The 288,358-nt window shown below is 36.2% G+C and overlaps 7 protein-coding genes and 1 long non-coding RNA gene across 16 annotated transcripts; 2 read left to right on the top strand and 6 right to left on the bottom strand.

Annotated features, from left to right (window-relative positions):
* Positions 1 to 36,681: 36,681 nt before the first annotated feature.
* On the bottom strand, positions 36,682 to 38,935 carry LOC127855454 (N-lysine methyltransferase SMYD2-like). Of its 2 annotated transcripts, XR_008037541.1 has the most exons (3): positions 38,895 to 38,935; positions 37,936 to 38,627; positions 36,682 to 37,312 (listed from the first exon to the last, which is right to left on the bottom strand). XR_008037541.1 is itself a non-coding variant. In XM_052391038.1 (2 exons), exons 1-2 carry the CDS (start codon positions 38,203 to 38,205, stop codon positions 37,163 to 37,165), a joined length of 420 nt encoding a protein of 139 aa, XP_052246998.1. In that variant the 5' UTR covers positions 38,206 to 38,613; the 3' UTR covers positions 36,682 to 37,162. The 2 variants fall into 2 exon arrangements, 1 of the variants encoding a protein (XP_052246998.1); XM_052391038.1 differs by lacking the exon at positions 38,895 to 38,935 and having other exon boundaries at positions 37,936 to 38,613.
* Positions 38,936 to 39,855: 920 nt separating this feature from the next.
* LOC127855456 (uncharacterized) lies at positions 39,856 to 55,941 on the top strand. Of its 4 annotated transcripts, XR_008037543.1 has the most exons (14): positions 39,856 to 40,009; positions 40,376 to 40,442; positions 42,087 to 42,182; positions 42,852 to 42,920; positions 44,463 to 44,513; positions 44,903 to 45,065; positions 45,482 to 45,587; positions 46,962 to 47,067; positions 48,442 to 48,573; positions 50,048 to 50,140; positions 50,594 to 50,726; positions 52,205 to 52,301; positions 53,943 to 54,076; positions 55,558 to 55,941. It is a non-coding gene; the product is annotated as an uncharacterized LOC127855456 (long non-coding RNA). The 4 variants fall into 4 exon arrangements; XR_008037544.1 differs by lacking the exon at positions 45,482 to 45,587 and having other exon boundaries at positions 46,962 to 46,990; positions 48,470 to 48,573; XR_008037546.1 differs by lacking the exon at positions 48,442 to 48,573.
* A 21,216-nt stretch (positions 55,942 to 77,157) lies between these two features.
* On the bottom strand, positions 77,158 to 81,769 carry LOC127855445 (uncharacterized). The gene is made up of 2 exons (XM_052391025.1): positions 80,194 to 81,769; positions 77,158 to 77,996 (listed from the first exon to the last, which is right to left on the bottom strand). Exons 1-2 carry the CDS (start codon positions 81,161 to 81,163, stop codon positions 77,818 to 77,820), a joined length of 1,149 nt encoding a protein of 382 aa, XP_052246985.1. The 5' UTR covers positions 81,164 to 81,769; the 3' UTR covers positions 77,158 to 77,817.
* A 19,316-nt stretch (positions 81,770 to 101,085) lies between these two features.
* LOC127855440 (integrin alpha-6-like) lies at positions 101,086 to 229,787 on the bottom strand. 3 transcript variants are annotated; one of them, XM_052391015.1, is made up of 26 exons: positions 229,334 to 229,786; positions 184,417 to 184,544; positions 183,253 to 183,338; positions 175,260 to 175,475; positions 170,127 to 170,286; positions 169,123 to 169,336; positions 168,534 to 168,636; positions 153,699 to 153,837; positions 149,450 to 149,538; positions 146,437 to 146,565; positions 145,908 to 146,080; positions 144,276 to 144,477; positions 141,977 to 142,144; positions 140,240 to 140,322; positions 138,756 to 138,903; positions 135,787 to 135,965; positions 134,595 to 134,678; positions 133,797 to 133,902; positions 128,513 to 128,632; positions 127,061 to 127,126; positions 116,057 to 116,095; positions 112,464 to 112,646; positions 108,643 to 108,762; positions 108,305 to 108,409; positions 107,007 to 107,132; positions 101,086 to 106,184 (listed from the first exon to the last, which is right to left on the bottom strand). In XM_052391015.1, exons 1-26 carry the CDS (start codon positions 229,549 to 229,551, stop codon positions 106,026 to 106,028), a joined length of 3,543 nt encoding a protein of 1,180 aa, XP_052246975.1. In that variant the 5' UTR covers positions 229,552 to 229,786; the 3' UTR covers positions 101,086 to 106,025. The 3 variants fall into 3 exon arrangements, with proteins under 3 accessions (XP_052246975.1, XP_052246976.1, XP_052246977.1); XM_052391016.1 differs by lacking the exon at positions 116,057 to 116,095 and having other exon boundaries at positions 229,334 to 229,787; XM_052391017.1 differs by lacking the exons at positions 183,253 to 183,338; positions 184,417 to 184,544; positions 229,334 to 229,786 and adding an exon at positions 179,455 to 179,578.
* LOC127855443 (uncharacterized) lies at positions 160,863 to 165,273 on the bottom strand. Its single transcript, XM_052391022.1, has 3 exons — positions 163,607 to 165,273; positions 162,939 to 163,102; positions 160,863 to 162,313 (listed from the first exon to the last, which is right to left on the bottom strand). Exons 1-3 carry the CDS (start codon positions 163,670 to 163,672, stop codon positions 161,164 to 161,166), a joined length of 1,380 nt encoding a protein of 459 aa, XP_052246982.1. The 5' UTR covers positions 163,673 to 165,273; the 3' UTR covers positions 160,863 to 161,163.
* A 7-nt stretch (positions 229,788 to 229,794) lies between the features above and the next one.
* Positions 229,795 to 234,018, top strand: LOC127855455 (biogenesis of lysosome-related organelles complex 1 subunit 1-like). Its single transcript, XM_052391039.1, has 5 exons — positions 229,795 to 229,996; positions 230,241 to 230,313; positions 230,568 to 230,700; positions 231,305 to 231,392; positions 233,047 to 234,018. Exons 1-5 carry the CDS (start codon positions 229,936 to 229,938, stop codon positions 233,055 to 233,057), a joined length of 366 nt encoding a protein of 121 aa, XP_052246999.1. The 5' UTR covers positions 229,795 to 229,935; the 3' UTR covers positions 233,058 to 234,018.
* A 6,205-nt stretch (positions 234,019 to 240,223) lies between these two features.
* On the bottom strand, positions 240,224 to 252,414 carry LOC127855444 (dnaJ homolog subfamily C member 28-like). Of its 2 annotated transcripts, none has more exons than XM_052391023.1 (7): positions 252,350 to 252,414; positions 250,600 to 250,883; positions 250,256 to 250,360; positions 249,072 to 249,197; positions 246,335 to 246,513; positions 243,337 to 243,537; positions 240,224 to 240,749 (listed from the first exon to the last, which is right to left on the bottom strand). In XM_052391023.1, the coding sequence occupies exons 2-7, from the start codon at positions 250,855 to 250,857 to the stop codon at positions 240,359 to 240,361; spliced, it is 1,260 nt and encodes a 419-aa protein (XP_052246983.1). In that variant the 5' UTR covers positions 250,858 to 250,883; positions 252,350 to 252,414; the 3' UTR covers positions 240,224 to 240,358. The 2 variants fall into 2 exon arrangements, with proteins under 2 accessions (XP_052246983.1, XP_052246984.1); XM_052391024.1 differs by having other exon boundaries at positions 252,389 to 252,410.
* Positions 252,415 to 256,957: 4,543 nt separating this feature from the next.
* On the bottom strand, positions 256,958 to 271,866 carry LOC127855447 (phospholipid scramblase 2-like). Of its 2 annotated transcripts, none has more exons than XM_052391027.1 (12): positions 271,727 to 271,866; positions 269,441 to 269,509; positions 266,719 to 266,856; positions 265,423 to 265,467; positions 264,924 to 265,058; positions 264,453 to 264,530; positions 262,852 to 262,928; positions 261,541 to 261,671; positions 260,729 to 260,837; positions 259,868 to 259,970; positions 259,536 to 259,594; positions 256,958 to 259,052 (listed from the first exon to the last, which is right to left on the bottom strand). In XM_052391027.1, the coding sequence occupies exons 2-12, from the start codon at positions 269,448 to 269,450 to the stop codon at positions 259,002 to 259,004; spliced, it is 936 nt and encodes a 311-aa protein (XP_052246987.1). In that variant the 5' UTR covers positions 269,451 to 269,509; positions 271,727 to 271,866; the 3' UTR covers positions 256,958 to 259,001. The 2 variants fall into 2 exon arrangements, with proteins under 2 accessions (XP_052246987.1, XP_052246988.1); XM_052391028.1 differs by lacking the exon at positions 271,727 to 271,866 and adding an exon at positions 270,395 to 270,466.
* Between the last annotated feature and the right edge of the window lie 16,492 nt (positions 271,867 to 288,358).

The raw sequence follows: 288,358 nt of genomic DNA, 5'->3' as shown, positions 1-288,358 counted from the left end.
GTTTATCTCAATAAAATGTAGGTCGAGTTTGAAAGTGGGTCATATTCTGTAAAAGAAACTAGGTCACCATGTCAAATCATAGAAAAGGCCTGTTAACACTCTGGAGGTATCATTTTCTCTCTGATCTTCATGAAAATAGAACAAAATGTTCTTTTCAATGAATTCTTGAGCAAGTTTGAAAGTTGGCCATGTGAGATACAAAGTAGGTCACAAGGTCAAAACTTAGAAAAAGTCTGTTAACACTCTAGAGGTCACATTTTCTTTCTGATCTTCATGAAAATTGTTCAGAATGTTCATCGCTAAAGTGGGTCATATGCAATTAAAAACAAGGTCAACAGGACATATCACAGGAACAAATAAACACTCTAGGGGTCGCACTTTCTTCCTGATCTTCATGAAAATTGGTCAGAATGTTCTTCTTAATGAAATCAAGGTAGAGTTTGAAAGAATGTGATAGGTTATCAAAAACTAGGTCTCTATGTCAAATTATACAAAAAGTATGTTGACCGTCTAGAAGGTCAACTTGGAACAATGAATTTCAGGTGAGCGATACAGGGTCCTCTTTTTTTAGCTCACCTGTCAAGCATTGACAAGATGAGCTTTAAGGTATCCAGACAATCACTCTTACAGACATTCGCTCCTATGCTAATTTTGACACGGCGGACGGTCGCTCCTATGCTGTTTTGTAAACCTGGACAGTTGTTCCTACATTATTTTTACCAACCCGGCAATCGTTCATACAATAAATTATTATTTTGACTACCCGGACAGTCACCCATACATTATTTTGACAACCTGGACGGTCACTCCCACAGTATTTTAACGCCACAGCTTGGTTCATACAATTAGATCCGAGTGTTGGGCATCGAATTTGTCTTGGGCACTAGGATGCGTGGTGAATAATCATTATTGACTCGTACACATCCAGCTGTATGTATAAATAAACATCGGTGTTTCTTTTCATTGTTATTTATTATGTTTTTAATATTTTATTGTGGATAAATGTATATATAAAACCCCCCAGGACAAAACTCCCCCAATGAAAAAATGAACATTTAGACAATTGCTCCCCAGTAGAAATGACAGGTAGGATATAAGCCCCCCAGTGCTTATTTTGCATCTGGACATTTGCCCCCCATTGCTTATTTTAGAAGTGGACATTTCCCCCCCCCCCCACCCCCAGTGCTAATATCATGTTGTTTCCATTAGACTAGTATATTTCTGTATTTGAATTCAGTATTATTTAATAGAAACTTGGATCATTATAATTTGAAATAAAAAAGGTCCAGAAACTCACTTTAATTGGCTTATCTTAGGTAAAACAAACATCTTAAAGAATTTTAATTGTTCTTTAGTTAATAAATCAAAAGGATTATCAGCTTGTTAAAGGTGTGACATGTGGCTTTGATCATCTACTTTTACATGAAGGCAAATTTAAAGGCAATTATTATGGAAATTATTAAGACTTATAAAGGATCTGAGAAGGGTATGATGTGCATATCTCCTTTCTGTACATCAGTGTGCATATTATCGCATACAAGTGTAGGGTTTAACACCGTATAAAAAGATATATTTTTGAGACTGATCGAAATTAGGTAGTTCTTGAAAAAGTGGTGGGGTATACATTTTATATCATATTCATGTCGATCAGTCAATGAGTATGGTCAATGAAAGTGCAATTTCATATAAAATGCTCTATAACTTCAGTCTCTAAATACAGTTAAAAAGTGACCAGTATGCAGGAGTTTACGTTTTATTTTCAAAATTGTCGAGGGGTAGGACCTCCAAAGCCCCCGATACCACGAGGAACATCCTCTCCCGCACATACCCCCTTCGCCACTTCGATGCTCAATTCCAATCGTCGATGGCAAAAATTCGCACCCCCCTTTTCAAAATCCTGGCTATAGGCCTGAACTTTAATTTAGGAAAAAATGTCTCTGATAGGAATTACATAGGAACATTTGTCCAGATTGTCAAAAGAATGTAGGAGCGACTGTCCGATTGTCAAAATAATGCAGGAGGGAATGTCCATCTCGTTAAAATAATGTTGGAGCTATTGTCCACGTTGTTAAAAAAATGTAGGAGCGATTGTCCGCGTTGTCAAATTAGCGTAGGATTTATTGTCCGTGGGAGCGATTGTCTTGGATTCCAGCTTTAAGGATCCTGCGGCTTTCGTCGTCAACAATTTCTTTTGAACAACATCTCCTCACATACTACTGGGTGGATTTTGATAAAACTTTACCAGAATGGACCTTGGGTGGTTCTCTACAAAAATATATAAATCATTCTGGCCTGTCATGCATAAGAAGTTAACAGCTGCAGCTAAAAAAAAATAATATTAAAAACTTAAAAATCTTCTTGTCAGAATCTATAAGTCCCAGAGCTTAGATATTTGGTATGTAGCATTGGCTAGTAGTCCTCTACAAAAGTTATATTAATAATGCCCCTGGGGTCCAAAATGGCCCCGGTCAGGGGTTACTGTTTCTCTTACAAAGACTTATATAGGAAAAAAAATATGCTTTTCAGTGAAAAATTTCCATAATTTTACTTTATGTATAATATTATATTTAAATGTTGCAAAATCATTATGATAATTATAGTAATGAATAATTATTAAACAACCCATATTCGCCTACAATTATAATATATTTATATATTAAGAGCACAATGCTCAAGAATAAATAAACAAATAAATAGTGCTGAAGTGCTTATATATAATGGTTAACATTAAGTTTATGAGCTCAAGTTTATCGGTTAATAATTATTCATATATATAATTGAGAAAGATTTTTTTTTAAATTATTTATTAAGCATTTTGTGCCGTAAGTACTGTTTGTTTTCAGTAACCTTGGATGCTTTAATTAAAATAAAAAGGAAGCAAAATCTTTTTGGAATATATTTGTATGCATGGGGACCTTTGAACAATTCATGTTTTTTTATGTGATGATATGCATGAAATAACGGGTAAAGTGTCAGAATTTGAAGGCACTAATATTATCAATATAATAAGGGCAATATTAACAAATGATAAAAAATGAAATTTCCATGTGTTTCCTTTATACATATCTTATATATTGTTAATGCTTATATGCTTTTGAAGACTGTTTAATGTCACTTTGACCTGACCATGTATTAGCACATTTGAAATGTGCTAGATTCTTAGCAAAAAGGGTTTCCAAAAGTGAAATGTTTCGATAACATGAGTTTTGTGTTTTGTGTCAACACTTTCCTGTGTACTGCAACTTTCACACATGCAAAGGTCCTTCTTGGGTGTTGGCAGATTCAACTCGGTCTTGTATATTGTTAAAGGAACCCATTTAGTGGTGAATATATTATGAAAAGTCATTCTATTGGTCCAAATTACCCACAAACTTTATTTCAATGGTTCTAATTGGCTGAAGTATTGCTTAAATTATTATGCGTGAATGGGAAAGGTCATCGGCCAATCAGCGCCATCGTTATAAAAGCCTATTAACCAATACAAACGCCGCTTTTTAACAGCGTTAGGCTCAGCCAATGTGCAGTTTATAATGAGTATTGCATTTATATACCATCTAATTTAATTATAAATAAAGCTATTTTTTAAATTACTAGGTTTTTAATAAGGCACCGCACCAACACTGCAAAGTTTTCTATTTTTATCAATGGTACAGCCCAGTAAAATCGGGCTGTCCATTTTATGGCCGTTTTCGACCTTTTAATGCAGAGCTTATGTTAAGCAGTGTGATCGGGCAATGGTTTATTAACCGAAGTCCCGAGGGTAAACAACCCCATTAGTCATTAGTCGGAAAGGTCATTCAAACAAAAAACAGAAGTAAGTTTTGATTGTTAATATTTTTTGTTTTCATTTAGTGCATTACTAATTGCACAACTTTTTATGTCGGAGGCGATGAAACTGTTATTTAATATATAATATTTTCTTTCATGATTTGTAGAATTGATATGAGACCAATTATAGTCATCTTAGCTATGAATTACATCCTATATTCATATCATACATACATATTATAAATTGTTGGGAAAGAATTTTATAGTAATAATAATAGATATACTTTCCAGTCATATATGTGCTGATGGTTTCTTTTAAAAAATAAGTTAAATAGACTATTTCAGGCTAGATTTATATATATTCAACACTAACAGGATGGTTCTGTCATTCTTTTTTACATAAAATGATTACAAGTACTAGAGATAGTGGGTCCATTTGCCAAAATTGGTGCTAAATACGCTTTAAGTGACAATTCATGTTTTAAACTTTATCTAATTTTAATTCTGATACAGTTATTTTAAGTATACTTTTTACATTTTATTCAATGGATGTTAATGTACTTTAAGATATTATATGCTAGGTAGCTTAAAGTGACTGCAGCTAGATTTCACAACCCCTCTGTTTTATCGTTATAATATTATGTCTTTAAATTAAATAAAAATTTAATTACTTCATTTCTATGAATATTTGTTGATATGTGAGCAAATGTTTCTGATGCTTATTTATCCCTTGAATGTGAGTTGTTTTATTTAATAGTCATGGTTTTATGATTTCTTAAAATATTAAATACGATCTTTTGGAGATAATTGACCTTTTTGCCATTCCATAAATCGTACACTAAATGCCTTTTTCACTGTCCGTATATTTACACAACGGTTGGCAAAAGAGTATGATTTATATCTGATAATATCGCTAATTAACATTAACATCTGTTGCAATTAATTTTATTATTGTTTTTGGAATGTCAGACACTTCGACCCCTTGACACTTCGACCCCTTTGGTTCTTTTTTTTAAAGATAACAATTCAACCCCTTTTAGACACATAGACCCCTATTTTTGAGACACTTGGGCTGTTGTGTATTTTTAGCCACTTTGACCCCTGCTTATTTTTTAAAAATATATTTAACATAATTATTCTTAATGGAATTGATTTGTGTGATGAATAAAGGATATGCTTTGTGTGACACAGTCATGAGCGTTATACTTGATCATATGAAAATACTTTTTCAAATGAGAGAGAATAGGTATGAAATATGTCCGTTATTAACAAATTATGATCATTAATTGAGAAAATTACAAAAACAAAAACAAGTTCTTAAAAGAATCTATAAGTAGACAGTAAACATGAAATCTGGTTAATTTGGTATCAAAGAAATAAAGATGTCAAAAAAGGCGTTTGTTTGTCTCTCGCTGCTTATCTTATTAGGGTTGCACTAAGTAGCACAAAGTAATTACTATAACTATACTTGTAAATTTTAGTGTTGATAATTATCTTATTTCTCATGTACTTTCTAAGTTCATGTATTGCTGAATTAAAAAAATAAAATAATAACAGCCCATAAGTACACAATTAATTGCTAATGTAGTGTTTGGATTCAGGTGTCCAAGTGTCTTGATTAAAATAAACAGGAGTCTTCAACAAAAATATTGAAAATAGGGGTACAAGTGTCAAGGGGTCGAAGAGTCTTCTAAAATGGGGAGGGGTCAAAGTGTCAAGGGGTCGAAGTGTCTTGCTACCTTGTGTATCAACTAAACTGACACCAAAAATAAAATGAAATCATGATTACAATTTATTAATTTCATATTTTTATTTCAAGTTTGTACAATTTTAGATAATCAGAAGCGTTCCAATGAATGAACATGTTGAGATTGTACCTGTTGGTTAATGCTTTATAGGTTTTTGAATAATGAATGAACCTTTATGATAATTCTGGGTATTTATTTGATAATGAAAATTTTAAGATTTTAGTGCACATTCATAATCAATTTTATGTCTAGATACTAATTTTAAAAGAAAATCCTCAGAAGAACTTTTATATAACATATTATTGTAATCTTCAATACATTTGTATTATGTTTTCAAAATATGTAATCTCACTTTAAAAAATATAGATCTACAATCATGATTTGGCAGCTTTAGAGATAACTAACATTGATCAAAACATTTATTATTATTTTAACCAAATTATGAGAATATCGACTGCTAACACATAGATATTGTGCATTTTTATTGACCTGGCGTGGTGGTATTTACCTCTGGCTTATGCAAACAATAATTATCACGAAATGCAACAAAAACTCACCAAATATATGGGCATAAGAAGTTGTATTGATGTCATATCTTTTCTAATAAGTATTGTGTTTGAAAAAGTGATTTTTCAAATTTGGAAAAAATATTATTTTAACATTATACCGGGTATTTTACAGATCATGTCAGAGACTACACAGACCGTTACAGACAACGCCACAGAGCTTGTCCGGGGTGTCCTAACAGATACAGCAGCCGGTAAGTAATCCAAATAATTTGAATTCTTTAGACTTGAGTACGAGAATAGATTATTAACTAACCTGGCTTTATATTCCAACGCAGCATCTGCGATGCGGTGGCATATAGTGTTTGTCTTGTGTGTCCGTCTGTTTGTTTGGCCATCCCACATTTAAAAAAATCTTTTTAAAAACCACTACGCCAACGTAAACCAAACATGACAGGAATTTTCCTTGTGTGGCCCTCTACCAAAATTGTCCAAATAAATCCAATCTGATGACCAAGATGGCAATCAGAGCTAAAATTAAAAAAAAAACATTGTAAATACTTCTGTGACCATTGTTTCAATCTTCAGGATATTTGGTCACAATGTTTATTTTGATGATCTTAAGGTCAAGTTAGAATCTTGGTCATGTTGGGTTAAAAACATGGTCATTAGATCAAATAATAGAAAAATCTTGTTAACACTCTAGTTGCCATATTTTGGATTAAGTCAACATGATCTTTGGCCAACATGTTTATATGGGTGATCTAAAGGTCAACTTTGAATTTAGGTCATTGGTTCAAATAATTGGAAAACCTTGTAAAGACCCTTGTTGCCACAGTTTTGCTTCAATCTGCATGATCTCTATGATATTGGGTAAAAAAAAAAAGATTTTTAAGTGGAGTTCGAACATTGGGTCAATAACTAGGTAAATATGTCAAATAATAGACAAATGTTGTGAACATTATAGTGGCTGTATTTTTGCATCAATCTTCGTGATCTTTGGTCGAATTTTTTATCCCTCACATTTCAATGCCAAAACAAATGCAGTCTTGTTGAAACTGAAAGAAGGTTGGCTATAAAGTACATTGTATGTTGTCTGTGCATGTGTCAGCATTTTGATGTAAGCTTTCTGCAAGGCACAATTTTTGTAAAACTAGGTATATAAGTTAAATTGTACAAATACTTTGTAAACACTAAATATGAAAATATTTTTAGCTTATCTAGTTGGTGAATACGAAGGGCTACTGTTCTTGTGTGCCGTTGGCGATACACTCAAGTGTAGCGCAACTTTTTCAAGTATTCCTTATATCTTCAATACTGCTTAATATATTGTGTTGAACATTTTTGTCAACGTTTTTCCTGATTATATGAAAGTTAGTCAGAATGTTTATCTCAGTGAAATGTAGGTCAAATTTGAAAGTGGGTCATGTTCTGTCAAAAAACTTAGTCATAAGGTCATTTTCTCAAATCCTAGAAAAAAGTCTGTTAATGTAGGAGCATAAATTTTCTGAGCATGTCTTCATACTTGGAAGTTTGTTTGGCAGATTTTTTTTTTATATCTTAGACATAATTATATTAGTTTTTTTTCAATATTGCTGATTTATCAAAGACTCTGTTCGGAAAATTGTGACTTTCCAGGTTTTTTTTTCCTTCCTTGTGACCCGCCGAAAATCGGCCCTTTCCCCTCGGATTTTTTGCCCTCAGCTGGAAATTTTTCCCTATATTTCATTTTCCCCTCCCCCAAAAAAATATATTTTTTAACCTTAAAATATATAAGTTGGCCTGATCCAATGTAGAAAATATAGAAATATTGCATAATGAAATTATCTGTTGCCTTGAATTTGTTTGAAAAACAGAAAAACATGTTTAATTGACTTTCCTTATTTTCCCATAACCCTGGCGTTTCGCGCAATTAGTTTCCCCAAAATCCGAAGTTTTGTGCGATTTTTTTTCCCTCAAAAAAGGCCAGGCACTTTCCCCAAAACTAGATAAAAAAACACACCATACTTTCAGTAAAATTGAGTAAAATAGGGTATGTAAATTGTATTTAAAGTGATACTATGGACATTTTTAGCTCAACTATTATATAAGAAATAAATATAGTGGAGCTATCCTACTCACCCCGGCGTCGGCGTTAGCTTGCAAATGTTACAGTTTGCGTACTTCCCCAAAAATGTGTATGTCCATTGACATTTTGCTTTATTATTTTGTTAACCAACATGACCCCAACCTATAAACAAGACTTACAACTGTTTCAAGCATTTTGACAGAATTATTGCCCCTTTTTACTTAGAATATGACTATTATTGATAAATCTATGTTAAAGTTTGCGTACTACCCCAAATATTACCTATGTCCTTTGACATATTGCTTTTATATTTTGCATACATGTTTAGAAACATGACCCCTAACCTATAAACTAGAGCAGACAACATTTTGCTTACATTGCCATAACTTCTTTATTAATGATCAGATTGTATTAATACTTTGACAAAACAACACTTACCTGAATACTACAATGGATCCCACCAAAACAATTCCCCACGCCCCAACCCAGAGTCCCTCTCCCCTCCTCCCACCTCCCACCTCCCCCCTCTCAATTTTTTTATTTTTTTATTTTTGATAGATCATCTATTAAATGACCACACCCCACATTATACGCCTGTTTCAACCCCCCCTACCCCCCACAAAATAAATGTTTCCTTTTTTTATTTTTTAAAGATTGTCTAATAAATGACCACACCCCACATTATATTCCCTTAATTATCCCCATACACCCCATTTTTGTTTCATTTTTTTTTGAAAAGATCTTCTAATAAATTATTGAAAATGAACAATTTCCCCATGATGGCTTACGTTATACTGTCAAGTACTCGAATAGTCAAGGGCGCTGTCCTCTGACAGCTCTTGCTCACTGTTGAATTTAGCTGAAAAGAATCGACTGGTAAAACTAGTTAGTTAAAATGTGCTTACTGACCAATTAACTGCAACTCATCTTGATACCAGTTCTTTGTAAAAAATATATATAATATTTGATATTTTACATGCCTTGTGAGTCGTCTAAGCCGAAATGATCCGTAGAACAAATAGTGTCTTTGTGTCGTATGAACAATTCTGCACTAAAATTACATTTTGATTCACATTGTGTATCATATCATTTCTGTCGTTTTCAAAACGAAAGTACGGTTAATATTCAAATGCATAATTTTTCTCTTTACAGGATATTGTTTTAGAAGTTTACTATTGTTTAGTAGGTTGATGCTGCGTGAGCAAGTATATGTGTATATGAAGTGAAAACACCAAAAATAAACAACGGTTGCGATTGGCACCTATTAAATGTTATATGCCCATAATTTCACTTTAAACACAGTGTAACTTTATTACAACACTGTATAGGGGAACATGTATATCGCATGAAATAAAGTGAATGTGTAATAAAGTCACAGGAGAGATGAACATTTAATCGGTGACCCCTTTTTTTCTTCTGATGTATAAGTATTTCCGCATCTCAATTAATATTAAACAAATGGAAAAGTTTCATTGGAAGAAAAAAAGTTTTTTGTTTTTTTACCTCACCTGAAACGTAGCCAAAAGTTGGGCTTTTAATCCCTTGTGTCCGTCGTCCGTCGTCATCAACAATTTCTCCTCCTAAACTAAATACACGGCCCAAAGCTTAGATGTTTTGTGTGAAGTATTTCCTAGAAGTCCCTTCCAAAACTCTTTGAGAAGGTGAGGGCTTGAAAGATCTTTGGTCAGTCCTATTAAAGGACTCATGGCTTTTGCTATTTTTGACAATTAAAAATATACAAAAAAAACTTTTAGGTACTTTCAATACATGTTTGTTCATATATAAGTTTATTTAAGGAATTGTTCCTATAATTTCTTGTAATTTATACATCAGCCGTCAGACCTTAGTTCAGCATGGACGAGAGCTGATATCTGCGCTTCCTACCATAGCGAGACCTCAAAGATCTGTGACTCCCGCACGACCAAGGAGGGCCCCGATCCGCCAACAACCCACAGGTGACAGACGAAGATCCACCATTGTAAGGTTCAAGGCCTGTGCGCTCGACCACCCGCTCTACACATCAACAGCAACAGTGAATCACACAAAGTTGTTAACCAAAGGTCTGGGTAGGCAACCAGACACCACCTTCTCCCCTCCGTCTACTGGGACACAGTCTGACCTGAGAAACAAGATCATTGAGTTGTATCCTATTCTCCACACTATACCTTTTGAGTTGATGGTGGGTCAGGCACGATACAAGTTGGAGTTGATTTCAAGGGAAAAGTCTCTTCAAGAGCTGAAAGCAGATACCAAATCGTGTGGCTTTGTGAGACTCTGGGTCCTACCAGACTACCATATTGGGCCCCAGATAACTGCTCCTACATATCCGCCTCAATGCCAACCGTCATGCTTACACCAGCCATCCTGTCAACACCAGCAGTCAGGACTACGCCAGCCATCCCGTGAACGCCAGCCATCACGACTACGCCATACATCCCATCAATGCCAGCTGTCACGACTATGCCAGACATCCCGTCATCACCAGCCTACAAGTCTTCGCAAGCCATCCCGTCAATGCCAGTCATCATGTCAACGCCAGCCATTCTGTCAATGCCAGCCCTCACGACTACACCAGCTGTTGAGATTGACTATGATTTACAGATTGTCTTTCCAGAAATTCAGGTTTGTTTGAATTACAAACTGATCCATGTAATGTATGCCAAGCTAAAATCTGGCGTTATAATAATAAATATTACACAAGAGGTCACATTTACTTCCTGATTTTAATGAAAATTGGTCGTTTATCAATAAATTCTAGGCTGATATTTTAAATGGGTCATATTTGATTAAAAAATAAATTAGGTCACTATGTCCAATCATAAGTCACTAGGTCAGATCATAAAAGTATGTTTGCATTTTGCTCATATCTTCCTTTGATCCTGTTGGATAGTTGTTTTAGGTAAGCGATTCAATGCCTTCATTATCTGTGAATGCTGCTTTGACAATTTCTTGCATTTAGTGTAAAATAGGCACGATTGTGTATAACAACAACAAATATATGGCTTACACAACATCAATATGTTCCTTCTTTGCACAATCAAATGAATAACAGGGGGCCATAAATCAGCACAGTACCAAGCACTGTTAAAGTAAAGCGTATCGTTGAAGGCACTGCACATATGTTAACAAAAATTGATATCTCCATAAAAATTCTGTAAATTTACAAATAAGTTGCACAAAAATAATATGGGGTATAATATAAGAAAAAGGATACACCACTTCAGACCTAATGGCCTTTAAGTGACCTCCCAGTCATATAGCAGACCTGAGTGTTTTGGATTGGTCCCCTATAAGTATGGGCAGACTGGTCCGTCATTTTAAGGCCATAACACCCTAAGCATAGACTATTTCTTAACAAACATATTTCTTTAACAGGAGGCACAGAGTGATTCTCTATATGAGCCAGCTGGGACACCCACGGTTCTCTTTCGACATAAACACAGTGGTCAGATGGCATGTGATCTTAATCTTTGCTTTTATGTCAAGAATCAGCATCACAAGCTTCCGTGTAATACTTTATTAGATACAGTATTAAAACATTCACCTTTCCCTCACAGAGACATTGACCAGCCTGATGACCAGACAGCCAACCAGTCATGAGTTCATCCCTGCTGTTCAAACAGCACAAGCCATTCTGTAAGAGCATATGATATATTATGCATTTTATCTTAAATAATCTTAATGTTTGAAATGAAGTGTTTTGATTAAAGACATTGTTTTAAAATTCATGATTTTTCTATGGGGCTTCTTCTGCTTTCTTTTCATATCCTTGTTGTAGAATAAACACTAGGCAATCAGTTTCAAAAGAAAGCAGATTAATAATATTCATGTTTGAGATTCTACGCAAATGGACAGACCAAGCCAGAATTTAAACTAAGGATGGCAAAATTATTCCATTATTCTAATATTCGATTGAATGGTCAGTATTCTAATAACAGAACTGATATCAGCATATTCGCAATTAGGTCAAACGTTATTGCCCTAATTTGTAATGACCTGCGAGCGGCTTACTAATTTGCACCCTAAAAATTTGGGATTAACGTGTTTGCTGTGAAGTTCATTGTGTCAAACTCATTACACGGCCCGTATCAGAATTGATTGCACAATGCAATATATACACACTAAGAAAGGCCCCGAACTGTTGTTTGTCAATGGAGTGCCAATTAACGGCTTATATTGACTGGTGAATAATAATTAAGTTTTTGTGATCACAGTATGAACAGCCATAAAAATGTGTGAATTAATCAAATTGCGCAATGCATTACACTCACTCTAAGAAAGGGCACAAACTGTTGTTTGTCAATTAGGTGCCAATTGACCAGCGAATAATAATTTAGTCTCTATGATAACAGTTTGAACAGACATTAAAATATGTCAATTACTCAAATTTCTCAAATGATATAACTTTTTGTTAGAAAACTTCAGAACAATTTGTTTGTGATAATAGCTTATCAAAGTACTGATGAATACCCCCTAATGCCGCAGGTAGCAGTATGTAGCTAGTTGTAACGATCAAATAAATTGGAACCTTCAGTGTGGCTAGTTTTGAGCATAGGGGATTTGTTTAAACACAGCTTTTAGAGAACAACAATTCAATGTTTCATACCAAATAGTATACCTTGTGGTATCCGCGGAAAAGATTATATTAATAATTTGACACCCTGGGTGTGGCCAGATATAACCCCAGGGTCATGATTTGAGTAAACTAAGCAGAGGTACACTATATTATGTGACAAAAATATATATAATATATACACATTTTTGTTTCAGATAACAGAGGCAGACGGATAGATTGACAGACATACTGACATTAGTTCATGGTGATACCAGTTTACCCAATTTACTTTTTAGCAAGGGATATAAAAATATTGATAATAATAAAAAAATAAAAACTAGCATGATTTAATAAATATTTGTACACCTAGAGAAACTTTTTTCAAGGGTATAAAACTACTTAAAGAGTGCATACTCCCTGAGTAACTAACAGTTTAACATATATTTATTAATATATAATACAATGGCCTCTTAAAATGTGTGGTGGGCCCCTAGAAATTAGGAAACGTGTTTACCACTGTCAAAAAAGTATTAACAAGTGATGTGTTTGAGAATTACTTTGCCCCCTTTTGAGCGATTTTGACCCATATATTTGACCTTTGACCTTGAAGGATGACCTTGACCTTTCACCACTCAAAATTTGAGGTCCATGAGGTACACATGCATGTCAAATATCAAGTTGCTATCTTCAATATTGCAAAATTTATGACCAAGGTTAAAGTTTTGGGACAGATAGACAGACAGACCGACAGACAGACAGATAGACAGACAGATAGACAGACAGACAGACAGACAGACAGACAGACAGACAGACAGACAGACAGACAGACAGACAGACAGACAGACAGACAGACAGACAGACAGACAAAAAACAATATACCCCCTCTTCTTCGAAGAAGGGGCATAAAAAGATCAAGAGTAAGCAGCCATTGCCAACAAGATAGTTGCTTTCCATGTGCTAATTGAGATTATCAAATACAGCTGCACATTGCAATATCAAACACCGTTAATTCAAAGACATTGTTATTTCAAAGTATTTTTCTAGTCCCCATTTTTTCACTTCCTTATTCAATTTACACACATTTGTTTATTTAGATTTCCTACTTCAAATTTATCTCTATTTCAAACTAATATTCTGTCCCAACAACATCTTTTCCAGGTAATCATCAGGGTTTATTTGCTATGTCGCACCTAAGCTGTCTTATAGCAGTGTGGTGATTTGGCAGTCATTGCCTATTAACATGGTTACACCTTCTATTGTCTTTTTTTCAAGGCATGGTTAAAACCACACACCTTATTTGGCATAGTAAATTTAAGTATAAATAATAAAGATATTTTATCTATGGCAATTAGAATAAATCTGGTGGTTACAAGTTAGAAATCCGTCTTTTTTAGCGCTTTAAAACTTAACAAGAAACCATCGGAGACGGGTGATGCTCCCCAAAGTTTTTTTTTGGCACAATATTGTACTATATATTCAGATAAAAGGAAATGTCTTGAGGGGCATAACTTTGGACAAAATAATATGATGGATAGTTTAGCAACTTAAAAATTTCAAAGGGCCATAACTCTCTAAATAAATCATCTAACAAGAACCCACTTATAACATGCGCATCTCCTCAAGGTAGTTAAGCTTCCCATAAAGCTTCATTGAATAACAGTCAGTAGTTGAGAAGAAATAGCCCGGACAAGAATTGCACTATATGTAGAGTTGATAGAAAATTTCAAAGGGCCATAACTCTGTGAAAAATCATCCCACCATTACCGGCTGATAATATGCACATCTCCTGTTGTTAGTGAAGCTTCCCATAAAGTTTCATTGAATTCCCGTAATAAGTTGCTGAGAAATAGCTCGGACAAGAATTGCACTATATGTACAATGGACATTTTCAAAGGGCCATAACTCTGTGAAAAATCATCCGACCACAACAGGCTGCTAATATGCACATCTCCTCTTGGTAGTGAAGCTTCCCATAAAGTTTCATTGAATTCCAGTCATTAGTTGCTGATAAATAGCCCGGACAAGAATTGCACTCTATGTACAGTTAATGGAAAATTTCAAAGGGCCATAACTCTGTGAAAAATCATCCGACCAGAACTGGCTTATAACATGCACATCTCCTTTTAGTAGTGTAGCTTCCCATAAAGTTTAATTGAATTCCGGTCATTAATTGCTGAGAAATAGCCTGGACAAAAATTGTGCACGGACGGACGGACAGAGAAGCGGCGACTATATGCTCCCGAGCTCCCACCAAAAATTTTGGGGGAGCATTATAAACGCGTTTGTCGAAATGGACGTATACGTATAGAAATCCTACTTTCGTTTTTAAACCGAAAAACCTTTGAAAAATAATAAATTACTTCCTTACTAGGATATAGATTTAATGACAATTTTGCGCACTTTCAAATTGCATCTATAAATTTGTATTGATTAACATGCACTTCATTTCAAGGTGTGTGGCTTTAATGGGTAATCTGCCTTTATTGAGTATGACATTATATATTGGGCATATAAAAGTGTGTATCCTAAAAAGATTAATGAATGTGTTTGAAATATACAAATAACAAAATATTTTTTTTTTCCAAATATCTTCATATGTTCTACAAACCTGAATATGTACACATACCTGCTTTTGGTGTATTCCAACTGCATAATCCTATACACATTTTACTATAAATTATATTGGTACAATAGAGGACATGGCTTTTTAAAACTTTCCCATTTCAAACATTTTTCAATGTCCCAAAAGACTTCAAAATCTTCAAGAAGTGTTCAACTTTGTGGTTATATTTTGTACTTCTGTTCTACTTACCTTGTCGGTCTTACAGGCGAGGCAGCTATCTTGACTGGTGCTGGTGGTTGTGTGTCAATCCGGAAGGCTGGTACCTAGACAAAGTCAGGAGTGATCATAAATAGAAAGACATAGATTTTCCGAAAATGCCTTTCTTAGAAATATTTAGTGTTTTGCCCAGTCATTAGAAATGGACAGTGGTTAAAAGTGAGTGAAGTGGGAAAGTATGTTGAAGATTCAGTGAAAAGTAAATGAGTTAAGAGAGCTGAAACACCGAATTTTGTTATTTTGTATTAAGCAAGGGCAATAACTCTGAAGTACCTCATGCAATTTGCCTTGTTATCAAACTTGGCCTCGATTTTATGTCAACAAACATTTACAGAAAGATTGGTGAAGATTCTATGAAAATTGTATGAGTCAGAGAGTGGAAATGGCCAATGGCCACATTGTTGTATAAATAAAGAGGAATAACTCTGAAATGCTTAGTAGGCATTTGCCTCCCTTTTATGACAACAAACATTTCTAGAAAGTATGGTGAAGATTCGATGAAAACTGTACGACTTAGAGAGCTGAAACAATTAATAAAACTGCAAGCCCGATCACTCGCCAAAGATGTTTCCATAAAAAGCCCCGTCAAAAGACGTGCCTATGAAATATGGAATGCATGAAAAAGATAGAAAGATTTATTCTACTTGGTTGTGTTATTAAAAAGTTGATCATACCAGCTAAACTATTTATGGATATTTTAACCTACATTTAATCAATAACTTTCATTAAAATTCTTCTTTTTTAAACAGTGTTCACACAAGTTTGTATTATATCAGTGTTTTTTGTTTAATTTTGAAAATCAGTCTTTTAACTTTCTATCCTAATGTGTACTAAACTAGGTCAAGTCTTACTGAATTTGGTAACTCCCTTGGTGTATTGAACAAGGAAACTGGAAAACGTGGTGTTGTGTTGTTGGAAGCAACATCTTCAGATTTCTTTATAGAATTGTCTCCCTCGGTGAATGAAGCAGGAAGAGTGGTTTCCCTCTTTTGAACTGGTTTGTTTTTAATCCTTAACATAGCTCTTCTATGGGCCCATGATTTCCAATGCAGTCCACAACGAAAAGCAACCTGGTAGGTTTCAAAGGCAGACTGAAATGATAGGAAAAATATGTACAACTGTCAACACGTCTCAAAGTAAAAAAATAGGAATAATGAAAAATGATTAAGATAGTTTATTCAATGATTCTGATTGTGATCTTTGAAGTTCAAAGGTCACAGACCTTAGCCTGCTGCTGTACAGCAAAAGTTTTCCTCATTGAAGTGAGGTCGTCTGCTACACGTAGCCACTGGGTCAGCCCATCCTTGATCAGTCGAGTCCTTCTGCGCTCCATCGCCGAGCGCCGAGTGTATATGTAACATTGAAGTCAATGCGCGAGTCTTTTTTAATTTAACGTTTATGCATACATAGTTGCAGCAACTTAAGTTAAAATCGGCCACATGTTTATTATATTTACAACATAACTAAAACACTTTCATAAATACAATGCGAATGTTATCATATGACCATTGTTTTATCCGGTGGTAAACATCTCGCTATGAACTGAAAACCATTGTTTTGCGTCTTTAGTCACATGAGTTTATATTCGCTGTTTTTCATGACGACACCATATTCGAGTGGGGGTGTATGAAACGGTACGAACTGAATTTTAAAATGAAATGAAGAGATTGCATTCAGTTTCTGACATAAACTGAATAAAGGTTAAATACAAACACCATCATCATCATCATCATCATCATCATCATCATCATCATCATCATCATCATCATCATCATGAATAACTGAATTGATTTCGCTTAAGGGTTAGTTTAAGTTAATCTTATTTAGCGTCCAATAAAATATTTTCTTCTTGTTAAACAGGATTCGTCGAAAAAGAATTATATCCTGCATATGTTTTACTGCGTCATTTATTATTTAGCTTTACAGCGTAGCAGCGGTTAACGCTGATAACACGTACAGTACTACAAATATGGAAAACCTTACGGCGAAAGACATTAATGACAAGTTAATGAACAAAATAGCATGGGTGTCTGTTATTGTTGGACTTGAAATAGTATTGGGATTTATAGGAAATGTTGTTGTTATATACGTGTTCGGACGACGTTACCATCGCTGTAACTTCCGGTATTTCGTATTATGCATTGCGTGTATTGACCTTTTGAGTGTATTCACTACAATGCCAGCAGAAATTGTGAGTCAACTCTATTGGTACGTCTATCCAATGGGTAAATCATTCTGCAAGATTAAAGGCTTTCTCAACATTTTTACTGTGTCCTCGGAGACATATTGTCTATGTGCTGTCGCTGTTGATAGGTGGAGAAAAATGTGCCGACCTCACGGATGGCAGATTCGACCACAATATGCATTTCGAATATGTATTGTCATCGCTGTTGTAGCGGCTGTGCAGTCATCACCAGTCTTGGTCCTATGGGGTCTCTACAGTTACCAAATCGGAAACATCACCGTTACTGTGTGTGAAAAGGACGAACAATATATTGGCAGTAACAGTCATCAGATTTATATAGTTGTTAATACTGTCATCATTATATCAAGTATTTTGGCTATGGACATTGTTTACATTGCGTTATACGTAAATATTCCAAAACTATTGTTAAAGCCGACTCACCATTTACGAACGAACGCATCAGACGAGTCAACTGATAAACGAGGCACAGGAACGTACCCAGTTGATATAACTGATACCGATGATGGTGGTGTGGACTCAATAAGTAAGACTTTAAGTATCGACATCATAGACCAGAATTCGCAGGAACCGACAACGAAAGACACTAAACGTAGCACCGGTGCTCTGTGTGTCCTGTCAAACAACGCTAGTTCTTCTGACATAGGAACGATTCCTGCTACTACAAAACGATCCCAAAACAAACATAAGAAGACTATGAGAATTAGAATTATTACAAGACTAACACTCACTCTCTGTGTAATATTTAGCATAACGATTTTTATTTATGCCGGACTACTAATATCTATTGGATCAAATAAAACCAAGTTGCATGGTATGTCATATAACGGTAAGGCTTTGTTTCTTTTCGCGCTAAGACTTGTATTCATTAATCACGTGATCAATCCGTTTGTTTATTGGATTATGGATAGAGAATTTAGAAATGTTTTGTACCAGGCTTTCTATCGAATTCGAAACAAATAAACTTTTTAGAGCAATAATACACTAAGGTCTTTACGAAAAAGGTAAGGAAATTTGAATGGTATCGAAATTATTCAACTCCTTAAGTCCGTAAGTATCAAGTATTTTGTGTGTTATTAGTTTTAAAAAGAATAAAACAAATGCTTTCGGTTTAACTCTTACATCATCATAAAATAAATGCAAAAATAAAATACAAGTTACAATGTCTGAACTATTAGCATTGTAAAATCTTACCCTGGTCTTATGTTTAATCTTATTGGGTACATATATCCATATGTCAATTACGCCAGCTGCACCAGAAGTATAGAAACCTTCATTTCATTATGAACCGCAATTTAATTTGGAGAAATACTAAAAGTAACTCATTTATAAATCACAATATAAATTAGTTTTGCATGTTCAACATTTGTATCATGGGTAGAGTAGTGTATTGTGACTGTGTCTTTTTTTCTAATGACTCGTACATGTGAGTATGTTTTCCTGTGTGTTATTTCATACATAAGTAATAATAATATAATGTACAGATGTGATGTGTTCATAAATATCTTCAAATGTGTAAATTATTTTTACTATCGAATGGCTCTGTTGAACTTTAGTATATTTATTTCGAAATAATCTTTACTTATTCAATAGGTCTTCTTTATCAAGCCAATAAAAGTGTGTATACATGTAACAAATTTATACAAAAATGTGTTGTTATAGAATTGATTATGACTATAAATCTCATGTCAAACTATAAAATGGACAGTGTATCCAGTTTTTGTATAAAACATTCTGATGTGCGAATCATATCCTACAATACTTGGAAAGTAGTGAAGTGTTTAACCAGTCCACGCAATTGTCATTTCACGTGTTAATAATGCGAAAATTAAATATGTTGGCAAGTGTTTAAAATAGGATATACTGATTTGTAAAACAGGGTGTGAACACCATATTGTAAATTGTATGAGATATTATTAGTACAACTACATACATCATAAATGCCTTATCACCAAAAACAGAATTATAATTTTGGAAAAAATACACATATGTTAGCACAAGCAGACTGCGGGATCGCATACCGATATATAAATTATATAAAGTGCATTCTTATCTTAATGATTAAAGCACATCGAGTTAGTATCAGAACTTTAAATTTCGTTAATAATGTAGCATATATTATTCTTTTCGTTAAGCACGGTTTAATGATGATATTAAATATAAGTGCATTTTAGCACAAATCGTAATTCTGCACATAATTGTCTATTTTAAGTTTGACTTGTTTGAACATGTGTACATATTATTTATAAGTTCTTTCGTATACTTACATTTGGATGAGATGTCTGTGATTATGTAATATAGGGATTAATAAACTCAAGAAACTGTATCACAAGACAGATTCCTGTTTCAATACACTTGTCTTTTTTCGAAGGAAAGTGACCAATGAATTTACAATAAATACAATAGAACATTCAACATCTAAAATTAGATGTGCTGTAGTTATTTTGTATGGACATTATTAGTGATCAATTTCATTTAATGCAGCCTGTCTCGTTCTACCGATATCGAATCTTTCGATGAAACATCCAAACCATTATATATACGTATGTACTTCACCAAACTATCGAAAAGATTGCCATTTTATAATTAATTTTAATCGGTGTTATTATTTTCGTGAAAATAAAGAGTAGCACAAAAGACATTTACTCGTAATACCTGTAATAAAACACAAATAAATTAGAAAGGGGGTGTATTGTGCTGTTATAAATAGTTTGACAATTAATTATATGTCATAATCGAAAATCTCGTCCTGTACATAACGAGAAAAATTAAAGGTGTTTACTTGATCAATAAATGTTTTGTTGAGAACCATAGTTTATTGACATCAACGAGTAAAGTTGATATGGGTAATGTATGTTAATAAAGGAATCGTTCTTCATAGTATCTCAGCTTATGAAATGCATGAATGGTGTAATATTAACTGTTGTACTGTTATTGAAATAAGTGTATGTGTACTTCTTTAAATCATATTGTCGATTATATTGTCGATGTTTTACGAAACTGTGCACGAATAATATGACTAATACCATGTAAAAAGTAAGTGTATTGATCGTGTATTGAATTTTCTTCTTTACTTTACATCTGTATTGCAATGTGGTATATATTCTCACGTGTCATTTCTAAATATAAAAAGCGTAAACAATAAATACTATATTCACATGTATAAGTTGTAAAAAACTATCTGTTCTTTTCTGTTCTTATATTTACATTACGAGAACTGTAGTTTCCAACCATTTATATGTATCTTTGTTATGTAACTTTCCTGTTAAAACTTTGACTGATGGTTGGGTGAACATTTTACGACCATCGTTTGCATTTGCCTTTAACCATAACTAAGATCATGCTCTAAGCGATAACAAGTTGGACAAAGGCCCTGGGGCGCTCTACTGAGACCCACATAAATTTCACGAACACATATTTATATTAGAACAATCTGCTAGTACGTTCGTCAAGTCGAAGCGATTTGCGAAGCGAAGTTGTTATTGGCTATAAATGAGATATTAGTTAAACCATTATGAATATAATTATGTACAGTTAAATTCTTATAAAACTGCATACCCTGCATGGAGTAAAAATAATAGCCATACGCACTTTAACGTCACATTTGCTGTGTATAAAAATGTTAAATCTAGCGAAAAGGCTTAAAAGTCTTATCAAAATATGATAAACATAACTCTACACCTACTTTCGTTTCTGAACTTTTTTTAACAGTTACCCACAATAATGTCCAAGAGTTTTAAGAAACCGGACGGAAAAAAAAAGACACAAACAATTAAAATTGAGGTCAGAACTTAACAATTACCTGTGCGATGTATGTGATTATTGAAAATGGCCGAGATAAATTTACTTAATTATAAGCATGTGTTATAAAGTCGGAATAAAAGTGTTTTCTTAACAAGGGGCTGAACATAAATTATGAATATTTTAAGCGGGAACACATAGTCTATGTATTCAATATGATCGACTGTTGTGGATTTCTTTATTTTTGGAAAACCGTTCCTTTTAAATTCTGGTGAGTATTAAATTGTTCAATATGTATTCAACCATGTCTTTTCTTTTACCACATTATTCCGTTGTATGTAGAGATTATTTCTTGAGAAGAAAAATCTTACATATAAAAAAATGAATGGAGAATGTGTCCGCATGAGGCTAAGTTAATAGATCGACTGGTAAAATACAAGCAAATTGTGTTAAACCTATAGCTGCCTTGGCTTAACAAAAACGCATTGGATGACTTTGGTAAAATAACAGCCATGGCCAAAATTCAAATATTCAACAATGAAGCAGACATATGAATGAAAATGTATCGTTTGTCACATTTATTAACAAAGTTTACCATATTTACTACAAAGACTAAAACTAATGATGTATCATTATACATTCATGCATGTTAGAGGGCGGAAACAAAATAGTCGAACAGAGTGACTGAATGTAGTAAATAATATACGCCTTCCTTAGTTGGGAATATTTATCGTACACAAATTTAAAATTCTGAACAGATGCAGTTTAAAAGTAATATGACCTTAATCGTAAAATTTTTCAATAAGGTAATGTGTGCATAGTAAATATTTAGAATTGCATTTGTAATACTATTGATTATTCACACTAAAATTCTCCAAATGGTTAACTGTGGTTGCCTAAATATTGGGTTTTATGATTTGCTGGAAGTTACTTTGAAGGCAAATACATCGATGACCATTTCGTAAATGAAATACGAAAAAATAGTTGTATTCACATGTCCCGCACAGTTTTCCAAATTAAACGCGCGCGACTTGTATTTGTCTTCCGGCATGTTCAGCGTGAGAAATGTTCACAACGGACTAAAGGAGGAAGTTGATGACCTACACGGATCATCGCTAGTAATTGAATGTAAATTGTTCATTATTAATGAACACTTAACAGAACATATAACTAAGAACGATTGACGCGAACATTATTTAACACATCGAACGAGATTTGAGTTTATGTAAAGTTACTTGCAACATTCTGTCTGTATTTGAGAAAATGTTTGATGAATTAATCGAACAATCCTATGGTTTATCATACACTTACAAAATAAGTTTAAAAGACTGGTTATATGTAGGTAGATTTGGCGATTTCAAAAATAGAAATTGTGAAAGTGGTCCGCGTATCTTGACAGTTTTACAATTGTATTTCACTATATCCCACTTTTTGAAAAAATATATTGAAATAAAAACATATTGAAAATAAAACAATGTCTAACATGGCAACAGCATACATTCAATCTTTGACTTTAAAGTGCTTTAACAAATGTATTTTTCATGACACGACGCGTAAGTTAAAGGGCTGTTCGAGGTTTTGATGATCGGCAATTGCGTATGGCGTAAACTTTCTTTCTTAACCTATTTAAACACCGTTATGTTGCAAGTTTATCTTCAATTATCAACTTCTGATGTAGTTTTCACGTTTATTGTCTAATCCATGACATGTACAATATATACAGATAAAATACAATATGACAAACATGCATGGCAAATCTTTACAGATTTGTTATAGACAGTTTTGAAATATGTAACAAATTGACAATTCTACCACGGCACGTGACTTGTTTTCTATATACAAAGAAGGAAAACTACCGTTGGTTATTACCCCGATATACCAACGGTTGTTTTAAGTGACGTCACTTTGATTGTCCGCGCACTGTTTATGAATGAAGACGACGTCATTTGATTTTCATTGTTGTGGTGACGTCACGTTTTCACGGAAAAGTGAAGGAGGTTCGGTTAATATACAGTAATTCTTATTTATAACCTTTAAATCGCCGATAACTTATTAATTAATAAAATCGTGTGAGAATCGAAATAATCGACGGGTAACCGTTGGTTATTGCGGTATTAACCAACGGTATGTCGTTCCGATGCTTGCTATCAAACCACTCGGGCTACGCCCTCGTGGTTTAATTCCTACGCATCGGAACTCCATACCGTTGGTTATTACCACAATAACCAACGGTTACCCGTCGATTATTTCTTAAATAACTATTCTTATCATAAGTGTAGATGTCTATGATACATCATTTTTTTTATAAAAAAACAACAGATTGTCATTGCCAACCTTTGATTAAAACAAATGTCATGAAATAAAACACATTCCTACAATACCGAATATTGTAGATCGAGGCAGTAATGTGCGTATTGAAAAATATTTTAAAAGAGCAAATACCAGCTAGAATTAGATCCTAAAAGGACTGGTTGGCAACGACCTTCTGTATTAAAGTTAGAATGTATGTTCAGATAAGAAACATTACATTATTGACAGTGATAGATAAAAAAATTAAGACAATAAGCAGACAATATTCATTTTGTCCATATCAATACCCTGAATTATAAATATTGACCAAAAGACTCCAGTATAATTACTTAGATATCACCTTGACAATATAAGCTGCTTCGTATTGGCAAGTGGGATAACTCCACAGATTGATACAACAGTAGTTTGCTGTCACCAAGCATTATATATTTTTGTCCCTTTTAACAAGTAGAGCGATATATGTTGACCTAAAAATATAGGAAACGTCATTGCTGCACATGATATATAACCTTGTAAAAAATGTAATGAATACAATTATAGAAGTATGAACCTGAAACTTAAAAGTAAAATGTAATATATGTCTATATAATAAATGCTTACTTAATGATAATTTCTGTAATGTTTTCGTATCTTCCAGTTTCTAACTTAAGGGGAGCAGCCCCACAACGAAATTTAGCTATAGCAGATCTGTACTTAGGGGATAGAAATGACTTAACATATGGTTCAATAATATAATCTTGTTTAAACAATCTATAAGTACGTAACTTATTTCTCCCACTACCAGACGTACCAACACCATTCTGTATACTATTACGCCATACATAGATAAAGTCACCAATGGTGCCTTGTAATACCTTATCACAAAATGACTAACGTGACATAATTGTATACAATTCTATAATTTGTAGCATATTAATACTTTGCATATGATGAATGAATATTTGTGCACATAATCATTATCGTCATCCTCATGGTCATTATCATCATGTCATCACCATCATTCAATACGTGGCATTTCATTGAAATTATATTTGACTGTAATTTCTATAACAACATTTTGGTTCCGTATGTCATATGTTTGATTTAACAGTAGAATCTTATCATCGTTTTGTTTGCTTGCGCTCTAATTGCGTATGTGAAATTTAATGTTACGAGCGTGCTATGTCTTGTATGTGCTACTGAAGTTTTAGAGTACATCTTTGACCAATTAAGGTATGAAAAGCGAGAACATAAAGAATGTATAAAGTTTTGACCCCCTTAAATATGACCATATACGTTGCAAAAATGGATATGTATTAGTTTAACACAACTAAGCAAGCTCAGCGAGCGAAATTAATATTGCAGAAACATCCAGTTGTTGCCGTTTCAATACAAGCCAATCTACGTAAAACGATCGGTGCGTGTTGGTCCGGTATGCAACAGGCAAAAAAGCCTTATGTAAAAAATATATGCTGATACCCGTTTAACATTATTAAGTGTGTCCGGTCTGGATATTTTCGGAATGAAGCGCGTCCGGGTGTACCATCATAGTGTAAATGAATGTTACATGAGTGTACCGATAACGCAACACCATTTACGTGTTATAAAATAATATTTGTATACTATATGCCTAAATGTATTATGTTTGCTTGACAATTTCAACACCATTTATAAATAAACAAAACATTGTTAAAAAATAACAATAATACAATAATAAACATAATAGCGTAAGTCATGGATACGCTTTCTATTTTATTCTACCGAATAATGTAAACTATTGTCTAATAATTAATCCTGAAATGTGTGCAACCGTTTTTGTTATAGGTCTAACAATTGCAGTAAGATTGCATTCTCTAAATTAAGAAAATGTGCCCAGTTCGATAGGCGTCAATTTTTCTCCCTGCATATTAAAAATAAACGCAAGAAATCAATGTTAAAAAAGGGCAAAGACAGCTACACTGAAAAATGATCGTGTATCTGATTATAAGTGTACACAACGTTTCATATGAACGCTAGTAATGTCGTGCTATAATTTCATTTTGAATTTGACAATGAATCATTACCGAATTCGTGTAAACATGTTATAAATTGTCCTACGTAATATTTCCTGAAATTCCCTGTCCAAGAACCAGTAAACAAACGGGTTGATCACGTGATTGATAAATACCAATCGTAATGCAAACAAATATATCCCATAGTTGCCATGCACAAAGTTGGTGTTGTCACTAAGAGCGGCTAACAGCGACATGTACAGGAGAGAGGTTGATGTAAAGATGGCGCTTAAAATAATCGGTATCTTCGTTTTTGTTCTATGTCCTAAAGACTTCTTTCCAGACCACTTAGTTACTCTCTTTCGATTTCTAGCGTCGCGTGTCATATTGGCTGTCTCTTTGTTTCCGACGACATTTACATTAGTTATATGAACAGATTCTGTTGATTTAGTTTTATACATTTGTTTGGCCGATGGCTCGTGTGAAGTTGTCGGCTCCATCACATCTTGCGTCGACTGGGGTTCTTCGGATTTGCTTTTGGAAATACATAATCTTCCTATATCGCCATTATCCTTGTTAGTTATTATATTTGTCTTTGACAATATTTGCTCGGACTTATTGACATTTGAGGTCAAAACCATTTCTATATATTTGCTACTACCACTTTCCAATCTACTTCTGGAAATGTGTGTATCGTTTGCCTTTACTCTGTGTCCGTCTTTCCTTTGGCCCTGCATTGAGCATGCGAGTGGGACATATAGCGCGATCGTCGCGACTAGGACACACGCAGTAATAACGGAGGCGGCCGATATATACACGTGGTGTCGCCCGCTGTCAAGATAATCTTGGTCTTTCTCGCAAAGAACTACGGTCACATTGGTGGTTGCGACCGTGTATTTGTGCATTCCCCAAAGCAATGGATCAGGCGCAGCCAAAATCGAAGCCATTACGAAGATTACAGCGCAAATAATGACAGCCTGTCTTTGCCGTATCTGCCAACCATGAGGTCTGTAGAGTTTCAGGAAGCGGTCCAGAGCGATAGCGCAAAGGCAGAATGCTTCTCCGGTGATTGTGAACATGTTAAAGAAGGACTTCAGTTTGCAGAACCATTCGATCGGTGGGTAGATGTACCAGTAGATCTGGGTGACCATCTCTCCCGGAAGTGTTGTGAACACACTAAAAAGATCCAGTATTCCCAGGCATAGAACAAAGCAACAGAAGTTACAGCGATGATAACGAAAGGCAAACACCAGAATAACAATCACATTTCCGATGAAACCTAACACAGTTTCAAGTCCAATAAAATAGGTCACCCAGAATATTTCACGAAAAACATTTCTGTTTAAATCTTGTGCCGTTACGTTTGCCATGTTGAAGCGATTAACGAACGCGTCACTGTTAAGAGCTTATTGACAATAAATTAGATTTTTGTTGAACAATTGTTAATATATTGCGGGTTAGATTCCCATACAATTGCGTACACATGGAGGAAAACATTATTGCTATAAGCACTTAATGTCACTTTTGCTGTGTATGGTGTAGTTGAAGAGCGGATGAAAATTTTTAATCAAGAACCATAAAATAACAGCTACTTTGGTGAGTGAACATTTGAATTATTATGCACACAATAATGTCCACCAAGTTTGTAGAAGAACGGGAAAAAACACTGAGATGCATAGAACTAAACTTGAGGGTCATACCTCTACAATTACTTAGACGATTTAGCTGATTATCGAACATGGTCGAGATAATTTGCCTAATATTATAGGCATGTGTCACAAAGCTGGAATACAAGTGTTATTCGTTAGCATAAGGTGAACGTTAATTATGCCACATTATTTTTTAATTGGGAGCACACAGTCTATGTAGTAATATGGCCAACATGCGTTGACTTTTTATTGGATTTTTTTTTACATTTTAATTCTAGTGAGTGTTCAGTTGTTCCATATATGATTCCGACCATGTCTAATCTGTTACCACATTATTCATTTGTATGAAGACAATGTTTCTTGAGAGAAATATAAAATAACACGTTTTGAAGGGTTAATTGGTCAACATGAGATACAGTGTGTAGATCAAGAGGTTGACAAACACGCAAATGTTGTTAAAACTCGTTCCGCCTTAGCTTAAGCAACACAAATTAGAAGAATATGGTAAAATAAAAGACAAGGCCAGCATTTAAATATCTAATAATGAAGCACTCGCTTAAAAAATATGTATCGTTGTTCACATATGTGAACACAAATCTGCCCTATTTAATACAAAATTGAAAATGACGCGTTATTTTACGTTAATCCATGTTTGAGAGCTGAAACGAAATAGCCGAGTAGAAGTCTGTGAGTAGTTAATAATATGCTCCGCTATCTTTGGTTGGCCAAATTTATTGTTTGCAAAATGAAGTATAATTACGACTTTAAGTGTGACAATATTGTATTTGAGTGCAAAAAATAATATTTAGATTTGCATTTGTTGTACTATTGGTCATTCAAAGAAAGTGCCCACAGATGTTTAACTGAGGTTGCCTTAGTAAAGAGTTATATGATTTGCTGGTTATAAAGTATTTGCTGACATTCGAGACAAATAAATCGATACAAATTTCATGAATGAAATACAACACACACTGTATTAACATGCCCCGCAAAGAACTCCATATTAAACGCGTATTGTATTTCTCTTCCGGCAAATTTCTGCGTGAGAAATGTTCATGAAACTGGCTCCCATGCGGATCAACCACCTATTTTGCTTCCTCAATCGGTCATTTATAGTGAACACTGAACAGAAAATAAACTAACTACGATTGACATAAGCAATATTTAGCCAATAGTACGAGATTTGAGTTTCATGGAAACGTCTGCTTTTATTAAAATCAAATTTTAATAATCAAACGAACTAACCAATACTCTTACCCTCTTGAAAAATGTGTTAAAAAAATCCGGTTATATGTTGGTAGGTAGGGTCATTTTGTTTCACAATTTTTGAAAGGTTTAAGCGTATCTAAACGGTTTTACAATTATATTTCGTTATATGCCACTTTTTGAAATTATAGTAAAATACTTTTACAAACAAAACACTCTTTACCTTAGCAACCGCATATATCGAATTCTAGATTTTTTAATTATTATTTTTAATCCTTTTTTCTCATGACACGACGCTTAAATTGAGGAGCGATTCGGGTATTTCATGATCGGAAATAGGGGTGGGGTGCGTAATCTTTCTTTCTAAACTGATTTTGCACACATAACACATTTATGCTGCACGCTGGTCCTCATTGATCAAATATTGATATAAACAAGATGTGTTTGTGAAACACTATGTCCACTTTTTAGCGATTTTGACCCATAAATTTTACCTTTGACCTTAAAGGATGACCTTGACCTTGACCTTTCACCACTAAAAATGTGCAGCTTCATGAGATACACATGCATGCCAAATATCAAGTTGGTATCTTCAATATTGCAAAAGTTATAGCAAATGTTAAAGTTGGCGCAAACCAACAAACCAACAGACCAACCGACAGGGCAAAAACAATATGTCCCCCAGTATATACTGGTGGACATAAAAATGTTTTTGCACATCATCATTATCATCATCAGCATTGTCATTATCATCAGGATCATCATGCAATACCTATCGTTTCATCAAATTTATATTTGACTTTAATTACTGTAACGACGAATTGGTTCAGTATGCCTTATCCTGTTTTGGCAATAGAATTCGACCCTTGTTTGATGTGCCGTACCTTTTAATTTGAAATTTAACATTTAATGTTGCGAGCGGATATGTGGTACTGAAGAGCATCTTTGGCTTATTACATTAGAAAAGTAGTAAAGATATCCACGTTTTTATAGAGGGGCTCGTTTTGGATAGGCTGGGCATAAATGAATATGTGTAAGTTTCAAAATACTGAGCGAGATCAAGGGCGAAATGCAATATAGCAGATCCATCCAGCTTTAATACATATGTCTATCTACTATTTAAATGTGGCGGGTCGGTAAGATATGACATAATTTAAGCGAACGAAACAAAAACGTTTGTTTTCAGTTTTTATTTTTACCTATAAGCTGATACCCGTTTATTATATGAAGTGTATATCATCTCGATATTGTCGAGATGACGCCAAACCATATGCGTTTTATAAAAAAAAGATAATAATTTGTTACTACATGCATGACTTTATTATTGTTGGCATGACAATTTTAAAACTTTGATAAATGGACACAACAATGTTGAAAAAATAAATAAAATAACAAACATACAATAAATGAACATAATATTAACAGAAACAAAAAACGATTTTTATGTGCATAATATTATAGGCTTTGATAGATGTTATATGATAGAAAGTAGTTTAGTGTTAATTAACTAATAAATTGGGAGTTGAACGATTAAAAACTAATAAAAAATATATTTATTTAAAAAAAATCTGAGTTATATGTACAAGAAAAATACCACTCTCAACTTTAATTTTATTATTTGAGAAATGTGTATTCTGGTATATTCATGTCTCTAAGTCAACTAATTCAACTGCCTCTCGACCAGAAACGTATGCTCGACAACATAGAAAACATGATCGTTCTCTGTAGGGAAGATTTCTTGTAATGTCAGTAAAACAAACTCTGTCCTACCATCGGCACCAGAAGTCTGGCTCGCACCAGGGTCCTCCAACTTTAAACAATAATAGTATGACACGATTGACAGTTTAAACAAATATAGTTTATTATCCGGGTTTAGGCACTTTGGCTTTGTTAACAAACAATTACTACACACACAATCGATTGTCAAGTGTAATAACAATAGTGCATGAGATGACGAGTGTCCGAGGTATTTATCAAAAGGCTTGAAAGTTTAAACAAAAAATTGTATCTCAACGAAAAATGTTAATATGTGATATTAATGATTTTGTCTATTTAAACTGACCTATGATTGACAAATGATGTGCTAACCATGCAGAAAATATCTTCGCATAACTCGTTTGAGTAACATTGTCATGTAAAATAGTGAACATGTAAAATCAAAGAGTAGTATATTTGATAGACACTCTGAGAGTTGTTAATCAAGGAGCGAATTTATATTTGAGCCTTAAAAGTATTCGTTTGCACGTTCGAATAAAGTCCTGCAAAGCATTGAACAAGCAACATTGAACATACAAACTGCTAAAAATTTTTGTTCAACCAGGCAATTAATGTACACATACACTCGCGCACAAACAAAAGTAACTGCCGAAAGGTTTTTCTATGTACTAACATAGTCTTTTCATAACAAAACAGTCGACCCTTCTTACCCTTTTGAACGTCCGCTTGTGAGTCGGCCAGTCGCACGTTTGGCAGGACTTGGAGCAGTAGAACATTTTCATGCACCTTGCGCACGACTTTGTACATCCGGGTACATTGCAACGTTTGCAACTATGACCACATGGATGGTCGCCGGGATGTGGCTTCGGTGACGTCACGGTCGTCCGGTCTGGTAGGTCCATTTACGTCCAACGTATTTGGTCGTTGTGGCAAAAGCCTTCTTTGTCTGTGTAAGTCACGCAGGACTGTTTTCCATGCGTCCATTTTATTTTCTTTAAAGAATATGACAACTATCTTGATGTTTAAAAAAAATATAGATAATATATAATACTAGTGTCCGTTATAATATCCTAATACAGAAAAATAATCGTAGTCACTTTCTTGTAAAATATACCTTTTTAAAATTACAACACGTTTAACAGCAGATACTTTCTTATCGACGTACTATTAACCTCTAACACAAATAAAAGTATACACTTAAAGTATTTTTGACGCATTAATACTTTCAAGTTTTAAAATCCTTACGTGACTTTTTAAACTTTTGCTTTCTTATTATAGTTCAATGGTTTCCCCTGGCCGATTTGCGTCGGGGGAAGATAACGAATAGGTGCGCTACGCTTGTGAATAATAAGAGGTAGCTTTCCAGTAGCCTCCAATGTAAGCATTGTTTCCACCCCAACCGGGAAGCCAAGAATGGTGACTCAAGTATATTTGAATAAGCAAACTTATTGTACTATGAGTTTGTAGTATTGTACTTGTTGTGTAGCAACATAGTGACACAGAAGCAGATTTAGCGGCAAACGAGTTATGGTTTTCTGTTTTAAACCACTATTGTAGAAATTGGTGGTTATGCAAATTTGTTTATTTTTGCGGAAGTATGTGACATAGATAAAGGATTTGGTGATTTAAAAGGTTACAGATCCTTCACATTCTCTTATTATCCGTTCTCATCATATAAAACCGTCCATTTATGTTTTGTTTTTACTTGGTTTCCCAGTTGAATATTTATCTTTGTGACCAATAATGCAACAAATAATATCGGACGAAAATACGTTTTATCTAAAACATTTCTCACACATTTACTAAGTAAATCAACGTTCATACGGTGTTGTTTGATATATTTTATACATAGAATCAATGATGAATGAATAGCATTTATTCACGACGCTATACCACTTCTGCATCAAGTGCGGGTGGGGTTGCATCTTGCTCGACGTGCAAATAGATACACGCGAATAGTATTGTGTTTTTCGTTCGCATATCATATTTCTCTTTGATAAATTTGATAAGAACAAAAATGTTTAGTTTATGATTTGTAAACCCTTAAAAAAAGATGAACAACAACACAAATTCAGTCTGTCCGATCGCTAAGCATTGTATTTGAAAACATGCGGGTACCGCAAGTGCAACACTTTTATAAAACACAAGTAACATCAAAGAAAACGAACGTTTGCCTTACATCTTAACCATTCTATCTAAATATTGTTAAATAATTCTTGATAGTTTATGAAAGAATTAAACTAATAAAGACGTGCCATGCAACCACGTGTAGCATGCGGGAACTTGATAATGCCAAGTATTTGTTTTATATGAATTTTGGGACTTTTTATGTTGAAAATCTAAAATATATATATATATATATATATATATATATATATATATATATATATATATATATATATATATATATATATATATATATATATATATATATATATATATCATACTTATACATTATTATAGAGGAAAACGTTTTATTTTTTTCAAAGGTTTTCACATGGATGTGCGCAATGTTGGTCTGTATGGCATTTTTGTGACGTAAACACATTCATTGAAACAGGCGTTATATTTAATGAAAAATAAACAACACTGTCGATCCTTGATTTTTTATTCATTTAGATACCGGTTAAAGATAGCTGTAGCAAACTACATACATATATATAATTCTATCAGAAACAAACAAATTAATCACACCTTATCAAAATGTCCTCAAAATGAATGATTTACTTTAAAAAAATGTCAGTCAATGTAGACTTAAAAAAATCAATATTGATTTCAGTATGATACCTTACAGTGGCATATCAATTATAATTTCCAAAACACTTATGAAAGATACCGAAGTTCATGTATGTTGTGAATGGTTGTTTAACATATACGAACACATTGTATTCTGTTGTAATTCTATTCACATGTACACATTTTAGTAGTGTGTACAGGTTTTCAAATAATTAAATTACTTTGGTTGGAGTATGGTTATATCGTACATTAACTGTGTGTATACATTGTTTTGCGTATTCATTTTCTTACCAATTCCAATAATATATAACTGCTTAAAGATACATTTATGCAAAACAATGGAATGCCGTGATTGGTCAAGTCATACAATTAATACCGTTGATGTACCCCTTTAAGTGTCTTATATACATCTGTTTTTAGTTGGCTACTGCCTACTTTTACTGATCTCAATACATATTATTAATATTTGGGCCTTGATTAAAATGGAATCTACTTTTGCATTGGCATACAGCCAAACAATGGTCAAGTTATGTTAAGAATTACAATTAATACCGTTGATATGCTCCTTTAAATGTATTGCTCACATCTTGTTTTGGTTGCTGTTTTAACCTACTTTTACTGAATTGGTTACACATTATTTGTGCTTTATTTAAATCTTACTCTACTTTTGCTTTGGCATACATTCACTAGTTTGTGTTTCAAACTTTTCCATGTATATTGTTTTGATTTGTTGTTAATTGTATTATTCTACATGCAGATAAACTTCGATTGTTAACAAACGACCATGGTGACCTATGTTTTTCTTTTTATATTTTTATAAGGTAATAAATAATGAAACATTTGGGTAAATTTGGATAACATTTAGGTATGAGAAGGGCTTAAATAATAATAACAGTAACATGCATGGAATTGATTTTCATATGTGAAATTCCGTTGTTGTTGTTTTTCATAAATTAATGCCCCGAAAATCCATTTATGTTTTTTTTATGAATTTGCAGTAAAGTTAAGTCAGTAGTATACAAACAGAGAAAGATATAAGTTTTTTCAACAGTTGTATCACTAATATACGCGATTTGGATGTGTTTGCCTTATTTTTAATATATATTTATGCTAAAATAGGTATGTTGTTGAAGTGCGAATAAAAAGATAACAACACTGGTGACCCATGTTTTTTATAAAAAATCTATCCACAACAGATGGTTCTAGCTAATTACCAAAAATGATCAAATTCTAGGTACAAGAAAATTTGCATTGAAACTGCCGCATACGTCCTAATTTGTGTTATTTATGGACACGTTCAGATTGGGTTTAACATTCGTATTCAAAAGCGACGTGAGTAGCATGGTTTGAAAATGACGTCATTGCGGAAAATCTGACGTGCATTGGAAATAAACTTCAGGAATAATGATACCTTAAGTTTCGATGCAACAACAGCGTATCTTGACAGCGAAATTATCAAATACTGTACTTTAGGCTGTGTTTCATACATCCATAAAGCTTTAACGTTGTTAAATAAAAATAGGCACTTATGCAATATACGCGGTACCTAAATGCACTATATTACATCATTTGTAATTTTAAAACAAGGGAGGAATAGAGAGGATCCCAGACAAAATCCACTATTATCGGTATCCGTGTACCTGACAAATAAACAATGACCTGCTAACGAAATCATAAATTTGAACATTATAAATGTTCTACAACCCATACAGAGTTCATTGTTCAGACAATGTAATCGGAATATGAAAACCGCTCAGAGGATGTACTGAAAAAAACTAGATCTATACGAGGTGTAATTTAATGTGGAAATTATTACTATAATTATATAACTGTACGGTAACGATCCATTGTATTTGCATCCAAATAGAATGGAACCAACCAACTGATTAGCAAATTGTATTACCAGGTTATTTACCAATCAGTTGGTTAGTTCTTTTCTATTTGGATGCAAATAAAATGGATCGTCACCGTACAGTTATATAATTCTGGTAATAATTTCCACATTAAATTACACCTCGTATAAATCTAGTTTTTTTTAGTTTCGGTACATCGTCTGAACGGTTTTCATATTCCGAGTACATTGCCTGAACAATGAATTCTGTATGGGTTGCAGAACATTTATAATGTTCAAATTTATGATTTCGTTAGCAGGTCATTGTTTATTTTTGGCAGGTGGACGGATACCGATAATGGTGGATTTTGTCGGGGTTCCCCTCTATTCCTCCCTTATATTAAAATTTCAAATGATGTAATATAGTGCATTTAAGTTCCGAGTATATTGCATAAGTGCCTATTTTTATTTAATAACGTTAAAGCTTTATGGATGTATGAAACACAGCCTAAAGTACAGTATTTGACAATTTTGCTGTCAAGATTCGCTTATGTTGCATCGAAACTTAAGGTATCATTATTCCGGAAGTTTATTTCCAGTGCACATCAGATTTTGCGAAATGACGTCATTTTCAAACCCTGCTACTCAGGTCGCTTTTGAATACAAATGTTAAACCCAATCTGAACGTGTCCATAAATAACGCAAATCAATAGGTGGAGAAAAAAATTAATAAATAAAGAGTGTTTTTACCGGTAAGACTTCCTCGTGCACTTCGTGCAAACGCGCTTCAAACGTCAAGGTTATTATTCGATATAGATGATCACGTGGTGAACGACCTTAAGTTGGTTTAAATTAAAAAAATGTGGCTTTCGATAACGATTTTTTATTTGAGAGCGGATTTATTATTAAGCAAAAAAGATGTGTATTTAACATTGAATTGGTCTTTTTAACAACACGATTAAATAGAGAAAGAGTGAGTCAACTGCATTTTCTGTCTATACTGGAGAACTTGGTAACTTCTCGAAACGTCATTTCAAAGCGAACCTAGGGCGTTTTAATTGGATAATATCGTTTTTTTCTGTGGCTGAAAACTCCGCCTTCTTGGGCAATGATTATTTTTGCGGCGAAGGTAGTACAGGTAATTGTAGAATTTTCGGCGAAGCGCCTATCGATTTGATCATTTTAAACACCTACCTCAGTGGACGTCCAGATAGGAGAAAGAGCGAGAATATGTCCTTGTTACTTAAACGTTAAATTTGCAGAAATTATTGGTCTGCTAGAAATTTTAGCACCCGAGCGAGGATTTAACGCGCAACATGCGTTTCCGGAGACGTTCAAGTAACACTTTTTATGATAAACATCACATTAAAAGTGAAAAAAGAAGCAGTTCAGATGATGTACTCAGAACCGTTCAGACGATGTTCTCAAACAAATACCGTTCAGACGATGTACTATTTTCCAAATTCCTCGCCACAGATCTTAAAAAGCTTAAACAACGTGCAAAACTTTGTACAAAATATTCTAAGCATGTAATAAAGCAAAAAATGTTGTATTTTTTCGTTGTTTGTCATCTTGAATAGCAAACGCGTCAAAATAAAGTGTGTTCAGACGATGTACAATTTTCATTGTTTATTGTTCCTGAATGTTTGAGAAAACTACAGAAATCTAAGAAAAACGACAATTACCGGAGTACATAAGGCGACTTAGCGGGTACTTTGCGCACAGTTTGCATTTATTTTGATATTATAAAATATGAGAATACCTTGATTTTCGTCATTAAGCGAGAGTTTCAAAATATTGAGCGAGGTCAAGGGCGAAATGAATTATAGCAGACCATCCATGTATAACTTTATTATTTTTGGCTTGACAATTTAAACAACTTTGATAAATGGACAAAACAATTTTGAAAACATAAATAAAATATAAATCATACAATTCATGAACATAATATCAACTGAAACAAAAACGAGTGTACGGCATAATATTATAGGCTTCGACAGATTTTATATGATTGAACGTAGTTTAGTGTTAATTAACTATTAAATGATGAGTTGAACGATTAAAAATATAGTATGTAAAGTATACATATTCATAAAAATTCGTAAACAAAACTTTAATTTAACATAATTACAATTTTTTGAAATACAAAATCAGCAGAACCACAATCAATAAAATGGTTGATAGCCGGGGCAACATTTTTTAGATGCATCTGGCAACCAGTTATGAATAAATCTGAATTATATGTACAAGAAACATAGCGCTCTCAACCTTAATTTGAGAAATGTGTATGCTGATCTATTCATGTCTCAAAGTCCACTAATTCAACTGCCTCTTGACCAGAAACGTATGTTCGACAACATAGACAACATGGTCGTTCTCTGTAGGGAAGATTTCTTGTAATGTCAGTAAAACCAACTCGGTTCTTCCATCGGCCACAGGAGTCTGGCTGGCACCAGGGTCCTCCAACTTTAAACAACAACATTATGACACCATTGACATTTTAAACAATATAGTTTATTATCCGGGTTAAGGCACTTTGTTTTTGTAAACAAACAATTACTACCCATAAATTTGATTGACAAGTGTAATAAAAAAGTGCATGAGATGACGAGTGCCCGATGTTTTTAGCAAAGGGCTTGAAAGTTTAAAAAGAAATTGTATCTCACCGAAAAATATTAATATGTGATATGATTTTGTCTATTTTAACTGACCTAAGATGGACAAATTATGTGCTAAACATGCAGAAAATTTCCTCGCATAACTCGTTTGAGTAAAATTGTCATGTAAAATAGTGAACATGTTCAAATAAAATCACAATGTAATACATTTGATAGACACTCTGATTGTTGTGAATCAAGGAGCGAAGTTATATTTGAGCCTTAAAAGTATTCGTTTGCACGTTCGAATCGAGTCCTGCAAAGCATTGAACAAGCACCATTAAACATACAAACTGTCGAAGCGAAGAGTATTTGTTCAACCAGGCGATTAATGTACACATACACTCGCGCACAAACAAAATAAACTGCTGAAAGGCTTTTCTATGTACGAACATACGTCTTTTCATAACAAAATAGTCGAACCCTTCTTACCCCTTTGCACGTATGCTTGTGAGTCGGCCAGTCGCACGTTTGGCAGGACTTCGAGCAGAAGAACACTTGCATGCACCTTGCGCACGACTTTGTACATCCGGGTACATTGCAACGTTTGCAACTGTGACCACGCGGTCGCCGGGATGTGGCTTCAGTGACGTCATGCTCGTCTGGTCTGGTAAGTCCAACTACGTCTAACGCGTTTGGTTGTTGCGGCGTAGGCCCTCTTTGTCGTTGTAAGTCACGTAGAAGTGGTTTCCATGCGTCCATTTTGTTTTCTTTGAAGAGTATGTTGGTATTTGACAATAAAACGCTTTGTAGCAAATATATAATACTATTGTCCGTTATAATATCGTAATACAAAGTTTAAAATCGTCGTCACGTTTTAGTGAAATATACGTTTATGCATCAAATTATACACTAAATTTATTTACCCATTTAATGACGCATTTATCTAGATATACGCTATCAGTTTTCAGAAAATACAATACTGTCAAGTTTTAATATCCTTACGTGACTTTTTTCAACTTTCATGTTTCATATCATCGTTCAATTGTTTTCCCTCGACCAATATGCGTTGGAGTAAGATAACGTAGATAGGTGCGCTACGTATCTAAATAACAAGAGGTAGCTTTCCAGCGGTCTTCCATGCACGCTTTTTTCCACCTCAACCGGGAAGCCAAGAATGGTGACTATATTATATTTGAGAATGCAAACTTATTGAACTAGAAGTTCAGTCATGTAGTGACATAGTTACATAGTAACATAGAATGTGTAGTAACATATTGACATACTAACGGCTTTGGCGGCAAACGAGCTATTCTTTTCTTATAAAAAAAATAATTGTAGGATATGTTGGCAATGCAAATTTGTTTATGAAGTATGTGATTCAAATTAACGCTCAAGTTCTCTCATTGTGCACATTCATGATAAATTACTGTCCAATAACATATTTTTACCTGGTTTCCCGGTTGAACATGAATCTGTGTGACCAATTATGATACAAAGAAAAACGAAATACGTTTTATCTAAAACAAGATTGTGGTAAACACATGTAGATATCATGATAACCCAATTAGCAGGTTCATAATCACAATTTGAGATTGGATGTACTATTTAAAAAAAGATGAATAGTGAAACAATATTTTTTAAGAATCTAAAAACATTTTTTTGTTTTTTTCGCACATGCAGTTCATTAGAACATATTTTTGATTTGATTTTTGCACAAACATACAAGGCTATGTCTCTATAGGATAAATCATATCAACTCAAAGAAAATACATCACAATATAAACCAAGAGGGCCACATTTCCCTATATCACTCTTCTGTGTAATGTTCTGTGTAATGTTCTGTGTAATGTGGGTGTGGATATTTTCGACCCAAGGATTATGATTTGAATGTAGAGGATCACAATCTGAGGGCACATATAAAATATATATTCAATATAAAAAATATTTCACACCCATATCTTCAGGGTAAATTTTGACCCTGGACAAAGATGTATCAATGGACATATTTGATTTGAACAAACTTTATGGAAGACCACTATCTGATGTTTCAAACCAAATTTCAAAGCTATGGGATTTGTGGTTTTAGGGAACTATTTTTCATTTATTTACTTTATAAGTGTGTATTAATCAGGGGATTCCTGGAACCCGCCCAATTTTGACCCCATGGACATGGTTTAAACAATCTCTGTAGAGGACCACTATACGATATACACCCAAAATATTAAAACCCTGGGAGCCGTTTCATTAACGGTTGCAGCGCAGTTGCAGTTGCATTTGCAAAGTTGCAACTTTTGTCATCGATTTGCAACTCCTGGCTAAATCCGTTTCAACAATGCGGTTGCAAGTTTCAATAGGTTAAACGCCACTTTTTCCGAAAATCGTGACGTCATTAATGCGCGCAACTATCAGACGACCTGTAAACAAAAATGGCGTCGAGAAGTTGTAACTAGACTCGCGAAGAGACAGACGTCCTAGTTGACGTATCGGGATATTCTTTTCGGAAAATTCTCCGAAAAAGTCACGAATGAAGAAATGTAGAAGAAGTTTCCACTGTTTTAGAATCGTACGTATTGTTTTATGCAAGTTTGTTCAGTTGACAGCTGTCAATCAATGGGCCACTGCGAGTTCGAAGATTTTGTGTTAAACATGTTTAATTTCTGTCATTTGTTTAAGTGATACTCGCAGTTTGGGTTGCTTTGCTTACAGTGTATGTATAGTTTGTTTGTTTAGAAGAATACATGGTATTGTAAATCTATCTATATATCAATACTGTCTAACTCCCTTTTCGGGTTTAACTTGACTGCTTAATGAAAAGCAAAATCTCGATGTAGATCTATCTATGTGAAGGAATTTTTCGTATCTGCATCCGCCATAATGGATATAATGGGTTTGCACGAACCCTCATTAATTTTCGTTTTTGTTCACGTAGGATTAATGCGGTCGGAGGAAACGGGAGGTCCATGGACGATATGAAGAGCAAATGGAAAGATCTGAAGGTAAATGCTATCGACGACTCACCTAAATTCGCGACTAACCTAGATTCGCGGATTTTGTTTTCGTCATGTAACCGGTACCAATATTTGTTTCTGCGCATGCGTGATCTTGGCGATATGCAAATGATTGTTTACTCGATTGGAACGCAGGGATGGACATTAGTGGTTGCCCGTGAGCCCGAGGCAAGTAGATTTTAGCCTGGGCAACTTAAATTCAAAAGTTGGTAGTCCAGCCGGGCAACAACTTTTTTTAAGCTTGAAATATTCAAGTACAATTAAACATTTAATAAAATTGGCGACTGTTGATTAATCATTTTAATAATATTTATTCATAAAGGCCAATGTAATTATTCAACTCAGACTCATATTAAGACATTATACACAGAAAGAGTGTACATGTACATTGTACTGGGCTCGTTAGTCTTTAGCTGGGCAACCAAAATAGTAAAGATGGTTGCCCGTGTGGGCAACCAATTGTAAAACGTTAGTTTCCATCCCTGGAACGATTGAAGATTTGTGAAAAAATAATGCGTTTTAAACAAGTAAAAAGTGTGAATTAGAATCAATTAGCAAAAATACCATATTTTCTTAACACCAATAATACCCGGCAATCGAATTTCATATATATTAAGTAAAAATCAGATATCACGATTTTGTGTTGTCGTCTGCTGTTGTAGTAGCATTTCCTTATATGGAAATGTTACGCTTCGAAAACATGAGTGATTCCAACACATGATTTATTGTGTGTTTCTTAGACCATGACAATTAAGCTAATTTCTATGTATTTTTTTTTTTTTTTAAGGCCATCACTAAGCATTGTTGCAAGAAGTATAAGCTTTATTCACCGACTTCCTTGATAAATACTTACAAAGCTGTTAAGGAGATGAATATGTCCGTTCTTAGAGCATCAAAATTATACAGATTGCCTAAAAATACATTACGTCACAGAGTCTTTGAAAAAATACACCCAGACACAGTTGTTATGTGAGCTGCTCCCATTTTCCATGCAATTTACCCTGTTCATATGTTAATATTTTATTGTTATTTCGTGTTTGACTTTTTTGTTAAATGTTTCATTTGCACCAGAAACCAATTTAAACTGTTAAAAAAAGTTAGCTTGGCCTGATTATTCAACATTGCAATGATTTTTTTTATGACGTCATACCCGCGAATCAAGGGTAGTAAAACAAAATGGCTGACGCTTTACACTTATGTCAACAATATTGACATTTAAGAGCTTTAAAAACATTGTTTGGAAATCACAATGGAATGAAGCGAAGAATGAATTTATTTTAAAAGGTTAATGTTTGTTTTCGTTATTTTTTTATGCGTTTTTATTTTAATATTGACATTTAATGTTAAGGTCGCGAATTTACGGTAATCGAGGATATTATTTATATTAAAGATAAATAAAACATTGTATCCTTATAAAAGTTAACTGGTTACCAATAGACTAAAACCTGTGATATTCACTCAGATAAGTAGTGTTAGAAAGTTTACATTATCATTATGCCACAATTCTCCAAAGTCTTATGTAAAGTACCCTGTTTCATTTTACGTTTGGCATGTTGTTGTTTTTTTCAATAGGACTGTTCTTATGGAATTGTTTGTTTTATGGGCATATATAATAACAATACTTTTTCGCAGTGCCGGACTGTAGCGAAGGCAAGACGACACAGAAAGGAACGAAAGCAAACGGGAGGTGGGGATGCAGTTCCGGGACTAACTGCAGTTCAAGAAAAGGTTTGAATTTTTTTAATAAAATGTAAACTAAAATGTTCTTAAGCATACTTTCGTGGAAGCGTACTTATGCAAAATTAAGTCTTAATCCTTGTTTATTAAAAAAATTAAGATTAAACTACCAATGTTAACTTATTCTTAAGATACCTAAAAATATATCATATCAAAAAGACAAAACATGTCTGCTCGTTATTGTGATAACGTTTAAAAAACCTTGTCATGTTCTTAAATACAAGCTTTTGATAAACTTATAAATTTAGTTGCCATTTTACATCAAATTCGTTTTATATTAAATAATTTTTACATGATGATTAAAACCAACACGTATTTTAAATGTTGTATTTTGAAATGGTATGTTACCATTGTTTGCATTATCTTCTTTAAATATAGTTTTTGCCTTTATTTTGTAACATTTTGTAACTCTCTTGTGTCCCGAACATTGTCCTTGATGGACTAGAAGGGAACGATATTGAGCCAATGGGTACATAGTTTTCTGTTTAAATTGATTGCTTCATTATAATCAATTTATTTTAAATTTGAAGTAATGTCAGTTACTAGCTTACATATTTGCAGTAAGTTTGGTATTCTATATTAGGAATTATAAGCTGGTTGTATTTAACCGCCATAATAAGACCTTGCATTTGTACTTTTATCATCAATTCCATCTTGCAGAAAATCCTGAAAATAAAACGAGCCGTTTCACAGCATCCCAAACCCTGTCACAAGTTGTTCCAGATGAAGGTTTAATTGATCAGTGTATTTGTTTTGGTTATGTTTTTACATTGAAGTTACATGTTAATAACTTCCCATTAAGTATTTTATAAATATTTCATGTGAAAAAGTATTTAGAAATTTGGAGATAACATACATTTTATATATTGTTTGGCCCTTTTTCTAGTTTTCATTTTGAGGTCTTATACCCATTAATCGAAATAGCTGTCGGTTCAGGCGCTATCTAATGTTATTTATCCTATTACCACATATGTGTCTACCAATAGCCCCCCCCCCCCCCCCTGTCCATATGCATAAAGGTTCTTTTGGAAATTATAGGTAAATTACCTCACATCACTATGTACTTGATGAAATGCAGTCTATGTCTGTCATATAATTAAATGCTCAGAAATGTTGTTGAATGTGACAATTGTCACATATGAGTAATTGCATATTATCATAAAACTAGAAATGGCGCGGCAGAGGCCGAGGCGTATCACCACACCGAATGTTTGACCTAGGTGTGCCCCAGGGTTGGTAATGGGGCCATGCATAGTCGAGATTGACCGTATTGTCATAGAGAAGTTCAGTATCAATTAAAAGTGAATTGGTGTAGAAATGAAGAAGTTATAGTAAAGGCAATTTTGGGTGGGTGTGACCTATGTGGGCAGGGCGCCCCAGGGTTGGTAATGGGGCCATGCATAGTTGAGATTGACCGTATTGTCATAAGAGAAGTTCAGTATCAATTTGAAGGGAATCGGTGTAGAAATAAAGAAATTATAGTAAAGGCAATTTTGGGTGGGTAAGGTCTATGTGGGCGGGGCGCTATAGGGTTGGTAATGGGGCCATGCATAGTTGAGATTGACCCTAATGTCATAAAAGAAGTTCAGTATCAATTTGAAGTTAATCCGTGTAGAAATGAAAAAATTATAGTAAATGGAAATTTTTGGTGGGTGTGGTCTATGTGGGCGGGGCGCACCAGGGTTGGGAATGGGGCCATGCATAGTTGAGATTGACCTAAATGTCATAAGAGAAGTTCAGTATCAATTTGAAGTGAATCCGTGTAGAAATGAAAAAAATATAGTAAATGGAAATTTTTGGTGGGTTAGGCCTATGTGGGCGGGGCGCCCCAGGGTTGGGAATGGGGCCATGCATGGTTAAGATTGACCGTATTGTCATAAGAGAGGTCCAGTATTAATTTGAAGTGAATCGGTGTAGAAATAAAGAAGTAACTATAAAATAACCTAAAAAAAATAGGTGATAACTTCTGACGCGGCCCCATCCCAACCCCTATAACGTTTGACCCAGGGGTCAGATCAAAATTTTAAATAGTTCAGGGTCGCACATATGCTCATAGCTACCATGTGTGTAAGTTTCAAGGTTTTAGTGCTAATAGTGTAGGAGGAGATATTGGTCAGGACGGACGGACAGACGGACGGCGGAGATCACCACAATATCCCCACCTTTTTTTCAAAAAGTGGGGGGATAACAAAGTAAAACTTCTTATTGCTAGGTCCTGAGATGTTTAAGTTAAAACAATGATGTTCGTACAAATGTTTCTTTGTTTTATAGAGGAGGTTGTATCAAAACCACCTAACAAAAAGAAAAAGACCAGTGTTGAAGGTAAGTACAATTTTTTTAATTTACATATATTAATAGAATCATCAATTATGTCATTACAGAAAAAAAAACAAGAAAAGATACAATAATGTTAAAATATGACACGGAAAATAATTAAATATAAATTAAGGCGTAAGATTTTAATAGCCGATACAAATGTATGTCTTGTAATACATGAACTTATGCATTGTGATAGCCGATACAAATGTATGCCTTGTAATACATGAAATTGTGAATTCATCATACATGGTGCAAATTGTAAAAACACCCTGTAAATAAAATTATTACATTTTACATTGAAAGTCATATTCTTGGAAATCAAATTATGTGTATAGATTTTAAATCTTAACTCTGTGCTCAAATTTGAATTTGTTTTACAACTCTATTTTCAGCATGCCAATGTTCAGCTGAGCTGCTGGATATCCAGAGAAAACTGCTTGCAGAGGCTGAGAGCAGCAATGCATTGAACAAAAGAAACCTCTTCCTCAAACAAATTAGTTCAAGTCTCTCGGTTCTTGCTATAAAGCAGTATTCTTACAATTTGATGTTTGAATTGTAAGCTTATACGACATTTTGTGCATGTGTTCTCAAGTATGTGACATTAAGAGTGTTTGCCCATAGCACCTTTGTATGACCAATACTGTTCGTAAATCAAGGGAGGTAATTCGGAATCATGTTTACTGGTTTCTGCAATTCTCAAACAGTTCTGTATAGAGAATGTGTTCAATTTGTAGCCGGGATTGAGCATTTACTACTCTGTGGTGAAGAAGGGCTTTATTTTCATATAATGTCAAAAATTATAGCAAACAATATAAGAATCCAATCAAAACAATGATTCAAAATGGCCGTTTGGGCAGCATTTAGTACTGTTAAGGACCTATGGCCGGGTAACAATCTTGTTAATATTGTTTCCATGTTAGCATTGTGCATGCTTTCGCATTGAAATCAGTGTGGAATGTCGTTTATTTCAGGTTTAACATTTTAGTCGTTTACTTGTAAGGCAAGATAGTCCCTGGAGAAGAACTAAAGTACGTAAACAGCCTTGTCAGCAGAAAGACACTGTTGCAGTTACTGAAGGTACAGCGACATCTTCACTGTGGTTAGGAAAATGTTGGCATGTTTGTCGGAATGTGTTTCGTGGTCTATACCAAAATGTCCTGCTTGATTTGTTTAATCTATAACTGCGCCATAACTTACTTTTGGCCATTGTGCGCAATTCAACTGATGTTATTTATAAGCAAATAAAACGTTATTGTAAAGAAGTGACTCTTGTAATTGCCTCACATTATTGCAGGCCTTTTAACAATGATCTGAGCTTACTAGAAGTTTTACTTTTTCTGTTTCCAAGAAATATGGATTAATATATATCTCAGATGTCAATTTTTAGGCAGTCAATAGTATCATATCAGGGGTATTTCCTCAATATGTCAGCCCCAGTTATTTATGCTATGATTGGGTTATCTCACTTGCATGGGCATGTTTAAGGTATTACAATACAGGGACCTTAAATGTTGTGTTTTTACAACAGATTAAAAGTACAAATGCTTAACTTGCCTTTCAAGATCATGCTAAGCATGCAATTTATTTATATTTTTATTATTTTAAGCAAAAACATGTGCATTTGTTGTGAGAGCTGTAAAAAGCTAAGCAACGCGAAGTATTTATTGGCCCAAAACTGTGTGTTTTTGTGTTGCTTCTTTCATAAAGTTATGATTTAAAGGCTTACCAAGTCACCTGCACTACCATTTGTATTCTCAATGTGATTAAGACTTCATTTAATTGTTGCAATATGTTTCTGTGAGGTAGCTTTTCACTACCATGACTTCTACAATGACCCTGAAAATGGCATAGACAAAAAGGGAAAACAGGGGTCGGATTAAATGCTTTATAAATAACTAACAAGCCTTCAGGCTTGGTCAAGAATGTATTATATTTGTTGTTTATGTCCAAATTTCAAGAAAACAAGTCCATATTCTGCAGTTCTAAGACTTTGCTGGCCCTTAAGGTAAAACGACAAATTACCAAAATGATCAAACACCCATGAAACATGCCTTTGCTTAATTACATATCCCTAAGGTTTTAACAAAGTGTTTGCCCATAGCACCTTTGTATGACCAATACTGTTCGTAAATCAAGGGAGGTAATTCGGAATCATGTTTACTGGTTTCTGCAATTCTCAAACAGTTCTGTATAGAGAATGTGTTCAATTTGTAGCCGGGATTGAGCATTTACTACTCTGTGGTGAAGAAGGGCTTTATTTTCATATAATGTCAAAAATTATAGCAAACAATATAAGAATCCAATCAAAACAATGATTCAAAATGGCCGTTTGGGCAGCATTTAGTACTGTTAAGGACCTATGGCCGGGTAACAATCTTGTTAATATTGTTTCCATGTTAGCATTGTGCATGCTTTCGCATTGAAATCAGTGTGGAATGTCGTTTATTTCAGGTTTAACATTTTAGTCGTTTACTTGTAAGGTAAGATAGTCCCTGGAGAAGAACTAAAGTACGTAAACAGCCTTGTCAGCAGAAAGACACTGTTGCAGTTACTGAAGGTACAGCGACATCTTCACTGTGGTTAGGAAAATGTTGGCATGTTTGTCGGAATGTGTTTCGTGGTCTATACCAAAATGTCCTGCTTGATTTGTTTAATCTATAACTGCGCCATAACTTACTTTTGGCCATTGTGCGCAATTCAACTGATGTTATTTATAAGCAAATAAAACGTTATTGTAAAGAAGTGACTCTTGTAATTGCCTCACATTATTGCAGGCCTTTTAACAATGATCTGAGCTTACTAGAAGTTTTACTTTTTCTGTTTCCAAGAAATATGGATTAATATATATCTCAGATGTCAATTTTTAGGCAGTCATTAGTATCATATCAGGGGTATTTCCTCAATATGTCAGCCCCAGTTATTTATTCTATGATTGGGTTATCTCACTTGCATGGGCATGTTTAAGGTATTACAATACAGGGACCTTAAATGTTGTGTTTTTACAACAGATTAAAAGTACAAATGCTTAACTTGCCTTTCAAGATCATGCTAAGCATGCAATTTATTTATATTTTTATTATTTTAAGCAAACACATGTGCATTTGTTGTGAGAGCTGTAAAAAGCTAAGCAACGCGAAGTATTTATTGGCCCAAGACTGTGTGTTTTTGTGTTGCTTCTTTCATAAAGTTATGATTTAAAGGCTGACCAAGTCACCTGCAGTACCATTTGTATTCTCAATGTGATTAAGACTTCATTTAATTGTTGCAATATGTTTCTGTGAGGTAGCTTTTCACTACCATGACTTCTACAATGACCCTGAAAATGGCATAGACAAAAAGGGAAAACAGGGGTCGGATTAAATGCTTTATAAATAACTAACAAGCCTTCAGGCTTGGTCAAGAATGTATTATATTTGTTGTTTATGTCCAAATTTCAAGAAAACAAGTCCATATTCTGCAGTTCTAAGACTTTGCTGGCCCTTAAGGTAAAACGACAAATTACCAAAATGATCAAACACCCATGAAACATGCCTTTGCTTAATTACATATCCCTAAGGTTTTAACAAAGTGTTTGCCCATAGCACCTTTGTATGACCAATACTGTTCGTAAATCAAGGGAGGTAATTCGGAATCATGTTTACTGGTTTCTGCAATTCTCAAACAGTTCTGTATAGAGAATGTGTTCAATTTGTAGCCGGGATGGAGCAGTTACTACTATGTGGTGAAGAAGGGCTTTATTTTCATATAATGTCAAAAATTATAGCAAACAATATAAGAATCCAATCATAACAATGATTCAAAATGGCCGTTTGGGCAGAATTTAATACTGTTAAGGACCTATGGCCGGGTAACAATCTTGTTAATATTGTTTCCATGTTAGCATTGTGCATGCTTTCGCATTGAAATCAGTGTGGAATGTCGTTTATTTCAGGTTTAAATTTTAGTCGTTTGCTTGAAAGGCAAGATAGTCCCTGGAGAAGAACTAAAGTACGTAAACAGCCTTGTCAGCAGAAAGACACTGTTGCAGTTACTGAAGGTACAGCGACATCTTCACTGGGGTTAGGTAAATGTTGGCATGTTTGTCGGAATGTGTTTCGTGGTCTATACCAAAATATCCTGTTTGCTTTGTTTAATCTATAACTGCGCCATAACTTACTTTTGGCCATTGTGCGCAATTCAACTGGTTATTTATAAGCAAATAAAACGTTATTGTGAAGAAGTGACTCTTGTAAGTGCCTCACATTATTGTAGGCCTTTTAACAATGATCTGAGCTTACGAGAAGTTTTACTTTTTCTGTTTCCAAGAAGTATGGATTAATATTTATCTCAGATGTCAATTTTTAGGCAGTCATTAGTGTCATATCAGTGGTATTTCCGCAATATGTCAGCCCCAGTTATGTATGCTATGATCGGGTTATCTCCCTTGCATGGGCATGTTTAAGGGATTACTACACAGGGGCCATAAATGTTGTGTTTTTACAACAGATTAAAAGTACAAATGCTTAACTTGCCTTTCAAGATCATGCTAAGCATGCAAATTTTTTTTATATTTTTATAATTTTCAGCAAAAACATGTGCATTTGTTGAGAGAGCTGTAAAAAGCTAAGCAACGCAAAGTATTTATTGGCCCAAAACTATGTGTTTTTGTGTTGCTTCTTTCATAAAGTTATGATTTAAAGGCTGACCAAGTCACCTGCACTACCATTTGTCATCTCAATGTGATTAAGACTTCATTTAATTGTTGCAATATGTTTCTGTGAGGTAGCTTTTCACTACCATGACTTCTACAATGACCCTGAAAATGGCGTAGAAAAAAAGGAAAAACAGGGGTCGGATTAAATGCTTTATAAATAACTAACAAGCCTTCAGGCTTGGTCAAGAATGTATTATATTTGCTTGTTTATGTCCAAATTTCAAGAAAACAAGTCCATATTCTGCAGTTCTAAGACTTTGCTGGCCCTTAAGGCTGCACGCCACACTTTTTAGCCACCAATGCGAATTGGCCCCGGTCAAATTTTTAAATAAAGAGAACATTGCTCAAGCAAGCACCATTTTGAGTGTCTAAATAATAATGAATGTCAGGTTTGAGTTGTGGTGATTTTTCTTGGGTGTTTGTAAGTTACCAAAACATTGGTATTGTAACTATAGCTGCATACAGGAAGTAGAATTAATGCAATTCGAAAACAGGTGTAATGCTGGCTCCGGTCAGTATTTCTGTTTGAAATTTGAAAGGGCGTGCGGACATTGAACTATTACAAAAAATCTAATCCTTTGACCCCCAACTTTCTCCATTGCTGTTTAGTACTTGGTAAGTTACCAATGTAAAAACATGGTTTCCAGGCACCTTGCTTCTGCAGGAAAGTGGCAGCTTGTTGAAACTGGCTTAAAAAGGCTCGGAAACACACATAATTCTGATGTTTTGATTTGAAATAATCAATACTAAAACATTTTGCCCCAACTCATTTGATTTAAATGTTACTGATTTTTCAGAAGGCACAACCTCAACCATTCTTTAAATGTGCTTGGTTTATTTCCAGATTTGCGAGGTGACCAGTTTCCAGACATCGGTTCGCTCCTGCTTGTGTACGAGATTGGCCGAGACTAAAAAAACTGTAGTGTGTCACCTAAAGGTAAAACGACAAATTAGCAAAATGATCAAACACCCATGAAACATGCTTTTGCTTAATTATATATCCCTAAGGTTTTGTTTTTTAACAGAGTGTTTGCCCATAGCACCTTTGTATGACCAATACTGTTCGTAAATCAAGGGAGGTAATTCGGAATCATGTTTACTGGTTTCTGCAATTCTCAAACAGTTCTGTATAGAGAATGTGTTCAATTTGTAGCCGGAATGGAGCATTTACTACTCTGTGGTGAAGAAGGGCTTTATTTTCATATAATGTCAAAAATTATAGCAAACAATATAAGAATCCAATCATAACAATGATTCAAAATGGCCGTTTGGGCAGAATTTAGTACTGTTAAGGACCTATGGCCGGGTAACAATCTTGTTAATATTGTTTCCATGTAAGCATTGTGCATGCTTTCGCATTGAAATCAGTGTAGAATGTCGTTTATTTCAGGTTTAACATTTTAGTCGTTTGCTTGTAAGGTAAGATAGTCCCTGGAGAAAAACTTAAGTACGTAAACAGCCTTGTCAGCAGGAAGACACTGTTGCAGTTACTGAAGGTACAGCGACATCTTCACTGGGGTTAGGTAAATGTTGGCATGTTTGTCGGAATGTGTTTGTAGGTCTATACCAAAATATCCTGCTTGCTTCGTTTAATCTTTAACTGCGCCATAACTTACTTTTGGCCATTGTGCGCAATCCAACTGATGTTATTTATAAGCAAATAAAACGTTATTGTGAAGAAGTGACTCTTGTAAGTGCCTCACATTATTGTATGCCTTTTAACAATGATCTGAGCTTACTAGAAGTTTTACTTTTTCTGTTTCCAAAAAATATGGATTATTATTTATCTCAGATGTCAATTTTTAGGCAGTCATTAGTATCATATCAGGGGTATTTCCTCAATATGTCAGCCCGAGTTATTTATGCTATGATTGGGTTATCTCCCTTGCATGGGCATGTTTAAGGGATTACTACACAGGGGCCTTAAATGTTGTGTTTTTACAACAGATTAAAAGTACAAATGCTTAACTTGCCTTTCAAGATCATGCTAAGCATGCAATTTATTTATATTTTTATTATTTTAAGCAAAAACATGTGCATTTGTTGTGAGAGCTGTAAAAAGCTATGCAACGCAAAGTATTAATTGGCCCAAAACTGTGTGTTTGTGTGTTGCTTCTTTCATAAAGTTATGATTTAAAGGCTGACCAAGTCACCTGCACTACCATTTGTCATCTCAATGTGATTAAGACTTCATTTAATTGTTGCAATATGTTTCTGTGAGGTAGCTTTTCACTACCATGACTTCTACAATGACCCTGAAAATGGCATAGAAAAAAAGGAAAAACAGGGGTCGGATTAAATGCTTTATAAATAACTAATAAGCCTTCAGGCTTGGTCAAGAATGTATTATATTTGCTTGTTTATGTTCAAATTTCAAGAAAACAAGTCCATATTCTGCAGTTCTAAGACTTTTTTTGGGCCTTGAGGCTGCACACCACACTTTTTAGCCACCAATGCGAATTGGCCCCGGTCAAATTTTTAAATAAAGAGAACATTGCTCAAGTTAGCACCATTTTGAATGTCTAAATAATAATGAATGTCAGGTTTGAGTTGTGGTGATTTTTCTTGGGTGTTTGTAAGTAACCAAAACATTGGTATTGTAACTATAGCTGCATACAGGAAGTAGAATTAATGCAATTCGTAAACAGGTGTGATGTTGGCTCCGGTTAGTATTTCTGTTGGAAATTTGAAAGGGCGTACGGACATTGAACAATTACAAAAAATCTAATTCTTTGACCCCCAATTTTCTCCATTGCTGTTTAGTACTTGGTAAGTTACCAATGTAAAAACATGGTTTCCAGGCACCTTACTTCTGCAGGAAAGTGGCAGTTTGTTGTTGAAACTGGCTTAAAAAGGCTCGGAAACACACAGAATTCTGATGTTTTGATTTGAAATAATCAATACTAAAACATTTTGCCCCAACTCATTTGATTTGAATGTTACTGATTTTTCAGAAGGCACAACCTCAACCATTCTTCAAATGTGCTTGGTTTATTTTCAGATTTGCGAGGTGACCAGTTTCCAGACATCGGTTCGCTCCTGCTTGTGTACGAGATTGGCCGAGACTAAAAAAACTGTAGTGTGCCACCTTAAAGCGGGTATATACGATTTTGTCAAATATTTATAAATTTATATAAACTGTGTAAAAAAAATTATTATAATTATATTTCAATATAAATTAAAATAAAAGTTAAGAAGAACATGTGTCGAAAAATGCGAAATAAGCCCGATATTTAATTCTGAAATTGAAAACGGCTGTACAGCCGAATTCGCCAGCATGTATACCATACATGTACGATTTGCATCTAAACTTACGAGGGGTGTTTCAGAAGTTCGTTGATTTTCGCTATAACTTTCATTTGGTAACATAAATGGACAAACAAATAGCATGTTAAGAATATTTCGTCCTTTCCAAATCTACTCTCCAAATATCATGGAAATACATAAAACAATAAATATATATCAGAGATTTAAACATGTGCACAATGCGCACACCGATGCACGTGTAACGTTTCTGTTCAACGTCAATGACGTTATGAAGTTAACAACTGTCAAATCTTTTCCACATAATCACCTCCAACGCCAATGCACTTTATGTGTCGGGAAATCGACTTGTCAAAAGTGTCTCTATACCAGTCAGCGTCAAAAGACAACACGATTCGCTTTGCTGCAACTGTAAGTTCCTGTTAACTTGCAAAGCGAATACCGCGCAACTGTGAAATAAACTTCCAGGAAGACGCGGAAGTCCATAGGGGCCAAATCCGGGCTGTAAGGAGGACTTAGGCGCGGACACGTGAAATTTGCCGTAAATTCTGTTTATCAACGACATTTAAACCAAATTTAAATTCGCGTAACGCTCATACTTATAATAAAATACACGCGTGCGCCGCATGTCGTTACTGAGGTCCCTATGGCAACGTGTTTCAAGCGCGCTTTATGGAATTCATGCATTTTTAGCTTATATATAAAGTCCGTGATAATTGGTTTGTATAAAATGTAAATTTCATTGACTTTTACCAGCAAACTAATAAGTTATAGCGAAAATCCACGAACTTCTGGAACACCCCTCGTAGTTTAACGGTGTATAATACAAAGACGAATGCTTCGGTTATTGTAGGAAAATATGTACGTCACTATCGGCTCGGGGCGCTAAATTGGCTTTGCTGCATTTAATGAAATTCGGCTTTAATGTATAATTTTTCTTGCCTATTTTGTGTTATTGTAACATATTTTATCAATATATTACAATTAAACACATATAAAAAATCGTATATACCCGCTTTAAGGTAAAACGACATATTACCAAAATGATCAAACACCCATGAAACATGCTTTTGCTTAATTATATATCCCTAAGGTTTTGTTTTTTAACAGAGTGTTTGCCCATAGCACCTTTGTATGACCAATACTGTTCGTAAATTAAGGATGGTAATTCGGAATCATGTTTACTGGTTTCTGCAATTCTCAAACAGTTCTGTATAGAGAATGTGTTCAATTTGTAGCCGGGATGGAGCATTTACTACTCTGTGGTGAAGAAGGGCTTTATTTTCATATAATGTCAAAAATTATAGCAAACAATATAAGAATCCAATCAAAACAATGATTCAAAATGGCCGTTTGCGCACAATTTAGTACTGTTAAGGACCTATGGCCGGGTAACAATCTTGTTAATATTGTTTCCATGTTAGCATTGTGCATGCTTTCGCATTGAAATCAGTGTGGAATGTCGTTTATTTCAGCTTTAACATTTTAGTCGTTTGCTTGTAAGGCAAAATAGTCCCTGGAGAAGAACTTATGTACGTAAACAAAAATTGTCAGCAGAAACACACTGTGGCAGTTACTGAAGGTACAGCGACATCTTCACTGGGGTTAGGTAAATGTTGAATTGTTTGTCGGAATGTGTTTCGTGGTCTATACCAAATGTCCTGCTTGCCTTGTTTAATCTATAATTGCGCCATAACTTACTTTTGGCCATTGAGCGCAATTCAACTGATGTTATTTATAAGCAAATAAAACGTTATTGTGAAGAAGTGACTCTTGTAAGTGCCTCACATTATTGTATGCCTTTTAACAATGATCTAAGCTTACTAGAAGTTTTACTTTTTCTGTTTCCAAGAAATATGGATTAATATTTATCTCAGATGTCAATTTTTAGGAAGTCATGAGTGTCATATCAGGGGTATTTCCTCAATATGTCAGCCCCAGTTATTTATGCTATGATTGGGTTATCTCCCTTGCATGGGCATGTTTAAGGGATTACTACAAAGGGGCCTTAAATGTTGTGCTTTTACAACAGATTAAAAGTACAAATGCTAAACTTGCCTTTCAAGATCATGCTAAGCATGCAATTTATTTATATTTTTATTTTTTTAAGCAAAAACATGTGCATTTGTTGTGAGAGCTGTAAAAAGCTAAGCAACGCAAAGTATTTATTGGCCCAAAACTGTGTGTGTTTTTTTTTGTTGCTTCTTTCATAAAGTTATGATTTAAAGGCTGACCAAGTCACCTGCACTACCATTTGTCATCTCAATGTGATTAAGACTTCATTTAATTGTTGCAATATGTTTCTGTGAGGTAGCTTTTCACTACCATGACTCCTACAATGACCCTGAAAATGGCATAGAAAAAAAGGGGAAACAGGGGTCGGATTTAATTCTTTATAAATAACTAACAAGCCTTCAGGCTTGGTAAAGAATGTATTATATTTGCTTGTTTATGTCCAAATTTGAAGAAAACAAGTCCATATTCTGCAATTCTAAGACTTTGCTGGCCCTTAAGGCTGCACACCACACTTTTTAGCCACCAATGCGAATTGGCCCCGGTCAAATTTTTAAATAAAGAGAACATTGCTCAAGTAAGCACCATTTTGAGTGTCTAAATAATAATGAATGTCAGGTTTGAGTTGTGGTGATTTTTCTTGGGTGTTTTTTAAGTTACCAAAACATTGGTATTGTAACTTTAGCTGCATACAGGAAGTAGAATTAATGCAATTCGAAAACAGGTGTAATGCTGGCTACGGTCAGTATTTCTGTTGGAAATTTGAAAGGGCGTACGGACATTGAACTATTACAAAAAATCTAATCCTTTGACCCCCAATTTTCTCCATTGTTGTTTAGTACTTGGTAAGTTACCAATGTAAAAACATGATTTCCAGGCACCTTGCTTCTGCAGGAAAGTGGCAGTTTGTTGTTGAAACTGGCTTAAAAAGGCTCGGAAACACACAGAATTCTGATGTTCTGATTTGAAATAATCAATACTAAAACATTTTGCCCCAACTCATTTTATTTGAATGCTACTGATTTTACAGAAGGCACAACCTCAACCATTCTGCAAATGTGCTTGGTATATTTTCAGATTTGCGAGGTGACCAGTTTCCAGACATCGGTTCGCTCCTGCTTGTGTACGAGATTTGCTGAGACTTAAAAAAAACTGTAGTGTAAATAATAAAAATAAATAATAAAATATTATGGATGCCATATTAAGTTTTTAAACTTTTTTCTATTGCATGCACATTCGGCTAAACCCAGTGTCTTTTTTCTCGAAGCTCTGACCAAATTAAGGATTCGAATAGAGGTACCTTTACGATAATATTAAAAAATATATAACGTTTTCGTAGCGTCATTAGGGTCAACTCAATATTTGCACTAAATCTGGTGTGTTTGATGTTGAAATTAAGTCATCGTGGTTGTTGCAATTATGTTTGGTGTTAATGTTGATTTAATAAATATCGGAAATATACGAGAGCGTCCTTGGCCCGAGTGGATCTCCATTCCCGGTTGAGTTGCATTGTCATTGTTCATAACGGTAGCAGTGGAGGAGTTCGAAGAACCACAGTGACGTCAAAGACGATGGTCGGGCAAGCCTTGGATTCAGAGACGACCCCTTTACGGGCAATACGAGACCCGATTTCGAGGCTTATTTGCGTCTCAAGTCAGAGTTGTTTCAAGTACAAGAGTCGGGCCTCACATTCAAATGAGTCAAAAGTGAGTATAAGTGGTCTGACACACTTATTGATGCACTTCTTTACTTATACCCTAGTCACCCAAGAGACCGAATGATCCCGAATGTGGTTAGAATTAAAATTTGAAGTGCATTTGGACTAATTCGAAATTTTGAAGTGCATTCGGACTTATTCGCAATGCGTTCGTAACAATGTATTTCTAAGCATTCTGCGTACATTCATTACCGAATTAGGTTGGTTTGTTTACAAATACAGCGCCAAGTACCTAAAATGAAAAAAATTTAATTTCGCGAAAATGCGGAATCACAAAGCGCGTATTTTAAGAGAGAATTAGACCATAACATTTTAGAGATATGAAAGGCAAACGCCTTATACTTTTTTGTGTTTTCAGTAGACGGCCTACTCTGAGCATTGGCATAAAGCTGGCTATCACATTGCGCTTCTCGGAATCATACAACTCTTACCATTCACTTGCGTTTGACTTTCGAGTGGCTAATACAACGATGTCCCTGTTTGTGCCTTCTTTGTGTCGTGCAAACGTGGAAAAATGCAAGGACAAAGTCTTCAGAACACCGCCAACATCGGAAGAAGGGCGTGAAGTGGGGGCGGTGTTCAGAGAACTGTGGAACTATTCACACTGCTGAAGAGCAATCGACGGGAAGGATGTGGTCAGCAAGAAGCCGAACGGTAGTGTATCCCTCGTTTACAATTATAAGGGCTTCTTTTCGATCGTGTTGTTGACAGTGACAGACGCTCGGTACAAGTTCTTGTTGGCGAAGGTTAGTTCACCTGGCTCCAACTCACGCTGTGGTATTTTCAACGATTTTCAATGCCACAGACCCTTAAATAAAATACAGTAGGTTTCACAGAGCCGGATTCTTTTCCTCATGACGACCAGAACAACGCTATTCAAACCGCCTTATATTCGTTACCCGGTACAAATAAACGAATTAAAGCTACATATGTTCTGATAAAGTCACATTCATTTACAACATTGTTCGCGTAAGTTGGAAAAACAACATAAAAATGTATTTAAACATTCGCTTAAAATTAAGCCGATTGGTTTTTTGGATAACATGACTTATTAATGAAAATGATGATACAATATATCTATAATCCATGCCTTTAAATAACACAAAACTTGATCAAGAGCTTTGTATTAGTACCGCTAAGGGCAGTATGTTTTATTTTCACCGTATCGTAGCTTTATTATGGTGCGCTTGTCTGGTACTCACAAATTAAATTACTTTAGCATCCTGTTCTGATTATTCCAAGCCTTCCGCTTAATCAAGCGGACATCTAAGTGTTTTTGGTCCCAAAACATTCAACTAAAGGAATTTATATTAACACATTTATGCATAGCGTCTTGAAAAAGGGCCTTGGCAAACAGCGTAGACCCATATGATGCGACGTCTCATCAGGGTCTGCGCTGTTTGCTTAAAGGAATTTCTGTTATAAATATTCTAAATATAGAAATAAATATACCAGACGTCCCTTATTTTGGAAATTAATTGATCCAATTTTGAAGGATGGGAGAGTCCACTAGGTATAAAAACCCTGTCAACATCCTTCTTAAAACCAACGAAGAAAAGGGAGACGTCATGTTGGTGTTGTAATTACCTCTCGTCGCACAGTGGCATGATATTGAAGACTTGCTCCGCTGTGCTAAGCCCTTGTGTGAACCCTGCCTGCTTTTCAGCGATGATCTTTTCCGCTTGATGCTTCAATTTGTTCACCAAACTCTTCAGCATGACCTTGCTGGTGTGACTGATGAGGCTGATACTAGTATGTAGTTCTTACACAGCTGAAAGTTTGCTTTCTTGGGGAGGGTGATGATGAGGGATTGCGTCCATGGTGTGGGCGATTCCCTGTCTCCCAGATCTTGTCAGTGAAGCGCTGGTAATCTCTTCCACCCTGCCTGCACAAGCTCCCCGGGGACGTTGTCCATTCCTGCTTATTTCCCCTTTTCTCGATCTGATCGCTGCTTTCACTTCTTTACGAATGATGGGGTTGTCGTCATTGTTGGTTGCTGGAGGGACATTCTGGACATTTGGGTCTTCTGTGGTTCTTAAGTTGTGAATCTCGGAGCAGTATTCAGCCCATCTCTTTAGGATGTCTTGTTCTTATCTCAGAAAGTTTCCATTCTTTCATGGATCGTGGTGGTTCACCCTTGCTTTGTGCTTCTCGGATCTTTCACCAAATGGTATGCTTTCTTGGTGTTGTTATTCTTCGCGTTTTCATCACATTTCTGGCACTGTTCTTCAATCCATTTCCTTTGTCCATGTTCATGCTTTCCTTGATTTATTGTATAACTGCTCTGTTCTGTCGGGCATATCGCTCTTCTTATACTTTAGCCCTCCCCCCTTTGTCATACAGTTCAAGTACATCGGTGACCTAGGGCTTTTTTTAGCAATGCTTGCCAAGGATATTACTGGCTGTTTAAGTTACTGCTGTGTTGAATGTGTCAACCAACGTTTTAATGTCTGTGTCGGCAGAGTCTATGATGGTGAGAAGTGCAAATTTTCCTCGTATCATTGCTTGTAAGGCGTCTGCTACTTTTCAGGGCTAGCTTGAATGTCATCAGAACGATTTCGTGGTCGCTCCCAATGTCGGCCACTGGAAAGCTCGGGTCTTGTTAACACTAGAGCGGAAGCGCTTTTCACCATAATAGTTTATCGGGTTATGATGTTCTAAATTCTGGGTTGTTCCATGTGGCTATTATTGATGGTTTGTGAGGGTCAAACGTTTTTGCTAGCTTGAGGTCGTTGTAACTGGAAAATTCCACTTTATGCTAGCACTTTATGTTCGTTCATATACCAATTGTTAACCAATCCTTAGCGTTATTACAACACGTTCTTGTCAACACTGGTATAGATGCACCATCTTTTGTCGCTAGTAAATAATAGTTGGAAAAGCGTGGTCGATTTTTAATAAGCATTTGTATCGTACATGTAATCTGTGTTTTTTTCTTCCATTGTAAAATGTATAAACAACAAATATATTCGAGTATTATTGAAAGGAGGTCTCTAAAGTGACCCAAAACGTGTGCGGTATGTTCCATTTTTAACACAACCTGAATCAGTTTACTACCTTAATTATTCAGTATTGTTAGATACGACAACAGTCCTGTCGGTCTTCGTTTACGATGACATGGCAGTCCTACACGGCAGTCCTCACGCACCGCTGCTGCTGTTTATAGTTGGGCAACCTCTAGACAACACAAGGCGATATCTTCACATGATTTGTTAGTATTATCCAAGGTCACACCAAGTTGCTTTCATCATAATAATCAATGGCATTGCACAATGAACAAGCTGCTATCGCTGGTGTTTTTGACATTTTGTACAAGCAGATGTGCAATTAAAACCTGCAGATTGTGAGGGTTCTTTTAGTTTGAATAAAATGTCTTAGTCGTGATTATTATTTTCTTTGTTTATTCATAATGTATACCCTTTGGATATATGACAATTATTTACACAATCGATATTGTATTAATAAGTGAACAAGTCTCTTGAAACTCCCTTTTTGAAAATTGTATTTGTTTACGGGATAAGTGTAAGCTTTAACGCGAGTACACAAGATCGTGTTGCTTTTTTCAAAGCAAACAAACGTTGATGAAGATGAATTATAACAAGAACAAACACGAAAGAAAAGTTTTCTTCAATTGCAAATAATTTTCTGCTGTACATTATGTTTCTTTATGTATAAAAAACCTGTACTCTGTTAGAAAATCCCCATAAGTATGTAAAAAGTCGTAAATACGACACATACATACTTACCATTATGGTTGTATGAAAAATATAATTGAATGGGTCGATATCGGCGTTCAATTGGAATGTGTCGGACTGTCGGTGTTTACTTGCTCGTTATCAATGTCATTGAAGTAAACACAATGTTGAATTGATGGCACTGTTATTTAACATTTCTCGGTCATATTCATGCGTTAATTTGTGATTGCGAGAATAAGTATACCGGTAAAGTATTTAAAGAGAAATAGTGTATACATGTACTCGCTTTAAAGAAATCCATACATCTGTTTGAAATAACTGCGATTTATGTTTTTTTTTCTTCAAAGCATCAACATTTAAAACTAATATTACGACTCCATTTATTTGCATATGAAGTAAGGTATATTTAAATCGTCTTAAGAGTTTTTGAAAAATCGGGACCCGCTCAATAGACGCTGAATATGGTTAATGAAAATGTACAGCTTACAAAAACAATTGAAAAGCGCACATGAGGAATGTAAAATAACAGAGTAGCTTTATTTCTGTATATTTTTCTATGTTATTAACAAACATTGATCGCCAGCGGAGGTGTCCGAGTCATATAAACAAATTTCGTGTTGAATATGTGATAATTTAACCCATTTATGCCTTGTGGACTCTCCCATCCTTCTTAATTGGATCAATTTATTTCCAAAAATGTTTCTAGACGCTAGGCATAAATGTGTTAAGGAATCATGACATGAATGATGAGTTTGCAACAGTGTGCTTTTATGCAATAGCTTGACCAGAAATTATTATGTCCTTCAAAAAATGTGGGGTTATTTTGCGGATTTTGGGGATAAAATACTACTTTACATTATTTATAACATTTTTCAAGCAATGACGACTAAAAGTACTTGGTTATCGCTGTAAACGTGACGAAGGGTTATTTTCGAGACTGTAAATAATCGTTGTTGAAGTGTTTTATAACACTATTAGCCTATTTTCTTTTCTTGTCGCTATGTACTTAAAATACAGTTTCTAGTTCTCGTTTTGTTAGGTGCGTGTTCAAAGACGTATTTTTTTCCCTTAACCGCTTGACATTATTTGCTTAAAAACTTCAATATTAACTGTTATTACCGAAGCCTTAAATAATGACTATGACATCGTTCAATGGCGCATGATATGCAATAAAATACTCTTAAAGTAGTCATCGATAAACATGTCGACAGTCTATAAAGAGTAAAAATCTATATACATGTAGCATGAACACACCTTTTTGATTTCATTCCACAAGTGAACATGATTTAATGCCGCAATTTTTCTGTAGTGGTCAAATATAGTAACAATTAAACATATGCTTCAAAAACAATTATGGTGAAGTATTCGACTGGAATAAATCAGTTGATGTGACTATAGTAGACAATATCTTTAACCAATACTATTAAAGTGTCCGTGAGCATTTGCACGATGAAAATAAGTTTCATCAATCGATTATCCCAAACTTTAGTAAGTCGTCTGTCTGTACCAAATATGAAAACATATTGAACACGTGACATTCAAGTGCAATTACCTGCGGATAGCCGCTAGATAAATACATCTAACAGGACATTTGTTTGTATAACCTTTGTCAATTAAGTTTATAAACGGTGACATAGCCAAAGCCCTACATTTATGACGATTTATTATTGGTATCGGTGTTCATATATCTATGACTCCAATAACCTTTTTTAAAACTATTTGCGAAATTGTTATCGATCAATTTACTCGGTAAATTGTGTTCATTTAATGTTATCGACAATTGTAGCGTTCATGCTTCATATACTTCATTCACGATTACTATTATTTAAGTCAAATTAGGTGTTATTTCTCTTTCACAAATGCTCGCAAGGTAGAGAAATAACAGACATATTGACACGATAACGAATAAAATAACCTACCGTTTATTTCAGTACCAATGTCTTCCGTAAGCTGTACATATCATGTATTAAATGAATTGCATTTTTTCGTAAACAACAACACATATACATATCTAATCGGCGAAATAGCATTAAACTAATACTTATATACAAAACACATCTATTTCTAACATCATAAAGTTTCCACTACCAAACATTACTTATGAACTGATTCGTGTATCATCTCCGCCAGTAAGCACTGTTATTATAAAACTGTTAATAATGATAAATCTTACAAGAGAAATACGGCATTGTTCAATAGATATTCAAATTAATCTTAAAATTAACTATTAAGCTTACAACTTTTTTCGACGTAAATGGTATGCATAACAATATTCTCTGTTACACATCTAGTTAAGATTAAGATTAACGTACCAACTAAACGGGAATTCACTTGCATTACCATGTAAGTACAACAGTAGTCTCGTAACTGAAGTTGATATGGAGGACCATGTATTATCAGTGGGTCTTATACAAGGATAATCTCATTACTGACCTTACGCAAATCATAATTGGTGGATAAAATAAAGTAATACTCTCGCAACTGACGAACGTAACGTGTTTAGGTTGACTTCTGCTCGTGATAGGCAAGAAATGCGTGTTCAAGGTTGACTACTGCTCGTGACAGGCAAGAAATGCGTGTTGAAGGTTGACTACTGCTCGTGACAGGCAAGAAATGCGTGTTGAAGGTTGATTTCTTATCGTGAAAGGCAAGAAATGCGTGTTTTAGGTTGACTACTGCTCGTGAAAGGCAAGAAATGCGTGTTTTAGGTTGACTACTGCTCGTGACAGGCAAGAAATGCGTGTTATAGGTTGACTACTGCTCGTGACAGGCAAAAAATGCGTGTTGAAGGTCGACTACTGCTCGTGATAGGCAAGACATGCGTGTTTTCGGTTGACTACTGCTCGTGATAGGCAAGAAATGTGTGTTGTATGTTGACTAAATCTCGTAATAGGCAAGAAATGCGTGTTGAAGGTCGACTACTGCTCGTGTCGGGCAAGAAATGCGTGTTGAAGTTCGACTACTGCTCGTGACGTGAAAGAATTGCGTGTGAAGGTCGACCGGTGTTTGTGTTAGGCAAAAACATGCGTGTTGAAGGTCGACTTCTGCTCGTGACGAGAACACATGCGTGTTGAAGGTTGACTTCTGCTCGTGATAAGCAAGAAATGCGTGTTCAAGGTTGACTTCTGCTCGTGATAGGCAAGAATTGCGTGTTTAAGGTTTCCCACTGCTCGTGACAGGCAAGAAATGCGTGAAGACGATGACAAGTATACTTGAATCTTTGATTTTCTGTAATTTTTTAAAGGACACACATATTAAATAATAACTGAAGTTCAGAAATATAAATATGATTGCCGAGCGCGGCAGAATCTCAGTTAAACGAATAAACCAATTGTTAACAACACAATGCTTAAACGTTTTCAGCGTTGTTACCTTTCTGAGTTAGAGCTATGATAAGCCATCATGATTTATTTCTTTTTATAGCAATTTAAAGTTTTGCTTTACAAGTTTTTTAGCGACAATGAAATGTGGAGCTGTTACGATTAAAATATGGCTGGAATTTATTTCGCAAATCACTTAGGGATGGGTGAATATTGCAATTCCTTGCATGTTAATTTATATAGACGTACGTATGTGCATTTAATGTGATTAAAGTTTATAAAATAAATAATTGAATGTCCGTTATTTTCTACTTTTTAGTGTTGCCTAGTGTTACTACACTGTAGCATAACTTGTTGAATGACACGTTTTAACAAGTTTGTATCCGGTGAAAATAGGTGACGTCACAATGTCATAAAACGACTTTACAACCATTCTATACATAGATGGTTACGTCACTACGTTATTGTCAGTAAGACCGGTTTGACACAATGACTTTACAACAACTATACAATATTGTTCGTAAGTGGTTTAGTTTTTACACTGTTATTTAGTTTTTCAATCGGTGTGTATTCGCAATCATAAAACCATTCTGTTTCTTTTTATACCTAATGATATAAATCATAAAATATGACATTTCTGCAGTGAAATAACAGCAGTGAAAAGAACAAAATGTTATTTTCACCGGTGAAAAGAACAAATTTTCGGAACTCCTTTTTTTTATTTTTAGATTATCATAAATATTTTTTATTTTATTTTCTATGATCACCAGAGAATTAAAATCGACATACCACCGAATCCAACACTTGTTCTTTAAGTTATGCTTTTTTACTGTTAATTTACATTGAAGAAGAGTTTAACTGGAGAATTTCGCTGGTATAATGACGTCATTTCGTCACACTAATGACGTCATTTTATGTTTTGAGATGTATTGAGGCACGCCATGGGAAGGAACTCCGAGAAAGGGTAACTTTTCAGCAAAAGGGAAAAACAGCTATTCATTATTTTTCTTAAAAAAGGGCATAAAAGAAACAGAAATGTTTTTCATGTCAGTGTAAGATCGTTTGTTATTTCACTCGTGATCATAGAAAAATAATATTTTCTATAATCACTCGTAAAATAACAAACGATCTTTAACTGACATGAACAAATATCCTCTATTTCTTACCCTGGCGAAAACTGGTGTCACCAGCTGACCAAGATATGTTTTTTTTTTCGAGTTTACATGATTTTTGATAGTTTACAACTGTGAAAAAAAAATTAGTGACACAATAGCGAAAACATTCACAAATGATGGAATTCCGCGGGTTGTCCGAGATGTATTTTCATAGGCGCATTGCTTTAATGAATCATATCGGCTATCCCAGTAGGGCCTATTTTCATGAATAGAAAGAATCGGATCGCGCGGCTTCAACTGAACAAAATGGCGTCCACATTTAATCCTAGCCAGCGGGCGGTGGTACATGAAATCAAGCTGTGAATCGACGAAATAGCAGAAAATAATTATAATTGAATGCAGCATAACGGTTGGATAATTAAAATAACGATTGGAACTACAATGTTACTGGTGAAAGTGAACAGAATTCGTTAAAAAATTATAAACGACACGCTTACCTCAATCAGTCAATGGCAATTTTGATCCAAAGCTTATAGCAAAAAAATACAAAGATATGCTCTTTCATTGTCTGATTTTCATCGCTTTGTTTAAAACAGTTTCACCGCATTAATTTTTGGAAACTTGTGTATCGAATACTTACCATTCTGACGATTTACGTACTCGAATGACTTAACGGAGCCAATTATTGTATTCATATTGAAGTGTTCAATTATAGATAACAGACACACAGTCCGAAATACGTTTTGGTTTCGATCGAATCTTTTTGTGTTTATATTTTACTGTTAAATAAACATCCTCGTCCAAATTGTTGTCCCTAAAATCCAGAGAGTCTAGCTTAAACAGGTAGTTATAGTTCGTCATCGGAGTTAGTTCACATGAGATACGTCATTAATTTCGTGATCAATTTATTGAAAATAAAATTACGAGGAGCTGTTTCTTTTACAACATTAAGTGAATAAACACGACAAAGTTATTTTTTTCCCCAACATAACAGTCCGTAACAAGCTGTTTCCCAATTGAAATAAAGGAAAAAAATATGTTTCCCAATGACAAAAAGAAGCATTTTTCCTCACAATCAGACCAAAATTCCATCAAAAAATTCCCAGAACTTTTCCAATAAACTAAATAATTGTTTTTTTAGTTTATTAAACACATTGGAGTTTCTAGACGTTTTGGGAAAAGGAGTCTGGTCAATTTGGGAATTTTCAATTGATAAAATGTAACATTTTGGTATTTTTATCAACAAAATGGAGAAAAGTAGAATTTTTTATAAAAAAATATTGACGCATCAGGCCTTCTCCCGGCCATTTTGGTGAAAAAAACACATATATATTATAGTTATATACTTTGATAGATGTTTATGAAATTAAATGGAGATATAATAATCATCATTAGACACTTCTTTCTGCAAATATATATATTATTTATTTATTTTATTTATTTATTTTTTAATTTTTTTTTTTTGGGGGTGGTGGTTAAGTGTTTTTTTTTAAATCTCGATCGGGGATCGGATCCATTTTTTTGGAGATCGGGTCCGTTTTACGGCCTTTTTACATAGCAGAAAACCCCCTGATACAACAATTTAATCTAAAAGCATTTTATAATATAAATTATAGAAAACAGATAAACATGCACTTACAAAAAAATAGTATACTGTAATTAATAATCATATGAATAATATTTAATTTTACCCAATTGTATGGTCTATTGTGCTATTTTCCCCCAATAAAAAGGGCAAAGGCTGTAAAATATGAAGCGCGAAAAATCACTGCAATAAAAGAATATGTACATGTAATATAAACAAAACACACGAATCGTTCGGTAGGGCATCTATAAACAGCCGCAAAATGGTCCTCGGGCCACGATATCTTATATCATATCATTTACAATCCACAATGTTCGGAACAGTTCACTTATTATAGTGCCATCTCAAAATAGCATACACTGTTCTAACTCAGCATACGTACATACGCACTACATACACTTCAGATCTACAAGTAATAAGTAATTATCATTATCCTCTAAGTTTTGTCCGACAACCTCAATACTTATCTTTACTATTTTTTATCTGATGTGATCGTTTGCAAAAAAACATTGATCTAACCGGTATTCAAATCGACAAATGAGTTGTGACTATAGGACATGAACTTGATAAACACCACTTAAGCTGTCAGTATTGTTTTCTCTAACATGTTTATGTTTATTTGAATATAAATAATGGTCACAATTGCATATATATATATATATATATATATATATATATATATATATATATATATATATATATATATATATATATTCACACATATGGCCAGTTACGGGGTCTCTGATTTAGAAATAGGTTATGGGGTTCCCACTTTAAATACATGTATCTCCATACCCTTTTTTATCCGATATAAACACGAATTAAGGTATATAGGGGTACCTACTATTATTATTGTATATAAATACGTCATTTATTTAACGTCTTATACAAGGAAATATATAGCGAACTTATTTGCGAGGTATATACAATTTCAATTTCAGACCTGATTGTGGTTTTCGATTTAAGACCTTATTGTGAGATTTGATTGCATTACCTCCCCTACACCCCCCTCATAGTAATTAAAGGAGCCTAGATTGCGGGGTTGTATATAGACCCCGTTTTTTATATTGACCTCGTAAGTACAGTCTGAAAACTACAGAGACCGCGTAACTGGCACTATGTATTGGTATATATATATATATATATATATATATATATATATATATATATATATATATATATATATATATATATTTTCATTTTTTTTTTCAATTTTGAAAGATTGTCTAATAAATTATTGAATATGAACACTTTCCCCGTGATGGCTTACGTTATACTGTCAACCACTCGAATAGTCGAGCGCGCTGTCCTCTGACAGCTCTTGTTTAGCTCACCTGAGCACAATGTGCTTATGGTGAGCTTTTGTGATCGCCTTTTGTCCGTCGTGTGTTGTACAGCGTCAACATTTGCATTGTTGACACTCTAGAGGCAGCATTAATTGTCCAATCTTCAATAAATTTGGTCAGAAGATTGGTCTCAATGATTTCTTGGAGGAAAAAATGGGTACGTTTGCTTGAAAAACATGGCTGCCAAGGGACGGGGCATTTATCCTTATATGGCTATATATGGCTATAGTAAAATCTTGTTACCACTCTAGAGACCACATTCATTGTCCGATCTTCATGAAACTTGGTCAGAAGATTCAACCCAATAATATCTTTGACAAGTTTTAAAATGACGCCGGTTGGTCATGATTACATTGATCATGACTGGCAGATGACCCCTATCGCTTTTCAGGTCACTAGGTCAAAGGTCAAGGTCACAGTGACAAAAAACATATTAACAAAATGGCTGTCACTACAACTGAGAGCCCATATGAGGGCACGCATGTTTTACAAACAGCCCTTGTTAAATATAAGAAGTATTATAGTTAACCAGTAATGTATTTTTTTTATTGATATTTCCATTAAAATGAAATTTTATTCTTCACGGGATGACCAATATATTTATGCCCCTCTTCGATGTTTTGCTCATGTCGGTCCGTCCGTCCGTATGTCCGTCCACCAGATGGATTCCGGATGATAACTCAAGAACGCTTAGGCCTAGCATCATAAAACTTCATAGGTACATTGATCATGACTCGCAGATGACCCCTATTGATTTTGTGGTCACTAGGTCAAAGGTCAAGGTTACCCGAAATAATAAAATGGTTTCCGGATGATAACTCAAGAACGCTTAATCAAGAAACTTGATAGGTAGATTGATCATGACTCGCAGATGACTCCTATGATTTTCAGGTCACTAGGTCAAAGGTCAAGGTCACGGTGACCAGAAATAGAAAAATTGTTTCCGGATGATAACTCAAGAACGCTTATGCCTAGGATCATGAAACTTCATAGGTACATTGATCATGACTTGCAGATGACCCCTATTGATTTTCAGGTCACTAGGTCAAAGGTCAAGATCACGGTGACCCGAAATAGTAAAATGGTTTCCGGATGATAACTCAAGAACGCTTATGGCTACGATCATGAAACTTCATAGGTACATTGATCATGACTCGCAGATGACCCCTTTTGATTTTGAGGTCTTTAGGTCAAAGGTCAAGGTAATGGTGACCCGAAATAGTCAATGGTTTCAGGATGATAATTCAAGAACGCTTATGCCTAGGATCATGAAATTTCATAGGTTAATTGATCATGACTCACAGATGACCCCTATTGATTTTCAGGTCAAAAGGTCAAAGGTCAAGGCCACGGTGACGGAAAAAGTAAAATGATTTCCGGATGATAACTGAAGAACGCTTCTGCCTAGGATCATGAAAATTGATAATTAGATTGATCATGACTCGCAGATGACCCCTATTGATTTTCAGGTCACTAGGTCAAAGGTCAAGGTCACGGTGACCCGAAATAGTAAAATGGTTTCCGGATGATAACTCTGATAACTCACAGTGACAAAAAAAACATATTCACACAATTGCTGTCACTACAACGGAGAGCCCATATGGGGGGCATGCATGTTTTACAAACAGACCTTGTTAACTGTTTTTTTTTTCACTTTTAATCAATTAGCTAAGAGCTCTAACACCTACGAAAAGAGCACAGCCGATTTCGAGAATTATTTTTACTGTGCCCGTGACATCATTTTTCATTGTCAAAACGAAAGTGCAGTTTCTTTGTGTACTAAACCTATTTTTTGTTTGTTCGAAAAATTGTTCGCAATTTGTATCAATGTGTCAGGAGTTCTGGCACTGCATTTATATTTCTCAACTTGAAAAACAACACTCGCCTGGTCGGTCGAATATTTAGCAAACTTTAATCGCCCGACGTCAACTTCACTGGCATATGCGAGCAGTCGAGTGGATTCTTCAAAGCCTGAAGAGTTCTTACAGTTTAAGAAATACAATACATTTTATACAATATCATTTTTATGCCCCCAACCAGCGGTTCTGGGGGCATATTTAAATCGCTCCGTCCGTTAGTTAGTTAGTCCATCCGTCCGTCTGTAAGTTAGTTAGTCCGTCTGTCAGTCCGTCCGGATTATTTTCCGCTCAATAAGTCAAGAAATTGTCATCAGATCTTCACCAAACTTCATGAAAATGCGTAAGGCAATAACATCTAGGTCAAGTTAGATAATGTGTCAAATAGACCCAGACACCCCTGAGTTATGGCCCTTGAATCGTAGTAAAATATGGTTTTAGCTCGACTATTATATATGAAATATATATAGTGGAGCTTTCCTACTCTCCCCGGCGTTCCAGTGTCCGTGAGCGTTGGAATGAACTATTGTGGGGGACATATTGTTTTTGCCCTGTCTGTTGGTCTGTCTGTTGGTTTGTTTGCTCCAACCAATTTTGCCATAACTTTTGCAATATTGAAGAGAGCAACTTCATATTTGGCATGCATGTGTATCTCATGGAGCTGCACATTTTGAGTGGTGAAAGGTCAAGGTCATCCTTCAAGGTCAAAGGTCAAAAGAAATTCAAAGCGGCACAGAAGGGGACATAGTGTTTCCGACAAACACATTTCTTGTTTTACCTAGAAAGGTGCAAATTTGGTTCAGTTTTGTGTTTAGGTTCATTTTATTCCTAAAATATCACAGCTATTGCACTATGTCTCCAAACAATATACGAAAGCTTGACCCAAACCAAGACACTCTTGATGTTAGTAATGGTAGGTGAATGTAAGAATATAATGCTGGCAATTCACATGAAATTGCCATGAGGGTTTATTAATTAGCCATTGTCCTGACCCCTTTAGTATCTGAAAGCCCTAATTTGTACATATAACATAATAAGAACACCCTTTGGGCGACCTAACTTTGTATTTAAATCAGTTTCTTGTCTTGACCATTATTTTGACATTATCATCAAAACATCATTATCATTGTTTTGAAACTTAAGATTAGTGTGGGGGCATTAAACTTCTCTTTAAATGTATATTTGTGATTATTATTATTTTCAGTTTGGCGGACAAAACATGCAGAACAAAAGTAATGTGTACGACAGGGGCCAGTGTTTCCATTTAAGTGATTGACAAGAAGAAGCGATGAGAAATGTTATCATCATATTTTACACTCTACATTTATAGTGTACAGCTCAATGTATTGCACTGGTGTTGTAGAATATAATTGGAGATATGCAAACATTATAACATTATATATATATATATATATATATATATATATATATATATATATATATATATATATATATATATATATATATATATAAGATGATATTTCAAAAGCAATAAGAAACAAAAAGTGTAAAAAGGTCAAAACAGTAGACCTTGTGTTTACAGTGAACAGGTTTAAAGTTGAAGTGACTAGTTAATTGTTGATAATAAGCTGCACTGATGGAAAAAAAATAGTGGGAAATTACTATCTAGAAAACTGTTAAACGTACAACAGTTGTGGAACTTCATAAATGACCGTATGCAACAGGGCTGGGCAGTTTTCCTTATATAGCTATAGTGAAACCTTTTGAACACTAGTGAAGTCAATGTTTTTTTCCAATCTTCATGCATTTTGGTTGAATATTTGTTCTTATGATGGTTCAGTCCAGTTTAGAAATTGTTATGTCTATTCAAAAACATATCCACAAGGCAATTTTCTTTTTATGGCTATAATGAAACCTGGTAAACTCTCTAGAAGTCACATTTTTAGCCATATCTCCATAAATTTTGGTCATTATATTTATTCTAATGATAGCTCAGTTGTCGAGTTCGTAACTGGTTCCGGTTTGTAGACTAACATGGCTGCCAGTGGACATGACAGTTTTTTCTTAAATTGCTAGAGTAGAACCTTGTTAACACACAATTGGCCTTTTTATGTGCATTCTTCATGAAAGATGATAAGAGCATTTGGCTCAATATAATCTCAGCTGACTTTGAAACTGGATCACATAAGGTCAAAAAGTGGGTCAAAATGTCAAATTAAAAAAAGCATGGAAGTTGCATTTGAAATTGTGTTCCTTATTTTAAAGTTTGTCAAAACATTTGCTGTAATGATAAGCAAAGTCAAGTTTATAAATGATTATTTGCCTACAAATTACATATTTTTCATTAAGTACATTTATGATTCTAAACTACACCCTCTCAGAATAGTTTAGTCCATTATGGTCACAGTTGAGCACCTTAGGGCTCTTGTTCTAAATTTGATTGTTTTGGAAAATTGCCATTTTGCCAAAATGTGAGCAAGTCCAAATTTAATTAACCCTGCTTTGTAGTATCTTGTTTTCCTTATATGTATAAAATGAAAAATTATCTATGAATCTGACTGCATAGATATTTGGTATTCAACAAAGCGTCGTGTTAATGTGGTAAAAATAAACACAACTGTGTCATCATAAAACTGGCCATGCCATGGGGGTCAAATGGTTAATACAGACTTGTAGCAAAAAGACTTCTAAAAAATGTATCCGTTAAATATATTTTGTGTACATAATGATTAGCTTTTTCCTTCAACTTATCGCTTTCATGGTGTAAAGAAAACATGCCGACTTACTAAGTAAGTAGGAGATCTGGGTTTGAATCCCAGTGAAAGTCAAGTCACAAGGAAAAATGCTTATTGTTGGAAGAATTTAGTTATTCAAAACGTAAGATTTTTTTCTTTGCTCGTTCAGTTACACATTACAGCAAATAACCTGAAAGTAGTTGTTTATAACGTAGAAGTTAGTGTCATGAATAGTTAATTGGAAGAATGCACCAGATGGTTTCCGGATGATAACTCGAGAACGCTTAGGCCTAGGATCATGAAACTTTATAGGAACATTGATCATGACTGGCAGATGACCCCTATTGATTTTCAGGTCACTAGGTCAAATATCACAGTGACAAAAAACGTATTTACACAATGGCTGCCACTACAACTGACAGCCAATACGAGGGGCATGCATGTTTTACAAACAGCCATTGTATATACTACTACCCCATGCTCGTATATAAGTAATGCCGTATCAAGCCAGTACTATTCTAGCGAGTTGTATACCGGGTATATCCAACTACCCCATGCTCGTATATAAGTAATGCCGTATCAAGCCGGTACTATACTAGCGAGTTATATACCGGGTATATCCTATTACCCCATGCTCGTATATAAGTAATGCCGTTTCAAGCCAGTGCTATACTTGCGAGTCATGTACCGGATATATCCAACTACCCATGCTCGTATATAAGTAATGCCGTAACAAGCCGGTACTATACTAGCGAGTCATATACCGGGTATATCCTACTACCCATGCTCGTATATAAGTAATGCCGTAACAAGCCGGTACTATACTAGCGAGTCATAGCGGGTATATACTACTACCCCATGCTCGTATATAAGTAATGCCGTATCAAGCCAGTACTATACTAGCGAGTCATATACCGGGTATATCCTACTACCCATGCTCGTATATAAGTAATGCCGTAACAAGCCGGTACTATACTAGCGAGTCATAGCGGGTATATACAACTACCCCATGCTCGTATATAAGAAATGCCGTATCAAGCCGGTACTATACTAGCGAGTTATATAGCGGGTATATTCTACTACCCCATGCTCGTATATAAGTAATGCCGTATCAAGCCAGTACTATACTAGCGAGTTATATACCAGGTATATCCTACTACCCCATGCTCGTATGTAAGTAATGCCGTATCAAGCCGGTACTATACTAGCGAGTTATATACCAGGTATATCCTACTACCCCATGCTCGTATGTAAGTAATGCCGTATCAAGCCAGTACTATACTTGCGAGTCATAGCGGGTATATCCTACTACCCCATGCTCGTATATAAGAAATGCCGTATCAAGCCAGTACTATACTTGCGAGTCATAGCGGGTATATCCTACTACCCCATGCTCGTATGTAAGTAATGCCGTATCAAGCCGGTACTATACTAGCGAGTTATATACCAGGTATATCCTACTACCCCATGCTCGTATGTAAGTAATGCCGTATCAAGCCAGTACTATACTTGCGAGTCATAGCGGGTATATCCTACTACCCCATGCTCGTATATAAGTAATGCCGTAACAAGCCAGTACTATACTTGCGAGTCATAGCGGGTATATCCTACTACCCCATGCTCGTATATAAGTAATGCCGTATCAAGCCAGTACTATACTTGCGAGTCATAGCGGGTATATCCTACTACCCCATGCTCGTATATTAGTAATGCCGTAACAAGCCAGTACTATACTTGCGAGTCATAGCGGGTATATACTTCTTCCCCATGCTCGTATATATAAGTAATGCCGTATCAAGCCGGTACTATACTAGCGAGTCATAGCGGGTATATCCTACTACCCCATGCTCGTATATATAAGTAATGCCGTATCAAGCCGGTACTATAATAGCGAGTTATATACCGGGTATATCCTACTACCCCATGCTCGTATATAAGTAATGCCATATCAAGCCAGTACTATACTAGCGAGTTATATACCGGGTATATCCTACTACCTCATGCTCGTATATAAGTAATGCCGTATCAAGCCGGTACTATACTAGCGAGGTACAAATAAATAGCGGGTATATCCTACTACCCCATGCTCGTATATAAAAAATGCCGTATCAAGCCAGTACTATACTAGCGAGTTATATACCGGGTATATCCTACTACCCCATGCTCGTATATAAGTAATGCCGTATCAAGTCAGTACTATACTAGCGAGTCATATACCGGGTATACCCTACTACCCCATGCTCGTATATAAGTAATGCCGTATCAAGCCAGTACTATACTAACGAGTCATATACCGGATATATCCTACTAACCCATGCTCGTATATAAGTAATGCCGTATCAAGTAAGCACTATACTAGCGAGTTATATACCGGGTATATCCTATTACCCCATGCTCGTATATAAGTAATGCCGTATCAAGCCGGTACTATACTAGCGAGTTATATAGCGGTTATATCCTACAACCCCATGCTCGTATATAAGTAATGCCGTATCAAGCCAGTACTATACTAGCGAGTTATATACCGGGTATATCCTACTACCCCATGCTCCTATATAAGTAGTAAGTAATGCCGTATCAAGCCAGTACTATACTAGCGAGTCATAGCGGGTATATACTACTACCCTATGCTCGTATATACGTAATGCCGTATCAAGCCAGTACTATACTAGCGAGTCATATACCGGGTATACCCTACTACCCAATGCTCGTATATAAGTAATGCCGTATCAAACCAGTACTATACTAGCGAGTCATAGCGGGTATATCCTACTACCCCATGCCCGTATATAAGTAATGCCGTATCAAGCCAGTACTATACTAGCGAGTTATATACCGGCTATATCCTACTACCCCATGCTCGTATATAAGTAATGCCGTATCAAGCCGGTACTATACTAGCGAGTTATATAGCGGGTATATCCTACTATCCCATGCTCGTATATAAGTAATGCCGTATCAAGCCGGTACTATACTTGCGAGTTATATACCGGGTATATACTACTACCCCGTGCTCGTATATAAGTAATGCTGTATCAAGCCAGCACTATACTTGCGAGTTATATACCGGGTATATCCTACTACCCCGTGCTCGTATATAAGTTATGCCGTATCAAGCAAGTACTATACTAGCGAGTCATATACCGGGTATATTATACTACCCCATGCTCGTATATAAGTAATGCCGTGTCAAGCCGGTACTATACTAGCGAGTTATATACCGGGTATATCCTACTAACCCATGCTCGTATATAAGTAATGCCGTATCAAGCCAGTACTATACTAGCGAGTAATAAACCGGGTATATCCTACTACCTCATGCTCGTGTATACGTAATGCCGTATCAAGCCAGTACTATACTAGCGAGTTATATACCGGGTATATCCTACTACCCCATGCACGTATATAAGTAATGCCATATCAAGCCGGTACTATACTAGCGAGTCATATCAGGTATATACTAATACCCCATGCTCGTATAATGCCGTATCAAACCAGTACTTTACTAGCGAGTCATATACCGGATATATCCTACTACCCATTCTCGTATACAAGCAATGCCGTATCAAGCCGGTACTATACTAGCGAGTCATAGCGGGTATATACTACTACCCCATTCTCGTTTATAAGTCATGCCGTATCAATGCAGTACTATACTAGCGAGTCATATACCGGGTATACCCTACTACCCCATGCTCGTATATAAGTAATGCCGTATCAAGCCAGTACTATACTAGCGAGTTATATACCGGCTATATCCTAATACCCCATGCTCGTATATAAGTAATGCCGTATCAAGCCGGTACTATACTAGCGAGTTATATACCGGGTAAATCCTACTACCCCATGCTCGTAACATAACCACGATTGATATTTTTTGCAGAGTATGATACATACTTAATTTTCATTATTAATGTAGGACTGTAATTGGGATTAATTAAAATGTGAACTATTGATCCGATGGGCAAGTCTCATTATTAATGTAGGACTGTAATTGGGATTAATTAAAATGTGATCTATTGATCCGATGGGCCAGGGATTTAACATGCACGATGCTCTTATGTATTCATGCCGTAAACAACATAACCAAATGAAACTATAATAAACAAGTTATTAACTTTCTTACCACTAAACGTATTTAAGTATGCACTGGTCATAGGTGTAATGGGACATCACACGGCTGACGCTGTGCATGGCGCGTCATGCGGCTGTTAAACTAGATGTTCTGTTTAACTGTCAGGTGATCGAAACGAAACGAACGGTGTGTACAAGTTTAAACATGTGTTGTTTTTCATCCCACATGTGGTGCGACACGTTAAATTTGTCTTTGCTGCATTTTATGAAATTCGTCTTCAAATTACATGTATAATTTGTCTTGCCTAGTTTGTGTTATTGTAATGTATTTTATCAATTTATTACAATTTAACACATACAAAAATCGTATAATCTCGCTTTGAACATGTCTTATTTTTCTTCCCACCTGTGAAGCGACACGTTAAATATTATGGGCCGTGCTCTGTGAAGCAGTCCTTAATTCAAACATCCAAATTCCCAATAAAATTGTTCCTATCAATTAGCAATGTATTAAGTCCACATTTGTGCAGGCAATGTAATAAATTGTTCTCATCGCCATGTTTGAAATTCAATATTATATCTCCATGCTATTTACATGCCATAAATTAACACATTTCTTTAGATGTGAGACTTGCCGTCAGCATGACTTACCCAGTATTGATTTTTGGTTCAAAAAGCAAACAGAGAATGATTTCATTTTAGTGTTGTAGTATTGTGTTACGAAGTTTTAAGCGATGCGGTTTCAAGGGTTTGACAATAAAAGCATATCAATATTAGTATTTGTACAGTCCAATCGGTATATATGCAGGGCGACAATTTAAAGTACGATGGGAATTTTCAGGATTTAAAACCAGAAACCCTACCGTAATTGAATAATAAATGACCGGTTGACGGACCTTCGAGATAGTTTATGTAAACAAATATATTTTTAAAAAGTTTTGGATGATATTAATATCAGAGTACCGAAACCATGACGATTTAACAGAATCAATATGACTTACATCAAAACGTAAACGAATACCTTTTTCCCCAATATAAAGCCATAATCCGGGTTTCCATGAAACCTGCATTTTGCACAATCTGCCCGTTATTAACGGTGTTCTTTCGTATAGCTTAACGTACATTAAATGCATCGCAATATCGTTTCATTAATTATTATATCACTACCAACGAAACGTGTCCCCGGGGAAACGTTTACTCTTTATTGAAAAAAAACAACAACGTTTTGCTGGGCTTTCATTAAACTAGAGTGGGGGCATTTTTTCGAAAAGCGTTCAGTTCTTGTTGTTTTTATTACTCATCTACCTTAAAACTAGGCGATTTTTTTAAATCCAAAGCGCCCTGGCAGGGCGAGCATTTTTGTTTTCACTTTTTTATACTGTTTATGTCCATATACTGAAGCTCTTTAGCTTTACTCTATTTTTTTACATTAAATGACTTCTCTTTAAAACCGCTATATCTGTTTTAGTCCATTAACATCGTTTCCGCATCCGTAATTTTGAAAAAAAGTGTGACTATTGGTTGAGATTTCAAACGCACAAATTTGATTTTAACACCATATGAGATATTATGAACAAACGTAACTTTATTTTTAAAAAAAACAACAACACCAAGAATCACAGTTATAACCGGAATGCTCTGAAGTAGAAACAACAGCAAATATAAAGGATCCCTAGGTTATACGCAGTTGACCGCCCATACGAGCGCTTCTCACCTCAGCTGTCCTCATTCATTATCCAGATTGACCATCGGCATACTCTACAACATGCCCTGCGAAAACTCAGATTATCCATATATATATAGAATGGCAGCTGTGCTACATAATTCGTCAGAACTTTTCACGCGGGTAAATAAGTCATCACTGCAGAAAAGCACACTCTTGGGGATCCTGTAAACGTCTACAAACACGAAAATATGGACTTTAGTTCGTTAGCTAACTATTAAGGATTGGTGGACTAGAAACGTTTCCGTCTATATCCAGACGGGCCGGAAGTGCTGGCATATTTTCATATCCGGGTTCCCAGGTCTCCAGAAGAGGGTTCGATTGTCTCGAACTGTTCGCCTTGTAATGCAAGCCGGGCTCCATCCAGTTGGTTGTCAGACCCTGATGATCTGAAATGCGACAAACACATCTGGTGAATACGTAGTTTGACGTTCTTCATGGTTAACCTGACTCTTTCAGTTGGGGTAATCACGTGATAGTCAAGATGGCTTCTTCCTTTCCGAGACAGAGAATTATCGTCGTTTTATACAGGGTGCAGAATCAACGGGGTTTTCAGTAGTTTTCAAACAGGCAGGACAGAATGTAAATTGAAGTTATTGAAATTCATTTTCAAAAATCTTTAGATCATAAAAGACAGTTTTTCTCGCAGTTTGTGTCGATATTTAAGGTATAAGAATATATCATTCAATAGGTCTGAAATTGGCGACAAAATTTCACGTTGCGTGAAGCATAATCGCACAAATACATGCAGAACACATATAATTGTTTAACAAGAAAACATCGTAATTAAATAAAGTATTCTGATGTATTTCACATTGCCATAAGAAGCATAAAAATCTGTCTTTTATGCACTAGTTGAAATTCTTAAGAAAAATAGTTATAAAGAGTTATTTAAAAATTCACCACCTACCGGAGCACACAGTCACGTGATTCTGCACACTGTATACCCTTTGATACTTTGTTCAAATCTTTTAAAGGGGCCTTTTCACAGATTTTGGCATTTTTTAACTTAATCATTAAATGCTTTATATTGATAAATGTAAACATTGGATCGTAAAAGCTCCAGTAAAAAATCAAGAATAAAATTAAAAAAAGGAAAAGAACATTGCCCGGACCAGGTTTCGAACCAGTGACCCCTGGAGTCCTGCCAGAGTCCTGAAGTAAAAACGCTTTTGCCTACTGAGCTATTCCGCCGAGTACATATACTTGAAGTATTTTATACCTTATATAACCAATCTTCGTAGTTTGACAAAATTTAACGACAAAAACAGAACTCTCCAAATTATTCAATCGTTTCGCGTTGCAACGCTTTATAATTTTTAGGTTTTAAAATCGTCAAAAGATGCATATAATAGCTATATTAGACCATGGTAAATGTTCAGTATTACTGTTTCCTCACAAATATCATAACTAAAACGAAAATTTGCGAATCTGAAACAACTTTTTTCAATATTGTCAATTTACCAAAGCGTGAAAAGATCCCTTTAAATGCCGCAAACTTTCCAGCCATATCAGCATGTAAGATATTAGCGGTTATTTCGTATCAATATCTCTATATATCTTGTCTTTACTCTTTACAAAATTTCTTAGCGGATCACAAAATAACAAAATACCGCTAAAAACATTCAATATATATAAACCGAAAATGCGAAAATGATTTCAATTTCGAAATGGTTTTATTGCATGCTTTACATTTGCAACTAGACACAATATAAGGTTTGTATAGCAAAGAACTTGTGTGTAGCTTTTCAAATTATATTTGAAAGCAAAATCAGAATGTTTGTTTGAAATATCTATTGATTCGATAATCACTACTTTTCACTTCTGAACTCTAATAAAAAAAGGGTCGAATTCAATGAAGCAAAAGTATAGTCGATTAGCAAAAGTATAGTCGATTTGTCCTTAAGAAACATACACATGAGCCGCGCTCTGTGAAGAAGGGGGTTTAACGCATTTGCGTAAAATGTCGTCCCAGATTAGCCTGTGCAGTCCGCACAGGCTAATCAGGGACGACAATTTATGCCTTAACCGGATTTTTATTAAGAAGAGACTTTCATAAAAGCAGACAAACATCGTCCCTGATTAGCCTGTGCGGACTGCACAGACACATGCATTTAACCCCATTTTCAAAGAGCACTGTCCACATGTTTGCAATCCAACTATCTGACCATGAGAAGCATCAACATGTTTGGCATCAGAGAAAATTGATTTCCTTGACCATCGAGAACATTAATAGTTTAAGCCATCAAACACGTTAATAAGTTTGATTATCAAAATCTTTGCCATCAGAAACAATTGAAGTTTACCCTAAGCAGCTTTTAAATATTTAAGAGCATAAACATACATAGTTTAAGCCCTTACCAATTGCTATATTTGATCTTATAAAACAAAAGTAATATTGACCACAAGAAACAAAACAAAAATTGGCTTTCACAAACAAAAATAATTTAGCCATCATTAAAGTTTTTTACCATCACAAACATTACCCGTTACACCATCAAAAGAAGGAAGCCAGCATAAATATAGATGGCCTTAAGAACTTAAATAACTTTTGGTCGTTTGAAGATATTATTTAGCAGTAAATACCTTTAAAATTCGGATACAGCGTGTACTCATTGTGCATCCAGGCGAAGTGAATATGCCACATTGACCACATTGTATTCGTCTTTCCCTGTGCAAGAAATGTGTTATACCAAGAGGTCGCAACATTCCCGGGAACATCCGGTTTAAAGTCGGATGTATTTCTTGCCTCCGCATACCAGTCCAAGAATCGAACCCAGTTTTTTCTGCTCGGCGAAAATCCCCAAGTTCCCAGGACCGGATATAGGTACACACACTGGCCATCTGTGTAGTTAATGAAACTCTGCCATGTTTTAACCCCGTGATGAATGGACAGACCTTGCAGTGCAAATCCATTAATTTCTGGGTAATGGTCATATTTGGAATGCACAAGCTTCAGATACTTATAGAAATGCAGTGACACCTCGAGGTCATCTTCGAGAATCACGGCTATTTCTTGCGGATTATTGTTGGGATTCCATGTAGATAACCATTGTCCATATATGCCAACATTTTGTGGATGCACGATCACATCGTACGCGCCGTGACGGAACCGGAATTCCCGCGCTGTTTGTTCCGTTAATGGGTCCACGGTTCCATTTATAGAGCGGTCTATCCAGACCTCCAATTTAACATTGTCATTTTCATAGTCAGCCCTGTTCAGAGATTCTAGTAAACGAAGGACGGAATGTGCCCGATTATAAACTATGACAATTACTCGCAAATCAATCTTAATGGTGCCTATATTGACTTTGTTTACCAGTGCAATATTAGCATCGTAGTTAGAAAAATCCGTAGATGTAGATGTATTGACTTTGTTTACCAGTGCAATATTAGCATCGTAGTTAGAAAAATCCGTAGATGTAGATGTATTGACTTTGTTTACCAGTGCAATATTAGCATCGTAGTTAGAAAAATATATAACGGAAGCCAGTATTCCTGTCACTCCCAATATAAGCGTCAAGAATGAAAATGCACGTGACACACGAACCTTCATCGTACGAAGCCTATTAATATTGTCTGCTCGCTTGATATGAAATAAGTAACACCCTCTTCACCGATACCATTAATAAAACGCAATTGCAGTATACTTAAACCCACGAGTAGCCTTGTAGCTGTAACCAATAACTTAGATTGTATTGTACACATTTCTGGAGGGGCATATTTATGGTTTAGACGGCGCTGGAGTGCGGCCTCTTTTTAATTGTCGAAATAGTCTATTAATTACAAACTATATTAAATCAAAGTTATATTTTATGCGATGCTGATTTTGTGTTCCAGTTCAATCCGTATTGATTATAGTACACAATCACAAAATGCAGTTTATCTCTTGTAACTAAAAACCTAATGCAATATCCCGTATTCTCACAAACGTTACATTGAACATGTGATTCAAAATCCAATAAATCCACATATTGCACGCCAACACTGTATAGGCATGTTGGTCCTTTGAGTGCACTGGCAGAAACGCGCTACACACTAACCGCGTCTATACAGTCAATAGCCTAAACCAAGTGTGACAGAGGTTTTACAACAGCGAATGCATAATCCTATAATTATTTTGTTCAGCTAAAAGCTAACACGCCGCCTTTGGTAGTTTACCCTTTACCTCATGCAGGTATGTGTATTAACGGTATCCGCAACTCCATGCATAAATCCAATAACGGCAAAAATATGCTGATGTCCATTTATCGATAACGCATAATAGCTTCACGTTGTTAACCGAGATGATAGTTTACCTTGGTAATTAAAATCCCGAAGGTCACGTCATTTGTGGTTCAATATTTAAAATGTTACCCATTTTAGAAAGCTGATATGTTGCTCTTTCTAAATATCTAATTTATATGTCAATGCATAACATATTAAAAAAGTTTTTTATGACGAGTTAAACACAACGTAATAACGGTTTGTCTTCCAACTGCGGCTGAGTTTCGGGTAAAAAATATCGTCCCCTTCACTGTAAATATATATTATTGCTCTGTCATTTTTAGTCAGAAATTTTACAAATAACATTCATTAGAAAGCTTATACATTGGCGTTTTTTTCTCTGTTATTTTCAATTGTTTATTTCAACTATTCAATGTTTTGCGCCGAGTTAAAACCAACAGTACTAGCAGCCGCGGTCGATTTAAGCGGCTGCGAGACGCGATCTTCAATTTGAGATCAACAAATATTTACCATTTTTATTTAAATATTTAAGAAGTAACCATCGTGCGAAAGCTTAAAAATTAATTGTTTACATTAAGAAATTTTACTAGAAAACAGATATTGCATCTGTGATTTCCCATCAGTTGCTTAAAACTATTCACAAAGAGACGTTTATTCATATAAATAAATTATCTAATACAAACATCAATTACATTGTTTAAAAGATTAATTATATTAATTATATTAAAGTGTATAAAAATACATGTGCGTCTACTGTAATAACAAGTCTTTAGCCTACATCATTAAATGAGTACATGAATATTCTTAAAATAAATTTGTCACACATCAAACACACATGGTGTCCGGATGATAACCCAAGAACGCTTAGGCCTAGGATCATGAAAATTCATAGGTAAATTGATCATAACTCGTAGATGACCCCTAATGATTTTCAGGTCACTAGGTCAAAGGTCAATGTCACGATGACCCGAAATAGTAAAATGTTTTCCGGATGATAACTCAAGAACGCGTAGGCCTAGGACCATGAAACTTCATAGGTACATTGATCATGACTTGTAGATGACCTCTATTGATTTTCAGGTCACTTGGTCAAAGGTCTAGGTCACGGTGACCCGAAATAGTAAAATGGTTTCCAGATGATAACTCAAGAACGCTTATGCCTAGGATCATGAAACTTCATAGGTACATTGATCATGACTTGAAGATGACCCCAAAGGTCAAGGTCACGGTGACCTGAAATAGTAAAATGGTTTCTGGATGATAACTCAAGAACGCTTATGCCTAGGATCATGAAACTTCATATGTACAATGATCATGACTCGCAGATGACCCCTATATTTTCAGGTCACTAGGTCAAAGGTCAATGTAATAGTGCCAAAAAACGTATTCACACAATGGCTGTCAAGGTCAGGGTGACTCAACTTAGAAAAATGGTTTCCGGATGATAACTCAAGAATGCTTACACCTAGGATCATGAAACTTGAAATAAATTTTTAAATAAAGAGAACATTGCTCAGGTAAGCATCATTTTGATTGTCTAAATAATACGGACCGTTTATTTGTATCACTTTTCTGAAATACAAAGAGACATTACCTTATAGGCTATCAAGTCAAATAATTCCTGCCGTCATCTATATTCGCGATGGAAAATCATAGACCGCTGGAGCAACATAGACACTTCGAATAACGCTATATGATACGCAGATGCATTCCTCAAAAAATAATACGTCATGGCAGTGATTATGGTGTAGCGAATCGTACTCTTTGTTATTGTATTATATGTTTTTCACCGCCAAAATGCGATTTTTTGTTTTTCTTCCTGTTTGCCTGTTTCCCGGCCTTACGCCGTTACGGGAATAAGCCAAATACCAAAGACTGTTATACTAAATTTCGCGTTCACTTTTACAAACATAATGTTCAAAAATATAACCCGTTAAAATGTATTGCATAATTCCAGATTTCTTTCGAATTTATTTGCTTCGATCTATTTGATTTCGGATTGTTATTTGTATCCTCATAAATCAATAAACGCTTGTTTAAAATAATGTCTTTTAAAATTTTATTGTCGGCATCGGTATTCTCGCGGTATTTCAAATGCGCCACCCTACAGTACGTGCTGTTTACACGTCAGAGTTCGTGACACAATTTGCATTCGCTCTCAGACAGCAGTTTTACATGTGATCATTAGCAATAATCTGGTAAGTTGCGGTTGTAATCCATCAGAAACAAGTTTATTTACAAAATGTATCGATATTGCGATTGAACTGTTTTGTATTTTAGCTTAGTTTCAACTTGTTTAAACCTCGTCTGCTCTCACTTTGCCGAGGTTACATATAACTATATACAGATTAGCCCTAAAAGCCCGAAATCTTACACTGTTGGATTTTCGTACCAAAATATTCCAAATTGTTCAAAATTCAACAAAAACCTGGAATTTACAAAACGCCTGCATCATTTATCAAATTTTAAGATCTGTGTTCACTGTTCATTTTCCATTTTCAGAAGCTGTTCTGCCAAGCACTGGGCATCACACAAGCCATTCTATTGAGCAAAACCGACAGTTTTGGTTTCCAGAAATCAACAAAGGAGGGATTCCTGAACTATCAAAGTTTCCATAGAATGAAGTTTTAAGCCATGGTGATCTTGTTTATTGGTTCTGTAGGTTTACTTCAAAGGAACATATGTGAACTTTTATAGAACTTCGTAGAGTCTATATCTGTCTTTCTGTAAACAAAAATCAGCTATCACATTATAAAGACGTATGTGAAAACATTGTTAATGGGTTGTTAAATTAACGATTTGGAGGCAATTAACATGTTGAAGAAAAGCGATTGTTCCGATGCAAATTTAGCCTATATGTCGACCAGTGTCTGCAACTAAATTTTAAACTTGCAATAAAACAACTTACCACAAGTTGGTAAAAGAACACCGAACGTAGACGTTGTGATCATTTAGTAAGACAGTGTAATTATAAACAGTAGCAACTAGCTTCCTAAATTAATGAATTGGCTGTTAATTGTTGTCCCATGATAAATATTTTATATGCTAGTAAAAAACCAGCATTGTTTATTTATAAAATTGTATTTATACTATATTGTTTTGAATAAACTGCATACTATTTTGTATTATTCTTGTTTTTCATAATTGAATGGATTATGATACATAAAGAATTCATTCAACAGTTTTTCAAAAGATAACATCACTTTGTAACTACATAATACGTAAATATTCTTGTAAGTTGATGACAGTGTTGAAGCAATACTGATTGTGTTACTAGTCTTTTATGCGCAAATAAATGATGTGAAGTGTTCACTTCTCTATATTGTATCGCAATGCATTACCATATAAGTTTTATATATGGACTGAATATACTAACATAATTTACATGCTTCTTCTAAGCATAGACAGACTGACATATAAACAAGCAAATTCGTTGAATTGATATCCCCCGCCGAACTAGAGCTTTGTCACAGACGTGACGTATACCCCCACATGCTGCATTGACACAGAATATATACATAGGGCCATAACTCCGTTATTAACAGATAGTGTACAATGCCATTTGGTGTGCATGATCCTCTTATGCGTATATATACTCATACTAAGTTTCTCATACCATGAAATCCACCAAAGCACTTCCGAGATATGGCTCCGGACACAAAAGTGCCGGACGGATGGACAGACGGACGGAAGGGCGGACAACGCCAAAACAATATCCCTTCGCCTTTGGCGGGGGATAATAAGCTCATGTGATTACTGAAATATATGTGTGTGTTGTTTGTGTTATAAGAATGTATACATTTAGAAAAAAATATGGATGATATAACCTTATGTTTGTTTGCATTCAAGTATTTACCATACAGCTACAAACTTAGTGTATGCAGTTTAGACTGTGATTTTTGAATAAATACAAAATGGCTCGTTTTTAGTGGAAGCATAATTTAAACTATGCGACAATAGTTTGCAAAAGAAAACTTTAACCTTGTGAGATATCGGTATTTATGAAATATTTCAATTGCAAAAAAAACAAGTAAGATATACTTCAGTTCACATAATTATACATTGATAATCCTGTCAATCAAAATCGATCTGACACATTACATTATTTTGATTATGTTAAATCAGTTTATGATTGAATCAACAGCTTACTTTGACTTGAGACATTTGATGAAATAACCTGTTTCCTGGGTAGGACCAGTACTTGGCATCTTAAGGGTTATCTAAAGAACACTTCCACTTAAGGGATCAATGCCGAGACCCCCAAGTTACTAAGCGGACACCATATCTACTACGCCGCAGCCACCGAACCAGCTTTAAATTCCAGACGCTTATGAGATATTAAATGTTAAAGCTTGGAAGATGTAAAACGTTTTTTTTTTCATCAAGCAAAACATAAGATTTATTTTGGCTGAGTTACTTTATTATTGAAACAATTATAATGTTTTGTACACAATAATGTCCAAATATTTATTACGATACGTTGTTATCAAATAAGCTTTTGACCGTAAATTAGGTAGCACCTATTATCATATTAATGAATGTCAGATTTGAGCTGTGGCGATTTTTCTTGGATGTTTGTAAGTTACCAAAATATTGGTATTGTAACTATAGCTGCATACAGGAAGTAGAATTAATGCAATTCGAAAACAGGTGTAATGCTGGCTCCGGTCAGTATTTCTGTTGGAAATTTGAAAGGGCGAACGGACATTGAACTATTACAAAAAAATCTAATCCTTTGACCCATAATTTTCTCCATTTCTGTTTAGTACTTGTTAAGTTACAAATGTAAAAACATGGTTTCCGAGCACCGTGCTTCAGCAGGAAAGTGGCAGTTTGTTGTTGAAACTGGCTTAAAAAGGCTCGGAAACACACCGAATTCTGATGTTTTGATTTGAAATAATCAATACTAAAACATTTTTTCCCCAACTCATTTTATTTGAATGTTACTGATTTTTCAGAAGGCACAACCTCAACCATTCTGCAAATGTGCTTGGTTTATTTTCAGATTTGTGAGGTGAACAGTTTCCAGACATCGGTTCGCTCCTGCTTATGGGATACCAAAGGGGTCGAAACTTTAACTTCTGCTCGAGCAGAAAAAAATGCTTGACAGAATCACAATTGACCTAGATATTTATTTATGTAGTGATGTATTTTTCAATGAGTGCCTTAAGATTCCAAAAACATATTGACTTAAAATAAATAATCGCGATGGCGGAAATGACTTATCATTTCATGTTCATGAACCGGTTTTAAAATACTTTGTAGACTTATCTGCTAGGCGGTGAGGACTTTTAGACCACCTGATAAACTTCAACTATATTTGCCCTAGTTCAGTAATCGACTAAAGATATGCTAACATAATACTGATGACTGATGAGTCTGTTGTGTCTTATATTCTCAATGCTACTTAAAATATTAAGTCCATTTCAAAGTTTAGACTAATAATAAGCAAATTCGTTAAATTAATATCCCCCGCCAAATAAATTTTGATTATTGATGGGTGCAGAACTAACAGAAAAGTTTATTTGAAGGGTTGTACCCTTATCCCACTTATTTAAAAGTTACAGCATAAAAAAAAAACAATTGGCAATAACTCTTATTTAAGACAGTGTAGGGTTATAGATTTTGTGCATGACACCTCTCCTTATGATATCTTAACATCCAGTTAATTTCATCTTAAAATTGTGTATAGTATCTGTGATATAGTCCTGAAAAGTAACGTCAGACTGTTCATGTCACTTATTCTCATTGACAATTATACACCAATGAAATTTCATGTTGAAATCTTGTATTAATAGTTTCTGGGATATAGCCCTGAAAAGTTACATCATACAAAAACAACAAAGGGCAATAACTCTTATTTAAGAAAGTGAAGGGTTATGGTTCTTATGCATGGTTCTATAAATGAGATATAGCCCTGAAAAGTTACATCATAAAAAAAACAATAACAAGAAAGGGTAATAACCGTTATGTAAGAAAGTATACGGTTATGGTTCTTGTGCATTGATAATTATACACCCATGAAGTTTCATGTTAAAATCTTGTATAGTATCTGAGATATAGCACTAGTTACATCATACAAAAACAACAAAGTGCAATAACTCTTATTTCAGAAAGCGACGGGTTATGGTTCTTGTGCATGGCACCTCTCTTCAGCTATATTTATACACCCATAAAGTTTCATGTTGAAAACTTATATTGAGTTTCTGAGATAAAGCCCTGAAAAGTTTGTGAGTGACTGCACTGACAGACACACCGACGGTACGTTTAAGTATATTTAGCGTACCGGGGGTACATTAAAGTATACTTAAGAGTACACGGGGTACTTTAAAGCATTACCTGAGCCAAACCGACAATTACCAATCAAGCTTATTGACAAATAAATAAATGATGATAGTGGTAATTATGATTGTGTGAAATATAATACAATAGTTTTCCTGAATTGAGTGTACATGTGAATCAGCTAAAATAATGATAAAAACACTGATTGGGATTATACATTTCTGGAATATATATATATAATCTGAAAATATTTTCTTAAATCAATGTTATATCTTTGTATTAAAACACTGAAACACTCATGACTGTAAATTAGGCATTACCATATTTCTTTACAACGTAATGCATGTACATCATAAATATATATAACATTTAAAACGAAAATCGTTTTAAAATTCAAATGTTTGCATGGTGTTAGAACTACTGTTTTGATATCTTTGTTGTGAACAACGTGTTTAGGTTCAACGTCCGAAAAAAAGATGTCCGAAAATAACTGCAAGCTGTTAAAACGCGAAATTAAGTTGAATTGAAACAACATTGCGTTAAATATTATTTTTCATCAATCTGACATTTTTCACGGCGACTGATCGGAGAAATCTCACGGGGTACTATGAAAATCGTCAGATTTGCGATTTATGTGACAGATCTCACGATCAAACAATATTCACGCTACACCGGTCTATTTCGTTTCCGTAGAGATAGCTTATGTCGTCCGTTTGAAAGCTTAAATTTGATTGGCTGACGGGTTCAATGGCTTATTCTAAAAATAAATGCTTCTCGAGCAGCATATTGCTGCTCGAGCAGGGATTTTGCTGCTCGAGCAGCATTTAAATGCTGCTCGACCAGTAAATTGCTGCTCGAGCAGCAATATGCTGCTCGAGCAGCATTAAATGCTGCTCGAGCAGCATTTTTTTCTGCTCGAGCAGAAGTTAAAGTTTCGACCCCTTTGGTGCGCCATACCTGCTTGTGTACGAGATTGGCCGAGACAAACAAACTGTAGTGTGTTACCTATTACACGTATGATTTATCTTTTGAACAGAACCAGTCTGTATAAAAAACAATACTTGTGAAAACAGCGCTAGGTTACATACAACTATGAAAATAAATATCCGGAGCCGAAATTTTCAGGGGTGGATCCGTACCCGCGAATCTGAAGTTGGATCCGATATCATCGGATATTTCGGGTACCCGTTGCAGCCCTACTCCACAGTATTAATCATTTCGCGTTTTAAATCCATGAAATTTTGTCATTTTCAAAAAATGATTATTCGTTAATTGAAACGTTTTTCACGTATGTGTGAAAGCCAGTACAAAATATTTCGCTCACTGTTGCACAGTCTCTTAAAGATTTTGAATTTGTGACGAAAAGTTAACATGTCCGCTGAAGAGTCATTTGTGTACGCCTTATACTGTATCATTAAAAAACTCGTCTATATATTATTGTCCATCAATATATTCACTTGTTCAATGTGTCCCGGGGACTAATTCCGCAGGTGCTTGAAAATATATAACAGTTATAAAATCGCTTTGTTTTAAATGGGTGTGCTATGTGAATAGGGGTTTGATACATGTGCGTACAGTGTCGTCCCAGATTAGCCTGTGCAATCCGCTAATCTGGGACGGTACTTTACGCACGTGCATTAAACCCCCTTTTCACAGAGCTCGGACTATATGTATGTAAAGTTCACCTTAACACACAAGCACTATTGATAAGCGTACTTTTTTGTAAAAGTTGTGTAAACGTGCGCTCGAGTCCCACGTTAAGTATAGACTTTAAACATGGACATATTCTTTGTTTATGCATGTATGTATCTCGGGCAATTTCCGTCTATATCCCCCTTTAACCACACCCATATATCGGAAATGTAAGCGAGCGTCTCAATATCTTTCTTTGTCAACCATTCATGTGAATGTTACAATTTTCACCTCGTCGAGACATCTTCTAATGTATCATTTTCAAATTAACAGTAGCTCATCGTGTATGTGTTATATAAATCGAGTTTAACCGTGCTGTTGGAAGACGAAGTGGTTTTCCAACTGCGTTTCCAGGGTGCAGCACACGTACAACTGAAATATTTTGAACAATTGTGATTGAACTTAGTCTTGAGTGACACAAGTTCAATGTTGATTTAATTTTAATCGCAAAACCATGCGCCGCTAAATCGCGTGCATGATCAATGTGTTGATAAATACATGTACGTAAATTTCGATGCATTGTTGTTAATTGTTGTGTGGAGCTTTACTGAGTTCGACTTCATGCATTTGGCTGCAATAAAAAGGTGATATATGTCTGCAGTATAAATTATGATTTCGTGAATAGTTGGATGCAACCTAGGCCAAACCAATTGATTTCGTGTGTTTAGGTAACGGTCAGGTAGGGTCGAGATTTATTCTAGATTTCAAGCACATTTTTTAAAATGCATTGATAACATATATAAATATGACTGAGGCGAAGGTGCGTTCTTTGTTTCCGCTAAGATAACCGATAGGTAAGTACGTCGACCTTTAATTCGTTAACTTTATTATGCCCCCCTTCGAAGAAGAGGGGGTATATTGCTTTGCTCATGTCGGTCGGTCGGTCGGTCCGTCCGTCCGTCCACCAGGTGGTTGTCAGACGATAACTCAAGAACGCTTGGGCCTAGGATCATGCAACTTCATAGTGACATTGATCATGACTTGCAAATGACCCCTGTTGATTTTGAGGTCACTAGGTCAAAGGTCAAGGTCACGGTGACCCGAAATAGTAAAATGGTTTCCGGATGATAACTCAAGAACACATACGCCTAGGATCATGAAACTTCCTGGGTAGATTGATCATGACTCGCTATTGATTTTGAGGTCACTAGGTCAAAGGTCAAGGTCACGGTGACCCGAAATAGTAAAATGGTTTCCGGATTATAACTCAAGAACGCATACGCCTAGGATCATGAAACTTCATGGGTAGATTGATCATGACTCGCAGATGACCCCTATTGATTTTGAGGTCACTAGGTCAAAGGTCAAGGTCACGGTGACCCGAAATAGTAAAATGATTTTCGGATGATAACTCAAGAACGCTTTTGCCTAGGATCATGACACTTCATAGGTACATTGATCGTGACTTGCAGATGACCCCTATTGATTTTCAGGTCACTATGTCAAAGGTCAAGGTCACAGTGACAAAAGTCGTATTCACATAATGGCTGCCAGTACAACGGACAGCCCATATGGGGGGCATGCATGTTTTACCAACAGCCCTTGTATTAAATTTGATTAAACAATATCTTTGTTGGGGTTGTATTATTGGATTAACTGATTTTTTAATGGGCAATATTTGGTTCCAAAGAATAAGTCCTGTAAAAATACTCTTAATTCTTTGCTTGTTTCATAATAAGACTGAGAGATGTACTGAATTACAGTACCTTAACTTATTTACTTTCAGGTTAAACCAATCTGGTTGGACAGGGACATTGTATTTCAACTCTTGTGTCATCCAGCTGGGCCATAGGGTTGTTTTAGAAGCTTACAAAAAAAATAACAAAAAATAATTGCCCACACTATTTTGATATTTTTGCTTTATGAAAATTTAATGAATACTTAAAAAAACAAAGTTGAAATACATGATATATGTTAGTGTTACAACATACGATGACCACGGACTTGTACTTTTGACCAGACAATAAGAATCTTGAGATGGTTGGCATGGTAAGTCTTGGAAACTGACCAAACTTGCTCCAAGAAACTTTCCTTAAAAATAGATTGTGTTTGATGTCTAAAGCACTATAGCTATGAAGCAAAACAAATGTATTGTAAGTTTCATAGAAATACTGCTAATGACAACTTGAACCATGTGGAGAAGTTTAAAAACAAAGTTGTACTGCAGAACTTAGATATCCGAATTTTCCTTGATTCTCTCCAATCCCCGGTACCGAGAGTTAAATTATTATGCCCCCCTTCGAAGAAGAGGGGGTATATTGCTTTGCACATGTCGGTCGGTCTGTCGGTCGGTCTGTCTGTCAGTCCGTCCACCAGGTCGTTTCCGGATGATAACTCAAGAACGCTTGGGCGTAGGATCATGAAACTTCATAGGTACATTGATCATGACTCGCAGATGACCACTATTGATTTTGAGGTCACTAGGTCAAAGGTCAAGGTCACAGTGACCCAAAATAGTAAAATGGTTTCCTAATGATAACTCAAGAACGCTTAGGCCTAGGATCATGAAACTTGACAGGTAGATTGATCATGACTCGCAAATGACCCCTATTGATTTTCAGGTCACTGGGTCAAAGGTCAAGGTCACAGTGACCCGAAATAGTAAAATGGTTTCCGGATGATAACTCAAGAACACTTATGCCTAGGATCATGAAACTTCGTAGGTAGATTGATAATGGCTGGCAGATGACCCTATTGATTTTCAGGTCACTAGGTCAAAGGTCAAGGTCACGGTGACCCGAAATAGTAAAATGGTTTCCGGATGATAACTCAAGAACGCTTATGCCTAGGATCATAAAACTTCATAGGTACATTGATCATGACTCGCAAATGACCCCTATTGATTTTGAGGTCACTAGATCAAAGGTCAAGGTCATGGTGACCCGAAATAGTAAAATGGTTTCCGGATGATAACTCAAGAACGCTTATGCCTAGGATCATGAAACTTCATAGCTACATTGATCATGACTCGCAGATGACCCCTATCGATTTTGAGGTCACTAGGTCAGAGGTCAAGTTCACGGTGACTCGAAATAGTATAATGGTTTCTGGATGATAACTGAAGAACGCTTATGGCTAGGATCATGAAACTTCATAGGTACATTGATCATGACTGGCAGATGACCCCTATTGATTTTCAGGTCACTAGGTCAAAGGTCAAGGTCACAGTGACAAAAAACATATTTACACAATGGCTGTCACTACAACGGATAGCCCATATGGGGGGACAAGCATGTTTTACAAACAGCCCTTGTTCACTATACTTTAGTTCTTTCCCAATTGAACAAATGTTGATTGATAGAAATCTTCAAAATCGCATTGCTACATATCTTTATAGAGATGTTGGTAGTTAATTGTGCTACATATCTTTATAGAGATGTTGGTAGTTAATTGTGCTACATATCTTTATAGAGATGTTGGTAGTTAATTGTGCTACATATCTTTATAGAGATGTTGGTAGTTAATTGTGCTACATATCTTTATAGAGATGTTGGAAGTTAATTGTGCTACATATCTTTATAGAGATGTTGGTAGTTAATTGTGCTACATATCTTTATAGAGATGTTGGTAGTTAATTGTGCTACATATCTTTATAGAGATGTTGGAAGTTAATTGTGCTACATATCTTTATAGAGATGTTGGTAGTTAATTGTGCTACATATCTTTATAGAGATGTTGGAAGTTAATTGTTCGATACACGGAATACAACAAATCCGGAATACCAAAAGAAGTGAAGGGCCGATATAAAAAAAACTTGAATCGGTCGGTTCGGTAAAAACAAAAATCTTTTAATGGAACGCATTACATCTTGGACCTCAACAAACATAGGTAACTGCTGAGAATAGTTTCAGTAAAAAATATGCGTTCCTTTAAACGTAAGGGTCTTGAAACATTCGCTTGGCACAGAAAAGTTGTGCAAAAAAATTCACATGGACATAATAAAATTGGGAATATATTTTTTTAACTTTAACTTTTTTCTAAAAACATTAATTTGATAGAATTGTATTGAAGTACAGAGAGCTTTAACTTAAGTAAAATAATCGTTATAAGTAATGCAAATTCACCACTAGATTCAATAGGCTAGGCATCGGAAAAGGTCAATAATCTGCAGGTACAACAAGGCATACAAATTTAAAATCTGTTTAAAGTCACAAACAGTATGAGCCTTTTTTAATTAGGATACCATTGGTTCATAAAATGGGTCAACGTTGTTTATTCCGGCGGAAAATAAAGTGTTTTTTTCACAATTGTTGAAATCCGTATTACAACTATTCACGTCGCATTTAGTTAAATTGTCAACGCTCAAGTCGTTTGGGACTGTTTCTACAAACGATATTTTTAATTTACCCTGTCGGCTTTACAGGTAAAAAGAATAACAAAACATGTTTTAACTTGTAAAAACTGCCAGACCTACCGTGCTTTCGATCACCTGACAGTTTTACAGGACATCATATTTTACAACAGCATGACATACAATCCACCGACATGTGACGTCCCGTGACGAATCGCACATGACTCCTTAAATATATTAAGTTAATTTGTAAGATATTTGTAAATCTAGCTCATATGTTGACGGGTCTGTATCGCTGGTTGTTATTTGTTACATTTTAATGTTATTTTTATTTCATACCACTTCTAGCGCAGTAGTTTATTGCATGATCGGTATTCTATTACAGGGTATATACAATCAGTTTGTTAATTCGCGTCGTTAACGAAATAACTTAAACCATGTTTTATGAAATAATCATAGAACAAGAGGGCCTGAAAGGCCTAAGTCGTTCACCTGAGATACAAGGAACTGACCTGCTCAGTGAAGGCCCAAGATATCATTAGAACAGATGTTCTGACCAAGTTTCATGTAGAGTGAACTATAAATTTAACTTTAAGAGTGCTAACAAAGTCTTACTATAGCCATATTAGGATAAATTCTCTGACCACTGGCGGCTATGTTTTTCAACAAACCGGATAGTCTGCGATGTGTACCGATTGACCACAAATGTACTGATTTATTGTTTTATTGCCTTGTTTGTTGACACGTTATTTACTACCGTCTATGGTGCTGCATGTTGGTCTTACTAATCGCCAGCGCAAATTGGTAGTATGTCACTTGCAAAACGTAAAATCGTACGAATAATAATATGAAAAAGAGAAAGAATTATTCCAAGAAAAAAAACGTACTAAAATATTATTTTTTCAGTTGAACCTTTTCCCAAAAATGTGACTGGTAAACTGGCCGTTTCGGTAGGTTAACCGGTTAGCCTCTTGCATCCCTAATTAATATATGATGTTACTAAAGATTATTTGCAGATTCAATAACAGTTTCTTATCATGATAACAAAAAGAAATGATGATATTTACTTATCATGATAGCAAAAGTGATGATGCAATTTCAATCTTGCAGAGATAACGGATAATCTTCAGAGGTTTTGTCTCATTTATCTTCCTTAAATGAATTTGAGCCGCTCTCTGTGAAAAGGGCGTTTAATGCATGTGTGTAAAGTGTCGTCCCAGATAAGCCTGTGTGATCCCCACATGCTTATCATGAACGACACTTTACACCTAATCTGAATTTTTGCTAAGAAGAGACTTTCTTAAAACGAAAAATGTCATAAAAGTGGAAAGTGTCGTCACTGATTAGACTGTGTGGATTGCACAGGCTAATCTGGGACGACACTTACGTACATGCATTAAACTCCCTTAGCACAAAGCACGGCTTATTTCAATCTCTTGCACGAAGGTTACATTACATATAGTGTATGTGAAAGCAAGGAACGACAACTCTGCGTGGAGATTGGGCTTATTTATATAGTTACACACATATTTTCCTCACAAACTCTCAGTGTGAGAAGACAACAATGTCACAAATTGTTATATAGTTAAGAGAAGAGTGAATTTCCGAGTACCGGTAAATCTTGAACGTTGGAGAGATACATTTCCATGCTGTTTATTTAAGAGATAAACATAAGATCAGTATTACTTTAATTGTCAAAATAACAAAAGTCAATTGACTCCTAAGGACTGGGTCACACGGAAAATCTTTTCTCTCTTTATTCGCTTTAAGTGTCCCGGAAAACTAACTCTCAAAACTAGTTTGATAACATCAAGTTTCAAAGAGAATGCAATTAATCTAACTGTAATCTGTAAATTTGCGAGGATGTAAGAAATTACAAGATCCACCAACAAGATTATGTTAAGTGCTGCTTGTTTGCGCCTCAACTTAAACCAAAATAAAAGATCTACATTAAATCATACATGCCAGACGTCCCGATCTTGGCGGGACAGTCCTGATTTAGGGGTACTTTGTTGCAAATTGGTGTGTGGAGTTCGACTTCCTGCAGTTGGCTGCCATAAAAAAGGTGATGTATGTCTGCTGTATAAATTATGATCTCGTTATTGAATAGTTGGATGTAACCTAGATTTCAAGCACATTTTGAAAAATGCATTGATTACAAATAAATATGACTGAGGCCAAAGTGCGTTCTTTGTTTTCACTAACATAACCAAAAAGGTTCGTAACTCGACCTTTTTTTCGTTTAATGTGTTCACTAAACTTTAGTCATTTCCAACTTGAACGAATGTTGATTGAAAGCAATCGTCCAAATCTTATTTCTATATGTCTTTTTTGACATGTTGAAGTTAAGTTTCGATAAGAATACATTATCGTCGAATGAAGCGCAAATGAACGAACAATCAACTCGGAATACCAAATGAAGTTAAGGGCCGATATAAACAAGAGGGTTTGAAAGGCCCAAAGTCGCTCACATTAGATAACAAGATATTATTGGGACAAATCTTATGAACAAGTTTTACGAATATCGGAAAATAAATGTCGCCTCTAGAGTGTTAACAGGGTTTTACTATAGCCATATAAGGAAAATTACCCCGCCCCTGGCAGCCATGTTTTTCAACCAACCGGCATCATTTTTAAACTCATCCAAGGTATTATTGGGATGAATCTTCTGACCAAGTTTCATGAAGATCGGACAGTAAATGTGGCCCCTAGAGTGTTAACAAGATTTTACTATAGCCATATAAGGAAAAATGTCCCGCCCCTTGGAAGCCATTTTTTTCAAGCAAATTTAATTATTTTCTAACTCATCCAAGATATCATTGAGACCAATCTTCTGACCAAATTTCATGAAGATTGGACAATAAATGTTGCCTCTAGAGTGTTAACAAGGTTTTACTACATCCATATATAGCCATATAAGGAAAAATGCCCCGCCCCTGGTGACCATGTTTTTAAAGCAACCAAAACCATTTTCGAACTCATCCAAGATATCATTGGGACAAATCTTCTGACCAAGTTTCATGATGATCGGAAAATAAATGTGACCTCTAGAGTGTTAACAAGGTTTAACTATAGCCATATATGGAAAATAGCCCCGCCCCAGTGGTGGCCATGATTTTCAACCAACCGGCATCATTTTTTAACTCGTCCAAGATATTATTGGGATGAATCTTCTGACCGAGTTTCATAAAGATCGGACTATAAATGTGGCCTCTAGAGTGTTAAAAAGATTTTACTATAGCCATATAAGGAAAAATGCCCCGCACCTTGGCGGCCATGTTATTCAAGCAAACGTAATCATTTTCGAACTCATCCAAGATGTCATAAAGACAAATCTTCTGACCATATTCCATCAAGATTGGACAATAAATGTGGCCTCTAGAGTGTTAACAATGTTTTACTATAGCCATATAAGGAAAAATGCCCCGCCCCCTGGCGGCCATGTTTTTCAACCAACCGGCATCATTTTCGAATTCGTCCTAGATATTATTGAGATTAATCTTCTGACCAAGTTTCATGAAGATCAGACAATAAATGTGGCCTCTAGAGTGTTAACAAAATTTTACTATAGCCATATATAGCCATATAAGGAAGAATGCCCCTCCCCTTGGCAGCAATTTTTTTTAAGCAAACGTGACAATTTTCGAACTCATCCAAGATATCATTGAAACCAATCTTCTGACCACGAAGATTGGACAATAAATGTGGCCTCTAGAGAGTGAACAAGGCAAATGTTGACGTTGCACAACGGACAACGCACGACGGACAAAAGGCGATCACAAAAGCTCACCATGAGCACGTTGTGCTCAGGTGAGCTAAAAAACTATAATCTGTCGGTTGTGTAGAAGGGAAAAAACATCTTTTAATTGTACGCTTTATACCAGGAACCTTTAACAAACATAAGTCACTGCTGAGAATAATATCAGTTAAAAAGATTCGCTTGGCAGAAAACAGTTGTCCAGAACACATGCACATAATAAAATTGTGATTATGTGTTTTAAACACTGACATTTTGTTCAAAACTAACTCAGTTGATAGAATTGTATTGAAGTACAGAGAGCTTTAACTTAGGTAAAATAACCGTTATTAATGCAAATTCACCTCTAGATTCAATAGACTAGGCGGTGGAAAAGGCCAATAATCTGCAGGTACAAGCAAGGCATATCCGTTTTAAATCCGTTCAATGTCACAAACAGTATGAGCCTTTTCGACGATGCTGCGAAGCATCGTCTAAGTTATCATGTCATGAAAAAATTCTTCACAATGGCAACCTATGTAAAAGACCGAGCCAGTCCGATTGAGATAGCTCGATTTTTCTAATCGGCATACCTCGCCGATTATCATTGATTAAGTTAAAGGAAGCTCAGCTATAAATAGGACAGCATATTCTGAGAAAAGAATTAATAATAGTTTGAAAACGTTAATTTTAAATCAGTTATATTCAATCCATTATATGTTTTTAGATCAATGAAACAACTATGCATTTTCTGTATTGTATTTGACATTTGTCGTGATTTAGTAAATAAATTGCGAATTAAAACGTGTATAATTAACTTTCAACGCGATCATGAGTGTAAAGAAAACGAATTATTTCGAACCTGTCATTTGTAAACGTTGTAGCGACTATGGTACATAAACAGCATATTAGCCATATCAAATCTGTGATACTCGCTCTTCTGCGTGCTTTCTCATTTTGCATATTTTATAAACTTTTCAAACATAAATTACAGAGCCACATCAGTGCACATACTATGTTTGACAATTCATTCGTTTGTTGGATATTGTTTGCTGTTTTAAACACATATTAGGTCATATCGCGGAGATTTAGTTAACCTAACCATGTGTTCATGGGCGAACTCTCGTATTCAAGTGCTCTTACGACTATGTGCTCATACCCACTTTCGAATGGGAATCATCATGAAATTATTGCCGTACTTAACGAACAAACATGCCTAAGCTTTTTGAATTAGAGAAAAAGAACAATAATCAAAAGAGAAAAAGTATATGTTCATGCACATGGGATTGTGAAATCACGTCCGAACACATAGCATCATGATTTAGAAAAGGAAACAACGAAATATTAAGTTTGGTATGATATAAATGTGAAATTAAAGAGCATGGTGTAATTAAAGAGCATGTCAAGTTTTGAATGTATATGCTGAAACGTAATGTTATAACCCACAAACTTTTTACTGTAACAGACAGTTTTTTAAGATAAGTGGTACAGAAAATACACGTCGAATACCTTTTTAAAGATATTTTTTGTTATATTTGATCGAGAATGTAACCCGCCTCCCAGTTTCGCTGAAAGGATCAAGTTCCCCACGGGTACTACTTTCCCGTACCGCCAATTTTTTTTTTCGTACCCAATTTTTTTCGTACCCAATTTTTTTCGTACCCAAATTTTTGCTCGTAACCATTTTTTTTTTTCGTACCCAATTTTGTTCCTACCCAATTTTTTTTCGTAACCAAATCTTTTTACGTACTTAATTTTTTTAGGGTATAATTGTTGTACCCAAAATTTTCGTACCCATTTTTTTCCTACCCAATATTTTCGTACCCGCATACACAATTGTGGTGATGTGGATAAACTTAAATAGATGCTTTTATATCAATCCTGTTCAAAACCATCGTCACACCAGTACTATCAGTACTTTGATTAAATTAAGCTACCGTTGGTTCATAAAATGGGTCAACGTTCTTTATGCCGGGGGATTAGATAGTGTTTTTTTCCACAATAGTTGAGATCCGTATTACAACCGTTCACGTTGCGTTATTTAAGTTATCAATGCTTAAGTCGTTTGAGACAGTTTTTATAAACGATATTTCGTATTTACTATGTCGGCATCACAGGTAAAAATAAGAACGAAACATGTTTAAACTTGTGAAAACAGCCAGACTGACCGTACTTTCGATGACCTGACAGTTTTACAGGACATAACATTTTACAACAGCATGACACACAATCGACCGACATGTGACGTCCCGTGACGAATCGCACATGACCCCTTAAATATGTTAATGTTGTTTTGTCAGATATTTAAAAATCTAGCTCATACGTGAAAGGGTCTATATTGCATTTTTTGCATTTTTTAAGATATTGTGATTTAATACCACTTCTAATCAGTAGTTTACTGCAAAGGAATTTTATTACAGGGAATATACTATCCGTTTGTTAATAAGCGTCGTTAACAAATTAACTTAAACTATGATTTATGAAATTTATCGTATACAAATGAAAGACATCCCACTCTTTAATTAATTCGCTGTAGTCCACGGATGTTCTGCATTTGTATAGATAGAGATTATACTTTCAGCCTTGTCCTTACTTTTACATTAATGAATAATTGTATCGTATTGTATAAATATTATTTTCCTTTTCCACAAATAAGAAGCATATTAATGAAGATGAGGTAATAACACTTTATTTTGTAAATAGGACAAATTTTAATGCACCCGTCTGTAATTAGGTCCCTTAAACAGCGTCCAATATCTCATGAGAAAATGTGGGCTACTTACCCTAATTAACCCTTTTTCCATCAGAAGCAACGTGAAGATGGCGTTTACAACCAGCTTAAAACCAGAACAGCCCGTGAGTAACTCACAAGCTGTTCAGGTTGTATGCTGTTTGCTGCTGATCAGTATCTAAGGGTTGACAATGAAGCCTTTCAAACTTGAATATAGTAAGAAAATTATTAATTAAATTTAACTTTCTACGTGACTACAAACACATCAAAATATGTATCAAAGGGGTAAAGGGTGAAGTAGCCTGTGCAAAAAGCACATCACATGTGCATTTCAAAAGATAATAATTATTAGACCATGAACAACTGTCTATTAAGCAGACATATATGACAGCTGAATCGACATTCAGTGAAAAATGAGTTCATGTTGTGCACTTTAATTGAATTGTATGACTAAAATACAATTGAAAAATACGCATTAATTTATCAGTATTAGTTTTGGATGAAATGAATAACAAACCATTGGACATTTTATGTGTATCATAGCTCGTAAACATGTATGGAAATATAATACAAACATATAAATGAGTAACAATGCGCTTAACAGTAACTTATAGAACATTGAAATTAATTTTGTAATGCTAGTCATCAAGGTAAAATTTCATTTTCATTTTACATGTTGAAAATTTCATTAAATAAATTGTTCTTTATTGTGAAGGTCCATTCAACACTTACGATACTATACTTTTGTTTTATGTATAATGATGATTTTTTTTAACAAAAACATATAATGATACATGTTATTGTTTCACAACACACAGATATTCCAATATAATACAGTCAGCAAGTGTTATTTTGCAAAGCATACACTATGCTACATGGTTAATCATTACTTAATACATGATGAATGCTGTTATAACCAATATACAAATGAATTTCAGAGTAATAGGTGTATGTAGTGTGACATATATGAGAGGAATATTTTGTTTATGGGTGTGAATATACATTCAAACATAACATAATATAATTGAAGCATCATCCAATTTGTTTTTTTCCCCTAAGTAATTATCACTTATTAGTTCTTGACTAAAAAATCACATACAAAAAATGGCTAGATAAATAATAAAAACAGTTCATCACACAAGATATGAAAACACGACAAATACAAGAAGAAGGCGTCAGACAAAAGTTTGACACTTAGATAGTGCAAACCCATGCTAGAAAATGCAAAACACAAAGCTGGAATGCTTAATATGGGAAAGATATTTGTACTAAATACTGCTGGCAAATCAAGCTACACACCAAGCAGGCCTGGGGATTACTAACAAATTAATAATCAACTTGGCCATACAATTAAAAATGTCCAAAAATAACACACATAGTCCACATTTGCAACAATATATGAACATTAATTTTTTTGAAGAAATTAAAGCTTTCAAGCATGATGTTCTAGTTTTAACATTTACTTATTAGTAAGTCTATCCCCTAGCCATACTTGTGTACTAGAATCTAATGAATCACATTCACAACTATTTACAGCATATCAATCAATTTTCAATATTTCAAAATGGGCCATCTGGCATTATATTCTAAAGAATTAACAAATTAACAGTCAAAAACTGAAATTAGTTTAACTAAGTTGTAACTGCATAGTGAATACAATTCAAGCTATAGTCAAAGACCTATAAAATACATGTATTCTATAGGTCTTTACTATAGTCTAGAACATAATGACAGGTGACCAATTATAACACATAAAGCTATATATCTCACATAAAAGCCATTACAAGGTTCAAGCTATATTACACTGTGGAGACTGGTTATCTCAAAGCAGGCACTAAGCACCCGAATAACATGAACAAAATGTAAAAATATGTACACTGTCTATATACATGGACAACACATTTTTTTTTTAAGTACACACAAACTAGAAAACAAGCTTGTTAAATCCTGAAAGTAAACACATGTTCATAGAACAAGAAACATGTAAGCAAAGGCAACATCAAAATATTGAATCTTAAAAAACACACCTGAAAAAAATCAATTTTTTTTATACAAAAAGGAATTCAGCTCCCTGCTACAATTACCTTCATATCTAAACAGTTAACATAGAAAACTATTAACTTACTGAAAAAAATCAATAAAAAAATTGTTTTTGTAAATCAAACTCAGACTTTAGCAAAAAACCCTGGTAAAAAGAAATCAAAATCATCAATACTGAAAGTAAATCTTCATGCAATTGTATTGCCCATGCAATTTTTATTGCCCATGATAAAAATGAATTGATCTTACATAGCCTATACGACATATTGACATTTTTCATTTAATGCCAATTTTTTCCGTTTTAATAGCAATATCAGAACATTTATATTGATATAATTTTGGTGTTCATCTTGTACATTCAATATGTTGAGGATTTACTTATTTGTTGCCTTTGTGAAAAAAGACACACACAAGAGAGTTGTTTGACCATTTGCAGTTGTTGCAGCCTGTAACCACACCATATCTCGTAATGCCCTGTGTTCCCTTTGCAAAATGAATTATATTTACACCAGGAATGGCACTTTAAAGTCTCGTATCTACTGTTACAAAATCTTGGCCACCATATTATATGGAAGGCTTAATATGTAGACTTTTAACATGTCACAAAGACTTGTTTACTTTCTTTAAACTATGCCATTCAACATATTTACTTACACAATATCACTACATAAAATAATTACTTAAATGAAAAATGTTAAGAAAAAGTTTCCCCTTCACCAGGTTTCCATGCCAGGTCCTTTGGGTGAAAAATCTAAAATGCAACCACTGGACCATTCACGTTTGAGAACTAAACTGAATTTTTTTTATGTTTCTAAAACACATATTTTCCAAATAATCAATCACAAAAATGTATGACTTTTTTTAAATTTAATCATCATTTTGATACAGAAATGGTCCCTTTAAATAGTAATTGAAGTCATATCAGTCTGTAACACTATGGAGCTACTTTCTAGTTTTCCTACTCTAGTATTCTTATTATGAACATGACATGACCTGCCGCACCAGAAAATAGGTAAGATGCAATATTCAGCCAGTGTATCATGCGCAGTCTGTTCAGGGGCTACCATGTCCGCAATAAGGTAGTTCAAGGTCTTGCAGTGTCACTAACAGCAAGCTGCGTAGCCCCTGAAGAGACTGTTCAAATGCGCAGGCTGAATGGTGCCATGCTTGCTGAATATTGCATTAATATTAATTTTCGCATTATTCAGGCCCTATAATAATGATGAACCAAACATGGGAAACATGATGAATTGAATCATGCTCAACAAAATGACTCGATGTTGAACGATCTATACTTGTCTACTGTCATATAATAACAACATATTTGAAGTGTCCTATAATTAGGCATATACTACAAGGTGTAAGAACACATGTAGTTTTCTTCTGTTTACATTTTTATCTTGTGTGCATTTGTATAATACTTATCATCACATAACAGCAATATGGACAAATTTGCTCAAACACTGATAACTATTTACAAATGAAAGTTTGTTTTCTAATACATGTAATATTATATTATGTACGGAATGCTGGATTACACCATATATAGTGTAAGGGAAAAACAGCAAAAGACGTGATAATATTCTCCAATATTGAAAAATGAAGTTCATGTAAACAATTACAACTATAGTGAATTCATATGGCTTCAAATACAAGTATACATAATAAATATTTTGGTTTTGTGTTTTTAAGGTTACAATTCATGATGGTGATGAAACTTAATGAAATAAAACCAAGAAAAATATAATGATGGTGTTGTGATTATTATTATAGTTTAAAATAAAAAAGTGTACACATTGTATACCACTCACAGGTTACCATTGTTATGTTTGACAGAATAAAGCAATTTTCTGTGATGTTTGTTTAATAAACGATTATGAATAAACTATTCAATTATTATGATATCTAATTATATAGATACAATATGACCTGGAATGTTAACAAAAGGCAGCACTGGGTTTTTAACCATTATATTACAATATTCCACCAACATTATGAATATTACAATTCAATGATTCAGACCAACTTGCTTATAATACAGTAACCTATACTTGTCAAGAGTTATGTCAAATGGATTACAAAATAAACGTCCCTTGATGTGTTTAAATTTTTATTCGGGAGTAAAAAAACATTTAACATAAAATACCTTGATGAAATAAAAAATGTACAAGAATTCCCCACCCTTAACCCATTTATGCCTAGTGTGCTCTTTCATCCTTCTAAATTGGAACAATTTATTCCAAAAAATAGGGACGTCTAGTATATTTATTTTTATATTTAGCATATTTCGTACAGAAATTCCTTTAAGCATCATGCGGCGTCTCATCTGGGTCTACACTGTTTGCCATGGCCTTTTTTCTAGACACTAAGCATAAATGGGTTAATATCCTGCTACTTCAATGACTAGTAAATAAATAAGAATATCATACTTATGTACATTAATTTTAAGTTTCAATTTCTTAAACTTAATGTTAAATTACAATAAAAGTAATTACCCGGTAGGCAAATTGTACTATTACGCATTAGAAAAAATGGATGTTAATTAAATAATACAAGCATAAATCATTCAAAGATAATTACATAATTTTCACACTCAAAGCAAAGACAGACATTCCATAAAGTAACCTGCAACAATGCAACACAACAAGAAAATCAAAGCATACAATGAAAAAAATCCTTTTTTTTATTATAAGGCACAGTATTATGCGGTCAAGGACAGACAGGCGTTTGTTACCTAAACAGAGATCGGAAAAGTATTGGAGCAAAGTTTGTTTGTTTATATCAAAACGAACATAATATGTATAATACATTTGAATATGTTATATTCACGCAGTAAGCTCAGCCCCTGTGAAATATGGCCTTGAAAATTGAATGTGTAATCATCTATAACTTTTAAAATGTGTTCAAAGAATGATGAGCATTTCTTTAAAACAGAAAATTGTGTTACAGACTGTTATGAAATTTAACCTTGGCACCAACGTATGTCATATCGTCCTTATATGAGAATATAAAAGAAGAATAGTACACAAGTGCAACCATAAAGCTTTAAAAACAGCCCGACTTTTATATGCTAAAAAAAATAGAACTAATCTATGGTATAAGCTGATTAAATGTGTACCCTCTCCATTTCAGAAGCATATTGAAAATGGCTTTATGCGACCAGCATGAAACCAGAACAGCCTGCAAGGTACTGTACACGTTTTATGCTGTTTGCTGCTCCTTATAAGTATCTACAGGTTGGAAGTAAAGGCTTTTAAACTTTCCTTGCCTAGGAAAGGTCTCAAATTTAATTTGATTTTGTAAGAAACTACATGTGTTTAAAAGCGTATGGGAGTTGTAATCGGTTGCACTGATTTACAGCTATTTTCGTCTTGATACAACAAGACAGCGAACTCATTTGACAAAACTTCTAAATATCATCAACGTTTCAAAAAAGATTCGTTTTCATCGTACATGATGTCTCGCTGCACCTCCATCTTGGAAGTGCTGTACGTGGGGTTGCTGATATCCTTCTTCTTCTCCACTTTCACATTGTACGTGTTCACTTCATCATAGCGTTTCCTCTTGAAGAATCCACACTGTAACAAGATTTAAGATTTTATTTACAATATTTCCAGAAGGCAAAAGGCCCATGTGCACACATTTTAGTACATAAAATAGTATAACAACATTAATGAACCTATATACATATTTGTGACAAGTACTTAATGAAGAATACGCAGAAAATGTCAAGCAGAATATATCAAAGATGTATAACTGGTAGATATTGGTTTCGTCAACAGTAAAAAATCTTTGAAATGATTTAACATGCCATACAATCCCCATGTTTGACCTTTGACTTCTGTGCCAACGACCTTTGAGACACGCTGTCTTCTTAAGGCAAACATTTGTGGTAGATCATTTTCAAATTGGATGATGAAAGATGTTGTTTAAGTCTGGACAGAGTGCATTATGCCCAAACATTACCTTCGACCTCTAATGAGACCTCGGCTTATAATCTATGAGATTGACAATGAATTATTTCAAATGATAAAACTAGACTATAGAATTTATCAAAGCCTATAAACTGTAAACAAAAATACATTTTAAGTCTCGCTCTGGGAAAACAGGGTTAAAAGCATCTATGTAAATTGTTGTCCCAGATGAGCCAGTGAAGTCCACACATCTATGTAAATTGTTGTCCAAGATGAGCCAGTCAAGTCCACACATGCTAACAAGGGATGTCACTTTCCGCATAAACTGGATTTTCACTAAGAATAGACTTATTTGCACAAACAATATTATAAAATTGTAAAGTGTAGAGTGCAGAGGATAATCTAAGATGACACTTTTCGCACATGCATTAAGCCCTGTTTTCCCAGAGACTTGCCCAAATGCACACAAATCGTGGAGACACTTACCTTCCAGAGGCATACCGCTAGCAGGACCAGCAGTACAATACCTCCCAAGATGGCTAGGGCATATATCCACCAGGCCAGGGGCTTCTCCTGTACTATCTGGATACTGGGGATGGCTACCGTCACAGCCTGCAAAGAGAGACGCAGTCAATTATTGAGCCTTGTTCTGAGAAAATTGGGCTTAACGCTTTACCACTTAGATAAGTATTTTGACAGGTTTGCAGTCCTTTAGAAAATCAAATACAATTAAAGTCCTTTCTTAATATATTCAAGTTTGAAAGGCTTTAATGCCAACCTTAAGATACTGATGAGTAGCAAACAGCACAAAACCTGAACAGACTGCGATTCACTTGCAGGCTGTTCTGGTTTTATGCTGTTTGCACATAGCTATTTTCACTTTGCATCTGAGTGGGAAAGGGTTATTGCATGTGCCATAAGTGTCATCCCAGATTAGGTAGTAAACTCGTCTAAACAAACATTAAGTTGGAGTGTATTGTTCCTGATTCCCCTGAACATTCTTTTACTGATTCACAGAGGATCAGTGAATCAGTCAAAAAATCTTCAATGACCAAATTTATCGTTTTTAAGGGTTTTGATTTGGCGATGGCAAATAATGACTGCAATTTTCAGAACATCCACAACAATGAAAGCATAGTTTTTGGTACTTTGCATATTTTTTGTGAAATAATGTATCTAAAGTAGATTTGTATGTGATAGTATTTTTAACTTTTTCGTCCTACATTTGAATATGTAGAAAAGATATTGAATGTACATGTGCTTTTTTTAAGGTTGATGAAACAATAGTAAAAGTAGCTAAAAATAGCAGGTCAATCACAGATTAAAGGAAGTTTCCATAAACACAATCATCTTGAATAATAATTCTGATATAGTTTTGATATGGCCACACAAATCTGATTTATCCACTTTGCTGTACCTTAATTTCGTCTTTGTCTGTCTATTTTGCTCTGTGTGAAACTTTAAACTTTATTTTGTAATAATTTAATCTTAAGCTTCCATATTTTATGACATAGACAGTGGTTGGCGGATATGTTAAAAATTATGTGCACAAAATTTTGTCTTATTTTGCTTTTGCGCTTGCATCTGATTAAAACATAATTATAAAACAATATTTTTTTTTGTTGCGCTTGCTCGCTCCAATGTTTGGGGTCAAATGCTGTCAAACAACTGATGAGTTTGTTGTGGCCTAAGAGTTCACCCATGAAATGTGAATTCTTCAAAGGTGTAAGTAGCAACTACTTACGTATCCTAGCAACTACTTATGTATCCTAGCAACTACTTACGTATCCCACATCATTTTTGGTGTTGCTCTGTAGCACATTGAGCTCAGGACGGATGTGTATCTTGCCTTTAGACCGGATATGGACTGCATCCACCAAACGATAGTCCTGGAGACAATAAATGCAGATTGAGAACATATGATGCTTTGTCAATACAAGTAGTTCACTTAAGATAGAGAGGCTCTGGAAACGTGAACTACAATAGTATTGACGAAATATCACTGGAAACATGAACCACAATAGTCCCAACAAAATAACACTGGAAAACTTAACCACAATAGGCTTGATAAAAATAACACTGGAAACCTGGGCCAAAGTAAACTTGACAAATCATCACTTACCTGTAGAAGAGTGCTCTCCCATAGCCTCGACCTGATCCTAATCTTGACATTCTGGTCAGGGGACAGCACTCCGATCTTACACCGTATCTCGTAACACTTTGCTGTCTTACTGTCACAATCCTGCAGTTAAAAGATACACGTTGAAGAAATTTTGTTGGTTTCATAATTGTACAAATTGAAATCATTAGAGGTTATAGAAATTAGCATGTGTGCTCATATTGTGCAGAGATGTCCTTTTTAAGACTGGGTACTGTACTCCACTTACTTATGCAGACAAGGCATACAACTGACAAATCGAACACTAAAAAGTGACAACATGCCCCCAGTGCTTTAGATAAGCATGACATTTTGGGGGCTAACTGTTGTTGAATGGCTCATATCTAGAAGTCCAAAGTGATTTATTTTGTCTCTGTTTGTATAAACATTGTTTCTGTTTTTATCAATAAGATATAAAGGTGTTTTTAAAAGATGTATAATTGTATACAAAACATTGATATTTTAATTAATGTTAACACTTTACAGCATCTACAATACAAAACTCATGCATCTTGAGGAAAGAATGTTTATAACTACCAGTGATTTCACAAAAAAGGGGTATCTGAAGAAAACAAGAAACTGACGGAGACGGGTGATGCTCCCAAAAGGTTTTTTTTGTCACAATATTGCACTATATATTCAGATAAAAGGAAACGTCTTAAGGGCACATCTCCTCTTGGTAGTGAAGCTTCCCATAAAGTTTCATTGAATTCCGGTCATTAGTTGCTAAGAAATAGCCCGGACAAAAATTGTACTAAATGTACAGTTAATGGAAAATTTCAAAGGGCTATAACTCTGTGAAAAATCATCTGACCAGAACGCACTGATAATATGCACATCTCCTCTTGGTAGTGAAGCTTCCCATAAAGTTTAATTGATTTCCGGTCATTAGTTGCTGAGAAATACAAAATAGAGTCCTTTACTTCCCTGCTCTCTGCCTGGTTTAAATAAAAGAGACATATCACTTTTTTTTCAATTGCCCCATTTATACAGAAACAAGAGATGTGTTTGTCAGAAACACAATGCCCCCTATTGCGCCGCTTTGAATTTTTTTTTTTTACCTTTGACCTTGAAGGATGACCTTGACCTTGAACTTCCACCACTCAAAATGTGCAGCTTCATGAGAACGCCGCTTTTTTTTTTTGACCTTTGACCAAGAAGGATGACCTTGACCTTGAACTTCCACCACTAAAAATGTGCAGCTTCATGAGTATGCCGCTTTGAATTTTTTATATTTTTTTGACCTTTGATCTTGAAGGATGACATTGACCTTGAACTGCCACCATTCAAAATGTGCAGCTTCATGAGATACACATGCATACTAAATATCAAGTTGCTATCTTCAATATTGAAAAAGTTATGGCCAATGTTAAAGTTTTCGGACGGACAGACGCCATATATTTGACATTTGACCTTGAAGAATGACCTTGAACTTCACCTTTCACACTCAAAATGTGCAGCTCTGTGAGATGCACATGCATGCAAAATATCAAGTTGCTATCTTCAATATTGAACAAGGGCTGTTTGTAAAACATGCATGCCCCCCATATGGGCTCTCCGTTGTAGTGACAGCCATTGTGTGAATATGTTTTTTGTCACTGAGACCTTGACCTTTGACCTAGTGACCGGAAAATCTATAGGGGTCATCTGCCAGTCATGATCAATGTACCTATGAAGTTTCATGATCCTAGCCATAAGCGTTCTTGAGTTATCATCCAGAAACCATTTTACTATTTCAGGTCATCTTGACCTTGACCTTTGACCAAGTGACCTGAAAATCAATAGAGGTCATCTGCGAGTCATGATCAATGTACATATGAAGTTTTATGATCGTAGCCATTAGCGTTCTTGAGTTATCATCAGGAAACCATTTTACTATTTCAGGTCACCGTGACCTTGACCTTTGATATAGTGACCTGAAAATCAATAGGGGTCAACTGCGAGTCATGATCAATCTACCTATCAAGTTTCATGATCCTAGGCATAAGCGTTCTTGAGTTATCATCTGGAAACCATTTTACTATTTCTTGTCACCGTGACCTTGACCTTTGACCTAGTGACCTGAAAATCAATAGGGGTCATCTGCCAGTTATTATCAATCTACCTACTAAGTTTCATGATCCTAAGCATAAGTGTTCTTGAGTTATCATCCGGAAACCATTTTACTATTTCGGGTCACTGTGACCTTGACCTTTGACATAGTGACCTGAAAATCAATAGGGGTCATCTGCGAGTCATGATCAATCTACCTATCAAGTTTCATGATCCTAGGCCTAAGCGTTCTTGAGTTATCAGCCGGAAATCATTTTACTATTTTGGGTCACTGTGACCTTGACCTTTGACCTAGTGACCTGAAAATCAATAGGGGTCATCTGCAAGTCATGATCAATCTACCTATCAAGTTTCATTATCCTAGGCCTAAGCGTTTTTGAGTTATCATCCGGAAACCATTTGACTATTTCGGGTCACTGTGACCTTGACCTTTGACCTAGTGACCTCAAAATCAATAGGGGTCATTTGTGAGTCATGATCAATGTACCTATGAAGTTTCATGATCCTAGGCCCAAGCGTTCTTGAGTTATCATCCGGAAACCACCTGGTGGACGGACCGACAGACCGACAAGAGCAAAGCAATATACCCCCTCTTCTTCGAAGGGGGGCATAAAAAGTTATGGCCAATGTTAAAGTTTTCGGACGGACATACGCCATATATTTGACATTTGACCTTGAAGGATGACCTTGACCTTCACCTTTCACCACTCAAAATGTTCAGCTCCATGAGATACACATGCATGCCAAATATCAAGTTGCTATCTTCAATAGTGCAAAAGTTATGGCCAATGTTAAAGTTTTTGGACGGACGGACAGATGCCATATATTAGACATTTGACCTTGAATGATGACCTTGACCTTCACCTTTTACCACTCAAAATGTGCAGCTATGTGAGATGCACATGCATGCCAAATATCAAGTTGCTCTCTTCAATATTGAAAAAGTAAAGGCCATTAAAGTTTTCGGACGGACGGACAGACTGACATACACACATACTGACATACTGACACACTGACGGACAGTTCAACTGCTAAATGCCAACCTACCGGGGGCATAAAAATAGTTATAATTTTTAACAATCTGTTCAGTTTCCAACCCATAACTTTGCAACTACTTCTTGTCCGTGTTATAAAAGATGGATCATATGAAGTAAACTCATTAATATTCAAACATGTTCAGTCTTTCATCCTAGATAGTCATAGATTCTAACCCAACTCTATCTCAGGTACAGACCATATTCTGCTAACGATGCCTCGTCTCGCAACTGCATCTTTTCTTACCACAACTTCTCTTATTCTGAAACTTTACTCTTTCACTTCTGTCCCTTTCCTTCCCATTTTATTACCTCTTTATGCTATCTACATTACTCTGTTATACTTTTTATATTATAACTTATATTATTTTTCCATTTCTAAACAGTATGCAATTACCTATCACTGTAGTATATTGTCCGTAATTTTGACATGTCTTTAAATTGTTGCTATACATTTGGTTGTTTACACAATTACAGCAGGGCTTCTAACTGGCATAAGAAAGACATAGTATAAGCCTCGAGCTTCCTTCTCAATTTTGTCCAATTGTATTTTACTGCCTTTATGTTAAGCAATACTGCAATTCTACCTGCCTAGCATATTGTTTGAATATAATATGTATGTTTGTATTGTATTGCTTACCGGATATATGTACTTTCAATGACTTAAATAAATAGTGTTTAAACCAAATAAATGTATACCAGGTGTGCTATGTTTTTCTTATCCCTGGCCTCCCCCAGGGCTGGTCCGTCTTCTCTTATCTGCAGGGGTGTCTTATCTGCTTCATTCTCATCTCTACGGTAACGGGCACCTGCTGTGGCTGACCGGCGTCTTCGTCCATTGGCAACCGTGTAATCCGGTCCAGAGTTCTCTACACCTTCAGACTGTGAATTAAAGACAGCATGTTTACAAGTATACAAATCAAACATATTTAGGAACTGTGTATGTTTGTTATGTGAAAATATATTATATGAATTAAAATCATTAGCTGAAAAGGGAGACAATTCTTGATCAGTTGTGCACATTTCAATGTATTAAACATTAGATATATTTTTCTCCCTTGCCAGTCTTAATATGATGCTATGAGTTCTAATTTATACTTGACAATTATTCCAGCTTACTCATGATATATGCAGATATATATTTCACTGCTATTTTTCTATATATAATACACTTTTCAGTCAGAATAAGTAAAGCCGTTGTTTCACTGTGAACAATTATGCAAAATTATCAGTGATTACATTACTTTATCATGTAATGAATTAATACATTTTTATACTTATAATAAAATATTACACATTAATACACAAATAATAATAATATTTTATTGATATTGTTATTATGGTTTTCTGACAAAATTATTATGATGTTATAAATTATGATTATTGATGATTTACATTAGTTATAATATATCCCAATTATATTATTGTGAAAAATATCATTGAAAATTGATAAGATATGAAAGATGCATGACAAAATTGAATATTTAGGCTTCAATAAAAACTTATATGCTACATCAAAAACATATATTCTACATCAAAATATATATTTCAAAACATATTAATGATTAAATACAAATAAATCTCACTATAACAAAATTCTATACAAGCAATGTGACAAACTGAATGAAACAAACTGCTCAGATAAACTGAGACAAAGAAAATGAGTGACATGTCTGTGAAAAGAGAAAATAGCAAAAACAATAAACCATCAGAGACGGGTGATGCTCCCCAAAGTTTTTTTTAGGTCACAATATTGCACTATATATTCAGATAAAAGGAAACATCTTGAGGGCACAGTAGCTCGGGGGGTGGGGGGGGGGACAATAATTTTTTTATAGAAAACTTCAATGGGCCATAACTTTGTGAAAAATCATCCAACCAGAATCCGCTGATGATATACTCATCTCCTCTTGGTAGTGAAGCTTGCCATAAAGTTTCATTGAATTCCAGTCATTAGTTGCAGAGAAATAGCCGGGACAAAAATTGTGCACGGACGGACACACCGACGGACAGACGAAGCGGCGACTATACGCTCCCCCCAAAATAAATTTTGGGGGAGCATAAAAAACAATACACCAGAGTCTCTATAAGTGATCAAAACTAATTGAACAAGACTCTTATTCTTATGTGATCTATCAACTATTGAACATGCACTCAGCAAGGGACTACTGGTTGGTCTGGAGTTCTACACATGCACTCTTGTCCTGACTACCTCTAAATCTTGGACTTAACCCTTTACCTGTATTTTGACGCATTTGTATAGTCACTTAGAAAGTTAAATTTAATTAAATACATTTATTACTAAATACAAGTTTTAAAGGCTTAATTTCCAGCCATACTGATGAGCAGCAAACAGCATAAATTCTGAACAGACTGCAAGTTACTCGCAGGCTGTTCTGGTTTTATGCTGTGTGCAGAGTGCTTTTTTCACTTTGCTGCTTAGTGGGAAAGGGTTAAATAACACTAATACTGTAGTGTTCTCGAATGCTATCACAAACATAACAGATTTAAGAGCCCATGAAAGATAATTTTATAGAGAGATTAATTTAATATTATGTTATTTGGTGGCTCACAAATTACTGTCCTAACTTTCAAGTTGCTTTGATAGAGGGTCTTTAGTGGACTTTGAGCGCGAAAAGACAGAAGCCCCAGCAATAAAGCCTTTGGGATAAAGTCCTTCAATGCAGGGAAGTGGTTGGACAACTGGGATATTTGCGGGAAAATTGTAGTGCTTATTCATAAATATTAAGGAATTAGGTAAGTTTATGTTGCCGGGCTTAGAAAACCAACACTGAGAGCCTTGGCACAATTGGTTTGTGTTTTCATGCAAAGCAAAATTTTAATAAACTTATCTGTATAAACGGTAAGCTAGAATTCTACTTATCACATCATTTTCTAAACAACAATGTTCCTTTTAAAAAAAGAGAAAATGGCTGAAATCGCCAAAATAAATAAATAAGTAAACATCAATTGATGTTATAAAAGCAATCAAAATGATGTCATTGTTAAATTTGTGACAGCTTTTACCCAGCAATGCTGCAATAAAGCTAAGTTTACTAATTTGAAATATATTTGACAATGCTGCCATGATGAAGAGATAAAATATTACATACAAAATGACATTTTAGAAAGAAAGATTTTTCTTTGAACATGTTGACAGGTTAAATAATTTTTAATGTAATAATTCAGAATAGTATTAAAAGAAACAAGAGCACCGCATAACGGGTGCCACGCTCAGCTACCGATGCAGTTTTGAATAAATGAAAGCTTGTCAGATTTTTTTTTTTTAGAGGTCATAGTGACCTTGACCTTTAACCTAGTAACCCAAAAATGGGTGTGGCATGTAGAACTCATCAAGGTGCATCTACATATGAAGTTTCAAAGTTGTAGGTGGAAGCACTTTGATTTTAGAGCCAATGTTAAGGTTTAAGCACGACGCCTACGGCGGACGACGAGCTGGCTATGACAATACCTCAGGTTTTCTACGAAAACGCCAAGCAAATAATACACATTACATTTACAATAAAACTAAAAATGCTATCAAAATAGCCAATGTCCGGATCCCATATCCCATATCAGTCACAGGAAGACGTGGGAGGGGCCGTAATTCACTAACCCCTTGTAATAAACATGAACGTTTCTATTAGAACATTTCAGATATAAATGAATTATCATGTAAATTTTACCTTGTATTTGCCAGTTTAAACAATCATTATTTACATTATTTCTTGCATCCATAAATACAACAGGGGCAAGATGGCCCTAGATTGCTAAATTATGTATTGTTTTTGAGAGAAAACGTGTGGTTGTAAACAAAATTGATACCATATCCAAACCATGGGACCCTTGGGGCAAGGCAACTTTTATCAACAGGAAATTATTTGAACAGAGGACCTCTACATGTTATTACATATGAAATATTAAGACATTTTAGCCTCGTGGTTTAACATATAAAGAGTTATTTTGAACATTAAGTATATACTAAAATTGGTCGGAACATGTTTTATTCAAGCTTGACACCTACATGGGTACTTAAGAATATTCACCTATTCGATACTTTATAAGTCAAGGAAGGGTTGGTGAATAAAGGCCCAGTTTGCAGGCAGGTTTGGGGTATCACACCACACACAAGGCAATCCGACAACACCAAGGCTCTAATAGCATGCTATCAAGCTTGAGAAAAAAACACCACAGAAATCCCCTGAAAACAGAGCTTTAGCAATATCTAGCAATACTCCAAAGGGTGTTGGAATAAAAGATGAAAGAACGATGATAATGAACGCATAACTTACGGCAAACGTTCGCGGCACAGTGTTTGATAAAAAATCCTCCTATATATGAAGTTAAACAATGCGGGTTAATGTTAAGGCATATAATCTACAAAATCAGGCATTAGATAGGCTACATAGAGGTTCTGGCCAGATCTATCTGAGGGAGGAGATAATGAAGCCATCAATCAGGCTGGAACAATTGCACAGTGCATTTCATGCACAGATCAGTTTGACTTGTAATTGATGATACATTGTTGATTCCTAATCACACCTATTCAGGTTAAATATCACTGTTGCCATTTCATGCCTTCATTTAAAAGACAGATGGTCTACAATTAAGATATAGGTTTTTAAATAGCTGAACTTAAATGTATTGTACGGAGCATCCCTCTGTTAAAAAGAGGGTTTAATGCAAGTGCGTAAAGTATCTTCCCAGATTAGCCTGTGCAGTCTGCTTTGCATAAGCAAAACCAGAATGCAATTGGCAAAAATAATCGGAAAAACAAATATACTAACAAGAGAGTTAAATTTAATGACATTTTACAGTATTATCATACATTATTTACTAAAAATTACATTGGATATTACAAGTGTATTCAGGGGGTTATTTAAAACAATTCCAGGATTTAACGAAAACATCACTTAAAAATGAATTGAATATTAAGCACTTAAACATATAAAAACATTAAAGAAAATAGTATGACATTATAATTTAAAAAATAAATTATTTAACACAATCAGAAACTCATGTGGTATTAAGGGTAAATAGTTTGATTGTAACAGAACAAGCAACTGGCTTTCATAGCAGAAGGACATGCAAACTACAAAGATTTGTTTTTATTCTGATTATTGCGCAATGCATATTAAAACAACATTCAATCATTCACGAATGCAGGAAATGTTCTCCTAAATGAGTTTACTATACAAACTTCTCTATCAGTGACATTGTAACAACACAAGTTACAAAATCAGACAAACATGTGTTAGTTAACAAAATTTGACATACATCAATGCTCAAACATAAATATCTACAGAATGGGTCACTTATTAACATAAGTCTCAATTCAAACAAACTTGAAGCTTATTAAAACTCAATATTCAGCTCACGAATGGAGACCACATCAGTTCTTGATACTAACCGTCTCTTGTCTCTGACCATGAGGAAAGTCACATTCAATATTATGCAGATAATAATTGCAAATTTTTGGCCAACTCACATAGTGATTTATTAACAATAGCATGCCAAATTATGTATTTTTAATGAAATCTTTCCCCAAAAAATCTTTCCCCAAAAAATAAAATATAATCAAATACAAGAGGCGCCCAGATTATATTTGAACCAAGAAATATCTTTTAAAACAATTTTTTTTAGTAAAATTCATTTTAATTAGTAATTACTTACCTGATATCATATGCTTACTTATTCCGATAGGATCGTAATTTATCCGGAATTTTTCGTCCGAGGAATCCCACACTTTTCCTAAACCCGTCAGGTAGGTCAGAACGGTCACATAGTGCCGTGTAGCCGTACAACCAAAACGGGACATTACCCAGAATCCACTCTTATTCCAATAAAAAATATGAAATATTAGACGAAGAGCGGGGTGGGAGGTGGGACTTACCGATATCAGGTAAGTAATTACTAATTAAAATGAATTTTACTAGAAAAATTTGTTTTAATAGCTTAATAACGTTACCTGATATCATATGCTGAATTTGCAGCTGAGGCGGGAAGGTTCGCGAAAATCTCCCCATCACAGCGGAACCCATGTCTCGGGTTCTCAGCTAATCTTCGTTATTACGGTATTAACTTAATTCACGGATAAGCGTAACATACCTATGCCGTAGAAGATACTACCGTTTGTGCAACCACAAGGGGGCCCAACAAATACAAGTTGTCCTGTTGGCACTCCAGAGAACGAAGAAAAAAAGATGAAAAAGTAGTCTGATTCCTCCAGAAAGCAGCTTGAAGCACGTCAGAGAGTGGGGTATGATTAATATATGCCCACGAAGCCGACATTGCTCGTAATTCATACGGTCTAATCTTAAAAAGGGATGAATCCCTTGAAGAAAGAGAAGATTAAGCCATTTTTATAGTCGAGGCTACCCAACGGGAAATAGAAGCCGCAGACACATCGCCCCCCCCCTTTTAAGGGAATGAAGAGTCTCTTGCGAGAACCTCGAATAGACTTAACTCTACTAAGATAGAACTTCAAAGACCTGACAGGGCAGAGGAGTCTATCTTCATCTTCATTACCACAAGTTCTAGAAAGACTTGGGACCTTGAAGGGTTTAGAAGCCATTGAGGGGAGTTGATTTTTAGCAAGGAATCCTGGCTGACACAACAAGGTGACAGAGCCATCGGAGGAATCAAAACGAAGATGGCTTTCTTCGATAGAAAGAGCATGAATATCACTTCTACGTTTGGATGAAGCCATGGTAAGAAGGAAAACGGTCTTCCAGGTTAGGAACTGTAAAGAAGCCTGATTAAGGGGTTCATAGGGAGCTTAAATAAGCGATCCAAGAACACAAGCCAAATCCCATTTGGGGGTAAGAGAACGAGACACAGGACGTTTAAGTTCCATGGCTCGGATCAGTTCCGAAATGGCTGGATCAGAACAGACTTGTGATGACTTACAAAAAGCCAAGGTATGCGAAAGCACAGACCTGTATCCTTTGATGGAGCTACATGTAAGAGAAAGTTTCTTATCATCAAAGAGATAGATTAGAAAATCCGCTATGCGTCTAGCAGAGGGATTGAGGGGATCAATTTTCCCTCGAACACACCAATTAGAGAAGAGTTTCCAGCGAGCATCATAGACTGCTCTGGTGGACTTTCGCCTTGCAGAGGCAATGAGCGTTGAAGCCCTGACAGAAAAGCGATTCTTCTGCAGGGATTGCCTGATAACGGCCAGACGTGTAAGTGGAACATGTCTGGATCCAAGTGAAGTCTGCCTCTCTGAGATAGGAGATCTGACCTGTGCGGGAGTTCCCTGGGAAATTCGCACAGGAGACCGAGAAGGTCGTTGAACCAGGATCTCCTGGGCCACCAAGGGGCTATCAGGAGGATCCGGCAAGAGCTCACACTGATTTTCCCTAAGATTTGGGGAATTAGAATGGGTGGGGGATAAGCGTAAGCGTCCAGTTGATCCCAATCGAACGAAAGCGCGTCTACCGCCCACGCTGCTGGTTCGTACACTGGACTCACATACAGAGGAAGTCTGTGGTTGTCTCTGGTCGCAAACAGGTCGACCAGTGGATAACCGAATGTGAGGAATATCTGATTGGCCACTTCCTGATGAAGTGTCCACTCCGATGGAAGTAACTGGTGTTTGCGAGACAAACCGTCCGCCAGGGCGTTGAGACGACCTGGTATGTGTTTGGACAAGAGAGAGACGTTTAGGCTCTTGCAAAGAACAAGTAATTTCATTGTTTCCAGATACAGGGAGTGAGAGTGTGTACTGCCCTGTTTCTGCATGTAAGCCACGACTGATGTGTTGTCTGTCGATACCATCACACAGGAGTCCCGAAGATGCGATTGGAATTGAGAAACAGCTAGAAAGACTGCTCGCATTTCGAGATTGTTTATGTGCAGGAGAGACTCCTGAGGAGACCACAATCCTGATAATGTCAGGCTGCAGGGTTCCAGGTGAGCGCCCCAACCTTCCATGCTCGCATCCGTTATGAGATGTAAAGACGGTTGCGGGGGAAGAAGCGGTACTCCTGCCAACAGGGTCTCCTAGTCTAGCCACCATAGAAGGTGGGGGACTAAGGACGGAAGGATGGGAATCTGTGTTAGCAGATTGTCTTGAAACCATTTCCATCGAGCTGAGAGATAGTGCTGAAGAGGACGTAGGAAGAGACGTCCCAACTGTACGAAGTCTGCTACAGAGCTCAGGATACCGTTGAGTGATAGGAAATCTTGAGCTGTGATATGAGATTGGGACAGCACTCATCTGACCTTAAAAAGGAGGTCTGATATACGTTGTGGTCAGACCCTGACCCGATTGACGTGGGTCAGAAAATTCATTCCCACGAATATGAAATCCTGAGAGGGAATGAGGTCTGACTTGGCTACATTGAGAAGGAGTCTTAAAGAGTGGAGCTCCTTCCAGAAGCAGTTGACAATCGAGCTGGTGTAAGAGCCAATCGTCGAAATACTGAAGCAGTTGAACCCCGTGTAATCGGAGGTGTGCGCTCACTGCGGCCATGAGTTTGGTGAAAACTCGTGGAGCCGTGGCCAATCCAAAGGGCATCGCCCGAAACTGGTAGACCTGGCCTCGAAAGGAGAAGCGCAGGTACTTCCGGTAGTTGGGATTGATAGGAACATGGAAGTATGCATCTTCCAGGTCCAAGGAAACCCCCCATTGCATGGGTTTGATGGAGCGCCGAATGAAGGCAGGAGTCTCCATCTTGAAAGTAGGTTTGACTAGAAACGTGTTGAACACTTTTAAGTCTATGACTGGTCTCCAGGAGCCGCTTTTCTTTTGAACAAGGAAAAGGCGACTGTAAAATCCTGGAGAACAAGGGTCGTGAACCCTTTCTACTGCCTGTTTTTCCAGGAGTCCGAGAATGGAGTCTGGAAGATGTGGATGCGGAGATACCAGATCTATTGGGACGCGAGAGAGTGGGGGCCTTTTTTCGAATTGAAAAGTGAGGCCTTGTGTGACAAGAGAATGAACCCACGCGATGAAGTTATTTGGAGCCATCGATTTGCGAAGTGCATAAGTCTGGCCCCGACTGGTACCTCCGGCATCAGAGGTTGTGGCGGTAAAAAGGGGTATGACCTAGGGCTGACCTTTAGGAGGTCCACCCTTGCCGGAAGAAGGATTAAATGACTTCTTGTCCGCATTGGGTTTGCCCTTACTCCAATTTTGTTTTACAGAAGGCTTCCGATAGGAAGTTGTTCTGTTCTGAAAAGGAGGCCTATTTGTGGGCTGACGTGGAGCAGACAGACGCTTAGTAGGGAAACTGTCCCTTTTAGCGTTCTTGGCCGGTGGGGCTCCTGGGGGCTTAGAAGCAGGGCGCTTAAAAACCACAGGGCGCTGGCCAGAGTTGCTCCTAGCTAAGGAGGCATGTATCTGATCTTCACAATCAGCAGTAAGTGCGACTGTATCCTTCCTCCGAAAAGAGACTCTGCTGTTAGTGGAGCAGTTCGAAGGGAGTTTACACCTGTTTCCAAAAGGAAATTATTGGGCAAGGAAGAGAGGATGAGGTCTCTCCGAAGCCTTAACATCTCAGACATAGACGACGCAGCATTGTGAGATAAACACTGCGTAGTACGTGAAAGATGTATCAACAAGGCCCGGAGCTCCTCTGGGATTGAATCAGAGAGCTCCCAAACCAAGTCTAAGGCTATGGCTGCCATGAGATCTAGCTGGTTAGCCAGACCTATTGAACGGCGTTCTCTCAGCTCCCAATTTTCCAACAGGGAAAGAGGGACTGATGTATGGGTAGATGATGAAGGCATTGTAAATGACAGCTTACTAATGTCAGCATCAGGAACCGGAAGTTTGGAAAGGTCCAAACCGGTAGCAAGGTCGGGTACCGGGGCCTTATAACTTTTCCCGCCGTCCATCTGTTTAGGCTCCGTCAGCTCCTTAGGGGCTTTCCATGGAGATGGCGAAGGCTTATTGGCTAGTTTAAGTGACTGGAAAACAGCCATTGTGGAAGAGCCAATAGGAAGGTGTAGATCCACTCGGGAAGTAGCCTTACTTATCCTGCCGGGCTCTCGTCTGCGTGCTACTTGTTCTGTAACGGTAACCGCAGATCCTGTGAGAGACAAGGAAGGGCGGGGGCAGAAGTCCTCATCTAAGGTATTGAACATAAGTTCATATACCTGATTGATGGAAACCAAAAAATAAAGTTCGGCCTCATTAGACTCCGAACCCGCCTCAATCGAACCGTCTGCGGGAGCATTGGATTGATTGAAACCGGTGGATATAGAAATAGGAATAATAGATTTATTCACTTCTATCATGAGAGAATCGTTTTCCGGCACCATCAAAGATATAGCTGGTGATTTAGGTCTCTCAGAGATCAAGTCAGCAGACTCACTTTGAATACCAGAGGTCGCTGGTAAAGGATCAGTCGAAAAAGGGACAAAGATTCCCGGCGACTGTTGGATCCACAAAGCATTGGGATTTGATGGTGTAGCGGCAGCCAGGGGTATACTTCTATGCAATGTGGAAGAGACCCGTGGGGCTGAAAACGCAGCCGAAGTGGTTAGATTAACCCCTGTACCTAGAGCCTGATATGTATGCAAACTAGTGTTTGAATACAAATTATGCTCAGTGGTTGTAGGAACGGCTGAAGTGTGTGTTGAGGCCAAAATAGAGGCCGACACACGTGGAAGGGTGTCAATAGATTCCTCAGAGAAGGATCGACTAGGGAACCTAAGAGTCCGAAAGCGCCTAATAGAGGAAGGTCTATGTCCCTTATCCCTGCGATGCCGAGACACTGTTCGGCGGCGCTGGGAATGATGTTTCCTGATAGAACATCTCCCGGAGCCCTGGCGTGATCGCTCTTTGCGAGGCAATCAACGCCGAGAAACACTCGGTGAGCGTAAAACGTCCCCTCCGATAATGATGAGGGCTATTTGAATTAGACGATGAGTCATACGACAACGAGCCCGAGGTGGAGGAGTAGCCGGAAACATCAGACACTACACGTTTACGTCTGTGACTCACAGTAGAAACGCGGCTGCGTCTACCTTTGTGGCGTACTGACAAGGTAGTGTCAACATCTACGGTGACCGGAACGGTCTGTGGCACAGACCGGTACCCGGTGACCGGATCGGTCATTACATGACCGGTGACCGGACCGGTCAATGACCGGTGACCGGACCAGTCAGAGCATGACCGTTGACCGGACCGGTCAATGACCGGTGACCAGTCATAGCATGACTGGTGACCGGACCGGTCAGTGACCGGTTGACCGGTGACAGGTCATAGCATGACCGGTGACCGGACCGGTCAATGTTGACCGGTGACTGGTGAAGTCTCCGGACCGGTCAACTGGTCTTTCCCGATGAACGGACCGGGCAAATTTTGTCCGGTGACGTCACGGGGTAAGGACCGATGCCTGGCAGCTACTGGTGGCATATGGTCAAGATCGTGTGGTCAAAAGTCCCGACACACGGAACTTTTCCTACGTTGATCTGATGCCGAGTCATTCAACTGGTCATTCCCGATGAATGGACCGGGCAAATTTTGTCCGGTGTCGTCACGGGGTAGGGACCGATGCCTGGCAGCTACTGGTGGCATATGGTCAAGATCGTGTGGTGAAAAGTCCCGACACACACAACTTTCCCTACTTTGATCTGAACTATTCTTGTTGCGTCCACGACTCTTGAAGGGTCGACGCTTGATGGCCCAGTTATCTGCAGACCAATGCTCACAGAAAGGGCAGCAGTTATCCTGGGTACATCCTGCACACGACAGGCAGCTACCATGGTTGTCCCATGCTTCCCTTATGTGTCCACATGAGCCACGTGTTTGAGGCATATTTTGCCTTGAACAAACAAACAAATACACAAAACAATACAAAAATACACGGATATATATACTGAGAATGTTTTAACACAATACAAAAACTTCTCTATTCTGTTAAACAGAAGAATCCAGCGAAACAGAAGCAACAATTAAGTCAATAACAAAAATGTCGGCCTTTGTATATCGCATCCGGAAAAAGAGTGAATTCTGGGTAATGTCCCGTTTTGGTTGTATGGCTACAAGGCACTATGTGACCGTTCTGACCTACCTGACGGGTTTAGGAAAAGTGTGGGATTCCTCGGACGAAAAATTTCGGATAAATTACGATCCTATCGGAATAAGTAAGCATATGATATCAGGTAACGTAATTAAGCTATTAAAAAGTTATACGGCAATGATAGTTTTATGAATGAGATCAAGGATAGCGAATGTCTTTTTCTGTGCAGTTCTTAGCTACATCACACGCAGTATGGGATGTTAGGCGGCGTTTTCGTGGCTTATTTTACATTGTTACATATTGCTGGTCATAAACCTATAGATACAAAACAGAAAACCAAAAGAAGAATGGAAGTGAAATTAAACATATGAGTCAACCAGCCACACGCGAAGTATCCGTATTTATAGGCGCCTTCTTCGAACAAACCTGTTTTAGTGGTTTGTCGGGCATTGCTATTTGATTAGATTCTTAACGGTATCGAGAATTATCGCGCTCATGCTTAATACATTAGTCAATATGGTGGAATAATTATTGTTAAATTAATAAAAAATAATATTTATCATTGTATTGTTGAAAACACATTAAGAATCTATTATTGACATACCATAATTATATTGCTGAATATCTTCATTTAACATATTTCTGGTCTAAAGAAAATTACAGGTCACCTAGTTCACGGATTAGCGTCTTTATTATATAACGATTATTTTACTGGCTGCGAACTCCGGTGATGACCTGTATATAAACTCTGACATTCACACACTGGCCCCGAATTGACCTCGCGGGTTGAAATGCAATGCATTAAAGTGAGGCCTCGCTTCCACTGCTCTTTGTACTTTTACATATTAACAGGAATATGGAAGTAAGTACTAAATATGAGAACATAGCCTTTAGTATAAACGCTTTTGCGCTGGTAATTCTCTGAAAATAAAAGGTGCACGCACAAACTGTATTGATGTCGAGAATTGAGTGTAAAACTGTTCTATCTATTAAGCCTTTTCATTAGAGATAAAATTGTTTCATGCAGTAAAACAGTGTTACAAAGACGTGAATATGTTTCCAATGTTCTGGTGGTATACTCAAATCGGCCAATGGAATAAATGAAGTGTATTCATTCGTACCTAGCAGCGGGAAATTTTATTTGAAAGTTGAAACTGAGGGGTCTGTTAAGATGTGTGACTTGAGGCACTGTCCTGATGGAACACCATTGACATTCGACCTTCGGGTAACAGTTTCGGAACATCATTTCGAAAAAACAGCTTCATCACCTTATTCATATAGAAATTGCTATAAACTTTAGTTCCTTTGTTGATAAAGCGAGCTCGGTTTTTCCTCTATAAAAGTCACCAGCCCATTTCATGAAACCCTTGGTGAAAGAGTCCCGCTTAACGAACTTAAATTTGTTGTTAACTGTTTCGTCTTTTCTCATGTAGCAACCTTGCGTTGCCGGTGCGACCCATCTAGATAGAATATTGCCTCATCAGAAGTAACAAAGTTCTTCCATCTTCCACCTCTTAACTTCATGTTTAACTGCCATGATCTAGTCCTCCTCTTCTTAATTTGCGCCATGTTAAGCTGATGAACTTTGTAATTTTTTCTAAGTTTAGCTTCCAATATTTTTATGCCCCCCTTCGAAGAAGAGGGGGTATATTGCTTTGCTCATGTCGGTCTGTCGGTCGGTCTGTCGGTCGGTCCATCCACCAGGTGGTTGTCAGACGATAACTCAAGAGCGCTTGGGCCTAGGATCATGAAACTTCATAGGTACATTGATCATGACTTGCAGATGACCCCTATTGATTTTGAGGTCACTAGGTCAAAGGTCAAGGTGACCAGAAATAGTAAAATGGTTTTTGAATGATAACTCAAGAACGCATACGCCTAGGATCATGAAACTTCATGGGTAGATTGATCATGACTTGCAGATGACTCCTATTGATTTTGAGGTCACTAGGTCAAAGGTCAAGGTCACGGTGACCCAAAATAGTAAAATGGTTTCCGGATGATAACTCAAGAACGCATACGCCTAGGATCATGAAACTTCATAGGTAGATTGATCATGACTCGCAGATGACCCCTATTGATTTTGAGGTCACTAGGTCAAAGGTCAAGGTGACCCGAAATAGTAAAATGGTTTTCGAATGATAACTCAAGAACGCATACGCCTAGGATCATGAAACTTCATTGGTAGATTGATCATGACTTGCAGATGACCCCTATTGATTTTCAGGTCACAAGGTCAAAGGTCAAGGTCACAATGATCGGAAATAGTAAAATGATTTTCGGATGATAACTCAAGAACGGTTTTGCCTAGGATCATGACACTTCATAGGTGCATTGATCGTGACTCGCAGATGACCCCTATTGATTTTAGGTCACTAGGTCAAAGGTCAAGGTCACAGTGACAAAAATCGTATTCACACAATGGCTGCCACTACAACGGACAGCCCATATGGTGGGCATGCATGTTTTACAAACAGCCCTTGTTGTGATAATGTTATATACAGTTCCTTTAGAGATGCCTAATATAGAGGACATCTCACGTTGGGTCGGTGGCTTAATTTTGGCGATCATATGATTGATTTTTCTGATGATGTTCGGTGTGGCCATATTTCGACAATATCTGAACTTTGGCATAGGAAGGCCAGCATAGATATTTTGGCGTTGATGTCCAATATTATCACGAATGTTCTTGATGGAGCCTAAGGAAATCGAATATCCCATTGCTTTCAACTCATTTTAAATACTCCTATATGTGTGTTTAGTCTTCGAAAGTCCACCAACTACCCCTTCCACTTTATCACTAATTTTTTCGACGCACCATGCTATAAAGGACAAATATCAATGTCGAAACATCAAGATTATGATTGTACATGATAGAGTAAAAGCATGCGGTACTGTCTTAATGTGTATACAGATTTTGTTCAAATATAATCTGGGCGCATCAAGTATATCAAATTTTCGACAAAGTTACTTTCAACCTTCAGAAATATTTCATATACTGAAGAATGTTTGCAGGGTATCATTTTTAACCTCCTACCTTTGCGTTTATTTATGAACATCGCAAATATTTACTGATTAGTCCCTGGTTGAAATTGCGTCAAATTTGTTTGCTGCAAATTTAAGTGATTCAGCAGTATTTCACATGTTTATATTACTAAGACCATTTGTTAATGAAAAACATCCCTTGGCACAAAAATTACAGGTCTGCTGATTGACCATTATATAAGCACTTACATTGGTGTTTAAATCATGACGTGATAGAATGTAATGTATACATTGACCATAGTTTCCTGAATAAAGCATAGCAGTACTCACATTAATCCCTACTACATTCACTATCTCAGGCTGGTCATAACAGGTGGCATCTCCTCCAGCAAGAACCTGCAACACGTGGCAAAATACAGATTATCCCTTTACCACTTAACCCTTTGCATGCTGGGAAATTTGTAGTCTGCTAAAATGTTGTTTGCTAAATTTCTTAAATTAGCATTTTCTTTGATTTTTTTTCAAAAAATACTATCAGAATAGCAAACAGTTTGGATCCTGATGAGACGCCACATGCGTCTCATCTGGATCCAAACTGTTTGCAAAGGTCTTCAAAATCAGGTTCCAGCACTGAAAGAGTTAAATACATTTTGACACTTTTGTAGTCCCTTAGACAGTTAAATGTAATTAATGACCTTTCTTACTAGATTCAAGTTTTAAAGGCTTCAATTCCAACGTATAGATACTGATGAGCAGCAAACCACATAAAACCTGAACAGACTGTGAATTACTCGCAGGCTTTTCTGATTTTATGCTGTTTGCACATTTGCCATTTTTACTTTGCTTCTGAGTTAGAAAAGGGTAAACCTGTATTTCCAGCAGACCAACACAGAATTTACTTTTAATAAGCAAATTTGTTTCCAACCACAATATATTTCTTAATTAAAATACAAATCTAAAGGCATATTTTATATAATTAAAATAATTTGACATGATTTTAATGCAAGTTCTGCAGATATAAGCTCGTATTTACCAAATACATGGAGGACATTTTGTGTAAAGGTTATGGTGTGTTTAAGGCAACATTTATTACGATGATGTTTGAAGAAATAATATTTTAACAAAATTCTTATTCCTTCTAAGCTACATGAACTTTTCTCTAACAATTCAAAAACACTCTGAGCTGCAAAAACAAACTTCAGGGTTAAGTTTAAAAGGTTTTTAAACAGAATAAAAAATAACCTAGAACCCCTCTCCATATGTTCAACATCAACATCAGTACAAAGTACAGTGATCAGAGAAAAAAATGAACTGCCCTCTAGGAAAACCGGTCTTAACCGTTTCCCACTTAGGTACGTATTTTCACGCATTTGTAGTCCCTAAGAAAGTTTTATTTAATTAAAAACCTTTTTTTCTAGATTCAAATTTTAAAGGCTTCATTTTCAACCCTTAGATACTGATGAGCAGCAAACAGCATTAAACCTGAACAGACTGCGAGTTACTCACAAGCTGTTCTGGTTTTATGCTGTTTGCACATAGCCATTTTCACTTTGCTTCTGAGAGGGAAAGGGTTAATTCATGTGCTATCTACACATTCTAATAAAGGTCGACACTTTCCTTTTTTGTTAAAATGAAGACCCTTCTTATCGTACATCAAGTCCAGGCAAAAGTCTTGTCCAAGGTAAGCCTTTGCATTCTTCACCGGCTCATCTGGGACGACACTTTACTCAAATAAATCAAGGCCATTTTTTCTAGAGCCTTGCACTGATGTCCCTATCTTACCTGCGGTGGCTGCATGAGGTAGAGGAGGTGCTTGCCATGGGGGTAGGTGCTCTGGACCTCATACGGCCAGTAGATGGTGATCTCTGAGGACTCCACCACACCGGGGCCATTGTTGTACACCTATAAGGCAGTATTTAATTAGCCTCGTTTTGGGAAAACTGTGCTTAATGCATGTGTGTAAAGTGTTGTCCCAGACTAGTCTGTGCAGACCGCACAGGCTAATCATGGACGACACTTTCCGTTTGTGTTTTACATTTCTTTTAAATGAATTCTCTTCTATACTTAAAGCCAGTTAAGGTGAAGTGTTGGCCCTGATAAGCCTGTGCAAACTGTGAAGGCTAATCTGGGATGACACTTTATGCCAAGCATTAGGCCCAGTTTTCCCTGACAAGGCTCAAATTAGAACTGATCAGTGTATACAAAATTATATTTATGTTCCAATGATGTATTCACAGATTGAAAACCAGGGAAAATAATTTTGAAAAATTAAACTACATGTAATAGCATAATAATCCTTAACTTAACTAGAGCTTTATCACAGATGTGACGAATACCCCCACATGCCGCATTGACACATAATATTTTGCATGTCATCTTCATAAAAAACAGCAGACACCATGCTCAATTTTTAAAATGCACTAAGTGACCCCGTGACCTAGTTTTTGACCCAGAAAGGCCCATGTTCTAATTTGGCCTTAAGATCATCTCCATAAAACTTATGACCAAGTTTGGTGAAGAGCGAATGTAAACTACTTGAATTAGAGAGCGGACAACATGCTGAATGTTAAAAAACGCACTAAGTGACCCCGTGACCTAGTTTTAGGCCCGGAATTGCCCATGTTCAAACTTGTCGTAGAGATCATTTAGATAATACTTGTGACCAAGTTTGGTGAGGATTGGATGAAAACTACTGGAATTAGAGAGCGGACAACATGGTGAGATTTAAAACGCACCAAGATACCCCATGACCTAGTTTTTGACCCGGCATGACCCATATTCAAACTTGACCTAGACATCATCTAGATACAGCTTCTGACCAAGTTTGGTGAAGATTGGATGAAAACTACTTGAATTAGAGAGCGGACAACATTGTGATGTTTAAAACGCACTAAGTGACCCCGTGACCTTGTTTTTGACCCAGCATGACCCAAATTCAAACTTGCTGTACACATTATCAAGAAACAACTTCTGACCAATTTTGGTGAAGATTGGATAAAAACAACTTTAATTAGAGAGTGGACAACATGGTGAGGTTTAAAACACACTAAGATACCCCATGACCTAGTTTTTGACCCGGCATGGCCCATGTTCGAACTTGACCTACACATCATCTAATTACAACTTCTGACCAAGTGTGGTGAAGATAGGATTTAAACTACTTGAAATAGAGAGCTGACACCATGCTCAATGTGTAAAACGTATTAAGTGACCCTGTGACCTAGTTTTTGATCTGGCATGGCCCATGTTCAAACTTTGCCTTCAGATCATCTAGATAAAACTTCTGACCAAGTTTGGTGAAGATCGCATGAAAACTACTTGAACAAGAGCACCGCCTTGCGGGTGCAGACCGCTCATCTATTTTTCTTTTTAAAGGTGTAGGGACCTATCTCAATTTCAATCACAAAGGAGGGAGGGGTGGAGTGGAGAGGGGTGTATAGTGTGGGGGTGTAGTCATTTATTAAATTATCTTCCAAAAATGCAATAAAATGCACACACAAAAATATTTTTTTAGGGGGGTAGGGGGGATTCTTGGGTGGGATGGTTGGACAGTATTTCAAAAATAAAATAATAATATAATATTTGTGTTTTTTAACCATGTTTGAAAAAAAACACAAAAGATGTGTTTGTCAGAAACACAATGCCCCCTCTTGCGCCGCTTTAAAAAGTTTGTGGTTGTTTTTTTTATCTTTGACCTTGAAGGATGACCTTGACCTTGAACTTCCAACACTCAAAATGTGCAGCTTTATGAGAACACTGCTTTGAAATGTTTTTTTGACCTTTGACCTTGAAGGATGACCATGACCTTGAAGGATGACCTTGACCTTGAACTTCCTACACTCAAAATGTGCAGCTTCATGATAACGTCGCTTTGATTTTTTTTTTTTAACCTTTGACTTTGAAGGATGACCTTGACCTTGAAGAATGACCTTGACCTTGAACTTCCGCCACTCAAAATTTGCAGCTTCATGAGAACGCCGCTTTGAAATTGTTTAATTTTTTTTACCTTTGACCTTGAAGGATGACCTTGACCTTGAAGGATGACCTTGACCTTGAACTTCCACCACTCAAAATGTGCAGATTCATGAGAATGCCGATTTGAATTTTTTTTACGACCTTGACCTTGCAAGAAAAATGACATTGACCTTCCACCACTCAAAATGTGCAGCTTCATGAGAACACTGCTGTGAAATATTGACCTTGACCTTGAACTGCCACCACTCAAAATGTGCAGTTTCATGATAACGCCGCTTTGAAATTATTATTTTTGACCTTTGACCCTGAAGGATGACCTGGACCTTGAAGAATGACCTTGACATTGAACTTCCACAACTCAAAATGTGCAGCTTCCTGAGAACGCCGCTTTGAAATTATTATTTTTTTTACCTTTGACCTTGAAGGATGACCTTGAAGGATGACCTTGACCTTAAAGAATGACCTTGACCTTGAACTTCCACCACTCAAAATGTGCAGCTTCATGATAATGCCGCTTTGATTTTTTTTTTTACCTTTGACCTTGAAGGATGACCTTGACCTTGCAAGAAGAATTACCTTGACCTTCCACCACTCAAAATGTGCAGCTTCATGAGAACGCCGCTGTGAAATATTTATCTATTTTTTTGACCTTTGACCTTGAAGGATGACCTTGACCTTGAACTTCCACCACTCAAAATGTGCAGCTTCATGAGATACACATGCATGCCAAATATAAAGTTGCTATCTTCAATATTAAAAAAGTTATGGCCAATGTTAAAGTTTTCGGATGGACAGACGCCATATATTTGACATTTGACCTTGAAGGATGACATTGACCTTCACCTTTCATCACTCAAAATGTTCAGCTCCATGAGATACACATGCATGCCAAATATCAAGTTGCTATCTTCAATATTGAAAAAATTATGGCCAATGTTAAAGTTTTCGGACAGACAGACACCATAAATTTGACATTTGACCTTGAAGGATGACCTTGACCTTTCACCACTCAAAATGTGCAGCTCCATGAGAATTACATTGCATGCCAAATATCAAGTTGCTATTTTTAAAAGTGAAAAAGTTATGGCCAATGTTAAAGTTTTTTTCCGGATTGACGAACAGACTGACTGACATACTGGCAGACAGTTCAACTGCTATAAGCCACCCTAACGGGGGCATAGAAATTATTTTTTTGGGGTGGAGGTTGGGTGGGTATAGTGTGAAGGATGTGGTGGTCATTTATTAGATGATCTTTAATTAAAAAATAAAATAATGGGGGGATTGAGGGGGGATTCAGGGGAAGGGGGTCTATTGTGGTATGTCAGGTAAGAGTAGCCTTGATACTTTAGAAGTAGTGGATCTAAACACAAAATATAACCATATATTCAAAGTTACTAGGTCAAAAAAGGGCCATAATTCCGTAAAAATGACAACCAGAGTTATGCAATTCGTCCTTTACTGTCCCTTTATGATAGTTTGCGAGTGTTCCAAGTATGAAAGCAATATCTATGGTACTTTAGGGGTAAAGTGGACCAAAACACAAAACTTAACCAAATTTTCAAGTATAAAGGGCCCTTAATTCCGTCAAAATGCCAGTCAGAGTTACAAAACTTTGCCTGCACAGTCCCCTTACGATAGTTAGTAAGTGTTGCAAGTATGAAAGCAATAGCTTTGATACTTTAGGAAAAAAGTGGACCTAAACACAAAACTTAACCAAATTTTCAAATTTCTAAGTATAAAAAGGGAACATAATTCTGTCAAAATGCCAGTCAGAGTTACATAACTTTGCCTGCACAGTCCCCTTATGATAGTTAGTAAGTGTTGCAAGTTGAAAGCAATAGCTTTGATACTTAAGTAACAAAATGGACCTAAACACAAAACTTAAACAAAATTTTCAATTTTCTAAGTATTAAAAGGGCACATAATTCTGTCAAAATGCAAGCCAGAGTTATCTAACTTTGCCTGCCCAGTCCCCTCATGATAGTAAGTAAGTGTACCAAGTTTGAATACAATAGCATTGATACTTTATGAGAAAAGTGGACCTAAACGCAAAACTTAACCGGATGCCGATGCCGACACCGACGCCAAGGTGATGTCAATAGCTCATAGTTTTTTTTCAAAACATAGATGAGGTAAAAACGCACTAAGTGACCCCGTGACCTAGTTTTTGACCCGGCAAGACCCATGTTCAAACTTGGCCTTAAGATCATTTAGATACAACTTCTGACCAAGTTTGGTGAAGATCGGATGAAAACTACTTGAATTAGAGAGCGGACAACATGCTGAATGTTTAAAACGCACTAAGTGACCCCATGCCCTAGTTTTTGACCCGGCAAGGCCCATGTTCGAACTTGGCCTAGACATCAAGTTTGGTGAAGATCGGATGAAAACTACTTATATTAGGGAGCGGACACTTACTACGGACGGACAGACAGACCAACAGACAGACAAGTTCACTCCTATATACCCCCCTAAACTTCGTTTGTGGGGGTATAAAAACAACATTTTTTAGGAATAAAATATGCCTGTTGCCTTTAGTCTAATAACAATCAATATAATGTGCTTGTTGTTCTCAATTTGTCTTAAACATATTAACTGTAAGTATAAGCCATTATTTGCATATTTATTCTGCCTCTTGACATGAATGATCAAAAACAGACAAGTCTAAAAATGGCTCTGGTAATCTTGTGGTAATTACAAGCCAAAACTCAAAAACATACAGTAGAACAGTTCTATACCATTGGTTTTCATCCGACAGAGGGACCAGTATTATCGTCCTTCAAATGCACCCTACACATTACCACGAGTTTATGACCAAAGTCTGATGGAAAATGGGGCGTTATGCGTGTGCCTAAGTGTTGTATCAGGTTAGCCTATGCAGTCCACATAGGTGAATCAGGGACAATTTCTGCCTACTGGATATTTGCTAAGGAGATACTTACTTCCTTTAAACAAAAATATACCATTAGATCAGAAAGTATCGTGACTGATTAGCCTGTGTGGGTGGCACAAGCTAATCTGGGACAACACTTTAAGCACATGCATTTAGCCCCGTTTTCCCAGTGCAAAGCTCATTTGTGTTTATGTATACCGTGAAAGTGTGGTTGACCCCAGGCCCTATCATCCTCTCATTGGTCATTGCACTCTCCCCTCGCACATTGCCAGAGTAAGGGATAGCACTGTCGGGCTCACTCTGTCTGCAAACACAAGACTACCTGGTAAAAACTTAAGTGCAGTACAATAGGCAAAAACAAACATAACTCAGTACAAATGGTAATTAAAAACCATAGCGCAGTACAAACAGTACTTACATACATACAGAAAACTAATAACAGTGCTGAACATAGAAAAGCTTAGCTTGTGCGGCTTAAAACTGCCAGAGATTGCACTGTTAGCTATTACAAGTACACACTTTTGACAAAGTTAAAATTCTTGAAAACATTGTATATTCATATGCGTTTATTCATATGGGCCGTGCTCTGTGAAAACAGGGTTTAAGGCATGTGCGTTAAGTGTCTTCATATTAACCCGTGCAGTCTGCAAAGGCTAATCAGGGACAACACTTTCTGCCTTAACTGGATTGTGGTGAAGTAGTCTTTCTTAAAATGAAAAATGCAATAAAAGCAGAAAGTGTCGTTCCTGATTAGCCTGTGCAGACTGCACAGGCTAATCTGGGATGACATTTTAAGCCCAGACCTTAAACCCCCTTTTAAGAAATGAGGCTCACATTTTAAATTTCAAGCCGACACTTGACAAATGTAGTTTTACCAAAGTAATGTATGTTATGCATACAAACTAACCAGCTGACAGATAGAGTGACTTCTACACAGAGGTGTAATGAAAAGGGAGACAACAAACAAGCAATCTCTCCTCTCTAGAGCCTACATACCCACTGACTTGGATGTCTGCGTTGATGAACACTGTCACTGGGATGGTGATTCTGTCATTGGTAGGTGTCAGCTCCTCACTTGTCCTGTAACAAACAAGTAGGAGACGTTCATATATGCAAATGAGAATTTCCCCTTGTTTGAACCCGTTCCCACTCAGAAGCAAAGTGAAAATGGCTATGTGCAAACAGCATAAAACCAGAACAGCCTGCAAGTTACTTGCAGTCTGTTCAGGTTTGTATGCTGTTTGCTGCTCATCATTACCAAAGGGTTGGAAATGAAGCCTTTAAAACTTGAATCTAGTAAGAAAGATCTTTAATTGAATTTAATTTTCTAAGGGACTACAAAGGCGTCAAATTACGTATCTAAGTGGTAAAGGGTTAACTGTCAATGTTCATGGAAAATTCCTCTATCATACACTTCTTGATATTAAGATGTGTGACAACATCCCATTTTTCCAATTCAAACTTTGTTTGAGTTGTTTATGTTCACAAATCAGACCATAATGCCATGTTATAAATCCTAATTTCATTGATTACATTGACAATTTAAAAGTAGTTCCATTTGTAGGTTACCTTAATGGTTATCACTTCATTAAGAGCTTTCTGTTTTGAGTATAGCATAACAATTATTATATATTTATGCACTTATAAAGTAATATTTTACACAGGAGAAAAACACATAATCATTCAAGTAACTACCTATGTAAAAAGCATGCAGAATTATAAAATAGCCACACCAAACTTATTAATATATGATTTTGATGTCGGAGAGAAAATGGCACAGCGAAAAATCTTTGAACAAGATTTTTTGTATATCAGGAGATAAAAGCAAAAAATGCTTATCAAGATGATGTGTAACCCTTTCAAAGCATGACATTAAGTAACAAGATGTGTTTGTCAGAAACACTTTGTCCCTTCTGCGCCGCTTTGAAGCTATATATTTGACCATTGACCTTGAAGGATGACCTTGACCTTTCACCAATCAAAATGTGCAGCTCCATGAGATACACATGCATATCAAATTGCTATCTTCAATATTGCAAAAGTTATGGCAAATGTTTAAACAAACAAACACACAAACCAACAGACAGGGCATAAACAATATGTCCCCCACTATAGTGGTGGGGGGCCATAAAAATCCATAACCGTCAACATCAGGTTAGGTTATAACATCAACACAAGGTTTACTTACGTGTTCACCCAAGCGGTTAGCTCTATCAGCCTCACGGAGGAGATGGCCGTGTTGTTGATCTGGAAGTAGAGCAGGAACTGGGTGCTCTCCCCTGCCTTCAGAGGCTTCCCTATCTCCTTGCTGCCAATGTCCTTGCACTCAATCATAGTTGTGTTGATCTGGACACAGCCGATATCTCGCTGTATATAAAACCAGCAAAACAATGTGTGACATTCATAAATGTAGATAGTAGTCCCAAAAGTAGCTAATATCCAGAATCAGCAAAACAATGTGTGACATTCATAAATGTAGATAGTAGTCCAAAAAGTAGCTAATATCCAGAATCAGCAAAACAATGTGTGACATTCATAAATGTAGATAGTAGTCCCAAAAGTAGCTAATATCCAGAATCAGCAAAACAATGTGTGACATTCATAAATGTAGATAGTAGTCCAAAAAGTAGCTAATATCCAGAATCAGCAAAACAATGTGTGACATTCATAAATGTAGATAGTAGTCCAAAAAGTAGCTAATATCCAGAATCAGCAAAACAATGTGTGACATTCATAAATGTAGATAGTAGTCCAAAAAGTAGCTAATATCCAGAATCAGCAAAACAATGTGTGACATTCATAAATGTAGATAGTAGTCCCAAAAGTAGCTAATATCCAGAATCAGCAAAACAATGTGTGACATTCATAAATGTAGATAGTAGTCCAAAAAGTAGCTAATATCCAGAATCAGCAAAACAATGTGTGACATTCATAAATGTAGATAGTAGTCCCAAAAGTAGCTAATATCCAGAATCAGCAAAACAATGTGTGACATTCATAAATGTAGATAGTAGTCCCAAAAGTAGCTAATATCCAGAATCAGCAAAACAATGTGTGACATTCATAAATGTAGATAGTAGTCCAAAAAGTAGCTAATATCCAGAATCAGCAAAACAATGTGTGACATTCATAAATGTAGATAGTAGTCCAAAAAGTAGCTAATATCCAGAATCAGCAAAACAATGTGTGACATTCATAAATGTAGATAGTAGTCCCAAAAGTAGCTAATATCCAGAATCAGCAAAACAATGTGTGACATTCATGAATGTAGATAGTAGTCCTAAAAGTAGCTAATATCCAGAATGAGCAAAACAATGTGTGACATTCATAAATGTAGATAGTAGTCCCAAAAGTAGCTAATATCCAGAATCAGCAAAACAATGTGTGACATTCATGAATGTAGATAGTAGTCCTAAAAGTAGCTAATATCCAGAATCAGCAAAACAATGTGTGACATTCATAAATGTAGATAGTAGTCCAAAAAGTAGCTAATATCCAGAATCAGCAAAACAATGTGTGACATTCATAAATGTAGATAGTAGTCCAAAAAGTAGCTAATATCCAGAATCAGCAAAACAATGTGTGACATTCATAAATGTAGATAGTAGTCCCAAAAGTAACTAATATCCAGAATCAGCAAACAATGTGTGACATTCATAAATGTAGATAGTAGTCCCAAAAGTAGCTAATATCCAGAATCAGCAAAACAATGTGTGACATTCATAAATGTAGATAGTAGTCCAAAAAGTAGCTAATATCCAGAATCAGCAAAACAATGTGTGACATTCATAAATGTAGATAGTAGTCCCAAAAGTAGCTAATATCCAGAATCAGCAAACAATGTGTGACATTCATAAATGTAGATAGTAGTCCCAAAAGTAGCTAATATCCAGAATCAGCAAAACAATGTGTGACATTCATAAATGTAGCTAGATGTTCTTAACGTGACTGAGACTCCTGCACCATTTTGTTAAAGGGCAAATAACTTGAAATAACAGGATCATTCAGCATGAAAAAAGGTGTCTTGCATATCTATAATTCAAAGATGATACGAGTTTTGCCATATGATAATGGATCATCAACCTTATGCAGCCATTCTAGTTGCCGTCTGGTCAGGAGCTACCCTGTCTGTTTATGAGAAAACAAAATGTTGCTTGACTTTATAGCGGACATTTTAGTTATTGACTTGACTGAGCACATGTGGTGAAATATCCATAACAAACGAGAATTGAGTTTGTCAGAAACACTATGTCCCCTTCTGCGCCGCTTTGATTTTGTATTATTTCCCTTGGATTTGTTTTTTAGACCTTTGACCTTGAAGGGTGACCTTGACCTTTCATCACTCAAAATGTGCAGCTCCACGAGATACACATGCATATTGCAAAAGTTATGGTAAAATGTTAAAGTTTGACGCAAACAAACAAACCAACAAAGCAACAAAACACTATAGTGGTGGGGGACATAAAAACGCTGGTCATATTCAAAGGGATCTCTTCACGGTTTGGTAAATTGACAAAATTGAAAAAAGTTGTTTCAGATTCGCAAATTTTTGTTTTAGTTATGGTATTTGTGAGGAAACTGTATTACTGAACATTTACCATAGTCCAATATAGCCATTATATGTATCTTTTGACGATTTGAAAATCTAAAAATTATAAAGCGTTGCAACGCGAAACGATTGAATAATTTGGAGAGTTCTGTTGTTGTCGTTTAAATTTACGAAACTACAAAGATTGCTTATATAAGGTATAAAATACTTAAACTGTGTAAACCCGGCGGAATAGCCGAGAGGGCTAATGCGTTTTTACTTCAGACTTACTCCAGGACTATAGGGTCAATGGTTCGAGCCCTGGTACCGGCTACTTTTTTTTCCTTTTTTAAAATTTTATTCTTGATTTTTTTACTGTAGCTTTTAAGATCCTATGTTTACATTTATCAATATAAAGCATTTAATGATAAACTTCAAAATATGCCAAAATCTGTGAAAAGGCCCCTTTAAGGCTTTTATATAATCACTTAAGAAATGTGGACGCTCATAAATAATTTCACTTCCTAATACACAGCCTCATCTGTTTATTTTGAGCACAAGACAAAAGCTCCATTCAATTTTTCCACTGACAAGTTTCTTAGCTATAACAGGCCTAAACTGCCTCATACCGGTTCGGACTGCTGCCAGATCAGTGAGCTAGGCTTGGTGAGAAAGAAGGCAGTCTGGTAGGCAATCTCTCCCTTGTTCTCTACGTCCACATGCACCTTGAGCTGGTCCGTGGCTCCTATCTCCAGCACAGGCATGCCTGACTGGGTCCTGTACACATGAGATAGGGAAGGAATAAGAGCTTCCTCTAATCATTTGATAAGATATGAGCCTTGCTCTGTGAAAAGGGGGTTTAATGCATGTGTGTGAAACTGTTATCCCAGATTAGCCTGTGCACTCGGCACAGGCTAATCAGGGACAACACTTTACGCTTTTATGATATTTTCTGTTTAAAGAAAGTCTCTTGTTAGCAAAAATCCAGTTAAGGCGGTTGTTGTCATACTTTTGATACATATTTTAACCAATAGATTTTAAGGAAACTACGCCCTACAGACTAGGTCATGATATGAATGTATTCTCATAAAGACTCAAAATCAATGAATATTTTGTAAAAGATTCAGTAAAATATAGTTAACCCATAAAAAGTCAGTGTTCCTTATAGCAATAGCCAAAATGTCAACGCTGGATGTGGTATGGTAACATAGAATTAAAGAGATACAAAATGCTCGTGTTTTTTTTTATGACAATATTTCCCATGAGAATTTCCTACGATGATATACAAACATTTACAAGCAAACGTGAGATTAGCTTCAGGGTCGGAAGCAAAATGTGTTCCTCATTAGCTACCCGAAGCCAATCTTGTGTTTGCTCGTAAATGTTCGGATATTGTTTCTTTTATAATATACCTATGTTATAGGTAAACAGTTGTTACAGGGGATGCATATCTGTATAAGACTTTTCATCTGTGCCAATTTTTTTTTAATCCATCAAAACATGGCAAAGTGATGGCTGAACCAGTATTTTTTAAGTTATTTTATTGCAAATTTTAATATTTGTCCTCAAAGTGTGAACTTGAACTGAAAAGTAGGCAGAACAAAACTATTGCCAAGCAATATATGTCCCCTACCGGCTCCACCCTTGTCAGATTTTAAAAATATTTTTTGTTGTTGCCAAAGCATCCAGAATTTCTGACGTAGGAACAAAATGCAATATGTGCATAATTTGCATATTGCCATCTATCCATGTTACAAGTTTCCTGAAAAAATATTGAGAACTTTATAAGTTATTGCAGGATTCAGAAAAGTGTTACAGACTCACGGACGGACAGACTGATGGACACACACAGCGCAAATAGTCCCCTCCAGTGAAACCAGTAGGGGACAATAATGTTACACTCAACAGTAATGATGTTTTAGAATTTTATTAAAAGTCAATCAATACATGGCAAAGTTATAGCTGATAAAATAGAAATTTTTGGATGGACATAAAGCCAACATGATGGAGGCACAGAGGGTGTGAATGCTATATGATGCCTTACTCAAAAGGGGTATAATAATCTTCATTGTTGAACCATAAGAGTATGGATACAAGAACAGACAACTCTTACTTGGATAAATCTTGCAGATCCACCTTCATGTTGAGGTTACTGTTACAGATGTTGTCATCACCACACTTCTTGACAAACTCCACCTGAAAAAACACACAAATAAAACACACTCACGTCTATCAAGAGTCGCGTTCTGAGAAAACTTGGCATAACGCATGCGCTAAAGTATCGTCCCAGATTAGCCTGTGCAGTCCACACAGGCTAATCAGGGTTGAAACTTTCCGCCTAAACTAGATTTTTACTAAGAAGAGACTTCATTTAAACGAAAAATGTCATAAAAGCGGAAAGTGTCGTCCCAGATTAGCCTGTGCGGACTGCAAAGGCCAATCTGGGACGACACTTTGCGCACATGCGTTATGCCCAGTTTTCTCAAAACGTGACTCAAATAAAACACACTCACATCTATCATAATGCACCATAACATAAACATTGATTATGTTTTGGTCACATTCCAATAAGGTTTAGATAGCAGACTTTTAGGCACTGTCCTTTACATACTAGCCAATTTACATGTCATCAAGTGCAAATGCAAAAATTGTTTTCACAAAAAGATATTGCAGAACAATCTGCTCACAGTAATATATTTCAACATGATTTGATTGTATGATTTTCCCTTTCTTCTGTTATACACTGCATTTCTATTAGATCGTGGTCCGTAATATCGCGACGTCCAATAAATCACAAAATATTATTATTGATTAGGTATTTGTAGTTAATTTTCACAGTTTCACTGTGCTACTTTTAAATTATCATGAATGAACCTCATGGAAGCCACAAAGAATGTTTTTGTTAAAATCGTAGTTACCTCATCAATCCTGAGTAAAAAATCAAGGAAACCATATCAATGAAAGTAATTTATAGAAGATTATAAAAACAATGTAAATGAATGTCCCACATTTAAAATCATAAAAGGAATATAAAGTAATTTAACTCCGTTAAATTCATTGAAACCATAAACCATTTAAATGAAAATTCATGGAAACCATAAACCATTTAAATGAAAATTCATGGAAACCATAAACCATTTAAATGAAAATCCATGGAAACCATAAACCATTTAAATGAAAATTCCTGGAAACCATAAACCATTTAAATGAAAATTCCTGGAAACCATAAACCATTTAAATGAAAATTCATGGAAACCATAAACCATTTTAATGAATGTTATTGAGCCTTGCTCTTGGAAAATGTAGCTTAACCCATTTATGCCTAGTGGACTCTCCCATCCTTCTAACTTGGATCAATTTATTTCCAAAATTAGGGATGTCTAGTATATTAATTTCTATATTTAGAATATTTCAGACAGAAATTCCTGTAAGCAAACAGCACAGACCCAGATGAGACGCCGCATCATGCAGCGTCTCATCTAGGTCTATGCTGTTTGCCAAGGCCTTTTTTCTAGACGCTAGGCATAAATGGGTTAATCCTTGGGCATAAGTGTCATCCCAGATTAGCCTCTGCAATCCACACAGGCACGTCAGGGACGACACAGGCACGTCAGGGACGACACAGGCACGTCAGGGACGACACTTTTCGCTTTTAAGGTATTTTGCGTGTAAAGGAAGTTTCTTCAAGGAAAAATCAAATTAAGGTGGAGAGGGTTTTAACTGATTAGCCTCAGTGGACTGCACATGCTAATCTAAGACAACACTTTATGGACATGCAATTGCATTAAGCCCCGTTTTAACATAATGATGCTCAGTAAATGATACTATGAATCCACATAAACGACAATACTTCAGTGAAGATCATGGTTTCAGACTCTGTAAGCCCTGCGTCAAGTATTGGGAACTCATTGATGTCAGGTAGGGCCCCTGGGGCGGGGGTGGAGGCAGGGGCAGTACGCTCGGGCAGACGGTAGCTGATACCGAACGTCAGGGCAGTGAGCACATCCGTGATCTGCTCCTGTAGACGTGGAAATGGATTGAAATATTTGATAACCCTTTACCACTTAGATAAGTATTTCACACATTTGTAGTCCCTTAGAAAATTATATTCAATTTAAGACCTTTCTAACTAGATTCAAGTTTTTAAGGCTTCATTTCAAAACCTTTGATACTGATGAGCAACTAACAGCATTAAACCTGAACAGACTGCGAGTTACTCACAGGCTGTTCTGGTTTCATGCTGTTTGCACATAGCCATTTTAACTTTGTTTCTTAGTGGGAAAGGGTTAAAAAACTAATCACCTCGCTAGAATGCACTTATTAACATTACAAAAATAAATCATTTAATAGGAGAACGTATTAGCATTTGACACATCAAGTATGATTTTGTTTAACTTTGCATGATTAAAGTTATTTATTCAGATAACCTTAATTGCGAGTATGCTGTCTACAAATGTTCCTGATGTCAATAAAAGGTTGTTCTTTATGACATAAGCTAAAATAACAGTTGGTTAGTATCAAAACATGTTCAACTTAAAGTTGCAATATAAAATGCCAAACTATAATATAGTGACAAAGCAGAAGGAACTGGGATTTTGTAATTAACCATTCTTATTGATGATGTCTACCCCCATTAAAACTCAACACAACATTTGTTCATCTGTGCATGCCCTTTACATGATTCACATAGATACACTTTTCCTCGGGCCTAATTTATTTGTTACTTGTATTAATATATCCATTTGCATCCATGAGGTTAATCGACATATGAAGCTTTAATTTGGATCAGCTTTTTAATATGAATGCTCATTTATGACCTTGCTGTTAGAACTGAACTGCATGTCACATATTTTTTATTTTTTAACTGTTTCTTTCTAAGAAATTTTTCCTTAAGTCTAGTCTTATAAATAGAGGATATTTGTTGGATTCGGTGGATTATCGATTTTATTCCCGAGTGATCATAGAAAATATATATTATCTATGATCATGAGTGAATTGAAATCAAAATTCCACCGAATCCAACAAATTTTTATTTTATTTTATGCTTTTTTTCACAGTTTTTATACATTGTTGTTAAAGAATTTTGCTGGGATAATTACGTCATTTCGTCAAAACAAGAGCACAGCATAACGGGTGCCACGCTCGGTTACGGGTGCAGTTTTGAATAAATGAAAGCTTGTTAGATTAAAAAAAAACAAGGGACAAAATTGTCACAAAACCAGGTTTTCATTGTGAAAAAAAATCTGATAAAGGGAGAAAACTCAAACTGAACTTTTGAAATGAACAAACAAAATTAACCCCCTTTGTAAGTTTGTTTTTAAAAAAAATCTATTTTCAGTCGTGGCAACCTTGACATTGGAGATATTGACGTGATTCTTTCGTGCCACACACCGTCCCATGATGGTGAACAAATGTGCCAAATGATTTTAAAATCTCACAATGAATGACATAGTTATGGCCAGGACAAGCTCATTTATGGCCATTTTTGACCTTTGAACTCAAAGTGTGACCTTGACCTTGGAGATATCGACGTAATTATTTCGCGCGACACACCGTTCAATGATGGTGAACAAATGTGCCAAATAATTTTAAAATCTGACAATGAACGACATAGTTATGGCCCGGACAAGCTTGTTCCGCCCGCCCGCCAGCCAGCCCGCCAACATTCGCCAATCTAATAACCAGTTTTTTCCTTCGGAAAACCTGGTTAAAAATTGTAGAGGTCACAGTGACCTTGACCTTTGATCTAGTGACTCCAAAATGGGTGTGGCGTGTAGAACTCACCAAAGTGCATCTACATATGAAGTTTCAAAGTTGTAGGTGGAAGCACTTTGATTTTAGAGCCAATGTTAACGTTTTAACACGACGCGGACGGCATACCACGGAAGTCAGACATCGGACGACACGACGAGCTGGCTATGATAAAACCTCAGATTTTATCCGAAAACGCAGAGCTAAAAATGACGCCATTTCACAGTAAACTATCGATAATTTTCACTGTTTGAAACAGTGAAATTATCAGTTTTATTTCACTGATATTTCTCTATAAACCACCAGAACATAAAATAAGAATAGATAAGTGAAAACAGGACTGTATATTTATTGTCTTTAAGATAAAATATCACATTGAACCATGGTATTGTGAATACCTTAAGGTAAGCTGTTTTCGTTGTGCATTTGTACTGCGGATTCACAGCGTCCAACCCACCAGTTTCTTTTTGAGACTTGAGCGTCAATGTATCCTCTACCACTTGGGAGTACCCGTGTTTTGTGTCGTAGAAATCCACGCGAGAGTTGAACCGTGTTGGCTCGGCAGTTATGGTGTAGATTATATCCACAGGCTCATCAAACCTACAGGGAGATATTGCTTATACATGACATTTTTAAGATTTAAGATTGATTCTATGTTCAGTTTGAGTAATAATGCCTAAATCAACAAGTTGCGTACCTTCCAACAAGCTCTGTAGTGTGTGTGTATTTCGCAGTTTATGAGGTCCTTTCCAAGCCAGAGGCTACATTATGTGTGGACCCGCAGTGTGCCCTCTCCAAGCCAGATGCTACATAATGTGTGGACCCGCATTGTGTCCCAGCACTCCTACCTTGTTAACTTACTAGACTTACGAAAGTTGGGACGAATTTTGAATTATAGCTGCAATTTCCAGCTATTAAACTGTTACTTTAAGTTTCAATTTTGGTGTGGTTGTGTGTTGTGGTGGGGGGGAAGCCGCAGTACCCGGAGGAACCCCACCTGTCCGGTATGGTGACCACCAACAAAATTCACATGTTTCCAGGAAGGGCATTGAACCTGTGTCCCCTAGGTGTTAAGCGCATGTACCATCCACTGCGCTAGCTCTGTAGTGAATCTAAGATTAATTCAATCTTCAGTAAATAATACATGCCATAATTTTTCAGACCAATTCCGGGACATTGAGTTAAATTGTCCGGGACTTTTGCCGATTTTCCGGGGCATGTATAAAATGTAGCGATATTCATAGACATATGCAATTTTGGTACGTTTTTTTTTTGTTTCGCATCGTTAATTGCAAAAGTTGGAAAGCCTATCTGAAATACACTTGATCCATTAACGTCAAATTAAACATTACTACTTCCGTTACTAGATACAAGCCACGTGTTTTCAGTGTAAGCGTTCTAAACATAGATGGTGACATCACTGCGTTATTGATGAAAACCGGTGTGTAATGTAGAACAAGACAATAATAAACCTAGTGAGGATGACGTTTTTATATGCTTACTTTTTTACTCAACTTCTTTGTCGATTAAACATGCGAACATAAACTGCTTTTAATTTTTTACTCGGCGATGTTGGACTTCAGATGTGTGAACAACTATCCTTTGCCCTTAGGGAAATAATGACGTAGTAGATTAAAGTCAATTCACAACCACATTAAACAATGCCGCCTTTTCGGTTTGACCGCGAACGTGAGACAATCGATATGATAACAATACCCCTGTTAATTGATCGATTTTGACACGTAGCGTAGTCTGCCTATTCGGGTAGGCATTGTCATGGAGACGCTGCAGATATACACAGATTCGAGGTGCAGTTAAGCCTAAGATAAGGTTCATGTATATATGGATTTTGTAATTTCCGGGACATTTGACAGATTTCCGGGACAGCGGGACAAGTTCTTCATTTCCGGGACTGTCCCGGACAATCCGGGACGTATGGCATGTATGAGTAAATAATAATTAGGTTCAAATAATAATAATTTATAACAAATAGTAATAGTATAGTGCGCCTAAATTAACATGTTTACTACCTTTCAACAGGCTCTGCAGTGTATCTGAGACAAAGTTGAATCTCCACGCAGTAGTACTTGAGCTGGTCTATGATACACTTGCGCTGGGCCGAGTGGCTCATGTTGAGGCGGTCCGGGGTCACATTGATCTTGGAATGCAGTTTAACGATTGGGCGGGTCCGGAGCAATGCCACCTAGCAATATGGAGAACAGAATGGGTTGTATGCTACCCGTATATGCAGCCAGGGAAGCTCCTGACCCTGTCTGCATAAAAGTAACACAAGGTTTTGTGGTCTCATTCCTGGGAAGGGAAGCTTTTGTCCTGGCTGGCCTTGAGCTGGCTACAGATGGCCTAAGATCCATTTTAACTAAAAGCGGCTCATATTCCAATTTTATTTAAAGCAGAAAATTATTATACAAAAGGAGATCAAATAATAACATAGTAATTTATGAGCTGCTTACCTTGTTATCACTATAACTTCTCACCAATAGATCAGGGTACCTACCTTGTTATCACTATAGCTTCTCACCAATAGACCAGGGTACCTACCTTGTTATCACTATAGCTTCCCACCAATAGATCAGGGTACGTGTTATCATCCAGGTCCATGCCACCTGATAGCGAGTAGCCAAACGCTGTCCAACCAGTGGCTGTTGCTAGATCTTCAGCAAAAATCCTCTGAAATGTGCACAGACGTCATTGGAACCCATACATGCCATAATTTTGTAGGTCCAAAGCGGGACATTCCATAAAAAATTGTCGGGACATTTGACCAAAAAGCGGGACACCTAAAACGATCTATCATTCCACCTTTCCTGTAGTCAGTATAGTACTAACAAATACTCTTGATACTTTTATTCAAGACATAAAACATCTGATATGAAGCATGGAATCTAAAACATAACAATAACAGTTTCATAAAATAATACAATAGCAAACAACGAGGATAATATTCAACGAAGAAAATATTCATCTTTTTAGAGTACAAAATCTAGAACATTACGACAACAATACTCATTATATAAATTTTAATGGCAAACATTAAAGCAGGGGAGGCTATCCAGTACACTGAAAGTACGGGTTACAGTAAACTATCTACCGAACAGTTACATCAGTTACAAACGGAATGCGCGCCCGTACACATTTCCGAGGTAGGTTTTTGGTGGAAGCAAACCGTCTTTGTGTTCATTTTAACTGTCAACAACGCCTCAACCGTTTTTACACCAACAAAAACAAAAGGACAAAAGAAGTCTATGGATGCTTTACTCGAATTATATTTCTCTAATGTTAATAATCATATTTTGTTTTCTTGTTATATACACATATTAAACTGAATTGTGAATTGTCAGGCGCTGTATTGGGGTAGTGTCAAACTGTCATGAATAACAACACGTTGTTTTTATTACAATAACACAAGACAAGATGGGTACCACTTTTACTGTTTGTTGCGATGTTTTTTAAGCATGTATTCATGCGCAGTTTGTTACTTGTCAATTGTCGCGGCTTAATTGGAGTAGGGTCAAACTGTCATACATAGCACCTCGTGGTTTTTAGCTTAATTGGAGTAGGGTCAAACTGTCATGCATAGCACCTCGTTGTTTTTATTACAATTACACCCAATTACACTAGACAGGATTGGTATCACTTATTGGACTGTTTGTTGCGATTTTGGTATATTGCACATTCGGATTATCCCGCTATTTATGAACTAAACATTGAATGTAAAAGACTCATTAATGACGTAGAGTTAATTTTACAAAACAATTGTTTTGTAAACCGTTTCAAACAAATACAAAAATAAACACATTTTCAACATAAATTTCATTATAATACAACTATCGATAGCAATAAGCGACCACTATCTTGAAGACCACCATGGTGTGAATGCCTGATGAAATCAATAATTTGCCGATAAATCGCTGATAAGGTGTCATAAACAACACTGGTACACACGATAAGTAGAATCGGTTGTTAATTGGGGGCAATAAAGTGATTAGCGGGGGTAAGTGTTAGCGAAACAGAGCTTGAATAGCGAATTTGATTGGGAACATATAGACCTTACATCGTTTTTTACGAATGTCGGGACAAATCGTCTCATATCGGGACGGCGGGACAAAGGGCCCAAAAGCGGGACTGTCCCGCCGAGATCGGGACGTATGGCATGTATGTTGGAACCATTACAACTATTAAAATATATAAGGACCACTTAAGACATACATTGACTTTTAATTGAATATATCTGTAGTAGATAAAGAGATATTGAGTTGTTGCAAACACACCTTAACACAAATTTGTTAAGTACATAATGGGACTTAATTCTGCTAAATTGCAAGTAAAGAGTAATTAGCCATGAACAGTGACTTCATCCAAAAGACATGTGCACCTTAACTCTTTACCCCTTATAAACGCACTTTGATGTGTTTGTAGTCCCTTAGAAAATCTAATTACATTTTAAGCTGGTTGCAAAAGCCATTTTCACTTTGCTTCTGATGGGGAAATGGTTAACCCTAATTGTATAATTACATAGGGCAGTTTCATCTGAAAGGCTGGCCACAGTGATAGGGTCAGTTATCAAAAATAAGAGTTCATGAGAAATATTTAAAATTTTAATTAAATACCTGTTGTGGATAAAGAGATAAACATGTGTTTCATGCATAATTCTGTAAATTGCAGGTCATATTGATGGGCCTTGGTTTGACAACCTCACATGATTATTCTGAAGACATGTTTAAGTTTTAATTTAATTAAGCTAAAGTTGTAATTGAATATCTTTGATATAACAGTGATATTTACTTGGGGCTTGCAAACCTTAAATTAAATTTCATCCTGCACCCAAACCTTAACCTTACTTTTTAAGTAAGGCAGGGAACATAATCCTGCTAAATAGCTCGTTGCAGTTGAAGGTCTTTTTCAATAATGTTCAAAAAGGCTCTTCACACATATGTACAGTCTTATGTTAAAATCTGTAGAAGATATAGAGATATGGGACATTTGAAAACAGAATTTTAGAATATTGTGAATATTGTGTATGCAACGAGATTTGAAGAGTATTTGCAAGATAATATACAAACAAGAGATGTGTTTGTCAGAAACACAATGCCTCCTAATGCGCCGCTTTAAATTACTTTTTTGACCTTTGACCTTGAAGGATGACCTTGACCTTTCACCACTCAAAATTTGCAGCTCCATGAGATACACGTGCATGCCAAATATCAAGTTGCTATGTTCAATATTGCAAAAGTTATGAAGAAGGTTAACGTTTTGGTTAAAGTTTTTGAATTTGTTTTTATGACCTTTGACCTTGAAGGATGACCTTGACCTTTCACCACTCAAAATGTGCAGCTTTATGAGATACACATGCATGCCAAATATCAAGTTGCTATCTTCAATATTGCAAAAGTTATGGCCAAGGTTAAAGTTTTGGTTAAAGTTTTGGGACACACACACACACATACAATGACAGACAGGCCAAAAAACAATATACCCCCGATCTTTCGATCCGGGGGCATAATTACTGGCTTTAATCTGCAAACTGACTCTAACGAGCAGAGCCCCAAGTTACCTGAGAGAAAGGTTCCTGGACCCCTTTAGCTGACCCATGGTAGATGTACACTGCCCCTCGGCCTTCAAATGGGGCACCAACCGCAAAATCTAAAAATCATGATGAAAATTCTAGCGGGTTTAGCCAAGGCAATTGGAAACAAGACAATCATAACATATAATCACATTAAAGCCACACACCTTGCCTCTGACTTTGAAATAAAATACATGTTAACCAATACATATAGATGTAATTTGAAAGTGTGCAAAATTGTCATTAAATCTATAGCCTAGTTAGCAAGTAATTTATTATTTTTCAAACAGTACCACTTTTTAAACCGAAAGCAGGATTTCGAGACGTTTACGTCCATTTCGACAAACGCGATTATTTTTAAGTTTTAAAACGCAAAAATGACAGATTTATACCTTGTAACCACCAGATATATCCTAATTGGCATAGATAAAATATGTTTCTTATATATACTTAAATTTACTATGCCAAATAAGGTGTGTGGCTTAAAATGCAATGATAATTTACAATATTGCTAACTAGCCCATTTTTAGTTAAATGGTATGAACATTTCATAGCGTAAGATTGTTTACCTTAGGATATACTTAATATTGCCTACATGATATACCCTTCAAAAAAAGATTTCTTAAGTGGGTAGATGTTATCTATTCTAATTGATACATGATACATAATACACCAAATATTGAAATTATGGCAAATTTCTATGAAGATTACAATCTACTTTAAAAACCCTTGCACTTAAATCTGTCTTACACTGGTTAATAACCTGACATAAATACCTACAGAGCATTTTAGATAAATGTACTACAATTTCCCTACTTAAATTTCTATAAATCTGGCATCCAAATCATTACTGTTTGACAATGACGTCTAAACCATTCAATTGTAGCTTATAAACTGAAAGAAGATAAATTTGAGACTGATTGACTTACCGTATACTTGCGCTTATAAGACGCATTTTTGAGACTTAAATTAATAAGTTACAGTTGGGGTCGTGTCTTATAAGCGAGATACTGGTGAAAATAAACAAAAAAATTCAAAATATCGAGTTTACTGGGCTTATGCTAGCCAAGTTGGACACTTTTCAGTTGTTTTGAATCATCGCGGCAGCCATTTGCATTTTATCTAAAGTCTGTATTGGCTCGTACCGTGTATCGGAACGCTATGTTCAGTTACCGATTTATTTGTAATAAAATGTATTGTTACTGATTTTGTTGTCTATTATTTTTATTTTGAATTTTGTTATTTTTGGGGCGTAAGACGTTATATTGTCCTTGATTATTCTTGAAAAGTTTTTATCACCTGATTGTCTGCGCGCGACGTCGTTAAATGCCATATAAATTGGCCATTATAGTATACGTGTGTAAGCGGCAATACGATGCCAACATGCTTAAAACAACAGCAAAATCAATTCTCAGTTTTAAACTGTCAATTCTTTAATAAACACGCTGCCGATTACAAATGCTATTTGACAAGTTTGTATCACCTGATCGTCTTTGATCCACGTCGTTAAGTTTCAATTAAGACATAATTGGCAATTAGGGTATCCTCTGAAATAAGTTACCAGTTTGCAACTGTCAATTGTTAAATAAACACGTTTATTCAGACGACCCACTAATGCCGATGACACATTATTTATTAGGGGCCAACAACGACGGGAGCAAAGAGCGACCGCATGCAATTATCCGCATATGGCTTTCTTCTTGACATGTGATTTCGATCTGCGCTTCGGAGTCTATCACTCTATCACGCGATTGGCTAATTTTATGAAAGTAGGCGTTACCTATTATTGATAGACAATGGGCGTAAAATTTGCATAATCTTAGGTAATAAAACTAAACGCTTTCAAAATATCTGCCTATTAGATTTTAATACCTGTAAAACAATACAATTAAGATGACTGACACGATCAATTTTGCTTGTGCATTGATATTACGAACGTAATATGTTTGCAATTGTTTGCAATTGTTAGGGCAAATGATTAATACGCAATTGTTAGAAATTTTGTCAATTTGATAATTATTTTTATTGCATGAATAATACTTGAAAATAAATTAAAACCCACTAATATATCATAAAATAAACAAATATTATTTACTTTGTTGTTTGATTCTTTTATTTTTCAGACTTGCGTGAATTACTAATTGTATGCAGCGCGAGTTTGAAAATTCTCAATGTTTTACTAATTGATGATTTTCTTTAACATTCTGCCATTTTTCGGCCGATGAATACGGCAAAATTTGACCGCGTCTTACACGCGGGTCAGTCTCAAATCCACCCATTATAAAGTCCGAAGTCGGGGTGCGTCTTATAAGGGAGGGCGTCTTATAAGCGCACGTATACGGTATGAAGGGCTAAATGTGATACTAATGTTTTGTATTGTTATTGGATTGTTAGAAATTTTCAACAGAAATTTGCTTCAGTGAATGCAATCGATTGAAATACTCCAAATTCTTCTGGGTAAGCTACAGAGGGGGCAATCACGAGATAATCTAAAGTATGTCAAGATGGCGACGTCCAGGCAGGGACATATATTTTTTGCAGTTTTTACCCCTTTCTTACTTTCATTTATATAATGGTGCTTACGTTCCAATATTTCCTATTAATATTTGCTCTATATCTCAACTTTACTTGCTTCAGAATTTCTTAGGGGGAACACAAAATTACAGCTCCTGCTAAGAAAATTTGTAGCGAGTAAACCCAACATATAAAAATATTATTAATTTAAATTAAAAGCAACTCACTTTCTTACTGATATGGCTGGAAGTGAGTGGCATTTACAAATTTAACCAAATTAATAAAGGGTGTAAAAAAGGTCTCGGCATGGATGTGGCCATCTTATCGTTACCCCCTCTGAGCAAGGTTACCAGAACTAAGTACACAAATGTAAGCCAATAATTGACAACTGCCTTACTTATATCAGATGAAGGGGGGCAAATTGCCATAATTTCATGACTTATTCCCACACAAATTATGTGTCCAGGCCAGGGATCAAACTGTTCAGCTTTTCAAACATGTCTTCACTAAGCCCTCTGTGAATCTGCTATATCTGTCTTGGAAACCGTCCATATTGAGGTCAATATGTATCTACTTTATCTACCTTGGTAACAATCTGTATTGAGGTCACTATGTATCTACTATATCTACCTTGGTAACCATCCATATTGAGGTCATTATGTATCTACTATATCTACCTTTCGTATACATCCATATTGAGGTCACTATTTATCTACTATATCTACCTTGGTTACCATCCATATTGAGGTCACTATTTATCTACTATATCTACCTTTGGTATACATCCATATTGAGATCACTATTTATCTACTATATCTACCTTGGTTACCATCCATATTGAGGTCACTATTTATCTACTATATCTACCTTCGTAACCACCTGTATTGAGGTCACTATGTATCTACTTTATCTATCTTGGTAACCATCCATATTTTTTTTAGGTCACTATGTATCTACTATATCTACCTTGGTAACCATGCATATTGAGGTCATTAGGTATCTACTATATCTACCTTGGTAACCATCCGTATTAAGGTCACTATTTATCTACCATATCTACCTTGGTAACCACCCGTATTGAGGTCACTATGTATCTACTATATCTACCTTGGTAACCATCCGTATTGAGGTCACTATGTATCTACTATATCTACCTTGGTAACCATCCATATTGAGGTCACTATGTATCTATTATATCTACCTTGGTAACCATCCATTTTGAGGTCACAATGTATCTACTATATTAACCTTGGTAACCATCCATATTGAGGTCACAATGTATCTACTATATTTACCATGGTAACCATCCATACTGAGGTCACTATGTATCTACTATATCTACCTTGGTAACCATCCATATTGAGGTCACTATGTATCTACTATATCTACCTTTGGTAACCATCTATATTGAGGTCACTATTTATCTACTATATCTATCTACCTTGGTAACCATCAATATTGAGGTCACTATTTATCTACTATATCTCCCTTGGTAACCGTCCATATTAAGGTCACCATGTATCTACTATATATACCTTGGTAACCATCCATATTGAGGTCACTATGTATCTACCATATCTACCTTGGTAACTGTCCATATTGAGGTCACTATGTATCTGCTATATCTACCTTGGTAACTGTCTATATTGAGGTCACCATGTATCTACTATATCTACCTTGGTAACCATCCATATTGAGGTCATTATGTATCTACTAAATCTACCTTGGTAACCATCCATATTGAGGTCACCAGCCTTGGCCAGACTGAAGCCAAAGCGTGCGTGCCTACACTGCAGCTTTTCACAGTCCTCCCGATTTGTAGAGCGACCTGTGATGACGTGAGGCTTGGTCATGTTTGTGATCTGTAACAACAACATCCTCACATTACCATGCAGAGTTGATATTATGAATTAACAGAAAAAGCCAAAATAATCAAACACAATTATCATCATTAAGTTAACACCTTTAGGTTTGTGATCTGTTACAACAATATGATTACATTAGCATGTGGTGCTGTTATTATGAATTAACAAAAACACAAGCCAATATCTTGATAAAGGGTTGTTATTATGAATTGAGAGAAAAAACATGCCATTATCTTAATTAAGGGTTGTTATTATGAAATGACATACTGTGAAACCATTATTATTCGTCCGACATTAATTTTCGCCTTTTTCGTCCTTCGACCGATGGACGAATTCAAGATCCTAACGAACAATCATGTCCCATATTTGAAACAAATAAGACTGAATTACCGTAGGCATGAGGCATTTAAATCCAGCGTTATCCACCCATATACACAGGGCTCGAAATTAACACTCGCACACTTGCAAAATGCGAGAAAAAAAGATTGCAAGGTAAGTTATAAGCCACTAGTATTTTTTGCAAATAAAGAAATAGTGAAAAAAAACGAGTTATATTGCTTAATGCGTTTGACGGCGTGAACGCTAAACCGTATAAGGTCAATTTTTTGAACGTCCGAATACCCATATGCGGAAGCGCGCACCTTGTTTGTTGACTGGTATATTTATAATACAGATACACAGATGGTATTGATACAAAGAACATGAAACAGTCGACTATTCACACTCAAGTTAAATCCGGTTTTGAAACAAAGGGGTGTTCATTATACAGTGTACTGACAACTGACATTTCCTGTAAAACGCGAATGCAATAAGGCTGTATCGAATGCGTCGACTTCGTTTAGGTATAATAGTGTTGATTAGCGCTTATTGTTAACAACTTTATTACCCATTGTGTGTATTGTGTTTTTCAGGGGTGTTGCAGATTATACAGCCTACACGCGGCGAATCCGGATTAAAGACAATACTATTAAACGCAATTAAAATATGACGATGTGTGATCAACACCTGACTGAAATATATTCTGCGCTTTGTTACAAATTAATAAAGAACATTTTGATTTGTGTTTGGTTTTAACTGCATATACTATTTTTGTACATATACATAAAAACCCGTACCTTTGTTTTTTTATAACAAAAACATTTATCTTCTCTAATTGGCGCCGATAAAGGTAAGATTGTTATCAGTTTGACCGTGATAGTAATGGAAAAAGACTAATTGGCAATTGGCTTCGTTGTTTAAAACACTCGTTAACGATTATTCAGTCCCACTTATCCGCTAATCATAACAAAGAACGTGTCAATGACATATAAGGGACAGTTACTATCACCTAAAATAACAGACTTGTTAATTGGCATATGCCAAACAAGGCCCACCTCCTGCAAGTGACTACCAAGTGTCACCTCTCTTTCCCCAGCACGATTTTTTCGCAACCGCGTATTACATGTATTACAAACAAATCGGACGTTTTTTTTTTCAAAACCAGAAATGGACGAATTTAAGAGCGGACGAAATAGTCATTTTTATGAAAAGGGCGAAATTTTGTGCCGACGAAAATAAATGGTTTCACAGTAGATAAAGCCAATATCTTGATGAGGGTTGTTATTATGAGTGAACAGAAAAACATGCCAATATCTTGATGAAAGGTTGTTTTTATGAATTAACATAGAATAAAGCCAATATTATTATCTTAATGAAGGGTTGTTATTATGAATGAACAGAAAAACATACCAATATCTTGATGAAGGATTGTTATTATGAGTTAACAGAAAATCAAGCTCACATTTTCATCTGTGTTGTCATTGGGAATTGACAGACAAACAAATCACATATTGATAAAGGATTGTCATTTTAATTTCAAAGAATACCCAATTTTAAATGATCATACATGATTGTAAATGAAAGCAGGATTTGAAAGTAACAACTTAGACCATCTTTGGTACTTTGGCATGATTGCAAGAGTTAGAAGCTCAACTAAATGACATGGGTATTAAACACTTATTCCAAACAAAACAAAATCTGACAACAATATAAAATTGCTGAAATTACTTACTTCAGACTTATTGATCATAAACAAATTTTTAAAGTAAAATTCATTTTAATTATTAAATACTTACCTGTTATCTCTAGCTAATCCCTTTCTAGGGAGTTAATTATCTGGAAAACTTTAAGCGCTGGGAATCATCCACCTCTAATAAAGAAAACCAAGTCAGGTTAAACATAGTGCAATGTAACCTAACCAGAAAACAAGAACAACAACTCATCTTTTCTTTACAAAAACATAAAATGTCGATGAGCGGGGTGGGAGGTGGGACTTACTTATTTAATAATTAAAATGAATTTTACTTTAAAAATTTGTTTTAATATCATAAAACATACCTGTTATCTCTAGCTGATTTTGAAGCTGCGGCAGGAAGGTTCGCATATTTTTTCCCATCACAGCAGAACCAATATTTAGGGTTTTCAGCCAGAGAGAATAGATCATGTCCTCAGATTATCTTCGTAAGTACCATATTGTACGTACTTAATTCTCGGATGGCACAGAGTACTTACGCGATAGTAGAAATAACAGTTTGAGCCACAACAAGAGGACCCAACATATACAAATTGTCTTGTTGGCACTCAAGAGAACGAAGATAAAAAGAGGAGAAGGTGTATGATGATTCCTCCAGAAAGCAACTTGAAGCACTTCAGACAGTGGGGTATAATTAATATATAAGCCCACAAAGCCGAAAGAGCTCTTAATTCATGCGGTCTTATCTTAAACAGGGATAAATCACTGTATGAAAGAGAAGAATAAACTTTCTTAATTGTCGAGGCTATCCAACAGGAAATAGAAGCCCCAGACACATCGCCCCCCCCCCCTTTTTATGGAATGAAAAGTCTTTTATGAGAACCTCGAATAAACTTTACTCTCTTAAGGTAGAACTTCAAAGCCCTTACCGGGCAAAGCTGTCTATCATCATCTTCATGTCCACAAGTTCTAGAAGACTTGGAACTTTGAAGGGTTTGAAAGCCATAGAGGGAAGTTGATTTTTAGCAAGAAATCCTGGCTGACATAATAATGTAACATATCCAACGACAGCATCAAAACGAAGATGGTTATCTTCTATAGCAAGAGCATGAATTTCACTTTTCTGTTTGGATGAAACCATAGTAAGAAGAAAAACGGACCTCCAGGTTAGGAACTGTAAAGAAGCCTGATCAAGAGGTTCATAGGGAGCCTTAGTAAGCGAACTAAGTACACAAGCTAAATCCCATTTAGGAGCCAGTGTTCGAGATACAGGACGTTTAAGTTCCATAGCTCTAATAAGTTCCGAAATCGCTGGATCAGCACAGATTTGTGATGACTTAGTAAAAGCCAATGTATGCGAAATCATAGATCTGTATCCTTTGATAGAGCTAAGAGAAAGTTTCTTATCATCAAAAAGATAGATGAGAAAATCCGCTATGCGTCTAGCAGAAGGATTGAGGGGATCAATTTTCCCTCGAATACACCAATTAGAGAAGAGCTTCCAGCGAGCATCATAGACTGCTCTGATGGATTTTCTACTTGCAGAAGCAACAAGGGTTGAAGCCCTGACAGAAAAACGTTTCTTCTGCAGAGATTGCCTGATAACAGCCAGACGTTAAAGTGGAACATTACTGGATCCGCATGTAGTCAGCAGCTTTGAGATAGAAGATCTGACCTGTGAGGAAGTTTCCTGGGAAAATCGTACAGGAGACTGAGAAGATTGTTGAACCAAGATCTCCTTGGCCACCAAGGGGCAATCAGGAGTATCCGGCATGAGCTCACCCTGATTTTCCCCAATATTTAGGGAATTAGAATAGGTGGGGGATAGGCGTAAGCTTCCAGTTGGTCCCAAGCGAACGAAAGCGCGTCTATTGTCCGATACGTAAACTGAGTTACTTTCCCTTGAATACTCTTCAAATTGGAAATGCGCAGACGACTGCATTTCACTTCCGGGGTGTTCACAGATAAAGATCGATAAACGAAAACAATGGATGACGCAGTGAAAAAGAAAGCTAGAAAGACTCGAAAATATTGTTGTATTTGTAAAGGAATTTATAGAGGCATGATAATTGATGACAGAAAAGTGTCTATGCATCGATTTTCACAGGATAAATGTTTAAAACGAGTGTGGATTCAGCGATGTAAGACCGTGATGAGAACATTTAAGTGGAATGCCAACAAGTTTCTGTGCAGCGAGCACTTTGTTGGATTAAGAGGGCCAACTGAAAATAATCCGTTGCCATCGATGTTTCCAACAGAAAGCGGAGACACAAAGACATTCCCAACAACAGTAAGTTACTCAACAATGAATCGTTGGACATTTCTTCAAAGTACAATTTATCTTAAAGGGACTTTTTTACCGATTCTCTCCATTTTCAAATATGTAAATAAACGTTTTTCATTTTCACTACACACATTTTCTCTGCATTACGATTAACTGGACACCAGCAGTGCATGTACATTTATTATATTTAATAGAGATATACTTGAGGCTTTATTTTGCTGATTGTTATTTTTACAGTCTCTTGAGAGCACTGACTGTAACAACAACAGTGATGTCAGTGATGATATTAGCCTCAACGATGCTTTCCTCACAATTGAGTCTGACGATGATGAGAACTACCAACCCGGACCGCATTTCAACGTACCAGATATAGAGACCATCATGGAGGTTTCAGCCTACCTACACGATTACTGTGCATTACCTGTATTGGCGCCTAAAAAAACTGGAACAAGGTAATATTTAAACTGGCCACAGGCGCATATGTACATACGTGTAGTATAATTAAAAAATAAATATCATTATATTTTTCTATAGGTTACATTTATAATTAAAAATAAATAAATTGCTGATTAAGCATAAATACTTTGTTAAGAACACAACTCAATACATTTAAAAATTAACACAGGTTATCAACTTAAATTTTAAACATTAGTTTTCAATGGCTTATCATCAGTTATGAGCTCCTGCAGCGCTAAATATATTTTATAGACTTACTTGACAAATGATTTATAACTTATAATTATAGTAAATAATTTTTTTCAGGGCCACGTATGTTCAGGCAGAACCAGATATGAGGTACGGAAGTACACAAACAGAGACTGATCCTATAAAAAAATACACAACCAGTTCAACACAGACAAAAACACACACATGTGAAGTTGGCATTCAGTGTTCCTTGCCGTTGCTAACGTACTATGATGTTAAAGACAAAGATGAACAGTTGTGCTTCTATACAGGTATACCCAGTAATGAACATTTTCAAGCTGTCTTTGACGAAATAAAGGACAACGCAGAAGAACAGACCTCACGAAGGAAAGTAAGCTACACTACGAATCAAGGAGGTCGACCGCGCAGCTTGTCAGTAATAAACGAGTTCTTCATGGTATTGATGAGACTGCGCTTAGGACTTCTGATTGAAGATTTAGCCTTTCGATTCTGTTTGTCAAAATCACAGTGTAGTGACATTGTTAACCGGTGGATTGACTATTTAAGCGTGCAACTTGCTGTCCTAGTGCAATGGCCAAGTATAGAAGTCATAAAGTCCAACATGCCAAAATTGTTCAAAGACAAATTTCCAGATACCCGTATCATTGTTGACTGTACTGAGATTTACACTGAAGTCCCTAGCTCTTTGCAACTTAAGTCCCTAATGTACAGTGACTATAAATCACACATGACTTACAAGGCGCTAGTAGGCATTAGCCCGAATGGTGTTGTGACTTTTGTATCTGATTTATGGTGTGGAAGCATAAGTGATAAGCAGATTACAAAGGAATGTGGCTTACTAGACCTGTTAACCGCAGGTGATGCTATTATGGTGGATAAAGGTTTTACAATAAGTGACTTGACAACACCAAAAGCAGTCAAACTAATAATACCACCGTTCAAAAAAGCCAATAAGCCATTCTCCAAGAAAGACGTGCTTCTCACTAAAGACATTGCCATGTGCAGGATACACGTTGAGCGACAAATGGAAAGGATTAAGAATTTCCGGATACTTCAAGGAAACATTCCTATTTCAATGGCCCCTCGTGTCTCTAAACTGTTCAAGATATGCACATACTTGACCAATCTACAAACTCCACTTGTGCAGGATTAATAAACAAACAATAAATGAAATTGTAATGTGAAATGTGCTCACACAATGACTGGCTAACAAACACTGTTTAATCTCATGTTAACAGGAATGACCTTGATATAGAGTTACTTGAAAAACTGTTAACATATATGTACATATGTTTTGCTTGAAATGCCTGTTTGCATAATTTGTTTATCACTGACTAACACGTACTTTATTTATTACAGTAAAATAAAATAGTATGTTGCCTCAAAGACTTTGTGTTGGCTTTCTAAATAGTAAGATACTGAAGGAAAGTCCATATACTAGTATTACCGTATTTGTTAAAGTATTATTTGGGTGTTAATACAAACTTGTAGGGCATGCTTAAAGGGACTTGTTTATAGATTGTAAAAATAAGTTTTCCAATTGTGTCATAAATATAAAATCAAAGAACACTTCAGTATAAATTGGGGAGCAAAATGCCCTTATGGTGTAGACTTGTACTGAAAATACAGCTGCATTATCATTTCTGCAATGCCGTGGTTAAAATAAGCACTTTAAGGCATTTACTGACACACTTAATAAAAAATAAAAATCTTTTTACATGTCCCATTACAGCAGCTGCTTTTGAATTGGGTATAAATTCATTTTAATGATGCCAAATCTATATTCCAGAAACACTTCAAGTTACACAATTATCTGACTTTCAACGTTTTCAAACATTTAGTTGGCTCTTTGCATATAAATAAATACTTTCGGTAGTAATAAAATGATTTATTTTCAAATATATCATTTATTTAAATAAATATAAACAATCGGATTAAATTAGATTTCTCTGGAATATGATCACAGAAGTTAAAGAAAGGAATACAAGATTTATAACCAAGCATTGTACACACATTTATTTCATGCATATTAACTTGAACAAGTCATTTAATCTTGTATTATTTATAATTCATAACAAACAATCAAGTCAAATAATAATATCATATGACAATTCAAAAACATTGTAGAGTACAATCCTATGTAATGGTACATCTATTTCCCATCAATGAATTTATATAACATGAACATGTATTTATTTTTTCAAACATACAAGGCGCATACAAGGCGGTAACACACAAGGTCAAAAAGTAACCTTTCACTTTCAAACAGAAACCATGTCTATAGTAGTAGTACTGATCTTATTCATTTTATTGCTTATAGACAGACACTTCTTATGTACTACCAGTCCATTGTTCAATTTCTTCAAATTAAAGGTACATTCCTATACACACGTAGGCTGTACAACTCCGGGATGAAGGACTTAATGTAGAAGTCATCAAGTCTGGCTTGCATTTGCATCCACAGTTTATTATTGAACGTGATACGCTCCACTGACAAGCCGGCACATGTCCAAACAACAAAATCGCACCACCTTCGACCACTGACTGCCATTTGTCCTTGTACTTGATAGTAATACAGGTGATTTTGTTTCAAAACCACCTTTCCATCGACAAGGGAACAGAAAAAGTCTTTGTCATTACAACACTCCTCAGGTGTGATCATCCGCCACTTCATTGATGCGGGGCATTTAATTTCAACAAGTCCATGACTCTCTTCACAATGTGGACAATAAACTAGGCCATCTGGACTGGAACCAAGATGTGGGTACCTTTGGTTTACTAACAACCCACATTCTGTTACTTTCAATCCCTTATGGACGGTGTTCATTTTCCAGACATACATTTTCCGTGCGGGTTTTTCATGTTTTTTTCCATATGCAGTAGATTTGTTGGAGAAATCAGAATACAGCATCTCCTTCAACAGGTTGTCAGGCTTAGTGTCAGTCTTTCGTTTAAAAACTTTTCCAAAGAATGAAGAAGTTATCCTCTCTCTTCGGGCAACCTTCCATGGCTGGCTACTCTGCCCCCGAGTCATTGTTTCCACAGCCTGACAGTCATCGGCACTAATGTTAATATTTCTAAAATGGGCCTCAAAGACTGTGCAACACTCGGGTGACTCTAAGTTCACCGAGTCCCTGTACATGAACTCAACTTTGTGGATAGTTGGTATCAATGGCTCGGGTTCCTTGTGCACGGGAAAGTTTTGCAGCCAACCTACATTCAAGGATTTTTCAGTAAGTCTGTTTCTCAGTCGTTGAATGTTCACTGTACTTTCTGTGAATGTAGCATTCTCTTTTACAAACAAGCCACTTACAGGTTTCCTCAATGAGGATTCAAACTTGTGTTTCTTGAAAATCACACTCTGACTCTTTTTTGGACTTAATTTCCTCTTCCTGGGATTTGACCACTTGCATTTTTGAGATGTTGAGGAATGCTTGCCATCTTGCACTTTGTTAGAAATGTCCTTCACTGCATACAAGAGCGCGCCGATGTGGTTACACGATTCACCTTCTCTGAAAAAAATAATGAATTTGACAGTTGATGGGCAAATAAATAATTATGCAGTAATTGAACTAGGTCACATTTTTCCTTGCAATTTAATTTTTTCAGAATGTTACATAAACAAAATGCATATACAATGGTTTAGGCAGACAAATAAATCAATAATTAAAGATTGCATACAGAAATGATAAATATAATACTAAGAAACTCCAAAAACATCAACAGGAGAGAAATCCTTATGATCAACCGAAAGTCCTTAATTATTTAATTTAAGGCAAGTGAGTTATTGCCTAACAGCACAATACAACACAAAACATCACGACACAACATAAGACACAACATGCGATCAAATAAAGACAATACAAAAGAGTGCTTATATTACATTTTTATTATAATCAAATATAAATGTAAAATAAAATTGAAATGCTTCAATATGGCCTGTTCCTAACTGAATGTGGATATAAGTAACAAAATTGTCTGTAGCATATGTAATCTCACAAATGGATAAACACAGCAGGAAATGTATGATATTGGCATTGTTTTACTGAAAAAGGTTTATACAGATAATGCGATATGAATGATAATTACAACATCATGATAACAGAAATTATTGCAAAACAAGCTAAAAATAGTTACCCTGCTGGACAATTACAGGTTGCAGAATGCACACATCCAGTCACTTTGGAAAGGAGAACCCAAGGTCGATAATCTGGAGACTTTTTCTTATCGGCTGTTGGAAATGATGGGATGACAGTTGCTCGGATGTAGAGATGACTTGTGTTTTCATCGATGCTACTTGTCTGAAAACAAATAAATTTATTTTACATCTTTGTATGCTTCTATTCCTGTTTTACCTGAAAGTCAGACACTGCAAAATCTGTCAGTAAATGCAAAGTATAAATTAAAATGATAAACTGTTTGACCGTCGGAATGTCTAACAAGTAATTAACCCATTTAAGCCTAGTGGACTCTCCCGTCCTTCAAAATTGGATCAATTTATTTCCAAAATTAGGGATGTCTAGTATATTTATTTCTATATTTAGAAGATTTCTTACAGAAATTCCTTTAAGCAAACAGCGCAGACCCAGATGAGACGCCGCATCATGTGGCGTCTCATCTGGGTCTAAGCTGTTTGCCAAGGCTTTTTTCTATACGCTAGGCATAAATGGGTTAAAGCACACATCGCTTTTTATATTTAACAATACTTTCATCAAAATTATTATGCAGATCATATAATATGAAAACACCATTAATAATAATTTTTATAGGCATGTTGAACTGATGCCACAAAGACTTATACTGACCTGGACTTTATGTACATGTCCATCTTCATAGAACACTTTAGACTTGAGATGTCTCTGAGAATTCATTTTTAACACTAGATAATTGTAGATGTCTTTATCTCCAAATTCCGAGAGTTTTGAATAATCATCTGTCCAATTATCTAATGAGTCAGGATGGGGAATTTTCTCACCCGAAGGTGTAACAAATCTGTGCGAGCTAGCATTATGCTGCAACACGCCATCGTCTTCTCCGTTTACGTCCGAAATACCAAGTTTAAATGTCCCTTTTACACGATCAATTAATTGCTGTTTATTGCCTGAAACATTCTGCCTACGGCTAGCCAAGTAGCTTTTCAATTCTCGTACTTTAAATCCTGTCAAACTATCATTTTTCTCACACGCTTAGCTGATTCCTTTGTCTGCGTCCGACATCTTGAACAATGAACACCCCGGAAGTAAATTGCTGAAGAGCTATAAGGGGAGGTAATTAGGTTATCGTACGAGACAATATTGCCCAGGCTGCTGGATCGTAAACTGGACTCACATACAGAGGTAGTCTGTAGTTCTGTCTAGTCGCAAATAGATCGACCAGGGGATAACCAAACTTGAAGAAGATCTGGTTGGTCACTTCTTGATAAAGTGTCCATTCCGATGGAAGTATCTGGTGTTTGCGAGACAACCCATCCGCCAGGGCGTTGAGGCGATCTGGTATGTATTTGGCCAGAATAAAAATGTTGAGTGTTTTGCAAAAAAACAAGTAATTTCTTGGTTTCCAGATAAAGGGATTGAGAATGTCTTCAACCCTGTGCCTGGATGTAAGCCACCACCGATGTGTTGTCTGTTGACACCATCACACAAGAGTCTCGAAAATGTGACTGGAAATGAGATACAGCTTGAAATACTGCTCGCATTTCTAGATTGTTGATATGAAGGTGAGATTCCTGATGAGACCACAACCCTTAAACTATTAGACTGAGAGGTTCCAGGTGAGCACCCCATCCTTCCTTGCTCGCATCCGTGATAAGATGTAATGACGGTTGCTGAGGAAGAAATGGTACTCCTGCTACCAGAGTCTCCTCGTCTAGCCACCACTGAAGATGAGACACTAGGGAAGGATGGATTGGAATCTGTTTTAACAGATTGCCCGTAGACCATTTCCAACAAGCTGAGAGATAATGCTGAAGAGGACATAGGAATAGACGTCCCAACTGCACAAAGTCTGCTACTGAGCTCAGGATACCGTTGAGAGAGAGGAATTCTTGAGCTGTTATATGAGATTGGGACAAAACCCAGTTGACCTTTACCAGAAGGTCTGATAAACGTTGACATGACACTCTGACCCGATTGATGTGTGTCAAGAAATTCATTCCCATGAAAGTGAAGTCCTGAGAAGGAATGAGGTCTGATTTGTCTGCATTGAGAAGGAGTCCTAAAGAGAGGAGTTCCTTCCAAGAGAATTCTAGGTTGGTCAGAAGTAAATGACGATCGAGCTGGTGTAAGAGCCAGTCGTTGAAATACTGAAAAAGAAAAATCCCGTGAACTCAGACTGCAGACATTAGTTTGGTAAAAACTCGTGGGGCGGTCGCCAAACCAAATGGCATGGCCCGTAACTGGTAGACTTTGCCATGAAAGGCGAATCGATGGTACTTTCGGAAGTTGGGATGTATAGGAACATGGAAGTACGCATCTTCCAGATCCAAAGACACCCCCCAGTGCAGGGGTTTGATGGAATTCCGTATGAAGGAAGGAGTCTCCATTTTGAAAGTTGGTTTGAGAAGGTACATGTTTAACACTTTTAATCTAATACTGGTAATTTGAAGCCATCGGTTTGAAAAGTGGAAAAGTCTGGCCCCGACTGGTATTTCCGGCATCGGAGGTTGTGAAGATAGAAAGGGTAGGGACCTAGGGCTGATAAGGAGGCAGTACGCCCTTGCCAGCAGAAGGTTTGAAATTCCTCTGATCCGGCTTGGGTTTGTTCTTTTTCCCAGAATCTCTACCAGAAAACTTCTTAGAAAAAGAAGGTCTGTTATAGGAAGAAGGCCTGTTAGGACCCGACCATGGATTAACAGCAGGCCTTTTAGATAAAAGATTGTTTCTCTTAGCCTTCTTGGATGCTGGAACTGCTGGTGGCCTAGAAGAAGGCTGCTTAAAGGCTCCTTGGCGTTGTCCAGAATAGTTTCTAGCTAAAGAAGCATGAACTTGGTCATCCTTGTCAGCTGTGATTGCTTCTTGTATCCTTCCACCAAAAAGGAAACCTGATGTGAGAGGAGCCGTTCTGAGCGAGTTTATACCTGGTTCTAAGAGAAAATCTTTAGGTAAAGATGAAAGGATAAGATCCAATCCTTAACATCTCAGACATTGAAGAATCAGCATTATGTGAAAGGGATAATGCTGTTTGTGATTGGTGAATCAATAAATGCCGAAGTTCTTCCGGAACAGAATCAGACCAATCACAAACCAAGTGTAACAAGGTTGCTAGCATTAAGTCTACCTGGTTGGATAGACCTAAAGATCTTCGCTCTCTACTTTCCCAATGTTCATTCATGGAAAAAGGGACTGACACTGAAGTAGATGAGCTAGGCATCGTAAGCAAAAGCTTATTGATGTCTGGATCCTGCGATGGTAATTTAGAACAATCTGAACCGTAAGTCGGATCGGGTACTGGTGGTTTGTAGTTACATTCCTGAAGTCTAGACTCTGCAAAATCCTTCGGTACTTTCCACATATCTCCTCGTTTAGGAATAGTTTTATTCACTGATTCCAACTGATTCCAACGATTGAAAAACAGATAAGACAGTAGAAACAATCGGAAGGCGTGTATCCAGGGGGAACGTGCCGTAGTAACCATGGTGGTATCAAACGTACGAACGAGTTGTTCAGTGATCGAGATCGTCGAATTAGAAGAAGTCTCCACAGGTCGTGGACACAACTCTTCACCCAGTCTGGAATATCAGCTTGTAAATTTGATTACTGAAAGCCATAAATTTATTCGTATCAATGTATACGCATCGGATTCAGCTTCACTCTCTACAGGAACAGAGGTGTGTAGAGAAACAGCAGGATCAGGAATGAAACTATCTTGTGCCAGATTGTCTGGTAAAGGTGAATTATCATCCACGACGTCTGCGATTTGATTATGCTTATTAGTATTGACCGGTACAAAATGACCAGACGCATTCTGTACCCATAAAACATCAGGATTCGAATGGGTAGCATTAAGACACCCGTGGTGCTGATAATGTAGCAGTACTTGTTAGCTGCACTCCTGAAGTTCCAACATGTGTGGCTGTTAACATGGTAGCCGACACATGTGATGAGGAAACATGTGATTCCATAAAGGAATAAGACATTGATCTACTATCCGAATGGTAGGTACGATGTCTACCTGAGGTTTGTCGACGTGCTCGTTTTCTGTGATGTCGCGATCTGGATCGGCTGCGATGTCGAGATGTACATCCGCTGCAATGAGACCGGAATCTTCTGGAATAGCATCTCCGTGAACAACGACGTGATCGCTTACGCGCGTAGCGGCGATGAGAATCGCTCGACGAAGATGAGCGTGTCGATGTCTACTCCTTGATGACGAAGATTCATTCGTCGATGACGAGTTGGAAGAAGAGTCATCCGATGATGAAGATTGATGCCTTCTTCTGACTGTTGACCGGTGACTGGACCGGACCAGTGAAAGGGACCAGACCGGTCACCGATGACCGGACCGTTGACCGGCCGGACATATCATGACCAACCGGACCGGTGACCAGCCGGTCATATCCGGACCGGACGAGTGACAGGCCGGTCATATCTAACCCGACCGGTGACTGGCCGGTCATATCATGACCGTTTATGTCACCGGCCAAAAACCGTAGAATGTTTGGTCAGACATTGATCGATCCGTAGGTCCACGATCAATGTCGCCGGTATTGAAGGTTGGGAGTCAGATGACGACCTACAGACAACACCACCATCGTGCCTGGTATCCGGTGAATGAAATGTCAGCTGGTCATCCCTGACCAGTGAAGTCACCGGATCATCAACGTCCGTTAGAGGTTCGTGGCATTTGCGGCTGATCAACGTCCAAGGGCGACCAGCTTGTGTCCATATGTCGTAAGACCATAAATCGCACACTGCACACTTTTTAAGTAGAGTACATGCCAGGCAAGTGTCGTGAGGATCCCACCTTGCCTTGATGTGACCACACGAATCTCTCCTTTGTAAGTTCATTTCTGAAATCAAATGAAACTGAAATATCCTACAACAGACAAAAACAATTGTTAAATTTAAACCACAGTGTAAATAAACAAACGCTGTACAAATGCTCTCAATTATTTATTGAGGAAAAAGGCACGAAGTCCTCGTGGATTACCTATAGAAGGAAATGGAACGAAAACCTTGTGGTGCACGTGCTCATGTACATGAGCACTATAAACAAAGATACCCAGCAAAAGCAGAATTATAACAAAAACTGCAATAAAAAGTATAAAAAAAGTAAACCGAATGATATACAGAAAAGATAAATAAAATTTATCCTTCAAACTCAGACAATAAACACAATTAAAAGAACGAAAAAGTCCTGAGCCAAAATAGGTGTGCACTCGTGGTTGTCCGGAAAGGAAAGATGAGTTGTTGTTCTTGTTTTCCGGTTAGGTTACATTGTACTATGTTTAACCTGACTTGGTTTTCTTTATTAGAGGTTGATGATTCCCAGCGCTTAAAGTTTTCCGGATAATAAACTCCGTGGAAAGGGATTAGCTAGAGATAACAGGCATGTATTTATGATATTAAAACTGTTAAAATGCATGAAACTATTGCAAGGTTTTCCAAAAAGCTAGTTCCCTAGCCCGACTTCCAACTTTTGAAACATGCACGGGTCTAATATAAATTTACTTGCCCACGGCTAACAGGAAACCGCTTAATGCTTTCAATTGGGGTAAAAAAATACCCAGCCTACCATATCAGCATGTCCTGAATAAATGTAGATGGCCCCTCCTATCTTGATGCTGTCCTTCTCTTCTACATAGTAGAAGGGGCAGCCAACAATGAGATCATCATATCTGCAATATATGGCAGCATGGAAATAATCATAAACAGGAATTTAATTAATTATTTTTTTTTTTATTCATCTTTCATTCCTCAGTAATGTAGCCAATCTGGTGATGAAAAAAGCACACAGTTGCACTTATTGAAAATTATTTTAAACACAAAAACTTAAGAAAGATCAATTTTTATGATCTCTTTTTAGCTCTAATGCCCTAACAAACGCATCCATTTGAACAACTTTGAATGAGAGATTTTTGTTACAATTGGTTTAGAAAGATATGTGGTTTGAATGAAAAACATAAAAAGGGAAACACTGATACACAATGACTGACTGACTGATAGACCAACTGATTGAACCATGCAGCAATGACTAACAGACAAACAGACAGAAAGACTGACTGTTGGTCATATATTTGTCATACTTAAAACATTGATGGAAACATTGCCTGCCTAACTTATAGATGACTAACAACGAAATCATAAAATCTTAGATTACCCACCCATCATTGTTCACGTCCACGGCCATCAGCTCGTGCCCGAACCCTGAGAATGGAAGGCCACCCGTGAGTATTTGAGAGGTCTCGTAGCTGAGGATGTTACCCGTGGACATCTCCGTGAAGAACACCACCTGCCCATACCCCAGACTGTGGGGTGCCCCCGCCACGTAGTACATACGCTCTGTGTTGTCAAACTTGCCACCCACAGATGAGTAGCCTAGAAGGTGAAATAATATAATATTGTTTTGTTGTACTCTAAATTGAGCATAGTTAAATTTGTAAGCTGGCTTCATCAGGCTACACCTGCCTTGATATTGTAAAAGAACATACACTTTGTATTGTGGAACTGGCCACCCAACAATGAGTATCCTGGGGAGTGAAATTTTATATTTATCAATATAATAAGGTAAGTTTTTTGGCATATCTGTATGAGTTATTCTGTCAAGGTGAGAAAAGGTTTTCATAGTGATGCTATGTTTTGCTTACAGGGCAAAATTAAACATTATCCTTTTACCAGTAAGATTGACGCGTTTCTAGTCCCTTAGTAAATCAAATTAAATTTAAGATTCATATTTTAAAGGCTTTATTTCCATCCTTATGATACTTATAAGCAGCAAAAAGCTACTCCCAGGCTATTCGGGTTTTATACTGGTTGCATCAAGCCATTTTCACTTTGCTTCTGAGTGGAAAAAGGTTAAGCAATATAATAAGGTGAGTGTTCTTGCATATTTCTTTGTTTTGTTTTTATCTAAAATGAAGAGCCAAGGTTTTTAATGTTGAGGCTTTGTTTCTTTAACATTCTATTAAAAACTAACTTACATAATTTCACATGTCTTGGCCAATGAAATAATTATTTATAATTAACTACAATTAACAACTTTTTAACTAAATATTGTTTCATAAACCAATCCATATGAAAATGTAAAAATATAACACTACACCATTCAAAATATATAAAGTTTCAGTTAAAATGTTTCTAACCAAAGGCCCATGGGGGAGAAACTCACCGAGATAAGAGTTTAAAGAGACTGGCCCAGGTAAGGGATCAGCCATAGTTGTCGGGGATCGGTACATTCTCTTGATGCTGAACTTTGGGGCGATGTCAATCTCGTTGATCATGCCGATCCAGTTGATGGGACCAGGGGCACCCATTATCAGCCGCTCATTCTGGCAAATAGAAAAAACAAAAAAATTGGCTATGTTATGTTTTGGGAAAAATGTGTTTAATGCATGTGAGTAAAGTATTGTCCCTGAATAATCAGGGATGACGATTTCCGCTAGTATTTTGTGGCTTTTTTTAACCCTTTGCATGCTGGGAAATTTGTCGTCTGCTAAAATGTTGTCTGCTGAATTTCTAAAATAAGCATTTTCCTAGATTCTTTGTCAAAGAATACTATCAGAATAGCAAACAGTTTGGATCCTGATGAGACGCCACGTTCTGTGGCGTCTCATCTGGATCCAAACTGTTTGCAAAGGCCTTCAAAATTCGGTTCCTGCACTGAAAGGGTTAAGGAAGTCCTGTCTAAGCAAATATCCATTTTAGGTGAAAAGTGTCGTCTCTTATTAGCCTGTGCGGACTGTACAGGCTTATCTGAGACAACACTTTTACGCACATGCATAATACCAGATTTTCCAGAACAAAGCTAAATTAATTTTACAGTCAAACAGCAGCAAACAAATTAGGGGTCACTTTTCACAGATCATATGGACCCTTTTAAAAGTTAACCCTTTTCCACTCAGAAGCAAAGTTGAAATGGTTATGTGCAAACAGCATAAAAACCAGAACAGCCTGCGAGTAACTCGCAGTCTGTTCAGGTTTTAAATGCTGTTTGCTGCTAATAAGTATCTAAGAGTTGAAAATGAAGCCTTTAAAACTTGAATCTAGTAAGAAAGGTCTTAAATAAAATTTAACTTTCTTAAGGACTACAAATATGTCAAAATACGTATCTAAGTGGGAAAGGGATAAACAAGTCATATTAAAGGGAAACATTTGAAATCCGTTTTCTTTGCAAGCAAATAAATGTTTTGTTTAGGTTGAAGTTAGTTATTTTAGCTTGATTGCATCAAAAAGCCTTGGAATAATGAAACATTCTTGAGTCTGTTTCATATAACAAACCAGTATTTTGTACATTAAGAAGATCATAAGAATGCTTTTAAAGTCAGGATCAAACCCGTGACGTTCTAGTCGCAAGGTTGATGCAATATCCACTACAGGCCTGTTTATCACTGGTACCAGTCAATGAAATGGTACTATTAGAAACCTCTGTCCATCCTTTATCTTGATACAGCGATTGTTTTTCTACTTTATAAAGTATCCATAAAAGGTACTTTCCTTATTGAAGAAAAACTACAAAATTCCCAATTCCTGTTTGAAAATTTTCCAAAAGGAAGGCAAATTCTGTCAATTTTGTTCCAAAAGTGCATTATCTGTAAGTTAACAAATAAAATGAGCACTTACACTGAACATTTCAAGCCAAAATGAATGTAAATCAATATTTGAGTAGATTTTGCTTTTGATACCAGGCAATTAAAAAAAACTATAATTCCCAATAAGAATATTTCACAACGCAAATTACCCCAATTTCAGGGGTTTTCGCGCACATTTTTTTTCCCAAATGGTATGGTACAGGTACATGTACATTTTTTCCAATCTGGGAAGAAAAAACGCTGTGATAATTTCACATACAACATGTATGCTAAAAAAACTTAAGCAGGGACCTTGTCACAGACTAGCATATAACTACTTATGGTATTAACAAACTTAAATGTTCACTAATTAATTAACTTTGTGAAGATGGAAGTTCATCAAATCTATCAATGTAAAATAAAGTTAGGTTATGCGATTGTTTTTTGTGTGCTAAGGGAGAACATCGTTGTGTTCTTGCATAGCCTGAAATATGTGGATTGTGTCCCTGCTAAGAGATGATATTGGTGTTACCACACTTACAACTAGCACATATTGCGTTCAATGTATGCTACTGGCTATTTCGCTTAAATTAAACTAATTTCAGCACCATTTGTAGTAGGGATTTATCCCATTTCACTACTGTACTCTCTTGAAAGATTGCTCCACAGGTATAATGCCAGGTTTAAATCTTCCATTATATTTAATGCTGAAGAATGCAATTCACACTTTGCAACAATTAATATACACAATATGCAATTTACAGATGGTTTTACAGTCTTAGTATGCAGTGCATTTCAACGTTTATTGCACATAATATAAATGTTATAACATAAAGTAGTTGATAATAATTTACTTAAGAATTCATACTGAAATGCAACATTTGCTGATGAATTCAAAAAGGCAGGTTAATGTGTAGGATGTTAAAAGGAATATTCCTAGTATTTCATGGATTTTTTAAAATTAATTAATTATAATATTATTTAAGTAATACACGCTTTCCAAAATACTAACCCTCCACCCCGCCATCATTCTTCCCCTATTAAAGCAGCATTATTTAAAAATATATTTCAAATTTCAATCAGTCTATTTTATTTCAATTAATCAACACATTAAAGCATGTTCTCATAACCACAATCCATGGCATTGAATACGTTTGCACCTAAAATTCTAAGTATTATTACTAAAGACTGAACCGGTCGGGATGGGACTTTTTCAACGTTATTCCCCTCGTCTGCTATTCTGAACCAGGGGGGCATTGTGGAAGGGGGGATGATGTTCATGGGTTACCATCGGAGACAATATCTGGGGAATATTATTATGTGCACAGTTTGATTTAGTTAATGCAACTATGATTACCAGTAGGTCCCTTTAATGTTTCATAAAGTCCACTCTGTGAACAAGTCCTACAGCTGTTTGTATTTTGCTATTACATTAACTCAACTGTGAATTTATCTTGATGTACAAATTGCATAATAGTGTAATTGTGGACTGTGATATTTATTGCAGCTATTTTGCCTGGCTGTTTCAAGTTCCCACTGTTATGTCTGTGACCTACATCTGCAGTTATTATTTACGAGATAACAATGCCATATTTTCATGCCGCCTTTGTTGTCAAATGTTAGTTCGTTTAATAAGCCAATTGCATGATTGAGACGTAACGCTTTAAAATAATGTATTGTGTAGTTAGGTCCTCAAAGTGGCATGAACACATACAAACAGATACCAGAAGTCATGCTAGTGCATGAACACATACAAACAGATACCAGAAGTCATGCTAGTGCATGAACACATACAAACAGATACCAGAAGTCATGCTAGTGCATGAACACATACAAACAGATACCAGAAGTCATGCTAGTGCATGAACACATACAAACAGATACCAGAAGTCATGCTAGTGCATGAACACATACAAACAGATACCAGAAGTCATGCTAGTGCATGAACACATACAAACAGATACCAGAAGTCATGCTAGTGCATGAACACATACAAACAGATACCAGAAGTGATGCTAGTGCATGAACACATACAAACAGATACCAGAAGTCATGCTAGTGCATGAACACATACAAACAGATACCAGAAGTCATGCTAGTGCATGAACACATACAAACAGATACCAGAAGTCATGCTAGTGCATGAACACATACAAACAGATACCAGAAGTCATGCTAGTGCATGAACACATACAAACAGATACCAGAAGTCATGCTAGTGCATGAACACATACAAACAGATACCAGAAGTCATGCTAGTGCATGATGTTTTTCCGAAAAACATTACATTACAAGAAGACTTGAGTTTGCATAAAAGCTGAAAGCTACATGAATATATTTAAAACATGTCAGTTCACAAAAAACATCAAACTCTGCGCCATTTTGTTCCCTATCTCAGCAATTCCCAGCTGCTATTGTTCTTGCAGAGTTATTACAACTTGCAGAATGTTATCAGAGCCTCTCTATTTCATATGAGCCGCGCTCTGTGAAAAGGGGGCTTAATGCATGTGCATAGTGTCGTCCCAGATTAGCCTGTGCAGTCTGCACAGACTAATCAGGGACAACACTTTCAGTCCAAACTTGATTTTTGTTAAGGAGAGACTTTCTTGAAACAAAAAATATAAAAGCGGAAAGTGTCGTCCCTGATAAGCTTGTGCGTACTACACAGGCTAATCTAAAAAGTCGACACTTTACGCACATGCATTAAACCCCCTTTTCACAGAGCATGCTCATATATTGTGTGTTATACACAATTATTTTGTCAGGAAATTAAAACGTATTTCTCTTTTGTTCTATGGCTGTGAGATTAGATTTTAATACAACCTGCAACTGCACATACAGGTATGGTAACCATGAAATGGCTGTTTTATTGTGCTGTTGTATTCTCAAATGAACAATATTATATTTGATATACCGCTTCATCAGGCTACACGTTCATATATACTGAAGTAGTAATCACAAAAATTCTGAAGTGAATTATTCAACAAGTAGACCTGTCTGTCAAGCGTTATATCTTGCCATAAACATTTCAGCTATGATCAAGGGATTCTGACATAACTATCACCTAAAATGCAGTCAGACAACTTTTGTCTTATCTGTACCAGCAATAAATCCTTGTCCTGGCTCAGATGTGGCACAAAATTTGGAGTAACATCTTACATGAAAACCTTGAAGAAGTGAACTTGTCATTCATAGACATTTCTTTTTGCTTCCCACACAAATTGTTTTTTTTCTTTTGCATTCATTGACTGGGTTTTGAATTTAGTTTTTAGTTTCATGCCTTTTCTTCATATTGATGAGTAACCTAAGATTATTCTATAACTTTGTTATAAAGTAAGGAAAGTGCAAATAGTTTTATTTAAGTACAAATATTTTTTTTGTATATCTGAATTGTTTTCGTTAAGCTTACCTTGTGTGACTGCCTTTTCACTCAAAACTGGCACTTACAGAAACACTTTTATAATGAAATTTGACTTATGATTTAAAAACTTGTTCATTGTTTTAAAATGAGATCACATTGAGAGGCACCTTATTAGTAAAATTTAGTACCACACAAAAATCTTTTCCATAACAGTGGACTTCTGCTGAATTTTAGTTGTTCAGCCCCATAGTAAGCCCAAACTTTTGCAAAGACCAACTGAACTTATCAATAAAAAAGTCGTTTTTAAGTGAAAAGATGGTCCCACTGTGTAAATTGAGTCCAAAAAACGACCCCACCACTATTGCATGCATACCTCGGTTATGTAGGCAGAGATCCCAGACTGACAGAACGCATACTCCTCATGCTCCTTGACCTTGGAGTACCCGCTGCACGGCGTGAAGATGTTGCCAATGCCCAAGTCAATATTGAGGGCCAGGTCCTGGGTCATCTGGTAACACATTCCCAGCCCGTAGATGTTGTTAGTGCTGTCTGAGGTCTCCTTGATTTCCTTGTATCTGTGGGCACAAGCCTGTGGGTGGAAGATAGGATGAGTCAATTTATATGCACAAGCCTGTGGGTGGAAATTAGGGGGGGGGGGGGGGGGGGTCAATTTATATGCACAAACCTGTGGGTGGAAATTGGGGGGGGGGGGGGAATTTATATGCACAAGTCTGTGGGTGGAAATTAGTGGGGGGGGGGGGGGTCAATTTATATGCACAAACCTGTGGGTGGAAATTGGGGGGGGGGGGGTCAATTTATATGCGCAAGCCTGTGGGTAGAAGATAGGGGGAGAGTCACTCAATGTGCACAAGCCTGTGGGTGTAAGATAGGGGGGTCAATTTATATGCACAAGCCTGTGGGTGGAAGATGGGGGGGGGGGGGGTCAATTTATATGCACAAGCCTGTGGGTGGAAGATAGGGGATGAGTAAATCAATGTGCAAAAGCCTGTGGGTGAAAGACAGGGGGGGAAGTCAATCAATGTGCACCAGCCTGTGGGTGGAAGATAGAGGGGAGAGTCAATCGATGTGCACAAGCCTGTGGGTGAAAGACAGGGGGGAAAGTCAATCAATGTGCACCAGTCTGTGGGTGGAAGATAGAGGGGAGAGTCAATCAATGTGCACAAGCCTGTGGGTGGATCATAGGGGGAGAGTCAATCAATGTGCACAAGCCTGTGGGTGGAAGACAGGGGGAAAGTTAATCAATGTGCACCAGCCTGTGGGTGGAAGATAGAGGGGAGAGTCAATCAATGTGCACAAGCGTGTGAGTGGAAGACAGGGGGAGAGTCAATCAATGTGCACAAGCCTATGGGTGGAAGATAGGGAGAAAGTCAATCATTGTGCACAAGCCTGTGGATGGAAGACAGGGGGGAGAGTCAATCAATGTGCACAATCCTGTGGGTGGAAGAATAGAGGGGAGAGTCAATCAATGTGCACCAGCATGTGGGTGGAAGACAGGGGGAGAGTCAATCAATGTGCACAAGCCTGTGGGTGGAAGATAGGATGAGTCAAGTCATATGCACAAGCCTGTGGGTTGAATTAGGGGGGGGGGGGTTCAATGTATATGCACAAACCTGTGGGAAGAAATTGGGGGGGGGGCGGTCAATTTATATGCACAAGCCTGTGGGTGGAAATAAGTGGGGGTCAATTTATATGCACAAGCCTGTGGGTGGAAGATAGGGGATGAGTAAATCAATGTGCACAAGCCTGTGGGTGTAAGATAGGGGGGGGGGTCAATTTATATGCACAAGCCTGTGGGTGAAAGATAGGGGGGGGGGGGTCAATTTATATGCACAAGCCTGTGGATGGAAATAGGGGGGGGGTCAATTTATATGCACAAGCCTGTGGATGGAAGATAGGGGGAGAGTCAATCAGTGTGCACAAGCCTGAGGGTGGAGGATAGGGGATGAGTAGATCAATGTGCACAAGCCTGTGGGTGGAAGACAGGGGGGAAAGTCAATCAATGTGCACAAGCCTGTGGGTGAAAGACAGGGGGGGCAAGTCAATCAAAGTGCACCAGCCAGTGGGTGGAAGATAGAGAGGAGAGTCAATCAATGTGCACAAGCCTGTGGGTGGAAGATAGAGGAGAGAGTCAATCAATGTGCACCAGCATGTGGGTCGAAGACAGGGGGAAAGTCAATCAATGTGCACAAGCCTGTGGGCGGAAACAGGGGAGAGTCAATCAATGTGCACATGCCTGTGGGTGGACAATAGGGGGGAGTTAATCAATGTGCACAAGCCTGTGGGTGGAAGATAGGGGGGAGTCAATCAATGTGCACCAGCCTGTGGGTGGAAGACAGGGGAGGGAGTCAATCCATGTGCACAAGCCTGTGGGTGGAAGACAGTGGGGAGAGTCAATCAATGCACAAGCCTGTGGGTGGAAGATAGAGGGGAGAGTCAATCAATGTGCACAAGCCTGTGGGTGGAAGACAGGGGAGAATCAATCAATGTGCACCAGCCTGTGGGTGGAAGACAAGGGAGAGTCAATCAATGTACACAAGCCTGTGGGTGGAAGATAGAGGTGATAGTCAATCAATGTGCACAAGCCTGTGGGTGGATAATAGGGGCAGAGTCAATCAATGTGCACAAGTTTGTGGTTGGAAGATATGGTGAGAGAGTCCATCAATGTACACAAGCCTGTGGGTGGATAATAGGGGGAGAGTCAATCAATGTGCACAAGTATGTGGGTAGATAAAAGGGAGAGAGTCAATCAATCTACACAAGCCTGTGGGTGGATAATAGTGGGAGAGTCAGTCAATGTGCACAAGCCTGTGAGTGGATAATAGGGAGAGAGTCAATCAATGTATACAAGCCTGTGGGTGGATAATAGAGAGAGAGTCAATCAATGTACACAAGCCTGTGGGTGGATAATAGGGGGAGAGTCAATCAATGTACACAAGCCTGTGGGTGGATAATAGGGAGAGTCAATCAATGTACACAAGCCTGTGGGTGGATAATAGGGAGAGAGTCAATAAATGTGCACAAGCCTGTGGGTGGATAATATGGGAGAGAGCCAATCAATGTACACAAGCCTGTGGGTGGATAATAGGGAAAGAGCCAATCAATGTGCACAAGCCTGTGGGTGGATAATAGGGGGAGAGTCAATCAATGTGCACAAGCCTGTGGGTGGATAATAGGGGGAGAGTCAATCAATGTGCACAAGCCTGTGGGTGGATAATAGGGGGAGAGTCAATCATTGTGCACAAGCCTGTGGGTGGATAATAGGGAGAGAGTCAATCAATGTACACAAGCCTGTGGGTGGATAATAGGGGGAGAGTCAATCAATGTGCACAAGCCTGTGGGTGGATAATAGGGGGAGAGTCAATCAATGTGCACAAGCCAGTGGGTGGATAATAGGGGGAGAGTCAATCAATGTACACAAGCCAGTGGGTGAATAAAAGGGGGGAGAGTCAATCAATGTGCACAAGCCTGTGGGTGGATAATAGGTGGAGAGTCAATCAATGTGCACAAGTCTGTGGGTGGATAATAGGGGGAGAGTCAATCAATGTACACAAGCCAGTGGGTGAATTAAAGGGGGGAGAGTCAATCAATGTGCACAAGCCAGTGGGTGGATAATAGGGGGAGAGTCAATCAATGTACACAAGCCTGTGGGTGGATAATAGGGGGAGAGTCAATCAATGTGCACAAGCCTGTGGTAGATAATAGGGAGAGAGTCAATCAATGTACACAAGTATGTGGGTGGATAATAGGGAGAGAGTCAATCAATGTGCACAAGCCTGTGGGTGGATAATAGGGGGAGATTCAATCAATGTACACAAGCCAGTGGGTGGATAATAGGGAGAGAGTCAATCAATGTACACAAGCCTGTGGGTGGATAACAGGGAGAGAGTCGATCAATTCTCAAAAGCCTGTGGGTGGATAATAGGGGGAGAGTCAATCAATGTGCACAAGCCAGTGGGTGGAAAATAGGGGGAGAGTCAATCAATGTGCACAAGCCAGTGGGTGGATAATAGGGAGAGAGTCAATCAATGTACACAAGCCAGTGGGTGGATAATAGGGAGAGAGTCAATCAATGTGCACAGGCCTGTGGGTGGATAATAGGGTGAGAGTCAATCAATGTACACAAGCCAGTGGGTGGATAAAAGGGACAGAGTCAATCCATGTACACAAGCCTGTGGGTGGATAATAGGGAGAGAGTCAATCAATGTACACAAGCCAGTGGGTGGATAATAGGGGGAGAGTCAATCAATGTACACAAGCCAGTGGGTGGATAATAGGGAGAGAGTCAATCAATGTACACAAGCCAGTGGGTGGATAATAGGGGGAGAGTCAATCAATGTGCACAAGCCTGTGGGTAGATAATAGGGAGAGAGTCAATCAATGTGCACAAGCCTGTGGGTGTATAATAGGGGGAGAGTCAATCAATGTACAATAATAAAGAGAACATAAACACCATTAACATATTAGTGAGATACATTAGGATATATAATAGCAGGTAAAATAGCATATTACATAAAAAAGTTATTAAACAATGTAATGATAATACAAACCATCAAGCACACTACAACACATCCTCCTTGCCCCCATACTTTGATTTCCCCACCGACCCCACTCTGTCTCTCAAAGTTTGAAGAGTATGACAGACTTCCCACTTAGATAATGAATAGATTCAAGTATGTACGTCATCATGGCTGACCACATCATATCTTTCTGATCTACTGTAAACCTGACTGAATGGTGTGGCTTGCTATTTTGTGACAGCTATTTATAAGGTGACTTTTCAATATGTATGTAATGATTTTGTATTTCAAAATGTTGCAGTCAAGTGACATTATGGGGAGTTTAATATACTTGCAGGGTTTTTTTTTAGAAAAAGGGGAAGACGCTGGACGCTGGGTAAAAGGGGAAAATCGAGCGCAAAAGAGACATATTTGGGGAAAAAATAAAAACTGTTCATTTTAATGTCTATAACTCGCCTACAGACTTCAGGTTTTGTTTTAAAAAAAGAGGCATGTCTCTGACCTTTTTGTTCTTAAACACATGAACAAGTATGATATTAAAGTCAAAGTCCTAAATATAGTTGCAGGTGTTGATCTAATATTGAGAAATGTTTTCAACTGGGGCCGGGGAACGATGTCAATATTATGATTTCAATTTCATGATGAATGGGTTGACGATATAGATCTGCTACAGTATTGGAAGGGAAAGGTGCAGCAGCTGCCGATTGTCTACTTTCACTTTCACAATAATCCGACAGTATTAATCGATGTTGATTACATGTACCTCCGAATCCTGCTGGGTTTCAACGGTTTTTGATGATTCATTCTTAAAAAATGCGTCAACGCAATTAATATTTTCCGAGTCCGATCGTTTTATTTTGTTCGTGTATAAACGCCAATTGTGAGACTTTTTTTCTGTTTTAACGTTTATATCTTGGCTTTCATATAACCCGGATGAAAATTCGACTGGTTTCCGGTAATTAATTGACGAAACACCCTTCTCGCGCAAGACCGGAATCCAGTAAAATAGTCACATGATTAATACGATAAGTTGCCGGGTTTCCATGACGTACTTTAAGAGCTATATATAGAATCACTGGGATTCCAGATTTGAGTGTTCGTCAGGAGAGAGAGAGAGAGAGAGAGAGCAAGATCGTTTTACATGGTACAAATTGGATACGTGTTGACTTCCCAAAAGAAAAAAACATGTCTTTGAGGGTAAAATATTATATTTGGGAGAAAAATTATATTTTTTTTGGGGGGGGGGAATGTTATTTTTAGGGGAAAAATTCTGGTAGGGGAAGACGCCGAATATCGGCGTCACTTTCTTAGTAAAAAAAACCCCTGACTTGACACCTTTAGATTTCCTAAAATGTGATTTTTACTCTCTTATCACCTAGGTTTTGTATTTACACAATTGTATTAAAATTTTAAGTCAAGACTCACCAAGAGCAGTAATATAATTACTGCACATCACAATTAAAACAGTAAGTCTGCAGTGAATAAGGAAAACAAGCTAAAGACCATAGCAGCCTATTAAAGAAAATGGATTAACATTTCGAAACTTGATTCAGTTTAAACCTATTTATTTTAGCTGGATAGCATTGAAAGCCTAAGGCTTATATAAACGCTCTCGAGTCCGTTTCCTGGGCCTAGAACCAGTACTTGGTGTCTTTGGGGGAGATCTAAAGAACGCTCCCTCCGTGGGGATCAAACCTGTGATCTCCCGATCACTAGGCAGACACCATATCCATTACACCACAGCGACCCGATATAAGACAGGCAATGCTTTGACAAATTTGACCCTGATCATCAAAACAAGCTTAAAAACTTGCTTAATTGATCAAATTTAGAAAGGTCAATACCCTGTCATGTATCTACTTAACAAACATTGATTGCTCTACAGCAGTCAATGTTTACATTGTTCCCTGATAGCACAAAATGTAAATATAATGGTCATTAAAGATAACAGGCTACACTACACCCATAGATCAATGTCCACTAAGTGTGCTATCTACACACATAGTTCAAAGGTCACAAAACACTTTCATAAAGCTAATTTTGCAAATATCTCAAGATGACCAACCACAGTGTATTGTATACAGAGCTTATAACTTTACATGGTAGTGACCTCTTAACAGCTCCCAAGTTGCAAATTCTCATTATACAGATGAAATATACAAACATAACAGTTGCAATTTCGTCTGCCCTGGCTTTGACCTGTGAGACTGAGAGTGAATGGAGAATAGGCAGGTTTTCACATTTATTTCATGAACTCTTAAGTAAAGTTTGAAGCTTAGAAAAACCCAACATCGGAGACATTTTCATTAACCGGAGTCAAACAATAACTTCTTGCATGCAGGACTTAAATGAACATCATCATGTGAGTTTAACATTGGGCCGTTAGTTAAGTTAAAATCTATATGAGCCACGCTCTGTGAAAAGGGGGTTTAATGCATGTGTGTAAAGTGTCTTCCCAGATTAGCCTGTGCATTCAACACAGGCTAATCAGCGATGACACTTTCCCCCTTAACTGGATTTTTGCTAAGAAGAGACTTTCTTTACAATAAACATATCATAAAAGCCGAAAATGTCATCCCTGATAAGCCTGTGCAGACTGCACAGGCTTATCTGGGATGACACTTAACGCATATGCATTAAACCCCCTTTTCACGGAGCACAGCTCATATGTATTTATCTGAAATCAATTGAATTGGAAGTCAATAAGGCCTATTAAGACATTCTCAAGTGTGGGTATCAATGTAAGACTTTGATAGCATTTACAGATTTCACCACTAATTGCTAATCTATGTCAGTCTGAAGTTAACAGTGGCCCATTGTTTAACTACTACCTGTACCTTTAATATCGAAGCTATGACTCAGTCATTAAAATAGCCTTCTGATGCAGATCAAGATTTGATTAAACATTATGTAGGTGTATTTTGCAATACATAAACATACATACATGTTTAACTGGAATGTGATGTGTTTTACATTCCAGAACTCATAATAACAAATTTGAAACTGCCACAGTTCGTATCATACATGTATTAAGAAACAGAAGTTTTCTAGATAAATGTCTTTGCAATAAATTGTATATGCAGCTGTGTAAAACAGGAATGGAACCTTACTGAAATAATTAATTTAATAACAATAGATGGGTTTGTCAGAAACACAATGCCCCCTACTGCGCCGCTTTGAAACCATATATTTGACCTTTGACCTTGAAGGATGACTTTGACCTTGACCTTTCACCACTCAAAATGTGCAGCTCCATGAGATACACATGCATGCTACATATCAAGTTGCTATCTTCAATATTGCAAAAGTTATGGCCAATGTTAAAGTTTTCGGACGCACGCACAGACTGACGGATTGACGGACAGTTCAATTGCTATATGCCACCCTACCGGGGTCATAAAAAGCTGTGATTTGAAGGTATATTTTATCTTATACACATATAAAGACAGTACCTCAGCTAATGTCACTGGATTTCAAGACATGCCAGTGACATTGATATTGCAGGTCTAAAAAGGCTCTTCATATTGAGATTGGAAAATGATCCTTCAAATTTAGGCGCAAAAACAACGCATTTTAGGCATCCAAACAAATCTGTCTCTAGAGACGCACCTTGCCTTCACAATGTGTCTACAAGGTAAATGTTGACAACAGAAAAACACTATGAACAAAAGGGGATGACAAAAATAACCATGAGCATATCGTGCTCAGATGAACTAAATCGATTTTTAATTGTAATTGCATGTTTCCTAAAATAATTTTCTTTTTTGACATTTTAAATGTCACCTAACATAAATTGAAGCCCCAGAATCTTCCCACAGAGTCACTCACCACGACACCTTTTCCAAGGCCTCCACTGCGTACAACCACACCCAGCCACTGGTCATGTCGCCCTGGGTCACCTTTGGAACCAGGACCTGAAACAAGGGGACATCACTCATAGTCTGTTCAACAAGGACAGTATTTGTGTCAATTTGTGTCATTGTACAGGAATATGTAACAATGGGAGAAAACTCATAATGTAACTCATTATGTTCAACAAGGGCAATATCTGTGAAAAGGGATCTAACTCAGTGTATGTGAATCAAGGGAAAAAACTGATATTATATTGGGACCTGCCACAAAAGGGCATAAATGGTATTCTGTTCATTAAGTGCAAAGTGTTGTCGTACTGGGACATTAATAATACTTTGCAATACAAAGGAAACATCTATTGAACTACATCCTTACCAAATGTGACAGGCAACATAGGGACATATTGTATATACTGTTCAGAAAAGGGAACAACCATGCAAATGTGCTTGACTAAGCAACACATGAATATAACTGACACTATGTACAGGAAAACTATAACAAAATTGAGCAGTGAATCAAACAGCATGAACTACCAAACAAATGATAATGGAAATTATCACACACATTAACAGACTTTTTAACAAAGGGGCATCATTCAAATTGTGCAACACAAGGGAGACAATCACCAATCAAAGCCAGACAACAAATGGACATATCTCCTGTTGTATAACCCATGGGAACACCTCTATCTACATGCTGGGACCCGATACAAATTGCCAAACTTGTATTTATTGTGTTTATACTTATCGGGGAAACATTAATATTCAGTTAATGCACAATGTTACTGTATGCACAACAAAGGGACATAACTGATACACCAGAAGTATCACTGGAGAACTGCAACCAAGGGAATTAACACACATTTTGTAATACAATGAACATGGCTATTGATCCAAATGACAACTACTACTTTCAAATAACTTTAAAAGTTTTGGTTAATACCGAGGATTTGATATATTTTTAAAAGAAATATTCTAAAAAATAAAACTTAGGTAGGGGTAATTGGACACATATGTAAATTCTGTCCCAAAAGAACAAAATTAATCTACTTGGAAATCAGCACAACTCACATTAATATGCTTACATCTATAACAATTCATAATTCTTGAAATATTGTATACAATGTGACACTGCTTATACCATATTGATCCTTCAGCAGAATTTCACAATCATCCTTCTTAGAGGAGAGGGCATTGCATCTGTATATGCCACCTGTGCTGTTCTCTTTAGAAGTTGCAATATTTAACTTTGGTGCACCAACTAGTATACTGAAAATAAAGAGTACATCCATCTGAAAACGTTTTTTTTAACACTAATATTACACAGGTACTGTGACAAACTGTGCAAAATATTAAATTCATGTCTGTATCCCAAATTAATATCAGACACACACATAACACACACACATAATACTCCATCACAAATGCCATGTGTTTGAAAATGAAGAATGAAAAGTGCCATGTGTTTGACAAGAGCACCGCCTTGCGGGTGCAGACCGCTCATCTAATTTTTTTTTAAAGGTGAAGGGACTCTCATTTTCAATCACAAAGGAGGGAGGGGTGGAGTGAAGAGGGGTGCATTGTGTGGGGGTGTGGACATTTATTACATTATCTTCCAAAAAAAGGAAAAAAATATAAATTGGGGGGGGGATTCTTGGGATCGATGGTTGGACGGTATTTCAAACATAAAATTAATAAAAATAAATTTTTGTGTTTTTTTAACTGTTTCAAAAAGGTGGGGGTATATAGTGTGAGGGTGTGGTGGTAATTTGTGTGATGATCTTAAAAAAAAAAAATATTTAGGGGGGGGGGGGGGGGGATTCGGGTTTGGGGGAGGTGGGGTGGGGGGGGATTCTTGGGTGCGATGGTTGGACGGTGTTTCAGACATAAAATAATCAAAATAAATAGTTTTTTTTTTAACCGTTTAAAAAAAAATAATTGGGGAGGGGGTGGGGGGGGGTATAGTGTGAGGGTGTGGTGGTCATTTGTGATATGATCTTAAAAAAAAAAAAAATAAAAAAAAATAGGGTTGGGGGGGAGAAGGGGGGGCACGGGCGATGGTTTGGGTGGAGTCTATTGTGGTATGTCAGGTAAGAGTAGTTTTGTCAAAGTATCAATCAAATCTAATCATAAATAAAGAAGTTATGGCAATTTTAGCAAAATTTAATAATTTGACCTTGAGAGTCAAGGTCATTCAAAGGTCAAGGTAAAATTCAACTTGCCAGGTACAGTAACCTCATGATAGCATTTAAGTATTTGAAGTTTGAAAGCAATAGCCTTGATACTTAAGAAGTAAAGTGGATCGAAACACAAAATTTAACCATATATTCAAAGTTACTAAGTCAAAAAAGGGCCATAATTCCATAAAAATGACATCCAGAGTTATGCAACTTGTCCTTTTACTGTACCCTTATGATAGTTTGCGAGTGTTCCAAGTATGAAAGCAATATCTATGATACTTTAGGGGTAAAGTGGACCAAAACACAAAAAAAACTAAAACTTTCAATAAAGGGCCCATAATTCCGTCCAAATGCCAGTCAGAGTTACATAACTTTGCCTGCGCAGTCCCCTTACAATAGTTAATAAGTGTTGCAAGTATGAAAGCAATAGCTTTGATACTGTAGGAATAAAGTGGACCTAAACACAAAACATAACCAAATTTTCAATTTTCTAAGTATAAAAAGGGCACATAATTCTGTCAAAATGCCAGTCAGAGTTACATTACTTTGCCTGCACAGTCCCCTTATGATAGTTAGTAAGTGTTGCAAGTATGAAAGCAATAGCTTTGATACTTAAGGAATAAAATGGACCTAAACACAAAACTTAACCAAAATTTTCAATTTTCTAAGTATAAAATTGACCCCCTGCGAAATGTTGTTCTGCAGTTCACGAATAATTCATGAACAGTTCATGAACTGTTCGTGAACTGAGTTCATGAATTGTTCACGAATAGTTCGTGAACAGAAAATGAGCCACGTCTGTGAAAAGTTCTTGAAATTTTAGTTCATGAACTGTTCATGAACACTAATGGCATGAAGTGTTCATGAAATATTCTTGAAACCTAATGGCATGAAGTGTTCATGAACTATTCTTGAACCATTATGGCATGAAATGTTCATGAACTATTCACGAACACCAATGGCATGAAGTGTTCTTGAACAGTTCATGAACAACACAACTCTTGAAAAATTCTTCAGGGTTTTGCTGTTCACGAACAGTTCATGAACATTTTCCTTCTATTTTTCAATGGCTCATTTTCTGTTCACGAACTGTAAGTGAATAGTTCATGAACCATAGTTCTTCAAGAGTTCATGAACTGAGGTGGCATGAAGTGTTCATGAACTATTCATGAACAAGACTTTGTCAATTTATGCAAAGGTTATCATAAGTGTTACTAAAGCTCAACAAACAGGTCAGGGTAAGAAGAAACAAGTCTTGTATTAGCACTTAACATATTGATAGCAACATATAACAATAATTTAAATATAACACTAATAACTGAGATACAAGTGGTTTGATAATACTCTTTAAATTTCATAATACAACTTTGCACTATATGTTCATGAATAATTCATGTATTGAAAAGATTATGAATAGTCTCATTTTCAGTTCAAGAATCATTTACTAATCAATGGTTTCCCTGAAATGGTTACACTTACAGTGCCAAAGAACTTGAAATGGAACCAATGGCTGATCAGTTCAGCCGGTAATTTATTAGACTTACACTTTCAAATATAACATAAACCATGTGCCTTCCGTTTCAACTTCCTGTGCACACAATATTTTTTCTTTGTAAAAACAGCAATGCAATGAACATTGAGTTCTTGATATCATCTTAAACTGTTCTTGAAATAAGATGTCCTTAAAACGTTCTTAAACTTGTCTTTTAAGTCTTCCAAGAACAATGACAGATCCTTTTAAGAACATATTAGATTCTTAAAAAGTCCATCATACGTTTGAAAACATTGTGTAGACCATTTTAAAGAACATCAGAAGGAAACATGTTGTTCAAAAAAGTTCTTAAAGAGTTCAAGAATAGTTTAAGAATAATTCAAGAACAGCAAAGGTCCTTAAAAAGTTATTGAAGTGTTCCTGAAAGCAGTTCTTGAACAGTTCTTGTAAAAATGTTCTTAAAATTCTCTAGAACAGGTCAAGAACTCTAACTTACAGTGGTGAAAGTACTATGCATATTCATACTAACTTCACAGGTTTCACAAATCTACAAGATTTGTATGCTAGACATTTCAATATTACTTTCAAAAATATGTATGAAACATCTAGCACAAAGGAATTCATGAATTATTCATGATGGATCCCTAAAGTCTGTCTCAGAAAAGTCATTAGAAATACTTGTGCATGAAATGTTCATCACTAAGTATTTATGGTTAGATGAAGAACTGTTCATGAACTTTGAAATGTTCAACAATAATTCATAAACAGTTCATGAACATGTCTTAAGAACAGTTCATGTCCAAAAGTTCATGAACCAAGCTCAGGAACTTTTTCAGAACCGTTCATGAACAGTTCTTGATTGGCTTGAAGTGTTCATGAAATCATGAACAACATTTCGCTGGGGGGCACATAATTCTGTCAAAATGCACACCACAGTTATCTAACTTTGCCTGCCCAGTCCCCTCATGATAGTAAGTAAGTGTACCAAGTTTGAATGCAATAGCATTGATACTTTCTGAAAAAAGTGGACCTAAACGCAAAACTTAACCAAAATTTTCAATTTTCTAAGTATAAAAAGGGCACATAATTCAGTCAAAATGCACGCCAGAGTTATCTAACTTTGCCTGCCCAGTCCCCTCATGATAGTAAGTAAGTGTACAAAGTTTGAATGCAATAGCATTGATACTTTCTGAGAAAAGCGGACCTAAACGCAAAACTTAACCGGACGCCGACGCAGATGCAGACACCAAGGTGATGACAATAGCTCATAATTTTTTTTCAAAAAATAGATGAGCTAAAAATGAAAAATCAAAAGTGCCATGTGTTTAAAAATGAACAAGAGGGCCAAGATGGCCCTGGTTAGGGCCAAGATGGCCCTGGTTCGCTCACCTGAGAGGAGTCGGTTCATTTAATCTTTACCAAACGTCAAACATGACCTAGATATTGTCCTAACATCCTGGTCAAGTTTCATCATTATTGAACCAAAACTCTGGCGTATGGAGTGTTTTTGTTTTTGTAAGATTTTACCTGGTGACCTATATTTTGAGTTGACCCCCCTTACCAAACATCAAACTTTGCTTACAAAAATAAATATTTTGACCAAGATTCATAAAATCTGAATCAAAATTGTGACCTCTAGAGTGTTTACAAGGATTTTGTATAATATAATGAAAATTTGGACAATCTAAGGGCAATAATTATGGCATTAATTATGTGATTTTGCTCATTATCAAACTTGCCTGAGATCTTTCAGCAACTTTCATAAAGAATGCTTGAGAAGTGTGAATGCTAGAGTGTTTACAAACCAAATGTAGACGAAAGGACGGCAGACTTCTATAGTGTTCGATCACAAGGTTTCTCTCTAGTCACATAAGGAAAACTGCCCCCCCCCCCCTGGCGGCCATGTTTTTTGACTGAACAGGACCATTTGCGAATCATATGAGATATATATAAAACCAATCATTTCACCAAGTTACATAATGATTGGGCAAAAAATATGACTTCTAGAGTGTTCACAAGCTTTTACTATATAAATATAAGAAAACTGCCCCCCCCCCCCCCCCCCCCCCTCTGCAGCCATGTTATTCAACTGACCGGAACCACTTTTTAACTCAACTCTCGTATCAAGGAAACAAATGTTCTGACCAAATTTCATGAAAATTGGGCCAAAAATGTGACTTCTAGAGTGTTCACATGTTTTCACTATATACATATAGAGAGCAAGAGATATGTTCATCAGAAACACAATGCCCCCTATTGCGCCGCTTTAATTTTTTTTATTTTTTTTAACTTTGACCTTGAAGGATGACCTTGACCTTGAACTTCCACCACTCAAAATGTGCAGCTTCATGAGAATGCCGCTTTGAAAATTTTTGGGTTTTTTTACCTTTGACCTTGAAGAATGACCTTGACCTTGAACTTCCACCACTCAAAATGTGCAGCTTCATGAGATACACATGCATGCCAAATATCAAGTTGCTATCTTCAATTTTAATGAACGATGACCTTGACCCTTCACCACTCAAAATGTGCAGCTCCATGATATGCACATGAACTTCACATATTAAATTGCCTAAGCTTCAATATTGCAGAAGTGACATTACATGAGCAATTTTGACCCATATATTTGACCTTGAAGGATGACCTTGACCTTGACCTTTCACAACTCAAAATGTGCAGCTTTATGAGATACACGTGCATGCCAAATATCAAGTTGCTATCTTCAATATTGCAAAAGTACTCATAAAATGAGCCATTTGGGCCACATATACTTGACCTCTGACCTTGAAGGAGTACCTTGACCTTGACCTCTCACCACTCAAAATGTGCAGCTCCATGAGATACACATGCATGCCAAATATCAAGTTGCTATCTTGAATATAGAAATATTGCAAAAGTGTACATTAAATGAGCGATTTTGACCCATATATTTGACCTTTGACCTTGACCTTGACCTTTCACCACTCAAAATGTGCCGCTCCATGAGATACATATGCATACCAAATATCAAGTTGCTATCTTCAATATTGCAAAAGTTATTGCAAATGTTTAAGTTTTCGCAAACCAACAGACCAACAGACCAACCAACGAACAGACCAACAGACAGCAAAAACAATATGTACCCCACTACTATAGTGGGGGACATAAAAATATTATGGCCAATGGTGAAGTTTTTTGGACCGACAGACGCCATATATTTGACATTTGACCTTGAAAGATGACCTTGACCTTCACCTTTCACCACTAAAAATGTTCAGCTCCATGAGATACACATGCATGCCAAATATCAAGTTGCTATCTTCAATAGTGAAAAAGTTATGGCCAATGTTAAAGTTGTTTTCAGACGGACGGACAGACTGACTGACATACTGACATACTGACGGACAGTTCAACTGCTATATGCCACCCTACCGGGGGCACAAAAATGCCCCGCCCACTGGTGGCCATGTTTTTCACCGATCTGGACCATGTTCGAACTCGTCCGAGCTATCAATAAAACCAATGTTTTGTCCAACTTTCATGATGATTGGGCAAAAATTGTGACTTCTAGTGTGTTTACAAGGTTTCTCTATAGCCAAATAAGGAAAACTGCCCCGCCCACTGGCGACCATGTTTTTCAACGGACCAGAACAACTTTTGAACTCAAACAACATATCATTAAGACAAACATTTTGACAAAGTTACATGAAGATTGGGCATGAAATGTGACTTCTACAGTGTTTACAAGCTTTTTCTTTTTTTTGACCTAGTTTTTGACCCAGCATGACCCAGTTTCCAACTCCATAGAGATATCATTGGGACAAATCTTCTGACCAAGTTTCATTAAGATCGGAAGAAAAATGTGGCCTCTAGAGTGTTTACAAGGTATCTCTATAGCCAAATAAGGAAAACTGCCCCGCCCACTGGCGGCCATGTTTTTCAACAGACCAGAACCACCTTTGAACTCAACCAACATATCATTAAGACAAACATTGTGACAAAGTTTCATGAAGATTGGGCATGAAATGTGACTTCTACAGTGTTTACAAGGTTTTTCTTTTTTTTTACCTAGTGACCTAGTTTTTCACCCGGCATGACCCAGTTTCGAACTCGACCGAGATATCATTGGGACAAAGCTTCTGACCAAGTTTCATGAAGATCGGAAAAGAAATGTTCCCTCTAGAAAATACACTGTATTATTATGAAAACATTATTAGTCAAGGGGAGTAACTACTGTAAACTTAAATGCAATATTAAGAAGAGTTGTCTCGCATGTTACATGACCTTAATTCATGATTGTTTACAAGCCTTTTTACTATATAAATATAAGGAAAACTGCCCGTCCCCCTGGCAACCATGTTTTTCAACGGACCGGAACCATTTTCGAACTCAACTCTCATATCAAGAAACAAATGTTCATACCATATTTCATGAAAATTGGGCCAAAATGTGACTTCTAGAGTAATCACATGTTTTCACTAAATACATATACAGAAAAATGCCCCGCCCACTGGCGGCCATGTTTTTTCACCGATCTGGACCATTTTCAAACTCGTCCGAGAAATCAATCAAACCAATGTTTTGACCAACTTTCATGATGATTGGGCAAAAATTGTGACTTCTAGAGTGTTTACAAGGTTTCTCTATAGCCAAATAAGGAAAACTGCCCCGCCCACTGGCGGCCATGTTTTTCAACAGACCGGAACCACTTTTAAACTCAACCAACATATTAAGACAAACATTTTGACAAAGTTACATGAAGATTGGGCATGAAATGTGACTTCTACAGTGTTTACAATTTTTTTCCTTTTTTTGACCTAGTGACCTAGTTTTTGACCCGGCACAACCCAGTTTCGAACTCGACCGAGATTTCATTGGGACGAAGCTTCTGACCAAGTTTCATGAAGATCGGACAATAAATGTGGCTTCTAGAGTGTTTACGAACAAATGTGGACGGACGGACAGACATACAGCCTGCAATTTCATGACTCTTTAGCAAATATAACTTACAGTTATTGTTTTCTAATTGATTCAACAGGATAAGAGATTTATTCATATATCACTGCCATCATGCCACTTGAGATATGCACTTGAAAAGATGTGAACCACTTTTGGGCCCCTTAACATATCACAAGATGTATCTAAAGTAAGGGGTAGAGCTTATTATTTTCTGGAATGTATTACAGTGAATGTTATCAAACTGGCAATGCACTCAATTTTAATTAAACATTATGCATATTTTGTAATACCATTACTTTATTAAATTAACAAATTCAGAAATAATCTTGGTAATGTTGCATTCTAGTCAGGAACTGGTTCCAAAGTAATTGCTCAATAAAATATTATTGGGATAACACAATGTGCATTTACATCAAAAAAGAAACATGCACAAGATTGTATAAAGCATGGAGTATTGCTTGAAAATGTTTCATTTGGAGAGTATGTGGTATTGTAGGTCCTATTGGAGAACATGTGATATTTTTTGTGATATTAGGCAACCTGTGCTATTGTTTGTGATAGTGTAAGGTGTGTGGCAGTGTTTTGGTACTGCATGGACAGCAGGGTATTCTTGTGTTATTACAGATCATGTTGTATATATCATATTATTAGAGAGCATGACTGTGGTATTTAATATAGCATAGAATACCATAAGCATAAGAATATGGTAATGTTTGTGATATTTGGAAAGCATATGATATTGTTTGTAACATTTGGAGAGCACGTGGTCTTGTTTGTGATATTGGAGAGCATGCAGTAAATCGTGTGTGATATTGGAGAGCATGCAGTAAATCATGTGTGATATTGGAGAGCGTGTGGTATTGTTTGTGATATTGGAGAGCATGCAGTAAATTGTTTGTGATATTGGACAGCATGCAGTAAATTGTTTGTGATATTGGAGAGCATGCAGTAAATCATGTGTGATATTGGAGAGCATGTGGTATTGTTTGTGATATTGGAGAACATGCAGTAAATCATGTGTGATATTGGAGAGCATGCAGTAAATCGTGTGTGATATTGGAGAGCATGCAGTAAATTGTGTGTGATATTGGAGAGCATGCAGTAAATCGTGCGTGATATTGGCCCATAATTCCGTCCAAATGCCAGTCAGAGTTACATAACTTTGCCTGCACAGTCCCCTTATGATAGTTAATAAGTGTTGCAAGTATGAAAGCAATAGCTTTGATACTTAAGGAATAATGTGGACCTAAACACAAAACTTAACCAAATTTTCAATTTTCTAAGTATAAAAAGGGCACATAATTCTGTCAAAATGCAGGCCAGAGTTATCTAACTTTGCCTGCCCAGTCCCCTCATGATAGTTAGTAAGTGTACCAAGTGCGTGATATTGGAGAGCATGTGGTATTGTTTGTGATATTGGAGAGCATGCAGTTAATTGTTTGTGATATTCAAATTGGACAGCATGCAGTAAATTGTTTGTGATATTGGAGAGCATTATGGCCATGTTTGTGATATTGGAAAGCATGCAGTAAGTTGCTTGTAATATTGGAGAGCATATGGTATTGTTTGTATTATTGAAAAGCATTTTATATTGCTTGTGATAGCAGCAAATATAAAGTAATATTTTTTATATTGGATAGCAAGTGCTAGTGCTTTAAGTATAGCGTAATAGACGTTAGTCCTTAAACATTATCTGGGGAATATTTTTAATCACTTGCAGTAAAATTGGTTTATTGTAATGCTTTGAGTTGATCTAATTATATTACAATCACAGTTCCCATAATGAAAACCACAGGGTTTACACAAAATAGCACATCCATTGATAGAAAGTGAAGGCAGCACTTTATGCTAATAAACCTGTCACATACAGCTTTTACAAAAGCTGGCTCTGCAATGTAACAATGAGATAACCTACATCTTTTGTTCCCCAAGTAATGAATAACAATCTATTTTGTTTATCAGCTTATGTCGAAACAATGAGCAACAAAACAAAGAAATTTAGCTTTCAACCAAACAATTTACTTCATCTGTCAGCAAATAACACAACTAATGTGAGAAAAAATGGGCCTATTTAGATAGTGATAACCATGTAAATGAATGAATCATGTAATAAATTAGATCTTTCTTGGGGATTTTATGTCTTTTTCTTATTTTCCACATCTGCAATTATTTTCAGAGCCTGGTTATTTAAGCATTTCATATCAATATAATAGTTTTAATCTTCTTTTGAACGAAAATAATAGACCAGTCTAAATGCAATGCAGATAATGGGAAATTGACAACAAGCAAAAAGATCAAATTGAGCCATAATAGTAAACTCAATCCGTAATTGACAAGTATCTATTTGTAAATGAGTATGTACCGTTTGGTCAATTAACATGTATCGTTTGGTCAATTAACATGTATCCTTTGGTCAATTAACATGTACCAATTGATGAATGAGCATGTATCTATTGGTCAACTAACATGTATCAATTTGTTAATAAGCATGTATCTATAAGTCAATTAACATCTATCTATTGGTCAATTAACATGTATCTATTGGTAAATTAACATGTATCTATTGGTCAGTTAACATGTATCAACTTGAAAATTAGCAATGTATCTAGTGGTCAATTAATATGTATCTATTGGTTTATGAACATGTTTTTATTGATAAATAAACACATATCTATTGGTAAATGAGCATGCATTTAGTGGTCTATGAGCACGTATCTAGTGGTCAATTAACATGTATCTATTGGTAAATGAACATGTATCTATTGGTCAATTAACATGTATCAATTGGTAAATGAGCATGTATCTATTGGTCAATTAACATGTCTCTATTGGTGAATTAACATGTATCAATTGGTAAATGAGCATGTATCTATTGGTCAATTAACATGTCTCTATTGGTCAATTAACATGTATCAATTGGTAAATGAGCATGTATCTATTGGTCAATTAACATGTCTCTATTGGTCAATTAACATGTATCAATTGGTAAATGAGCATGTATCTATTGGTCAATTAACATGTCTCTATTGGTCAATTAACATGGTTCTATTGATCAAAATTTGAACATGTATCCATTGGTAGATCAAAGGCGAACATGTTTCAATTGATCAATGAACATGTATCTCTATTGATGGATGAGCATGTATCTAGTGGTATATGAACATGTATCTATCGGCCAATGGGCATGTATCCATTGGTAAATGAACATGTATCTATTGGTTAATTAACATGTATCTTTTGGTCGATGTACATGTATCTATTGATCAATGTACATGTATCTATTGGTCAATGAATATGTATCTATTGTTTAATAAACATGTATCTATGTGTCAATAATCATGTATCTATTCATCAATTAACATGTATTTATTGGTCAATTAAGATGTATTGATTGGTCAATTAACATTTATCTATTGATCAATGAACATATATCTATTGATTAATGAACATGTATCTATTGGTCAATTAACATGTATCTATTGATCAATAAACATGTATCCATAGGTCAACTAGAAATGGCCCGGCAGAGGCCGACACATATGACCCCCATGCCGCATGTTTGACCCAGGGGCGCCCCAGGGTTGGTAATGGGGCCATGCATAGTTGAGATTGAATGCAATATCATTGATTCTTTCTGAGAAAAGTGGACCTAAACGCAAAACTTAACGGGACGCCAACGCCAACGCCAAGGTAATGACAATAGCTCATAATTTTTTTTCAAAAAATATTTGAGCTAACAAAATGATATATTTAACAATATGCAGATTCCTAACAGTTTAATATATTGGTCAATTTGCAGTGCTATTGCAGCTGTTATTAGTAAATTTCTCAATACCTGAGTATGAATTCAATCACATGAAATTGAAGTAATTTTACTGCAGTGTCTGATCAATGCCTGCATTTAATAGCATCATAAAACAGTTTTACCAATATGCAGTGAATTGATTCATGAATCATTAATTTTCAAAGAAGAGAACTGAACATCATTACTTTTCCAAATGCATGAAACATTCACAATTAGGAACAAAGAACTTGTTAGGAACATAAATTGTTTCCATTAATGAATAACACCTGACATGTTGAGACACATACCACACTATTAATTAATTGTGATATCCTAAAAATGTCAATTATAGATACTTCACCACATAATGAAAGTATGTTAAGCTCACACATCTTTCGCCAATAATATTTATTTCTTGTATTATTTTTCAATAAGTATGGGCACCTTTTTTAAAGAAGGGTTTAGTTTCAATCACATATGGTAAATCATTTGTGTCCTATTACATGTTTAAATAAATTGGCACACAATAACTGTGTGGCTTGTCATCAACTATATGCATCATTTTCATACTCTCATGGTTTATAAAATTCGTTGAAGAAATGGGTGTTATTGCTTTCTAAACCTAAACTGAGGTCAGTGTCATTTAACTAACTTACATGTATAACTACAATTCTATGTCTCAAAGACAATTCTGTGATCCATACCTATTTTTTTCATCAAGTAATATATCACAGGGGCGTAGATAATGGGGGGGCAGGGGGGGCGGCCGCCCCCCCAATATTTCAGCTAGTCATCGTTATATAAATAAACGTAAAATCCCCCAAAAATTGCCGCCCCAAAACCAGTATTTTTGTAATCACTCGCCGTCAGTGCAGAAGCCATGTGTCCCCTCTCCGTCTGCTCTGAGGTTGCCAATAGTGATGTGTCAATATCCCTTGTTAGGTGTCATAAACTAGGGGCCGGGGTAAATGTCATTGCGTTAATTGTTTCATTGTTCTTTTCCGTGATTGCACTGTCGGTGTTTTGATTAGGGACAGGCGATTCTTTTAATTTTAATTGATCGCTTTAATTCAAAGGTAACTGCCACTTTAAACAATTTTGAGTAAATATACGCGTGAAAAACAGTAATTAGTTTGAAAATATTTTTGTTCTCTAAGTACATCAGTAAACTCTGATTGATGAATTTTATGTTGTAATTAGAGTTTTTGGAAAGAAAATAACATTTATATCAACATGAAAGTTCCCCCAAAACGCACCATATTAATTGTAATTATTTTTTTTTCTGAACCACGGGAGAGGACAACCCTCTCAAACGAACCTCTTTATGTTCCCAGTACAGAAATTGGACCGCCCCCCCAATGTTGGGAGGTTATCTACGCCCCTGTATCAGCTTGGTCATGGCTTTTGTCAGGCATTGAAAAGTGTTTGAGTCTGCTTAGACAAGTGTACAAACAGTACTTAACCCTTTGCATGCTGGGAAATTTGTTGTCTGCTAAAATGTCGTCTGCTTAATTTCTAAAATTAGCATTTTTTTCGATTTTTTTTTCAAATAATATTATCAGAATAGCAAACAGTTTGGATCCTGATGAGACCCCACGTTCTGTGGCGTCTCATCTGGATCTAAACTGTTTGCAAAGGCCTTCAAAATTTGGTTCCCGCACTGAAAGGGTTAATAAGCTTAGAGCCCGTAAAATATAAAAACCTTAATTAGCTGCACAAGTTATTAATCTGGGATAATACTTTCTGCATACGCTCAAGCCTTGTTTTCCAAGAGCACCACTCCGCTTTATTCCGAGAAAGAAGTTCCATCACCATTACAAGCATTTATAGCTTCATGAATAATGCAAATGATGCCTTCCAACAAGAGGCACTAGATTACTATATCTACAGGACATAATCCTCAATCAATTTACATATATCCTACGAATACTTCATGCAGCTATGTTTCGGTAGAAACGTTTTCGAATTTTTTACAAAGGTGGTCATTCAGTCTAAAACCAATTACAGTGCAATTTGCATGCAAATAATTTATACATTTATTAAGAATTACTCATATACCCTGTATGTATTTTAATATTTTAGAATATGAGTATTTATTTTTTATATAAAAAATATCAATTTATATTTCTAAATGTATTTACGTGGTGCAAATCATAATTATATGTACCTGAAAAAGCATACAGAACAATTGAAAGATCTCAACTTTACTACAGCAGCTGCTTCAGTCATTGTGTCATGATTTCAAAGTTATCATGCTCTTAGACTTCAGTATTAGTCCAACACAGGAGGTCTCCATGTTCCCTTACAGCTTTAACATGCATTATAAACTAAGCTGACAGCTATGGAACAAAAGAGGTATTAATTTCCTGACACAGCCATTGTGCATGACACACAATATATGAAATAGAGAGGCTCTGATTACAGACTCTCACTGCCAGTTGTAATTACTCTGCAAGAACAAAGCAGCTGGGAATTCATAAAAAGGGAACAAAATGGCTCAGTTTCTGGTATTTTCTGTTATTATTTTTTTCTGAAAATGACATAAAATTCTGGGTATGATTAACAGGACATAATGTATATGTTTTTGTTTGACCTAGTTAATGCACTCAAGTCTGGTAATATTATGTTTGATGAGACTTAACCACACTTGTATATTGAAATTGTGAAATTCTGGCAATTTTTGTGAGTCAAACCCATTCTGAAGACATAATAACACAATGTTATTACTTTAACATAATAAAATATGTTTCTAAAACATGGGAAAATCATGCAATTGGCTGATTTACTCCAATAGCAATTGACGACAAAAGTGGCATGAAATTATTATCTTGTAAATTATACAACTGCTGAAATAGGTCACAGCAACACAAAGGGGAACTTGATAGGGCAATACAAAATAGCTGTAATAAATATATCAGACTACAATTACACTATTATGCAATTTCTATATCAAGATAAATTTGCAGTGGAGTTATTTTAATAGCAAAAACCAAACAGCATTTGGACTTGTTCTAAGTCTGACTCAATTTAACCTAATTTAATCTAAACAATTTAACACAGCCAACAAAGAAAAATATTGAATATAATGTGCCTTTTATTGATGCTTATCAAATAAAATAAACATTTTTAAGAATTTGTAGATAATTTTTTGGGGTATATTGGAAAACATGTATAACCTACATGTATATCATATACATGTACACATAAATATTGTTATAAAATTAATGTCAAAGTCATTTAGGGTGACAGCTTTCAAATTCAAAACCTGATAGAAGCTTAAAAAGCTAAGATGGCAAGGAAAATATACATTTGAGTTGCATTGAGTGAGAAAGGTTCTTATGTCAAATATAATCAGCGTAGCTCCAGACCAGCCCCTGCACTAGCGCAGTCTGGTCAGGAGCTACCCCTGCACTAGCGCAGTCTGGTCAGGAGCTGCCCCTGCACTAGTGGAGTCTGGTCAGGAGCTACCCCTGCACTAGCGCAGTCTGGTCAGGAGCTACCCCTGCACTAGTGGAGTCTGGTCAGGAGCTACCCCTGCACTAGCGCAGTCTGGTCAGGAGCTAACCCTGCACTAGCGCAGTCTGGTCAGGAGCTACCCCTGCACTAGCGCAGTCGAGTCAGGAGCTACCCCTGCACTAGCGCAGTCCCTTCAGGAGTTACCCCTGCACTAGTGCAGTCTGGTCAGGAGCTACCCCTGCACTAGCGCAGTCTGGTCAGGAGGTACCCCTGCACTAGCGCAGTCTGGTCAGGAGCTACCCCTGCACTAGCGCAGTCTGGTCAGGAGCTACCTCTGCACTGGTGCAGTCTGGTCAGGAGCTACCCCTGCACTAGCCCAGTCTGGTCAGGAGCTACCTCTGCACTAGCGCAGTCTAGTCAGGAGCTACCCCTGCACTAGCGCAGTCCCTTCAAGAGCTACCCCTGCACTAGCGCAGTCTGGTCAGGAGCTACGCCTGCACTAGCGCAGTCTGGTCAGGAGCTACCCCTGCACTAGCCCAGTCTGGTCAGGAGCTACCTCTGCACTAGCGCAGTCTGGTAAGGAGCTACCTCTGCACTAGCGCAGTCTGGTCAGGAGCTACCCCTGCACTAGCGCAGTCTGGTCAGGAGCTACCTCTGCACTAGCGCAGTCTGGTCAGGAGCTACCCCTGCACTAGCCCAGTCTGGTCAGTAGCTACCCCTGCACTAGAACAGTCTGGTCCGGAGCTACCCCTGCACTAGTGCAGTCTGGTCAGGAGCTACCCCTGATCTAGCGCAGTCTGGTCAGGAGCTACCCCTGCACTAGCGCAGTCTGGTCAGGAGCTACCCCTGCACTAGCGCAGTCTGGTCAGGAGCTACCCCTGCACTAGCGCAGTCTGGTCAGGAGCTCCTACTGCACTGGTGCAGTCTGGTCAGGAGCTACCCCTGCACTAGCGCAGTCTGGTCAGGAGCTACCCCTGCACTAGCGCAGTCTGGCCAGGAGCTACCCCTGCACTAGCGCAGTCTGGTCAGGAGCTACCCCTGCACTGGCGCAGTCTGGTCAGGAGCTACCCCTGCACTAGCGCAGTCTGGTCAGGAGCTACCTCTGCACTAGCGCAGTCTGGTCAGGAGCTACCCCTGCACTAGCGCAGTCTGGTCAGGAGCTACCCCTGCACTAGCGCAGTCTGGTCAGGAGCTACCCCTGCACTAGTGCAGTCTGGTCAGGAGCTACCCTTGCACTAGCGCAGTCTGGTCAGGAGCTACCACTGCACTAGCACAGTCTGGTCAGGAGCTACCCCTGCACTAGCGCAGTCTGGTCAGGAGCTACCCCTCCACTAGCGCAGTCTGGTCAGGAGCTACCCTTGCACTAGAGCAGTCTGGTCAGGAGCTACCCCTGCACTAGCGCAGTCTGGTCAGGAGCTACCCCTGCACTAGCGCAGTCTGGTCAGGAGCTACCCCTGCACTAGCGCAGTCTGGTCAGGAGCTACCCCTGCACTAACGCAGTCTGGTCAGGAGCTACCCCTGCACTAGCGCAGTCTGGTCAGGAGCTACCCCTGCACTAGCGCAGTCTGGTCAGGAGCTACCCCTGCACTCGTGCGGTCTGGTCAGGAGCTACCCCTGCACTAGCACAGTCTGGTCAGGAGCTACCCTTGCACTAGCGAAGTCTGGTCAGGAGCTACCCCTGCACTAGCGCAATCTGGTCAGGAGCTTCCCTTGCACTAGCGCAGTCTGGTTAGGAGCTACCCCTGCACTAGTGCAGTCTGGTCAGGAGCTACCCCTGCACTAGCGCAGTCTGGTCAGGAGCTACCCCTGCACTAGCGCAGTCTGGTCAGGAGCTACCCCTGCACTAACGCAGTCTGGTCAGGAGCTACCCCTTCACTAGCGCAGTCTGGTCAGGAGCTACCCCTGCAATAGCGCAGTCTGGTCAGGAGCTACCCCTGCACTAGCGCAGTCTGGTCAGGAGCTACCCTTGCACTAGCGCAGTCTGGTCAGGAGCTACCACTGCACTAGCGCAGTCTGGTCAGAAGCTACCCCTGCACTAGCGCAGTCTGGTCAGGAGCTATCCCTGCACTAGCGCAGTCTGGTCAGGAGCTACCCCTGCACTAGCGCAGTCTGGTCAGGAGCTACCCCTGCACTAGCGCAGTCTGGTCAGGAGCTACCCCTGCACTAGCGCAGTCCCTTCAGGAGTTACCCCTGCACTAGCGCAGTCTGGTAAGGAGCTACCCCTGCACTAGCGCAGTCTGGTCAGGAGCTACCCCTGCACTAGCGCAGTCTGGTCAGGAGCTACCCCTGCACTAGCGCAGTCCCTTCAAGAGCTACCACTGCACTAGCGCAGTCTGGTCAGGAGCTACCCCTGCACTAGCGCAGTCTGGTCAGGAGCTACCCCTGCACTAGCGCAGTCCCTTCGAGAGCTACCCCTGCACTAGCACAGTCTGGTCAGGAGCTACCCCTGCACTAGCGCAGTCTGGTCAGGAGCTACCCCTGCACTAGCGCAGTCTGGTCAGGAGCTTCCCCTGCACTAGCCCAGTCTGGTCAGGAGCTACCCCTGCACTAGCGCAGTCTGGTCAGGAGCTACCCCTGCACTAGCGCAGTCCCTTCAAGAGCTACCCCTGCACTAGCGCAGTCTGGTCAGGAGCTACCCCTGCACTAGCGCAGTCTGGTCAGGAGCTGCCCCTGCACTAGCGCAGTCTGGTCAGGAGCTACCCCTGCACTAGCGCAGTCTGGTCAGGAGCTACCCCTGCACTAGTGCAGTCTGGTCAGGAGCTACCCCTGCACTAGCACAGTCTGGTCAGGAGCTACCCCTGCACTAGCGCAGTCTGGTCAAGAGCTACCCCTGCACTAGCGCAGTCTGGTCAGGAGCTACCCCTGCACTAGCGCAGTCTGGTCAGGAGCTCCTACTGCACTGGTGCAGTCTGGTCAGGAGCTACCCCTGCACTAGCGCAGTCTGGTCAGGAGCTACCCCCTCAGCTCATAAGACACACTAAACCATGCTTGACTTGCTAGCCAACAGGGTAGCCCGTGACCAGACTGTGTAAATGCGCAGACTTATCCTGAGCTATGCTGTTCCCATTAGGCATAAAACCAATTTTCAAATGATGCGGCTCTTATATAACACATTAACCAAATCTGATAACAGTGAAATACTTAATAATTATAGTCCTTTGAACATTTCTGCAATTATTGGCCCAACTTGCCAAATTCTCAGACAACAGAAAACATGTGCAATGTTGCCTTGCTGTATGATTATTAACAACAAATTACTTTATGATACTAATCTATATAATGTTACATGTCATAATACACTGCATACCGAGTTAAAATGGTCAAACTAGCTGTAAATTGCACATGAGCTGTGTGCATAAAGTGTTGTCCCAGATTAGCCTGTGCAGTCTGCACAGGCTAAATATCAGGGACAACACTTACCACTTTATGAATATTTTCTGTTTTAAGAAAGTCTCTTCTTAGCAAAAATCAAGTTTAGGCAGAAAGTGTCATCCTTGGTTAGCCTGGGACGACACTTTTACGCATATGCATTAAACCCCCTTTTCACAGAGCACTGCTTATCTATATTTATTGCAAACTCTGAAAGTTATTCACCAGAAAACGCCAGAGATCTTTCAGGCATCATACCTGTGATGCAATCAAGCTATTAAGCTACCCGAGACTAAGACTTGTGGCACAAACCATGAGTGCCAATAAAATGCACCATTACATTCACAATTAATCACTGCAGGTATTAATAAATACCTGATAAATCTCTTTATCATACTGTTACCAAAACTTGTCTAATTACTACATAGTGCAGAAAAACTGTACATTTACCTTGAACATAATAATTAATATAAATATAGAGAAATTCAACCAAAAAAAGCAAATTATGTAATCATTGCTATGATTTAATACATAAAAGTGTACTTAACAAGAGCTGTCTATATAGGATGACATATGCCCCCTAGAAACGCTTTGATAGAAGTTATGAGCATTTTTCGAAACCTAAACGCAGATTTCGAAACCTTTACGCGGACCCTAAGTTAAAGGTCAAAGTGAAAGGGGTCAAAATATGTGTGCGTATGGAAAGGCCTTGTCCATATACACATGCATACCAAATATGAAGGTTACATCTGACATAGAACTTATGAGCATTTTTCGAAACCTAAACACAAAGTGTGACGGACAGACAGACAGACGGACCGACAGACAGACGGACAGACAGACGGACAGTGTGATCACTATATGCCCTCCATTGGGGGCATAAAAAGTGCAATGTTTTGCTAAATGTGATTAATATTAACCAAAAGGTCCAATGGGTAAACTAATAAAATGGGAAATGAAGTAATTTACATATCTGATCATATAAATTGATAATCTGATTAAAATGCCCATAAGCTGTCCGTGAATTCTTGTTGCACTCAATCCAGACTTGATAATCAATTTCACTGCTTTTCCACAACATCTATACCAGTCTGCCATGGAGGAACAATGTGATAGGATTGTTTGACCTCTAAGTCTTTAAGTCTTTCCTGGAGGATAGAGCCAGTGGTCATATAATAATTTGCCTTTTTAATCAAGAGCTTTTCGTTCAAATATGACTTTAGTAGAGTGCTGTTAAATTTACATAACTAATACATCAAACAGTTTGCATACAAGCTCAACTTTATCAACTGGATTAAATTAACCAATTTTGTATAAACTGGATTAAATTCCTTGTAAAAAGAGGTGTATTGATTTTGTAGGGTAAATATAACTTGAACCTGCTAATAATAAATAGTGTAATTAAAATTAATCATCCATTATCCTCCACCACATACATGTATTGCACAAAGAAATTATTTCAATAAGATGGTCACAGGCCATAATCTAAGGTTGCTCTCATGAAATCAAAAGAAAATTAACTGTATTGATTAGCTATTTTATAATTTGACATAGATTATAAGAGCAAGTTTCACATATACATGTATCGCCATTATACATGATCTAAAACAATTCAATGAAAATTAGGCAAGAATTGTTGCCAGTTTGGAGTGTCAGTGTTCACCACCTTTTTCTATCATTTAACAGTAACCTTATTTTTAACGGTGCATCTGACCCAGTTCTGAACTCAACAGATATAGTATTGAAACATTTTATGTCCTCAACAAGTCTCATAAAGATAATGCAATTTATGTGGCCAAGCCAGTTTTTAAAAACTTGTGTCTTCAATTTTAACTCCTGACCTGATACAGGGTGATTTCTCAGGCTTGTCAGAGCTAGTACCGGTACACTGGCCTGTGACATATTGCATTGGACCCATTTTTGCAACATGTGGCTCATATTCCAATCTATGTTATAACGGGTTAGAGACAGATACCCCTCTTCAATCACAAACTTTTAAGAAATACAAAATATTGTGTATGATCAATATGGTGTCAGTTGCTGCTTAATACAAAGTATTAAAGATTCAGGAACAGGTTTTGTATGAAACATGAATACCTTTGATAATTTTCATTCACCAAAGGCCAACTGTACAAAATTATTTATGCAAATAAGAACTATCTGTCATCCTATGGATGTCAAAGGAACTTAATGGTTGGCAGGCCATTTACCTCAACCACATGCTGGCCTTAAGAAAGAGGAGGCTTTGTATAGCAAATAATATCAAATGAGATACTGAAATATCCATTTCTATACCGGACAACATCGTATTTTATTACATATATAGTTAAAATAATTTATTCACAACCAAACATTCAGAGCTAAACCTTAAGTTTATAATAATCACCATTCATAAGGTGCTGGGTTTGATGGCCTTTGAATGATCTGCTACTGGTTAAACATAAAGTGTTAAATTAACACAAACATTCTCTTTTTTTTCATTTTCAATCCACATTAATAACATTTCAAGATAATTGCCTAAGATATTTCAGACCAATAAATTTCTGTACCCATGCAGTGATTGGTGCAAAGAAACCCTGATACAATTTCATGATAACATTTTCCAAGGAACATGGCTTGAAATTTACAGAAATGTGAACTCTGTCACAACAAGGGCTGTTTGTAAAACATGCATGCCCCCCATATGGGCTGTCTGTTGTAGTGGCAGCCATTGTGTGAATACGATTTTTGTCACTGTGACCTTGACCTTTGGCCTAGTGACCTGAAAATCAAAAGGGGTCATCTGCGGGTCACGATCAATGTACCTATGAAGTGTCATGATCCTAGGCAAAAGCGTTCTTGAGTTATCATCCAAAAATCATTTTACAATTTCGGGTCACCGTGACCTTGACCTTGTGACCTCAAAATCAATAGGGGTCATCTGCAAGTCATGATCAATCTACCTATGAAGTTTCATGATCCTAGGCCCAAGCGTTCTTGAGTTATCATCCGAAAACCATTTTACTATTTCGGGTCACTGTGACCTTGACCTTTGACCTAGTTACCTCAAAATCAATAGGGGTCATCTGCGAGTCATGATCAATCTACCCATGAAGTTTCATGATCCTAGGCGTATTCGTTCTTGAGTTATCATCCGGAAACCATTTTACTATTTCGGGTCACCATGACCTTGACCTTTGACCTAGTGACCTCAAAATCAATAGGGGTCATCTGCAAGTCATGATCAATCTACCCATGAAGTTTCATGATCCTAGGCGTATGCGTTCTTGAGTTATCATTCAAAAACCATTTTACTATTTCTGGTCACCATGACCTTGACCTTTGACCTAGTGACCTCAAAATCAATAGGGGTCATCTGCGAGTCATGATCAATGTACCTATGAAGTTTCATGATCCTAGGCCCAAGCGTTCTTGAGTTATGGTCTGACAACCACCTGGTGGACGGACCGACAGACCGACCGACAAACCGACCGACAGACCGACATGAGCAAAGCAATATATCCCCTCTTCTTTGAAGTGGGGGAATAATTAATTGTTTGGAAGTGCTCTTTCAATCCACTTCTAACAAGGGACAAAATTGTCACAAAACCAGGTTTTCATTGTGAAAAAAAAATCTGATAAAGGGAAAAAACTCAAACTGAACTTTTGAAATGAACAAACAAAATTAACCCCCTTTGTAAGTTTGTTTAAAAAAAATAATCTATTTTTAGTCGTGGCGACCTTGACATTGGAGATATTGACGTGATTATTTCGTGCGACACACCGTACCATGATGGTGAACAAATGTGCCAAATGATTTTAAAATCTCACAATGAATGACATAGTTATGGCCAGGACAAGCTCATTTATGGCCATTTTTGACCTTTGAACTCAAAGTGTGACCTTGACCTTGGAGATATCGATGTAATTATTTCGCGCGACACACCGTCCAATGATGGTGAACAAATGTGCCAAATGCTTTTAAAATCTGACAATGAACGACATAGTTATGGCCCGGACAAGCTTGTTCCGCCAGCCCGCCAGCCAGCCAGCCAGCCCGCCCGCATTCGCCAATCTAATAACCAGTTTTTTCCTTCGGAAAACCTGGTTAAAAAGGCCAAACAAAATGAAGATTTTGTTTTATTTTCTTATTTAACCCACAGGCAAGTGTATAATAAATAACAATGAAATCATAAACATTGTGTTACATGCAAATAAGTATCTGTTACATGACTGTTATTATAGTGGATTTAAATTGACTGCACTTAGGGCAATTAAGTGCATCTGCATTGACTGATGTAACATCTGTTTAGAACACTTAAAGACCCTAAAGTGGCATAAACCCTTTCCCACTTAGATACGTATTTTGACGCATTTGAAGTCCCTTAGCAGGGTGCTCGTTTTTCACTTTTTACATCCCCATGAATAATAGTATACTTTTTTCCCCTATTTCAGCTAAAAATTCCCCCATTTTTTTTAAACTTTTATACCTATGTTGCCAGCTGGTATTGACAGTGATACTAACCTTTGATTAAATGTATATTTATGTAAATCACATTAAAATATAGCAATTTTAGGTGTTGAATGGTTGGTGAAAAGATCTTCTAAAATTCCCCCCTCTAAGGGCCCTGGCCCCAATCCCCCAAAGTGTATAATATATATAGCAAGAGCCCTGCTTAGAAAGTTACATTTTATTTAAGACCTTTCTTACTAGATTCAAGTTTTAAAGGCGTCAGTTAATTCCAACCCTTATATTATAACTGTTGAGAAGCGAACAGTGTAAAACCTAAACAGACTGCGAGTTACTCGCAAGCCGTTCTGATGCTGTTTGCACATACCATAAACAGTAGCCATTTTCACTGTGCTTCTAAGTGGGAAAGGGTTTAGTTTGAATTAACATAATATTTTGCCAACTTAGAAGTGTTTTACAAACATTTCACAAAATTTAATGTTCTTCGTACATGTAATTAGCTAACTTTAAGTATATTTTTAGTCCTATTGGACAATGATTGTTAACAATTTACACATTGACTACTACATGTATATAGAATAGCTTTCTAGCTAGACATTGTTGCAAAAAAAACTGACACACCAAAATAATATAATCATTCACTAGCACACTGTACAGTATTCTAACAAAGTGTTAATCAAGAAACAGCCCAACAACAGTGTCACAAAACAGCCAGCAACAAGCTGGAATTTTCACTGTTTTCTGAGAGCAATTATGAAAATGCCTGCCCAGCTCATAATAAGTAATTTGTGCAAAATGTGTTCATGCAGACCTCATCCCTATACTCCTAACAACTGTCAGAGTGCTTTTTAGCCTCTTCCATTATCTCCATCGTAACATACAGAGCACGCTCGATAGCATAAAAATGACCTGCAGTTCCGATCAATTTCTGCTTTACATATTATAAATGTTATCAACAAAGCCTGAATTATTAGTCTAGAAATGAAAGATTGCATGGCTCTCAAACAAATATACAAAATAATATAGTTAACTGTACACATATTTACATGCACATGTGTGCATATGTATTCCCATTATTAAATTATTTTGTGATGAGGATAAGTGAATAAAGAATAGAATACTCTGGGAAAAATTATTTGAACATACACTTTGTCGGAATTTATTAGATAATTTATTTCACGGGCTCCCTTACTTTAGTCTGATTTATTTGACCAAAACAAGATATATATTAATACAAATCTGACAAATACCATGGCAGCTGTAAGTCTGAATTGAAATGCCCTTGGGTTGGAAGCATGCATATGTTTTTATAAATCTAAATTAAACACTATTATTTTATTAAAAAACTAAAAGCTTTCTAATACTTGAAATTACATAAGATACAAAAGTGGATTGATGCAATAAATAACAATCAGAAAGCATTAGCTTAGTTTCAATGAGACAGTTATTGAAACAAGCTTCATTCAAAAACCTACCTTCCACTAAGCTTATAGTCCAAGGATTAAATTAGTTTGGCAAAATAATGATGTTTCCGCTCATCTTTGAAAAGTGATATATGACGCTATCCAAACACTTTTGCAACTGTTTTTAACCTTTGGTGTCTTAACATAATAAACAAGAGCTGTCTCCATACGATGACATTTGCCCTTGAAAAACGCTTTGATACAAGTTATGTGCATTTTTTGAAACCTAAACGAAGATTTTCAAACCTAATCGCAGACCCTAAGTTCAATGTCAAGGTCAAAGGGGTCAAAGTTTGTGTGCATATGGAAAGGCCTTGTCCATATACACATGCATGCCAAACATTTAGGTTACATCTGAAGCCACATAGAAGTTATAATCATTTTTCTAAACCTAAACTCAAAGTGTGACGGACAAACGGACGGAAAGCGCGATCACTATATTCAGGGGCTTAACAATACAAGTTAAAGTTAATAAATTTGGTGTGAGATGTAATTTGGGAATTTGTCAGTCATTCATTAAACCTTCAGAAACCATTTTGATTAATTTGTTACCTACACTGTATGATCATTAACTTACTATCTTCGGAACTTCTTTTGTTCATATGCAATCTAAATAAAGAATGAAATATTTATTGGACAATCAAACGCACACACAAGTAAACAAACGCAAAATTGGTGATTGAATCAATACCAATAACAGGACAATTGAATTACTTTTGGCTGGTCATGTTCTTTTGGTTCATTTCCCAGCCTTGGGGTTACTTGCTGAGTCAACAAATATTGTCAAGAAGGGATTGATGCTGATATGGGGATCATTCACAACAGTCCATTTATTTCAATATTCTGACAACACTGGGAAGAAAAGTTGAACAATCAATAGCATAACAGAACCCACATTATCTGTAATGGGAAATCAACTTACTGCAAATAGAAATTACCCAACACATCAATATTGCCCAGATAAAGAGATATGGTCATATAACTGCCAAAATGGATAAGAATACATCGATCCTCACTTGCCCAGGCTCACACAATACAAGAAATATAGATCCAGTAAATATTTGGGACATGATTGAAACCTCAACAAAAGATCCAATTCTGTGAAACACTCCCTCAGAAGATCAGGAAAGCTTGCTGATTAAAATGTCAAACTGATTTATTTACTTGCAAAAAGAATCTATTGTGTTATAAGAGTTTACAGTCAAATAAGCATTTCTCATGAAAACATGAATCAACAAAAAATTTCCCAGATTTTTTAAAATTTCTTTAACTGTTAAGTGAAATGCCAACAACAACAATCATTGCTTAAAATACTAATATAGAACTAGTATGCTAAATATTGACATCTTATTTGGCAAGCATAATACACCAGCTATCAGGAATATTGTTGTTGTTTGTGTATATAAGGACTTGTTTGCCATGCCCCTTCAAACTTCTGGGCTGTTGAGACCTTGCACTAACACATTGTACAAAGTACAGTACAGCCAAAGCGGAACAAACGTATTTCGCGATACGTGGCGGCAAGGCGAAACGAGTCGATGCTGCATCAGTCGTTAAAGCCGCGTCAGTATGCGGCGGCAAGTCACATTTTGCCGCGAAAACTTCGCATCGGTCCGCTGAGGCATGCTGCGATCCGCGACATGATGCCAAGGCGATGCGCATCATGAAATAAAAAATCTTTTACAAATTATTAATCACATGTAGTTAACAAATTTTGAAAGAACAATTATAATAATAATTCAAATCATAATAAATTTATTGTGCACGGATTGTATTAGCATATACATGTAAGCATAGTCAATGTGTCTGGCCAATTAAGTTTGTTTCCCACCCGTAGTGTATGTATTTCACACATAAACAAGGTCACGTTATTATGTTTTCGCACATACAAGTGGTCAAGGCTCCAGCATATGGTGGATTTATAAATTAATTGCATGTTGATTTTGCTATTATATTTAAGCTGAGAAAATTAGCAGTTTGAAGCCACATCAATAATCTGATGGTGACGACATATTTGTTGTTTTGTTAATTATCAGCTTATTATAACTATTGTTTGAATATGTGTATATAAACACGTTTTATTTTGTTCATATTATACAGTTAATATCGCTACTCATTACCCGATAATCCTGTTTATTCTAGTTTTAAAGCAAATGCTGGTAAATATTTACGATACACAAACATTCTCGATATTTCTTTAAGTATCAAATACATTTTGGCATTTGTTACTATTTATAGAGATGATGAAATAACGTCTAATCGGGGCGTTTTTTTTCCCACTGAACACGCAATTTACGCCTGACGTGATGTTCATGTATTTATATAACACAAAATATACCCGAACTTTCCAAACGAGTTCTACATGTCTGCATAATTTTGGCGCGCTTTTTATGAAACAAAGGATATTTTAGCACTGTTTATTTTACGCTTGAATTTGACAAAGGTCGCATTAGCATTAAAATTCGGAAGTGTGTTTCGGATTACAAATTTAATAATGATAATCGAACGAAACATTAACAGTTGCGCGTAATTAATTCTACGCTACACATACATGTATGTACATGTAGGTGGATATCTTTTCACTCGATCCGCCGCGTGTGTATGCGGCGGATTTACTCCGCAAAAGTACGCAAGGTTAATACAGACTCTGCGTCGTTGCGCGGATCGATGCCGAGTGCCACAGCGATACGCCGCGTGAACACACGATTCGGCCGCCGCGTACTAATAATCTGGCCGTGGCGTAGCCGCGGATTATGTTTGTGCCGCGTTGGCTGTACTGTACCTGCCACAAATTGAAACATAGCACAACATGATGCTGAAATGTTGACACTGACTGGTGTAAAATAAAGCAATACTAAAGAAAAGGTCAAGAGCAAAATATGTGGGTGTTGCTCCACCCCTCCTTCTGCCACTCTCAAAATAACTAGTGACCTGAAAATCAATAGGGGTCATCTGCCAGTCATGATCAATGTACCTGTGAAGTTTCATGATCCTAGGCCTAAGCATTCTTGAGTTATCATCCGGAAACCATCTGGTGGACGGACCGACGGACAGACGGATGGACCGACCAACCGACATGTGCAAAACAATATACTCCCTCTTCTTCGAAGGGGGGCATAAAAAGTGTTTAAATCATTTGTAACTTAATGTAAAATATACATTTATTTGCAGCTTCAAAGTAAACGGTTATAACTAGTGTTAGACTAGCACTAAATCCTTCGCTTTAGCAACTTTTATCATATTGTCACCAGCTATCCCTGTGTCCTACTCGCCACTTTTAAGCACTTTCTCTGCCTGTTGTGATCCAAGATCCATTCCTTAGGGTCTTCTTGTATCTATGAAAATTTGCTGAATTCAACATTAATTGCTTATCTTGTTGCCAGTACTCCTTCAGATATTCCATGTATGAGAGTATTTTTTTTATTATGAAGGTCTTCTTTTTTTTATTCTAAGCGTCCATGTATTTTTTCCCCATCAGGCAGAAAACAAAGAATTTGTTGCTTTAAACATAATTTCGTCAGGCCATTCTTCATACAAAGTAAAAACATTACATTCTTTAACTCTTAGACAAACAAACTTTAATTAATGAAAAGGTATAACAATTTGTCCTTCAAAAGTATTGTTTCAAAAGATGAACGCAATAAAATTTAACAGTTGAAAATTTGCATGCGAGTTGGATCTGCCTCAGGGGACTGGCAGCTTGCCTCCCTATTAACTCATTTATGCCTAGCGTCTAGAAAAAGGCCTTTGCAAACAGCGCAGACCCTGATGAGACGCCGCATCATGACGCCACATCATAAATTTCTGTATGAAATATTCTAAATATAGAAATAAATATACTACCCTTCTCAAAATAAAATGCACTTTTTAACAAAATACGCTTTAAAAAGTGTATTTTTTCTGCATTTTACCGAAAAGTGTATTTTTTCTGCACTTTTTTCATAATTAAGTGCACTACAGTGCATTTTTTCTGTATTTTCATTATCTTTAAGTGTATATTACTGTTCTTTTAGTGTATCTTCTGTAGACAAAGTGCATCTTTTTATGCAATAAGTGCATTTTTTTAATGAAGTGCATGTTTGTGCATATAAGTGTATCTTCTGATTTGCAAAACAATACACAGTATGGGATCATCAGATAAGAGATGGATTAGCATCATAAACATTTATCCCTATCAGTGCTCCATCTAGGTTAGACAAAGGGGTGTTTATAGACTTTTGATTGGCTCAGGCACCATCTTTTTTAAAACAAGCCACTTTTGATTGGTTGGCTCGCACAGGAATTAATTTGGAGCACAAGAAGTGTTTTTTTTAATTAATTGGGTTTCAGCAACTAAAATTGAGCAAAATTTTAGGTATAATTGAGCAACATTATTAGACTTATAATTCTAGTGTCAAATGTCTTGAAATACTTTCAGCATGAAGTATTGTGTGATGAAAACAATGTGTATTTACTACAATGTGTAAATCAACAATAAGTTTGTTGCAAATATGATTCAAAGTGGGTGGTTCAAGTGATATGGTTTTTTGGAATACTGAAGAACAGCAGCTGCTTTAACAGGTTTGTATTTTCATTTCTGCATCACTTATTAATTTAATTAATTATGATCATTATCATATTTATCTATTGTCACTGGGAAATGTAAATGGATAAGTAAATGTAATGCAATTTTAAGGAAAAAACACCATTTGAATTATTATGGCTGTATTTTATGGTTATTGTCATCTTAAATTTTATTTATACCTATTTCTTGTCATTAATGAACAGATTTCTTTCCCCCATATTTAATAAGAACGTTTATATTTTAAATTTGAAGTTTAAACCCCAAGGTGAAATTTAAATTGATTGGAATTAAATTATTATTAAATATGACATTTGTGTTGTAACACATCTGCAATATTGTTTTAAATTGTTTTTTGTTTTTCAGGAGATCATTAAAAGTGTGATCGAATTTGAGAGGAGAATGCCCAAGGCACTCACAAAAGCAATGGGACAGGGGGCAGCAGTTGCAGAGGAAAGCAGAAAAGCTTTTAAGCACCCATAGCTACATGTAGAATGGTCTTAAATTCTTTTTTATTTTTAAATGATTAATGTTAATAAATGTGTTTTTTTACAAAGTTTATTTGCTGTCGTTCTTTCAAATTCGGATCATATTTAAACTGGCCACTTTTCATATCCAAACGAATGTTTTTTTTAAATAGACATTTTTATCCCCACGCTTTTTGAAAAAAAGGTGGGGATATTGTGGTTATCTCCGCCGTCCGTCCGTCCGTCCGTCCGTCTGTCCGTCCGTCCGTCCGTCCTGGCCACTATCTCCTCCTACACTAAAAGCACTAGAACCTTGAAACTTACACACATGGTAGCTATGAGCATATGTGCGACCCTGCACTATTTGGAATTTTGATCTGACCCCTGGGTCAAAAGTTATAGCGGTTGGGGTGGGGCCGCGTCAGAAATTATCACTCATTTTTTTAGGTTATTTTACATTTACTTCTTTATTTCTACACCGATTCACTTCAAATTGATACTGGACCTCTCTTATGACAATACGGTCAATCTCAACCATGCATGGCCCCATTCCCAACCCTGGGGCGCCCCGCCCACATAGGCCACACCCACCAAAAATTTCCATTTACTATAATTTTTTCATTTCTACACGGATTCACTTCAAATTGATACTGAACTTTTGTTATGACATTAGGGTCAATCTCAACTATGCATGGCCCCAATCCCAACCCTGGGGCGCCCGCCCACATAGGCCACACCCACCAAAAAATTCCATTTACTATAATTTTTTCATTTCTACACGGATTCACTTCAAATTGATACTGAACTTCTCTTATGACATTAGGGTCAATCTCAACTATGCATGGCCCCATAACCAACCCTGGGGCCCCGCCCACATAGACCACACCCACCCAAAATTGCCTTTACTATAATTTCTTCATTTCTCCACCGATTCACTTCAAATTGATATTGAACTTCTCTTATGACAATACAGTCAATCTCAACTATGCATGGCCCCATTACCAACCCTGGGGCGCCCCGCCCACATAGACCACACCCACCCAAAATTGCCTTTTACTATAATTTCTTCATTTCTACACGGATTCACTTCAAATTCATACTGAACCTCTCTTATGACAATACGGTCAATCTCAACTATGCATGGCCCCATTACCAACCCTGGGGCGCCCCTGGGTCAAACATGCGGCGTGGGGATACGCGTCGGCCTCTGCCGCGCCATTTCTAGTTCAAAGATACACTTGAGTGCACTTATGCACTAAAAAAAACACTAGAGCGTATTTTTTTAATGCAAAGTTGAGCGTATTTAAAAAAAATAAATACACTAGAGCTTATCTTTTAAAAATAATACACTTGAGCGTATTTTTAAATAAATACACTAGGGGGTATTTAAAAAAAAAATACACTAGAGCGTATTTTTTTAAAGATACACTAGAGCATGTTTTTTTTAAATACACTAGAGTGTACTTAAGTGTATTTTTTATGTTTTCCTAAGTAAATTAAAATGCTTAAAATACGCTTGAAGTGTACATTTTGGGGTACAAAAAAAAGCGGTAACATATTAGTACACTTAACCAAAAAAATGTACTTAAGTGTATTAGTTCCACTGGAAAAAAACACTTAAATACACTTTAAAATACACACAAAAGTGCATTTATACACTCAAAAAGAGTATTATTTTAACAGAAAAATGCGCTTGTTTATTTAAATGCGCTTTAAAGTGCATGTTATTGGCCAGGAGTTCTGAAATATGCTGTCCGAGTTGTCAATTTCCCCTTTCAAAAACTGCTTGTCCGGGGACAAGTAAAATTTCCGTGGTAATTTTTTTTCGAGAACAAAACTACTCTATTTTCCGAAAATAAAAAACGAAAGTTTATATAAATAGCTTATGATTAATCTGCGGACTGGCACACTTTTTTAACTGGAGGTAGGTTATTTTCCGATAATAATTATTTAATGTAGTAAACCAGTCCACGAGTATAAATAGCAACAGCCAATCACGCATAAGAAAACAATTTTAATAGAGAAACCAGCACACATGTGTATAGCAACAGCCAATCACGCATCAGATAACACTTTTCGTACATTGCAAATGGCCGCATACATGTTCTTACGACCTGCATTCGATTTTTATATAATAAAACCACTTCAATGTCAAGCCATGACGCTAATCAGACAAATGAAAAAATCAGTTCGGCGTCGGAAAAGAAGAGAAAAGCCAAGTATGAATATGATAAACATACGACGCCAAGCGGAAACGAGAATTTGTTGAGTCTTGGCTAATTGATTTTCCTTGGCTTGAAAATGTTGCCGATGTGTGTAAATGTAAACTTTGTAAGGAGTTTCCTTTATTAGCGGATAATTATATACTTATAATTAACAGAGACTATTTTATTTCAAGTGAATTGTCAAGTAAGGTTGAGATTATTAAATATCCGAGATGGTATCATGTGTGACTTAAACGTGATCTTATTATATGCACATCTTGCTTGTATTTTTTGTTCATGTGAATTTTCTAGTTAACTATGTTCATAATTTAAAATAGAAGTTAACAAAAGTGTATGCTTGTATTATTTGCTTAATTAGTAATGACCTTTTCCTTTATCTATCTTAAAAGTGCGGACAAGTACTTCTTTGGTACGGACAAGTGAATTTGTGGGTCCAACTTGTCCGTGGACAAGTAGACTCTTAAAATATTTCAGAACCCCTGTTGGCACCGTATTTTTTAAAGCAAAAAATATTGTGCCAATAACATGCGCTTTAATGCCCATTTAATGCGCATTTAGTGCACTTTTTCGAGAAGGGTAGACATCCCTTATTTTGGAAATAAATTGATCCAATTTAGAAGGATGGGAGAGTCCATTAGGCATAAATGGGTTAATTGTCATGAAGTGAAAATGTATTTGGTGAATTATTCTTATTTTTAAGTCCATTAAATCAATATCTAGTGATATGTTTTTAAAAATCACATCATTTGAATGAATTTTTGTGATTGTTGTCAGTAAGAACAATAGATTTGTAGCAAATGGGCTCGTATTAAAATTGTCCTTGGCTGGTTGAGCTGCAATGTCCAGCTAATCAGTTTTTTATTTGTGAGCGTTAGCTCACAAATAATGCAGACCGAATTTTGCAAATCAGTATGCCTTAGCTACGCTAGGAACTGTAACCCGTGATTGCCTGTGTGGATAACTCCAGTAAAATTTAGCAGCCGACAGAATGCTAAAAGTGTCTGCTTTAACCACCGCATCTGCCTGTTCTCACTGGTACAGTACATAGTGTGTATTTAACAGCTTGTAAGACAACGTTGGCCAGTCAAGTGTTTATCATTGAAATCTGTACATATTGGCTGCTTTCAGGGAAAACGGGGCTTAATGCATGTCAAATAAGATTAGCATGTGCACACTGATTAGCTTTATCAATGATTAAAAAAACAAAACACATCTCGACCTGCGTTTTAAGACACACTCTTAATAAATTTGAATGGGATGTGGTCATTTCAAACTTGCAATATAAAAAGCTATAACATAATTTTGAAAACTGAGTTGCGTCTAAAATTCAGTGCCTTCAGCGCTTTGATTTAATGAAAGTTTCTTTTATTTTTTGGTGTTGTCTTGTTCTGTTGGGTGGAAACCCAGATGGAACCCTATCTGTCCTAAATTGAGAACACCAGCCAAACTCACAAGCGCCCCAAAATGTAATAGAGCCCTTAGTGATAAACATATGTACCAGACAACCAATTACTATCACTGATATTAATAATACAACCTTTTAACCCCGGCATATTTTTAAGATGGCATGCACAACCACTCATTGATTAATTATTGCTATCCACCCCACCCAGTTACAGCAAAGTGGTTTCATTTACACCCAGGACAGGTTGAACTTACCAGTCTGTGATTATCTGGGCCTTTCAAGATAACAGAGAAACATGAAGTTAATGACCATTTTATTGTTCTCACTAATGGGAAAATGATGGGGATTAATTATATCAGATAGGACAATTCTGTCAATTATAGATGAATGAATAAGCAAGAGTGGCCCTGCAGACGCAAGTGGCTCACCAGGCTCAGTGCATGACTTCAAGTGGCCTCTAATGGTTGGCTAGTATAAGCCTTTCTAAAAGATTTTGATAAATTGTACATAATTTTTAAAAAGCCTCTCCATGACTTTTATATATGGGGTTTGTAAAGCTAAGGCATTAATCATTCATTCTGAGCCATGCATCTGTGGATTCCTTAAAAAAATATTGAAAGGCCACAAAAAAAAAAACATAAGAGGGCCCAAGGCCCAAAGACATTCACCTGAGACCAGAGCTCCAGATAAGGGTCGTATTTTCGTAATTACAAATTTTAAGTTCCGTTACGTATTTATTTTAAAATCTTGTCGTACCATTAAGAATAACAAAATCAAGTTACGAATATTATTTTTAAATTGGTTCGTATCAATTTTTATTGAGTTCTTTTCGCGTATAAAATATCTTTTCTGTGCTTATAAAGAATGGTTATCGGGTTTATTTAACAAAGCGCATTTGTTTTCCAATTAAAGCGGCGTGTACAGTCTATCTGCCAAAAAAACAATGGCGGCGCCCAGAGAGCGTCCTAAAAAAACTGCAAACCATGCAAAATCACGATTTTAACATATTTAACGCAAAGTGAGCCGAAGTTGATTTTTAAGAAAGACGTTACAGAAAAGATCTTATACAATGTCGGTGCTCCAGCTAGGCCTAAATTGAAGGGCGCCCCGCCCTGCCTTCCCGAACCTCCGCCCTGCCCTTCCTAGGGCCCTGCCCCCCCCTCCTGCCCTTAAAAAAAATAATATATTTTTATTTTTATTTTTTTTTACATATGATGATGAATAAATTTCTTATTACCCTATTACAATACATTGTTATTAATTTATTCCTGATTGTAGACATTATATTTAAATTGTTTAATAATAATGGGAATAATATATTCTAACAATTATTAATAACATATATCAGGGATTTCAATCGATTTTAAAAACCAGGAAAATGCTGGGGTCAATTTCGAAGCGCGTTTATTGTGTTTTTGTTTGTATTATTCATGTTTTTTTATTAACATATGCGCTAAGAGTAACACAATATCTTACAAAGTTATACTGCTTTATTAAATAACAATACCATGATACATAACACAACATTTTTTAATGGTACACAAAGATAATGACAAAACATAAATACTTTGTGCGAACAATATCCACATTAAGTTTTTCTATGATACTATGATTATTTGTAAAAACAATAAACGCTCATTAAAATCTACTTCATCATAACAAATTTAAGTCTTTTAATACATTTAAGTAATTTATGATATATGGTAGAACCTTTTCATAACATATTTATTGTCATTATATTATCATCATCCCTATGATAGCTTTTGTAACAAAACACAATCTAAATGCATGGAACATCTAGTATATCTAGTAACTGTTTATCCGAATACTATACATGTCCGAAATATGTACACTTAAGAATGCCTTACATGTAGTAGTTTAAATTTAATAATCCAAATTTTCTTTCTTGTTTTCTGGTTTAACAAACCTTATCAAATGTTTGTTAAATCCAGTTAATGCTTTCTCCATTATTGAAACACCATTACTTGTAATTTGGATTGCCAGCTTTGAATTAAATGCGGGTTATAATTTAATTTACAATACGTCAGCAATTTACAATGTCGAAAGTCATGACGTACAAATTTAATTCTACTCGGATAATTGATATATAATCGAAGTAATGTTTTTTCTCAATGTTTATGTGTATTATTATGACTTGTTAGTATAAAAAAAAAATAACTGGTATTCCAGCTAATATAAGATATATGGGTGTTACTCGTAATTATCGGTAGATTAACAAACTGACAAAACTCGCTGGACTGAATAGTGGATCTACGTTATTAATAGACCTTTGATCAATTTTGTTTTTTCATTATTTTTGCCGACTTTCTTTAACCTTGCCGTCTGCAAAAAACTCTGCAATTATCGGATGGTCAATTACCGTAATCACGGCTGCTAATTACCCAGTTAGTGCGCACGCACTATTTAGACGGTGACATGTGTATTGGAAGAGATGAGATAAGATAAACAACGCCCGGGGTATTCTCTCGATTATAGACCGAGTTTCAAATTCTGATACATTAATTTCAATGCGAAGCACAGCGGGATTTATTACCATGGAACTCGATATGTTAACTGACTGACGCACGGGTCTAATTTTCGATGCGTCAAAATGACACACAGCAGAAAAAAGGGCTGCGTCAAAAACGAGTCATTTTTAATTTGCTCGCGTCAAAACGCAGGATTCTGCGTCTATTGAAATCCCTGATATATATTAACATGCAAGAGGAAGGATTCCAGAAACGCCCGCGCGCTCGAAAGTGCCCTTTTGACAAAATACTGCGCGTCCAAAGTGCCCTTGTGACAAACAAGCGTTGAACTCGTATAAATAATTAAAGTTGCTAGGAAGTTTATTTTAATTATTTGCATGAAAATAACCATTCTTATTTATTTTTTGTTCATTTAGAAAAGTTAAGAAGTTTTTTTAAAAACTTAGTAGTAACGTTAGGAATAAAATTTCAGAGTTCAGAATTCTTTTTGAAAATCTGGTAGTAACGTTAAGAATTTCACAAAACCTTATCTGGAGCTCTGCCTGAGACCCCAAAAACCTAATGTAGTGTTGGCTAGGTTTCACAATAAAACAGCACCAACACCTGACATCTATGTTTTTGAACAAACTACAAACATTTTCGAATTCAGCCCAGATATAACAATACATTTTTGTAAATGTTCTTATCAAGCTCAATGACTTCCTGCTTAATGGTTGACATGTTTTTCAATACACTGGAATCATGATAAAGTAAGCGGAGATATCATAAGAACATTTAAGGTTCAGACCAAGTTTCATGAAGATGTTACCATGTACAATGTATAACATCTCAAGAGTGTTCACAAGCTTTTAATCTTTAAATTGACCTAATGACCTAGTTTTCGCACCATGTGGTTCAGTTACTTACGCTGTTGTTGACCCAGTTTCAATCTCAGCTAAGATAATTTTCAGGAAACATGTTCTGAGCAAGTTTCATTAAGATAAGGCAGTACAATGTGGCCTCTAGAGTGTTTACAAGTTTTTCTTTATTAATAATTGTTCTTAATTTGACCTAGTGACCTAGTTTTTTTTTATTCAAACCCCCATTTTGAATTCGGCTTTAATATCATTGGGACAAAATTTCTTATCAAGTTTCATGACGATTTGGCGATTAGTGAGTCCTGAAACTCCTTTAGTGTGTTCACAAGGTTTTCTTTTGACCTAGAATTTTTTTAATTCATTCAAAATATTATTGGAACAAACATCCTGACCAGGTTTTAAAAAGGTTGGGAAATAAATATAGTCTGTAGTGTTAACAATCATTTTCTCTAATTTAATCTTGTGACCTAGTTATTTACCCTGGTTACCCAGTTTGAAACTAAGTGGAGGTATCTTTGAATACCATTGACTTCCATTCTCATAAAATAACACCAGAATTATCAATTGTTTCCATCTGAAAACCATATGACTTCCCTATGAAACTATACATGCTTGTGATTGAAACAGATTCATGAATGATTGCAAAACAAGCCATATTGTATATGTACATGCCATACAAAACGTGTCTGAGAGTCTGAAACAAGTACACAATAACAACTTAACATCTGTCCTGGTATAATCCTTGTATTGTTTTAAGTACAAGATCATTTTGATTTGAAGAGATTACAAACACAAGAGATATCACCATGGCTGCAAAATCAAACTTGCAATGCAATATAATTAATTAACCAGTAAGTCTTTGAATGACATGTATGATTTGTATTATAGCAAAAGTGAATAGTGATATAAAATGCATGAACAGTCTAAGTAACCCTTTCCCACTCAGAAGCACAGTGAAACAAATCATTTTATGGCTATGTGCAAACAGCATAAATCCTTAACAGCAGTGGGTTTTTTCACTTATAGGGGAATGGTGGTGCGCCAAAGTGGAAAAAATACGCGTTTTTTAGGAAAAGGGGAAAATTAAAAATTCACTTGTTTATATGTAATGATATTTATTATATTAATACACATGTTTGTATGAATATAATATTCACAGCTGAATGTCTTTGTCCTTTTTCTTTAAATAAAAATATATATCAATGATTTTTTCAACATTAGTTTCAGACAGTTCTGCCTTCATGCACAGTCTCAGTTTTCTTAGCCATTTTGAGTCTAATTGGGATCTTTTGAATCTTTTAAATCGATAAAATGGCAAATTTGAGCATTTTTATCAATAAAATGTACCAAATTGGAATGATTTTATCAACAAATATTGACACAATATAGATACATCAGGCCTTTTCCAGGCCATTTTGGGAGAACAATGCAATTAATGTGAAAAGTCCACTGATTTGGGAAAAACTATTTAATATAACTCTTTATAATAATTAAAAATAATATAAATTATATTTATATACTTTTTGTTAGTTGTTTATGAAATAAATTTAAGATATATTTATCATGATTATGAGACAGTTCTTTCTATAAAAAAAAAAATAATAATATTTTTTTTTAACTTCTGGAGGGGATTTTTTTTTACAAAATCGGGGAAAAATACATACTCTTTTTTTTAGGAGAATGGGGCCGAATATCGGCCCCGAAATTGCCATAAAAAAAACACTGAACAGCCTGCAAGTAACTCGCAGTCTGTTCAGGTTTTATGCTGTTTGCTGCTCACCAGTATCTAAGGGTTGGAAATGATCGAAGCCTTTAAAACTTGACTCTAGTAAGAAAGGTCTTTAATTAAATGTAACTTTCAAAGGGACAACAAATGCGTCAAAAAACGTATCTAAGTGGTAAAGGGATAAATTATATAAACTACACTGCATTAGATGTTATCCACACCTCCATAACCTAATTGAACAGCCCACCACATGCATTTATGTAGGCACAAAGCTAACCCATTTTATCCACCAATTATAGTTGCATTCAATAATAATGGTTAACCCTTAAAGCGCTGGAGCTGAATTTTAAAGGCCTTTGCAAACAGTTTGGATCCAGATGAGACGCCACAGAACGTGGCGTCTCATCTGGATCCAAACTGTTTGCTATTCTGATAGTATTCTTTGAAAAAAATTCGAAGAAAATGCTAATTTTAGAAATTCAACAGACGACATTTTAGCAGACGACAAATTTCCCAGCATGCAAAGGGTTAATACAGTATGTGATTTTGAAAGGATTTTAAATGCATTAGCTTTGTATAAAATATTTATGATTTGTGCGAAAGAATTTTGGAGCAAGCTAAGGCAATACATATTTGATATTATCAGTGGCAAAATAAAAATTTAATGCGCACAATAATAAAAGTTATTATGTACATATTTGTTGTACATTTCTGCCAAAAGTATTTTCCTAGATAACAGTAAATAGTGCCATTTTGTAGGTACATGTATTTAACATTTTACACAACAGGGTTTTTTTTGGGTTGTGGGGGATGGGGCCTTTAGCCCTTATGTGGGGGAAATTTTACGTGTGATTTTCTACTTAGGGGGAAAATACTTGTAAACATTTGTACATGTTAGCACTATATTCATTGCTTTTTTTCATAATTTAGTACGTTTGACAAGATTAAATTAAAATAGAATTGAGAAATTATAATAACGAGACACATCTTTCTATTATTAATTTTTTTTAGGTGGAATTCTTTGGACCGGAAAGGGAAAAAAACAGCCTAGTTTGGTGGGGGAAGACGCCGATATTCGGCGTCTGTTATACAAGGTAAAAAACCCCTGCACAAAATTACAGTCTACATTGTTAACCAGAATGAATAAATAAGCACAAACTCTGCTTTACAAAAAATTGATGCCTGATAAAATGGACCATGTTTTATTGCTTATTTCTGTTAAGTTTGCAACATTAACTTAACAGATTAATTTGATTGCTACAAACGCTGAAAGAACCAGAATAATAAAGTGGAACATATCCTGAAAACTGTCCATTTTGCATGCATTAATGCACAGTGCATTGATTAACTGAGGCTATCAATTATTCATTCCTTGTCAAATCCAAAAAACAAGTTTACATTTACCCGGTATACAAAGTCAGCGCAATTACGTTAATGGACGTCCGGGCGTTAATTACAGAAGAAAAGTTTAAGGTAAGGACAAGTACTACATTTTTGACGGGACAAGTGAAATTGTTAAGGGCATTAGTCCAACTGTACGATTCGTTTTAAACTTATCCAGCCCTGGTCAGTAATAATACATGTATGTTATTATTCTTTCAGCCCTGAGACTGACATGTGAATATATTGCATTTTGCATTTTTCTTTCCAAAACAAACAGTCAAATTAAGTTAAATGTCATTTTTTCTGATAATTTCAAAAATATATCAAAGCATACATGTCATGTGCAAGTTTGACATTTCAGAACTGCCTCATGTCATTTAAATAACACAATTCAAACCACAGACAGACAGTTTCTACCTTATTTAACCCACAAAATGTAGCTACATGTAAACCACACAGTCTATAAAATTATGATCCAAACACTGATATAAATCTATTGATAAAAGGCATATAACCACAAAATTTGGGATGATATTTTATTGTCAGTGACACATTAGAACACAGCCACATGCATTATGGCATGATGTAATATACCACTAAAGAAATAATTTTGTAATCAGTGTTTTTTTCACCATTTTGGGAATGGGGCCGGGTCCCTTTTGATTGGGAAAATTCGCAGTGTTTTGACTAAAATTGGGAAATTAGTGTTGTTGTTGTTTTGCTAACAAATGCTTCAAAATTGAGGATACAAGTGACTGTCCAGTATTATATTTGCTAAGTTTGATCTTATATGGATGGGAGATGAACAAAATATTGATCTAAAAAAAAACAATAAATTTTTTTTTTTTGGTTCCATTGGGAATTTGTAGCTTCCATTTGGGAAAAATAAATACTTTTTTCCATTGGGAATGGGACCCGATTTTGAATGAAAAAAAAACACTGGTAATTGTGTATTTACATGTAAACCAATTATTATTTTAACTTTCTGTTTATACACTAGTTTAATGTCTTTAAAGTGTTACAAATATTAAATCTATATTTTACTACATTTAATTTACTATATTTTCAAATTTGCGCTGCTTTTTCAGGCAATGCAAACAACAACAACAAGAGGGCCATGATGGCCCTGTATCGCTCCACTGTTTTCTTTGCGAAAAAACGTGCAATGCGCATGGGTTGAAATGTACTCAAGCATGTGACTTTCTCTTTCTATCCCTCGTTCCACTGGGCGTTAAAAGTTGGAAGGGTGAGCATTTTTATATATGTAAAAAGTTACTACCGTGTTTACTAAACAGACTTAAAAGCCCGGGAATTGTTGCACAGGTCCTTTGCTTATAACATAGGTAATGTAGGTACATTTATCTCTCCAAAAGTTATTGTCGTTCTTTCTATTTCACATATTTTTAGATGCTGAAGACCAAATCTATGCATTTGATTTGAAACAGATTCACAAGACCCATAGGAATCAAAATGCCTTAACCCTACGCCCAATGGTTATGGACAAGAAGATTTATAAAGTTTGCACAAAATAGCCTTTATATAAGCAAATTTTCAATTTTTTGACTCCCTGGGGCAGGGTCAAATTTGACCCCAGGGGCATAATTTGAACAAACTTGGTAGAGGACTATAAGATGTCACTACATACCAAATTTGGTAGCCCTAGGCCCAATGGTTAAGGACAAGAAAATTTATAAAGTTTGCACAAAATAGGCCTTATATAAGCAAATTTTCAAATTTTTGACCTCCCAGGGCCGGGTCAAATTTGACCCCAGGGGCATAATTTGAACAAATTTGAAAGAGGTTCACCACAGGAACATTCCTGATAAATTTCATCAGAATTGGACCAGTAGTTTAGGAGAAGAACATGTTTAAAGAAAAAGTTAACGCATGGACGCACACACGACAGACACAGGACCATGACATAGGCCCCGCTTGCCTTTGGCCAGTGGAGCAAAAAAATTATGAATAATCTACATCAATAATACATTACCAAATTTATAACGTAACAAAAACTTAATATTGCAGTTGAAACTACCATTATTAAAGCAACCCAATTTAAGATCAACGATAACAGTACCAAGCATTATAAGCAAGCACGCATTTTTCCAAATTAATTATGATGCAAAATATATATCTTTATAAATGTAATGCATATACATCACTGATAAATGAAAATACTCAGACTGTGTCAATTAAGTTTATACAAAAATAATTGAAGTCCTAAATTCAAGGATGTTAGCTCGAGCAAAAAATATAAGAAAAAAATCATTATATGAAGTAGACCATTCAACAAATAGTGATAAATCTGAGGATGAATTTTGTCTGCTTGTAAACATGCTTTTGACACGCTCTGTCACTTTATGCAAAACAAGGGCTGTTTGTAAAACATGCATGCCCCCCATATGGGCTCTCCTTTGTAGTGACAGCCATTGTGTGAATATGTTTTTTGTCACTGTGACCTTGACCTTTGACCTAGTGACCTGAAAATCAATAGGGGTCATCTGCCAGTCATGATCAATGTACCTATGAAGTTTCATGATCCTAGCCATAAGCGTTCTTGAGTTATCATCTGGAAACCATTTTACTATTTCGGGTCACCGTGACCTTGACCTTTGACCTAGTGACCTGAAAATCAATAGGGGTCATCTGCGAGTCATGATCAATCTACCTATCAAGTTTCATGATCCTAGGAATAAACGTTCTTCATTTATCATCCGGAAACCATTTTACTATTTTGGGTCACCGTGAACTTAACCTTTGACCTAGTGACCTCAAAATCGATAGGGGTCATCTGAGAGTCATGATCAATGTACAGGGGTTTTTCAGCACTGTCTGCACCTCCGGACAACGGAGGCACTCCCAAAGCAAACGGACCCGATCCCAAACCGAAATTATAAAAAAAAATCCCAATTTCCAAAAAAAAAAAAAAAAAAAAAAAAAATTTTTTTTTTTTTTTAAGAATGAAGTGTCTTATAACTTGTGTGACTAACCAGTGTTTGTTTTGGTCAAAAATATTTGCTATAAGGTTTTGACTGTTCAGTTCTTATCACAGAGTGTAACTGTAACTGAAAAACAAAACTGCAGTACTTGAATTAACGTTGAACATGCCCAATATTGCGTCTGTTTACATAAAGAAGACAAATTAACCAAATAAAAACAAATTTATTTGTTAAACCACTGAATTATTTAAGCATGATTAATTCACAATTTTTTCCCAAATGAGCCGTTTCATCGAAGCAAAAATTCCCAAAATGACCAATTTTGTCGATAAAAAATTCCCAATTTGGCCAGACTCCTTTTCCCAAAATAGGCAGAAAAACCCCTGATGTACCTATATAGTTTCATGATCCTAGGCATAAGCGTTCTTGAGTTATCATCAGGAAACCATTTTACTATTTCAGGTCACCGTGACCTTGACCTTTGATATAGTGACCTGAAAATCAATAGGGGTCAACTGCGAGTCATGATCAATCTACTTATCAAGTTTCATGATCCTAGGCATAAGCGTTCTTGAGTTATAATCCGGAAACCATTTTACTATTTTGGGTCACCGTGACCTTGACCTTTGACCTAGTGACCTCAAAATCAATAGGGGTCATCTGCAAGTCATGATCAAAGTACCTATGAAGTTTCATGATCCTAGGAATAAGCGTTCTTGAGTTATCATCCGGAAACCATTTTACTATTTCGGGTCACCGTGACCTTGACCTTTGACCTGAAAATCAATAGGGGTCATCTGCGAGTCATGATCAATCTACCTATCAAGTTTCATGATCCTAGGCCTAAGCGTTCTTGAGTTATCATCCGGAAACCATTTTACTATTTCGGGTCACCGTGACCTTGACCTTTGACCTAGTGACCTCAAAATAAATAGGGGTCATCTGCGAGTCATGATCAATGTACCTATGAAGTTTCATGATCCTAGGCCCAAGCGTTCTTGAGTTATCATCCGGAAACCACCTGGTGGACGGACCGACCGACCGACAGACCGACCGACAGACCGACATGTGCAAAGCAATATACCCCCTCTTCTTCGAAGGGGGGCATAAATATGAAGAACTTTTAAAGTTAACGCAGGATCCAGAAAAGTGTGACGGACGGACCGACGGGCAGACTGACAGACGGACGGACAAACAGACACCGGTAGGGGTCAATTAAACTAATATGTTTAAAATATGCCACCCCGATTGTTTTCATTGCACTGCCCATTTCAAGCAATCAGTGATACTACAGACCAAAACACTAAAAAATACATAAATAACATTTATATCCCAAACCGCCTCATTATTTTGTAATAATGCACTCCAGTTTATTGACCATGGTTATCATATCACACACTGAAACAGCCCACTGTATTACAATATAATGATTATTCTAACAATTCTGCTTCTCTCAGATCAACCATGAAAACTGAATGTTGATAATATGACATTTTCATTGCAACAATATGTTCGCTTTATGTCAAACTTTGCAAAACTAAGTACCCAGTGCTGTTTGCAAGCATCCCAGATCAGGGCTTTTTTCTGGAGGCAGCCAATACACCTGGTTGTGGGCCTTTAGAGAAAATGATCACAAGTTTTGTCATTGTAAAAACCCTTGTGGGTGTAGTAAATATCTCTCAGCATGTATGAAATATTTATTTAATGTATGCAAACCAATAATAAATTAAATAATGTTCTTCTGTATCTGGTTGTAATAATTTAATGCAATCTTCCTACTGTTTTTAGGCATGAATAATGTGGGTTTCAGATGTATGAACCTATATAAATGAAAAACACCATGCCCTGAGTTGATTTAAATGCAAATGTCAAAAGAGGATTGTTTTGATGTAACTTGATAATCTAGGTATGTCCATAATGCAAGGGATTGACAAAGATCTACAGGAAAATAGCAGAATTAAAAGTGTAAATACTGTATTGTGACAGGTTTATAAAGATTATTGTACACAGCCATACATGTAAGAGTTATCCAGACATACTTTTACGTGTATACAACCATTAGAAAGTGTTACACAGTCAGCAACAGGATCATTATTATATTTGTAAAAGGTAATCTATGCGCAAATATGGTTCACTCAAAAAACTATATACATGTACATGTATTTGATACAACATGAATATGTATAGGTGAATAATTTGTGCACTGTGAATATTGGATTCATTAACTGCATCCAGCTTGAACAAAGACATTGTTTGGGATAAAATGTACTGCAATAAGTCTTCTCGCTGCACAATGATAAATGAAAATAAAACATTGTAAAAACATATACTTCAACCGATAGACATTAAGTTCTCTACAGTCATGTATTTAAATACTGAAGCGAAATTTGATATAGGTAAATGAAATGTTTAATTAATCAGGATCAGTTACATTCCATGGGTTACTTTTCAAAACCTGACACATGTAATAACTGATATGTAATTCTGTATGATTAAACAAATTAAATCAAACATACTAATATTTAAATGCATGCAGCATTTATCTATGAAAACTATACAATATTAATGTATTTACAGGTTATACATAATATATGTAGGGTTGTATAAGTATACTTAAAACATTAATATTATGAACTTATATTTGTGCTGCAAAAAAACAGTTTTTTTTAATTTTATGCATTTGTTTCGCAATTTAAAAAATAAATTTGTTTGTGAAATTAAGCTGTAGCAATGTTCGCAATATGTTAAAATTTGCAGATGTAATATGTTCTATATCTTAAAATAAATGTGTAAAAAAAAATGAATTGGCCACTTATTCAGCAAGTGCTAACAACTATACTATTCCAATATTTAATTAAGGCTAAGCATACTTACTAATTTCCAATTACTTCATTTGACAATTGTTCGGGATTAATTTTCCTCACTTCTTTATGTTGAGCAACTGAGAATCCGAAATAGCTATTAGGTGGGCCCTGTTTTATAACTGGAATGGTAGTGTCTAAATTAAATGCACTAACTATCACTAAACACGTTATTACACAGGTGTGTACTAACAACGTCTCTGAAGAACCCGCCATGAATAGATTTGACATTGTTTTATGTGACAATTAATCGCACACCTGTACAGAAAGGTGTTAAAATTTAACACAAGGTAACAACACACTCTTTAGTCGAAGGTATTCCATAAATGTATATCCAGACCTTCAGAATAACACACGTGAACTAGTTATTCCATGTTTGAGGAATGAAATTCTTTCCGTGTCACACTTTCATTGAACAAGACACAGATTATCGTGTTCGCTTGTCTTGTCTCATGTGTTTGTGCGAGTTCCCTCCCTTGTGTCATTTTGAGCAGAGGACGCTCTACTTCCGGCAGTCGTATTTGTCAACAAATATTATTTATTGCCTTTAATGGGAAATCGATAGCGTTGACATTTTTAGTTCAAAGTGTTTCTGAAAAGATATTAGAATTAACAATGTTGTCAAATTTAATGAAAGTTCACCAGGCAAAGCAAAATGCAAGAAAGGAACGACAAGGTATTGCAATATGTTTCCGCGATCTGTCAAAATGAAAGTTTTGAAGTATTAAGCTCATAACGGATATTTTACTTAATTCAGTTTGTCATCGTTTGACAATAATATTTTAAAAATTACAATAGCAATAGTTAAACTCATGCATATATAATAATTATAACTTGTCAGACCAGTACTCTGTGTTTTTTATTGGAATGACAGAATTATAATTCTGTAAAAACGTTTCTTGTTATATGTACATTTTCAGAGAAAAAGAAAAGGGAAGCGATAATTTCTGCAACTGCATTAACACATGCCTTAGTGGACAATCTTAATGCTGGGTTTGTATTGTTATTACATGCACATGTATAATTCAAACAAAGTTCTTAATACCATTCACAGTAAATAATTAATCAGTTTAATAAATATTGTAAGAGCTAGCGAGCAAATTATCATTTAAATATTTTGTTTGCCTTCACTTTCTGTTGCAATACTTAAAAAGGCATTACAATTTATGAATATCACTGGAGTATGTTTTTTTACCAAACTGTAATATAGGTTTTCATTATGAAAGTGGAATTTCTATACTTTGCAGTGTTGCGAATGCATATGTGAACCAGAAAAAACTGGACACAGAGACCAAGATTCTTCAGGCAAATGCTGCCCAGTTTTCCAAGCAAACTGCACAGTGGCTGAAACTGGTGGAGGATTTCAACACTGCATTAAAGGTTTGACATAAATTACCTCCCCTGTAGAAATTCACTTGCTAATTATTTTCATTTCTTTACATTTTTGCCTTCTAAAAAATATATATAATTTATTTTACTAAACTTTGCAATAACAGTGTCAATTGATATCCTTCTTTGCAAATATGCTTATTTGCTCTTTTAAAGGTCAACAGACAAATTTAAAACTAAATTGAAAACTAAATTTTTGATCATAAAACAAATCTCTTAAGTTTCATAACAGCATTTTTTTATTTCACTAAATCATGCACAGGTTTTTTTAGTTGCAGATTATTTTTTATGAGTAAATCAATCAACATGCATACCAGTCTGCAAGTCTTTAAATACTAGAAAATCTCATATTAATTCTAACAAAATACAATTTGTAATTAAAAGTTGATCCCTTGGTATAAAGTTGATAGTATCTTACACCTTTTTTAATATTTATAAATCTTAGTTAATATATAACTAATAAAAACTTTAACTTAAAATTTCTTTTGATAATCAGACAAATGACTCAGTTGAATAAAAAAAATGTAAACATGTTTCAATTTTATTCAGACAACCTGCTAATAACAACTGCAAAGATCTGATTGTCTAATTTTAGGAGATTGGAGATGTGGAGAACTGGGCCAAGAGTATTGAGACCGACATGAGAACCATCTCAAGTGCGCTTGAGTACACATACAAGCGAAGTGAGTTCACAGGCAACTAAGTGCATTAACCCTTTACCACCTAGATACACATTTTGATGATTTTGTTCTGGTAGTCCATAAGACAATCAAATTGAATTAAAATCTTTCTTACTATATTCAAGTTTAAAAGCCTTCATTTTCAACCCTAAGATACTGATGAACAGCAAACAGCATTAAACCTGAACAGTCTGCAAGTTACTCGTAGGCTGTTCTGGTTTCATGCTGGTTGCATATAGCCATCTTCACTTTGCCTCTGAGCGGGAAAGGGTTAATATTTGCAGAACAAATCATACATACTTGAGCCTCGCTCTGTATTTACGCAATCTGCACAGGCTAATCACGGACAACACTTTCCGCCTAAACTGGATTTTCTTCAAGAAGGGTCTTCCTTTATATAAAAAATACAATAAAAGCGGAAAGTGTCAACCCTGATTAGCCTGCGCAGACTTCACAGGCTAGTCTGGGATGAAACTTTACAACCTTTTCACAGAGCAAAGATAATTTATATAATTCTTACACTAAGGTGACAACAAGCCTCGGATGTATTGCGTTAACTTAAAAACTCAGTTGAGTGTGAAAATGTTGTATTCAGAATTGAGGTGTTAAGCATCTGCAATAGTTTTCTGCTGAACATATGTTATGCATTATAAGACTCTTGATAATTTTCATGCAATAAGTTGCTCACTTCATTTTTGTTTGTGCAAATAGTTTTTTAATTCCAGAATTAACATCAATTAGTTTTCTTTTAAAATTTGCATCAATATAAATAATGTTATACATGTGTAATCACACATAAAAAAATTATATATTTTTATGTCATTTTTAATTGTGTCCATATTACATATTTAGTCCCTTTTATTTAAATTTATTCTTAAAAAATGACCATGTTCGATTTCCTTTATTCTTTGATTGCTTGATATTTCTTGAAAAGTGACATACCTTGTAATAGAGTGTTAAACATGCTTTATGATTATTTGTATTTTCTTTCTGTGATTATCTTTTGAGCAGAAGTCATGTTAACACACATAGAAACTGTGACACTTAATGTTCCAGTTCTATAAGAACTATGAAAGATTGTAAATTAAGAAATGCCAAATAAATCGGGAATCAGGACTAGTCAACAGTCAATTTAAGACAGTAAAATTGTTTGGATTTTAGGATTAATAGTTTGAAGTGGTGCTTAAGTTAATTTGACAAAAGAAACATTTCAAACATAAAGAAATATGAAAGGAAATGCAATTGGAATATAAATTGTTAAAACAAGTTTTTCAATGATATATTTGGACAATCTTATCAATTATCTGGAATATTGAATCATTTTCATGAAAACATTTAAGCCTATCTGAAGAACTGGATGAAAGAACATGCATATTGACTGGAAGTTGTTGAGTACATATGTTGAAACTACAGTTGAATTGCTTAAATATATAAATGAAAAGCAAATGCTTATTTGGCATGCAAGGCAATGTTATGTTGTCTTACTAAAAGTTTGTAAAATTTATTGTCATTTTTTCTCTCAATAAATTAAAAAAACTATACCTATTTCCCAAGAATAAGATTAGAGAAACCCTCATCTTCATTTGCATGGTGTAAAAAGCGGTTAAGAAACGGTCTGAAGAGTTGTTATTCCGGTTGCTCTTATATTTCGTTGCAGGTGACGGATGATTACAACAGCCTCGGCTAGCCGTATTTTGCAAATGTATATGTGATAATTAAAATTGTGTATATGATGTTGATTACCTTTGGCACTTTTGCTACATGTATAAGTTGTATAGTACATGCCATTGCTTTTATTCAGTTTACATTAAACAAGTTTAGTAAAGCATAACAAAGTTTTAAAATGACGAAGTCATAAATGTGTTTCCATATTTTTGGAAACTAGCACAAAAAATAGATGTCAGAGAACTTATGAGTAATTAAGATATATGAAAGTTTCAGGGTTTAATTAAAAAACAACATTTTATATTTGCTGTACTTATTGTGTATCTTTTTTCACAGTTTTTTTTCAAGGTTTTTGGTTTACTATACAAGTCAATTATCAGAAAAAGGCATACATTTGATCATGTATATGAAGCTGTGAAATGTGTTGTAAAATTACACATCTGTTTTTGAAATAATATTTTCATGTATTTACATTTAATTCATAAGTTAAACTATGTTTTGTAAAACAGTTATTTTTAAATGTTTTTCATGTAAGTATATATTGTGCAATATTTAGAGATTAACAACAGCTTTGTTACTTCAAGAGTCGGTTCAAGATGACAAGGTTCCGGTGTATTCTATAGTCAGTTCATGCTAGATAAGCTCACTCTTGTTATTAGCGTGTGTACTGAAGTTGTCTGTATCATACCATACAATTGTTGTTGTGGAATATTTCTTTTGATTGTAAAAATATGTTGTTGTTTTTTTCATTTTCGTATGTCATAAAATCAACTCTTCATGATTGTATAAGTCTGTGTGTGAAACGCATAGAAATCAGATATCAATTTAACACTAGATTTTCTTGATAATGAACAAAATCACAAGTTTAACGCATATTGTGTGCTAAATTAACATATATGTACATATATTTTTTTTATTTATTAAATGATAATTGCCTATAAATAAAATTTAAGTATTTGTTTAATTGTTTTGTTTTTGCATTTGAAGACTTATAATTGTACAATAATTTAAAACAATTCTGGCAATTAACTCAATAAAGCTGTCTCAACAGTTGAGTGTGTATGCCATCCATGTGGGTATCAGGCCATGCATGTATTGATTGTAACTTCATTGTTTATTGTGCAATATTTAAATAACTTGCCACTAATGTTCTCCTTGTAGAGACAACAAGCTATGTTTCCATGGCAACAAGGTCAATTTTTCACTAAGAGCTCAAATAAGGGGAAAGTACAGATGGTTTGAACTGGAACTTGAAAACTGATCACGCTATTTTAAAGTACCAATAAACTTTCCGCGAATGTTCACCATGTGCAGTTGGCATGTAACATAAAAGATCAATGTTTTTATCTCAAAGTCAAACATAGCGCGAAAAAGGTTAACTTAAATTGGCTTGTCAAGATTGTGACTTCAACATTCATGAGGCAATTTTTAAAATTACTTGCCATGTGAGGGTTGATGTATTGCTTGTCCCTAGCTACAAGGTCATTATACAGCATTATTAATCAGACAATAAAAACAAGAGGGCCTGAAAGGTACCAGCATCTTCCCATCTGTAAGCTCACCTGGCCAACCACAGTCTGCATCTACACCCAACAGGATTCAAGACCGACCACCATGTCCATTAACCAGACCTGTCTTTCATATTCTGGTAGTGAATTTTCAGAGTCTGAGGGCAAAAGGGGCATCTTTTTCGCTAACTTTGGAAGAAAGTGACCCAGATATTGTCATAGGTTGTGAGACATGGCTGTACCCCGGTATCTTTGAAAAAAAAGTTCATCCTAATGGTTACTACTTTGCTGCAAGAAAGGACCGCGTACAAAACCGATCTGGAGGGATTGTGATTCAGATTGCAGCCAAAGACACCATTTGCGTTACCCAGCTAAACATCAATACCAACTCTGAATTCATTGCAGCATCCTTCCAGTGTCCTGGAGTAGCCCTCTAATTGTTGGGTCTGCGTATCGCCTACCAAGTAGTGACCACACATACAAGGATGATCTCTGCTCAAGTATGCGCGAGCTCTATGCTTCACACAAGAACTCCACTATTTGGATAGGTGTTGATTTTAACCTCCCCGATATAGACCAGAAACATAACACCTTGGTGGGATCTAACTCTCAACGAAACCTTAGTGTACAGTTACTCGACATCATTTATGATACGTCATCTGAACAAATGATTGATTTTCCCACCAGAGACTCCAACACTCTGGATCTATTAATCACCAACAAGCCATCCCTGATCGAGAAGTGTAAGTGGTTGACTTGAGTGAGTGACCATGACATCCTCCTGGTACAAGCAAGAACAAAGGCTAAGAGAAACAAGCTACCAACAGATACATTTTGCTTTGGGATAAGGCCTCTCCTGCTGGCATTTGCACAGCTGTCAAGGATTTCCTAGGTCAATGCCTTCAGAAATTTGACAGTCCTTCCAACATTGATACAATGTGGTTTGCGTTTGTTGTTGGAACGTCAAAGATAATAGAATCTGATACACTTGTCCCATCCAAGATGTCTACAACAAGACACAGTCAGCCATGGGTAAACAAGAGAGTGAAATACCTGTCCAAACGCTATCAGAGAGCATACAACAGAGCCCGCCATACCCGAGTTTCCTCTGACATGGATGAATGCAAGCGCCTACAGAAAGAACAACATTATGAATGCCACAAAACTAGCCATATCTGTAAGGGACATGGTTAGAGAAAACCCTATGAAGCTGTACTCGTATGTTAAAGGCAAGCGGATGGATGGAAGCGGGATGTACACATTGAAGGCTGATGGCGTGGCTCATAATGACCCTATTAAAAAGGCTTAAATCTTGAACAACCAGTTCACCGGTGTCTTCACGACTGAAAAGCTATCCGACATCCCTTTTCTGGGAGAAAAGAACAATCCAGACATGCCATTCTTCGTTGCTGGAGCCGAAGGGATCAAGAAACTACTCAAAAACCTGAACCCACACAAGGTCTCCGGCCCAGACAATGTCCCAATGCGCTTCCTCAAGGAGTATGCAACAGACATTATCCCATCACATACAATGGTCTTTAATGCCTCATTGGAACAGGGTGAAGTTCCATAAGACTGGAAGACGGCTAAAGTTTTAAATGTGTTCAAGAAAGGGGACTGTAGTAATCCAGCCAACTACAGGCCTATTTCTTTGACTTCGTTATAGTGCAAAAAACCTTGAACATGTGCTACACAGCCAAATCATGAAATATGTGGGGACCCATCGCATCTTTTCAGACCAGCAACATGGATTCAGGAAAAGAAGATCAACAGAGAGCCAACTAATCCTTGCATTCCAGGACCTGGCCTCGGCTCTAGACTTTAGCAAGGCATTCCACGTCGTTCCTCATCAACGTCTGCTTGCCAAGGCTAACTTCTACAGAATTCGTGGAGCTACACTGCACTGAATCAAGTTTTCTTACCAAACACTCACAGCAGGTTGTAATCTAGGGTCAGTCTTCCTCCTCTGCTCCAGTCACTTTAGGAGTTACGCAGAGATCCGTCCTTGGCCCTCTGTTGTTCCTCCTATATCCTGTAGGCACCTGGTCGATTTTTGCAGCGAAATGCTGTAGCTTATTGAAACGTATACAATTTTTCTCTTCTCAGAACCGGGGCTTTTTTTAAAGGTAACACCTACAACGTTAAACGTGCATGTTTTTCACAATTTTCAATACTGTAACGGATTTTCGCGTTTTTTTAAATACATTTTACGGTTCACAACGAAAATCAGGCCTAAAATACATTTTTACCCGTCACAGTTGTTTCTCGTCAAACAATTATCCGCTTAAATACGTTATAATTTGTTTTGGAAAGGGATGCTCCATAGCGGTTTCTACCGTATTTTTACGCTTTTATACAACTGAAAAATGAAGTGCATGAGAATACTATTATATAGTAGATGAAGACAAAAGTAGAACTGTAATGTATTTTTACGAACTGTCAATAGCAAATAAACTTCTGTAATGTATAAAAACAAACGTAGTTTTGAAAAAATCAATACAGATCAATAAACAATATTACACATGACCCGTTGTATGATTTGATCTTTTTGCCAAAACGTTGTCATATATGATATAAACATTCGAAATGCAGAACTTTCTTAAGTTTATACCACAAACATGACAGAAAATCATTGTTTTCAAAATACCACTCATTTGCTTTTTTAAGATGAATTTTGAGCATTTAAATATTTATTGATTTTCTCAATTTTCTCTCAATTATTAACCATAAATGGTCGAAACTTTATTTGACAAGTTTATAGTCAACAGATTGTATATTGAACATTCGAACGTCGCAGTCTTATTTTAATTTTTGTCTTTAAGTTTCAGTTCATTTACAAACATTGATAATTGTATTATTTAAGAAAAAAAGTTTCAGGGTTCCTACGCCTTATAAGGGTCAGGTTTTGAAACAACAAAATTTGTATGCGTTCTATAAAGTTGTAGTCGTTCACTGTAAAATTCGCCTCGGTTTTGAGGAAAGAAAAAACGTGTACTTTCTAATACGTTACATGTGTGCAAAGGATATATCAATGACCTCCCCATGAATGTGTGTTCCCCAAGCCGACTATTTGTTGATGACTCCCTGATCTACTGCAAGATCCGCTCAGAGACGGATTCCCTTTACTTTAAGAAGATCTTGACCGACTACAGGAGTGGGAGAAGAAGTGGATGATGTCGTTTAACCCATGAAAATGTGAGGTGATAAGAATAACTCGCAAGAGGAACCCAATCAAGCATACCTACCAAATTCATTGGCAGGACCTGCACGAAGTCAAGAGCGGTAAATACCTCTGTGTTACTCTTACACACAACCCATCCTGGAACTTCCATGTTGAGGACACTGAAAACGGCAAACAACAGCCTAGCATTCCTGAGGAGAAATCTGGCAAGCTGCCCACAAGAGATCAAGGAACAGTCAAACAAAACGCTTTTCAGACCAATTCTGGAATTCGCCAGTCCTGTCTGGGATCTATACATGCAGACAAACATCACCCAGATTTAGGCAGTTCAAAGACGTGCAGCCTGTTTTGTGAAGGGTGATTACAGATGAACAAGTAGTACCAACAATATGATTAGTCAGCTAGGTTGGAGTACGCTACAACATCTACAACATCGCCGTGCAAACTTTAAAATGATTATGGTCTACCGCATAACCAATAATTGAAACGACATCTCACTTCCATCATCTGACTCTTGGTGGACGTAGCTATGGACACAGATTTCTTGTACCATTCTGCAGAACAGATATACTCCTCCTTCCCCTCAGCGATTAAACTGTGGTACCAGCTACCATTGCAGCAGACCTGGAGGCCTTCAAGAAGGGTATTGCAGGCACACCATAGACCAAGACAGAGCTGTTTTTATTTGTTTTTAATCCACACTTTACACTCCGCACAAGGCCTTTGTATAAAGAACCCTGTACAAAAATGCCCCAGAGAGGGATTACTGTGCAGTATTGTAAAAAGAAGTCGCTCACCTGAGATACAAAGGAACTCACCTGCTCAGTGCAGCATTTAGAACCATTTATCAAACTCATCCAAGATGTCATTGAGACATATCTTCTGACCAAGTTTCATGAAGATCGGACCATAAATTAGGCCTCTAGAGTGTTAAAAAGGTTTTACTATAGCCATACAAGGAAAAATGCCCCACCCCCTGGTGGCCCTGTTTGTCAATCAACCAAAACCATTTTTGAACTCTTCCATGACATCATTGGGAAAAATCTTCTTACCAAGTTTCATGATGATCAGACAATAAATGTGTCTTCTAGAGTGTTAATAAGGTTTTACTATAGCCAAATAAGGAAAAATGCCCGTCCCCTGGCGGCCATGTTGTTTTTTTCCACCGGATTGATTTTCAAGCTCTTCCAAGATATCGTTTGGACGAATCTTCTTACCATGTTTCATGAAGATTGGAAAAGAAATGTGGCCTCTAGAGTGTTAACAAGGTTTTACTAAAGCCATATTCAGACATATAAGGAAAAATTCCCCGCCCCCTAGTGGCCATGTTCTTCAACCAACCAAAACCATTTTCAAATAGTCCCAAGATATCATTTGGATAAATCTTCTGACCAATTTTCATGATGATCGGACAATAAATGTGGCCTTTAGAGTGTTAACAAGGTTTTACTAAAGCCATATAAGGTAAAATGGGCGGCCTCCTGGCGGCCATGTTTGTTTACCAACCGGTATGATTTTTTCGAACTCTTCAGTATTGGAAGAAGAAGAAGTCGCTCACCTGAGATACAAAGAAACTGACCTGCTCAGTGCAGCCCCAAGATATCATTAGATCAAATGTTCTGACCAAGGTTCATGAAGAGTCAACTATAAATGTTAATTTTAGAGTGTTAACGAGGTTTTACTATAAACATAGCCTGTGCAGTTCACACAGGCTAATCTGGGACGACACTTTACACACATGCATTCAACGCCCTTTCAAAGAGCATGGCTCATATATTTAAACCAACTCTGATGCCAAATGAAAGATATTTCGAGCAGTTTTAATTTAAATGGTGCAAATGACATAATTTCAGACACATCACATTATGTTTGAGGTTATTACTATGTTGATGAAAACCTGCCTGGCAGCCATATACGCTTTATTCATACTGTACTAATTGTGGAATTATAAATTGAAAATGAAATGTAATGTTGATTTGCTTTTGACCTATTGCAGAAGCAATTACAAAGATCCAATAAGCATTTACAAAGATGTTGATACTCTTGAAGTCAGTGTTAATAGAGTATGGTCTTAAAAAGTAAAGTATCTGTCCATATGTCTGTAAATAACTTATGTCACTTACTCCAGAGCCCTTGACATTGGTTTATATGTAGTGATGATGTATGTTACTTTTGACTCAAATAGAACTCAATGATTATCATCTGTTCCTCTGATTCTGTGAATATTGCAATTTTGCATTTGTCGTCAGTTTATTACTTCTGCATTAAATGCTAAGGTACATATTTATGTTTGAACCCCCTTAAGCACTTACACCTGATTTTTTTTCATAAATAACTTTGCCTTAGATCATAATGTACCTGTTTCAATAACATACTGAAAAAAGAATCACCTGTCTGAATTGTAAAAACTTAAACCTTGTCTTGTTCACTTCAGATTCCAATTAAATACATGCAAAAATAACAATAACTGATTTATCATATACCTTAAAATTATCTCTTTAATAGAAAAAAACATATTTGCTATGTGTAATTTACATTAATAACATAATCAATATTGAAATGAGTGAAGATATAGTTTCATGCATCTATAGCCCCATTGTACATGTTAATGTGTGTCAAGACTTTGGTCTACCAAACACATATTTAAGAGCATTCCATGCATCACTCAAGGTAGGATGTTCCAGTCCAGAATTCTGAGTCACTGGAGGAGCACTTTTGATCTTTTCCCTGTACTCTTTAATCTCCTCAAAGTTTTTTGGCAAGTACTCGTCACAATTATCACATACACGTTTCAATTCCCGGTCAAAGACATACGGCATGATTTGCCGATGAAGCATGGGCACCATGAGATTGAACTTGAAGATTTTAGCGTTTATGTCTGTCAAGTTGATCTGAAAGGATTCCTTGTGGTTCTCCCAGCTGGTTTCCTGTGTCGTGGAATATGGTGGTTCCCCGAGCAAGCGTTTTTCCACTGCCAGCCGCTCTCTGCACTTCTGAAGATCTTCCCTGCAATAAACATACGAATATAAGTAAGTCAGCATGAACGCATGTGACCTAGATTAAAAGTAGTCCTATATATTGTTAAGATTAACATTCTGAGCACGTTTCATCACGATTGAGTAATAAATATCACCTCAAGAGTGGAATCAAGGTTTTTCTAAGATTTGACCTGGATACCTTGTTTTAAGAAACACGTAACCAAGATTCAAACTCGGCCAGGAAATTTTCCACATAAATATTCTGACTTCGTTAAATTGGATGAAAAATGTGGTTTCTAGATTTGTAACGAGTAAAAATGTTGATGATGCACACTGCAAGATACACAACGATAGACATAGGGTGGTTGGAATAGCTCACCTTTGAGCACAAAACTTAGCACTTTTTGCTCTGGAGAGCTAACCATGAACCTTGCTCTAATTTTATACAATAAAACAAGGGACAAAATTGTCACAAAACCAGGTTTTCATTGTGAAAAAAAAATGTGATAAAGGGAGAAAACTCAAACTGAACTTTTGAAATGAACAAACAAAATTAACCCCCTTTGTAAGTTTGTTTTTAAAAAAAAACTATTTTTAGTCGTGGCGACCTTGACATTGGAGATATTGACGTGATTCTTTCGTGCGACACACCGTCCCATGATGGTGAACAAATGTGCCAAATGATTTTAAAATCTCACAATGAATGACATAGTTATGGCCAGGACAAGCTCATTTATGGCCATTTTTGACCTTTGAACTCAAAGTGTGACCTTGACCTTGGAGATATCGACGTAATTATTTCGCGCGACACACCGTCCAATGATGGTGAACAAATGTGCCAAATGATTTTAAAATCTGACAATGAACGACATAGTTATGGCCCGGACAAGCTTGTTCCGCCCGCCAGCCCGCCAGCCAGCCAGCCAGCCAGCCCGCCCGCATTCGCCAATCTAATAACCAGTTTTTTCCTTCGGAAAACCTGGTTAACAATGTACAATTATCATAACCTTATGTTCTTATCAAGAGCAATTTTATTGATTTGTTGTCTTAAATGAAGTTATATGTACTATAAAGTGCATGTACCATTACTAGTAACCAAAGTTCATGAAGTGTGTTATAACTGTGGACATTACTTGCAATAAGACACCTAAAAACAAGGACAGTAAACTATACACAGTCTGGTCACAAAGTGGTCATATGTTCATATAAAATTATGATCCGATAATTTGTTAAACAAGGTTTGAGAGCAGTATGATGACTGCCAATCACACTGAGATGTTTAAAACTTAAACTCTCCTAACAACCTTCTACAACAAAGTATTTATTTTTTCCCCCGAGTAATCAGCTTACTTTTTAAATGATCGCTTGTTGAAGCCTACTCTTGATATTGAGCAGATTTTGTACTATATTAAAAGCCCATGAAACCTTGACTTTGACCTGTTAATCTAAAAATCAAAACGCATCATCTTTTCCGCCAAAATAATCAGCACTATTTGCAAGTCTATGCTAATAGTATTCCCTAGAAATTGATAGAAACAAGAAACCATCACAATATTGCACTATACATTCAGATAAAAGGAAACGTCTTGAGGGGCATAACTTTGGACAAAATAATACGATGGATGGTTTAGCAACTTAAAAATTTCAAAGGGCCATAACTTTCTAAATAAATCATCTAACCAGAACCCACAAATAACATGCGCATCTCCTCAAGGTAGTTAAGCTTCCCATAAAGCTTCATTGAATTCCAGTCAGTAGTTGGGGAGAAATAGCCTGGACAAGAATTGCACTTTATGTACAGTCTATAGAAAATTTAAAAGGGCCATAACTCTGTGAAAAATCATCCGACCAGAACCGGCTGATAATATGCACATCTCCTCTTGGTAGCGAAGCTTCCCATAAAGTTTAATTGAATTCTGGTTATTAATTACTGAGAAATAGCCCAGACAAAAATTGTGCACGGACGGACGCACAGACAGACGAAGCGGTGACTATATGCTCCCCCAAAATTTTTTGGGGGAGCATAAAAAAGTCAATGTCACATGTCCCTGTGACCTTGACCTTTGACATAAAAATCCTTCCCTACCAAGTAACCAGAATCCAATTTAGATGGTAAAAGGTCAAATCATTCTTTTGAAACTATGTGGAAGCTGATATTCTGCAATTAGCCCCAGTGACCGTTGTCTGTAACCTGCTGACCTTAAAACTGATTTCATGTTACAAGCCCTTGTCACCTTGACCTTTAAACTGCTGACCTCAACATTTATATGCTTCTTCCTTTTGTATTTTAAAGAAATCAAAAGGCCTCAATTTCATGTTTCAGGCCCAAGTGACATTAACCTTTAACAGGTGAACACCAAAATGGAAAGATTTCATCATTGTATCTTTACCCAGCCAACCATTTCGCAAGATCTCTTTACTTATCATGTGGAAACAAAATGGTCTACACACTAACCTATCTACTTACCACGGATTGTCCAACTTACAAGTGCAAAGCAATATTCTTGCCACTTTGACAAGGGGAACAGAATTATACACATTTCATTTTGTGCACGATGCTTTTGATATAGGCTATAGCATTATGTAACAATGAGATTTTTAAACACAAATGGCACCTGATTTCTTTCTGCAGCATGATCCAGTCTGGTTGGAAGTCGTTGTCTATGAGCATCTGGTTCATTTTCTGTGTGATCTTGTCCATGTGTGGATTGTCCTTGCTGAAGTCCAGGGGTTTCCCCACGCCTGCAAGGTTCTGAAAGTCACCTTTGGACATGGCCTCCTGTATCATGTCTTCTACAAGACGTTCCATGGAGTTACTGGAAGCAGAAATACACGGATTCAATAGATTTTGAAAATGGTGTTTTGTCTATGTGTTAAAAAGTCTGCTCTTGTGGCTTTGTTTCAATAAATGCTAAGAAGTTTTTTTCAAAACACAATAAATATCAAAGAGTGATGTTTAAATACTTTTATTTAAGTTGAAAAATGGTTAAATAATGGATATATATAGGATCTGGCACAAGTTGTCATATCATACCATATTTTATTACAGTTCAGGAATTTTGTTAGTAAGCGAGCCTTTGGCAAGCTTACTAACAAATTTCCTGTACGAGTTTAATAAAATATGGTATGATATGACAACAAGTGTCAGATCTTTTTATCACATGCTTTTAAATGAGCAAATTAAATAAATATTTACCCAAACATAACGATAAATCCGGAATGTTGTTTACATTTTGTGACGTCATTTGACATTGCAACGTCATTTCAGCAGAATAACAAAATACGATTGGTCAATAAACAAAAACTAAGCCAATTAAAATGCTTAAAAAGAAAATTACACATGTGTAAGATAAAAATATATGTTATGGTTATATTACATGGGAAACAGGGTATGGCATGTGATAAAGTGAAGAAAGGAAGATAATTTGCTAGGCAGTCAAACAAGAAGCCCTAGGTTGCTCACCTGGGACCCGCGGAGAAACTGAACTGCTATTGTTATGTTTCTGTACCCATTTTAGATTTAAGCTAAGATATCATTATAACAAATGTTTCGAGCAAGTTCCATGATGATTAGGCAAAATATGACTTAAAGAGTTTTCACAAGGTTACACTATAGTCATATAAGGAAAACTGCCTAGGCTCTAGATGGACATGTTTGTGTTAAAAAAACAGAGGGACCAATTGAGGCCCCAAGCAAATAATTTGAACAAACTTGGTAGAAGACCAACATGCTCTGTTTAATGTTAAATAGGAAACATTTAGGCTTTGAGTTTTAGAAGAGATTTTAAAATTTGACTATATACATGTAGAACAAACAAGTTAACTCAAGGGTATGGCAATTTTTCACCCCAAGGTAATGATATGAACAATCTTGGTATATAACATAACAGTGTTTTTTTTCACCATTTTGGGAATGGGGCCGGGTCCCTTTTGATTGGGAAAATTCGCGGTGTTTGGACTAAAATTGGGAAATTATTGTTGTTGTTGTTTTGCTAACAAATGCTTCAAATTGAGGATACAAGTGTGCCCAGTATTATATTTACTAAGGTTGATCTTATATGGATGGGAGTTTAACAAAATATTGATCTAAAAAAAAAAAAAAAAAAAACATCTTTTTTTTTTGGGGGGGAGGTCCATTGGGAATTTTTAGCTCCCATTTGGGGAGAAATATATACTTTTTTCCATGGGGAATGGGTCCATGCAGTTACCGGACCCGATTTTGAATGAAAAAAACACTGCATAATAGATCTATGCCTTTTCGGTTAAGAGAAATTTTGTAAAGTCATTTTCTGTATAAGTATTAATAAAGCATTTGAAACCTGGGCCTTAATGATTGTCAACCTCATGGGCATAGTTTAAAGAAACTTGGTAGAGGACAACTAGACAAAGTAGTATATCCCTGACCCTCGTGGTTTCAGAGAAGACTGTTGAAGTTTTAATTTTTTTATTATTTTTTTAGCTCTGGTGACTTTATATGAAGGGCTGGAACCATTCAAACAACTTTGAAAGAGGGTCACAAAAGGATCGTTCCTGTAAAGTTTTGTTAAAATCTGTCATGGGGTTTATGAGAAGAAGTCTTTGAAGAAAAAATTTGGCACATATGCACTGATGGCCGACAGACAACATGGTATCCTAGCAGCTTTCTATGATAACTATGTGCTCAGGTTACCTTTATTGAGTAAATTGCAACAATTTGCTTGCATCATAAAGCAGGATTTGGATTAAATTGAAATTACTTCATGATAGAACATTGAAGATCAAAATGAAATTATAAGTATATAGAGAATAATAGGTTGGTGACGTGGATGGAGAATGGTTATCTGGCAAGTCGGAATAATTTATTACCTGATAAGATCCTCCAACGAGCCAGATAACCATTCTCCATCCACGTAACCAACCTATTATTCTATTAATGATGACACATTTTTTTTTTCATTTTATGCTTTTTTTCACCATTTATTTACACTGTAAAAGAGTTTAACTGCTGAGTTCCGCTGGAATAATGACGTCATTTTTGTCAAAAAATGACGTCATGTCACAGTAAAACAGAGCGGCTGACAGATATTCAAGGTCATGTGGGTCATCAAGCCTAATATCTTTTGGGATATTAGGTTACCTGGTTATCGGGCTGATTTAAAGACATGTGACAGGATAAAAAAAAGTAGATGATGGGTGAGGTATGTACCACTTTATCATTTTATAAACTACCTACAACATTTAAGGTATTTCACACAAATTGTGCAATACTTTTTTGTTATCATTTAGGTCTTTGGTGAAAAAAAGAACTTCAGAGAATCACATTTGACTTGCTATTCTAGTCTACTAATTTATATTTAATAGAATTGTTAATAAATTGCTTATTCAAACTGTGTTGTTTTTGTATTACCTATCTTATTTATTTTTTTTTCATTTTATGCCACAGTGACAATGTTTAACCTTTTTCCCATAGCTGTGACTTTGGACCATACCTTATTTAATTGAATACTGAATTGAAAGAGCCAAACAAACATTTGTTTCTGATATCTCAATAAACTCTCAAAGCCTTCAATGCAAGCGTGCTAAAATGAACAGTTTTAAATTCAACTGTTAAACGAGCAAATATATATCCCTCACCTGATTTTCTGCTTGCGTGTGTATTTCTTGTCCCTCTCTACCAGTGAGTTCTCGGCCTCCACCTCCGCCTCTGTCATCTTCTTCCTCACCCTGTACTTGAACACGGACTGCTGGGCCCTGGACACCTTCATCTGCTCATACTGCTTCTGTCTCTCAGCCCTGGTACCCAGCCCGTAGCCCTGTACAACACAACATGGAGCTGACCTTATTAAAAATCATACATTTGAGTCACTCATGAGACACTTGACTTTATGCATGTGCGTAAAGTTTTATCCCAGATTAGACTATTAGCCTAAATGAGGGACAAAACTTTCCACTTTTATGGATTTTTTTTTATTTAAAGAATGTTTCATCTAAACAGTAATCCAGTCTCTGTGGAAATTGTTGTCCCTGATGATACTGTGTGGACACTGCACAAGTTAATCTGTGACGAAAATTTACTCAGATGCATCAAGCCCTGTTTTTTCACAGTGAAGCTCATTTATCATGTGATTTTTCATATTCATCAAAGTTTTAATCTTCGCATGCCTAATATTTGAGGAACATATTCAGCTCCATAAAGTTTGTTTAAAACTCATGTTGTGACATAAGTTTGTCATCAGGTCTTTGACAAGACTAGGACCAGTTGCTTAAATCTTAACTCTAGTGCCCAGAATACAATATGTAGTTTCTGTCTCGACCTATAAAGCTGTTTCATTCATACAGCAATTCCAAGTCAAAATTTGGATAAAACATTATATATACTGGTACATTGTACTTCATCAACACAAGAGTTTGACCATTTTCAGATGTCATCTTGCAGGTGCAACATGTGCATAAGTTCATAAAGACAATAATGCCACATAACCATAATTGACTTCTAATTGAGACAAGGTAATTCCTATTGAACATAACTAAATCATATAAAGAAATGAGCTTGTATTGGGAACGGTTCTAATCAATTTAATCCCTCAAAAAAAATTAAATTCAGAATGAATGCAATATGTACAGGCTTTTTTCTAAAAATCAGGTTAAGTGATAGTACATTTCTGTTATTTTAAATTTCTACTGCATTTGTCTGCCTTTAAATGCCTTATGCGTTTGCTGGAAAAAAAATGTGCTTGCAGTTGTAAATGCTTGTTTATGAAACATTGTTTGGTACAATAAACAGGATATACTAGTAAGTTCCTTTTGTGCTAATTGGGTCTTAAAACACAAAGACAGTTGTTGTTCCTTGCAAATTTTTATTTTGGCCTTGCATCAAACTTTGACTTGCCACATGAAAAATCATAAACATGTATTTTTTTTAGTCCAAGTTTTACTACCAAGACAGGTTGAGTTATGACTGAGTTTTAATAGGTATATGGACCTTAAGAATCTATATAAAAACAAGGGATGTGTTTGTCAGAAACACAATGCCCCCTATGGCGCCGCTTTGATTTATTTATTTATTTTTTATCATTTGGCAGGTACAGTTCATTTTGACAAGGGAAGAAATATTTTTTTAAAGGAATATATTAAAAAATATTACTTCCCTTGTAAAAATTATCTATATCTGCCAAATGATAAATAGAAATTATCTCCCTTAAAAGCTTGTTACTTCCCTTGGATTTTTTTTTACCTTTGACCTTGAAGGATGACCTTGACTTTTCACCACTCAAAATGTGCAGCTCCATGAGATACACATGCATGCCAAATATCAAGTTGTTATCTTCAATATTGCAAAAGTTAAGGCCAATGTTTAAGTTTTCGGACGGACGAACTTACTGACAGACAGACGAACAGACAGACTGATGGACAGTTCAACTGCTATATTCCACCCTACCAGGGGCATAAAAACTAGGGATGAGAACGAATATAAGAATATTCAATAATCAGCAGAATATTTTAATCCAAAGTTTATATTTGAATATTCATTTTTAAGCAAACTTACAAAAATGTGTATGAGTAAAGTCGCATTTTTGTTGAGTGCAGACGACTTTTGTGTATCAGTAATTTTTTGATAACAGCTACCATTAGTTCATGAGGCGATGATTGGCACACGGATGGATTGTAGCAGAGGGGTAGTGACTTAAATGTTTTTATCTGGCAGTTTGCTAAGGTGTTAATACACCTTATTAAATCTATTGACTATCTAAGATAATCTACATGTTATTCACAATTAAGTGCTCTCAATTAAGACAATACTGAATAGAAGCACCCAATTAAGTTAATCATATATCAACCAATTAATTTTGTTTGAAATACGTATCAATTTATTTAGACTTGAGAGCGTTTATTTCAAACTTAATGTTCTAGAGACATCCATAATTTAGAGTTAAAGCAAGTGAAATTGATTCACAATGACACCCTGTTCTGAACTGAAATATTTTACGCGCTTAATTGGTACAGCGAAATAGTTAATACATGAGAATTACCGTTATATGTATACTTGATATATCTTACATCTTATAAAAATTAAAAGAATTTAGTGAAAATGAAGTATATAATAATTAATATCATTTTCAAAAATGATTAATACTCGTTCCCTTTTATAAAAGCTGCATTTAAGGTTATAGTGTTATTTGTGACAAATAGGAAAAAAACTTTACTTCGTTAGTTCGGAAATTTAAATGTAATGTTAAAAATCGAATATTCAAATATATTTGAATAATGAAAAACGAACATAATATTCAGTTTTTGTTCCTATCTGTAATAAAAACTTACCATACTTATTATATTATACTTATATCATACTTAAATATATGTTAAGCATCACCTCATTCTCCAAGAAGGGCCTATGCTGAGCCTGTCGTCCTTTGAAGAGGAAATCATCCTCGTCATCATCACCATGATTATCCTCTGGCACAAATGCTGATGTCTCGCTACCCGCCTCAATCTTGGCCTGCCACAGAAATGAGCAATGAACATAAATTGTTTGATAGTTCTTTCGTTGTTTCTTTTTGCAAAATGTGTCATATTTAACAGTTTTTTTGTTATATGATGGAAGTTAACCTACTCACTTTTATTAGGTTACCTGGTTTGCCATTACTAAGAACACATAAGAACATACTTTTCATAGTAACTGAGACAAACTGCTCTTCTTGAATCAGTGCTTTGGTGAAAAAGGACATAAAAAAACGAATTTGTTGAATTGATATCCCCACTGAATAAATTGTGTTTATTGATGGGTGCATATAAACCGGGTTTTAACTATAACAATATATGTGTTTGTCAGAAACACTATGCGCCACTTTGAAGCTATATATTTGATCTTTGACCTTGAAGGATGACCTTGACCTTTCAAAACTCAAAATGTGCATCTCCATGAGATACACATGGATGCCAAATATGAAGTTGCTATCTTCAATATTGCAAAAGTTATGGCAAAATGTTAAAGTTGAAGCAAACAAACACACAAACCAACCAACCAACAGACAGGGCAAACACAATATGTCCCCCACTATAGTATATAAATATATAAAATATAGTCCTGAAAAGTTAAATAATACAAATACAACAGAGGGAAATAACTCTTAAATATGGTTACAGTTCTTGTACATGGCACTTCTCCTCATTGATATCTATTCACCAATGAAGGATAATGTTGATATCTTAAATAGTTTCTGACATAGAGCTCTGAACAAATTTGGGACAAAAACAAATATTTATCCCTCCACCTTATGGGGATAATAATTCAATGTCTAATCCAACACATAAGTTTTGTGGCAAAAACTGGAATGGAACTGATCCTGAAATCCCAGTGACTGGCTCAGTTATGACTAATGAACACAGACTCCTCATGTCCTGCACAGGTCAGTTTGGAACATGACTCACAAAGATTAGTATTTAGTCACAAAGATCAGTATATTGCAGGACTTTTGACATTTTCTTGGCCTTAAGAAATAATATTTGAATTGAGGCTTTCTTGGTATATCTGATTATTTAAATGTCTGATTATACCTTTATGGCTTTGCATGCTTCCTTGATTTGATTGAACTTTTTTGCATCTGCAGTGCTGCACCCACTGTCAGGATGATAAACCTTGGCTAGTTTGAAATATGCTTCCTGAAATTAGACCAGAAGTCATAGAACTTGAACCATAACATGGACTTAAAATAGTAATAGAAGTGTTATTGCCCACACCCATGTTTATTGCAGACTTTCGATAAAATACACTGGATAGTAGTGACTGAAGTTTAAATAACCATTGTTAAAAACATTTTGTTTGAGAAAAATGCATTTAAACTACATGCAATTTTCTATTCAAGAGAAAAACTACTGGACTTGAATACGCACAAATTTACCTTTAGTTCATCTAAAGTACACTCTTCATCTACATTGAGCAGGTTATAGCAGTCCCGTAGGTTGTCTTTGATCTGGTAAGCAATGTTACGGCTGTATGACAGGGAGAAGTGTCTATAGGCTGATGTATTTCTCTCAAGCTGCAGACAATTCTTGTGGCGTAGTGTTGGTCTCACTAGCAAGCGTCCCGAATGTTGAGTGGCAGCAACGAAACGGAAAACAACCAGCGTCATTTTAATGAACTGTGTTTGCTCTGCCATCAATAGATTGTCTATCTGGTAAACAACTGAAACGATATTGAATACATGTACTTGATTGTGATAAATAACTTCAAACTTATCACTATCATACACACAAAGAAAAAAAAATACTATAATTTTCCCATTTTCAATCTTTGTCAGTTTGTATTTATCAGAATATCAACACAGCACATGTGAGCTCATGAAACTAAATTGATTTGAGGCTTGCGCAGCATTTGTGATATTTCCAATACAATGCTTGAACTTAAGGGCCAGCTATATATAAGAGCAAATGTTTTGAGTAGGTTTCATAATAATACGACAAAAATATTACTTCTTGAATAGTTCATTATGTTTAACTTAAGCGAAATAAGGAAACTAACCAAAATATGCTAACCATATTGAAAAAAAGAAAGAAAAATGGTTTTATCGCTAGTTACAAGTTGGGACTACCAACTTATAAATGAAATAGTTATGCCAAGACCTAAATCTACTTGACATGGGCAGAATGGCATTCACAAATTTCTATACATGTTGTACTTAATTAAAATCTGCCTAAAGGTTCAGGAGATTTGTAAAGCACCCATGCATGCACGTAATTGTATCCTTTAAACTCCCCATGGGCGCTATCAGGGGAGCTAAAATTAAAAAACTTGAGTTATGTAAGCAAGAACTAGTCTTTGTTTTATAACATGTTATTATTATAATTTTGTAATTTAAGATGTGTATTAAATCTTTTATTTCATTCTTTTATGTTGTATTCATTCGAATAAGTACTGTAGCAAGTGAACAATACTAAATATATTATATAACAAAATGACAGGGACTGAGGGAGCGAAGGTTAAAGGGATCTTTTCACGCTTTGGTAAATTGACAAAATTGAAAAAAGTTGTTTCAGATTCGCACATTTTCGTTTTAGTTATGATATTTGTGAGGAAACAGTAATACTGAACATTTACCATGGTCTAATATAGCCATTATATGCATCTTTTGACGATTTGAAAACCTAAAAATTATAAAGAGTTGCAACGCGAAACGATTGCATAATTTGGAGAGTTCTGTTTTTGTCGTTAAATTGTGTGAAACTACGAAGATTGCTTATATAAGGTATAAAATACGTGAAGTATGTGTACTCGGCGGAATAGCTCAGTAGGCTAAAGCGTTTTTACTTCAGGACTCTGGCAGGACTCCAGGGGTCACTGGTTCGAAACCTGCTCCGGGCAATGTTCTTTTCCTTTTTTAAATTTTATTCTTGATTTTTTACTGAAGCTTTTACGATCTTATGTTTACATTTATCAATATAAAGCATTTAATGAATAAGTTAAAAAATGCCAAAATCTGTGAAAAGGCCCCTTTAAGGAGACGAATCGGTTATAGAGGTTTACTGAGCAATACACAAAATAAATTATTGACAGCAAGATTTTTCAACAGAAAGTACGCATGATAAACGTAATACGTTAAAGATATTAATATTAAATGAAGAAAAAATATAGAGAGTTGACATTTCATTTACATGTTTTGTGACAGATCACACAGAACGATGACAGAGAACCAGCACAATCTTCTCGAGTGGCTTCCCCTGTTTTGTTTTTGGTTACACCCAACTGTAGCAGGCATGATTATTTTTACATTATGAAGTATATTTTTGCAAGTTAGTCTCCAGTCTTATTTCACTTATTCTTTTCAATATCATGTAACCAGTCATTTCTAGTCTACATAATGTGTTGGCCATTTATTTCTCATGGACTATATGGTGTTTTTAGTTTCAGTTTCTGTTTATGTTGAGTCTAGTGTATTCAGCAATTTATTACAAATTGTAGCTTTGTGTTTCAAGTTAAGACAGGGCTTTTATTGTTTAAGGGTATATCCCACCTCACCTTCGCCTGTGGCCCCGTCTGGGACACAGGCCGATAAACCAGCTTCACACGGGTGTCTTGGTTCTGGGCGAGTCTCTCCAGCTGCCCCAATTTTTGGCCACAGGTGAGGAGTTTGAAATTCTATCCATAAAGCTAATATTATGGCTAAATAATAAAAAATAGACCTCTATACAGTATATAGATAATATATACTAACTAGGGGTCTATTTTTTATTATTTAGCCATTATATTAGCTATATGGATAGAATTTAAAACTCCTGTGGTTTGGCCCATATGCTTAGCATCTGCATACAGATCACGAAGCCAGGTGTTTCTAGGCCGCCCTCTCTTCCTTTTCTCTCGGGGATTCCATGAGGTAGATTGCATTGTCGTATTGGATGCAGGCTTGCGAAGGGTGTGGCCTATCCACCGCATACGTCTATGAAGTATGTCTTCTTCAATTTGCTGCTGCTTAGTTCGAGATCCATAATTCTTCGTTGGAGATCTAGTCTGGGCAGCGGCTCTTGAGGATCTTTCTGAGGCAGGTGTTGATGAAGACCTGTATTTACTTTATGGTGGTGACAGCGGTTCTACAGGTCTCTGCTCCATAGAGGAGTATTGGTTTAAAGATGGTATTGAAGAGCCTAATCTTGGTGTTGATGTCGATTCGCTGGATCCCCAGATGTTCTTCAGCTGATCGAAGGCTGCTCGTGCTCTATTGATGCGGGTTCTGACATCTGCATCCGTTTCTCCCTGGTTGTACAGAATGCTGCCAAGATAGGTGAAGCTGCCCACCGCCTCGCATTGGACTGTGATGGGTGTATTGTTGGATGCGTTGGTCTTGAACACCTTGCTCTTGCCGCTGTTGATGGTGAGGTGAGTTGTCCGTTACTACTGTGTCTTTTTCTGCATCATTTGTTGGTGTGGGAGAGAAGAGCCAGTTCATTGGCAAAGTCGAGGTCTTCCAACTGTTTCCAGAGCAAGTGTCCACTGAATTCCATTATGCGTCTGCTCCGTTGATGTCTACATTACCCAGTCTATATGTCGAGCAGGAACAGGAAAGTCGAGAGTAAGCAGCCTTGCCTCACGCCGGTTATCACTTCGAAGGCGTCCGTGAGCTGTCTGCCATGAACGATTCTGCAGGTCATCCCTTCATAAGACTTCCTGATGATGTTGGTGACCTTTCCTGCGGGGTTGCGCTCTTAAATATTCATATGAGCGATACATTTTCAAATACTAGTTCTATGTTATCCTGAATTAAGAACCCACCGTAAATGATGAAACTGAAATTAATTTATAATAATATTGCGTTTCATCATTTCCACGTGCAAACAAGATAAAATCATACATGCCCCACGTGCTTAAGCGTCCGATCGTCACGGATGAATGATTTTATCGTGAGCTCGCTCAGAATGTAGTCAAATGATCAAACGTATCTTTTTAATCAAAATTTTAACTAATAACTGAGATATTTAAGTTTAAAAAGTGTTGCGTTACAAGTCTCCAAGTGTATAGATGTCGCCTTGGTTAACTAAATGTGCGTGAATGCAAGTGTGTGTCTGTCCCAGTTTATCCTTACAATAACTTCATCATTCATGGAAATCCAGATAACAAAAGAAATCTTCATGCTGTGGAGTTTGCGTGTAACATGAAGATCTGTGCCAGTAGTGTAAAGGTTCATATCATTTTTGGGAGTTCAAAGTTCTGGCATAATATAGGTCGTCAAGAATGGAACTTAAAAATTCTTCATACTATTGTGAATTATCTTCCCACAAATGTTCACAATTTTGTCATGTACAAACCCATGTTTCTAGATCAAAGGTCAAGGTCACACTTGAAGGTAAAAGGTCACATTTTTGCATCATACGGCTGTTCGGGACTGTAACACTCTCATTCAATTTTCAAATGTTCACCTTGCAAGTGTGTCACACGCAAGACTTGGTTTTCTTTCTCTTATTGGAAAATTTCAATTTTCAGTGGTCAAAGGTCAGATTTGGGCTTACTACAATATGTTTGGTTAATATCTTCATCAGAAATTGATTTTTAAATTCAAAATAACGTCTGGGTTTACTTACCTCATATTTTTATCATTTAGAAAAAGCATGTAACACGAAAGACACATGTCAATTGCTGAAGTAATTATATTGCTTATCCAGACTTTCACATCGTCATTCATGGGACAGGTTGAAAATAAATTTGCCACCAGTTTCTTATTACCTTTTGCATCCAATACATATGTACAGCGATGAGAGGTGAAGTGCATACTTTAATGTTCTATAATGAAAAAAATCAACATAAAATATTTAACTAACAGCTGCATCTTGTTGAAAAGCAATTTTGAATGTAATGTTTGAGTCCATTGTTCGATGGTAACACCACAATGGTTAAAAAATAATTATCAATCCCTTTCTTGAAAAAAGGCACAACTGTTTGCTCTTGACCTAAATAACCATTTATCATTTAAAGTGATACTTTCAATAAAAGATTCTTTTACTTATTGTTATCATAGCTGCGTACAAACCACTTGCATCATTTGCAAATGCTTGTGAAAAATATTTTCAAAATATGGCTTATCCTTTCTATTACTTGTTCATGTATCAGATGATATTCAAATAACTGGGCGCACATTTTCACTAATATTAGCAATGGTGCACTAATACGACCAGTGGAGACATGAACGACCAACGTTTTAGGTCACACTACAAGGTTTTAGGTAGACAAACAGGCCAGCTATCATGCTCATCGCTCAGTTAGATTACAAGCTAGCTTAAAGTGTTTTTATAGCTATTTTTGTCAGGAATAGATTAACGGATCATGTAAATTCAACACATGTATTCCACATATTAACATGTTTCAAGTTTGGTACGACAAGTTTTTTTTAAATGAGTGGTCATGTTACACTGTTAATGAAATAATCCTTTAATAGGTAAACTAATGTTTTGTGTTTAGCTATTTTGTCTTAAACGGTATGAGAAATTTTATTCAAACTAAAAGTATGCATTCCCATTTTGATTCAGGGTCATGGTGACTGTTATAAAATATGAAGAAATGTGTATAATTGATACATTGAAATCAAATTCAGCAATTCTAAAAAAATCATAATAAGATATCTTGTTTTCGAATTGGACATGGGATGAGTCAAGCAAGGTCAAGGGCACTGTAACAAAAATAAATAACATGTTATATGCATAGAATCTGAAGAAGACATTGTGCTATTTTGAAAAATAGTCTTTCGAAAACCAGAACAGCCAATTTTTGCATGTGTTTGGCAGTCAGGCGTCGGGTAAGTAAGTTTGTCTATAGAACATTTCGTTTCCGTACAATATATTAATAAAGATTGCTCCTTTGATACTAAAAATTGGTACGCTACATCTTGTAGACTTCATATAAATATACGCCCCCCCCCCTGGTTTTAATATTTGAACTTCAATTATCTGAAACAGGAAGGCCATGAGGCATGTTTTATTGTATTGTGGCCCTCTTTTAAAATTGTTCAAATCGTGTCCTTTGGATCAAAACTTGCCACGCCTCAGGGGTCACAAGAACTATATAGAAGTATCTAGTAAATAACTTTTAAAACATAACTTAACATTCTATGATGGTCCTCTACCAAGATTGTTCAATAAATATTTCTGTGTTCAAAATTATCCATCTGCTATGTGTTACTTGTTTTGTTTATAAGTGTATATTGAACATTTCAAAATATCTGAAACTGAAGGTCCAAACAGTTGTGTTATTTTATAATAGCTTATGACCTGTTTAGTGCTCCTCTGCATAGTTTATTCACATCGTGCCATTAGGGTCAACATTTGCCACCCACAGTGAAAAATGATTTAAGAAGACTTGTTAATTAAATATTTATTTTAGCATTGGCTAAAACCAATGGACTAAAAATTGACAACATAATATATTATTAGGATTATTAAGTGTTTTAACACAATGAATATATTGAAATTTAAAGAAATAATCATTAAAAAAAAACAATTAAATGCTATTTTAACTTGTAGCCGCTTTGACTTGCTTTCAAATATATAGGCTCCTGATTTGAACTTTCTTTACATACATTATTGCAATCTCCACACAGAGTTGTCATTCCATGCTCTCACATACAATATGATTTAGGTATGCTGGTTCTAGTCAAATATCGTCGCGGACGTTGGGAATACTATTGTGACTGGAACCAACACAATCGGGAGTAAATCATTTAATATTTTAGAGCTTTGCAAAATAAATCCTAAAAAATGAAAACGCAACGAAAGGTACAATACAATTATAATGTTTATTTCGACAAAAATGGAAAAACAAACGTGTACAAAATAATAGCACATCCGACAAGTGGACAGACAAAATTATCGTTCAACATATCGCACGATTATATGGAAGGTGTTTCGTACATAAACGTTTCATACACATATTGAGTAATAATAAATAAAAACAAGTTAATCATTTAAGACCGAATACAGTGTTAACCCATTTATGCCTAGCGTCTAGAAAAAGGCCTTGGCACACAGCGTAGACCCAGATGAGACGCCGCATGATGCAGCTTCTCATCAAGGTCTGTGCTGTTTGCTTAAAGGAATTTCTGTAAGAAATATTCTAAATATAGAAATAAATATACTAGACATCCCTAATTTTGGAAATAAATTGATGCAATTCAGAAGAATGGGAGAGTCCACTAGGTATAAATGGGTTAATGAATACTTCTATAATTTGCAAGTCATATTATTAGTATCTTTATTTTATATCTGTATCCGTTACCTCATACTCAAAGTAGCTGAGGCTGGTCCGTTTCTTAGTTATTATAAAAGGTGGTGATACGAATGAGATGTTATATGCTTTTGGTCATCACGTATAAATGGAATCTTGATATGTTTATACACTCTAACCATGAAGCAAAAAAAGCATTTGAAAATACAACGAGTTATAAATTAATTATGCTGATTATATTTACTTTGTTTATATAAAATATGTTTATGTCGCATATAAATCTGGTCAAACACGAAGAAACTCAAACATAGTATTTCAATATTAGAAAACAACAACAATGTATTGTACAAGTACAAGTGATTTCATAAGCACACTAACGTCACAACGTTATATTGTCGGTATGGTTATTTATGTTAACATAAGAGTCGTGTTCTGAGAAAACTGGGCATAATGCATGTGCGTAAAGTCCACACAGGCTAATCAGGGACGACACTTTCCGCCTAAATTGGATTTTTGCTAAGAAGAGACTTCATTTAAACGAAAAATGTCATAAAAGCGGAAAGTGTCGTCCCTGATTAGCTTGTGCGGACTGCACAGGCTAATCTGCGACGACAATTTACGCACATGCATTATGCCCAGTTTTCTCAGAACGCGACCCATAATATCTCAGACGCTACTGCAAATCTCTGACCTAACTACATGGAGTTTTAGATGATGTAAAGATTAACCATGCAAAACAGGACGTCGATTCCTGCTCGAACAGTCGTTTTATGAAATAAAACTATACGTTACAGAACTAAATGTTGTTGTGTACTATTTCTGTAGCGATAAAAATACAATAAAACATTCTAACAATACACATACGAATTGCAGTAATTGATGATTAAAAAACATATTTAAAGTTAAACAATCGATATGTTATTATTGCTTTATATCTTTTAAGTTAACAAAAAAAAGTTATAATACGTTGCCCGTTACGAGGGCTGTTTAAAAGATTGTCATATTTTACAATATTACATCAAACAGAACCTGTATAGAAGTGTAAAGTGTTCAACAATTTTATCACAGTTTGCTTTGTATTGTCATTCTATCCTACAATGTATGAAATAATGAAATGACAACGTACACTAAATGTTACTTTTTAAATAAGATTTCAAAATAAAACACTGAAAGAGACAGAACTATTTAACGACAAGAATTCATGAAAACTCAGTATTTTCACGGATTTTATTTTAAACGACACTTGGCGATTGAAGACTCAGTGTTGTATGCTGGTATCAGTTTTTTGCCGATAGTATGGATCCTGTTCCTGTTGCGAATGTTGACTCTGCTCGCACATGAGCCGCGCTCAGGATAATGAGGTTTAATGTTTGTGCGAAAAGTATCGTTCTAAATTAGCCTGTGTAGTTCGCAGAGGCGTATCAGGGACGACGATTTCCCGCTAAACTTGATTTTCGCCAAGAAGATACTTTCTTTTAACAAACAATGTCATAAATGCGGAATGTGTGGTCCCTGATTAACCTGTGCGGACAGCACAGGCTTATACGTGACCGTACTTTAGACACATGAAGTAAACCCTGTTTTCCTCCAAGATTCGGGGCTCTAAAAGTGGTGGTGGTTGTCGTTGGAGTTCGTCTCGAAGTACATGAAATCCTACAAAACAAAGAACAAGAAAGAAAAATAGCAGTGAAGCGAATAATAAATGATCATTGAATTAAAGAACTGTGTTTTTTTCCCAAAACAAATTAAACAAAATATAAAAGTTTACTTCCGTAATATGACCTGAGTGACACAATAATCAATATAATGTAATATGCTAGTCATTCAGATTAACATTTTCACTGTCACATCGTTATTGTTTCATTTATTTTTTTGTATTTGAGCCACGCTCTTTGGTAAGCCGGACTTCAAGCATGTGTATAAAGTACCGTCCCAGATTAGACTATGCGGTTCCCACAGGCTAATAGGGGACAACACTTTGTGCTTTTATGATTTTTGTTTCGTTTCTAAACGAAAAAACAGTTCAGTCGGAAAGTATTGTCACTGATTAGCGTGTGCGGACTTAACAGGCTAATCTGGGACGAAAACTTATGTAATATGTTAAGCCTGGTTTGCCCAGAGCGCGGTTGTACTTACAATCAGGAAACACGCCCCAAGCATAGTTGCCTTCATTTTGACGTCCAAATCCATGGGAACTGTAATAGAAAATTAACTGATTAAAACGAAATGTGCATAGTGAATTTCATTAATGAAACATATATCGTAGTAAGTTAGATTTATCACATACAATTACGTCAAATTTGATTTTTGCCAAGAAAAGGCCTACTTAAAACGAAAACCGACTATAAGCGGAAAGTTTCGTCCCTGATGAGCCCATACCGACTGCAATGGCAAATCTTGCACCAATGCATTAAGCCCCATTTTTCTTTCAGATTTAGGCTCAATTAAGAAACACAGTGAAAGATTACATGAGATGCCGAAGTTGTCCGCGTCAGTAAATAATTCCCTGGCCATTCCCGACCACTGCTTCGTGACCTTCCCGACCTCGGCGCCATTCTTGGGCGAGATCACCTGCAATGGTCATAATGAATGTATGAGACCGAAACAGACGAATGACACACGCTAGCAATTGTTTTAGGCCCTTGTGCACGTTAGTAATAAACACAAATAAAGCATTTTTGTATTATCGATTGTAAAACTGCTTAATGCATTTACTCATAATAAATTACAAAAGGCTTGACACAATCAATAACACTTTAATTTAAGTTTATATAAAAACACACTATTTTTTACGAGTTACACCACGGCATTTCGTGTCGACGAATAGAAATGGTTTAACAGTATATATTGGTTTTAGGAAATAAAGTGTGTTAAAATGTTTTATCTTATCCTGGTACACATATGGAAATGTTTATTATAAACAATAATTTAATATGTATTACACTGATGTGAAGAATAAACAATCTTGTTGTGAAAGATTATTGTTGTACTCAGATTAAAAAAAACGTAAAAGAAGAGTTGATGGACGAAAGGTCGATAGGAAAGCATTTCATAAGATCGATATGAAAATTACATTAAATTCACAAGACAGATAGAAATGACTCTGAATTCACAATTCCTTGGAAATTTCACTAGGTTGATAGATAATTACATTGAATTTACATGGTCGACAAAAAATGACATTAAATTCACAAGGCCGATAGAAAAATAACCATGAAAACAAAACTCGATAGAAGTGACCTTGAATTCACAAGGCTGATATGTTGACATTGCAATCAAAAGATCGTTAGATAAATGACCTTGATTTTAAAAATCGAAAGAACAATGACCTTGAACTCCACGTCAGTACACGGAATGATGCAGCAAGGCCCTTCAATGGAGAGTACCTCGTCTTTGTCATCGTCCAGAATGGCGAACTTTGGAGGAAACGGACTGCACCTGTGCGGAAAAATTGGGAACGAGTTACATTGAGTTCTGACATGTCAAAAAGCGTTCTTACATCATGCGTCACATGTTGTTTTCTAGTTTTGTTCGATTAAACTGATTGCTTTGCTCTAGCATCAAACACACAAATACATCTTTATATACAATTAGTCATTAAAAGATTTTTTGACGTTATAGACTAGGTAGGTATGTGTTTATTTTAATCTAAATGAGGTACATAAGGACATTATATTTTCACAAGATATAAACAAAAAGAAAACAGAGCAAAATGAAAAACACACACACACAAAACAAAACAATAAACATGCCCGCGCGAACAAACGCAAACACGCACATATACACGTATAATAAACTAATCAACATAGCTATTAACACAGAGATCACGTCATAATAACTACTCGCCTGTGCACCATTGCTTTTCGTCTTTATGAGCTGTCTTACACTAAAAGACTTATCTGCCTCATGTTTCCAAAATGTATAACAAAACGTGTGTTATGGCAAGCAAACAATTTTCAAAATTTCATTTAGTTATCCTTACGGCTTAATCCGTTTTGACTCATCTCATACATACATTTTTAATAATATTTATATTATATTTTATATATTATATTATATATTATAATGTATGTCACTTGCATATATTTCACATATTAATCCTAATAAACATAATTATGTTCCCATGACATCTGACGCTCACTTTTGTTTCACATATCCCACTGTCGTTCCCACGGGCGCCTCTACTTTGATCAGATGGGCGCAGCAGCTGCAGCATGCGAACCAGCAAGAGTCCTTCCAGCAACGGAACTCCCGCTCTAACCTGATCACTTCCTGCAAAATAGGAAAACTGGGCGTAATGCATTTGCGTAAAGTATCATCCCAGATTAGCATGTGGAATCCGCACAAGATAATCAGGGACGACACATTCCGCCTAAGGCGGATTTTCATTTAAAAAAGACTTCCGTTTAACGAAAATTTCAATAAAAGCGAGGGGTTTCGTCCCTGACTAGCCTGTGCCGACTGCACAAGCTAAAATGAGAAGACACTTTATACAAATGTATTAAGCTTCGTGTCCCGGAAAGACGCTCAACTTATAATTATAAAGAACCTTAACAACACTTCATACAGTGCCTCATTCATTTTGTGTGTTTTATTTTGATATTCGTGTTCAAAGTTGTTTGTAATAGTAATAGTCAAAAGCTATAGACATGATAATATTAAAGTGTGCAGTGTTCTATGGGTTTGGTGCAGGTCTGGAACTGGGAATATCAGTTATACAATGTAATATTTTAGTTAAACTGTTTGTAACACGAACTTCTTTTATTTAGAAATATACACATTGTAAAAAGTATAGGAAGACAAAATTTGCAATAACGGAAACACTATAATCAAAATTCTAATCATCATTATAATACGCACCGATAAATAGTTTGGCCATTCTTATTCTTTGGCATATCTTATATAATAATTGAGTTATATTGCTGGACGATTAAATGTGTTCAACAAATATAACCTAAAACAAAAAATAAATAAAAGAGCTGTAGGGTAAATTATCTTAACCATATTGCATTCACTGTTCTTTTCTCCTGGAATCGAGGTAGAAAATTCAGTTTGCGAAAAAACAATCATTTCGTGTTTGTATTTGTTTTTATATTTTATAATAACATTCGCTCATAATGTCGGGTTAACTGTCATTTTATTAATGCTTTAAGCAATGATTTTCTGCAATATTATGAGCCCCGTCCTTGGAAAACGGGATTTAATGCATGTGCGGTAAGTGTCGTCCATATTAGCCTGTGTAGTCCGCAGGGACGGAAATTTCCGCTTTAACGGTGTTTTTAGTTTTAAGAATGTTTCTTCTAAACGAAAATCCAGTAAGGGCGGAGCGCGTTTTCCCCATATAAGTCTTTGTGGACCTCACAGGCTATTCTGGGACGACACTTGACGCACATGCATTATGGTCAGTTTTCCAACAACACTGCCCATATATAAAGTTTGTTGTGTGGCTTACCTTGTCTGCATTGTCTGTGATGTGCATAGTAAACCCCCTGTTGGATTGGCAACACTGCCTTTCACAGGCGCCGGACTCTGAAACATGTAAAACATTATTTAACCCATTTATGCCTAGTGGACTCTCCCGTCCTTCTAAATAAGACCAATTTATTTCCAAAATAAGGGATGTCTAGTATATTTATTTCTATTTTTAGAATATTTATTACAGAATTTCCTACAAGCAAACAGCGCAGACCCATAAGAGACGTCGCATAATACGGCGTCTCATCTGGGTCAATGCTGTTTACCAAGGCCTTTTTTCTAGACGCTAGGCATAAATGGGTTAAAAACAATGACCACTGTAAGATAAACATTTGAACAAACAAGATAAAGATGACTAAGCAATTAACAATGACTATTGAAAGCTCACCTGAGAAACTGTAGCTCAGATGTACAAATCTAGTGACCCATATGGACCGCTTTTTACAACAGTGGAATACATTGCACCTACTCAATAGACGATCAATATACGATGTTATCAACCTATATTTACCCATCAAAGCCTTTCATTTTATTGACGTTTTTTTTCTAATTTTTTAAATGCCTTTATGACCCCTTTAGAATGAGATTTACTAAATAAAAATAGACAAAAAAAACCCTATAGATTATGCAAATTACTAAATATGGATAAACTGGGCTTAATCGCATTAAGGTTTTCAATGTTTTCCCTATTGACGCCAATGTTACATTGGCGATCAACATTTGAATGGTCACTTTTTTTATTACAGAGACATACTTATAGAAACACTGGGATTTCAAACAAAAATGATGTTTCAAGCTATTCGCTATGTAAGCCTATGTAAGGTATATATTGAAAAAAAAGTGTGACCCACGGGCTGAGGCCAGTTTTGAACAATCTTTGAACAGAAACTTTAGATGATACATTATCCAAATATGACAGACATGTGCTTCGGGGTTTCAAACAAGAATGTTTGCAAAGGTTTTCCGAATATCAATAAAGTTAACATGTGACCCCCGGGATGGGACCTGTGTAGATCCTAAGAGCATACTTTGTAGATGTACTCTAGATGATGTATCATACCAAACATTAATGTCACGGGCTTTGTGATTTCAGACAAGAAGATTAAGTTTTCCTGTACTGGTCTATGTAAAACTCGATACACCAGTGCAAAGAACAGTTTTCACCCCATGGGGAATTATTTGATCAGACATTGTAAACACTACTATCAAATTTAACACCTCTGTACCATATGCAAAGCGGCGAAGGAGGAAGCATTTTTTGTGATCGGACTGACAGACGGACGACGGACATCATGGTATATGGACATCATGGTATCTGGACATCATGGTATATGGACATCATGGTATATGGACATCATGGTATATGGACATCATGGTATCTCAATAGCTCATGATGAGCGTGTTATGCTCATGCGAGCTAAAAAAAGATCGTTCACTATTCTAGAAATGCGTGTCTTATAAATAAACATATACATATATGTTGCATTTATGGTAGCAACATTTGCTTCAAAAACGATGAAACAAATATTATGAAAGATGTGTTATATGAACGACTATATCAAGATAGTAAAAACTGACCTTCTTTCGCAGAGTATACTTGCTGCCCAACGCTGTTCAACAGCTTGTACTTGTTCTTTTGTTCCCACCCAGTAAACACTGACAATAATAGAACAAAAACACGTTACCATAATAAAATTTTATTTGAGTCACATTAATGTTTTCGTTGTTTTGTTGGTCCACGAATGTACCACAAACACATCGACAAATTTCCTATGCAAATTTCTCTTTTTTCCCAATATCAGAAATCCATGAACCTACGTGTCCACGATTAAGTCATTTTTGAAAAAAACTACGAAATTTCATGCAGACGAACATATCAGGTAATTGATTTTACAGTACCTTTCTCAAGTATTTGGTCGCTATTAAATGCCATTTAAACGTATGACTTTGGATGTTGAAGTGTAAACAATAGGGCTAAGATAATTCTATAAAGGTTATGTGAATCTTTGCTGTGTCTTGCCAAATCAGTTCTATGATGGAGAGACTCACTCTCAAACATGTCGATCTTTTGCTTCACGAGTATCTGATCAATCTGTGCGAGGTACTCAAGGCCCTGGGGGCACCCTGGGATCCCGGCTGGCATAGGCATCCACACTACTGGCGCGGGATGGGCCATTGGCATACCTAAAAAAGACACAGTTTCCAAGCTCTTTGATAACTGGGCTAAATATATGTGCGTAAAGTGATATCCCACAATAGCTTGAGCAATCCGCGCAGGCTACTCAGGGACGACACTTTCCGCTTTTAAGCAATAATTATTTTGTAGGAAATCTCTTCTAAACAAAAATGCAGTTTATACGGAAAGAGTCACGTTGCCCATGTGCATTAGCTTCCGAGAACGAGACTCATTTATATAAACAGGTATACCCTTTGTCTACAATAAAACACCGTACATAATTATAATCGTTGAGTGTTTTTACATCATCTCCATAATCAAAGAAGCATATCAACGCCAATTCTTTCTCTTAATACTAAGATCAATTCTCACCGGGCTGACCCAAGATGACTTGCTGTCCATGCACGGCGTGGCCAGCTGAAAGCAACAAGAGGCGCGTACAAATAACACACCATCATCAAGTGCTATATCTATATAAACCGCGATCTTTATAAACGGGCTTTATTATTGATTGTTCACAAAGTGTCGTCCCAAATAAGACTGTGCTCCGCATTGACAGGATTTTCGTTTAAGAGATTTAATTTAAACATTAAACAAAACATTTGATAAAAGCGGAAAGTGTCGTGTCTGAAAAGTGTTTGCGGGCTGCACAGGCTTCCATGGGACGACACCAGCACACATGCATTAAGTGTTCCCAGTGGCAAGCGTTAATAAACGGCCATTTACATTTTTTATTCAACGGATGAAGTATTTTAATAAGATCAAAAACGCATTTATTGTTTGCAATTATCTACAATTCTTGTTATTCATTCGTCTGCATTTAAAGTGCATGTCTATTGCAGTGCTTTAAGCATGATACGGTCGCCGTGGTGTAGTGGACAAAGGTGTCCGCCTTGCGACCTGGAGATCACGCGTTCAATCCCCACTGTGTGAGCTTTCCTAATATCTCCCCCAAAGACACCGCGTACTAGATTAACCAAGGAGATGGACTCGATAGCGGTAACCAAGGAGATGGACTCGATAGCGGTTCAATAAGCCTTATAATTTCGTTTATTTTCTACTTTTTTTGTTTTAATAAACTGATTTTAAAAACACTAAGTTCAATTGCGAGCACATTCAGACCAAAACCATAAGAAGATTATTATGTATGATGGAGCAAAACAGTACGCCGATCATGTTCGTCGGTAATAATTCGACTTAAATTTTGTGTTAAATAGGTCCATTTTATATTTAATCCGAACACATTTATCAGATCTTACTCTTATAAACCAAATTTTCGTGGTTGCAAGCAATACATACCTATGCATATGATTACGAACATCAAAAGTATTCGTAAGTAAAAACATGTCACAAACAAGAGATGTGTTTGTCAGAAACACAATGCCCCCGAATGCGCCGCTTTGAAGCCATATATTTGACCTTTGACCTTGAAGGATGACCTTTACCTTTCACCACTCAAAATATGCATGGGATACACATGCATGCCAAATATCAAGTTGCTATCTTCAATATTGCAAAAGTTAAGACCAAGGTTTAAGTTTTGTGACACATACAATGACAGGCACATACAATGACAGGAAGACAGACGGACAGGCTAAAAACAATATACCCCCGATCATTCAATCCGGGGGTATACAATTGTCTCTAAATACTATGGTCAGTTCTTACCATGTGCACCGGGTTGTCCATAGCCGGGTTGACCCATGACCGGTTGCCCATAGCCGGGTTGACCGTACTGTCCATACCCTGGCTGCGCTGCAGCCACGTATCCCTGAGGAGGGGGAGGGCCGGTGGGTGCCTGACCAACTGGAAACAGCAATTGGTGAGTTTAAAAATCAAACGCATAATAAGTGGATGTTAATTTAAAAAAAAGGGTCAAATATATTCTTCATTCAACGGATCAAGTATTTTTGTTGTAATTCATTCGTTTACATTTACTTTGTATTTCGCTTAAGGGATTTTACTATTGTATTTCGATAGAAGCAGAACAAAACACAGCACTTTCCGCGTTATTTTATTTAAGGATTCGAAATTGCACACAAAGCGGAAAGTTGTGTCCCTGATTGTACTTGCTAATCATTCCAGTCCATATTCGGATATCGCATCTCATAAAGTGAGTGACACAATATACAAAAGCATGTGCAAACAACAATTGTACATAACGCACACACAAAAAGAAAGCTTCCTTTTCACACCATATTAATTTTCGCGAACTTTAAATTTTAGCATTATCAATTTTTCAGTTGGGATTTTATCAGAATATTATTTTCAAACATGTCGGCGCAATCCTTAAATTAACATTTCATTCCAGTGAAAAAGTTTAGAAAAGAAACTTATGCTTTGTCGAATAATGAACTTGTGCATGACCTTCCAAAGTGTTGTACCATTACCGTACTCTGAAACAGTTTACGTCAAAACTTCTCAATACTATACTATTAGCTACGTATTTTTTGGAAAATGTGTTTTTTACAAAACAAGAATTTACAGCAACTCATTGACTACATCATAGTGAGGGGATAGTGATGTGCATGTGTTATATAATAATGCGAATGTACCGCCCCCCCCCCCCCCCCAAAAAAAAAGGCAACAAAAGAATACATAAATGTAACTACAGTAACTACCATCTTACTGCAGATTCTATTTTTGTTGTTATATTGGTATATCAGCATTATTGTCTCCATTTAGGCTTACCGGTATCTGCTGCAATTTTAGTTTATCGATGCACATTCAGTGGAACCGCTCATTACATATTATGGCGCACCAAATGGATCGAAACTTTAACTTCTGCTGCAGCAGATAAAAAATGCTGCTCGAGCATTATCTAGCATTTGTCCTGCTGCAGCAGAAAAATCCTGCTCGACCAGCATTTTTTTTAGATTTTGGCATCAGCCACTCAGAATCAGATTACACATAGGCATAAATCATGTTACGTTGGAGCAATTGATAAAACAAATTTGCATGTTCCAAATGCCTTATAGATTTTAAAGCTTAATTATTTTTTATGAACAACTACGAAAAAGGATGTGAATTAAATAATAATTGATTAAAACACAGATTATGAGTTTATTGCAGTTTTTCTTAAGTTATTGTCAGTTCTATTTCGCTTCTGTAGAGGTAGCTTATGTCGTCCGTTCATAAGCTCAAATTTGATTGGCTGACGGGTTCAAAGGCTTAAAAATAAATGCTGGTAGAGCAGGATTTTTCTGCTGCAGCAGAAAAATGCTGCTCGGGCAGGAATTTTGATGGTCGAGCAGCATCTAGATACTGCTCGAGCAGCATTTTTTTCTGCTGTAGCAGATGTTTAAGTTTCGTCGCCTTTTGCGCGCCATAACATAAAGTAATGATAAGCTCGACCGGCATTTTAGCTGCAATGACCATTCTTTTAACACTTTGTACTAAATGCAATGAAAATCGTTTAATACGTTGAACTAAATGCCCATATTGATAATAGTTGAGCTTCGCTGTAAAATGCCATCTCATGTAATCATGTGCATGCCGCACATGCTAATCAGGGACGACAATTTCCTGCATACATTGGATTTTCTTTTACAAGATGCTTCCTTTAAACGAAACTTTGCGCACATATATAACGCAAGTTTTCCCATAACTATGGTTATTTTTAAACAGCAATGTATATCACCAATAGACGTTTAAGAGACTTCATAATGCATCTTAGGTGTTTTACAAGATGATTCCGTAAGCAATTAACTTGTGTAATACTTATTTATATGGCCGTTATGTTATGAACACTTCAACATTTGGGAAAAGAACCACTGGAACTCTTATAGATGTTAAAATTGTATCACAACATTGTCAGAGAAAGCGCGTTTACTCGCCGAGGTTTACTGTGTATTTAGAACTATTGCAAAATATCAACACATGTTTTATTATGTACGACAAAACTAAAAGCGACCCGTGTCCCTTTAATTGAAACATTATAAAAGTATGAGACGCGCTTTGTGAAAACCGGTTCTAATGCATGTAAAAAAGTGTCGTCCCAGAAAAGCTTGTGCAGTCCGCGAAGGCTAATCAGGGACGCTTAGTTCCGCTTTAATGTTCGAAACATTATAGGATGAACATGTCAAACATCAACAATGCTATATTTTGAAGGGTTATCGTTTAATACAAATATATGTATATCAATTACAAGCTTATGTAATCAATCAGTCATGCCTATGGAATTCCATTGCTGCAATGCTAATGTCCGTATGTTTTCGCTTTAAACAGATCAATATGACCGATATCTTAACAGTTAACATTTCCCTTTTGTTAATCACGAACCTCAAAATTGTAAAAACAGATTACCAATGCTTACGCACAAACTTTCGTTGAATTCACAGTTCACATGTACAAAGTCAATACAATAATAAAATCATAAAAAACTACATACCTTTCGACATAGCTGTATTCAGTGGGTGTCTTCAGTACGCACGTATTAAGCAAAATCGATTGATCAGACCTGTAAAAGGTAAACAAACTGAGATAAACAAACCCGTAACTATGGCCCATTTCCTTGTACGTGGTTATTGTTACCTTATTGCCTGTATGTATTTGACGATGAGCTGTATATGCTTTAGTTATAAATAAACTTTCTGATCGGTCCGGTTCTGTATTATTATAATAACATTTGAAGGATGAAATGTCAATAGGGAATTATTTGATAGTAGTGAAAATATTGAAATAGGATTAGATTTTTTGCATAATTCTATAGACATTTGATGACGAGACAATAGACGAATTCAAAATTTGTATCATCATCATCATCATCATCATCATCACCATCATCATCATCATCATCATCATCATCATCATCATCATCATCATCATCATCATCATCATCATCATCATCATCATCATCATCATCATGATCATCATCATCATCATCATCATCATCATCATCATCATCATCATCATCATCATCATCATCATCATCATCAGAAGCAGCAGCAGCAGCAGCAGCACTTTAATCATTGTTATAATCATCATAACCACAAACACTACCATTATTATTATCATCCACATTAAACCAGCACTATATCAAAATCAATATCATTATTATTAGCATAATCGTCATCATGTGAACAAATAAACTAATTGTTTATGTCATTTGTTATTCATATTGTCAAAACGAAAAGATTTTTTAGGCCAAGTACCTTTGCCGTTTCATATTTATTTGTTGGAACATTTGTACTTGATGTGCTGATCTTTGCATACATGTCATATTAGTCGTACATGGTATTGTTTTATCATATTTTCCAAACATCATTTTTACTGACTTGTTAATAAACGGGTCTCAAATTTTATCTTTATAATAACCACGATGAATGTGTGCAAAGTGACATACCAGACGATTGTATAGTCCGCATCGCCTAATCTGGGACGACACGTCACGCAAATGCATTAAACGCCTTTTTTTGCCTTATTCATAGATCAATATCGAAAGGAAGCCGGGCGCGAGCTAAACGGGTATTGTATACGTATTGATCGCCACGGGGACAGTGCATTGCTATTGTCAATAATGTATCAATGATTTATAACGCGTACCAGTTAAGTAAGCTAAATAACAGTTATTTCATTATATCATTATTGTATTATGAGTGCAGCATTCGGGTATCACGTTTGTGTGACAGTGTTCGCTTTTATCTTTAGTTCCTGAATTTGTATCGACGATGTATTCATAGATTTGTTTTAACACTTTTGTAAATGATTATTTAAGTAAATTCCGACAAACGTCTGCAACATTCTTTTGGTGGACATTGATCGATTGTTGTATGTTTGCATTTCATTCAATCATAAAATATACGTCATTCTAATCGCAACTGAAGTATACGGTTTCTCAATGATCAGACATTTCAAAAGACAGGGCTTAAATGTCGAAAGAACGCATTACAGTGTTACTAGATTAAGTACACTCCATGTGACCTTTATTGTTCAGTTTCAATGCGTAAATTTATTACGCTCGCGGTATATAGGTAAATTGGAAAGTAATTATGTCAATAATAAGCTGTCAAATTAACACCATTATGGAACAGTTAACTTTCAATCATTATTAAACAGAACAGAACTTTAAACATAAACCTTTCCTTAAACATGTAATAAATGTAATCGTCTTCTATTGAATTTGTAACGATAGTTTCCTTAGTTTTATAGAATAATATATAATGATATAGCTCATTTCAATTTAAACAATAGCATAAGGCAATTGGTTCATATTGAAATAAACGAACGAACAAGCCAGTGAAATTCTCAAAACTTTTCGAATGACGCTGAAACATACACGTAGGATTACGACTATCGTTTTGACAATAAAGACACCACACGTCGAACTTCTTTTCTTTATAGCAAAACTTAAAGATGTTGGCAATTGCATTATACAAATGAGTATTAACACGCGGTCGTTTTGTTATAATTTTGAACAGTTTATACGAGTGCGTTATGATAGTGTGGAAATATATGTCATTGGAAGGTGGTATTCAGGTGAATTGCATTGCACTTGTGCATTATGTGAAGATGTATTTCACGATTAAATTGTTTAATGAAACTCATCGCTCATGTAAAATTCTATTTCATTGCCTTTTAATAATATTCTATACACTACTAAATTCAAGTAATATCAACATTTAATTTTAATTCACTGATAAAGATTTAATAATATAATAAAAAATAAAGCACCTACCTGATATATAATATCCAATGCAAATGGCTAAAACCCAACGTACATGGCGGAATGATCAATAAAACTATTTTGAAATCGCCAATACGGTCAAATTTCAAAATGTAACCACTTATTCACAATCAAGTATTGATTAACCCCTTGTGTCAATTGTGAACGTGACGTCACGTCAAATACTAGCACATGCCTGAACTAATCGCTAATCGATACAAAACTCTTTAAATAATTTTATTGAATTTCTATCATGTATCAGATTTTTTGAATGTCTATCTTGAGTTGGGACGGATTGGTTTTAATTAACCTAATATTGCTTTATATAAAATACATACTCTTTATATACAGTGTTGATTTATAAAACGTTATTTTCAATCTAGTCATTGTAATAACGGATTAAAACAGTCTTAAGGACCAATAGACATAAATATGAACTGAAAACATGTACATTTACACAGGTACACTATTTTTCATGCTATAACATGATAGGGATTATAAAAATGGAATTTACACTGTACAAGCTTAACGTATTTAAATGACCACGCGAATTCACTGAATATTTCAAAAACAAGAATAAATATTACAATTGATCATCTAAACAACAGTAAGTCTTTTTTATCCAGAATAAGATTATTTTGGTCGACCATTTTATACCTCACGATCATATATTTTTCGGTAACAGTTTACCATTTTTCAATTACATATAAGTATTTATATGAGCAATATATCTAATTAAACAGAAACCTAACATTTAAAGCCAGAAATTCAAAATAAACATCCTAATCGGGGAGGACACGTTCTGCCTAAACATCCTAATCGGGGAGGACACGTTCTGCCTAAACATTCTAATCGGGGAGGACACGTTCTGCCTAAACATCCTAATCGGGGAGGACACGTTCTGCCTAAACATTCTAATCGGGGAGGATACGTTCTGCCTAAACATCCTAACCGGGGAGGACACGTTCTGCCTAAACATCCTAATTGGGGAGGACACGTTCTGCCTAAACATCCTAATTGGGGAGGACACGTTCTGCCTAAACTTAATTTACGTTAAGAAGAGGCATCCTTTAAGCGACGAATTTCCTTTAAAAGGAAAACGGTCGTCCAATACAAGCATGTGCGGACTGCACAGGCTAATATGTGACGCCATTTTACGCACAGGCATTAAACACCGTTTTCCCGGAGCGCGTTTCATTTATATAACGTTTTATGACTGATTCTGTGCAGGAACTATACCACTCAAATAATGACGTGAAGGCACTGCGGTATCAATATACTAGAGACATTGGACAATAAAATATACATATGACATGTCAATCCGTGTCGCCTTATCTTTAAAGCTCATTGTTTCTTTTACGAACGTCGCCTATGCTCATAACAATAGTATTATACGGAATACCTTTAGGGCCATCGTGGTTACACATTAAAATCCAGCTGGCGAGAATGCGAGAACGCGATAGTACGATGGCGACAATGCGACAATACGATGACGACAGTGCGACAATACGGTGGCGACAATGCGATAGTACGATGGCGAGAACGTGATAGTACGATGCCGACAATGCGACAGTGCGATGACGACAGTGCGACAATACGATGGCGACAGTGCGATAGTACGATGGCGATAATGCGAGAACGCGATAATACGATGACAAAAGTGCGATAGTACGATGGCGACAATTCGAGAACGCGATAATACGATGGCGACAATGCGACAATACGATGACGACAGTGCGACAATACGATGGCAACAGTGCAATAGTACAATGGCAACAATGCGATGATACGATGGCGACAGTACGATATTGCTCTCGCATTTTCGCCATCGTACTATCGCACTGTCGCCGTCATATTGTTGCACTGTCGCATTGTCGTTATCGTACTATCGCGTTCTCGCATTCTCGCCATCGTACTATCGCATTGTCGCCATCGTATTGTCGCACTGTCGTCATCATATTGTCGCATTGTCGCCATCGTACAATCGCGTACTCGCATTTACGCCCTGTGGATTTTAATGTGTAACCACGATGGCCTTAACGGTATTCCGTAGTTTTGTGATATAATAGGAAGCTATTGAGATTTACCATTTAAATGGACATATTCACATTTTATCGTATTTTTTGAAAAATAACATCAAATAAAAAAATGCTTTTTATCAAAAGAACGCTGTTTTAAATAGTTTTAACTTATAACCACAGCAAGAACAAAAGTTGGAGAAACATATTGCCTTCAACAAAATCAGCAATTGCGTACGTTGATATAGCAAGAAAAAGAAATTTCTTTTGACAAGAAATATCTTTACAAAAAGATGACCGGCATATATCCTGACTTTGAAATAAAGGTAGAAAATTTACTTTTCTAAGTTATAAACTTAATAACAAGGGTTGAAGTATTGCTGTGTTCTTTTTGTCACTTAAAACTCACATATCCACCGTATGAAATGTTTGGTAAAGTAAAAAAATACTAAAAATCAACCAATATTTCGAAAAAAAAAACCATTAAAAAAAGTTAACCCGTAAAAAATCAGTGTTCCTTATAGCAATAGCCAGAATTTCAAAGCCAGATGCGGTATGTTAACATAGATTAAAAGAGATACATAATGCTCGTTTTTATTTTGTGTGCGACAAAATATTCCATGTTAATATCCCGCCACGATATCCAAACATTTACGTGCGAAGGCGAGACTGGCTTTGAGCATCGGACGAACGACGTATTCATGCCACCTACGTCGTGCTTCCGAAGCTGCCCGAAGCCAATCTCGCGTTTGCTCGTAAATGTTCGGATAACGTAGCCGGAAATTCACATTGACACAAAAATTAAGAAATAGCATTTTGTATCGCGTTCAATCTATGTTGCCAGACCACATCTAGCGGTGAAAATTTGGCTGTCTCTATAAGGAACATTGCTTTTTAATGTGTTAACTTTATTTTTCGAAATATTGCACGAAATATTCGTTGATTTAGAGTGTATATGGGCTTAAAAACCACATATTAGTTTTGTACCTACACATTTTACTACGTGATATCACATCATATGTGTCCTCACATGAGTTGCAATGAATTTTTGTTCTTCGTCAGCGAACCATTTGATATTTGATTAAGACGCAGTTTTCTTTCCACAATTTCAAAAAACACTGTTACATCCGCGACATTCGTGTCATGTGAAAATTAGTCTTATGACTTATATGGTCAGCGTAGCTCAAGCTCAGCCTGCAATTTTACGCAGTCTGGCAAGGGGCTACGCTTTCCGCTGTGAAAAAAGCGAGCAATGGTTCGTGGTATCTGCTGTGTATCCTTCTCAGTACGCATATCCTGACAAGATTGCGCGGATGCGCAGGCTGGACTTGAGATACGCTGTCAGCAGATTGCATTAGTCCCATTTTATCCTGACGAGGCCTTTAAAAACCTCATTGCGTCTTGTAAATGGAACCTCAAACCACGATACTTTCCGATAGAAATATTGAAGTCACACTGTATTATTTATTGCAAACTGGCAACTGTTGGTAGCAACTAAACCATCTCTGTAGTTTTGTCTCACAGTGAAAGACAAATAACCGATATGTTTTCATTTATTTCTTTCCCAAATATTCGTGTTATTTGATATCTTAAAAGAAATACTGTGTTATCAACACAAGGCGTGTATTGATAGTACATTCTGTCTTCCCCCCACGATTTACTGACCCAGGACCGACCCTGAAAGTCTTGGGGATGGAATTAACCGGTAATCCGTAATTGTAACTGGGGAAAAAAGAATGTGTATATTTTGTATGAAAAACCAAACAGTCAGAAGTCCAGACAGATAAGGGGTACATCCTTTACTACAAAGACGTGGTGATGTTTCCAATGTTCCGTGGGATTATGCTCAAATAAGCCAGCAAATCGCATGAATGGAGTGCCTTCATACGGGTCTGTTGGCGTTATGTAAAAGGTCATTAATGTGAAAAGCTGTGTTAAACAGCTATGCCGAAAAATATACGGCGTTGATTGTGGTTGGTGCAGGTGAAAGATAAAGAGCAATGTTACAACCCGTTTTGCAATAAACCCGTTTTGCAAAACGGATTGGAGTGCCTTATTGCAATTTGATTTTTTTTTTATAACAACTCGTTTTGCAATAAACCCGTTTTGCAATATAATTATCGCACATTTATTTGCAATATTTTTATTGCAAAACGGATTGGAGTGCCTTATTACAATTTGACTTTTTGTATAACAACCCGTTTTGCAATAAACCCGTTTTGCAATAAAATCATCACTCTTGTATTAATAAATTCAAATGGATTGTAATACTTAAAAGGGAGTTTCAAATGTTGTTTGTAAATAATATTGTTTAAAAAAAGTGAGTTTAGACTTAAAATAAAAATGCATGGAAGGTGGTGAATTTCGAGATTTAATACGATAAAACAACACAGAATGTGTATCCAAAGTGATTTCAATCAATTTTTTGAAATGCAATAAGACAATCTAACCCGTTTTGCACTACAACTATTGCAAAACGGGTTTTTATAAAAAAATATCAAATCGCAATAAGACACCGCAACCCGTTTTGCAATAAAATTATTGCATTTCTGGGTTTTCTTTACTTCAGTACAAACTTGGTTCAAATCACTTTGTGTACACATTTTGTAATCTTTTATCGTATTTATCATGAAATCGTTCATTTCCGATGTGTTTTTTTTTTGTCTACACTTATACTTATTTCTTATTTTGAAAAAAAAGCCATAAATACGACATTTTTTTAAGACTTTATGTTCACAGTTTCCAATCAATGTGAATCAGCAGTTAGTACATGTGTGATGCGTTTATTGCAAAACGGGTTTGTTCCAAAACGGGTTGTTATAAATATTACAAATTGCATAACAACACTCTAACCCGTTTTGCAATAAAATTATTGCAAAACCAATTTATTGCAAAACGGGTTGTTATAAAAATTTCGTATTGCAATAAGATACTTCAACCCGTTCTGCAATAACTTTATTGCAAAACGGATTTATTGCAAAACGGATTGTAACAGAGCAATCTCCACGCAGAGTTGTCGTTCCATGCTCTCACATACAATCTCTGTCACCACAAAAAAATTATACCAGATTTGTTGGGATTATATAATTTTTAATTAAGTATTATATTATGAAAAGTAGTATAATTTTCTTTTATATTTTTAAAATAGTGTATACCGGTAAGTTTAGGTTCATAATAAAAAAATACATTACCTTAATTCAAACAAAGAGTAATAATAACAAAGGGAAAATTATTGCACCACGTGGCTCGTCTATAATCCGGTTGGATATGAAGGCAGAGATTTAATCCAGCTATGCTGGTTATAGTCAAATCTCTGCGCGGAGGTTGGATAAAGAGTTATATCAAAGAGATGAATACTTAATGGGCGGCGGGGTTCCCGTTCCGGTCCCCTTTGTGGCGTGTTTTTACCACCCATTATGCCTTTCTGGAAAGAATCTGTTATATTTTTATCTTTTGTATGGCATTTTATAATAAATGCCCGTTTTCAATCAACAATATTGTGTTTGTTCTTTCTTTCAAGTCATACGAGTCCGTCCGGTCTATGACCTTTTCATTACCACCGATGACAATACATAAATAATATTTTATGCACACATAAAAGATTTTATGTGATTGTACGATTTCTTAATTGTTGAACATTATATTGGTTCAAGCCTTATATTAAATTACTTGTGTATAACCTCAGTGTGGGGTCACATGGGCTCTTTTGACCAATCAAATTCAGTGTTGGCCATTGTGGCCCTTTGGATCCTTCTAGACTAACGTGGCAATCCAATATGGTCGAAATTAACAACCCACCTCCACCCCTTCTCCGCCATAAGGTTTTGACTCCCGTACTATGTATGTTTTTACCTGTGCAAAACACATTTGTTTCTTATTTACTGTTATACGCATCAAATATTTTTCTTTTATACTTATTTTGGACGTGTTTTTCCCGCCGTCATCACATTCAACTTCACAAATTCATGTTTGTGTATGTGTATATGCGTGTGACGTGTTTTTACCACCCATTATGCCTTTCTGGAAAGAATCTGTTCTATTTTTTATCTTTTTTATGGCATTTTATAATAAATGACCGTTTTCAATCAACAATATTGTGCTTGTTCTTTCCTTCAAGTCATACGAGTCCGTCTGGTCTATGACCTTTTCATTACCACCGAGGACAATACATACAAGATGTGAATGCTTTTTTCTGCGCAGTTAGTAGCAAGGACACAAGAAAATCAATTACTGGGTGTTGCGCCAGAATTCGTGGTATATTTCGCATTATTAGACAATATATATCATACATCTATAGATACAGAACATAACTACGCAAGAAGAATGGAAATGAAATGAAAACATATAAGTCAACCGGTCACGCACGAATCATCCGTAGATATTTGAAATATTTATACGCGCGTTATTCGAACAGACCTGTTTTAGTGGTTTATCGTACATGGTTATTTAAATCGCTTATGAATAGTATCGTAAATCGTCGTGCCCCTGCTTAATAAATTGATCAATATGTTGGAAATAGTCTTATTAAATTAATTAATCAATACAAGTACTTATCATGGAATAAAAGAACATTAATTAAGAATCTATCATTGATATTCCATAATAATTTCGCCGAATGTGTTCATTTAAGATATATCTTTTCAAATGATATTTAAGTTAACACAATAAACCTGATACCGTTTATATAACAATTCATTTACTGACCGCGAACTGATCTCGATACCTTGCGGAATGCAATCTATTTAAATGAGGTAATGCTTCCACTGCTGGAAAGACGGCTTGTTTAAAGCATAATACTTTTTCATATTCAACGGTCGATTCGAAACTAATTTAAACTATTTTGGTAGAAACGAATGTCGGGATAGGGAAAACTACGTACATGATCTAAAATATACTAGTGCATAGAAGGCAATGTGGTAGTAATTACTTAATATGAGAATACATGTAAAGCCTTTACAAACGCTCTGGCGATGACAAAGGTGGAATTACTCTTTTTTAATTTCTCAAAGGGCTCCCATTATAAAACTGCCAACTTTTAAAGCATTTTTGTTGTATTTCCTATATATCACATTTGCAAGACCTCTGTTCTCTTTCAATAAATGCAGTTAAAAATATATGGTCTCGCAGCTGCTTCTTAGAAAGTAACATTTGTCCAAAGGAAAGCACCCTTGGAAAACAGAGTTTCGGAAGTAAAATTTCGACAAAAGCCCCGTTCTTCAATGAACACAACCAAAGCATTTATCTGTCAACGTTATCCTCAATTACATGCGCCAACATGTTGAAGACACACACAGGATGCAGGAAATAATCACAAAACTATGCAGAGGGGGCAATCACATGATAGTCAATATGGCGACGTCTATGTCGTGTCAGGTTTTCCGCCGTGTTATACCCTTTATTACTTGTATTAATGTTTTAAATTCCGCTCACTTTTCAGCCAAATCAGCAAGACAGTTACTTGCTTTTATTTCGTATTAATATTCACTAAATCGCGATTAAACGCGAAGAGAAAAGGAATTCTGTAGAAATAGGCACAACTTTCGACCACGTAGGGATACAACATGATTTAGTGTAATGTAACCTAAATATAAATGGGGACACACAAACTGTACTGATGTCGAGAGTTGCGTATGAAACTGTTATATACTTCAAGCCTTTTCGTGATACAATTATTTCAAACTGAACGCGCAGTTAATATCGTCGCAAAACGCACTTAAGTATCCACTTTCCTACCCTATATTTAACACAAATAGAAAGTCAATGGAATACCTATTATTTTTATGTGACAACTGTTTGTAGATTGCACGTTTGTTTTCTATGCGAAAAGCTTTTGGCCTACTGGTGCGAATTTGTTTTCAAATTTCATTTGACGCTTATAAAAGGTGCGCTATAAAAGTGAAGAGCTCGGTAAAACAACTACGCCGAAACATGGATAAGCAGACGATTTATTGCAAAGATCAATCTATCTTACGGAGGAATGCAGTGATAGTCAATGAATCACGATTTGAGGAATCCGTAGATGAACGATGCATCACGATTTATATATTCATATACCATTAGAGTTCTCACTTATATGAAATCAATGACGAAATGTTAACCTTGTATTTCTCCATTCAACTCCTGACTCCGTCATAACAACTTAAATCGAAAACCTAAATCAATGGATTTATCTACCACTTGGCCTTGTAGGATTTAACTTTAAACGAAGTTTATTTGATGCATTATGTGTGTTTAACTTCGTGGTTTGTGAAAAATGTATATTTAAGTGATAACATCTAAGTTTATACAAGAGCACCGCATAACGAGTGCCACGCTCGGCTACGGGTGCATTTTTGAATAAATGAAAGCTTGTCAGAATATTTTTTTAGAGGTCACAGTGACCTTGACCTTTGACCTAGTGACCCCAAAATGGGTGTGGCGTGTAGAACTCATCAAGGTGCATCTACATATGAGGTTTCAAAGTTGTAGGTGGAAGCACTTTGATTTAAGAGCCAATGTTAAGGTTTAAGCACGACACGGGCGGTGGGCGGCGGACGGCGGACGGCGGATGTCGATCGGCGGACGACGAGCTGGCTATGACAATACCTCGGGTTTTCTCCGAAAACGCCGAGCTAAAAATTGCATTTTAACACAAAGCAATTACTTAGTATGGATTTGATATGGTAAATGCCAAAAATATAGTTAAAGAGCATTTCGTTAATATTGCTGAGTTAAAGCTGTATTTAACTTATTGTCGCCTTATTTCGTATATTTTGTCAGCCCGAACAGTCTCCGAGTATGTTCGTTATTAAACTAGGATTATATGATCGAAATCAAAACACTATCGATTTTGATGCACCATTAAAAAGATTATACCGTAATTACTCTAAGTTTTCGGACATGTCTGTTTGTAGCAAAAGTAATTATTTTCATTGACTATTTATTTATGGACATGCGGGGTTTTGTCCATAAGTAATGACTCTTAATTTTCAGGACAGTTTTTAATGGCTTTTTAACCAGAACTCCACCCCGATGCGCTTACAAAGAGTTTGTGGGACTGATCAGGACTTGGTGTGGTCCCAGTTGTAAATGCTCCCTCTGTTCTTAATGCTTTGTAAATGCTAACTTTGCTCCTTTACGTTGCAGCCCATGCATGCTATTATCATATGCTTTGATTTCATTTTCCATTGTAAACATTGCTTGTCCGCATGATGCATTGTCAGTCAGTTACCACAGACCTGGTATAAAGTGCCTTTTTCCCGGTTCAGTTTCTTCAAATAGTTTCTCTCTTATTGAAGTTTTTAACAGATCAACTCTGGTGTATATCACTATACATCCAGTATTGCCCTGCAAAACTGACAGTGAATTTCCATGTGTTTTGTATTCTGCATGTCTGTGTATATATATTAGTATGCTTAAGTATATATTTTAAAAAGTCTTATTTATCTATTTAAATACTATGGTCAATTACTTTAAATAAGGATTTTGTTGTTTAGCAATCATTTTTATATGTCTTTAAATTATATGTGATAATCTGCATTTCTTTTTATCTAGGTGTTTTTTTATGTTGTTGTTAAGACTTTGTTTTTGTCGGAAAATAGCTTTGATAGCTAATGTTAACTGTTTATAATAACCGACTTTAAATAAAGTTTCTTGTATCTTGTATCTTGTGATTACACTTTGATCGTGCGTTTTTAAAAAAGGATTAACGTCAGAAAACCTGGCAGACGAATGCCTTCAAGTGATCTTTTCACGTTTTGGTAAATTGACAAAATTGAAAAAAGTTGTTTCAGATTCGCACATTTTCGTTTTAGTTATGATATTTGTGAGGAAACAGTAATACTGAGCATTTACCATGGTCTAATATAGCCATTATATGCATCTTTTGACGATTTAAAAACCTGCAAATTATAAGCGTTGCAACGCGAAACGATTGAATAATTTGGAGAGTTCTGTTGTTGTCGTTTAATTTTGTGAAACTACGAAGATTGCTTATATAAAGTATAAAATATGTCACCCATATATAATTGGCAGGATGGCCGAGCGGTCTAACTGGTTTTTACTCCAGGATTCCGGGGGTCACTGGTTCGAGCCCTGCTGCGGGCTACTTTTTATCCTTTTTTTATATTTTATTCTTGATTTTTACTGGAGCTTTTTAGATCCAATGTTTACATTTATCAATATAAAGCATTTAATGACAAACTTCAAAACATGCCAAAATCTGTGAAAATGTCTTTTAAGGCAATTGACCGTTACATGTGTGGTACTGGGTAAAAAACTATTTACTTGTTTACCAGTAATAGTATAACGGTAATATACAATGGTTTATATACCCGTATCCGATCGTCCATGCAATAATTTAAGGTTTCTCAAAATGTCATAAATACATTTAATGGCATTTGAATACACTTTAAAAAGTGTGAACAAGTCCATTTATTTCATATGTCGCAATTTTTCAAGTATGCTTGCATAAGCTGAAACACATATCTATCAATGTTTCTTGATAGAGGATTGGCTGATATTATTTTTAATCTCGCCGAACACAACTTAGGTCCCTACTGCGTTTTTAAAGAGATTCATGACGAGGCAGCAATCCATTAACAACGTGGGACGTGGTGAGAATGAAGAAAGATTCCAAAGGGACACTAAGAACACAACACGAGTTGACCTGCTTTAAATATTCCAAAATGAAGTATTAAATGTGAAAGCAATTAAATCAATTGAATAAGAACCTACAAATGGTTGCATTATGCAATATTTGTAAGCTACGAAGTGTAATAAAGTGTATGGTGTCATCGAACAGTAAGTTGTCATAACGACATCTGGAACTTTCCCAAGTGGGTTTTATTTAATGTAAACTTACAGTATAGTAATCAACAAATCGCACGCTTAAAATAAACTTGTGACAATATAAATTCAACAGATACCTGAAGAATTAGAAGTTTTTCTATTCTGTCTAAATGTTCATGTTTTCAAACGTAAACTAACATAACGGATGGCGTATATTCACAAGTTATTCAATGCAAGTTAACACAACACAAATATCTTATTTGGGCAGTCTATATTAAAAAACACAGTAATATTCAGAGACCAATCTATTCATTAGCTAATTGTGAATGTTTTAAATTGCATGTACCGAATCTGATCATCACGAAACAATCTGTTTCTGCTCAAAAAAGGGAAACTGGATTATAAATGCTTTAACGAACGGTGACAAGATTGGTGAAAACAATTAAATCAATAACATCTCTCAAGAAAAGCTGGTTCATGTGTAATGAGTTATTTTTCATAATTTGTACAGGTTCAAGTTAGTTTTAATGACAAACTTCAAAACATGCCAAAATCTGTGAAAAGGCCCCTTTAACTATACTTTTATTCTGAAAACAGTACGGCTTTGGGTATTTTTCTTGAAAAATCTGGTATCGAATATATATATAAACTAAAGAGATATGTGTGGTAACTACATAAGTACCGAGCACATTGTTCAATAATTACTTTCATTTGCAATGAAAACAATTAAAAGCAACGACATAAACTATTCAAAATGCATTTTATTGTTATTACATATAAATGTCTTATTCAGACATCAATTATAGAAAACAGATTTATTTTATTGAATGAGTGTGAATATAAAACACGTTATTTACGCGTTGACGTGATGCTATCATCTTTTGCTAAGCCCTGGGTGGAGTCTAAACTACGCGTAACTCCTCCCGTCAACTCGTCTATTTAAAGCAAAGATTACAGTCGTGACTCTCAGATCGATCATTGCCGACTGTTGGTTCATTATTGCTGAGATAATATGGAAGCTGTACACGACATGTTTCCCTTGAAGATTATTGTGAGCTTGGCATTGTTTGCTCACGTTCTATCGAATTATTTAGAGAACAGACAAAGGATAAGTTAATAATACTGGAAAAGGAAATTTCTGACCTGAGATCATCAATCAATGATGGTCAGAACAAACAAAAAAAGGCCCACAGCTGGTTTGATGGCGAATCAATGCGAGTTTAACCCTTTGCATGCTGGTAAATTTGTCGTCTACTAAAATGTTGTTTGTTGAATTTCTAAAATTAGCATTGCCTTCGATTTTTTTTTCAAAGAATACTATCAGAATAGCAAACAGTTTGGATCCTGATGAGACGCCACGTTCTGTGGCGTCTTATCTGGATCCAAACTGTTTGCAAAGGCCTTACAAATTCGGTTCCAGCACTGAAAGAGTTACTACAAGTGAGAAGAACTGCAAGATAGAATTTCATGCACATCTAGCCTCGAGTATAGATAATTTGAAACCCTGAAAGACAATAGTCTTTGACGCTGTTGTAACCAACCATGGGAATGCCTATTCAGGAACTACTGGACTATTTACAGCCCCACGACACGGGGTGTATGCGTTTTATATACATATTCTTGGCTCAAGTCGTCCGATGGAAGTCGTGCTGAAGAAATATGACGACAACTACCTAGTTCGCCTATACTCCCAGGGTAATGACTATTATGGCTCCGACGACAACATGGCTGTTGTGGACTTAGCCGAGGGTGACAGTGTGTCCGTAGTGAAACTTAGAGCCGAAGGCGGGTCCCCATTCTATGTTCACAAGAGGTTTAGCACCTTTACAGGCTACATGTTATATTCGCTGTAAACATTGATAACAATACGAGCAGAGTGGCAACAACTATCAAGAAACCCCAATTTGTGAAGAGTGTAAATATTATTATTGTAAAGCAATTATTAAATGATAAATGTAGGGGAAATTGTGTTCCATTGTAAGGAAAAAGTTGAAATGGTAAACCCCAATAGTTTGCATTTCTTTTTCATGTGTTTAAATTAATATGATATGCAATGAAATTATTTAAAGATGGTCCATCGAAGATTACATTTTAAAACAAAGAATATCCTGTTCTAAAATTATGCATCATCCATTTTGTGTATTAGGCCTAATACAAACATATACATGTACATCTCGCTATATTTTTTTTAAAGCCGGCATTATAGCTCATTCATGTCAGTGCATCACAATACAGTATACTATGAATTTGGAATAAGACATCGAACTTGGAATGGACTTCATTTTGGTGATTTTCTTAAACATTTCATGTTCTGAACGTATTTTTGAAATGGTCTGTCTATACTACTAGTACAATAAATTCTTGTGCATGACTTTTTTTAATTGACAGTGACGGTATTATTAACCATTTTGGTTGTATATTAACCCATGTTGATGCAAACACACTCGTAGACACAGATTCAGTTTTTTGAAAAATCAAATAAAACGACCAGTTAAGAGTAAAATCAAATACATTGCAGTTGTATAATATTATGCAAATGTCTAGTTTACTTATCATTTGCAAACATTAATACTTACGACCGTTAAAAATGTACATGTTTTCCCCCAGATTGATGTAGTATTCCAATTTAACGACCTTGTGTATTCACAATGATCTGAAACTCGAACTACCGGTAGTTGAATGTATTGTCCCACAAAAAAACAACATTTTGTATCTTGTTCAATCTATGTTATCAAACCACATCTAGCGTTGAAATTTTGGCTATTTCTTTAAGGAACGTTGATTTGTTATGTGTTAACGTTATTTTTTCGAAATATTGTACAAAATAGTCATTGACTTTGAGTGTGTATGGGCTTTTAAACCTTGAATAACAAACTAGAGAAAAAGCATCCAGAAGAAATTGTACCATAACATCGACGAAATGTTTGTTTATGCAATTGCATACTGTTTATACGGTCAAAAAGTAATAAAACGAGAGTATAGCTTTAACTGCATACTTTTGTTTAAAGTGTTCGATGTTAGAGTTTAATAACATTTAATTATTGTATTAATTGATTACCGGTAATTTACCATTCCAATTAATCAATGTATCAATTGTATGTAACAATTGTTTATCCCAATGCCAACTAGCTTTAGGAAAATAACACGTTCATGTTGTTTTATTTTGTTTTCTATTCAATGTATTGTTTTGGAGTTATATTTAAATTAGAAACTCTTGATATACGCTACGTTTCACTAACGTTTAAAACCAAAGAATTCTTCTTTATGTACTTTTATTTATCTTTACATTTTGGAACAGGTTGTGATTAAAGAGCGGTTCAAACAAGTTTTTACCGGTAGGTGTTAAAAAACGAGTGGGATCCGTTTAAAGATCATGGTTCACTTGAGTTTGTCAAAAACGCTGCCCTCACTTGATGTGAAATATATTAAGTGTAACATTTCTCCTAGACGTAATCCATGAACGGTGCGATTGTTACATGTATTTATTATTTATTCACTGGTTTACTCACTATAATCGGCAATCACACTTCGGAGTTCGTAATTTTAAATGTTAATCCATTTATGCCTAGCGTCTAGAAAAAAGGCCTTGGTAAACAGCGTAGACCCAAATGAGACGCCGCATAATGCGGCGTCTCATCAGGGTCTGCCCCGTTTGCTTAAAGGAATTTCTGTAAGAAATATTATAAATATAGAAATAAGTATACTAGACATCCCTAATTTTGGAAATAAAGTGATCCAATTTAGAAGGATGGGAGAGTCCACTAGGCTTAAATGGTTTAACTGCTTTGGAGATTCAGCAGATGACTTGAGGAAACCATATCTGTCCAGTACGGTGACCATCAAACAAACTCAATGTATGCTTACTGAAACGGGGATAGAACCCGGTTCGCGCCTGTACCGGTAGAAGATAAGCGCCTGTACCAACCACTTTTCTTACCGTACAGCAATCTAGCTGTTCGGTTTGAGTGAGTTTGCCGCAGCACTCCTTGCTAATTAACTTTCATAGACTCACGAAAGATAAATCACATTTTGATTTATAGCTTTATTTTCCAGCTTTTTTGTTAAACTGAAATATATTCAATTTTCGTGTGGTTTTGTTCTGTGGGTGGAAACCGGTCTACACAGCGGAAACCCCAGCAGTCCGGTATGAGCCCAGATTGAACCCGGCTCGCCGTATTGAGATGCACAATATTAATTATTGATAGCAGTAATAACCGAAAGTTACAAGGATGCTGGGATAGAGGGGTATGTGGTCAAGGTCGACATGATTGGACCGGGCGGCGACACTGGGCTGCAGGAACTAGCAGGCGCTGTATTGAAACACAGACAGATGTGACAGATGTGACAATCGACACAGACGGACGTTTTTATGTTAGAAGCTGTGTCCGTTGCAAATATAAAGAAATGGGACTGAAATACACAAGCAAACGACAAGGTTACGACTTGTTTGAACTCTGTTTATTAAGTATAAGCAAAAATAAGCGGAAAGCAATAAGCAATAAGCAATGAAATCTAAATAACACAGCAATGATAAAACTTTTCAAATTCATTAAATTGACTTGTCCACGATTGGAAACAAAATAAACATAATTTTAACAAAGAATGTATTCATTATATTCAAACAGGCTAACAAAAATAATTTTAATGGTTGTATCATTATTAATGATAATCGCCTCAATCATATAAATATGTTAAATTCTAAATAATATTATTTTGTTAGAATATTTATTTAACTTTTTTTTAAATATCTGATCTAGTCATTTTAGACTTAGTCAATGGGTAAATGCAAAGCAGGTTAAGACAATTGAAACTTTCATCAATGGAATGAAACAAAAACAAACATCAACTACGTCTCGTCAAAGCAACATATACCGGTATGTTCACTGTCCAATCGGTTACGAGAATGCTTATATGGGGTAAACTGGCGACTAATTTTGGCCTGGGGCTTCTGACTTGGCTGGCTGCCAAAACCAAATTTGTATAACTCCGATTTACAACTTATAATTAGTGCGTGCGCAATAAAATTAGTTCTTTGCAGATCTCAATAACCCGGCTTGTAAATACAGAACATCACTATATAACATGACAGTGTCATACAAAGTGTAAAAAAATATTATTGAATCAAAATTGTTAAGCATTGGCTACGACATAGTTTTTATTGTTTACATATTCATGCGAGAATAAGTTCCTCACTGTACGGTCTCTAACTACCGTTTCGCGGAGTTTGTCAAAACAAAAGCAACTTGTTTGCCATTAATAATAGTTTTACTTTGAACTGTAATACATGTAAAAAAAATATTATTGAATCAAAATTGTTAAGAATTGGCTACGGCATAGTTTTTATTGTTTACATATTCATGCGAGAATAAGTTGCTCACTTGACGGTCTCTAACTACCGTTTCGCGGACTTTGTCAAAACAATAACAACTTGTTTGCCATTAACTTTGAACTATAATCTAAACCAATAAAAATAAGTCAGTGGAACTTTTATTTTCCGTATTTTCTCTTGATTTTTACATGGTTTAAATTAACCTCAGCTTAAATAACAATGAATACAGTAGGGCACAGTCGACACTGACAATTTTCGGATAAACTTCCTTGTTTTTGTCAAAGGTAAATTAAAATAAGTTTTTCATTTGTTTTTTCTCATTAAAAAAAATCAAAGTTGGTCTTAAAAGATGGAATTTCATGTTTAATGAATCTATAATATTACACCAATCATGATGTTTGTATGAGCCGTTTTGGCGGTCATAACGACGATTTTAGACGCTGTTTATGTGTTTGTTTGCCTAGGTAGTTGCACAGGTACTTGAAAAAAAAATTTGGTCCTTATATATATAATAAGAGTAAAGGTAAA

Source organism: Dreissena polymorpha, chromosome 13, assembly GCF_020536995.1.
Source record: "Dreissena polymorpha isolate Duluth1 chromosome 13, UMN_Dpol_1.0, whole genome shotgun sequence".
NCBI lineage: Eukaryota > Metazoa > Mollusca > Bivalvia > Myida > Dreissenidae > Dreissena > Dreissena polymorpha.
The sequence above is the reverse complement of the archived record's forward strand: the minus strand, read 5'-3'. Positions and strand labels throughout refer to the sequence as shown.

Excerpts from the sequence above, each read along its gene's own strand:
- LOC127855454 (XM_052391038.1), bottom strand. The coding sequence starts at position 38,205 with ATGGACGCATGGAAACCACTTCTACGTGACTTACAACGACAAAGAGGG. Across the intron at positions 37,313-37,935 it reads ACAAGCATACGTGCAAAGGG|TTGGAGGACCCTGGTGCCAG; the intron begins GTAAGAAGGGTT and ends TGTTGTTTAAAG.
- LOC127855444 (XM_052391023.1), bottom strand. The coding sequence starts at position 250,857 with ATGGCAGAGCAAACACAGTTCATTAAAATGACGCTGGTTGTTTTCCGT. Across the intron at positions 250,361-250,599 it reads GTACTTTAGATGAACTAAAG|GAAGCATATTTCAAACTAGC; the intron begins GTAAATTTGTGC and ends GTCTAATTTCAG. Across the intron at positions 249,198-250,255 it reads AAGCATGCAAAGCCATAAAG|GCCAAGATTGAGGCGGGTAG; the intron begins GTATAATCAGAC and ends TTTCTGTGGCAG.
- LOC127855447 (XM_052391027.1), bottom strand. Across the intron at positions 264,531-264,923 it reads AAAGATCGACATGTTTGAGA|TGTTTACTGGGTGGGAACAA; the intron begins GTGAGTCTCTCC and ends TATTATTGTCAG. Across the intron at positions 259,053-259,535 it reads TTGGGGCGTGTTTCCTGATT|GATTTCATGTACTTCGAGAC; the intron begins GTAAGTACAACC and ends TTTGTTTTGTAG.
- LOC127855455 (XM_052391039.1), top strand. The coding sequence starts at position 229,936 with ATGTTGTCAAATTTAATGAAAGTTCACCAGGCAAAGCAAAATGCAAGA. Across the intron at positions 229,997-230,240 it reads TGCAAGAAAGGAACGACAAG|AGAAAAAGAAAAGGGAAGCG; the intron begins GTATTGCAATAT and ends GTACATTTTCAG. Across the intron at positions 230,314-230,567 it reads GTGGACAATCTTAATGCTGG|TGTTGCGAATGCATATGTGA; the intron begins GTTTGTATTGTT and ends TATACTTTGCAG.
- LOC127855445 (XM_052391025.1), bottom strand. The coding sequence starts at position 81,163 with ATGAAGGTTCGTGTGTCACGTGCATTTTCATTCTTGACGCTTATATTG. Across the intron at positions 77,997-80,193 it reads GCTGTATCCGAATTTTAAAG|ATCATCAGGGTCTGACAACC; the intron begins GTATTTACTGCT and ends GTCGCATTTCAG.
- LOC127855440 (XM_052391015.1), bottom strand. The coding sequence starts at position 229,551 with ATGTCAAATCTATTCATGGCGGGTTCTTCAGAGACGTTGTTAGTACAC. Across the intron at positions 170,287-175,259 it reads TCTCTGCCTACATAACCGAG|AATGAGCGGCTGATAATGGG; the intron begins GTATGCATGCAA and ends TCTATTTGCCAG. Across the intron at positions 142,145-144,275 it reads CGAAAACAGCTTACCTTAAG|GAGCAGATCACGGATGTGCT; the intron begins GTATTCACAATA and ends CCACGTCTACAG.
- LOC127855443 (XM_052391022.1), bottom strand. The coding sequence starts at position 163,672 with ATGAATTCTCAGAGACATCTCAAGTCTAAAGTGTTCTATGAAGATGGA. Across the intron at positions 163,103-163,606 it reads GACATGTACATAAAGTCCAG|ACAAGTAGCATCGATGAAAA; the intron begins GTCAGTATAAGT and ends ATTTGTTTTCAG. Across the intron at positions 162,314-162,938 it reads ACCTGTAATTGTCCAGCAGG|AGAAGGTGAATCGTGTAACC; the intron begins GTAACTATTTTT and ends TATTTTTTTCAG.